The sequence below is a fragment of the Ambystoma mexicanum genome, chromosome 1p, assembly GCF_040938575.1.
Source record: "Ambystoma mexicanum isolate Mex_15411 chromosome 1p, UKY_AmexF1_1, whole genome shotgun sequence".
NCBI lineage: Eukaryota > Metazoa > Chordata > Amphibia > Caudata > Ambystomatidae > Ambystoma > Ambystoma mexicanum.
The window spans coordinates 994,152,910-994,441,267 of NC_090921.1; the positions used below are offsets into that span (position 1 = coordinate 994,152,910).

The 288,358-nt window shown below is 47.0% G+C and overlaps 1 protein-coding gene across 1 annotated transcript; it reads right to left on the reverse strand.

Annotated features, from left to right (window-relative positions):
• Nucleotides 1–7,023: 7,023 nt before the first annotated feature.
• On the reverse strand, nt 7,024–227,133 carry SLC38A7 (solute carrier family 38 member 7). Its single transcript, XM_069654672.1, has 11 exons — nt 227,046–227,133; nt 184,023–184,492; nt 121,907–122,105; nt 108,255–108,402; nt 107,051–107,149; nt 96,242–96,299; nt 95,771–95,885; nt 71,305–71,452; nt 39,620–39,819; nt 21,806–21,860; nt 7,024–20,952 (listed from the first exon to the last, which is right to left on the reverse strand). Exons 2-11 carry the CDS (start codon nt 184,275–184,277, stop codon nt 20,850–20,852), a joined length of 1,380 nt encoding a protein of 459 aa, XP_069510773.1. The 5' UTR covers nt 184,278–184,492; nt 227,046–227,133; the 3' UTR covers nt 7,024–20,849.
• Between the last annotated feature and the right edge of the window lie 61,225 nt (nt 227,134–288,358).

Genomic DNA, 288,358 nt, shown 5'->3' on the forward strand with positions numbered 1-288,358 from the left:
AGGCAGTTCCCAATACATTGGCTTTTGGTCCTGCATATATTAGAGCCGAAGTGGAAACAAAGACAAATCCTCTGGCACAGGCTAAAGTCAATGGGCCTTATTAGGAGTCCGGCGGTAGCCATACCGATAAATACCGGCATGGCAGCCACCAGAGTCATGAATTTACAGGCACCCGGCAATGGGGCCTTCCAGGGTATTACAGCCCCGGCGGACCCGGTAAATCCCCATTGTCGGTATTTATTACTCCCCATTCCCATTTGAGTCCCATTGTACTCAAAGGGAATGAGGAGGCCGGATGCACTGGCACCATTCATGAATGGTGCCAGTGCATCTGTCGAGGTCTGCTCGAAGGTTCCGGAACGCCCGCCAGGTCCGACCTGGCGGGCGGAAAGGCACCTGCGGGCAGAACTCTTAGTTTGCTGGTCTGGTAACAACGGCACCAGCAAGCTTACTGGTACCGTTGTTACCGGACCGGCAACCTTGAAATGAGACCCAATGGCTTTCTAGCTGCCCCTTTCTCGAGTTCCTGTGGCATTAGACAGGGCTGTCTGCAGGCCCCTTTGCCATTTGTCTTGGATATAGCGCTGTAGTCTGCATTGGATGAGGGTGGAATAGGGCCTAAGGTGCATTCTCATATGCAGGAGAACACAAACTGTCAGTCACCAAGCAGAAATCAGAAGTTGTACCAAACCACACCACCTCTTTTACAGAGCTACTCGAACTGTTTAATGGCTTCAAAGAGGTTTCGGGTTTAAAATAAATTGTGATAAAAGTGAAGCACAGAATTTGATAATTGGGGAGGATTTGGCTTTCCTTAAAAGTAGTAGCCCATTCACTAAGTTCCAGACAAAGCTATAGTGCCTCAGTGTTTCCACAACATGGAAGAACTCATGGCTGAAGACCATCTGCAAGATCAGGGAAGACTTGAAGCCCTGGAAGAACCACACCAACTCCAGGCTCAGTCTAGTGACAATGATACAAATATAGGTCTTGCCCCGGTTAATTTAATTATTTCAGACCCGTCTGACCCAGGTAACTTACTAAACCCTTAGAGCAATGCCGCAAGATTGTATGATTTATCTGGAAATGGAAGTACCAACGTATGAAGGCGACCTTCTACTAATCTGTAGTGGAGGGTGTGATGGCTTGTCCTAATGCTCTTATTAAAATCAAGCAACTCAGTGGAGATCAAATCGTGAATGACTAAATCAGACTTCACACAACAAATGTAGGCAAACAAAGAATGACATCCTAGGCCGCATATTGCGATATAGGATATGGATTTTCCAAGAAGCAACAAGAGATTGATTATGGTTGAATTGCTATCAATTAGTTACATGATGACATGGCATGGCATGGCATGGCTTAGGCTGTCTTGGAATGTCTTCCAGGTTAAATATAACATCTCAACTCCAGGGTAATCCCAATCTCTCTCATAGATTTAAATGTTTAAGCTCTGAAACTTGGAGAAAAGAGGGCATGAATTCACCTCACGCATGTTTCATGAGTCACAATGGAGACACTGATCAGAAATTAGATCATGGCTGAATCTCAGAGAACTTAAAGATTTAATGAGGGGTTCAACACGGTTGCAAAATAACAAAAATGAAAGATAAGTTAAGACCAGTCAACCTAAACATGGCCCAAAGTGTCCCTAACTTCGTAATGAGATGGGATTCCTGTATTTTCTTTGGTACTCGCTACAAGGCTCTATTTGTCCATTGTGATGAGGTTTATGGCACCCTTCTTTTTTCCCCCACTCTGTGACCTGCAGGTTCTGGAACACTTGTCGCTTTTTTATTCAGTCTTGTGGTAAAGGGGTTTCCCGCATCCCTATTTCTTGCCACCAGCCTCTTGGGCTTAAGGTCCTGCTTCAGTCTTGGAGAAACAAGTCATTTCATGAATGGCGGAAAATGGGGAGGGATTTTGGGGGACGGGTTTATCATAAAATTCAATAAAACCTGTGCTAGCTCTTCAAAGAGCAGTTAGCATTAAGGAGCCCGGGCTCAATGATATGCTAAAGCATGCGATTTTCACCTCCTAGATGCCTCACTAACCCGTTTCTCCTCGATGCTGTGCCATGCTCCTGTACCTCCTCCCCCAGTGTTTCTGCCTACTTATAGTTGAGGACTTTCCCCTAGCCCCTGATTCGAACCCATCCAGCATCTTCAAACCATTCTAGACTCTACTGGCTACTGCTGATCTCCTCCAGATCTCCCCTCTCCACTGGCCTTCTCCTTAGCTCCTTTTGGCAGTACCTTCTGATGTCCGTTAAACATCTTCTTGATCAACAACTCGTGATCTTTAGCCCCCCCTCCTTGCTTCTTTAAGCCACTTTCTGTTGGTCACCGCCTCTTACCCTTCCCTAATTTACCATCTTGTTCTTTCTTAAACCAGCCTCCTCCTTATTCATCTCACCCAGAACCTCCTGAAGTTCACAAGCCACCATCTCATTTCTTTCTCCGGGTAATGGCATCTCTGCTCTTTTAACCCCCCTGATGTAGATATATTTCCCCCTTAATCCCTCCTTCTACCTTTCTGATTTTGCTATCTTTCCTCAAGATCTCCTATCCTTTCAGCCTCACAACTGTTTTCACTCTCAAATCTCCCCTTCTCCTCTACAACCTCCTCTCTCTTTACAGGATCCTACTCTTCTTCGAACATCCCATCTCTGTCCAGGCTCCTTTTCTCCAACAATCTCCAAACTCTTTCCAGTAGCTAAATCTAGCTACAACCACATTGTGAGATGGAGACCCTGGCTTATATAGCCCTGTATTCATTTTTGGGGATGGACTCTCTGCGAGGATCTGCACCAGTAATAGAGAATTGGTAATGCTCTGGGCAATCCTCTAGACCATTGTTCTTAATTGTAAACCTTCCAGCCATCACCCCTTTTCTTTTGCTATAGTCACCCAGAGTGTGACAAGTATGCCCAGACGTGGTTTCTGTGCCTGCTGGGCCTAAACACCCAAGCTACTCCTCACCGATGAGGCCCAACAAGGCCAAAACATGTTTGGGGATGCTTGTGGTCTCGTGCAGAAGGGATGTGACCAAGCCGTTCGGGCTGAACTGCCACTTTTGGGGTGGGACCAAGCCTGGTTTGCATTTGGTCTTTCCCCCTTTGTAATTGCTTGGCGGGCGAAGAGCGATGGTCTGGAGGGTTGCCCAGAGCAAATCCAGAGTTTGAGATTAATTCTAAACCTTCCAGCAATCAACCCTTTTGTTTTGCAGCAATTAGGCCATTGACCCCTGTGACAAGACGAGAGCAGCTGATTACATCGAGACCTGGCATACTGTTTTAGGGAAGGTATTAGATGATGACACTTCAGGGGGCATTCAGGGATCAGCCAGTAAAAGCTCCATCTGTGCCAGATAGGATAAAGCACTTCTCCAGGAACACATTTCTTCTGTGTTGCAGGGTGGCAGGGACTTTCATTCACATTAGGTGGCACTGATCCACGTTAAAGATACTTGGGGAAAAGGTTCTTGTTGGGCTATTGAAAACAGTGAGAACAGAGATACTCGGGTGCCCAACTCTGCTAGATAGGCCAGTAACCCATAGCACAAATGCAAAGAAAACTGATCACTGGCACAGAGACATACAGTAGCAAATCCCATAATAACAGGTCTCTGGAAAATTATCTATGTGCTGTATACTCTTGGCAGTAGTACCTGTTGATCTGTGAAAAATATGACCATGTCAAGTTACTAATCAGAACTTCACTTACCCAATGAGACTAAAGGTGTTGGGTCCCCAACTATGAGAACTGCCTTGGCACAATATCTCTCCATAAAAACACCTATGTCCATTGCGTTTTTGTCCCAGCGGGAGAGTCTTTGAGGCTCAGGAATTGAGGCTGCATCTGTGTCCTGAGATGCTATGTTAAGGTACAGCACACTTGCGGGTAAACTGTTGAGGTACTAATCTGAGTGTATATAATAAATAGAATTCCATATTGTCCTAGTCTTCTCTTATCAAATAATTCCAATAAAAAAACTTGATAAAAAAAGCACAGAGATCCTCTCTCCACAGGTTGCAGTCAGAACTGCCCCATCAGCCTCCAGACCATGAAAATGGCAGCGGTGCGCAGTAAAAATCACAATAACATAACATCACACAACAGTTCTTAGAAGAGTGGTGGAAGCAGCAGAGGTTTCTCACAATTTCCCTTCAAGTAGGAATCTTCTTCTGTGCTTCATGAATCCTCCCCGGGTTTGACAGTGTAAGGCTGCAGACCTTCAAGTTATATGGACATTTTGGGGCTGAATGGGTAACTCTGCTCCCAAAAACAGGGTTGTATTGATTCAAACCTTTGTTGGGCACAGAATCCATGGTGACTGCCATTTTCATTTTTTGTAGGCTTTTTCCAATTGTGGATTCAGGCTTAATTACAAACACTATTCACAAACAGGTCCTATCTGGTTCTGGCAAATGTAGCCCTGACTTACCAAGGCAGGAACCGACATGGCCATGTAAGGCAACATCTGTATTCCACTCGCCCTCTCATATGAAGGAGGACAGCCACAAACACTAAATGGCTTTTTGGGCCTATACTGGCAATACCTTCCCTATATGGGGCACCTGTTCCTCCACAAGATACAAGCAAAACCAAGATACAAGCAGTAGAACCATCTCTGGTTCCGGAAGCACCACAAGACCTTCCTCTTTGCTTCTGCCTTCCCTCTGCCTCTCCCCTGCTGATCTGTCTGCTTCGACACTGTGCACCTGGCCACCCTATGATCTCGGGGCCAGGTCCCACCCCACCGAGCCATACACCTGCAATGCCTCCTGGCAACCCTTGCACTTGGGTCTGTATCTGTAACCCTACATTCCCCTTACCCACACTTATTAGACACCCCTTGTCTGCATCTCATATCTTGCACTTGCCACCTGGGTGGCTGCACTACCATTTGTTGTTTTTTATCTCTTGCTCAACACTTTCCACTTCTCCCTTGCACTTTCCCCCGCACTTGGCGTTTTCAATGTCACTGGGCCTAGTAAGATCGTTGTTTTGTCCCCCCTTCTTCCCCTCCCTTGCCTCGTCGCACTCTGAAACACTTGTGCACGAGCGCGATACAAAAAAATATATCAAAGGCTACCAGTACCCAATGGAACTCACACAGCTAGCTGCGCAAGGAGATGAGCATAGGGAATCGGGGTGCATAGGGGCAGCCAGACCCCCTGGGATACTCAGGGTCTCCCAGGGATACACTACTCATTTGTGTCTCTGATCAGGACTCATTAAGGAAGAATTTAGTAAATTAGGGAAAATAAAAAAAGCTCAGGGCCTTGCACCATAGTGCTAGGATGGAACTTTAGGTCTCTCAGTTGCACCATCAACCACCTTCCAACTGATCCAATACCCAACCAAGAGAAACGGAAACTCTTGGAAATTACATACCTCCCGATAGCCTTGAAGCAACCATCCTCTTAACGTCTCCCTTGGTGGCCCCTGTCTATGTGTTAGTTATGGAACCAAAACACTGAATATCCATCAAGCTTGTTACTGAATCCACATACTGAAATTGGAGCACACAGCATTACCATCTGTCAAATAGCTACATTCAATACCGCTAGACTGGGCTGACCATGAAGCAATACATCTATGGTTGCTTCACAAACACACAAACCCTTGTGGCCAACCAAAAAAAAAAAAAAAAAAAAACTTCCCACCACTTCCTCGAGAAATTCCCTGAAGACACACTGGAAGAGGACCTCATCTCCCCGACAACTTCATCCGACATGCAAGGCTATGATAGAAACAAGATAAAGACCTCACGAGCCCTTAAAGACTCCACTCACCTATAACCCTCTACGTGCAACCATTTGATTAACTCCTAGCTGACCAAATCGTGAAGATCTACCAATACAACAATAAACCACAAGTTAACTTCAAGATCAACTGCACTGATGACATTTACTGAGACACTGCCTCTCCCTCATCCAGGGTCTCAATGCTCACATCCTACTCAGACCCGCTTACAGAAACTCCTCCAAGCAAGCCAAAGACCAGCCTTGGCTGACAGGACTATTACAGGAAAGAGTAGGATTCTGTTCTGCAGTGGATTGGAGATAAATAATGAGGGCAATACAGGTGAGCAGGCCAATCGGTTTGCAGAAGTTGAGGGAAGGAATATTTTAAGAGATATAGTGATGACGTGCGTTGTACCCCGAAACATGTATTCATTAGCACATGGAAGTCATTATTGAGCTCCTCTCAGCTAGTCGAAAATTCGGAAAGCAGTCAATAACTATTGGTATTGACAGCATGCTGCCATTCTAACTTCAGAAGCAGGCATGGAAACAACGGAAAGCCTTTCTCGGCGTTCGCGAAACAGCAATGCAATTTCCTAGCAAGATTTCTAACAAGACAGTCCAATTTAATTTAACACAACAAAGTGAAGGCTAAAACATGGAGCTATGCTTTCACTTTTGTAAAGAAAAAACGCTTATTTTAACATTGCACCTAAAGAATGCACATGGTAAAACTCTTCCAGTTCAACCAAGTTTAGAATTAAAATGCTTACAATACAAAATGAACCCACATTTAATTTACTAACACGTTTTGTGTACTTTACTCATTTTTTAAATACCTTTATTGCTACTCGTACTATGTGCTAATAGCCTTACAGACCTCAGGAAGGGCCATTATCGCTTGGGATAATGACCCTTTCCCAACATATGACCCTCAGCTTAATTTCGGCCCATACCTTGGGAGTGGGCCATTATCCTGTGATAATGACATCTCTCCCTCTGTCTATGAAGCTACATTATTGGCACTAATATTGTGGGATTGCACAAGGATTAATGCACAAGGATTAATGAGCAATTTAACATTTCTAGGTTTGCTTTTCTGATTAGAATAACTAGATGAGAGTACTGGGTAAGTGCCCTTTTTATATTTACAAGCCTAATACTGCAGTGGATGTCCCCAGCTGAGGCCATTCGCTCATTTTGCATTATTCCATTACCATTCGCTGTGCCATAAATGGAAAATCAACAAACACAATAATGCAACTGTGTTTAGAAGTCTCAATGTACTTTATTAGTGTAAACAAAATTAACATAATTAAAAAGACAGCAAAACGAGGTATTTTACAGGACCTTTCGGTTAGTAGTGTTCTCTCCATGTACTGGCGGCAGTGGTGCACAGAGCTGATGGCTGCAGTGCTCTGTGTTCTCATCCAAGGAAGGATTAGTAGTGGCATTTCCTGCCCAGTCTATACCCTGCCCCACGGCTCAACTCCTGCCATCTGCAAGAGACAAAATGGCAGGGCTGGCCTCAACCCATTCACAAACCACCCACATAAACATTTACCACAGCTGCATTGCTTGTAAACAAATCTTGTGCTTTTTGGGCTGTCGCAGATTGCACTGCCATGAACAGGGAAGCCACCTCGGGTTGTCCCTCCACCCCATCCTTGACATGCAGACAGCTCAAGTCCACCCTCCCTCCCCCAAGAAATACCATGGATCCCTTAAACGCGTAGATATAAATTTGACCCCTACACGGGACACAAGTACATTTCCCTGAAAAACAATCAAAATAACCCCTACTACAGATGAATTTATTAAAACTAAAAACAAGCATGCAAGATTTGTTTTATTTTATTTTTAGAATAGCCTTTGCCGTTTTTTAATCTTGTCTTCTCGAAATCAGTTTTACAAACTTGAGCTGCCTAGACATATCTGCTCCCACAAGCCCTCAATGTTTGTAGTAAACGTCATCCCTGCATTATAAAACCAGTAAGAGCAAAGAAAATGTTATGATAAAACATTAAAAAAATAACATTAAGTTTGCATCACCGCATGAAAAAAAAGAACACCCCATTCATTCCTATCCCTTTCGTAATACTATATCAAACTGTTTACAGTAAAGATCACCCCAATATTTGTTGTCCTTCTTTGGTCTTTATCACTGCAGTACATAAACAATTTATCACAGCGATTTGAATTGAATAAAGGTAACTCCCATGCTTTTCGGTCCCTTTTTTATCACTCAGTATGTCAGTTTTCAATCTGAAAAACCAGAAAACACCACAGAGGTTTTTGTGAGCGATTTGTTTAGAACTATACATTTGTGTCTTTCGTTCGCAGTAGAGCTAGCCTCAGGATTTAATATCCAGCATGAAGTAAACAATATTGACTGCGGTGGCCATTTGAGTAGGGCAGCCTACTTGTGGTGTTTTTGGCATTTCAGATATTTTCTCCTCTAAATGTGAGTAGCTGTCCTGACTAAGGATACATTTGATGAGTTTCAATCAACATACTTTAGAAGAATTGCTTTCCCTTCTTTATGCATGACTGCCTGGGAGAATGGCATCTGCCAGGCAAGTCTGTCCCTTCAATTCCTTAGTGTCATCGTAGAGGTCTTCCCCAGGCTACGCCCTGGAGATATAGTTCATGCTACTACTACTACTACTACTAGCTGCAATTCGATAAGGCCCAACCAGAAAATGGAAAAAGGGTCAAACAAATAAAAATCCTGTTCATGCAAGCTCTGTGTCTATAACGTCACAACCGTAACTTCGTAGTTCTTCAGTGTCACCTTTTTTCCTATACCCGCTCTCTTTTAGAGACTGGATTGGCTACTTCTGTCGCTAACCCTCTTATGCCTGCATTTCTCTCCACCCCACCTTTTCTCTCCTTCCTTCTTGGATGGTATTCATATGTTTATAAAAGGCAAGAACTAATGTGTGTAGGCAAAATGACGAAAGTGGCAAGGAGGAAGAACAGTAGGACCAACTGTCAAGAGGTCTTTAGGGGAGGAACCTATCAGGTTTACAATTTCATATCCCGTTCCTTCCATGGGCATGGGAAATGTGAACATTCTCAGCAGCAATTCATTCAAAATATTTTTCTGGGTTGGGGCCAAGTGGCACACAAGATGGCCGCTCCTTCCATCATCTCAGTCACACAAGGGATGTTTCAGGTCATGAGCCGTTCATAGGGCTCGGGGACTAGCAATGAGCTGAAAAGGAGTCTGAAGATGATTGGTACCACATGGCTTTCACCGTGCATGCCAGTGGCACATGAGGAGTCAGTGTGGAGAGCAGAGCTGACAATAGGGGAACCAAGATGGGGGAAGAAGCAGTAGAGAATTAATAAAGAGACTCACACAGAGAGATGGAGAGAGCCCTTCCCTTTAAATTATATGGGTCAGTAAGAGAGCCCATGGAGGTGAAAGGCAGTGAATAGTGCTCCCACTTCCTAAGCCCGTCACTGTCCCCACGCCAATGGATCCACCTTGAAATCGTTGGCATAACAGGGGCCACCAGAACTGGCCCGCGAGAACATTAGAAACATTTGCTATTCATATGGGTGGGGGTCAGGGAGAAGACTAACTTGGGAGGGGCTACCTTTGGGTGAGGAGGACCTGCCTGCACTGCTGGCCCAGCGACCAGAGTAAGAGTAATGACTACTAGGGTTAACGTACTGATGCAATGAAGGATCAAAAGAGAGAGGAGGGACTCTCTGCCCCGCACATCGTGAATGGCACTGCTGGAGGAGTGGGTTTGCAGCCTTTAAACACTGACAGTGGAAGAGAGTTCAAGGAGGTAATGACAGCGATATCAGCGCTTCAAAATATGCCAGTGAAGGTGGAGCACCCAGTTACCCAAGAAGTAGTTAGTTTCAAGAGGTCTGAACAGGACCCGAGTGCTATGGGGTCCCAACTGCACCAGGTGGAGGAGAATGGAACGAAACCCATGTACCAAGGCACAATGGAGATCAATAATAAGATTGTGGGGGTGATGTTCCCCTGGACAATAAATTGGAGGCCACTGAGATTTTATGGGGCGCAGCAAACAAGTGTTTTATGGGAGTTACCACAGCTATACAACAATCTTGTTTGTGTGCAACTCTGAAGGACTTTTTGGACAAGACTTTGGGTGGGCAAGGTGATAAGTTCCTGTTCCATCAAGTGTTTTGGCTCCCATCAGGCATGCCAAAAACATTGAGTGCACCAGCCAGAGGAATGGTGGTGTTGGTTCCGATATAGCCAAAGACGAAAGAGGATATGTTACAGAAGGCTGTGGAGACCATCCGAACGATGGAGTCGGAAGAACAGAGGATACTTCTTTTAGTAGATCCAAGAAACATTCATGAAAAAACGGGGTAAAAAACTGGTGCTCGGCAAATACTTGTTGGCTGGAGATGTGCAATCAGTGATGTATCCTGTGAAGCTAAAGGTGTTTTCACAGAAAAGCAGTTTGCGAGGGGCAGGGCCAGCATTGCCCCATCATTAAGACAGCACTTTAACATTGCCGTCTCTTCCTTTCTAACCATTACAAACTCTCACCTAAGATTTTGGCAGTTGTCCGATAGCAATAATGCAATAGTGGGGAGGCGGCTGTTCTGTCAGGTGGCTTTCAAGATCCTTGGTTGCCTTCACTTAGAGGAATCGAGTGGCCAGGGTTTGTATCTACACTTTCCCACTCGCTTTTATCCCCACCGCTTTCACCCCCACCGATTTTGCATTGTCACCCATTCCTTGGCCCAGCATTATTTCCCATTGCCTTTCCCTACCTCCCACCCACAGACATCTTGCTACGGCATTACTTTCCTTATCTGAGGTCAAGAAAGAGGATGGTGTATTTAAAATTCATGGCTGTTGTTGCCTTCTTTGAGTTCACAAGTTGTGTTTTTTGTTTGTAATGGACAATAAAATGATTTAAAAATATATTAACATATTCTTTAACATGGCCTAACCAAGCATCCACTTTGAAGGGGACCTCGAACTGACACATTTCAGAGGTTATGGGGTGTAGCAGACCACCTCAATAGGGATATGTCCCGCAAACGCCAGTGATGTGGTTCTTGTCGTAAGTAACTCTTTTACTGGTTAAAGGTTACAGTAGGCAATGAGCCATCGACTGGAAGAATTCAACTGCTTTATCAAAGCATAAATGCAGTTTTCTCTATTGTGGGTGTTCCAGAGATTGTAGGACAATAATTACTGATTCATTTTAAAGTCTGGCCTGTGATAAAAAAAGGGATACATTTAATGGACCACAAAGGCCTGAAGCTTGTCAAATTCACCAGCTGACTTAATAGCCACTGAAAAGGACACCTCCATGACAACAGGCCAGTGTCACAGAAAGCAATGTGATCATGAATCAAAACCATGCTAACAGTATTCAATTGCAAGGCGGGGTGGCTACACCTTAAAGGCAGGTAAGGATGCAGACGCCCATCATAATGTAGCGTAATCACTTAATTCTGCATGAAAAAGAATAACCCTGTGTGTTTCTTCAGAACACAATGGCCGATATATACAGGACCTATAAGGGAATCCTTAATGTAAGTTTCACAATGTTGTGACTCCTATTCTAAACTTTAATCTGGACCAACCAGGCCACCCCGAAACAGTTTTCTGCTGACCAAAGCAGGTTCCTAATCTACACAAATCAGCCTGAATCCCAGGAGGGAACAACAAACAAAACAAATGTTTTAATAGGGCCATAGCAGTGTTTTACACTGTCTGACCAATGGCCATTGGCAGCATTTAAGCCATATGCCCTTGTACTAACGTCTGGCATACCTCCCTCCCACCCTAAACAAGGAAGGTTGACTCATCCTCTGAAATGCCCAAACAACAATAGGCCAGGTATTTATTTCTTTTTATTTTATTGATCATTTGTAAGGCGCTTTATACAACAGAATTGTGTTTCAAAGCACCACAAGTCTGCTGTTGATTAAGCATAGAGGTAAGCATCTGCTTCTCCCTCTATCGCTAGAAAAGCATCCCTTGGCTACATCAACAGAATATTTGACAGTCGAAACTGGATCCAAAACAACAAGCCTAATCAGCCACTTGTGAGCCACTGATCAATCGCAAGATTGTTGGAAAGGCACAAAGGAACAGCTTTGTCCAAAAAGATAAATAATGAGTGTGGCCCTTCAGAAAAACCATACTTCTCCATGAATCGTGTGGGGCGTTTGGAGTTGTCCTGCAAAGCCAAAAAGCTCCCATGGCACAAGGCTGCAGTGAAGAGACTTGTGAAGTTGACGGCTCGTGAGGGGAATGGTCTACCCTACAAAGCCAATCTCACTGTGGATTCTGAACTGCAGCCAAATGAGCGGTCATGAGAGTGGTTTTATTTTAATGTGGTTCTGACCCTGGATAGGCATCTAGCACCCAGGGCGGTCCAACACCTAGTAGTCATGCTGTTCATTTGAACAAATGTTAAGTTTAGCAGACAAAAGGTAAGGCCTTCAGGATACCTTCAAAAAGGAGCTCCAAACAATGTGTTTAAAGAAGCCTGTTCTTGGACATCCAGCACCATAATGTAGAATTTGGGGGTTGAAAGCATTATGGTACCCCACCGTCTGACCAATGACCACAGACTACAAAAAGAAAGGCTTTGTCTGAATTGCAGGGACATTAGGGGTTAATGGGATTGGAGGTCCTTCTCTTGATTCCATTAATGGAACAATTAGATCTGCACAGCTGCCATATGAAACCTTGCCAATCAAGGAAGTCATTAACTATTTTGGGGAGGGGAGAATTCTGCACGAGCATGGATGAGTTCTGACACTTCCAACCTGGCAGAACAAGGGCCAAATCTCCCCACCATAGTGCATTTGAGGCCTCGACTGCCACAAACCTATCAGTATGTCAAACTCTATAGTGGGGTGAATGCGTCTTATTTCGATTCCCATCTTGAAAAGGTACCTGCTGAGGGTAGTGAACGTTTAGCTATCACTGCAGGAGTTGAAGGAACCATAACCTCTAATGCCCCTGACTTATCACCCACCTCTAAAGTAAAATGGGAGGTGCCAACCAAAGACAGAAGAGATGGAATATGAGTTTCAAAAGTAGATGGCTGGGCCAGGAGTGAAGGCCAACCAATCTTTTCTGCATATGGCCTGCTCAGGTTGAACCACTTATGGCACGTCTACAGGAAAATAAAATACGTGATCATCAGTGTCACTTGATGAGGACTCTAAGTTCGTACTCAGGGACCAGCCTCCTTTGCAACACTCCCCCACATCCTTCCAAGCACAGTGTCCAAAGTATAAGAGCTCGGTGGCGCAGAGCCCGAAGTGACCCACAATTCTGGAGCTTAGTTGGACATGACCAGAATATCCTAGCTGCTCAGAAATTCCAAAGATGGGGTCTTGTGAGCAAACATCAAGCAAACTAGCCTTGCTTTCTCCTCTTATCTCTCAGTCCCCAAAGTCCTCAGGGTCCAAAGGGAGAAGAGTCAGATCCCAAGGATCCAGCAGAAACAAGAAATTTCTGTTGAAAACCTTGCACTGGGGCAGAGGCCAGCTCCTCATAAAACTCAATTTCCAGTATATCAACATGCAGAAGGAAATAAAATGGCACAGCCAGCTGAAAGAGCTGCACTGGATGTATGAGGGGCCATTAATGTCCGTCTAGAAAGTAACCTCATAGAGTCCATCATTTGCACATCGATGTTGTGTGAGTTGCAGAGCCCACAGTATTTTTGCCATACGAGTGGATCCACATGGTTACGACATTGTGAAAGAGGAATCCTTACCCAGTAAGGTAAGGCATCAACATGCTGATGCTGTAATTCCGACATGTACAGTTTCACTTAGGTACTATGAAGACGAGGCAATGTGGTGCTAGGCTTCGACAGCTCTGGTCTAGCAACTAAGGGTCACCTGTGGTATTAAGCAGCAGAATCTTGTGATTGGTACAAGGCAGCTGCTGCGTTATGGATAATTACCCACTGCTGAGTCATGAGGGCACCTCAATGTTGGGCTGTGGCGGTTCCTTGGGGATTAGCACCGTGCGTAGCTCAGATCATTTGCCCAACTGAGCAGTGTTCTAAAAGAACAGGCCACTTAGAGGGTGGGGGGGGACTTGTTAAAAAAAGAGGTTTTCACATCTGGGAGGTTCTATGAAGTATGTATCCCGACAGTTACGACCTAGGGACGGTAATGGCTCATAAAATGAAAAGCGATGACCCAGCAGAGACGTGAAGGTCCTGGGATGAATGCATACCCTTGTTCTATCTCATACTGATAAAGGGACATCTGATGGAAGTACAGGCATCATTAGATAAGATTGTGGGCATTGAAGCCAAGGACTGGCCAGAAATACAGGCAACGATAGTACATTATTGCAAACGAAAACAAGAAAGTGCGAGACAGGCGGCAGAAAATGCTGCCAAGGCAGAAAACAAACTGGTGCAAAAGAAACTGGCTAAATACACAATGGAAGGGGCAATGCTCGTGCCAGACGCCGCAGGAGTGATGCCCGCACCACAGGGAGGGTTTCCCGTGGGGAACATACCGCAACAAGGGAGCTACATGCAGCCGCAATACACACCATAATGGGGAAGCCGACCATAAGGGAATTACATGCACAGGGGATGTTTTCCTATGGGAAGATGGTACCCACAACGAGATAGAGGGGGATATAGAGGTTCAGGGTACAGGGTCTTCGGACCGTGTTATATATGCCAGAACATGGGGCACCTGGTGCGCACCAGCCCTTTCGTGCAGCAAGCCCAGGTACAGGCAGCAACAGGGGTTTGGTACAGTACAGCCGCAGTGGCAGCAGATGCAGCTTCTTCCAGTGCAATCACAACAAGCACAGAGCCACACAGAGCAGGGTGGGGCACAGCTATAAGGAGGGACAATGGATGGTGGGATAGCAGCACCAGCAGTGACAACCTCCAGCAGTGGTGGCAGGGATTTCAGTGGTGCTAGGACAGAACGTGGAGCCCCACTATACCGGGGTCAGCGTTGTAGGGGAAAATCCTTTCCCTTTCCCACCAAGTGACATGCAAAAATTGGGGGGCCCATAGAAAGCCAGAGTGTCTCCAGTGCTAGCAGTAACTGATGACCCTGAAGAGGAACCCGAGGTAGCAGTGAAACTAGGACCAAGAAAATGTTCTTTTCTAATAGATACATGAGCAACCAAATCTTGGATCAGGGAGGGGGAATTCCAATTATCAGACAAGGTGATGGGCACGCAGGGCTTCTCTGGGGCGGTGGTTACGGCGGTTCCAGTTACAAAAGATTTACCACTAACAATAGGGACGTAATACATTGTAGCACCATCACTGTATTCCAAAGACACCCCTATGAATATACTAGGCAGAGACTTGCTCTGCAAACTAAATGCAACATATCATTCACGGAGAAAAGGGTGGTGTGCACCACGCCAGGCATTTATTACACACGCGTGGGCGCACTCCTCTTATCGGCACACATCACAGAGCACCCTGCAAGCATAGCCCTTGTACCCAAGCATGATCCTGTATGGGGTTGAGATCCTGCTAGGGTGGGTCCTGGGGATACAAGGGAAGGTTTTCCGATAGGCCTCAGAATTTCTGTTCAGACCATAGTACCAGAAGGATGACATGAAGGGGACAACAGTCATTTTACAACTAGAGGAGGTAGTGATACGCAAAGACATGGTGATCCTCTGTTGGCCTTACAATGACAAAATGAAATGGCGCACAGAGCTATGCATAGACCCTACACTGACAATAACAGGAGTATCGGATGAACAATTGTTCTCCAATGAGGAAGAGGCATAGATGGTGTTTCAGATACAGATTCCCTGTCCAGTTCAAGGAATGGAAAAACTGGTACTCAGACTAACGCAGCTAGTGGATAAAGGAAACAAACACACAGAAGACGATCTCATAAAAGTACCAGAGAAATTATGTACCAAGGGGCCTCATGATGTAGGGGTACTGAAAGGAGTGGGGGCAGTGAAGATAAAACTAAAAGAAGGGGCACAATTGCCCCGTGTAAAACAATACCCATTGTCCAGATAAGCAGATGGGACACATGGCATGGCACATGCACATGGCAACAGGTCCTCATCCAGACCTCATCGCCAATCAAAGGGTCGGTCATGGCGCTTCATCCAGGATCTGCTCCCTCTAAACAATGTGGTTGAAGCAGAATTTCCCTTGGTCCCCAACCCTGCCACAATATTGTGCAAAATCCCGACAAAGGCGAAGTACTTCACAGTAATTGACTTGAAGAAAGGCTTTTTTCTATTTCCTTGCACCCAGACTCAAGATACTTGACAGTGTTCACGTATCGCAGAACCAGATTTGAGCACCATTGTCTGCCTCAAGGCTACTGCGAGTCACCTAGCATTTTTAACATGGTGAACCAGATGGACCTGTGCAATGCACAAATGCCAAGCACAGTGATTCAGTACGTTTAACGATTTGTTGATATGCAGTTAGACGGAGGAAGAGAGTAGAGAAAACTCAGTACACTTTCTACAGAGTGTAGGAAACATGGAATACATGCCTTAACATGGATAGATGAACAACATCGCCCAGTCTACATAAAAGCGCTCACACAGTATTCTTTGTGTTTCAGAGCAAACAGGACAGTAGCGCTGTGGATGAACACCGGCTGTGAGAGGATTATTAGCATCGCCCTGTTGCAGAAAGGAACCATGGCAGTGATGGACATATGGTGGACCTGTGGGACAAGAGCGTATGCCCAGCAGCCATCAGATTGGGGAGGAGTCTGTGCACTGGTGACTCAACAGCCCTGCATTGGTGGTTCCCCATGCAGATTTGGTGCCATTCAATAAGCTATCCACTCAGAAATTCAAGAGGGCCAAAGGAGACACCAGGTGAACAACTTAAGATGACAAGGAAAAAGAGAGCGAGTAATGTATATATCAGCAGAATCCACCCAGAGCTTGGATGCTATTCCACCCCATTTGAGATTGCTCAGCAAAGCGTCTAAGTTTTTCAGCTCACTCCTACTACCCGGGGTGCGAGCAGCAGCTAACGCAAAATGGCTTCAGATAACACGTTAGGAGCTGCTCCAATTGGCTAATGCAACCGGAAAAGGACTCGCAGTGTGAGAAGAGCTCTGAGCTTTGCGCCTAATGGCCCTGCAAAATCGCTATGTATTGGACCTTATGACGGTGTGTGAAACAAGATCGGGAGCACATGTTGCACAGCAACACCTGTTAACAATGCAACCAATGGAACACTTACAGATGCTGTTGAGGAGATACGGACCATACATGAAAGAATGATAAAAGAGACAAGACATCACGTCAAGCACCTGCCTGGACGCACTATTCGCCTGGGTCCCGGATTGGCTGGCAGTGATGTTCAAAATAACTGTCCCTTTGCTCATCGTGATGCTCGTCGCCGTCTGTATCGGCCAGAGGTCATCGGCTGGTGCAAATGTCACCAAAGAAAAACATGTTACATAATGTCAGCAAATAAACTTGGGCTTGGTACAGTGTTAGGTGAGAAGCCTCCAAGTGTGAATGAGAGTGAGGAGGATGTAGAGTTAATTTATACAGCGCCCCCACAAGACTTAGAAAACTATTCAGCATTTTGGGACGAGTGCTCACCTGATGGGACAAAGATATGAGTATTTGGAAAATACCTAGAAAGGTACGAAGAAGAAGGGGACCTCAATAGCGTCACACAGGTGTGGGTGCGCAAGGAAAAGGGTGAGGAAACGGGCGGGAAGGAGATGTCGATCGAAAGAGTGATCAAAGAGGGAGAATGTATTAAAGGTGCAAATTCACCACCAGATAGGGGGGCACACTTACCACCTTCAGAAGTAAGCAAGGGGGGACGGGGTACACTCCAAGGGGGAGAAACACAGGAACACAAACAAACTGCAGTCACACCATGAAAGAAGACCTTGCGGGGAAACACGGGGGTAGGAATGCATTGTGTGTACCATCGGCTCAAGGGACCTTTCGATGATTAGCACCAGATAGGGAAAAATAACCCAGGTAAACACATTCAGCAGGGATGGCCCCAGGATGGCTCCTGCCCGGGGAACCTGGCTCTAAACACATGATCAACATCCCGCGGGCCAGGGAGGAGGGAGACAGAGCTCAAGCTGCACGTCCCAGGCAAGACTGAAGTAGCTAAAACAACACTGGGTGATGTAATGACAGGGCGGCAAGCCAATCCTGCGGGCACTGAGAGGTAAAGGGAAAGTGGACTTGAGCCACAGCACCATTCGCATGGCCACAAGTGCCTATCGGCAGGTAGCCATAGGAAGGGGAAACAGGGCGGAGTGGTGTTCCTGGGAGGAACAATCAAAATTATACGTTTTGATGGGAGGTGGCCGGCTTCACAGGATCCACTACAAGGTTTGCGAAGGCCGATATCTAGCAGATACTGTGTGAATGTCTCCCTCCCCACCAGAAGCAGGGTGTCTCGTGTTCCTTCCGCAATGGTGCTGACCAAGGGTAGCATAATAAAAATATGGCGGTCAGCACAAATGTTAATTTACTAACAGCAAATTGTTCTCGGGAGGGGTGAGAATGGATGTGGTGCCACATTGGGAGGCGATGAGTTGGGAACGTAGTCTAACCAATGAGTTTATTGGGAACCATGACAAAATATGAAGAGTTTGAGCTGCAACAGTTTCTTAATCTTAACTATAAAACTAATGTTCGCTGTATGTGCAGATGTCAGCTGTTATCAATCAGTTCCAGTCCACTGTTCTGTTCAATTTGTGCTCGCCCAGCTGTAATAAACAGTGTTGCTTCTTGCCCGGTGTTTGCTCCTCTTTTGAGTACGAATTTTATATGGTGAGATCGGAGGACCCAGGAGTACACTTCTTTGAACCAAATCTCTAGGAAGTGTTAGAGTGAAGCCATCAACTACAGGACAGGAGGGGTGGGGTGGGCAGGGGAAGTTGGGTAACCTGGTCAAAAACCTATAAGTATAAGGACAAATTGTCTGATTAAAAAGAGCAGAATGTACTCAATCCCTGGAAGAAGAAAAAAGTGTGTGAGGTGGGAATGTTGCACAAAGCTGTGTGGCACGTAAGCTGGGGCAAATGGTCTAGTCCTATCAATCATGAAGACTGAACGAGTGAGATGTATAAGGGGGAGGAAGGGCTCCAGACATAAGAGAACATTGTTGGTAGTATTGGTCTGCCCCACACATTCCTAACATCAGCGTTTTCACCTAAAGTGCTAGTCTCACTGCCCAGCGATAAAGAACGGTTAAGGAAAGGCAAGCGTAGAGGGGTAGCAAGAGTTGCACTGCTGGGTTCAAGTTGGGGCCAGTAGGCCCAGCGTCTTGTCAGTCACGACACAACAAAAGATTTAGATCATAAAAGGCACTGAAGAGAGGGCCCAAAATAGAAGTTTCACTTCATAAATGTTTGCATTGTTGAGCCAATATTCAGGGTTTGTTGCACATGGAATTGCAGCTTTTTAACATCACGTTAATGATCGCAGGTAAACTATATAATTTGTTGTACAACCATTTAAGAGGGGAGGGGCACTGCAGTGCCCCACCATGCTACAGTTAGAGCCATCATCACAATCTATATCTGTTGGTAAGAGGCATACAACAGTTGAAGTACAACCTGGCATTTGTTGCCCGGTTTCAAACCATAACAATGTTGAAGTCGAGCAGCGAACAGATGTGTGGCTGGTCCCAGCTTGACTTTCCTTCACTGCTTTCAAATCCAAAGTGATTTTAAGACCATGCTTACATTGGGACCTTATTTTGTCTTTCTAGGACTCTAGTGCCTTGTGTCTTTATGATACAGGTTGCTTCAAAGACCTGCAAGGTGGGTGCAACTCATCCTATCGGTGGCAAGTACGGATTTTCAGTACTCTGGTTATCTGCAGGCCTGCCTCCCACCGCGTGTGCACAAGTGATTTGCAGAGAATTGGGTACACTGTGGTGCACATACTACTGTTGATTTGTCAGAAGATATGTGAAGGGTGCAATTGTGTTAAAGCTTTACAAGAGGAAGATGAGCAGATTAATCACCGTATTGCATTACTTAAAGTTAAATAGGTGAATAATGTGCCTTAAGGAGGGAAGGTTAAGTGAGGAGAAAGGAAGGTCAGGGTGGACTGCGAGGGGGAGGGAAGAAGAAAGCCAAGGAAGGAAAGGTAGAGGGCTTGATGTAGACCAAGGGAGCAAAGTGTGAAAGAGTGAAGGAGGTGGAGAACCGAGGGAAACAACATATATACATAGGAGGACAGGGGAGAGAAGGAAGATGTGGCGAGACAGGGAAGGAACACCTGAAATTAGGGGAGGAAAGGAAGGATGGGGGAGAGAAGAAAGAAACGGAATGTAAGTGACAAGAGAAAAACTGGAGAGAAGGAATTCATAGGCTTCGCATGAGTACAGTCAGTCAACCAAATTTGGAATGCAGGATTACACTGTCTCGCTCTTACTTCCACCACACAGAGGAGAAAAACTGCTCACTGAAATATCCTCCTGATATCAGTGTGGGCAGTGCTGAGGCCACCTGTGTGTACACACCAGGCTCACAATCAACAATGAGCTCCATGAATGCAGGATCACTTTTATCCAGTCCATTTCGTATGTTGTGAGTTATATTTTTTACGTTCCGTCATGGTGTCCCTTAATTCCCGGAAGCAAAGACCTTCCGGCTAAAATGCCAGGCTTGGACAAAGGAGCTCCTGTGGACATGGGGGCCAGTCGGCAACCTTGCAGTCTCTGACCCGTAAACAATAAACACCTTCAACTCTGCAACAGTATCTGTAGAACGTATGCACCTGTAACCCTTCAGCCGGCATAGAACTTCTGTGGGGGAAATAGAGGTCTGGGTAGGTTGCATCCTCAGAAGGCATCATCTGGTGTGTACCACTGGTGATCGATAGCAGATGGCTGCACGGAGTCATGCTATGACAGTGTGATTGCACTGGCCCACAATATTTTTGGTTACTGCTCAACAGCTGCAAAGGATTGGAACAGGAAAGGAGAGATCTGTACAGCCACTGAACTCAAGTCAGTGAGGGGATATTACAGAGAATCGTACAAGTGCTCATCCAATCTATCCCTGTCCGGCAGGACAGACTTGAGCAGATGGTTACGTTTCCCCTTCCACATAACACAATGGCTCACAAGAATCAGCCACTCAGGTCCACAAGGATGGCGTTGGTCGTAGTCTGTCCAAAGATGAAAGCTCCCAGCACCACTAGCAGCACACCATATCCAACCATGGCCCACCACCTAAGGAGTAGAAACAAGGAGAGAATGGGTAAGACTGCACTGCTTAACATAGGGAGTACTGGTGCAATACCATTGGAGTGATGATAGGATAATGCGAATGATCTGAATTAAATGGTGTCTGGGTACTGGAATATTAGGTGGTGCAAAAGCCCAGGAAGGGGGTGGAACAGCAGAGCAGTGAGACTCTGCAGTAGCAGAACAGGGGAGGATCCGTGCGTCAGGATTTAGGTGAATATGACAACTTGGACGAGGTCAGAATAGGAGGGGGGCAGCTGGTTCTAGTTGAGAGCTGCAAGCGGTCGCTGGACTAGAACGTCAGGTGAGCAACAGGCAGGAGGTATGATCATTTATATGGTTGAACAGTGTCAATGCTGGAGTGGCTTAGATGATCTCATTCAATACTGTGGGCCATCAACAAAGCTGTGGCAAGTGACAGCATAACAGCACTGCTACTGCTGGTCTGGAGTAAAGGTACATTTACAAAGCTTTGAGAGTTTGCATACTAGAATAAGGGGACTGAAGAACAATTGCGGGGCTGTGAGAGCTGGTAGTACAAGTGTTACAGGGGACCCATTAGGTGAATTTGCAAAGCTGCAAGTTATCAGCACTAAAAGAACAGAGGTGCAGGTCAGGATTACTTCTCTCGATCTTGCTGTTGGTAGGGGTGGTGGTATCATCAGCAGGGCTGTGCCAGATTTCAGTAATGTGATGTAATGGATGCAGGTCAGCATCGCAGTGACTTGTGATGCCCTCTTTGAGGTGCACTGACGGGATTGCCCATTATTGGACCAAAATCATAACAGTGCAAAACTGTGAACATCGGTTGGGTAGAATTGAAAATGCCGGCCCTTACCGCCTTGGGTTATTCGCCTGAATTTCAGACAGCTTTGCTTGAATAAGACACAACCCTGAAAAGAAATAAAATGGAATATCTGCTTCATGTACTGCAGGAGCTAAGGTTATACAGTCACTGCCATTGTAACACCATGTACCTCCCAATAACTAGAATTCATTTCTCATTTCCCCAGTTCCTAGTGCATTGCTGGTCATAATTGAAGACTCAGAGTCAAGGGTATGGGTTTTAGTGTGACCAGCAAAATTAAGGTATACCCCAAAAAAATGCACATTGGCCGCCCTCTTTCCGAGGTGGCTGACATATCGACTAGCATCCCCAAGGAAATAATAAAATTGTCCATTAAAGTTTGAGGTTAGAGGCATTAGGGTAGCAAGGGGAAGACAGCAAAAGTGCGAGGAAGGATGCAACAGGAGGTGTAGGGGAGTGAGAAGATGAGAATAGGGCGCGAAAGTGACAGTGCAATCAAGGGAGGATGCCACAGAGAGGGTGCGAGCAAGGATGAGCAGGAATTGTGAACAAGCGAGAGCAAGGGTATGCAATGCAGGATGAGAACGGGGAAAAAGATGTAAGCAGAGGTGAGAGAGAGAGGACATGTGTTTAGGGTGCAAGATGGGATATATGCAAAGGTGCTAGTGGCAATACAATAAGAGATCAAGCTGTACATGCCAATAACCCAAAATATGAGAACCCCCGCCCCAAATTATCCTGCTCCCCACAGCAAACATTGGTACTAGGTTATGCAAGTAGGCTGGTCAGTGGTCAGCAGGGAGATCTAGAGAGGGGTTCCTGGGCCAGTTGTGTACCCTTCACTACTTCTCCTTCGCCTCTCTCAACTGACCATAACCTGCCTGTCCCAATCTTGTTCCTCCTCCTGCCACCTGGGCCGGCCTACGGCTTACTTGGCCTGCTGGAAACTTTCTACTTTCGCTATCTGAGTCCTGCACCATCTCCTTCCTGTTTGGATCTTCACTTTCATCTTCCAGTCCTCTCTTTGCCTGATGCGACTGTTTCCCTGTCACTGCAGGTCCCTGATGTCCACACCTCCTCCTGATACCTGGGTTCCACCACCTTATCCATATGTCTGTGTCCTAATATTGGGTTCACTTCTTGTACCTCCAAAACCTGCTCTGCTTCTGATCTCTGGAGAACCCTCAACACTAAGACCACAGAGGTGGTGATGGGCGCAGTATACAAATATTTGAACATAACAAAACAATGGCAATGATAAATTTACTTTCTATGTAGCTTTTTATAGCATTCCTGTTGACTGGCTATTTTTTTTCAGAACAAGATGGTGCCAACATCGGCGGTCGGTCCTTTGCTGAATTGAAAAAAGCCGCTTTACAGCTTTGTTTCAACATATTAATGATTGAGATTTGCGCCATCCTGCTACTGCAGCTAATGTTGGAGCGCCATAGTCAGTAAAAGAAAACAGCTCTATGCATGGTTCGAGGAAAGTGCAATACATGGGCAGAGGTATTCCACGTTTCTTACCAGTGCAAAAGGCTATTGTCAAATATGAATCCGAGGGACAAAACCACCATATCAGAAGCATGGTTATCTTTTTATGAACACCAAAAAGGCAAGTGATCGGCAAAACCAGTCTGTGACCCACAAATTGAAACTGTTTGCAACCCAAAAAGACTCTCAAACTTTGATGAGATTCAAGGGCGGAAACATGCATGTAGATGTTTACTGAATATAGCGTCAATTTTCTTCCTCGCAGCCCCGAGCCAGAGGTTGTTGGAAATAGGAATTTTAGGTCCAGCTATGTCACAGAACCTTTTGCACATCCCTTCAAATTCTGGAGTTGTTGTCAATTGTGTTCGTGTCTGTTAACAGAAATTATGTGAATATATTCCATTATTGTCGCATTGGTCTAAGAAGTTCTACATTTAAATAAAAAATGCAATTACATTAATTTGCATAACATTGTAAGACGTTTTCCAAACCAGCGCAATAATGCTTACATGTGCCCCACTCATTTCCGCTTTAGAAATCTGTTATTTGCCCCGGCACTTGGGTTTTGCCACCCTTTCATTAAACTATTGCCCTTCATGCAAATAACTGGTGAGCTTAACTTTTATAACACCTACTTGTATCAGTATGATTTTGATGAAGGTATACCATTTAGTCCCTACAAAAGTGTGATCTAGAGTTTGACGGGCAGAGGGACCGAAGCAAAACAAAAATCAAAGAGTCCTCTTGTTTAAATGTGTGTGCTTATGCCTCATCCAGACATCACCATCAAGTCCATGTACCAGTGCAATAACATTCCATCCAATGGCTCCAGATGTGCCACTAGAAACAAAAACTAGAAAGGACAAGAACTATATTTTCGTTATGGAGATAAATAACATGCTGTAGTGTCACAGGACTTAAATCCCAGCCTCCCCCTTTTGGCGCGCAGCCGGCTACTTGTGAAGGCCAACACCTGCAATATAGCTTCCAAATCCGATGCAACCAGTGTGAGAAGATCAGTAAACTGACCTTGTCAAGAGGGAAGGGGATAGGGATCCCTCTCAGCATATGGTGAGAGGCTTACCAGGGTGGATACCATAGCCATTCCTACTCTATGGGGGGAAGTGGCAGTTGGCCTCTGGTTTTTCTGTCCATTTGGGTGTGCAGGGTCGTTCTACCAGGGGTATGGCTGCTTCCTGGCAGATGCCCAGGGTGTTCCATTACATGAGATTTGCAGGGCCGCTACCCTGTGTGGACCCGAATACCTTTATTACACATTACAGGCTTAATGTGGGCGATTGTATCGATGGTTCTTTTGGTGCGGGGGTGCTGTCCATGGCACAGCTGCTATGTTCTGTTGTTCAATTGCTCAATAAACCTGGTGTTTTTGCATTGATTCCTGGGTGTCCTCTTGCTTCCTGCTTTCCTTCGGGCACTTCCACTTGATTTGGCTTGGGTATACCTCATAGGCGAGTACTGGGACGAGGAAGAGTGACGTGGAAGTAATGCTCAGATTATCTTCATTACTGCTAGTCCTATTCTTCCTCGTGACAGTACTGCCGACCCTCCGCACCCTCCCGTGATGTGGAAGAACCCAGTATCTGTACAGGCTTGCTATGTACGGGTATATTGTGGGTAAGTAGGAGGTTTATACCTCTGGAGAAAAAAAAAGTTCCTGTGGGAGAGGCAGAGCCTCATATGCGACTACTGTGACGAGGAAGAGTAAAACCAGGAGTAATGAAGATTACCGGTAAGTAATCGAAGCATTAATCAATACTCGATCTGCAGTAAAACACCACACAGAGATCCACGACTAGTGGAATCAAATAAGCCTGACCGCCTTTGGCTTAAAGAAATCTGGTTCACTTCCAAGTCAGGCTCCATTCGAAGCAATCCAGTAACAAAGGCATATACAATCTTCTACATAGAAAGGAAAACATTGTAGGAGGCGGTATAGCAGTAACTGTCAAGGATTTGATCCATTTGGACATTATCACAGATCCTGTACTAGGCTCTGATCTTGGAGGTGTGTGTCTCCCATTGTCACGCCGCGCGCTCCCTCGCGGGCGCCACTTACCTGTCCTGGGGTCCCGGGTCCACGGCCGCAGCGGTCTCCTCCTTCATGGAGGCTGTACCCCGCGGTGGCGTCTTTCCTCACGCCGACCCGCGGTCCGGATAGGCTCCGTGGACGCCGCCATCTTGCGAGGATCTGCGCATGCGCGGATCGTCAGTATTCGACGTCCCGCGCATGCGCAGTGTCGGAACATGCGTTCCAAGCCTCGCTTTGATCCCGGGCCTTAAAAGAGCACCGCATGCACAGGGACAACGCGTCTCAACGCGGTTGTTACTGTGTATGCGCTGCTGGAGTCCTGGCGCTCGTGCCTCAGCCCTCCAGTTCCCTGCCTTGCCTTATCCTGCCTAGCCCAGCCTCTTCTCCTTGTCCTCTTCTTGCTCCTTGGTCCTCCTAACCCTTGCTTCCCTGTTCTGCTGGGTCTTTGCCTGCCTCCTGGTTTAGGGTAGGGGAGGTCCTGTCTGGGTTCCTAGATTAACTCTCTACGAAAGTGGGATTTCCCTGTCTGTCCTGCTTGTCCTTGCAGTCCTTTCTCCTTTGCCTGTCTTGTGCCCTGCCGGTACCTGTGCCTTGCTGCCTTCTTGGATGTTCCTGAGTTCAGCTTCCGATATCATCGGTGTCTTCATCAAGCCTTCTCAGCCAGTGGAAACACTGTCCCGACGTCACGCAAATACTGAGAAGTGCCACCCGTGGCGTTGGGAGTTGGTCCAGTGCCATCCTGTCATATATCGTCAGGAGGGGATTGGGCTAATTTCTCACGCTACCCATTCATCGGCAATAGATACACCGACATACTGGCAACCTCAACTCCATGGTCTACAGGAAGAAAAGGTAACCAGCGATCTCGTGAAGACTCGTTTAACAGATTGAGACGCCTTTCCTCCAGTCTCGACATGGACGACATGCAGGAACTTTGCGAAGAAATGCGTGCCATGCGTCTTGAAATAACCACCCTCCGCCAGGAGAACACCCTTAGACAAGCGTTGGACCGGAGTTTGGCTAATCCCACACAACCAGCTACACCACCTGAGAACTCCATGGCTTACACTACTCCGATGAAGTATGATGGTGACCCGCGTCGAGTGGCAGAGTTCTGTACACACTGTCGGATCCATTTCCAGTTCAGGTCAAGTCATTTTGGTCAAGACAAGGCCAAGATCGGGTATATCCTTGGAAACCTAACCGGCAATGCACTTGCTTGGGCCGCACCTTTGGTCTCTACCAACAGTCCTCTGTTGGGCGATTTTGCTGCCTTCGAGAAAGCCTTTTTGGACGTCTTTAAACCGCCCAATTTGGCAGCCATGGCCCAGAATCAATTAATGGAGATCAAACAAGGGTCAGGTGACATAATCCACTACATCAGTCGGTTTCGACAATTAGCAACAGATTCACAATGGCCCGAAATCACTCAAAAAACCCTGTTTCGTCGGGGACTTCGAGAAGAGTACAAAGACTAATTGCTGCACATCCCGGAGCCAGAAACGTTGCCTGCATTGGTGGAACAAGTCTTACGCATTGACCACAGGTTAGCTGAACGACGGAGTGAACGTCGCAGATTTGACAGGTATCAACCGGTCCTTCCAGTACAGAACCCCGGACCAGCTGTCGCTACCGATACGGGTCCAGAACCCATGCAGTTGGGTGCCATCCGAGGCCCGTTGTTCGAGACCGAAAAGAAAAGAAGAAGGCAGCAAAACCTGTGCTTGTATTGCGGTGGTTCTGGCCATTTTCTGGGCACCTGTCCGCTACGCCCTCTGAAGAAACAGGAAAACTAACAGGCCCGTTGTTTGAGGCGAAGGCAGCAGCGGGCCGCCTTTCTGAATCCGACCTTCCTCCTATGAACCCGGTACCCTTGTTGATCCTGAAAGTCGGTGTTGCCTGGCTAGGGAAGTGTATGAAAACCTGGGCCCTTCTGGATTGTGGAGCATCCGGCAACTACATCGATGCCTCGTTCGCAATTGCCAATGGGATCCGTTTACATTACAAGGAACGACCAACAGTGGTCGAGGTGATTGATGGTTCTGCTTTGTCCTCTGGTCCAGTCTGCCAACAGTCCGATCCCTTGTGGCTCTCTGTGGAAGGGCATCTCGAACGGATTTCATTGGATGTCATCAAGTCTCCCTCTTTTCCGGTGGTGCTGGGCTTACCTTGGCTGTTATATCACAACCCTCAGGTCGACTGGACCGCTCGTTCCCTGGTGTTCTCTTCGACACGTTGTCCTCGGGACTGTGGACTTCACGAAACCTTTCCTGCAATTTTGGAGTCCCTCAATCCTGCTGACGTATCTGCCCGTTTATGTGCCACTCAGTTGGTACCTCAAGAATATGCTGGATACCACAAGGCGTTCTCCAAGCCTGAGGACATACCATTACCGCCCCACCGGCATTTTGATTGTTCCATTGACATCCTGCCTTATGCGGTCATTCCCCACGGCAAGATCTATTCGTTGACTCAACTCGAGAAAGGCGTCCTACAGGATTACATTACGGATTGCCTCAACAAGGGCTACATAGTGCCATCCAAGTCCCCCGCAGGATTCCCGTTATTCTTCGTCAAGAAGAAAGAGGGCACTTTGCGCCCTTGTATCGACTATCGTCAACTAAATGAGATCACGAGGAAAGACAGGTACCCATTACCACTCATCCGGGACATCATCGAATCCCTGAAATCCGCACAAATCTTCATCAAGCTGGATCTAAGAGGGGCCTATCACCTGGTGCGAATTAAGAAGGGAGATGAGTGGAAGACGGCCTTTAAAACACCTATTGGTCACTACGAGTACAGGGTGATGCCGTTTGGACTCTGCAACGCCCCGGCCGTCTTCCAGCGGTTCATGGACGATGTCTTTTCGGACCTTATTGGAATATCTGTATGGGTATACCTTGATGACATTCTGTTTTTTTCTGACACTCGTACTGCACACGTTGCGCATGTTCAGGAAGTTCTCCGTAGACTAACAGATAACGGCCTGTATGCCAAAGTAGAAAAATGCCAATTTCATAGGGAAAGCATGGAACTTCTGGGCTATGTGATCAGCAGCACAGGAGTGCAGATGGATCCCACAAAACTGCAAGCTATACGAGAATGGAAACCGCCACATGGCGTGAAGTCACTTCAAAGGTTCTTGGGCTTCGCCAACTTTTATCGACGCTTCATTCCACGCTTTTCTCAACTTGCCAACAGTCTAACCCGCCTGACCAGTACCAAGGTGCCGTTTCTCTGGGACACGCAGGCCGAGGAGGCATTTCTGGAATTGAAAAGATCCTTCATGTCGGCTCCTGTTCTTAGACATCCAGATGATGAAAAGCCGTTTGTGGTTGAAACAGACGCTTCGGACTACGCAATTGGTGCGGTCTTACTACAGCAAGATGCAATCACGGGAACAGAGCACCCGGTGGCTTACTACTCAAGGAAATTGTCAGTGAGCGAGAGAAACTATGCGGTGATAGAAAAGGAATTACTGGCGATAAAAGCAGCTCTCGAGGAGTGGCGACATCCCTTGCTGGGTGGGAGGTACCCGGTGGTGGTTCGCACAGATCACCTTAATCTACAGTACCTGCGCTCTTTGCAATGCAGAACCTCCCGTCATGCTCGTTGGGCCTTTTTCTTTTCGCAGTTTGATTTCACCGTCACATACATTCCTTGTTCCCAGAATACTAAGGCTGACGCCCTGTCTCGGTCTCTGGAAAACAACGTTGAAGGTGCCAAGGAACCGGAGCCTCTGATAGCGTCAAAACATTTTCTATCAATGGTGACTCCCCAGCTCCAACAGTTGAGAGAAGCCACACGAACGGATCCCTCAAAATCACAGATACTAAAACGCGCTGACATCAGAGAACTTGACGGCTTGTTGTTCTTCAAGGATCGTCTGTACGTTCCCACCTTGGAGCTCCAGAAGATCGTTCTACAAAATTGCCATGATTCCGTCGTTTGTGGTCACCGTGGAGTCCGCACAACACAAGAACTGGTTGCACGGCAGTACTGGTGGCCTGGATGGGCCACACTGGTAAAGCGCTATGTGGATTCCTGCCCTGTATGTGCCCAGACCAAGATTCCTCGCAAAAGGCCCATTGGTCTCCTGCAACCCACGCCTACGCCTCCGTACCCTTGGCATACTATCGCCACGGATTTCATCGTTTACCTGCCCCTATCTGGTGGTTTCACGTGTATAATGGTGGTGGTGGACTGTTTCACCAAGACTGCTCATTTCTTGCCCTTTCCTAAACTGCCCACTGCCTCCCAGATGGCACAACGTTTTCTACACGAGGTGTATCGTCTTCATGGTCTTCCGGAGAAGATCCTATCAGACCGGGGGTCTCAATACATCTCATCTTTTTGGGACCAACTGTGTCGGCATTTGGACATTCAGCGGGCCCTGAGTTCCGGCTATCATCCACAGACCAATGGGCAGACGGAACGCACCAATCAGACCCTTGAGCAATACCTACGTTGTTATGCCAATGCCACCCAAGACAACTGGTCGGAATGGTTGGACACCGCGGAAGCGGCTTACAACAATGCTGTTCATTCTGCTACCGGACTCAGCCCCTTTTTCTGCTCTACCGGGTCTTCATCCCAGACTGCTGCCGGTTCGTCCTGCATCTTCCAGTGCCGTACCATCTGCAGATGCCCTGGTGTCCCTGATCCGCGATCAACATCGTCTGGCGGCCGGTACCTTGGCAGTGGCACAGGCACGTATGAAGGAACAGGCTGACAAGAGACGGAGCCCTGAGCCTGTCCTTCATGTTGGGGACAGGGTATGGCTGTCCTCCAAGAATCTACCGGTAGCAGGTAGCAATTTACCTGTGAAACTAGCTCCCCGCTTTTTTGGTCCCTTTCGCATCATTGGGCGCGTTTCTTCTGTTGCCTTTCGTTTGTCTCTGCCTCGTTCTTGGAGGGTTCATCCTGTCTTTCACGTCTCCCTTTTGAAGCCCTATGTGCCCGATGTTATGGGTCGTACCTGTTCCCGTCCTGCCCCGGTTTTGGTTCGGGGGGTCCCTGAATTTGAGGTGCAGGAGATTTGTGATTCACGGATTTGGCGGGGTGCTCTGCAGCTCCTGGTTAGCTGGAAGGGTTATCCTGCTTGTGACCGCACTTGGGAACCGCGCTCATTCGTGCATGCACCAGGCCTGGTTCGGGACTTCCATCTCTGCTATCCTTGGAAACCCGGTGCTCCGGGGTTGTCCGGGAGGGGGTATGGTGTCACGCCGCGCGCTTGCTCGCGGGCGCCACTTACCTGTCCTGGGATCCCGGGTCCACGGCCGCAGCGGTCTCCTCCTTCATGGAGGCTGTACCCGCGGTGGCGTCTTTCCTCAAGCCGACCCGCGGTCCGGATAGGCTCCGTGGACGCCGCCATCTTGCGAGGATCTGCGCATGCGCGGATCGTCAGTATTCGACGTCCCGTGCATGCGCAGTGTCGGAACATGCGTTCCAAGCCTCGCTTTGATCCCGGGCCTTAAAAGAGCACCACAGGGACAACGCGTCTCAACGCGGTTGTTACTGTGTATGCGCTGCTGGAGTCCTGGCGCTCGTGCCTCAGCCCTCCAGTTCCCTGCCTTGCCTTATCCTGCCTAGCCCAGCCTCTTCTCCTTGTCCTCTTCTTGCTCCTTGGTCCTCCTAACCCTTGCTTCCCTGTTCTGCTGGGTCTTTGCCTGCCTCCTGGTTTAGGGTAGGGGAGGTCCTGTCTGGGTTCCTAGATTAACTCTCTTCTACTAGGAAAGTGGGATTTCCCTGTCTGTCCTGCTTGTCCTTGCAGTCCTTTCTCCTTTGCCTGTCTTGTGCCCTGCCGGTACCTGTGCCTTGCTGCCTTCTTGGATGTTCCTGAGTTCAGCTTCCGCTATCATCGGTGTCTTCATCAAGCCTTCTCAGCCAGTGGAAACACTGTCCCGACGTCACGCAAATACTGAGAAGTGCCACCCGTGGCGTTGGGAGTTGGTCCAGTGCCATCCTGTCATATATCGTCAGGAGGGGATTGGGCTAATTTCTCGCGCTACCCATTCATCGGCAATAGATACACCGACATACTGGCAACCTCAACTCCACGGTCTACAGGAAGAAAAGGTAACCAGCGATCTCGTGAAGACTCGTTTAACACCCATTCCATGTAACCTAAAATCCTCTCCTATCTATTCCTATGCCATAACCCTGGGGCATCACAAGGAGAAGATGAAAAATCTTTAATTTATTCCTCCCATTGTTATTCAACACTCACTGATCACCATCCTGTGTGGCCTTAACCTTTTAGGTGGGTTGTGCCACAGACCTTGTAGCTATGGAATTTAATGAGACGCTTATATCCTCAGATTGATCCAAAACCGCTGAAGGGTCCCACACACAACAAAGGCCGTATCCATCAAATTATCTACTCTCCTTGCCCATATGCCCCCTTCTTGCACACTCGGCCAACCCTATGATCTGATAAATTCTTGATGCAAAACTCCCCCCCTCCCCCCGCTCCTCCCCCTTCCCCCAGGTTGTGAAAAGAAACAACACTTCCCCACAGCTCCACTGATAAAAAATAAAAAGCAACCCACCATTTTCCTGGATATGCTGCTCCCTGCCCTGAACAAACTCTTCGGCCAACCAGTTGAATAGAACACCTCCCCTGGGCCTGCCCTAACCTTCTTTCAAAACCTCTCAAACATGTTCTACACTTTTACAATGAATATCAGTGAAAAGAATAAGTCAGTCACACTTGGCCCCAAGTGCGTGATTCACACCAGAGCTCAAAATACTAAAACAAAACAGTTGGAAACACATGTAACACAAACCTAACAATAGAGGAAATATCAATCTCTAAAACCCACACCAGGTATACCAGAAGGCCATTCTGACTAAGACAAATAATTATTGGGTCAAAACCATGGAGAGGGCTAGAACCAAGCTAAAACTCTTTCCTCCTTCGTCTCATACGTTCGGACTCCCACCCACTGAGATCTCACTGTTCTTTCTTCAGCACTCTTATGTAGAAACTTGAATAGCTTCCCTTCCAAATGTGCCAGAATGTTCAAACCAAGAGGAAACCATCCTCCTATCCCTTTGCCCCACCAACTCATACCACATTTCCCATATTCTTTAGCAATTAAAGGCCACTGACTGGCCACCAGACAGATTACTCCAATAGCTCCAGAAACAATTAGCTGAAGTCCTGGCATTATTCATAGGCAAATTCATCAAATTTAGATTAGAAGAAAGGCAGGTTCAACAGCATTCAAAATTAAAACCTCAACCCATCGTTACCTGGCAATTTCAGACCTATTACTTACCTCCCTATTGTGGGATAAAACATGGACATGGTGATGGCTAGGCACCTCCTGACACTTTCCTTGATGAAGAAGAAAGTAGATTCCAGGGGGTGTCTTCGTGAATGGGCACTCAGTGGAAAATCACTGATACAGAGAAAGTTTCCCCATTGGAAGAGGCAAATGGAGTCGCCCAGAGCATTGTGGAGAGCGCTGTCCGAGGTGCCGTTAAACCCCCACCACCCCCAATAATTTGAAAAAAAGAGGGGAAATGGGTGGAGGGCGGAAAGGAGGAAGTGTACGAGGGGTGGGGAGGAGCAGCAGTTAGTGAGGGGGCAGGGGTAGCCACACAGTCGCATATAGACATGAGTCACAGAATAAAGACCTGTGAAATCATGAGTGGTAGCACAAAAACAACGGTTTTATAGGAAAATATGTTTAATTCATCAGAGTTTCTAAAGCAAAGAACTGGGGGTTACAGATCCTCGAACTCAAGTGCAAGGGGTGACAAGAGTGGCAAATCCATTTGGGTTGGTACATAGCTGCCCGATATTAGAAGGTGAGATTTGTACAGAGAGAAGGAGGGAACAAGAATGGAAGTGAGAGTGAAATAGAGAGAAGACCGCAAGTGAGAGGAGAAACGAGGGAGAAAAAGAGTACAAGGGAGAAAAAGAGGAGAAAGATGGAGAGAGCAAGAGGATGAGGAGGAGGGGGGAAAGAGGAGAAAGAGGGGGGAAAGGGAGAAAGAGGGGGGATAGGGAGAAAGAGGGGGGATAGGGAGAAAGAGGGGGGATAGGGAGAAAGAGGGGGGATAGGGAGAAAGAGGGGGATAGGGAGAAAGAGGGGGATAGGGAGAAAGAGGGGGATAGGGAGAAAGAGGGGGATAGGGAGAAAGAGGGGGATAGGGAGAAAGAGGGGGATAGGGAGAAAGAGGGGGATAGGGAGAAAGAGGGGGATAGGGAGAAAGAGGGGGATAGGGAGAAAGAGGGGGATAGGGAGAAAGAGGGGGCAAAGGGAGAAAGAGGGGGCAAAGGGAGAAAGAGGGGGCAAAGGGAGAAAGAGGGGGCAAAGGGAGAAAGAGGGGGCAAAGGGAGAAAGAGGGGGCAAAGGGAGAAAGAGGGGCAAAGGGAGAAAGAGGGGCAAAGGGAGAAAGAGGGGGCAAAGGGAGAAAGAGGGGGCAAAGGGAGAAAGAGGGGGCAAAGGGAGAAAGAGGGGGCAAAGGGAGAAAGAGGGGGCAAAGGGAGAAAGAGGGGGCAAAGGGAGAAAGAGGGGGCAAAGGGAGAAAGAGGGGGGAAAGGGAGAAAGAGGGGGGAAAGGGAGAAAGAGGGGGGAAAGGGAGAAAGAGGGGGAAAGGGAGAAAGAGGGGGGAAGGGAGAAAGAGGGGGGAAGGGAGAAAGAGGGGGAAAGGGAGAAAGAGGGGGGAAAGGGAGAAAGAGGGGGGAAAGGGAGAAAGAGGGGGGAAAGGGAGAAAGAGGGGGGAAAGGGAGAACGAGGGGGGAAAGGGAGAACGAGGGGGAAAGGGAGAACGAGGGGGGAAAGGGAGAACGAGGGGGGAAAGGGAGAACGAGGGGGGAAAGGGAGAAAGAGGGGGAAAGGGAGAAAGAGGGGGAAGGGAGAAAGAGGGGGAAGGAAGAAAGAGGGGGAAGGGAGAAAGAGGGGGAAGGGAGAAAGAGGGGGAAGGGAGAAAGAGGGGGAAGGGAGAAAGAGGGGGAAGGGAGAAAGAGGGGGAAGGGAGAAAGAGGGGGAAGGGAGAAAGAGGGGGAAGGGAGAAAGGGGGAAGGGAGAAAGAGGGGGAAGGGAGAAAGAGGGGAAGGGAGAAAGAGGGGGAAGGGAGAAAGAGGGGGAAGGGAGAAAGAGGGGGAAGGAGAAAGAGGGGGGAAGGGAGAAAGAGGGGGGAAGGGAGAAAGAGGGGGAAGGGAGAAAGAGGGGGGAAGGGAGAAAGAGGGGGGAAGGGAGAAAGAGGGGGAAGGGAGAAAGAGGGGGAGGGAGAAAGAGGGGGGAAGGGGAGAAAGAGGGGGAAGGGAGAAAGAGGGGGGAAGGGAGAAAGAGGGGGAGGAAAGAGGGGGGAGGGAGAAAGAGGGGGAAGGGAGAAAGAGGGGGGGGGAGAAAGAGGGAAGGGGAGAGGGAAGAGGGGGAGAGGGGGAAGAGGGAAAGGAGGGGGGAAGGGAGAAGAGGAGGAAAAGAAGAGGGGAAGGGGAAGGGGAAATTGGGAAAGAGGGAAAGGGAGAAAGAGGGGGGAATTGCAAGTCTTTGTCACTGCTAGTCTTGGTGGTGATGATTTATTAGAACCGAATATGGCCTGGTCTATGTTGCAGTAATGTGAAGTGCAGCCCGACCTGCTGCCACGATGTATGGATTTCTGAAATCTTTCAGGAAGGAAGATTTGAGGCTGCCAGTTTTCTGGGGAGAGGAGTTAGGAGAAGAAATTGACGATGTCTGTTGGCGGCGCTGTTGTGAAAATACCCGATTGGTAAGTCTAGATTGGGGTCTTAGAGCATCAGAAACAAAACTGCTCTTTAGTTAGAGACATCTCATGGACAATGAACTATGTTGGAAGTGTAAGAGTGCTAGAGGGTCCCTTGGTCATCGGATATGGTTTTGTCCTAAGACAAAGCAATTTTGGGAGTGCATATGCGAGAGGTTGGGCCTGGTTTTGAGTTGTACGGTTCCCCTCTCTGCTTCCTTATTTATTCTTGGGGATATTTCAAAGGTTGATGATATCTCCTTTGGACAGGCAACTTGGATACTCCGCGCCAGCATGATCGCCAAAAAGATGATATTGAGACTATGGAAATCAAGTAGCTCCCTTAACATCAATGAATCGGTAGATGAACTATTGACTGTTTCATCATATGAGAAGGCAATTTACAAGAATGCGGATGATGTTTAGAAATTTTGGGACATTTGGAACAAGTTCCTGGAGGTCTACGGTTGACTTTAAATCTCTAACTGGAAAATGCTTTTGCTGTGTTCATTAATGCTCGTACCTTTTTTTTTTATTCTGCATTGCTGGGTTCATTTGCTTACTGATTGTTTCCTGGTTTTTCTGTCCTTTCTGGGTTTCTAGCTTCCTTTCTTTATTTTTTTTTTCTTTTCACCTGGTTAGTCTACTGTTCTCATTTGCTGAATTGATTTTGTATTTATTATTCATTATTTGTATTTGCATAAGAAACTTGTTGTTCACTTATGTTGTTTGTATTCTGTAATGTTGGAATAAAACTTTTAAACCAGAAAAAAAAAGAAAACGCAGTACTGCTTCAGTTGTTACTAGTTAATAATCACATAATGTATAGCGCATGCTAGCCTGGTTGGACTCTGGGAGTGCCAACCTTGATCCTGTCCTCCAACCATTCTACAGGGCTTACAAACGATGGGCTTTCAGCAAAGTTCTGGAGTTTAAGTGGAGGGGGAGTACGTAAAGTGATAGTGAGTGCATTCCAGGTTTTTGTGGCTTGGACCGCAAAGAGCCTTCCACCTTTAGTAGCAGTTTGGAACTTTGGGATAGAAATCAGTGCTTGGTCCCGACTCTATAGAGATCTTGTGGGGACATAAAGATCAACGATGTCCTTAAATAAGAACATTTCTTATTGCTCTGCCTCCACTATGGCACTTCACCCATCATGGTCATATCCCGAGTACAGGTGGCCTTACTGCCTACCTGCACTTAAAAATGTCTGTTAGGTAAGAATTGGTGCAGTCACACTGTGTGAGACTACACAAGACTTATCTGCTTGGTATTAGGTAACCCACCTTTCAGTATAGGTCTGTACTACACAAGTTGGTAGTGTGACTGAGCAGCCAGGCCAGCCAGGCAAATTGGGTATAATTTAGGTTAGGACTAACCGGTTCAACAGAGTGGTTCCCTTGCAAGCCTTTGAACTTTAGGCCAGTTTTTGCATAGAAAAATAAATAACCAATTACAAATTACAAAAGGGGTGCAGACAACCTCCACTGGATCGTTCACGCTCCGTTTGGTAAATGTCAGAGCAGATAAACTGAAGGTTAAGTCAACATAGATATTTCCATTAGACCTGTAGTACGATTTCGTCTTGACTGGAGTGTGTCAATATTTATGGCCAATAAAGATTGTCCTCTTTCAAAGCTTTGTCCTTGTGTGCAGAGCAATCATCACGTTTGGGAAAATTCAGAGTTCACGTACACTAGAAACACTTCGCCCTTTCTTTGGCTATCTATGACCATGGCCAGAGAGTTGAAACAAGGGCCATTGCTGTGTTAGGGCATGCTAAGTATGGGCTTACTTCAGAATGTGATTGTTACGTCTCCTTGAAGTCATCCTATGACACTCTAGAGAGGACAACCTCTCTGACCCCTAGAATTGCTGGCCTAGTTCTGGGTCTGAGAGTCCCAGAAGAGTCCTCCTGGCTCCTGCTGCTCTCTCACATTGAAGCAAAGAGTGTCAACACCTGAACGATGCTTTAGAGAAGATGTGTCCCGCTTGGTACTGTTAAATCTATCTTAGCAACGCCTGGTCCCTTGCTAGCCCATCCTGTGGCAGCTAATAACCCAATGACCCCCAAGTTTCTCAGAAAAAACAAAAGTGGCTTGTCCAAAGAACTATTCAGTGCATTACCAGAAACGCATTACTGTGAAACAAGCCTAAATGTATAAACGTTCACTAGCCAGGCCACAAAAAGGGACCCGAAGTGCATATTCACAATCAAAATAAATCTACTGCAACACATTTGGGGACTGGGGCTTTCTTTCTTTTTGTTAGCTAAAGGGGACACTTGTCTAGTTAAGCAAAATTATGTTAAGCAAAATTAATTGCGAGTTGCTACTATGGGTACCTAGCATATATGTATCCAATCATTGTAGCCGTTTAAACCATGCTAGATTTATATATGTTCAGAAAATACACCGTCGATACATGAGCATTTACAAGTGTCTCCCTTCCCACATTCAGGCTGCCAACATAAGTACCACGTTAAAGGGTATCCCATGATTTTACGAAAATGGTTATTCAATGGATATTTTAACCGAAACAAATCCATAAAAAATATATATGGAGGTGGTGGGGGGGGGGGGGGGGTTAACGGGTAAAAACATATTTAAACAGGGTGGTTTGGGTGGGGTGACCACCCCCCACCCCTCCTACTAAAATCACTGGAAACCCGCATGAACTAATCACACCTCTTGCTGGAATAATTTTGTCTCTAGTTTCTGACTGCCCAGACTATGGCTACAATCCCTCTTTTTTTCCTTGTCTGGGATCAACTAGACTGAAATACATTAAAATAACAGACACGCTACACCATTATCATTGTGACAAAATCCCCTGCCTAACAGTGGCATAGTCAAAGGAACCAGGGGCCACGCTGAGCTAGTGGATGCTGGAACTAGAGGGGATATACGTGTGTCCCCAGTGCCCCACAACAGGGACACCCGGACACCAAGACAGGAGGCAGTCACTGGAAAACTCACATCCACCCCTTCAGACATCCTTGGCCACCAAGGATAAATGGGGGAGTCATAGGCCATGAAAAAAAACTTTCAAGAAGGTTGACAAACTTAAATGTCACTGGAGCTCCCCAGCCAGAGCCAAACAGTCAGTGTATCAAATAATGCACATCAAGCTCAACATTTCTAAGATGCATACAAGTGAGGAAGGCATCAGTGCCTAGGGAAACATGTTATAATAGGAGTCATGCTTGCGAAACCCATGGATACTAAGTTTGATGCAGGCAGAGTGAAACCTATTAATGTTTTACACGAGAGAATGAACAAAAAAACACCCATTCTCACATTCTGGTAAGCATCATGGGAGTTACAAAGCAGCAACTCTTGCGCGCCCAAGGAATCATAACCACACCAGACAGCCTGACATGCTTACAGAAGGTTTCTAGATTCTAAATCAACACATTATGGAAAAAGAGGTTCCAAACATGGAGCAGGAAAGAGAAGCAGAGATTGCAGCGCGAGAGCACACATATATGTTTAGGGCCATTCTAAAATGGCAGATGGTCTTGTAGTAAGCTCGGACCAACCCCTGCTGCACACCTGCTGACCCTCAGAAAACAACCAAATCACAAAGCAGCTCATCCCAGAAACAACAGGTGCAATCGATTTCCCTTAGCAGGCAAGAAGAGGGCAAACCATTTGACAAAAAGGTTTACTCTGGCAGTTTGTGGTGTTCGAGAAGGAGTTGGAGGGAGCGATTTCCCTTAGCAGGCAAGAAGAGGGCAAACCATTTGACAAAAAGGTTTACTCTGGCAGTTTGTGGTGTTCGAGAAGGAGTTGGAGGGAGGTGAGCTGTATGTGAAGGGAGAGTTTTAAGGAGGTTAAAGGAGCAGTTAATAAAGTCTGTAAACGGAGACCATGAGGGTGTGCAAAAGAAGAGTAAACTGGTGGGAGAGAGGAGTGACGGTGGAAGGAATATAGATCCACAACCCTCTGTGGAGGTGGAGGACGGAAGGAAGCTGGAGTATGAGACAGACCAATGCAACCCAAGGGGATAAAGGGTTTGAGAGGTTGGAGTGGTAGTGACCAGAGATCTAAGTTAGTGAAGCATGGAACAGGCTGGCAGTGAGGGCGGGTAGCAGAATCAGTGAGGTGGGTGTGGGGGGCAGAGGCTGTGTAGTGAGAGGCCACCAAGAGGAGCAAACAGATACTAAGGAGAGCCACTGCATTGACTGATAAAGGATACTGAAGGGAGAAAGAGGTGAAAACATATGAGGGGAGAGAGACAACGTATTGAAAATGGAGGCAAGGACGGTCTAAACGGGAATATGAGAGTGATGCTTGGATGTGGACAGAAAGATGTCGGACGTAAAGTCTGCAGAATGGAGAAAGGGAATTTGGAGAAATGATAGACTGCAGGGGAGGAAAACAAGATCAAGCATAGAGAAGCACCAGGAAGAATAGCAAGAGGTTGGGGTGTTGGTAGTGGCAGAACAGTAGAAAGTGCTCAGAGAAAGTTGGGGCCAAAGAAAGAAAGAGAACCAGAGGAGTTTGAGATTCCACCAACATTTTTGAGAAGAGGTCTACAGGTGCTGTGGGGGAGGCTGTCAGGGCTCCTACCTGGAAAGACAAAGATAAAACATGCTGCCAGCCCACCAATGAGGGCAATGACTTTCCCAATGTCAGGGATGAAGAGAGCCAGGACCAGCGTGAGAAGGAACCAAATGATTGTCTGCAGTATGCGCCGACGTCGCTCCAAAACCACGTCCTCCTCCACTGCAATACCCTTGTATCGTAGCCAGAGCCCCTCCAGCACTGCCCTGCAAGGTGGAAGAGATAAAAAGGTAACTATATTGATGAAGGCACAAATCATGGGGACCCAGGGAGGAATCAAGAGGGAGACAATGAAACAGGTTGAGCAAGTTCTTACAGGGCAAAGAAAGGGAAATAAAGAAAGGAGGCAGTAGAAAAGAAAATATTGTCCTAGCCCGATGGGATACATAACTCACTGTAATCATATTTCTGGTGCTTGTATCTGCTTAGATTCACATGCTCTGCATAGGCCAACATCTAGTGGAAGTCGGAGTATTACAAGATTTGTTTTTGAAACTCAAAAACGGACGTTGACAGGGCTTGATTAGTAATACTATCCCTAGTGTGACATGTACTGTACCCGTGGTCCTCAACGCGTCAAGGTCCCTCAGACTGTTTGTTTCCGACGTGAGGTTGCATGAAGTATAGAGTGAGTACAGATGTTGTAAAGCAGAAACAGTGATAAACCAGAAAACATCTATGCGCCTTCTACTCCACTAGGGGAGGAAGGGTGGGCACAATTTAATCTAAGAAGATACAAGCACCAGAAATACGATTACAGTGAGTAATGTATCTCTTCGGGAGCCTGTGAATCTGCTTGGATCACATGCTCTGCATAGATTAGCGAGCAGTATCTGGGAAAGGAGGTGGGAAGTTAGAAGGTACATCAGCAAAGAGAGGTTTTAGAACTGCATGTCCCACCTGTGAATCTGTTTAGAATGTGTCAATGCAGTAATGCTGTGTGAACGTATGGATGGAACTCCATGTAGCAGCTTTGCAGATGGCATCTGCGGGTAAGATAGCTCATCGGGTTGAGCAATTGCTGCTGCGATCTGAGCGTGATCTGCAGGTCGCAGGTTCGAATCCCGGCAAGGCCAACTCAGCCATTCATCCTTCCGAGGTCGATAAATGAGTACCAATTTTGGTTGGGTGATATTTTATGTAAATATGTGCTCTGTAAAGCGCTTTGGATTAAGGCGCTATATGAATAACACATCATTATCATCTAGAGGGACGTTTGCAATGAAAGCGAAGGTAGCCCTTGTACCTCTGGTAGAGTGTGCCCTTGGGGTAGAACCTTTTTGGATAAGGAATAGCAGAGTTGTATGCATTTGACTATCCATTTGGAGATGGCGCCCTTTGATACTTGATCGCCTTCTCTACCAGGCGCTATGTAAACAAAAAGTTGGTCTGTTTTCCTTAGGGGTTTTGTTTTGTTCACATAGTACAAGACCACCCTCTACACATCCAGTGTATGAAGGCTTCTTTCTGCTGAGTTTGATGGATTATGAAAGAAGGTGGGAAGTTCTATGGATTGGTTTACATGGAATGTTGAAATGAGCTTAGGTGAAAACCAAGGATGTGTTCGGAGGACAACCTTGTCCTTGTGTATGATAAAAAAGGGGTCTTGTACAGACAAAGCCTGTAGCTCACTGACGCGTCTTATGGAGGTGATAGCTACCAGGAATGCAGTTTTCTAGTTAAGATGCTTAAGGCTGGCCTTGTGCATAGGCTAGAAGGGTGGCTCCATGAGCTTGGAGAGCACAACATTGTGATCTAAAACTGGGGGAGGGTTGGTAATTGGGGTGGTGGGAGGGTACAGCCTCTTTACCCCTTCCATGAATGCCTCAATGACAGGGACTTTCCACCAGGACACCTTGTTCTGTGAAGCTGATAGAGCCACCAGATGTACGTTTAAGGAATTGAATAATAGGACAGAGTCTAGTAAGTAAAGCATGTAGTGTACAATGTTAGATGAAGAACATTTTAATGGATTTAGTGATTGTAATGTGCACCATATCAAAAATCCTTTCCACGTATTAAAATAACAGTGTCTGGTGTTGGGTTTTCGTGCCTGTTTGAGGATATCCATACACCTTTGTGGAAGGTCTAAGTGGCCAAACTCTATGACTTCAGGAGCTAAGCTGCCAAGTCCATCGATTGCGGACGTGGTTGAAGGGAGTGGTCACTGAGGACCTGAACTGTCTGACCCTGGAGGTGTTGCTGAAAGGCCCGAAAAGCTTTCAGGACTGCCAAGAGTTCCAGGAAGTTGACATGTCTTTGAGCAGTAGCGAGTGTCCACTGTCCGTGGGCTGTGTGGTGGAGGTAGTGTGCCCCCAACCGGCGAGTGAGGCATCTGTAGTTAGGATCGCCTGATCTGGTGGAGCGCGAAAAGGTTTTCCTTTTTAAAAGTTGTCCTTGGACCACCAGCGAAGAGCATGAACCAGGGTTGGTGAAACAACCACTAGATCGTCCAACTGTCCGCTTGCCTGAGACCACTGTTTGGTTAACCATTCCTGCATTTGATGCTTGCACAGGTGGGCTTGAGGATCTAAATAAACGCAAGAGGCCATAATTCCTAGCAAGCGCATTGCTTTGCGTACCGTTATTTGGTGACTGACCTTGCATTGAGGTACCTGCAGACGCATATTTTCTACTCTCTCTTGAGGGGAATGCCAGTTCCTCTTGAGTTCAGGATAGCCCCCAGAAATTGTTTTGTTTGGCTGGGACAAGACTTGATTTTTTCTCGTTGATGGAGAAACCCAGATTGAAGAGAAGGTTTATCGTCTTTTGCGTATTTAACCTGCAAATTTGAGATTTCCCAGTGATCAGCCAGTCATCCAGATAAGGGTATACCCGGATGGATTTTCTGCGCAGGTGTGCTGCTACTACTGGATGCACCTTGGTGAACTATTGGTGCTGAAGGAATGCCGAATGGGAGTACCTTGAACTGGTAGTGTACTCCCGCCATCTTGAAACACAGGGATTTTCTGTGCGCAGGGTGCATTGAAATATGAAAGTATGCATCTTGCATGTCCAATGTTGCCATGTAGTCTCCCCGTTTCAGGAGTGGAATCACCTCCTGAAGCGTGGTAATGCAAAACCTTTGAGGTTTGACATATTTGTTTGCGGGTGCAGCTCTAGTACTAGGTGCATGGTAAGGTCTTTCTTTGGCACAAGAAAGTATGTTCAATAGATACCCTTGTTTACCTGGTTTGCCAGGACGATTTCAATTGCGTCCTTCTCGAGCAGCGCCTTTATTTCCTCCAGAAGTATGGTTGTTTCTTCTGCTCTGCTGTTAGTTTCTTTTGTCTTGGCGGGCGGTAAGGTGGTTTCTGAAGTAACTCGATGCAGTACCCGCCTGCCACAGTAGGCAACATCCACTTGTCCGATGTTATCCCCTCCCATGCGTGGGTGAACCGAGTGATTCGACCTCCTACTGGAGTGGCATGGGAGGGGACCTGAAGCGGCATGTCATTGTTTGGGAGGGGCAGAGCCTTTTCTAGGTGAGGTTTTGCCTCTACCTCATTTTTTAAAAAATGTTATTAGTTTATTACAAATTTTTTTTAAAAAAAAAAACTAAAAAATAGATAAGCAAACATCCCTGTTCCTTTAATCATTTTCTTTGACTTTCCTTTTCTCTCTTTTCCTTTTACGTATTTTTGATTATTTTTATTATTGATCCTGCAGGAGAGTTTTATCAACTTCCAACAGCTTGTTGTGCAGCTGTTCGAGAAACAGTGAGAGAGCTATTGTCAGGTTTTTGTAATTACTACTGTGCATGCTAATCCACCACTCTTCACTACTGTAGGTCATGCCTTTTCTCAACTCCTGACCTAAATAGTTTGTTCTTAGGTTTCTCAATTCTGTGCAATGGATAACTAAGTGTTTTAATGTTTCATCTTAGTAATGACAAAAGTGACATTTTAGATCGTCGACTCCAACTTTCTGTCTTAGTCTTGATTTCTTTCGTTGCAAAGAGATTCAGCCTGAATTTCAAATAGATTTTTCTTAGTCTCTTGCACAGGAATATTTCCATATATTTTGGTAGGCAGTTAAGACTTTTCGCTTTGATAGGACAGTTTATCATACATTTGTGGTTTGCTCTCTTCTCTGTTTCTATCCAATCTAGTTGGAACAGCTTTTTTTTTTTTTACAGCATTTGGGTTATTTATGAGTGTCTTTTCTTCTGTGTCCAGTTGTTTTAAAATGTCTTTACATTTTTGTCTCCACTTCTGTAATAAGGTCTCCGTCTTGTGATTTTTCTGATCGACCATTAATTCAAATTGCGGCAGATCAGCCTCTTCCGTGGTCTTACTATATAGCGCTAACGTGTTTCACATGAGTGTGCATTCAGTGTGGCCAAACTCACTTCATATAGTACGCATGCTGTTGGAAATCCTTGAGGCAGCTGTAAAATTCTTTTCCAAAAGGTGCTTTCGCATCTGGACCAAATCTCGCTTGCACAGCCAAACATGCTTTCTGCCCCATAGACTAGAACAGGGACCGCCTTGCTCTTATAGAAATTTATGACCAGTTTGTAAGAAAATGTTCCATACTTTCTCTGTATGACCATACCTTGCGCTGTTAGTTGTTTACAGTTGCTTACAATTCTTTTTGTCATCGGTTCATCATTTATGCTCGAGTTTATGCACTTGCACAGATATCGACTACATGTTACTTGTTTCAAGCAGTCGGTTCCAATGTCCATCTGTGTTTTTCCTTTTTACTTTGCCCTCCTTTTAGATTTTTCAATATCAGGATTTCAGAGTTTGGTACATCTATTTCCAGTCCATTATCCTCAGTGTAGTTCTTGAAGGCAGTCAGCTTTCTTTGTAAGCCAATCGGAGTCAAGTTGAGTAGGACTATGTCGTCAGCATAAAGAATCCAGCTGATATGAGTTCCATTTAATTTTGGAGGGAACAATTTAACTCCGTCCAATGCATCTCCCACCTCAGAAATATAGAAATTGAAAAGCGTTGCTCCTAATGGGCACCCTTGTTTAACACTACAAGCTGTTTTTATTGGATTAGAAAGATGTCCTTCCCTGTCTAAACGGATCTGGACTTGCGTACCTGAATAAAGTTCTTTTATTGCCAGTATCAGACTTTGAGGGCATCCTCGTGATTTTAATTGTGCCCAGCGTGTTTCCCGGTCAACACTGTCAAAAGCGTGAGCTATATCTATGAACGCTAGATATATTTTGCGACCAGTTCTAATTGCCTTCATTATTAGGAGAGGATAAGGAGATTCAGACCACACCCGACTCCTCTGACAAAGCACGTTTGTCAGACATCAAAGGTGCTTTTTGTTCTAATCCACTGAGTAAATTGGGCAAGAAGGAGGCTTGCGAATATTTTGCCAATCACTTCCAAAAGGACTATTGGACGATAGTTTGATGGTTCCATACGGCAACCCTTTTTGAAAATGGGCACGATTATCGCTAATTTCCAGGAAGCAGGAATTCTTCGTTCATGCATTAGGTTTTTAAATAATACCTCACAAAACTCTGTCCACTCCTCCGGATTGCTTTTTAGCGTTTGGTTAGATAACCCATCGGGACCAGCGGCCCTTGAGGAGCAGATCTTTTGGATACACCTCCGAATGTCGTCTCGCTCCATTTTAATGTCCCACTGTTGATTTATGGTAAATTGGGGACTTTTTTTTTTGTTTTGCAAAAAGCTTAATATAGTGGGTGATCCTTGAGCTTCATTAACCATATTCGTTAGGGTCGCCTTCTGCGGATTTTCAATCGCATTTAGTAAGGACCAGAACCCTCTTGAATTTCTTTGCGCCAAGGATTCGAGTATAGCTTCTGCGTCTCTTTGTTCCATGATCGCTTTATGTGATTTATACCAATTATTATATGTAGTCTTTAATTTTCTATTCAACTCATTTTGATTAATATTGGCGTTATTGTTAAGTCTTCTTAAGATCAAATTTATGTTTCGTGTATGTCGGTTTTTTAGACCCCACTGCCTTGAATTTATAGACTTCCATGAAGTCTTGATATTCTAGAAGGTCTTTTCTGGTGTGTCCGACCTTAGGTCTAATTTCATCTGCTACAGCAATTATGTCACTGTTATTCAAGCGGAGGCGGTTACGGCCAGGTTCCAGACTTACATCCCGTCTCCATTGATCTTTTGACAAGAAATGTCCTTGTTTCCACACGAAGGTTACCAGGTTGTGGTCACTTTGGGGGAGGTCTTTATCTCCTTAAGGGTCATGATCTCTTGGACCATAGTTTCCGAAATAAAAAAAGTAGTCTAAAATGGACTTTTGACTTCCTCTTTCCCATGTTTCTCTTGGTGGCACCTCGCTGGCGATGGTCCCATTCATCATGTTCATATTCCAATCATCCATTTCTTCTAGCCACATTTTTTTGAGATTCTCCGTCTGGCGTATACCATTACACTTCCTAACTGCGTGAGATGGAAGTTCAATTAGTCTGATATTCAAATCTCCACACAATACTATATGTGGCTTAATATTTTCGGTCAGTATAGAATCGATGAGATCCAATAGTTCTTCTATGAACTTTTGCCTGACTACAGCTTGGTGGTTGCAGTAGACGTTGATAATATGTACCGTTTTCTTTTCCAGATTCCTGCCAACAGTTGCCGCTAAGATCGCGCACTGAATATATGGTGAGTGATTGAACCATGATTTTATACTAAACACACTGTTCGGGTTCACCAGGATAAGTTGTCCGGACATTGGCCTCCCTTTACTTTGTTGGACTGCAGGATTCAAAACTATTTCGAATCCATTAATGCATGGGCATTTAGACATCCATGTCTCTTGGGAGACACATTATGTCAAAGGACCTTAGCTCTTTTGTAGGAGTTTTCACTAAATGTGAAAAACCTCCTGGTGTTCCATATGGCCAGCACGATTTGTTTAAGCAGCTCTTGGCATTAGCTTTCACTTGTTCAGCTGTCATGTTCTTTGTTGCTTGGGCTCGGGTCCTCTGTCCTGCCATGTTCAGTGGGCTTTTCCTTCCGGTTCTCAACCGTGATTTTTATTTTTTTCCTCATCAGCTCAGCAGGTAAGGCGGCAACGTCCACCATGGTTTCTTTCAGCTCCTCGTCTGCTACATTTCTGGCACTATTTAGTGATGACTGATGAATTTGGGCGGGTTTCTGAGCATTAAGCTCACTCAGATCCTTTTGCTTTGAGGAGAGCAGTTTAGCCTCTGTTGCTCTAGAATTGATCAGGGCATTACCTACTTCGTATACTTGGAATCCGGCATCCAATAGCTGTCTCTCGCCCATCATTACGAGTTGAACTGTCTTTGTGGCATCAATGTGTTGCAATACACTATCCCGGCTGGTGTCCTCCAAGGTTTCTACGAGCTTAATTTCTGTGCTTTTCACAGTTCTCAACATTGGGATAAAGTGAAAGAGCTGCAGCATGAGGCTTCTGTTTAGCATGGGCTCGCCTTTTCTTGATTCAATCCGTTCAACCAGAATTCTGTAGGTGTTTCCATCAACCTGCGACGCTCGTTTGTTGAGACGTTGGCCCAAAACACGCTCGTCTTGGTCCACCCTCCCGGCACTCTGCTCAGGTAGCTCAGTCCTTATCGACACTTTCTGGCTAGCAACCTTTCATTCTGGACTTACTCCTTCCGTCTTTCCCCTCACGATCATGGCGTTTTTTGAGGGAGGTGAATTGTTGGTCTTCTCAAGTTGCGCTTAGTAATTATTATGTAAGCTTTTCTTTAGTTTCTCTTGGATGGTATGGAATTTTTTTACTCCACAATTTGGCATCTCATCCCCAATTTTGGCTCCACCGATTTTGTCTGGCGATGGCAGCACTACGATCACTTGTTTTCTACTTGAGTCCGCCATGCCAGGCCCTGAGGATTTCTCAACTTTGGTGTCCTTTTCCTCTTCCATTTGACCTCTAGACACATCTATTGGATTCTCTTCATCCAACTTCCTAACTTTTTCTATATTTTCAATTTCCTCTAACTATTCATCGGGAATGCTTTAAGTGGACATATTCATCAAGTCTTCATCACAGCTCTCGTCATCACCGACATCTTTGCAGGGGTTTTTCGGTTCCTCCTTTTCTGGCACCCCTTTCTTCTCTAATGGTTTATTGTTTGTTTTATTAATCGCCTGAATGTTAGGCATCTGTTCCATATTTGATTCAGTGTTGTTAATTGTGACATTAAGGGATTTTATGTTTCTGAAGAAATTAGATGCGTTTCTCGCATTTTTTGTTCTTTTGGGCCGGCATGTTTTTCTTTTCTTTTTTTTTACTTTTCCCCTGTTTCAAAGCAGCTTCATTCATCTTGTTGGATATTTGCGCTTTGTTTGTAGCCTGGGGCTTTTCGAATATATCGAACCATTCAGACTCTTTTTGTGTCATTATGGGTACAGACGCCTTGGGCTTACCTGGGTTTAGCATCAGCCCCTCTGCGTTGGCTGATGTTGATGGTTCCGATGCCAGGACTTGCGTGGAGAGAACATCTTTATCCAAGGGGTAAAGCTGGGATGCTTCCACAACAACGGATGTTATTTCCTTATCTGTGATCAGTTCTGCGTCATCCCCATTGCAATTTACATCAATCGAAAGAAGCTGAGACTTTGAGGGGTCTCAAGACATTAGAGGCTACCCAAATCATTTTCATTTGTGCTTTTCACATTCATTCTATTCAGCTCAATACCTGTTTCTAGCGAATTCCTGCCTGAAGGTCCACAGCTGCCCTGCATATTAGACTCTATACGAGTATGCCAAGTAGCTGTTTAATGTGACCCTGTTTCTGCAGGATTAGGCTCCTGGGTTACTCTCGCTTCTTGTTCTTTTTTCAGAATTGCCAGAGCTTCCCGTGCTACTTCCGCCAGTAGATTTTTATCTTCGGAATTACTTTTCAGGGCTTCTTTCAGCACTGTCATCGAGAGATCACTCTCTCTTCATATCACTGTGTTTTGGGACGTAATTTCCACGAGATTCAACTCCAGTTTTGTGATTTTAGTGTTTAATACTGCTGTCAATATATTTTGATCTCTGTAGTTTTTGTTCAATTGTTCGAAAGGTTTTGTCAGAGGCGCTACTGCGATCGACGTTGCTGACATCAAATTGGGTCTCAATTCATTTATCACCTTTTCAATTATCGCTGCTATTGGTAGCATTCCTTTTCTCTCACTCCATGTCAAGACTTTAGGTGCCTGACACTTTGGGTTTCTTCCGATTGGACTTTCGGGCTCAGATTCTGATGACAGGGAGGAGTCTTCCGTTGTCAAATGGCTAGTTGTCCTTTAGATTGCTTCCCTGCTCACCCCAGAGCCATTAATGTCTAGTTTTTCAAGCTTCCTTGAGCTTTTGAGTCGTTTCTGTGTGTAGCAGAAGTCACTATCCGAGCTGTTTTCATTTCTGGCCCGTTTTTGCACAAGCTTTACACCATCAGGTGAGGCCCTTCTAACTGGAGCGCTCTTATCTGCACCATCCATGCTCATCCAGCCGAAAGAACCCGGTGGATTCTTCCTGCCAGCTCCCTTGGGGTCATCGTTTTGCATTGTTTTAACGGTTGACGTTGTCAGGGTCATTTTAACATTTAAGAGTACAAGATCTCGGATCACTTGATCCGCAATTGCAATTGAGTTGCGTCGGTTTTTGTTAGGGCTGTGCTCTCAACTTGTGGGCAGGTGCCGCCCATAGATTCCCACATTTCGTCAGCGCCTGCATCCGCCCAGGTGAGAGTATTCGATGTGACCCTCCCAGACACAATTAGACCCTGGGGGTTGTTCAGGGTGGCGTCCAGGCATCCCAGTTCTCTGGGAGGTAGGATGCTTGACTTAGTCGATTTTGACACATCCGGGATAACGGCCAATCGGCTATTTGTTCTTTCTATATGGCTGCAGACTACGCCGATCCCTCTTATTGCGAGTCAATCCTTAGGCGATCGACTCTCTGCTGCAAATTATCAGGCTCTTAAAATGCTCGAGCAAGCTCACTATCAGAGCCCTTTTGATGGCTAGAGCTTGTGTTACTTTGGGCTGTATTCATTTTTTTGGACGATTTGCCACTCCTTTCGACAATTCTCCACAACATTAATTTCAGTGGCTGGATGGTCAGGGTACTCTTTGGTAACTGGGTGAGGTTTACTTCGTGAGATAACTGCACCTTCCTGCATAAGTCACCCTCTGTTGGCGCAGTATTGTTTAAAACTTCAATTTCGCCCCGCTGCGGCATCTGATATAGTTCGCCCTGGTTATCACACCGGACCCTGTTCTCACCCCCAAACCTGTCAAAGCTATCGAAGCATACAGTTTGCTCCGCAAGGGACAATTCGAACCATTTGTCTACAATTCTTGCTAGAATGCAGTCAGGTTTTTGTGGGGACACATTGGGGAGGTGGGGGAGAACACATCCTTGGGCATTACTGCTGATAGTTCCAATGGTTGATCCCGTGGGGCTAGCACTGTAGTCTGCACTGCTACTATAGCTGATAAGCAGGGTGCAGGAATTCGGGGAGCAAACGCACAAACTCCATTTTGTGGGAGTGGAAAGGGACACGGGAGGGCACACAGAGCCGGGGGGGATGCAGTATTCTCACTCAAGGTCAAGGCTACAGTTTGGTACTCCACCCCGCCAAGCTCGACCCCCACACTTACTTCAAATGTCCTGTCGCTTGTCGGGGCGGCTGCTGATGAATTCTTCCTACCCATGGCTTTTCCCGTGGTGGACTGCTGCACATGGGACACGGCACCTTTACCTCGTTTCACTTGAGCACGCGTCAGGGGTATTCCTGATCTTATGTCCATGATCCACGTCCACACGGTTCACAAGGAACTCAAGCAACACACTCCTGCCACATTTATTCCCCCTTTGCAAGCTGGACGAGGAACCTTAGCTCTGAGACTGGTTCCAGGACGAGGGCTGTCCTCCCTGAGAGTAGCCTGAAGAAATATGTTCACACTGGCCCCTGAAATCTCCTCGGGTTTGGGGCACCCCGTTGGGAATAACGTCTGTTAGTCAGCTGTCCAAGGGACTAAAAAGTGTCATACTCGTCCATGGCACACTTTAGGGCGTCCTCTACGGCCTTACCAAATAGTTCATTTGGCTCTACTAGCATGTTCAGGAAGGTTGCTTGTGTCTATAGCTTAAACCCTGACTGCCTAAGCCATGCATACCGCTTAATGAGCGTCCCTTCCGCTATGATGCGTTCTGCATTTTCCGTCGCATCAAGGTTGTTCTTCAGGATGCAGCTTGAGATTTGTTTGCCTTCTGAAACAGTCTTAAGCAGTTGGGCCCTTAGTGGTTCTGGGACGGCTTGTAGTTGTTGTTCCAGCTCATCCCATTTGTGGCAGCCATAACCAGCTAACAGGGTTGGATTGTTGGCAATTCTTGTATGGTATGCTGCAGAGGAAGCAACCTTTCTCCCAAATGTATAAACCTTTTTACTCTCCTTGTCTGGCAGGGCTTCTGCCGACGCCAGGGGAGTGCCTGCCCTTTTTCTTGTGGCGGTAACTACTAGAGAATCTGGTCTGAGCTGGCCCCTAATGTACAAGGGATCAGTGGGCGCGGGCCTGAACAGCTTTTCTATCCTTGGGTTGACAGCCCTCGTAAGATTAGGTGTTGTGAGGGATGGTTGAAAACATCTCTGGACTGAAAACGTCTCTGGACTGACTGCAGGCGAGGTATGAATTGTGTGGCTGCCTTCTTGTCCCCCAGGATGTCTTCCACAAAGTCCTTATCGACGTGTGTCTCCTGAGTGTCAATGTTAAAATGTTCTGCCACCTTCAGTAACAACTCGTTGTACTGGAGTTGGTTGTCAACTGGCAAGTCTGCACCCAGCTGGCCTTGATTGTCTGGTGACTGCACTATGTAAATGTTGTCATCGTCATCATTGTAGTACTGGTCTTTCTCTTGGTTATAGAGGTCCCCCTGAGACCCTGCCTGGTCATCATAATCGGAGTCTTGACATGGGTCTTGGTATTGGGTGATGTCTTGGGACGCCAAGGCTGGAATGCCTGGAGCAGATGTGCTTGGCTGTTTACAGTGCTTTTCAGCGTGATCCCTTGGGAGACAGTGGTTGCACACTCGGTGCGTGTCCTTCCACAGGAATTTACAGTGGCAGGAGAGACAAAATTTAAAATGGGATTTTGTCCATTATGTTTAAACAGCACAGTTGGCTGAAAATAGAAGGAAGGGGATAATGGGATAAACATTCTCTAAAAAGGAGTCATTACAGAGAACCACCCCCCTCGCTCCCTACTGTAATGGGCCAAAGCCCGGAGGCGCCCTTAGGGCCACGTTTGGGTGATCGGTCAGTCGTCATCACTGTGGGTGTTCGTCAGGAGCTGTCGAGTAGATGAACAGTCGTGCAGCGAGGCGAATAAAAGGAAAGGAAGAAATACTATGAGCATAACTTTAGTAAATCAAAGGCATCAGTCTGGAAGAGAACTCGGAGTTCGCGACCGACTTCGATGGTGGAAAAAAACAATCTGAGGGACCTAGATGCGTGAAGGGCCATGGGTACAGTACATGTTCCTCTATAGATAGTATTACTAATCACACCCTGTCGACAAATCTTGTAATACTCTGCGACTTCCACTAGATGTCGGACTAAAATATATACATATACATATATATATATACATACACACACACAAGTATGTGTATTGTGGCGGGTCAGAAGGAGTCGTACACACTGATTCAAAACCTTTATTAAACTTATAAGTAAAAAAGCCTAACTTTCCCCATCGCTAAAGGGAATACCTTTCCTATCTAATGAAACTAAAGGTGCTGGTCAGCTACCAGGAAGCCCAAAGTAAAAATGTCCTCTGTCCAACCTAACTATCTGACCTTACCACTATATTAAACCAACTCAAAATCGACCAAATGTCTTATATTTGAATGGTCTTTGCCTTAGTTTTCCAATAAGCTTTTATTTACAGCCTTTCTCTATGGCAGAGATATTTCTCGACATAATTCCCTTGGATAACTTTTGAGATCAGTTCATGTAGTTCTTCAAGAATAGTCTTGGCTTTTGTATTTTCTGTGGTTCTATATTTATAACAACTTCCCTTTAGGATTTTTGTCCCACTCTTATAACTTATATCTTCTTTCCTCTCTTTACTTTCAGGCTTTTCTGAGGTGAGTTTATCTTGACCCCTCTGCTTCTCATTACATATTCTTATGTCGGACTTGCTCCAGCCTTTAATTCTGAAGTCATAGGATTTATTTCCTTCCTCCCATGGAACTGGTTTCTAGTCTCTGCTTGCTCCCCACCTGGGTTGCGTCAACCCCTCCGTTACAGACTTCTCGCGTCTTTTCTCAACTGCTTTCTCTTTTGGTATCTTGCCCTTAAGACTGGGACAAGTCTCTCTCTGCATATAATAACCCTCGTCCTTTCTCTGATTATTTGTTACTGGTTTAGAAGTACAATTACCAATTCTTAATATCAGTTTCTGTCCTTAGGACCGAGATGAGTTTCTCTCAATGTAAAATAACCCTCTTCCTTATTTGGGTTATTCGTTACTGCTTTACAAGTGCAATTCCAAATTCTTAATGCTAGTTTTTCCATCCTTATGGTTGGGACAAGTTTCTCTCCTGGTATAATAACCCCTCTTCCTTATTCGGGCTATTTGTTACTTCTTCCGTACTCCATTTATACAGGTGTATTCCTATTGTCTCATACTCGAGAGGAAACTCATCCCAGTCTTAAGGACAACGATGCCCCAGCGGCCTCTCGCTTCTCCCAGTTCCTCTCTATTTGCTGGGGCTCGGCTCTCGCATGGGTGTGCTTTCTCATTCCTCCCTCTTATCACATTCCATTTCCAGGTTCCTCATCGACTTACTGCTCTGCACTCTTGCTGGTGGTCGGAAACTTCCCACACCGGCGGTCTCGGGGTTGTTCTTTGGGCGCCCTGCCCACCACACTGCACCTGTGGGCACAACCCCAGTGAATATCACGTTCCTCTTCCTTTCTGCATGATGCCATTCTCGCATCGACACACAACGGGCCTCCAGCGTCTCATACTGGCCTTCTCTGCCTTGCTGAAAGTGGCGGGCTCTGCAACTTTCCTTCGCTCCACCTCCACAAGGCGTAATGATGTCAGAGGGCTTCCCCTGCACACCAGGTTCTCCTTCCTCTCTCCTACTCATCCCAGTTAAATATCCATCTCTTGTTAAAAAGACATCTTCCATTTCCTTCAAAAATTGATTTCTTTTTACGTTGCCTACAGCCAACAGTAAAGGTGTGACGTTACTTGTACCAACAGGTAGTCCCATGCATGTGCCTATGGTAGATGACTTAGGGAGTTCCTCACAGGAACGGAAGTCCATGTCCCCAAAGGAGGAGTCTCTCCCGATACGGTCCCACAAGCCTCTACCCCTGGGAAGGGGTGGGTCTTGCAGAGCAGGCTCACCTCCCTAGCCTCATGGGGGCAGGAGGCACCCGCTTGGGGAGAAGAGACCAATACCTGCGATTCATCACAAAGTCAATGGTGGTAGGTAATGGGCCCCATGGACAAAGGGAGCCCAAAGAAGACCTACACTGAAGAGATCCTGTCACCAAATTTGACTAACCACCTTGCCAAATGGGAGATTGCAAGGAGCTATGATGTCACCAGCTGGGTAAGACCTGGTTCTGAACAGGACAGGCAGGGATCGGCATGGGACCTTCATAGTGTGCAAAGGTGAGTTTGGGAACCGCCAAGATGAGATCTGAATGTAAAAAATGGCTTGAAACAGCGCAGTACCCAGGTTTGTAAAGGTGAGACTTTGTGCAGCAGCCAGAGATGTCACTATGAGCCGATGGACATTCCAACCAGAGTTATACTCTGGCACAGCCAAACAAGCCCTTTGTAAAGTCCAAGCAAGAGCTCATGTCTGGAATCACCATATCCCAAACTAGAGACTACATTTAAGGGCCTGCAGGAAGGAAAACTACAAAATGATTGCAGCTTTTGCATCCGCCATATTACGATACAGTGCCACAACCAGAACTGTCTGTGTAAACCTACTTGTTAAGGGAAAATCCAGAGCACCTTGGTGGCCTCCTCCAATTTAAGAACCACAAGGGACCCCCACAAGACAAAAAACATCACAGAGATGCATCTCCAGTGATACATAGATAGGGACTCACTAGGGAAAACTTGGCATGGCATCACAGGAGACAGAGAAAATGTTCAGGGGAATCAAACTGAGAAAAACGTAGACTTTCTACCCTACAGTGTGCTTCAGGGTCCATAGACAACCGCAGCGGATGTATGACGGTATGTATTTTTGACTTTGCTGAATACTGGACATCTGTTAAAAGCAGAGACACTTATGATTACCCTATGACGTCTTGGTCGAAGTGTAACAACAGAATGGACTTGGCTGTGGATATTGTTATTTGGCTGTACCTAAATGTGCACCTGTTTAATGATCTCTCAGCACACGCAGTGCCTGGTAATCCAGCTCAGACGGCAGAGCAAAAAAGGCTTGCCCAATGACAAAAGACTCAAACTTAGGAACTGGAAGTCAAAACAACCTCTCCAAGTTGAGAACTGGCTGGATGAGATGGAGAATTTGGCCGCCATGCAATAGGTGACACTGAATTTGAGGAACCTTAAGTTTTCTTTCAAGGAGGTTTGGACACATTCCTTGAGCACTTTGCATACTAGTGTGTACAAGCAGCGTTTTCATTTGTCTTCGTTACTCTAGGTTTTCTTTGCTCTAGTTTCCTCCTCTATACTATATAGATATACTATACTATACAAACCTTACTATCGTGAAATTCTGAGAGCAAGGGAGATCTTTCCTGTAGAGCTTAGAAAAAAACACCATTAGTATTATTCACGGTTTAACACCAAGTTAGACCTGGCTCTGATTGTCATTTCACTCTTAGGAGGTGAATCAGGTTGGGATAAGGAACAGTTTGACAACCCACACGCAGACAAAGGATTGTCCACTCTCACAAATCCGAGTGGGATCAACAACCCCCTTGATCAGAGTGTTTACACAGTATTTATTTAGAATAGTCAAGTGCATTTTGTATAGAAAATGGCCACAGCCATTCTTTCAGCTCATGTTTCTGTCTTGCAATTTCGGGGAATTCTTCAGGGTTATGGTTTCTGGGCTTCATTAAGTTCCAAAGCTTTTTTCCTACCTCTGAGTTCCACTAATGCCAAAGCAATGTAAATACAGGTAGGCTTCTCCATGGTTTCCAGCAAACTACAGTCTCTCGGAAGACATGTTCTTAATAGAACCAACTACATGTGGGTGAAAACAAAGGTCTCTAGATGTATGATCTCTCAAACTGGAGTCCCATACCAGAATGTATATCAAATCTCAGTCACTCACAGTCTGGGGGTTTAAGTGACCATGCACCTCTTTCTCAATTCATTTTTTCCTTGGTTGTGGTCTCCTTCTCATTTCTCTGGTTTTCAGAAAACTATTTCTCCTGGCTATCAAGGCCCAGTTGGCTGGCACCTTAGACCTAGGCACTGTTTCGCCAACCATTCTTGCATGGGACGCATGCGCAGGCGCGCGTGGGGCACCAGGTAAATACATGAGGCCATCATGCGTAGCAAACGCATTGCCTTGCGTACCGTTATTTGGCGTCCAGCCTGATATTGCGGAATTTGCAGCAATATATTCCAAATTCTTTCCTCTGATGGAAAGGCCAACCCCTCTTGTGAGTCTAGGACAGCTCCTAGGAACTGTTTGGAGGTGCTTGGCATCAGACTTGACTTTTTCTCGTTTATGGAGAAACCTAATTCGCAGAGGTCTATCGTTCTTTGAATGTTTGTTCTGCAAATTACTGGGGTCTACCCCGTGATGAGCCATTCGTCCACGTAAGGGTACACTGGGATAGCCTACCTGTGTAGGTGTGCCGTCGCTGCCACCGCCAGTACTTTGGTGAATACCCTTGGAGCCGAGGCTATCCCGAAGGGCAGTACCTTGAACTGGTAGTGCTGACCGTCCAACTTGAAGCGCAAGTATCTTCTGTGGGCTGGGAAATATGAAAATGGGCATCTTTCATGTCCAATGTTGCCATGTAATCCCCTTTCTTAGGAGGGGGATTACCTCTTGGAGAGTAGTAATGCAAAATTTTTGGGGCTTGACATACTTGTTTGCAGGCCGCAAGTCCAATACTGGGCGCATTGTCAAATCTTTTTTTGGCACAAGGAAGTAGGTTGAATAAATACCCTTGTTTACCTGGTGTCCCGGGAGGATTTCCATCACGTCCTTTGCTAGAAGATTGGCGATCTCTTCGAGGAGGATCTTCTGCTGGTCTAGTGAATGTATTCTTTGTCGTGGAGGGTGGTTTCGGGGACGCTCTAACAGTTCTATGCAGTATCCTGCGGACACTGTGGACAGCACCCATCTGTCTGATGTGATCCCTTCCCAAGCTTGGGTGAAGTTGGAAATGCGTCCCCCTACTGGGGATGCGTGAGAAGGGACCCTGAACGGAACGTCACTGTCGGGGGAGGCGTGCCGCCGCTTCTATTGGGGCTGCCTCTACCCTTACCACGTCCTCTCGTTACCCCTGCCATAACCCTGGGTAGACTGCTGGTTATTGTTGTTCCATGGTGTACCCTGCCCCTGGGAATAGTTGGAGCCTCTTTAGGAATTTTGTCAGCGTGTGCGACGAAATTTGCCATTCCCTCTTTGATTCGGGGGTTTGTTGGTTAACTGGCCCAGGGATTTGAGAGTCTCGTACTCATCCTTTGCATTTTTTTGCGCGTCCTCTACTGCCTTACCAAACAGAAGATCAGGCTTCACCGGCTTGTCCATTAGGGATGCTTGTGTCTCGGGTTTGAAACCAGATTGCCTTAACCAAGCATGTTGTTTGATAACAGTGCCTTCTGCTATCAGTCTGCCGGCGTTATCCGCCGCATCAAAGGTTGCCTTAAGGATGCAGCCGGATACGGCTCTTCCCTCTGATGCAACCTGTGCCAACTGGCTTTTTAAAGGTTCTGGAGCAGAGTCGATGAGTGCCGCAACCTGTTCCCACTGGTGGCAGTTGCAACTCGCCAGTAGGGTGGTGGAGTTGGCAATCCTTGCCTGGTGGGTGGAAGTGGAGGCTACCTTTCTACCCAAACCATAGATCTTTTTGCTCTCCTTGTCGGGGGGAGCTTCATACGATGATTTTGGGAGTTCCCGCCCTCTTTTGGGTGTTTGTCACTACCAGGGAGTCCGGTTTTAGTTGGATCCTTATGTACAGCGGGTCTGACTGGGCTGCCCTGAATAGTTTTTCCATCCTAGGGTTTACTGCCCTGGTGAGGTTGGGATTTTGAAGGGAAGGGTCTATTCTTCTCTGTATGGATTTGAGAATAGGGATGGCCTGGGCAGCAGGTCTCTTTTCTACCACTAGCTCCTCGGCAAAATCCCCTTCTTCCTGTGCTCCCAGGGTATCTATGAGGAAGTGTTCTGCCGCCTTGGACAACACCTCATTCAGGAGAGGTTGGTTGTTGACCGGGGAGTCGGTAACCGGAGGTTCTTTCCCTACTGGGGAGTCTACCCTGTAGTTTTCAGGGTCATCCTTGTCTCCCTCTTGGTACTAGTCATCCCCATAATAGTCCATCCCAGTTTGGTCTCCCAGTGTGCCCAAATCTGGATCCTCAATAAAAAGTGGATCCTCATTATCTTGAGAGTAAGGCTGTATAGCAATGGGGTCCAAAGACCGCCCTTGTGTTGGTGCTTCAAACCGGGATTTTTTACTAGGGGGTATCGGGTCCCTAGACCCGGAGGGTGTAGCCCTGTCAGGGGTATAGGAGAGGAAGTGCTCAGGGTTCTTGGCATAGAAGTCTGCTAGGGATGACATCCTAGACATAACTCTGTCTATGTCCTCACAAGACCATTCCTTAGAGCGGGGGATTACTTTTTCCTGGGAGAGTTTCCCTGTTCTATCCTGACTGGACCTAAGGCCTTGTGCAGGGGTCTTGGGTAAGTTAACAGGAGGTTGTGACTTGTCTGTCTGTTTCTGTGGTGTAGAAGAAGGTTGAGAGTGCTTCTTTTGTGTTTTTCCCCCCTCCCCATGGGTGGAAGAGTGTTTTCCCGATGTCTTTGGCCTTCGGAGCCTTTCGACGTCTGGCATCGAGATTCAGGGGTAGTCTCCCTATCTCTAGAGTGTGGAGGTCGGGCCCTCGGTAGCAGCCGTTACGTGGTCTGCTGACGCCGACTCCTGGAGTGCGGCCTGGGGATAGAGGTCGACCATCTTCCGACGATCGAACCTCCATTACCTTAGGGAGCGAGTCACCTTTGGCAATAGTGGATGATTGCCTGGTGTCATGCGGCGATCTTGATCGAGAACGCCCAGAGGACACTGAATCTGTGGACCGTTCTCTTGTGTGCCTCTTTCCGAGAACTCGACGTGCGCGTCGAGTCTCGGTTGGACTTCGCGTGCTTAGTGGGTGTGCGGTGGGTAGCGCTCGCGTTGCTGGGGGTTTTCCCCATAGCTGCCCTGCCGGACAAACTTCTGAGGTCGGGGACTTGCGCTTGGCTCTCTCGATGCCATGTTGCCCTCGCCGTCCAAAAGCACGGCGTCGCTGCCATCACTGAAGGCGCCCTCTGCTGCCATGGCCTCCTGTTGCCTGGCATGGTGGGCCCAACGTTTGGTCAAACGGTCCTTTAGTGTCTTTGCTTTAAACCGACTGCACGCTCTGCAGTTAGCCTTGAGGTGATCCCTTGGCAAGCAGAGGTTGCACGTGGCGTGTCTGTCAACCCAAGGGTATTTGCAGTTGCACTTGGGGCAAAATTGGAAAGGGGTACCCTCCATACGCACCCTGTGGCAGCGGGCTAGTGTAGGAATATATAAGAAGTACATATATATATATGTATGTATGTATAAATAGAGTGTAGAGTGTGTACCACCCCCCACACTCCCCCTACTTGCAGGGCCGAGGCCAGAGGCCTTCCAAGACCCGGGCCGAGGCCAGAGGCCTTCCGAGGCACAAGTCCGTCGTGTAGCTCTCGACGGTTGTCTTCTTCTCCCGGGTCGGCGTCGAGTGTCGAAGTTCAGTGGCTCGACGTCGGGGTGGAGAAATTGGGGAAATATTAGATATTTGCAAAACTATGGCTAAGGCCAGGGAACTCAGTGGGATGCTTCCGACCAGAATGGCAGAAAAAAACAATCTGAGGGTCCTAGACGCGTGAGGGATCATGGGTACAGGGGACGTCACACTAGGGATAGTATTACTGGCACGCCCTGTGTCGGCGCCCATTTTTGAGTTTCGAAAAACAAACTAATACTCTACAGCTTCCACTAGATGTAGACCTATGCACAGCATGTGATCTAAGCAGATTCCACAAGCCTCAGAAATACATATACAAGCAAGTACTACAATTAGGCACACAAATATTGCAAAAACACTGTTGTAATGTAAAGGAACATTGCATTTTGGGTCAATCTCCCACATGGCAAAGGAAACATAGAAGGGTTTATTCTCATCTATGCCACCACTGTAACATATGAAGGCACCCTAACCCAGGAACTGCCCCACCACATGAAATATACGTCATTTCTTTTCTAAATTACATCCTTCATATCAAATAAATGCAAATAACAAAAGGTTATATTTGGATGGTGATGCGTAAATGAACTATTTACTCAAATATTAACTGCACGCCACGTAGGGCGCATGACAAAAAGTCAACAAAACAGGTTTGCTACCTATACAGCAAACAAATTATATTATCAAATATTTGCACTACTTAGTGAAATCATGCATATTCTTCTACATTTTACTCCTGTGACTACAATCACTGGCATTATGGCCTCTGCAGTATGGGAATTAAATTATGGGTTTAAAAACAGATTGAATGAAAATGGACACAGCTTGGTACATACACGGTAGCATGAAGGGGCATGAATCGTGAGTCAGTGGAGGCCTTTGCCACTACTTTGTCTGCACCTCCTACACGGGTGCTAATGGTGTCTTTTTTTCACTTAAAAAAAAAAGAAAAGAAACTTACTGTTACAGTGCAGCCTGGGGCCTCGCAGCGCGGGTGTCCTCGAAGTCCGTTTTCAATGTTGATGATGTCACATGAAAATGGACCTCGAGCACACCAGCACTGCATGACGCCGGGCCGTGCTGTAAAGGTAAGTTGCTTTTTTTATTAAACATTATCAGCACCAATGATGAATCCTGTGGAGTCATCACTGATCCCCAGCCAACGATCTCCTCCCATGTGGCCAGGGGAAGGCAATCACTACTTGATCCTGACCCTGGCGGTGGTATTATGAGGCAGGATCACATGGGAGGAGATGGCTGTCGGGAAGATGTGGTGACCCCATCAGCAGAGACGTAGTATTCTTCTCTTTATAATGAGGAAGACCCTATAATTCGTAAATCCCTGATGGCATGTTGTCATTATACAAATCCATCCAGTGGTAAAACCCTAAAACCCCCTACTTGCTAGACACCATAGGCAGGAGACCATTCACACTTCATATGTACATAAGGTTTACTTAACATCTCCCGTTTCTGACAGTTTTGATTCACACAAGTATTCAAAGGGCGATTTGAGACAGTTTCTTACTTGCTATAAAAGTGGCAAACAAGCAAACTATAAATAAATAAAGCAATGCAGTGTTAAAAAGTCTAAACCTCCTCTGGACTCCAACTTCCATAAAACCTCCAGCACTGGGACGACGAAGGAGAAAGGAGTTGATGTGGAGCAGAAGAAACACCAAGCTAAATGTGCAGACTAGTTGTTGTAATGGAACTCGGCTGTGCAAGACATATAAAAATGGTGTGCCTTTTCAATTTGAAAATAAAAAGAAGGGGGGGAAGAGATGCAGAGCGGGCGAAGCAGGAAGCAGAACCAGAGGCAGACACACAAGAGCGAACTGTGTAGAAGGAGGCAGGCGCTTTTTACTGTAAAGAAGGCATGGTATCAAACAGTAAAACAGACAAGTGATCACAGTTCAAGGGTGTTTATTGAACTTCAATTGGGTTTGAAAAACACCTATCTAATACTAAATCTAAACATGGGAGCATGCTACTACCATCAAACAATAATAATGCAGTCCTAGTCAAGTCTGTCAAAATAAAAGGGCCTATACTAATAAACATATTGTCAATCCTTACTTCTAAAACCCAAATAGTGTGGGAAGCAATGTTATGTGAAAGAAAAGTGTTCAAGAAATTATATGTCAGGATACTCAAGCCGTTGGCTTCCCTTCTCCACGTTTTCAGCACGGGACAATGCGGCAGACTAAAAATTAACACACTGTGGCTTCTCTAGCATGAGGATGTAGTTCAAAACCTCAGAATCAGGGCCGTCTGTGCCAAAGTCTCTTATTCCAGCGGGCCTGATGCAACGCGATGAACATTAAAGTACCTTTTGTCTTAGGATTTCACATATGCATCTTCTCGGGTGATTTACTGTTCACCCCAGGTCCCCCTCTGCCGGGCTCAGACCAAATTTATCTACTTTTCCAAACTTTCTCCATTTCATCAAAATAGAAGACTTTCGACTGTGCGCAGGATTTTGCTTGACCTGTCGCAGGACCACTTCGATTCACAATTACTCGTTCTCTTCTTGATATAACCTTTTTCTTACAATCGCTTTTGCCACATTTTAGCTGGATACCTTACAGAGACCTTCGATTGAGCACCCAAACGATGCCGGATCACTCTCAAACGTATTGTATCTTGCTTTTAAAGTTCAATCACTCATCAGCAGTTCAGCTTCACTTGCGTCTCTTATCACACATGTTTTAACAATGTCTGTTCCAATGCTTGCGATACAAGTTGCTGCTTGCAACCTTGGCTTCAACACAGACCAGTCTTGTATCGGTCTTCCAAACTCACCGGCTGTGTTGATTTCACGGACACTGTTTCGTTCTTGGAACCATGGATGGTAGCACGGCGGCTTCTGCTTCTCCCTACCTTGATTATTCACTCGGGAGGGCACCGGGTATCTCTGACACGCAATGCAGGATTCTTCAGCCTGGTTTCCTGGTCTTTCGCTTTCTATTCGAGGTTTCAGGAAAGTAACAGTTCCTTGTCGAAAAGGTCAAGGGAACTTCCCTCCTTGCGATCCCCTTCTGTTTTGCCGTCTTTCTTCTCTCGATCAGCTGTCGTCTCAAAACTGAGGTTTCCTTGTGTTCTTTGCTCTTGGGCTCTGCCTTTTATCCGTGTGGGGAATCTTAATGGAAGTCAGGTGTGTGTGCTGGTCAGTAATTGGCTGACCTCGCCTGACCATTGTACTGGGGCACGTCAGGTATACGGCTCGGGTGTTAGTCTGTTTTCTCTCATAGCGGTGTCCCACTCCCACAAGACCCCTCACCCAGGTAATCCTCCCGCATTGGTGCACCCTGAGGAACTGGATCCAAATGTGATGGCCGTATCCTGGCCACCTGCATGACAGATCCCCGGGGACTCGTGGGTGAGACACCACCTGGTTTCTCACACTACCGGCAAAGCGAGAGACCAGGAGAACCAAGGTGGGTGCAGCAGGTGAACCACTAAGGAGCCGGCAGCAGTGGGAAAGCTGCCAGGGCCATCGCTGATCTCCGCCTGCATTGTATCTCTGAGGTAGTCGACAATATAGCAGTCCTTTCTTCATTGTTCCTGGGTTGTCAATTGTCAGCCCCAGGAACCATGTCGCCACAGAGCGAAACAGCCAACTAGCCCGCACTAAAATCCTGATGGTAAAAGTGACCTCTGCACCAGAGATCCCTGGACCTCCTTCAGTGGAACCAAGACACAGCATGGGGGCCCAGCGATTTCAGGAGCTGCCGAAGTGGTCACTGCGTGAAACAAAGTACATGGTGTGAGTAAACATACCTGTTCCTACAACCTACCTCCATAGGGTTTAATGACCAAACAAGCTCATTACAAGTTTGGGTGTAATACTGTGGTAATTCCAGCACTGAGAAATTACCATTACCGCTGTTGTGTGTGGCGGAATTACCATTGTATTACAACTTGGCAGGAGCGGGCACCCACCATTGGTAGTAACAATAATTCTGTGTGGCGGAATTACTGCCGAACACCAAGTACATAACAGTAAATCTGCCTATATTTGGTGGAATTACTGTTACTGCCGGGTCAAACAGTGCTAAATCCGCCGGCGGAATTACCAACGGCGGAAATAACGTCATCGCAGGAAAAGGAAGTAAGGCGGCGGCCATCTTTAAAAACACAATTCATTGAAAATCAACCCGTAGGAGAGCCATCCATTCTCAGAGGCAAACACAATCATGTTGGCAGGGAAGGCCAAGTCCAATGTTCTTGAAATGCGTGTGCGAAAAATTAAATTTAGCGATCAGGAGCGAACAGTCCTAGTGGAGCACGTGGTGGCCCATTCTGAGGAACTCTATGGGTTACAACAATGGAAGATCACCCAGCAGCGCAAAAATGCTATCTGTGCAGATATTCGGGACAAGGTGGTGCCTGTAAGCCATGTCCCACGTGACACAGATGACATGAATAAGAGCAAGAACAACCTCAATTCCCAAGTCTGCAGCCTTATTTCCAACCACCACAGGGAGATGGCTGCCGACAAGTGGAGGAACAGTAGACCCTCTAGAGCTGACCCCATGGGAGAAGATGGTCAGCAGCATCCTCCACATGGTGGGCCTGGAGTGTGTGGGTTCAGCGGAGGTCGGAAACCAGCAGCCAGGGGGTACCTGGGCAGTACATGAGTGAATGATGGGCCCATTGCATAACTACCCTAATAGCATGTAGACATACACAAAACTGCCATGCATACAGGCGACAGCAACCCAGACAATGCATGACCCATCCATGTGACACTTCAGGCCATTACATCATGAGTCATTGAAGCCCTGATCCGCCTTACATTCCAACCAAGAAGGATGACTAGGGCCGGACAATAACCACCATCAAACTGCAAGTAACAAGGACTGACACACATCTGCATTACACGTCACAACCGACCCTTGCCCGCACTCCGGTACCCCATGCACAGATACCGCAGCAAGCATGGTACCAAATATGTAGCGCATGTCAGGCAATGAATATCACTGGACGTGCGTCTCAAATCAACAACCACTGCAACTGACCAGTAGCTACAAGGCCCCCATGGAGACAATGTCCAAACGTATGTTGTTATGACTCCACCACAACTAGCAGGGCAACCCTCAGCTGACAGTACTACAGGATATGCAAGCAACAACTGTCCTGCCCTACATGTGCACACGTGACCCTGTATGTCAATGATGCAAATGATTGCACGGTCCAAACAAGGCACAACCCCAACACTGACCATAAGCTATACTGTCAGCCACATGAAGTATGCCCCTATGGAGGCCTAGCACCCTGTGACTTCATAGTACATATGACACTACATGACAACACGCCTACCACATTTCCATGAAGGTATTGATGCACAATTTCCTGTCTCCCAACAGGCACATAGGTTTTTGTCTATGCGCTGACATCACCCATGCAGTTGACGCTATGGAGATGGCGGTTGGCCATGTACAGTCCCATGACCATGCATTGGCAGGGAATAACCGGGAATAACCTTGCTCGGTGTCACCGATTGTGTTCTGCTACCTTGAATGCCAGGATGTCCTGTGGAGTCATCGGCGATCAGTATGTGTACTGGTGTAAGTCACCCATAGCTCATCGCCTGCTTTCTTGATGAAGTATTATGGGACTTGTAGTTTGATCACATTACTTCTCATTCCGTTCTCTGTGTGTGTCACAGTGTGATGTCTTTGTCAGATTGACTACTTGTACTTACCCACAAGTCAGGTACACTGTCCTTGGAGTGTATCCATGTACGCTGATAGGGTGCTGTTCCTCAGTATCATGGCATCAAGTGTGGCACTAGGGTATCGGGCACATCAATGGCTGCTTGTGAGGTAGGGATCACATGTCACTTGGGCATTCATGGAATTGAACTGTTGCCTGTTCCGGTATGCCCGCTCCATTGCCTGGGGATCGGGGGGAGGCACTAATGCGCAATCCACTGCCGCTATGATGTTGGGGAACTGGGTGTTCTGACTTGATGGGTCCGACTTGATGGTCGTGCAGTTATAAAATGCCTCCGTCCCCAAGTACCGCTCGAGCAGAATATAAACACTGCCCGAGCAATCTTTGAGGCCACAGGAAGGAGTGTTGTCGTCGGCCTGGTATTGAGAACGCCGGAAGGACCCCTGATCGCTATAAGGCAAAAGGTTATAATCAGGAAAATACTCTATAATGGCAATGGGCAATTGATAGGAAGAGTTAAACAAAATGCAGTGACACCAGCTTACCTAATAGAGATGGAATGTAGGTAGAGAGCCTACGCAGGGAAATCCACGGCAAGCCGGAATGGTGTAATAGGCACTCCTTCCCAGTACCTCGTGGAGTGAGGCAAGATCTGTAGCAAGGCTTGAAGCAATCCGAAGGTTGCAAAACAGAAGGGCAATCCAAGAGCAAGTCCAGAGTATAACAGGGGTCGGATGTCCAGAAAATCAGAGAGCACGCCAAAATCCAAGGGTAATCCAATAGCAAATCCGAAAAGAGTTCCAAGGTCGAAGCAAACAAGAGCAAGGGTAATGCGTGACAGTCCTCCGTAGACGTTGAAGTAGCTGTGAAGCAAAGAGTCTTGTTTGCCGGCCTCTTTTGAAGGGGCGAGCGGTATCACGTGACGTATCACGTGGCTGCTCGCGTACGTTGCATGGAGCGCAACGTGGCCAGTGATTGGAGCTGCCGGCACTTCCTGGTATTCTGACGTTGCCGGCTGTGCAAGAGGTGCCATGGCAGACGCCAACGCGGAAAAGGGCGAAACGAGGCAGATCCGCCCAACATGGTATTCCGCCTGCCGTGTTTTCCCTGCTGGTGGTGTGAACGGGAAATACTACGGCGAGAGGCGCCTGAGGAGGAGAGATGTGAAGAGGGAAAAGCCGTGTGAGAGGGCGTGACAGAGGGCAATGGCGTAAAACGTGCCTTTACCAGGGGGGATGGCAGTTCTGATTGAGATCAGCCTCGATCAGAGTGAGCAGGTCTGTGATGGTGGGATGGTCCAAGCAATAGAGTGTCACTAATTGGTTGTCCGAGGGGATGGGCGGTCATGTGGTGTGAGTGCCCTGCGCAGCACACGTCTCCTGCACCTTTGTGGTGCCCATCTCCTTTCCTGCTGGGGTCTTGCATGCTGCTGTAGCTGGATGAATAGTAGCAGGTTGTGGATCCCATAATCGATATCTGCTTGTGGCTGCATGTTGCTTGGATGTTCGTTTGGGGATGGTGTGGGCCTTATATACTCGAGTGGATTGGTTACACCTTTGACTTCATTTCCATCACCTGTGTGCAATTACCTCCACCTTTTTGCTGGAGGTAATTGCACTGTGTTTTTAGCTGAATTACTGCGGATTTGCAGTGGTAATTCAAAAGTGTTTCAACTTGTACAACAGTGGAAATACCATTTGCGGTTCTGGCGGTAATTCCACTGGCAGAATTAGCCCTAGCACTAAATCCGCCCGGTCTCGGCAGTAAGTCTACCGGTGGCGATTCCGCCAGAGTGATTCTGCTTGTGGAATTAGTCACAAATCCTTAATTCAGCGCTGTGGTAAAAGCAGGGGTAATTCCGTTACTGAATCTTTTATCACTTACCACCAAATGTGTACTGAGCCCTAAAGTCCTTACACTACCTTTCTCCCTTGCCTAAATGGCTAAGGTGGTTGGATTAGGAGAGGGACTGACTAAGAACTTTTCTTCCATTGGTTTACTACTTTGAAACTCTTTCTAACTGCATGTTGGTTTTCCCAACTCTAGTTCAGAGCCCTAGCCTCTAGAGGCCCCCTCTTTTCTCGCTAGAGAAGGACCTTTCTAACTCCTTTTGTTTTCTACATATTTCTACATACTAGTTTTCCAACTTGGTTTTTACATACCTGTTTCTTTGTTCACTGTCTTTATGTAACACTTACCTCTGGTGCCCTGCAGGAGTGCCTGGTCCCGATTGTCAGAAGTGGGTTCCCAGGTGCTGGATGCGTAATCTCGGAGGTGGGATGCTGGACCCAAAACACACTCTCCCCTCTGTGTCGCTGAATGGCAGTTGCCCAGCGTGCAGTATGGTTGGGAGTGATTTGGTGGGACCCTCAACATGGTGGTGGTCTGCTGGTTGACTGTCAAGGAGTGGGTCTCTAAGTAACAACAGGAGGACGGAAGTATGAACTGCGTAAACTATCCCCCCACCCACCTCGCCGCGATTCCCAGGGTGCACTAGTTGGCTGGATGGGGTCTGGCTCACCTTATTGAGTTAGGCACGAGGCCTGGAAATCGGCATCCGGTTCCAGTTGCGGCACTGATGGTGGCCCAGGCCTGCTGCGGCACACAGGATGCGGTATTGAGGTGCGGTGTTGAAGGTAAGTGTCCTTATTGTCTTTGTTGAGCAGCAAGTCCAGCTGTAAGTATGTCCTTTTGCATAATCTTTCAGTGGTTGTCTTTCGGTAGTGGCAATGTCTTTCTGTAAGGTCTACTGCAAACCATGTCAGGTTACTAACTGTTGCCTTTGTTCCTTTGCAGGTGCGGCAGAATGTAATGCAGATGTGGCAGAATGGAACACACGTGATGGTACTGTGTTCCGGTGTACCAAGAACTGGGGCGAGCCTTGCAGGTGAGCGGGTCATGGTAGCAGAAATATGTGGGCTTTGTCAGGATTGCAGAGTTAAATGCTCACTGTGTTCTTTGTTGCAGGTTCCGGTATGCCGTGCGATTGAGGCCTTACCTTGGCAAGGATGGAGGAGCCCGCGGGAGCTCCGGATGACTTCAGATGCAGGTCAGGTAAGTCCAACGGCGGGATGCAGCTGAAGCTGCTAAAGCTGGTAATTGGGTCCAGACGGCGTGCTGATAAAGCTGGTAAGCGGGTCCTGACCGCATGCTGATGAGGCACGCAGAGATGCTGGAACTGCAGGGATAAGCGCTACGTTGCCTGGTTAGCAGCGAGGGAGAACGCAAAGCGCTGGGTGTGGCCAAGGGCGGGGTTTAAAAAGCACCACTAGACCACCATGGAGTCTTGGAGCATGGATATTTGGGGGCCATCTTTTGTCCTATATGGCATCCTGATCTGGGGGACCCCTTGGTGGGGGCTGCAGGGTGCATAAACTGCAATCTTTTCCAGCCAGCCACTTGTTGGGTCCAAACCCTGCCTACTGTGTGTGCCTGAGCTGAGAGCATGGTGTCAGCATGTGCTTGTGTTGGGATCATGACACTTTGCTACATTACAGTAGCTCCAATTGTTCTAACTGTTGTAACGAGTTAGTGCCAATATCCAGAGTACACCATAAGTGAATGTGTTTATATTGGCAGTGAATGTTTTTGTATAACATTTACCCGTGGTTTTTAATTGCTAAGAGCTTATCTAAGGCCTAAATAAGTAATTCTATTTTATACACTCTGCCTAACTTGTATTATTAAGTGTGCTCTCTGGGTGCTTAACTGAACACTTCACCACTCTCACACTCTCCAACGCCTAACCCTTGCTGCTCAGTCACACTACACAGATAGAGTTTGGCTGGACTTTAGTGTCTTTCCGTTCACCAGAATAGAGTGGCCTTTCAGAATCTGTACACAAGGCCGATCCTGAAAATCCATCTTAACAATGATGAATTGATAGAGTGCGCTGGAGGAAAAAGATAACTGATACAAAGTAAAAACATTTATTTTATTGTAATTTGGAATGCACTCTTCAATTACGTACACGATTCAGGATAATCTTGAATTTGTAAACTTGAACGTTGTTTGCACCCACTCGTCGTCGTCATCATAATAAAATAGCATAATCCCCCCGCCCCGTTCCAAGGGCTGGAAAGGGGGGGGTAATGGCCCAGCACCCCCCGTTCCAAGGGCTGGAAAGGGGGGGGGGGGTTAATGGCCCAGCACCCCAAGTTATCGGCCCAAGTGAATCGAGGGCCTATAATGGGGGCACTGGGCCATTGACCCCGTTCCAGCCCTTGGAGGAGGAGGAGGGGGGTTTAATGCTATTAGAAACCCAGACTACCAAAACAATAACCCAGGGACCTAAAACTAAAAAAGAAAAAGTATTTTCATTAATTCAACGGAGCACGCGCGCCCCTTTGAATGAAAATACTTAACCAAAATGCGCGCCATGGTTATAGAAGGTCTTCTATGATCATGGCGCCCAGAAAAGGGAAGCTACTGCGGCGGCAGTGCCGCAACAGGTAAGTGGGGTTGGGTAAGGAAGATGGTAGCCCACAGCAGGTGAGGCAGTCCTCAGGTTCTGTGGAATTCTGGCTGAGATTGCAGGTTTCAGCTGTGATACGCGGAACCCGATTAGCTGCGCCCCCAAACTCAGGTGCTAATAACATAAAAAAGCTCAGCACAAACATGTCCCCTCACAAAGCTGAAGAAAAAACAAATATCCTTTTGAACTAGCATTCCATCAACCACCAATATGTACATATTTGCAACAGCTCACATCACTTTTCTATTGTGTGTTGAATTAAAATTCCAGTAATCAACTTTTAATTAAGCAATAGGCCCAGAGTCGCAGGGGCACTACCGAGTCAGCTAATGCCCCAAGGCCCATAGTTATAGGCCTGAGCGAAGGCAGACTCGTTCTCATACAGGAAAGGGGGGATGCCATGTCGCACCCAAAGACATCCTTTTCCCGCTCCCCGTGGTCCCTCCACCCAGGTGATCCTCCCACTTCCACCCTAAGGGTCAGGATCCACACGCGATGGCCTTTCCCTGGCCACATGGGAGGAAGATCCAAGGGGAGTAGATGGGATGATTCCCCTTAGGTTCCTCACACCTGGCTGAAATCCAAAACCTCCAAGCATGCATATGGAGTCATTACGAGCTGGCCAGTAATAGTAAAAACGGCAATACTTAACATTGATGCTTTAACCACCTTTGCCAAATGCTAAGATTTTGACTACCTACCTAATTCCAAGTTCTTGCATGAAATACCTCAGGCAATATTCCAATGGTTTACCGCCAAATGTAGGAAGAGTTAGATTTCTCAAATGGAAATCTGCCAATTTTCACCTCCACCACAGAAGGTGTTTTCCTTCAGAACAGTGAAAACGGATTTTACATTGGGCCATTTTAAGGGGTAAAACAGATGGCCCTCTCCGAAGCCCGGTCTCACCAGCTTACCCATGCAATGCATAGATAGGTACCAAACTGACCCTTCTGTCTATTTCAAACAATTTTACCAAAGTGGCATTAACTACTAATGTACATTACCTATTTCCACAATCAATATTATGGTGAAAATGGAGTTAAAATATAGCAAGTGTTATTGCGGGCATACTGCAGTGGTATTCCAGCAATAGCACTGGTGCTACCGCTGTGACAGGTCAAAACTATGAATTGGATGACTTTCCAGGAATATCACTGGCAGAGATGGTAATTAGTAATTACCTCGGGCAGTATGTATTCCCCAAAATCCTTCCAACTCGTACTTAGGCCCATAACTTAGTGGACAGCTATAATGACATCCTATGCTTGCCCGTCTCTAAAGGCAGGAAACAGGACGGCAGAATGCAGATTTATGAATGAAGGTCTATATTTCTTCTCTCCCGTTTAAGCAAGACAGAGAGATCATTAAAGGAGTAACAGAGGGTTAAATCTAGAGAGAGCGAGAAAACAGGAGATGCAAGAACGGAAAGAAAGTGAAGCATTGTAGATTCAGATTAAATGGTAATACACATTTTTTGGTTGGATTCTGAACATACCAGTGTTTATTGCTGCCAAACACCTTATTTCAAAGTAAGCGCTTGCTGTCTTCTACCACAAAATGGCAAAGCAGACTATAAGGTCAATAGAATGACTTACCTGCCACAGAAATGCAGAATGGGGTACGAGGTCAGCACGCTGACTATGATGAAGGCTCGAGCAATGGCCACTGCCACGTCATTGGACGGATAAGATAACAGTACATCTTGGTTCACGATGGACCCAAAAGTCAGAAAACCGCATACACCTACAGAAGAAGAGACAAGATGACAGCCATGTAATACCATTCAAACTTTTAATGCACTATGCAAATCCTTTGTTGGGGAACATCGAAGGAATTTTGTGGCACTGAAGACAACGCTAGAGCTGTAACATCAGTTATAGACAGACTTGGACAAGTGGTCGGAACTCGACTCAGATAAAGCAAACTGTTCATATGGATTTTCAGAATCAGACTTGTGGAGAGATTCTGAGAGGTCACTGTATTCTGGTGAACAGGGAAAGACACTAATATCTAGCCAAACTCTCTCAAGGTAGTGTGACTGAGCATACACCATTAATATGTACACATTCACTTTTATGGTGCTCTGGCTACAGGGCACCAAGACTTTACTTTTGAACACCCAGTGTGCCCAAGAAATTAGTCTGTTTGAGGAACAGGGAGCAAAACTGACAAATGCAAGAGCAGGAAAAGAAGGATATTTGGGCAGGGGCACAAAACGCCACCGATAAAGATTAGGCACTCTGAAACTACTACGTGCTGATTTGGCCCCGTAAAAAAGCAGAGCAACATAACAGAACTGTAGGATCAACAATGGAACACTGTAGTTAGCAAAGTAAATGAAGAAAAAAAACAAGGAAAGTATTAAACCAAGTTGCAAACTTCTACATAAAATAAAAAAGGTACTAAAACACAATACACAGCCTTATATAGTTTTAAGCCTCTGGACTTTAACTGTGCTTTGATTGCTAGAAGAGACGGGACACAGTGCTCTTAATGTCACAAGTCCTACTGAAAGCCTTTGCAGGGGGGCTAGGAGTCTTTAAAGTAAGCCGAACAAGTGTTGTCAAAGCCAACAGTCAGTTTTGTAAGTGTTTAGAAGTAAAGTTTGTAGGAGGTCCTCTCCCAATCCCACTAGATTAGGGGGACCTTAGGGGAGGATCCTTGACCAGAACTTCACCGATCACGGTCAGGCAAGGGAGTGGCACAGCAAGGACCTTATGCCTGTTAAACACTAGGGAGGTAGGTGGGTTTGAAAAAAGGTACGTTAGCTCACTCCCTGTACTCCGATTTACTCAAGGTCCACTTCTGAGGCTCCTGAATTCGCTGTACTTATGTTTTGGTTCCCAAGGTTGAGGCCCGGGGCCTGCTGGTGCAGAGGCCACTCTCAGTGTCAGGATTTAGGTCTGCGGTTCTGAGCTCTGGCGAAACAATTCCTGGACTGGTCAGCTGGACAAACCTTGGCACGATGAAGAAAGGACCGCCATGTTGTCGACAACCTCAAAGGACCCCAAGAACTCGATGCAGGTAGAGAACAGCGATGGCCACCATGATCAAACAGCGCAAGTCGACCCGTGTGGCAGAAATAAAGAAGCTAGTCCCGCAATACCCCTCCTGATGTTAGAGAGCTCCAACTGCAGGAGAGGTCTCTTGTTTCGCAAGTGGAAGGTGTGCAGAGTCCCAAGTCCAAGCTCGGGACAGCAACCAATTCACATAGGTAGTTCAGGAAGAAGATGGTCAGCCCACAGGATGATGCTGGGATGCTTCAGAAGGCTTCCAAGGGCAGGAATCTTAAGCAGGGGTCGAGACTGGTTGTTTCCAGTGGACCAGGGAGTCAAAGTACCAATTAAGTCCTTCTGGAGATCAGCAAAGGAGCAAGGATTCGCTGGTACTTTTGAAGAAGACATTGCTGGTTAGCTGCCATGACTAGTTCCGGGTCATTAGCAGGAAGCTACTTTTTGAAGTGGACTTGGCTCCAAGGCTGAACTAAAGAATGGCATTAGGAGTTCTCCTTTTATTCTGTATGTGTGCTCGAGTTGTGGCTGGGAAAGAAAGAGGAACTCGCGCAGGGGAAAGAGTTTGACACATGGAGGAACACATGTATAGAAGATCGCACAGCCAAAGGCAAGAATTGCAACAGAGGTAAGGGTAGAGAGGGAGCTGCAGCCAAGGGCACCAAGAGAGGCAGGAAGGAGCAAGCATTAGTGAGTATCACGTTCACACATTGCCTTCAACAATATCAGTAATTTGAACGGGATGGGCTTCCTATGCTGAATGTTTGTTAAACTACAAGGATATTTATATAGTGCTTCGATCCAAAGAGCTTTACATAGCACATATTTACATACATTATTACCCAACCGAAATATAAGAGACTATGAATCAGTAAGTCAGGGATATGTACATCAATTACCATAAAAGGTATCCCAAAGAAGTAATGGTGAGCAGACCCTACAGTTAATTATACCTTCACTAGCTGCCCGAGGCAGAAGCCTAGCAACATTAGAATTCTTTGCGTAATAGAGTCCTTAGCTTGTCCCTTGGCCCAACATGATTAGAAATCTCTCTCTAAAGCAATATGAAACAAAGATTTCTGAAGAGGGATGCAGATGCTACTTGAAAGAGGAGAGTTTGTGACAAAGGAACAACATCAGCATTCGATGCTGAGCACAAAGCTTCTAGCACATATAAGGCATACTGAGGAGGGGAGCAAGTGTTGTCCGATAGCTTCTGGCAGTCACAAACGTAGTCACAGACAACATCAAGTTGATCACAGAAACTATTATTATGCCAACCGTCATTCTAGACTTGTTCTAGTACTGGGTTATATGACAATGCATTACTTACCGTAAAAGCATTTCTGATGGTTGTATCTGCTTAGATTCACATGCTGTGCATAGTCCAACATCCAGTGGTGACTGCGGAGTATTGCATTTTGTTTTTCGTAGTCGAAAAGGGGACGTCGACAAGGCGTGTCTGTAACACTATCCATATAGTGACGTGCGTTGTACCTACAATCCCTCACGCGTCGAGGTCCCTCTGTTTGTATTTTTTCTGCCCTGAGGGAGCACAGAAAAGAGAGAGAGAGAGATGTGGAAAGGTATCTATGTTCCTTACATCCGAGCGGGGAGGAAGGGTGGGCGCATGTGAATTCTAAGCAGATACAACCATCGGAAATGCTTTTACGGTAAGTAATGCATTGTCTTCTGATGTTTGTTAATCTGCTTAGAATCACATGCTGTGCATAGACTAGCGAGCAGTACCCGGAGTTGGCGGTGGGTTATGAGAAGGAACAGTAGAGAAAAGATGTCTTAATACTGCCTGTCCCACCTGGGAGTCAGATCTAGAGTGTGCATCTAGACAGTAGTGTTTTGTAAAGGTGTGCACAGAACTCCAGGTTGCCGCTTTGCAGATGGACTCAAGGGGAACATTTGCAATGAATGCTATGGATGCCCCAGTGCCTCGAGTAGAATGTGCTCTTGGCTTGAAGGGTAGTTCTTTCTTAGCAAGAGTGTAACAGAGAGTGATGCATTGAACAATCCATCTAGATATAGTGGACTTTGATACTGCATCTCCTTCTCTTCCTGCTGCCACCGAGACAAAGAACTGATTAGTCTTTCTCAGTGGTCTGGTTCTTTCCATGTAGAACATGACAGCTCTGCGCACATCAAGTGTATGCAGACTTTTTTCTCCCGAATTGGAAGGGTTTTGAAAGAACGTTGGTAGTTCTATTGACTGGTTTACATGGAATTTTGAGATGAATTTCGGTGCAAACCTTGGGTGCGTGCGTAGAACCACTTTATCTTTGTGAACTGCTACAAAGGGGTCTAAAACAGAAAGAGCCTGTATTTCACTTACTCTCCTAATGGAGGTGATAGCTGTTAGGAAAGCGGTTTTAAGAGTGAGGTCTTTAAGAGTTGCTTTGTGCATGGGTTCAAAGGGTGAGCCCATGAGTCTGGTAAGTACCACATTCAGGTCCCAGCCGGCAGCTGGGTTTGCTTTCGGAGGGTGTATTCTCTTTACTCCCTCCATGAAGGCTTTGATAACTGGGACTTTCCACCACGACACTTTAAGCTGGGAAGTAGTGTATGCAGAAAGTGCCGCTAGGTGGACTTTAACGGAATTGAACACTAGACCTGAGTCCAGTAAATGGGTCAGGTACAGGACAATGTGCGTGGGGGAGCAGTCAACTGGGTCGATGCTTCTTCCTCTACATCAGATGACAAATCTCTTCCATTTGCTAGAATAACAGTGACGAGTGTTAGGCTTTCTAGCCTCCCTAAGGATGTCCATGCATCTCTGCGGGAGTTGTAAGTGTCCAAATTCTATGATCTCAGGAGCCAGGCTGCTAAGTTCATGGTCTGAGGGCATGGATGCAGTGTCCTGCCCCTGTCCTGTGACAGCATGTTGTGTGGGCAGGGAAGTTTCACTGGGGGAGATAGGGACATCTCCATCAGGTGGGCGAACCATGGCTGCTGGGCCCACATAGGGGCCACTAGTATCATGGTAACTTGTTCCTGGTGCATCTTGTGCACAATCTTGTTGAGAAGGGGAGTCGGGGGATTACCTCCTGTAAGGTCACCCTCCTCTAAGGTCACCATACGAAACTTTTGGGGTTTGACAAACTTGTTCGCTGGGCGCAGATCTAATACAGGGCGCATGGTTAGATCCTTTTTGGGTACAAGGAAGTACACTGAATAAATACCTTCCGTTACCTGAGATAGAGGCACAACCTCTATAGCTCCTTTTTCCAGTAGCTGGTCCACTTCTTGGAGAAGGATGGCGAGGTGTTCTGGTGTCATGCGTCGTCCCCTCGGGGGTCTGTATGCTGGGGATCTGTTGAACTCTATACAGTAGCCGTGGGCTATGGTGGATAGTTCCCAGCGGTCTGATGTTATTCCCTCCCATGCTGGAAGAAAGGATGTTAACCGGCCCCCGACCGGCGATGCATGGGAGGGGACCCGAATCTTCGCGTCACTTAGTGTTGTTGGTGGCTTGGGAGCCTCTAGGGGTGGAACCCCGGCCTCTCCCCTTGCCATGGCGTTGACCTCTCTGATTGTACTGGCCACTATTGCTTTGGTAGTTGTTGGCAGTATATTGAAGTTGTTGATTCTGTTGCTGGCGTTGGCCACGAAAAGAACGCTTGTTGCCAAATACCCGCCTGTTAGGGGGTTTTGAGATTTGGTCCAAAGTCTTTATTGTATCAAATTCTTTTTTCGCATTCTCCAGTGCGTCGTCCACTGCCTTTCCAAAGAGGTTAGACTCTTCAATAGGCTTGTTAATGAGGGCCGCTTGCGTTTCCGCCTTAAACCTGGAATTGCGAAGCCAGACGTGGCGCTTCAGCAGAATTCCCTGTACCAAAGAGCGGCCAGCTGTTTCCGCTGCATCGAGGGTATTCTTAACGATGCATTGGTTGACCAGAGACCCTTCATTAACTGTAGCCAGCAATCTAGTTTTTAGGGGTTCAGGAACTTCCTCAATGTCTTGCTTAAGCTTTCCCCATTGCGCATCAGCATAGCTTGCCAGCAATGTGTTATTATTGGCAATTCTAGTTGAGAACGCTGCGGAGGTGGTAATTCTTTTGGCTAGGGCATAAAGCTTTTTCCCCTCTTTATCCGGGGGTGCCTCGCTGGTAGACAGTGGAACCCCAGCCCTTTTCCTAGTGTTAGTCACCACTAAGGAGTCCAGGATTGAGTGACCCTTAATATACAGTGGGTCTGATTGAGAGGGTGAGAACAATTTTTCGATTCTTGGATTAACCCCTCTTACTAGTGCAGGGGTGGCCAGTGAAGGGTTGATTCGTCTCTTAACAGAGGCGAGTATTGGAATTGTTTGGCTGGTGGGGGCGTTTTCTTTGATAATCCTCTCCACGAAGTCAGTGTCTGGGGTGACCTCCCCAGTTTCAACCGCAAAATTTGCTGCTGCTTTCCTCAGCAGCGCATTAAAGGTGGGCTGGTCGTCAACAGGCGAAGGGTTCCTGACTGGTGTGGTTTGAGGAGACCTGATGTCTATAATGTCTGGCTCTGTAGACCCTGATGGTGACTGCCAGGGATTTGGGTCACCTTCACCTGGGTCTTCTTCATACCCTTCCTCACTTATGTTAAAGTCCTCATGGAAGCCTTCTCCCACTTGTTGGTCCTCCTCATTAATGAACTCCTCTTGGAAGTGAGTGTCATCTTCGGTGAGGTAGTAAGAGTTCATATCCTCCTGAAGGGGGTTATAGAACAACTTCGGGTATTTAGCCCTTGGACTTTCTAGGAGTACCTCCCTAGGTCTTTTAGGTGTCCTATTTTCTGGAATGGCCATGAATCTGTCTAACTTGTCCATACAGGACTGGAACTTCTCTAAGGTCCACTGAGGTAGGCAAGAGCGGTCTAGGAGTGAAAAAGGAGTCTCTTCTCCTTGTATTCGTCTAGATCTGTTCCATAGCGTCGAAGATAAGGTGCCTTCGCCTTCTGAGAAGTGTTCTGGCAGGCTAGGGCTTTCCGTCGGGAGCTGTCCCAGCCTACTTTCCGGCGCCTTCGGCGTTTCTTTGGCCTTGTGCGCGGTTTTCGGCGTGTCACTTGACGTCCGTCTCTGGCCGTCCTTAGAAGATATACGTGCGAGGCTTTCGGCGATCATTCTGTCTGCCAAGGGATCACTCGTCGTCGCGCTAGGTACTGTCGAGTCTTTACAGGCAACGTGCGCGCTAGGTACCGTCGAGTCTTTACTGGCAACGTGCGCACCGTTACAAGGCGGGTCGCCACCTGAGGGTTTGGGGTTAGCACCCTTATTTCCAGAGTGCCCGGTCATCTGTCGCGGGTGCGGTGGCGGGGAGGGCTGGCGACCCTTGCGGTCGGCGGAAGACTCGGTTGGCCCCGACGCCTCCTTTGGCGCTCTGGCTGCCTTCGTCTTCGACGAATGCGTGCCGTGGGGTATGTGTTTTTGAGATTTCTTGTGTGCATCCTTCTCGCCGGGGTGTTCATCTCCATAAACTGGACGTGAGTCGGGCTTGTCGGGGCCAGGGACGGACGAAGAGGAGCGCGAACGCTCCCTCGAGAGGTCTACAACCTCCGTTACGGAGGCCGTGTAATCGCTGTCCTCGTCACATTCGGCGGCGGCGGCAGCGGGCGAGGAATCTGACCTAGACATGGCGTAGGCCGCCCACCTTTTAACCCTACGGTCCTTTATCGTTTTGGGCTTAAGTAACTTACAGGCTGCACAGCCTTCCTCCTTGTGATCGAGGGGCAAGCAACGGTTGCACCGTTTGTGCTTGTCCTTCCAGGTATATTTGCCTTTGCAAAGTGGGCAAAACCTAAAGGGCATCCTCTCCATAGCTGAGGGCAAGAAGTGTGATTACGACCTCGAAAGAGAGGGAGGGGAAAGAGAAAGGCATTCTCGGAGAGAAAAGGAAAGACCACACAACCCCACTCTCCCTACTGTGTAAGGCCGGCGAGGCCAGGCCACGTTTTCGGCGACGCCGAAGGATCTCCTCCGCTCGTCCTTCCGTCAAAGATCTTGCTCGGCGGAGAAACAGCTTGCAGCTTCGTCAAGGGAGGGATCTATATGTTAGATATTAATAATAATAAACGACCAAGGGTCGAAGAAATGATTTTGCAATGTCTCTCGAGGAGCTCCGCATAGAGGCGACCAATAACTGGGCGGAAAAAAACAATCTGAGGGACCTCGACGCGTGAGGGATTGTGGGTACAGCGCACGTCACTATAGGGATAGTGTTACAGACACGCCTTGTCGACGTCCCCTTTTCGACTATGAAAAACAAAATGCAATACTCCGCAATGACCACTGGATGTCGGACTATGCCCAGCATGTGATTCTAAGCAGATTAACAAACATCAGAAACTAAATTACTACGCCCAGTTCTATAATGTGTAGGAGGTGCTGGATGGTGGTCCGTGAGTGGTTAAGAACGAATATCGTTTCAAAAATGTTATTTATTCCACCAATGTTATCACTCAGTACCGCTATTGATCAGCTTGCTGTTTGCAAGCTGATCACTCTCAATCCAAAACCAAATTCCAGCAGGTGGTTCATGAAGGTACTTTTGGCTGAAAGATCAGACTTTCAGTCACATGATCTTGATTGGCAGCCTCACGTGCAATGCATCCGGCTCTCAATGGTATGCCTGAAAGCCAATTGCTTGATTACAGCACAATGTTAATTGGCAACAGTCTTCATTATTGATGTTCATTGTCCATCTAACACAGCAGTACCATGGGTTGTTCACGTTGCAACAATTTAGCTCACTGTAGCTTTCGAAGTAGGGAAATATCCATTTGCATATCAGTCTTTGTCCCACCCACATGGGCAGTCCAGCACTGAAATGCTATGGCAATTCTTTTTTGAACAAGAGTACCAACAGCAACTCCATACACGTGTTTCAGCCTTGTTGGGCCTCATCAGTGAGGTGGAGCTGTGCCTCTCTGAGCACAGTGAGCAAGGGGTCCATGTCTGGATGACCCTAGGAAACATAGGGTGACTAAACCCAAGTCCCTTAAACAATTAAAACATAGTCCAAAGGCGTCCCTCTTTGAGAACGAACACGCAGAGGGGCGCCTATGGACTATCACGCACAGCTCCACCTCACTGATGAGGCCCAACAAGGCTGAAACACGGGTATGGGGTTGCTGTTGGTACTCGTGTTCAGAAGAGAATTGCCATAGCATTTCAGTGCTGGACTGCCCATGTCGGCGGGACAAAGACTGATATGCAAGTGGAGATTTCCCTTCTGTGAAAGGTACAGTGAGCTAAAGTGTGGCTGCGGACTCCTCGTTGGGTACCTGCCCATAGAACAGGTCAATGGGCCATGTTCGTTCTCACAGAAAGGCGCATATGGACTATCCTTTAATTATTAAAAGAGATGAATTACTAGTTAAAAGACATTATATTAGCTATATAATGTGGATAGTTCAAGGGCAGAGAGAATTGCTATGTCAATGACTATGTGACAGCTGGACCGAATTTATTTCATTGAACTCGGCCACCTTCTGTGGGTCGCAGCACTAAAGGGGGGGGGGGGGCGGGCAATGACAAATTAGTCCATCAACTCAAAGGGCAACTATCTACAGTGGAGGGCTCTGCTTTGCTTTACACGTAGAACACATGCCCACTGAAAAACATGCAGTCCCATCTACATTTAATGCAGTAGAAATGTTTGACACTGCATGTACTGTTGCACTGTTGAACTAGTTACTGCAGTAGAAATGTTCTATATTGGATACAAATAAAGTGCTGCTCTGTTGAACATAGTGAACAAACATACCGAAGTGCGATATTGTGATACCTTTGCTGCCTAGCAAAGGACGCTAAGGCTCCTGATTGGCCTTACGAAGCACCAGCCACACTTCTCCATCCGGCACCAACACCGGAAGGCGTCAGCCGGGTCCACGCTGAAAGGACCACCTCTAAGGACAGTGCGCCTGTCTTTGCCTGTCCGTGCCGCCGGGCCACCTGGCCACGGAACTCTGTCCATTCATATCCAGCTTGCCCAGTGACTATGCCCAACATTGCATCCATGTGCTCATGGTCCATACCTGCAGACCCTGCCGAAACTCGCCGCCGACGTGGAGGATCCGCCTTATTGCAACAGTAAGACTGTACTATCTATGATCATTCCTGCTCACCAACATGCCCTAGCACCCTGAAACCGCACTCTGCTCTTTCAGGCCAAATCATCCCCCTCCCGTTTCAATCCCAGTCCTGTTATCATCCTGCCCCTCTATACACGACGTCTGATGCTTCCGACATGGTTAGTGACCCCTCACACTCCTGATACTCAGCCGTTTGCCTTGTTTCTCTCGCCAGCATATCCTCTTTCGCCCATTGTGACGCCATCATATGCATGCACCTACCTAATGTGATGCCACTGTACTTGTAAACAGCTACTGCCTGTATTGCCTTGCCACCATATTGTGCTCTTTTCAACAGATATTGCCCTTTACTGCACTGAAACCATTTTGTGCTCTTGCAAACTGCTATTGCCCTATATTGCCCAGCCACCATTTTGTGCTCTTGCGAACTGCTATTGCCATATATTGCCTTGCCACCATTTTGTGCTCTTGCGAACTGCTATTGCCCTATACTGCCTTGCCACCATATTTTGCTTTGCGAATAGCTTCTACCCTACTCCGCCTAGCCACTACTGCTGCTCCTCTCTGCTCTGTGCTATCTACCGCCCATGCTAACTTGCCTACTTGCACATTGTTACTATGGTCAACCAGCAGGTGTACTTACTCTGCTTCTACCACACTCTGTGCTGCACCCTCTTCCTATCAGCACTGCTAGGGCCTACCCTCAGCAGTTGTAACACTATTTGCAGACCTGACACTGACCCACTAACACACACCCCTACTCTTCTGCGCGCCCCAACGCCTAACCATTATGTCTACTACCCCTCATGCTCCATGCCTCAGTAGCACCTTGTGCCACACACAACAGCAAAATCCAGCCCCAGCTAATGCCATGGCTGCTTGCCCCTGCAACCCTTACCTTAACTCGCCATCCCTATATCTTGAACACTTTGCATTCAAACCTACCCCCAACCAACCTTGCACAGGTCCTCTGACGAACCTCAGACTAGGCTCTAGACTACCTCATGCCCACTATCACTGCACTATTATTAACCAGCGGACTAACCTGTCCCACCAAGAACCAATAGCACCTACCTCCCTCCCCACACCCTCAGTGGGTGACAACCCTACTGCCAGTAACCAACCTCACACTTCCACAAAACCCCTCAAGGCTGCCTTGATCAACACCAGGTCACTCACAGCACACGCACTTGATGTGGCTGACATCACCACGCATGACCTCGATCTCTTAGCAGTCACCGAAACCTGGCTCCACGCAGCCTCAGGTACCCTCCTATACCTAGCGATCCCAGATGGCTATACTATTATAAGAGGAGACCGCAACTCTGGTCAGTCCAAAGGAGGTGGTATTGCCTTTATACATAAAAATACCATTAGTCTTCGCCCTTCCACCGCGCCCCCTATCAACTCCGCTGAATTGCTCACAGTGAAGCTAGTGATCTCCCCTAACCAGACTATCACTCCACCTCATCTACAGACCATCTGGTCCTCTATTAACATTTGTCGAAGATCTCTCCCACATCCTTGCTGACAACACTAAGACTAAGTCCCAAATCATCGTACTTGGTGACTTTAACCTAGGCTTCCAAGACCCTCATGATACCACTGCGCACAATATTAACAACCTGTTACTCAACCTAGGCCTCACACAACATATCAAAACGCCAACACACTCCAAGGGCAGGATCCTCGATTGGTTTGCTACTCTAAACTGTGACATTTCCATCGCATCTAACCAACCTTGCGCTTGGACTGACCACCTCATCACCTTCAGTATCCCCACCAAAATAATCCACGCCACCACTCTTATCGCACCTGCCACCGCCACAAGAAACAAGTGCAACATAACCTGCGCCAAATTACTCCCACTTATCCTCCCCGCTCTCAATGATCTTTCCTGTTCATGCTCTCACCCCACTGTCCTGGTTGACACCTACAACCAGACCATGCAGAAAGCCCTTGACCTCATCGACCCCACCAAACTTTTTAAACCTAAACCTCGAGCCCACTTCAACTCCTGGTTCACACCACAGCTGAGAATCCTTCGCAAAGAAAAAAGGAGCCTCGAATCACGTTGGAAAAGTAACCCAACTGAAAATAAAGCCAGCGTTATTCTAGCCACTCTAAACTATAAAGAGGCCATACTTCAGGCCAAAAGAGATGAGTATAACAAACGCATTGAACAAGCTCAGTCAAACACCAAGGAGTTATTCAGAATATTAAAGGAACTGGAGTCTCCTGCCACTCCTCCTGACACTTGCTCCAAAGACAGTGCCTGGTGCACCAATATTCAAAAGGCTCTCCTTGGCAAAATCACCATTCTCCAAAACAAAATCAGTGACAAAAAAAAGCCTGCAGGCTAGCGTGCAGCACAAAATCCATCCGACCAGTACTAGCACCAGCCATGATACTCTAAAACCTTTTTCCTTCTCTCCTTTATTCATTACAGACGTTGAGCACATCATTAATAGCCTCAAACCATCCAACTGTCAGGGCGACTTATGTTGCCCCACCATCATTAAGGAAGCCTCCCACAGTCTTGTTCCTTTCATTACCACACTCATAAACTCAGCATTCAGTTCTGGGATTGTCCCCGACAACCTCAAGGATGCCTGGGTTATTCCCCTCCTCAAAAAACCCACCTTGGGTGCTAACATACCCACCAACTTCAGACCCATTACCACAGTTCCCTTCCTCTTAAAAATTCTTGATCGCACAGCATACCTGCAGATCCAAGCTTATCTGGAAACTAATAATCTCCTGGGACTAAGACAATCAGGCTTCCGCCCTCGGTATGGCACGGAAACCGCCCTCTTAGATCTTAAAACTCAGATTGAAGATCTAAAAGACAAGGGCAGGCTCGCCTTACTACTCCTTTTAGACCTCTCTGTAGCCTTCGATTTAGTTAATCACCAAATCCTCTGCCGCCACCTTAAAACCGCCACCAATTTATCGGACAAAGCCACCACTTGGATCACCTCCTTCCTGGAAAACAGATCCAAGAGAGTCTTTTCCCCTTCTGCCTCTGCTGACCCCACGCCAGTCACCTGCGGGGTTCCTCAAGGTACGCGTGTTTCCCCGACACTCTACAATGTGTTCACGAAAACACTCTTTGATATTTTGGACTATCTTGGTGTCACATATACCAGTTACGCCGATGACACCCACATACTCATCCCCATCACAGGTGACCACAAAACTGAAACTCTTGTCATCAATTCCATCTATCAAGTCATCCAGGCCTGGATGGCTCAGCACAAACTGTGCTTGAATGATCAAAAGACGGAGATCCTCATCCTAGGATCTCACCAAAGACTAAGCAAGCTTGACCCGTCCTTCAAATCCTTCACAATTGATGGCAATACCATCAAAGCGGCCAAAGATACAAAAACACTTGGTATCTACCTCAATGCCACCTTATCACTCTCGAGACAAGTTAACGCGGTTTCCTCTGCTGCATCTTACACATGCAAACTCATCACATCATGTCGTCCATTCCCATCGCCAGCCAACTGTACCACATTAGCCAGTACCCTGGTCCTGTCTTAAGATCGACTATTGTAACGCCCTCTATCTCAGGTCCAACCAATGCAACATCAGTAAACTGCAGATCATCCAAAATAATGCTATTAGAGCGGCAATAAACATACCTAGAAACCTCCACATCTCCTACACCAGACGGAACCTCCACTGGCTATCAGTCTCCCAAAGAGTTTCTCTCAAAGGTCGCTAACACACAAAAGCATCTCGCACCAAGCAGCTTGCTACCTGGCTAGCATATGTTACCTTCACACCTCCTCTGGACCACTCAGAAGTGCTCAAACCAACTGCCTCTCTATCCCCCGCTTCACCCTCCAGAGATCAGGCGGAAGCAGCTTCCCAGTCATGGCTGCAAGGCTTTGGAACTCCCTACCCAACCCACTCAGAGCAGAACCATCCTTCCCGGCCTTCAAGAGCAATCCCAAAGCCTGGCTGGTATCCCAAGACCAGCCTGATCACTAGCTCCCACTGCACTCTTGCGCAAACCCGCCAGTTTATCTGCTTAATTGTTAACATGTATATTACCTGTATACTTGTATATTTTTCTTCCTGCATCTTTATTGTAAATCTCTTTTATTCCCCTCCGTTGTTCTCTAATTGTATATTCCCTGTAACAGGTCTGTAACCTAAATCATGCGCCCGGAAGCCCTTGGGCCTGGTGCGCTTTACAAATAAATAAAATACAAAATACAAATACAAATATTTTGTATAAGTAGTAATACATAGCCATTTATAGGGAGAACATATAGCCTGGGCTACTTATGCAGCCTGAGTTCATTAGATTGTGTTAATGGCAGAGGGGATGTGGGACAGGCAGAGGAGGTAGGGTGAGAAGATGTCTTTGTTTGTTATATTACTATACTTTGCCTGTTGCCTCAAGGCACAACAAATGGTTCCACAATAAGGCCAACTCGCAGTCAAAGGTCTGAAGGACAGGGATGAATACTTTCAATTTACAAGCCAACAACATGAACATTAGTACGCCAAGAGATCCACACTGAGGGAATCCCCATCCAACAAATCAAAGTGGAGAGAATGGGCATGCAATGAAAGTGACTGTGCTCCAAAACATACTCGGAGGAAAGAGAAATTATTGCACTGCAGGATGATCCAGAGTGCAGTTTTACGGTGCCAACTCTGCAACCATTTCTTTCCAACATTATCACAGACGATATATATGGGAGACCCTCTGCATTCTAAAATTCTGCTTGTTTCTGACATGAAACTGCTTTAGGATTTGTCACAAAGCTGAGCTTCTGAATTTTAGGACAACATTTGGCCATAATAGCTGAGCCCTGGGTCCTTTATCCTTAGCTGAATTTTTTTCTTTTGTCTGCTAACATTGTTCCTGGGCTGGTCTGCATCCTCCTTCTGGCTAGATCGGATGTTCCATGCAGGGAACGTTACTGGGCTATTTTACGGTTGTCTTCCTGTGTTACCCTTGTGGAACTAGCACCTCAAGGTAGATCACCACAACATCCAGAAAGGTCGTAGGACACTACTCCACCTCTGCCCTTCACCTGAGCCATCTTGGGTTGCCTACATCGTTATCGCTGTTGTGGTACCAAATTCTGCTGACTGCCCCATATTGCACTCCAAGCTGCCCGGAACTGCTTGGTAGGGTTCCTCTGTCTTTCTGATGCCTGGTTTATCCTTGCTCCTGCTGTTCTGGCAGGCAGGTCACCCACCTGACAAGCCAATTCTTCTTTTGGGTCGTCTGGATCCAGGGTGCAAATCCGTGGGTATCGGATCCTGGAAATCACCCTGCAAAAAAGAAGAAGCCTTGTACTAAACGGATTGCAGCGCTGTTCCATAGCCAAGTCTTCCTAATCTGGTGCTGAACTTGTCGCAGGGTCTTGGGTTCCTGGGTTATTCTTCATATTTGCCCCCAGAGGTTCCTTTGAACTTGGAGTGGTGAGGTACCCTCCGCCACAGTTTGTAATTGACTTCCATTGGCTGGAACCCTGCTTTGCTTCCCTCCTTCCTGATGATTCTCAGGATCGAACCTGAGAATGGAGCTATTCAATGGGGTTTAACTCTGGCATCCCTTGCAGTAGCTTGCTGACTTTTCCGCATTGTGGGGTAAAACAAGTACTCACCTTACTTAGTCCAATAACTGTAATTCTGCCTATTGGATTTGTTCTGTTGATTCCTATGGGAAAAATTTACCAACTCAAACTCTCCTGAAGTGACTTTTAAAAAGGTACTTGCCTGAATAGTGACATTTTCCCTGGGTCCCTCTTATGCCCCTGGGGATTTCTACATACACGTAGGAGTTACTACAGATTTCATTGTATTAAACCATTTTTCACGGATTTATCAAAGAATGTACCAAGCCACAGAGACAGTTCAAGGGTGTTTATTAAAATGGTGTGGGGCCCAGGTCTGTCCCTCCTCCCTGACCGAGACTTCTGTAACCCTAGGTCAGTGCTACGAAATGGAAACCCTTACTGTCGAATAGCTTTGCTTACGCTAAAGTTGGTACCAGGTTCTACCCCCAATGGATCAAAAATAGGCGTTCCCCAGAACTGCAGTGTTGAAGTAGTGCAGAAGAATGGCAGGAAGGAACCAATGCAGTGAATCCATTCTCGGCTTACATTACAGCCGCACAGTGAAGGAAGTAGGGAGAAGCACAGAGTAGAAGAGAGCAAAAATATTCCTGGAGTGGATTCAGGCTTGCAGAAGACACCACAGAGGCAGCGCTGGCAACTAGAAGGGGAAAGGACTTCGTGTCAGCTAGGGATGTCAGCGGAGATGGGACAGGCAGCATGGAGTGAAGGAGCTGGGGGAAAACAGAGGGAACGAAGAGCCAGAGTAACTAGCCGGGAGGTTACCGAAAAGTTGCAATGAACAGTCTCTCTTACGCAGCTACCAAATATGCGGAGAAGCTCCCAGATGGCCAGGAAGGCAATAGCAGGCATCTTGCTTGGAGTGCGCATGGTATGTGCAGCCGCCATCCTGGAGCAGGCCTGCAGTGAATCCAATGCCAGCGTTGCCACAGAGACCAACGTGGCAGAAGCATGACACTGTTCATGTCAGATCCCATTCCAGCATGAGCCCCTTCTTTGGAACGTTTCAAACATTATTCCCACATAGACACAAAATTGGTCCAATCGTGGAATCTAGCTCCAGCCCCATTGGTATCCATCCCACATCCTCCATGGAGCCAGCATCAGACAGGTGTAAACAGTAAATGGTCGGGTGAGAAGTAGTCCCCCATCCCCAGCAAAACCCGTGTCAGGCTGTGAAATTTCTGATGTCACACAGGAGCTGATGCCAGTCTGCACTGCACCTCTCACTACCCAAACACTTCTTCAGGAGATAATGTGGTGCGTTAGAGAAACAAGTGGGCCAGAATCATCTGGCCACTACTGGAGCGACAGCTTCCCTCGGGTATTCAGCACAGAGGCTGGAAGGGCTAGGATGGATAGCTGCACAGTGGATCGCCAATTGAGGCTGCAAGAGAAGTAAAGCGTTATCAGTGCCAGACCCTCCCTACTGCCCCAGGTGCTCAGACTCTCACGCAGACTACCAAACTCACCAACAGGGGCAGTCCGGCATCTGACCAACACTGGCAGAGGAATTCTGGTGAGGAGCAGGCAGGTCTTTACAGGGAACATGAGGACTTTGTGCTAGTCTTCATGACTCGTTCCTGCTGATTTTTACAACAAGCAGACGCATGCTTTTGGTGGGATCAGGGAAGCCCATGAGACAATAGTGACTACTTACATTGCAGGGCAAAAGATAGGGAGCATGGAGCTAGCTTTTATAGATGGCAGTCTACACACATGGGCTGCGTCTTCTGATGATAGCAGAGCATGGGCAGAGAAACTGCAGACATGCTAAACACTTGAATGAGCACTGAGGCCTGTGGAGTAAGTGGTCTGTGTCAGAATCTGAGCTGATTCCCGACATCCCTGACAGAGACATAAATCTGATGACACTCAAAGACATCACATTCGATGATATTATCCAGTGTCCTTGACATAGCATGGTGAAGAGGGGAGAGTGCTGATCCACGACAGACCCCTAAGGGACAAAACCCATAGAGGTGTAGGAACCCATCCTTATCTGCTTGAGCCTGCCCAGCAGCAAAGAGGCAATCCGTTCAAGAATGTTCCCCAATTGCTGCAGCTTTTCCAAACATTTTGCCAGATGAGTGAATACCATCTCTTATATAATCCTGCCAAATAGTCAGAAATTGGACATGAGGGTTGGGAGGGGGCGGGGAATGCTGGAGAGAAACATTGAAGTTTAACTTTTTAAGGAGAGTTCAAGCCAGGGCCAAAAGTGATCTATTGATCTCTGCCAGTTAAGATGATCACCTTAAAGGAAAGAAAGACTTCATTCCATTTCATAACTCCCCAATCCATTCAGCCGCTTTCAAACATTTCCCCAGATTGGTGTATACTACTGCCCCAGGCATGGAGAAATTGCATATGCTGCAAATGTTGGAGGGAATGTCAAGTCAGCCTTTTTCAGGAGGATACATAAAGTCTGCTTATATTACTTTGTGCTTTAATGTCACATTTTGATTCACTCTGTAGGGCTCAAAATAAAGAGTTGATAAACCGAGCTAAAAGCAGCCCCTGGGTATAAGACACCACAGAGTGTAAGGGGGGGTTTACTTGAGGACAACAAGGAGCTAGTAGTATTATAGTGCGCAACAAACCTATCTTCATCATGAGATTCAAGCAATAGCACATTTTCTATCAAGTATAATAGCAATGTTATTGCCAGATTATGATCAACAATAAACTTTAAGGTCTTCTAAAACTGTACATTAAAAACAAACGTGCACAGGGTGACCTCGCTAAATCATATTGCATAAATGTGCAGAGCTTTCATAGTTTAAAACATAAATCAGAATTAGAAATGTGGTTAAAATGCACATTTACGGGCTTCCCAAACTATCAACACAACGCTAATGTGATGCATGCATATATTTGATAAAATAAGGTCACCATTTTTTAATACAAAATTAAGGATACCATCTACCTAAAATGTAAAGTCTACAAATGTTGGCACTATACGTGTCAATGTTTAACATATTTCAACCGGTTAAAGATAAAAGTAAATCATGTACGGCAAATGAAACATAGAAGAAAACACATACAAGCAAATACAATACACAAGCAAAGTTTGAACCTCGTTTTGGGATCCTCTAAAAAAACATCTGTGATCCATCCCAACCCAGCCTCGAGTGGCAAAAATACTAGCGATTTCTTCAACCGTTGTGTTTCAGTTATCAGCAGGTCTCTTTTCTACCCTGCCGCCAACTCTTCTTCCTTTTCCTGGGGCTGCTTCCACAGCCATCGCCAAGCATCTCTATTCTTTGGGTTCTTGGTCTTCTGAGTGGAATTTGTGACAAAGTGCTATGTCTTGTTCCAGGCAGGAGTCTGCAAACTGCAGCTCTACAGAGGTTTCCGATTAGGACTCCGATAATCCCTCAACATTGACTATGCTAGCTAGAGCTGGTGGGAGTTGTAGTCTGAAATGTCCAGAGAGCCAAAGTTTGAAGACCCTTGCTCTATGGTTTGAGATGGGGGTGAGAAAGGGGGCCGGTTACTGCTTCACGCTTAGTGATAGAGGATTTAGGGCAGCTCCTGTGGTCTACGTCACCCTCACATGCAAGCTTAGCATAGTCTTGTCACAAGGTCATATCAACATAGCCCCTTTAAAGAGATCAGCTCAGTCTGCAGCGCTGCATGATGGATTCCCAAGTGCCTGCGCTTCTAACGTCACAACTGAGTCAACTTGTTTGCAGGCTCACGAACTCCAAACCCATGCCCACCCCGACATTACCATCAAGGCCCAGGGAAGCCAAGAGAAGAACGCTCAGGGCCCGCAAACTGTGCGTCTGACCAGAGGGATTGTCCGCTAGTCTGAAAATCTAAGATGGCAGACCACTTCTAAGAAGGCTCAGAACGGTAAGGAGATCAACAGGCCTAGGCTAGACGCAAGAACACCCAGGAACACACTCAGAAAAATGCCTGGCCCAATCACAGTCAGGGTCCTGAACAAACATACCTGAAACTCCCAGACCAAAGCCCAACCCGAGGGCAAGGTTGTGAAAGTATGAAAGGCAGCCAGAGGGACCTGGATAGTGTGGGAGTTTGGAGGGAGTGGTGGCAAAGAAAAGAAGCATGCTGGAGGCAAGAAACAAAATGACTGAGATAAATGAAGGAGAGGCGGTAACAGGGAGAAAACAGTGTAGAACATCAGAAGTCAAGAGGAGGATGGGGAAGAGAAAGGCCAGAGGTTGGGGATCAAAAGTCCCCAGAGATTGGGGAGAGAGACAGGCCCCAGAGGTCTAGGAGAGAAAGACTCAGACTTGGGAGGTGGTAAAGAGAGGAATCCAGGAGACAGGGGAAAGTGCAGACTGTGGGAATCCCCTGGACTAGGAGGTGGTGGAAGAAAAGAGGGTGAGACGTGTTGAACGACCCAGAGGAAAGAGGGCAGTGTCCCATAAACCGAAGGAGGTGGGGAGAGCGCAGGAAGGGAAACAAAGCAGGAAGAAAAGACCCTAAGAATGAAGTCTTGATAAAGGCTAAAAGGGGAGAGAAGTACAAACATGTGCTGGAGCAGCTTGAGGTGACATCAGTACAGAGTAAGGATAGTGCAAATAGTGAGAGATGATAGAAAGAGCAGGCACTAGGAGGACAGCCATAAGGGGGTGGGATTGGAGAGTAGTCAGTGACCCTCAGAGAGCGAGCCAGAGATCATTCCCTCCGAGATGATAGCTCACCTGCCAAACAGTGCAGAACAGACGAGACTGCACTTGGTGACCCTTGCCCTCCTACCATTGGTCACCCATATTTTGAGTCCACAACGTTGTGACCCATGGTCCAATCCCACAGAGACAGTAAAGAAGACCAAGAAGACTACAGGACTGGTGGGAATAAGAGTTGAGGAAACTTAAATACCTCAGACTATGAGTGACTGATGATCTGTGTATTTTCAGGAAGGGGGAACCAGACTTTAGGCTTTTGATTCCAGAAAGTGACTTATTGCTTACTTGTTTTCACATCCTTACTGTTCATGGCCTGTAAGAATGTCATTATATTTTCCCTTGTTCCCTCCCTTGCGTTGAAGTGCTTTGAAACACATTGTGTATAGGTGCTGTATAAATTAACTATCATATCATATCATACAGCGGCTTCAGCCTACAAATCGGCTATCTTATCCACTAAAAAAGAATCTTACAACGCCAGAACCCTCAACGCTAAATCAAGCACCAAGGAGCTCTTTAGCATCCTAAAGGAACGAGAATCTCTAGCACCCCTGACTGAGGACTGCACAATGGATGCGGCTTGGTGCACCAAAATCCAGCAAGCACTAGCAGACAAAATAGCGCTACTACAAAGCAAAACAGAATCCAAAAAGTGTAGCCTCATGAGCAGCCACTTCTCTAAGCTGGCGCATGAGCAAAGACTCCCCAAATGCCCGCCTTTTGCTTCTTCCCCCCAAGTTACACCAAAAGAAGTGAAGACATTATTAAAGGTCTAAAACCCTCACGCTGCCAAGGAGACATTTGTCCTGCCTCCATCATTAAGGAAGGAGCTAAATAGCTGTCCCCGTTCATTGCCACCCTGATAAATTCTTCATTCAAGTCAAGTTTAGTCCCCAATAATCTTAAGGAGGCCTGGGTTATGCCTCTCTTAAAAAACCTAATTTAGATCCTAACATTCCCACAAACCATAGGCCTATGACTACCGTCCCTTTCCTTTTAAAAATCCTGCATAGAGTTGCATACCTGCAAATCCAGAAACACTTGGAGGAAAACAACTTACTTGGCCTTAGACAATCAGGTTTCCGGCCCAGACATGGTACGGAGAAAGCACTCCTGGACTTGAAAATCCAGATGCATGAGGCGAAGGACAAAGGCAGTTTGGCGATCTTTCAGCTGCTAGACTTGTCTGCAGCTTTTGATTTAGTTGATCAAATCCTAACTGTCCATTTAACCACTGCAGCTGCCTTCTCCACCAATTGGATCAAATTCTTCCTATCCAATCATACCGCCAGAGTTTTCTCACCTTCAGCCTCAGCAGACCCGAGCCCTATTCACTGTGGGGTTACTGAGGGCTCGTGTTTCACCACCGCTTTACAACATATTCACGAAGCTCCTCTTCGATCGATTGGACAACTTGGGTGTCATGTACACGTACTACGCAGATGACACCCATGTCCTCATCCCGCTTACAAACCACTATGACAAGGTTTTCAAGCTAATTAACGAAATCTATTTAGAAATCCAGGCTTGGATGGCCTCTAATAATGTCTGCCTTACTGACGAATAGATCGAGCTCTTGATCGTCGGCACCCAGGCACGCCTAAATAAACTGGACCAGAGGTATATCTCCTTTAATATTGATGGAAACATGATCAAAGTCGCTAAGGAAATAAAAAACTTTTCAGTTTATCTCGATTCCATCTTATCCCTAAAGAAACAAGTCAGCTCTGTGGCATCCTCTACAGCCTATACGAACAAGTTAATTTACGGCTGTAAATCCTATCTGTCCACCAGCAGTTGTATAATGCTATCTAGAGCCTTAGCACTGTCAAAGATTGACTACTGCAACACACTCATCCTAGGATCCTCTGAACGGAATTTCAACAGGCTACAGGTCCTACAAAAGAACTCATTGAGAGCTGCACTTAACATTCCAAGATCCAGTCATATTTCAACTCTCAGACGGAAAGCCAATTCTGTTTGTGACAGAATTACCCTCCATACACTGGCAATCGCACATAAATGCCTTTCAAACTCGGCTCCCAAATACCTTTCTGACAAATTCAGCAAACACCTACCATCTCGGCATACCAGATGTGCCCTTACCCAATGCCTCTCGGTACGAAGGTTCAACTTAAAAACTGTGGAGGGAGCCAGCTTCCCAGTTCAAGCAGCCAAATATTGGAACTCGCTGCCTCACCATCAGGCTAGAACCCTTCTTCCTTGCCTTCAAAACCAGAGTAAAAGTTGGCTTAATGATAAGCCCATCAGATGAGGCTATTGTCTATATGCTGCTGCTTCTTTATGTGCTCCACCTATGACTGCCTATCTCTCATGCTCTCAATTGTAATACTTGACACTAGACCTACCTGTAACCATTGGTCTTCCCGACTACTTGTTATTATTTATATGGATATGTTTGTCTGTAATGTTTATCACTAGACCTAACAATAACAACTGGTCTACCTGAATGCTTGTTAATATCTGCATATTTGCCTGTAACGCTTCCAGAGCCCAGTTACCTCAGGGATCGGTGTGCAATACAAATAATAAACAAATACAAATACAAAACAAATACAAATACAAATCAAATACAAATCCAAGAAATTCTGGTCTGTAGCAAGTGCTCTCTACCCACGTCTGCTTCTGGTGGGCCACTCTTGAGAGACATCGAAGCACAGGTCAGCACATATGGAGCCACTGAAAAGAGAACCTCTGGTATCACCACACAGAACCTGCAAGGATGCCCCTCTAACCCCATTGGAGGAATGGTAGGAGTTGCAATGCTGCTGAGCATAGATAGACAATACAAACGGGCTGCAGGCTATTTGAAAAGCAATGCCAAAATACTCTGAAGACTCCTGCCCGTCCCGTCACACAGGGTGACAGTAAAGTAAATCCTTCTCCTCCACTTGCACATAGAAGAAACATCCAAGGCTGCTCCACTCCATTTTCCTTCTCTGCATCCAATCTTTCTTCTTCCCCTATTCCCCTTACATGCATATGATCTTTTGCATGTGACAATGAGTGTGTCAGCTTGTATCTCTGAGATGTACACAGATGTTCTGCAACAGTAATAGTGAGTGTCTGCATGTATGTGTTCAAATGCTAGAGTTTTTTAGAGGATGTGTATGTGAGACAGTGAGTTTGCGTGACGGAGACAATGAATTTGACCGAGAAACATTATATCAAAGTGGGGGCGGGGTTGGACAGAATATATGAACACAAACATCAGGGAATGCAAAAACATATCAAGTGGCATATGTATGCAAGTGTGAGGTCAGAGGGACAGAAAATATACAACGCGCATCAGGGATTTGGGGGCTCAATTAACAGGCCCCTGACAGTTATTTGTGGCCTGCAGGGTCCCAACCAGCTAATAACCTAACCAGACTGATCTGTCATAACCAAAAGACGTAAGTCAATGAAGGAACAAAAGAGCTAAATACAATAAAAGAATGAAACAGATTAAGAAAGATTCGAAATAATGCGGGATACACAAAATGAGGAAACAGTGAGGGTGAGAGATAGGAAGAAAGAGAGAAAACATATCAGGGTGTGATAGATGGGGAAGAAAACAGAAGAGGAATAGGAATGTAAATGAATGTATTGGGAACAAAAAGAGAAAAAATACATAAGGCGAGAGGGAAGAAGAATAAAATAGTGGGCAAGTAAAAGGATGGAAAAAAGAGTTAATAAAAGAAAAGTAAAGAAAAGAAAATCGGTTTTCAGTAAAAAAAAACCTGGCAAAGGGAAACAAGTGAAGTGTCACCCAGGCAAGCGTTGCAGTTATACAAATGGAATGCAGAGATGTGGTTGAAAAGTAAAAAAAGACTAAAGAGGGTAGACAGAAAGTAAGAGAAGAGAATGCAAGGACAGATGAAGTACAGATGGGTGGGAAAGAGACATAAAGAGCGAGAAGGCATAGAGACAAAAAGAAAGACAGCAAAAGGACAGAATAACTAATGGGAGGGAAACACAAGGGTGAGATAAAGGGGAAGCAGCACGGAGGAACGAGAAAGAGGGGATAAAAGGCAGCATAAAAGGTCAAATGGAAAGAAAAAAGGGGGCAGAGAGAGAGAGAGACGGAGAGAGATAAAAATAATCAACTGAATAAATGATGACACGCAGGCTACTAGGAGAATTACAAAGAATGAGAAATGGGCAGACAGGATAGCAAGACAAACCTTAGAAGGAAAAATGGGGGAAGGAATAGGAAAAGGCGACTTTGGGGAGACCAGGAAAGAGGGAGCATCATGGAGGAAAGAAGATCCCCATAACAAGGTGGCAACACAGGGGAAACAAAGAGAAAATAGCCATGCAAAACCAAAATACAATTGGGGAGAAACAAAAGCTTGGGATGCTGATATGGAAATGGCATAACACTTACCTACTTTTAATGTAATGTAGACTGAAAGTGTCCTTGGGCTTACTACCAACATGATATCAAACTACAGTTGACCATGACCTACCACCAACCTAATCCTAAATGTATGATGCAGTCTACAGGGTGCAATTCTTTTGAACGGCAGTGGGGAGGAAAGGTAGGAGTAATGGCTGTGTGGAAACAATTTGGGTGTCCTTTTAAAGGTGAGGGAGCACAGACTCTGGCAATTAACTAAAGGTCATGGCTATTGAGAAATGAAGAAATGGCGGATACTGTAAGAGGATGGAATACTAGCATACCAAGTGACACCTCACCTGTTCCTGTGTAAACAAAAAGAGCGATAAGCATGGCAGCTGTCACGACCCAGCTCCAGGTCTTCACCTCAGGACGCTTCATGCTGTTAAACACCGGCACACTGCTCACATGGCACTGCCAAGGCAAGAGGAGGGTACATGGGTAGAAGACAGACAGGGAGAATGGGAAAGGATGAAATAAGTGCAAGGTGGTGGAAAGTTAGGGAGTAATAGAAGGTGTGAACAAGAACCAGAAGTGGGATTTATGGGCACAAAGGGAGGAAGAAAGAAAGGAGAGGGGTAGAGAAGAAGGGATAACCGTGAAAAGGTGGACAAAGAGGAGCAAAGCAAGAAAAAAAGAAAGGCAAGACACATGTAGCACAATATTAAGTTGCATAATGATAGGAGTTGCCCAAACCCAAAAGCACAGACTGATTGAACACAACACACACAAAAATCTGGCTGATGTGGCCAACGATGGCAGAGACATACCTGGAATCCGAAACAGATGGTGGGCATGGCGTTAAACACAGACATCCAGGAAGGTGGACTGGAAGAATGAGAACATGCAATTACTAATACGGAATCACTCCCCTTACATTTTCCTCCCTCCAGCTAAAACTCCTCTCGTTCTTCTCTCATGGCACAACGCTAAAATTGAGTACAGCAGAAGAGAGCAGTCTTCATCCAGGGGCGCTTTCAAATAAAGCCTTCTTTCAAGCATAACTGCATCACTGTCTTTTGGGGTTCTTGAGTTATAGAGAGGATGATACTCATGCCCCTGACGATTATAAATCACAAACAGGCATGCACTCAATTGTGTTAAATAATCCCTAGACTAGCTGAGAGTGCTGCTAGGTGCACTCGTAGTGAGTTATAGATTGACCCAGAGTCTAGAAGATATAGTACATGAGAAGGTGAACAGTCAATAGGCTTTATTTTGTGTGTTTCGCCCCACAAGACAAAGCGTTTCCATTTGTTGAAATAGAAATGCCTTGGGTTAGGCTTGCGCACTTCCTTTAAGATGCCCATACATCACTGGTCTAGATTTAAATGACCAGATTCAATGCCAGGTTTAGTGTTTCAGGGCGTGGATGTAGTTTTGTATACTTATTCTGTGACATGTTGAAAGGGCACAGTAGTTTCTTTGGAGGACAGAGAGATGCCTTCAACAGTGGGAAAACCACGTTTGATATGCCCACATAGAAGTCATTAGGATCATGTTGACTTGTTCCTGGTGTAGCTTGTGGACTATCTTGTTGAGAAGAGGAGTTGTAGGGAGGGAGCTTATGCACATTTCCCGGACCAGTTCATCCATAGTAGGTTTCCTTTGGATTCTGTCTGGAGATACCCTGATGCGTAGTCTCAGCATTGTGCATTTTCTTTGGTCGCAAAGAGATCTATGTCTGGGAAACTCCAGTTTGAGAAGGCGTTGCGTAGGAGATCTGCATGCAATTGCCACTCATGTTCTGATGGATGTTCTATGCTTCTGCTAAGCACGTCTGCCAGAGAATTGTTTTCCCCTTGGACATGTTGAAATAGGAGGAACATGCTGTGTTTCAGAGCCCATAACCAAATGTTCAGGGCTAGCCCTGGAGAATGTGCCCCTCCCTGCTTGTTTATGCAGACCATGTCTGTGGTGCTGTCTGTTAGAATGAGGAATGTGCTCCCTAGTAGCTGTTTGAAAGCTTGATGAGCTTTGAATATCGCTAACAGTAATAAAAAGGTTGATGTGTTTGTTTGCCACAGCTTCCATCCACACATAATGTGCGGTTTGATGAAGAAAAGGTGCTCCCACCCTGACAGAAATTTGTCTGATTTTTTTCTCAGTAAATGGGACTTAATTGGCTCAGGGATTGAGTCAAGATGTTTTTGTACCAGATCCCACTGAGCAGTATTGTAACTGGTAATTACGGTTGATAGCTATGCGAGTACAGCAAGACGCAGCAGTGGTTACCCTCTTGCCTAGAGTCTCTTGCACCCTTTGTCTGGCGGTGCTTCAGCGTTGGACAATAGTATGCCTTCCCTTTTCCTTGATGGGGTGGCAACAAGGGAATCTGGCTTGACGTGACCTCTAATGTAGAGGGGGGGTCTGATGGAGCGGGTTTAAATACTTTTTCAACTCTGAGGTACAAGAAGGTGAAACTAACGATAAAGGCAATTCTTTTTTTAATTGACTGTAGAAGAGGTATTGACTGACTGGCCACTTTCTTTTCATTCAGAATGTCATCTACAAAATCAGTGTCCTCATCTATGTCCCGAGTTTGGATTTTAAAGTGATCAGCAGCTTTTTTTAAGTAGAGTGTTAAATAAGAGCTGGTCGTCAATGGGGGGTATTTTATGATATGATATGGCATTTATAAACACACCTATACACAAGTGTTTCACGGCGCGACGAGGCAAGGGAGGGGGGGAGCAGGAGGGGACAGTGCATTACATGGGATACATAGAATAAATAAAACAATAATAAAAATTACGGCCAGCTGGTGGCAAGTGCAAGGGTAAGTGCAGACATCAGGTGTCAAGTGCTGGTAGGGGGCTGTAGGGATACAGAAAACAGTCCCCAAGTGTGGGGGTTGTCAGGGAGGCAGTGTAGGTGTGCAACTGGTGGGGGCGGTGACCTGGGCCCAAGATCAGAGGGTGGCCAGGTGACCAGTGCAGTTTCAGCATCAGCCAGGAAACCAGCAGGGCAGAGGATGAGAGAAAGCAGAAGCAAAGCAAAGAGGAAGGTTTTGAGGTGCTTCCGGAACCGGAGATGGTTCTCCTCAGGTTTCAGGGAGGCAGGGAGGCTGTTCCAGATGGAGGCCAGAGCCGAAGAAAGATCTTCCACCAACTTGTTGCTTGGAGAAGCGGCTGACCCTGAGGGAGTTGGAGGCGGACTAGCGAAGAGCTCCAGAAGGAAGCTATTTAGGAAGAGTTGAAGGTATGGAGGTCCCATGCCCCAGAAGGCCTTGTGGACAATGCATAGGGTTTTGAACTTCATCCTCGCAGTCATTGGGTGCCAGCGCAGAGATTTCAGTCCTGGAGAGATACGATCCCTGGGCTTGAGGCCAAGGACAAGTCTTGCAGTCCTGTTCTGGATGAGTTGCAGAGGGCAGAGAGTAGAAACAGGCATATTTAGAGTAGGGGCGAGTATGACCTGGCTCAGGTGCAACATCAGGAAACTGAAAAAAGGAAACATTGCGATCATCTGGGTCATAGCCGATAGGCGTATTGGGGTCATTATACCAAGTCCCTTGGCCATCATCCCGTGGCCTTGGTAGTATTGAGGATCTTGAGAGTCTTGCAACATGTCTTGTTGTGCAGACTCAGTAATGGCAATGGTGGTATGGAGGTGAAGATGTATGCGCCCTGGGGGTTTTAGATTGAGGTTCTCCCATTTCTAAATCCAGGGGTTTTTTGCTCAATTGGGAACTTGTCAATAAATTACATAAAGGACGAAACCTTATCCATTGTTTCCTCAAACCGCTCTGTAGTCCAAGTCCCAGTTTTAGGTGTTTCTGCTGGTGGGAACACTATTGCTGTTGGATCTTCCCTTTGCCTCTTCTTTTGTAAAGATTGAGACATGGGTGAGGTGGCCTTAGACTATCTAGGGACCTCTTAAAGGGCACCTGTGGCATCTGTAGGATGTTGTTGAGATGCTTCTATGTGTTTTTCTTTGATATTGGGCGACTTCTGAGATTTCGAAAATGTTCTGTCGAGGGCTTTAGGTTGCACTGTAATTGCGACTGTAGTTTAATCAGCATGTGCTGGATGCGAGATCTGAAGCGCAGCAGGCTTGTGGCACGAGGAATCGGTAGGCTTTGCAGTACCTTCCACTCCCATACAGTCTTCTTTTGACACCCCCACCGAAAGTCAGCTCTGGGTTGTGGGTTTGTGGTGTACATGTGCGTCGCGTGTTGGGCCTGCCTTTCGGGGAAGCGACGGACACGTGCAAGCGAATAGGCTTCTCCAAAACTTCTTTGGCATCCGACTCAGAGCTGCTGCTGCCGTGGCCTTCTAGACCTTATTCAAAGGCGCCAGAGGGGATATTGGACTTGGCTATCATAGCGTAGGCTGCTCACTGTTTGGTGTGTAGCACCTCAAGCGTTTTAGGCTCAAAGAGTTTGCACGACGTGCAACGACCTTCTGGATGATCTCATGGAAGCCAGTGATTACACACTCAAGGAATGTCTTTGCAGGGGAATTTCTTTTACACGATGGGCAGAATTGAAAGGGCGTGCTTTCCATTTTGTATAATATGGAAAACAGTAGCTAGACAAAAAAAGTGTATAAGTGGAATGAAAGGATGCATTCCCTAAAAGTAGTATTGATAATCAGTCCCTCCACTCTCCCTACGGCGAGGCCAGATCCGGTCGTTGCTTAATCAAGGAAACTGTTGAGATTTGCAGTTGAAGGATGCTGCTCGTCGAAGTGTGCGTCAAACTGCATTTGTCGAAAGTACAGTAAAAGTTATAATAATCTTAAAGTTTGAAAGATATGGACTCTGCATTGTAAATGACCGTCCAGAATGGCGGAAAAAAAGAATGAGGGACCTTGACGCGTGAGGGACCATGGGAACAGTACATGTCACACTAGGGATAGTATTAAAAACACGCCCCACCAAAATCCCTTTTTGATCTTCGAAAAACTAACTTAGCAATACTCTGCACTAATTAGTAGATGTCGGCCTATGCAAAGCATGCGATTCTAAGCAGCTCCACAAGCCTCAGAAATTACTATATTACAACATGCTGATCTTGAAAAATATAAACTATAATTATTTTTATTGATCTCGATAATATTGAAAACCAATAATGACTGTTACGGTTTCCCTTTTTTCCCCTCGATTTTGCTTTTATTTGAAAACTGGACAGCATCTTTGGACTAACATATATGATTTTATGATATTGTTCACACAAAAATATTGTATGTAACTATGATATATTCCCCAACTTGACTGCCTTGAAACACATGTTGGCAGTTTAAGGAGAGACAGTTTCAAGAGAATTAAACTATAATGTGTCAATAGTGACGAAACAAGTGAATTGTGTCCCTTCTCCCCAAGGGGGAGGCCTCACCCTTTGAAGCTACGGAAGTGAGCCCACTTCGCAAGACCCTCCCCCTATGGGTCTGGGCAAATGGAACCTCACTGGAAGAAACTCCCTTTTAGGGGACATGGACTCTTGTGAGGAACTCCAAGTTATTTCCCATGGTGGCTGTAAGGAAGGCATGACATAAAACAGTAAGACAGACAAAAGTGATCACGGTTCAAGGGTGTTTATAGTCCTGTCAAAATAAAAGGGCCTATACTAATAAACCTATTGACAATCCTTACTTCTAAATATAAATCGCGTGGGACACAATGTTATGCAAAAGAAGTGTTCAAGAAATGATACGTCAGGATATTCAAGCCGTTGGCCTCCCTTCCCCATGTTTTCAGCACGGGGCAAGGCGGCACACTTGAGCTTAGCACAGTCTCTGGCTTCTCTAGCACGAGGATGCAGTTCAAATCTCAGTAACACGAACTTCTAAGTCAAAGTCTTTGTTATTCAAAGTCTCTTACTTTAGAGGGCCTTATGCGACAAACAAACATTCCAAAGTTCCTTTCTCCTCAGGATTCTCATGTACAACTTCTTGGGTGATTTTCAATTCACCCCGGATCACCCTCTGCCGGGCTTAGATCCACTTTAACACAAAAACTTTCAATTGGTTTTCCACTGCCAGGCTTGGACCAAACTTTCTTCATTTTTTCAAGATCGAAGACTTTAGACTGTACGCTGGATTTTGCTTGACCCGTCGCATGACCATTTCGACTCACATTTATTTGCTCACTTCCAAATGATCTCTGTCTGCCGGGCTGGGATCAAATTGATCTACTTTCGTCACTCCTCAGCTGGGACCTTACAGAGACCTTCGATTGAGCACCCACGTGGTGCTAGACCACTCTGTGAAAGTTATTTTAGCTTGTCTCTAAGTTCAATCACTAATCAGCAGTTTAACTTCACTTGCACCTTTTATCACATGCGTTTTACCAATGTTCCAGCGCTCGTCATACAATGTTGCTGCTTGCAACCTTGGCTTCAACACAGACCAATCTCGTATCAGTCTCCCCAACTCACTGGCTGTGTTGCTTTAACTGAAGCATCTTTATTCTTGGAGCCAAGGACAGTAACAGTAAATCCCACCTGGTATATCCGACACACAATGCAGGATTCTTCAGCCTGGTTTCCTGCTCTTACGCTTTCTGTTCGAGGTTTCGTGAAATTAACGGTACCTTGTCGAAAGGGTCAAGGGAACTTCCCTCCTTGCGACCCCCTTCTGTGTCCCTGTCTTTCTCCTCTTGTTAAACTGCTATCTTGGAACTGCAGTGTTAGGCAGGAATTGATGTAACCCTGTGGGAGACTACACAACACTGGTCCTTTTGGTATTAGGTAAACCACCTTTTGGTATGGGCCTGTACTACATAAATTGGTAGTGTAACTGAGCAGCCAGGCTTATCTCAAGAGGGGTAAATGTGAGCTGTAGAGATGTAGCAATGAAATTCGCAAATACAAGTAACTAAAGTAACACTTAAACTCAGGGTTTTCGTTATAAATAGTTATTTATTATCATTTTCTAAATAAGCATTCTTTAAAAAGGGCAATGTATGTAACAATCGTATATACTTTCAAATACTTTTCCAGAATAAACACAAAGCTAGTAGATACTCTTTAGAGATGCTTTTTACACACTTTCTACACCCTGAGGTGACTTCACTAACTAGGACAGTAATGGCATTTACATATCATTAGTACACTTTGTAGATTCTGAGGTTTGCAGAAAGGAAAGGTTAAGGGAAGGAAAACAAGTTAAACAGGTTCTAAGAGCATGTGAGCACCTAAATGTTCCAATGAAGTCTAGACAAAAAAAAACAGCAATAATAGTTTGAAACCAAGTTATCACCTCTGAGGGACAGTAAATATCAAAGTTAAGTGGACTAGAAGAGTCTGCAGGGAGCCAGGACAGCTAAAGTGAATTGGAGCACCGTCTATGGAGCTGAGGCACTTCTTAGTTAACAAAGTCTTGCACAAAGTTAGAGAGTTTGTGGAAGAGAAATCACTGTAGGGTCACAAGCTGTTACACTTATGAAGGGTAGAGCTGAAATCAACTCTAGCAATGTAGCTACTGCAAGTCTCAACTGAGCAGAGCAAAGCTAAAGACACTCAGGTAAGTACCCCAAGTTGGAACAGTACCTTTGGTTAGAAATAAGAGTGGTCCAGGTGGCTTCCGTCTGGTTGCAGTGATGCAGATCCTGAGCCTCAGTCGTGGAGACAAGAGGGAGGACATCTGGAGGACTCATGCAGCCGCAATTCGGAAGTCGGAGTCAGCTACGGGCTCTTTTTCAGATCAGCAGCATTTCGCAGTTTCAGCACTTGGTAAACAGCACAACTGCGGATCTTGGACACACCGGTTGGGCTTCCTTCACTCCTTGAGTCCTGCACTCTGGTGAGAGGATTCAAGCTCTTGTTCGTCCTACTTCTGGAGGGTCCTGGGGAGACTCCTGAAGCTTCTGGCCGGATTTCCGACGTTGCACTAGACTACGGATTTCTCGACCCCTGGCACTCGGTTCCTGCAGCAGCAAAAAAGTCCAGCCCGTCGGGGAAGATGGTCCAATGGAGTTAGTCTCAGGGTTAGTCTCGGGGTTGGTTGGTCGCACTAACCCAAGGGAAGAAGTTGTCCCTTCAGGAGCGTCTCTTGTCGATCAGAAAAAGGAGTTGCAGCACAGCAGCAGAGCTTCAACGGGCAATTCAAAGGTATATAGTAAGCTTCTTTCACAGTTTCTTTGTCGGGTGTTCTTCCCAGTGATCGACTCTGCCTCAAGTCCCAAACCCTCACCTTTTAAGCAGGTATTTCCCATTCATGTACAGCCTAGCTGTCACTAAAACAGCAGGACAGCCAGCCAGCCAATAAGGAGTGGGTGCATTCAGGCATTCCTAAAGACAAACGACTGGGGAGTTTCGGGAACGTCCCTCACTTCCTGCCCTTCCAGACACAATGGAGCCAGAGGTAGGTTTCAGTACTGAAGCCCGCCAAAGGTAAAATGAACAAAGGGCTGAAACCTGGCTTGGCTAGTAGACTAAAACCCAAGAAAGACCTCACAAACAGAAGATGGCAAAAAAAGAAGACTGGGGCCAGTTTGACAAAATGGTCACCCATCAGTGCTATAATACAGCTGAGGATTCAGCCTGCGGTAGAAAAGCAAAATGGTAGGAAAATTAAACCACTGCCACCAGCCATTTAAAGTAGTGAGGGTAACCTAAATAAAAAATGTTCCATGAGCAGGTAGGATGAGGGGCTACTAAGTAACTCCCCAGCACTCCACATAAAATGGTGTGCGCTGGACCCACAAAGAAAAGGTAAGTAAAGTCAATTTCACTTTACTATTCTTGGGAACAGTAGTTCACACAAGAAAAGGTATTTAAACCTTATGAGAAATCAAAAGGTTTTCTCTGTGACACTGCACTGAAGGTGCTGTGTGTCACCATACAAAAAGTAGATGCATATGAAGTTTGTCAGACTCCAAAAACGAAGGAAATACATAATCCAAATCAGGTCAAAACACATGAGATAGTGAGAAAAAGGGCTCACTCACTCTAGGGTTAAAATTAAAAAGTCCTAAAGTCCAGCAAAAGAGCTGTGGGTCTCTAAGGTTGAAGGGAATTAGCACAGAAATGAGAATTCTCCCTAACATGCGGTTTCCTTGTGTGCTTTGCCCCGCTCAGAGTGTGCTCTCGTGCTCCGCCTTTTATCCATGTGCGGAAGTGTACTGGAAGTCAGGTGTGTGTGGTGATCAGTAATTGCTTGACCTTGCCTGGCCATTGTATTAGGACACGTCACATATACGGCTCGGGCGTTAGTCCTTTTTCTCTCATAGCGGGATGTCCGTGAGAGAGTTTCTGTTGTAAAAAGGGGGTGGGGAGGTAAAGATCCTACGTATTCTAGCAGGTAGGATGGGGTAAAGGTGTTACAGGGAAGAGGATACCGGGTCTCACCATCCGGTGTCCTACTCCCACTCCCCGAAGACCCATCTCCCAGGTGATCCTCCCGCACTGTTCCACCCCCAGGAACTGGATCCAAAAGCGATGGCTGTGTCCTGGCCGCCTGGATGACCGATCCCCGGGGATTAATGGGTGAGACACCTTCTGGTTTCTCACATGGCATACATGAGATCATCAGATGTGAAGAACAATATAAAATCCAGAGACTGGGGTAGAGATAAAACTAACATGTACTGTTATGAACAAGAAAGAGGATCAGTCTCTTTAAAAAGAGAACTCCATTTAACTGAGACTGAAAGAATGGCAAGAGAGCACACGCTGAGGTGAGGTGAAGCATAGAGAGGCAGGCAGGGGAAGCCCCTCACAAACTAACGCCTGAGAGAGGTGGAGCCGCAGAGAGCCGCAGAGCCTATGACTTTCAGAACTGGTCTGAATGAGAGAGCGAAACGCTGGAGGAGAATGACCATTCACCCGGAGAGAGAAACGGAGGCAACAGGAACACAAAACCTCCTGCTGGTGGCAGGACCACAACGACTTTGTAGTGGGCTGTGCGACCTTCCAACGATGTCGAGACCACTGTGCCAACAAATCAGCGAACCATCCGGTTACCCGTAGCATTACCTGGTCACACAGAGAAAGAAGACCGAGAGCAGGACACCAGAGAAAATGAGTAGACAGAAAAGTGGAGGAAACAAAGAGAACCCGAGCAAGCGCAGGCCTAGAGATGTCCCCCTCCTTCCCCCACCGATTCCAAGGTAACAGGGGGCCGCCGGGAATCATTGTGCAACAAGAGAAACTCGGTTCTAGTGAAATTGACGAGACGTTGAATGTGAAGTCGATGAAATGGAACTGGAATAATGTGAGAAAGAGAACCATTGGTAAAGCTGAAAAAGAGGGAATTAAGGACTGGGGCACAAATACCCTGGGAGGAGGGGAAAGTACTAAATATGTTAATAAGTAAAGAGTGGAACAAATCAAAGAAAGAGACAGACAGAGAGAGCGAGAGAATACTCTCTTGAGAGAATGAGAATCACTATTAAACCTGAAAGAGAAATTAGTAAGACTGGACCAAAAGTACCCTGGGAGGAGGGGAAAGTAACCGATACGTTAACAGGCAGAGACTGTAATAAACCAGAAGGAGAAGTCTATGAAGTAAGGGCAAGCAAAGCCCATAAGAGAAAAGATGCACAAAATAAGCCACTTCATTAGAGGGGGGAATATTAACTGCCAAAAAAGCCTATCCCAACTAATAAAGTATATGTTACAAAAGGCATATCCGTGTGGAACAAAGGATAAGATAGAGTTGAAAGGAATTCCTGGAAAGTAATACCCAAAGAGGAGGGCAAACCCAAATAACTTGTGAAAGAGTTGCAAGAACTTGTACAGAAGGTGACCGGAGGCTATGTAAAATTAGCCTAAACAAGAAGGTTGAGTAAAGGAAAAACATTACGATCGGGAGAAGAGAGATATTCGCCTGACCTTATTTTACTAGAATAGTGGTATAATTCGTTTTTGGACAGCAGACTCTTTCGTTTAACACTTCCTGATGACTGACGAGCACCGTAGTTATTTACATAGGCAGGGAACAACCACATAGCAATTGGGAAAGTTATGCCTTTTTCTTATTATTTACAAAATAAGGAGCACAAATGTCAGTGTCCGCGTCCTTCTGACCCACCACATAATGCAATGAATTAAAAACGTCTTTTCTGAAATTCAATGCAGCAATTTGCATTTTATGTGTGGATGGGGCACAACTAATAACCAAATTAAGTGCTTAGGTTACCATATATATTTGGAGACGTGGAGAAGTGTCTCAAATTGTGGGGGGTCTGCAGCGCCCACAAAAGAAGTATACATTTTAAGGCATTTTTACATTTCCCCCAGACATATTTGTGTTTGTTTTAATAGGAGTAAAAAAAGTCGTTCTCATTCCTGCATGGAATATTTATGAGCAAGTAAAAACATGTTAACATTTAAAATTTGGTATTTTCTTATAATCCAAACTTATTTTGTAGCTAGCAATTCCCGAAAAGAAAAAGATTTGCTTTGTAGACCATCTTCACATGAGGCAGCATTATAGTGCAAATCCTTTGTCTTAACAGATCACCTGAGCCACACATGGAACATAAAGGAAAATGCAAATGCATATCTTTTATTCACCATTTTTATTTGTTGAAAGTATTGGCCATATTTTACAGCGTAAAATGGGTAGGCATGCCGCTTTACTTGAGCCCTGGATACACCATCTCCGTGGAGAGAGGCAAAGCTTGACACATACCTGGTAGGAATGAGTCCAGGAGAGATGCCTTCATTGGGCCAGAAATACTTGATGATGATAATGACGGTGACATACCAGGTGCCGATCACACTCAAGGCGCTGCATGCGGGAGGGAGAGGAGAGAAAATTAGAAGGATACCAGACGTAAAAAAATCCTTAAGGCTTTACAAAAGATTGATATACATTATTTTAATATGTGCGTCATGCTCCCTTACTTACGCTGCAAGATGCACACTAGTGGGAGGTTGATAGAGATCAACATGCAAGTGCACTGCTGAGACATACCGGTACAGGGGGATATGGGGATGGTGTAGACCACAAGTGAAGTGTAAAGGTAGTGATCTAAACCTCCCCGTAGCAGTGGCAGGCGATGACTGGGGTGCATTCTCAAAGACATGTACAGAATATAAACCCCTCATCAGTGCCTAGAGACAATTCTGCTTGTGGAGTCATATTTAAATGTCATGATTATTACCTCAGCCTCAACTGAAACAAACTGGACGAGTCATGTGGACATTAGAGAAGTGGAATGACTGACGACAGTGCAGGTAGGGAGGATTGTGCAGTTGGAGATCTATGTATGGGTTTTAGAACTGGACTACTAGGCAGTGTTAGAGGTCATGACTGAGGTGATCTAGCATAGCACTGGGCTATCAGGTGTTGCTGTGTGTTAGGACTGAGAAGCACTAGCAGAATTGTGTAGAAATCCCAATACTGGAACATCTGGAGTACTGGAGATGCTGCAGTTCAGGGCTGAGGTGCATCAGAGGAGCTGAGCATGGATTCTAGTACTACAGCATCAGGCCTGCTGTATGTGGCAGGTCAGTGATGAGGTGAAATGGCAGAGTCATCTCAGTATTGCGCTATCGGGGAATGCCGTGGCTCAGAACCAAGTTTCCATAGTGGATTCCTAAGAGAATGAAAGTCAGGAATGACAAATACTAACAGGTCTGTGCAAAAATCCCAGTTCTGGAGTAAGTATCCATGGTTTGCGCTGGTTGAGATTGGACATAATAAATACTGAACTACCAAAGAATGTAGCACATCAGGAATGACACACCCATACCTTTGAAGGCGGTGCCCTCGCAGAGCAGCAATAACTACTCAATGCTGGCATATTCAAGGTTGCTTCCGGCGAGAAATGGGAGTCACCACCATGCCCCATTGGCTGGCTAGTACTCACTCAGACATGTACTGCTCTTACCTTGCATATTTCTGGAAGCTGATCTCCTTGGGGATGGACAGAGGCAGGACCACCAGGATGGCTGTGATGCTGATGGTGAACTTGCGATCAGTGTACCAATGCCCGATCCAAGGACTTCCCCCTTCAGCCTTCACTATGGCTGCGAGGACTGGAAGAAAAGACAAACGTAAAACAAACACCTGCGAGTGCTGTTGAATTTACATAGTGTTTTGCTTCTACACAACCTGGAGATCCTGGGTCACCCACTACTATGCACTCTATACCTTGTAACCCTGGTCTAGATCACATCAGACAACGCATGCACTACAGATACTGTACCCAGCGTAACGTGCCCATGATCGCACAAAGTACAAGTTTGGACGGCACATAGAAAATAATGCACTACTATCAGAAGCAATTGTTTTGCAACTACATGCCTTGTTGGTTCACATGCTTTCTATCAGGCCATCATGTTCTGATTGTAGCAGGAATTGTCCTGAAGAGTTTTTGGAAATGATCAACGGTATTCAGACTCATTTCAAGGCATCAGCCGGAAACCTTTCAGAAACCTTGATTCAGCCCATCTTCACATTGTTTTCCCTGCCATGTCTTACAAAACATACCTGCATTCATGACCACTTTGTAAGGGTTTTATTATCCGTAGCTTCTCAGGATTACTATTTATTTCTATTAACATGCAACATATTTATTTGACCTGTCTAAGGGCACTTCACAGATAAGAAAAGTCCTCAGTAGTGTGACGGACCCAATGACAATGCATATAGATGAGACTTTGAAGGGACACAAGGTTGGTTTAGGATATTGCTTGGTTCGGAGTCCTCAGATTGTTCAATTCCTTTGTCAGGCTATCAGAAGTTGGATTTGCTCACAGTTTATTGTGAGCCTTTAGACCCAGTGTCCAAATATACACATTTTGAGTCTGCTTTGGACTTAAGCAGTCTGTTTCCTGGTATGCAGTGTTTAAGGAATCAAATGTTTTTTTTCTGTTTGCTGTTGCTTTCAGTTTCACAACATGGCAGCATTTCTGGTAGTAGGTGCTTTCTCAGTGTGCTGTGGGCTTTAACGCTCAGTTTACCAGCAAGCAGTGTTTCAAGAATGAAATGCTGTCTGGCCTATGCACATTTGCCAATCTGGATAGCGTTACTCCTTCGTGCTAGGTATCGGATCGTCATTCTGCAGAGATGGTTGCTCACCCATCCCTCAGAGGCAGCATGTGCAGGGGCCACAGGTTTCTCCCCTCTGGTCTCCAGGGATTGCTGCAGACCATCTCCTGGTTCTCGTCAGCTTTCGACCATGTCCTCAGAGCGGTCATTGGTGGAGCCTGTTCATTCTCCTCTTTAGTCTGGGGCTCCACTATCGGTTTCCCGTTGCATTCACATCAATCTAAGACTGTCTGGAATACACCTGGTCTCCTGGTTTCCTGATGAGAGTAGTGTCACAGAAGGCCTCAAGAACATGCCAACTCTTGAAGACAGTTCAATGGTTTTTATTTGAGTATTTGTAAAGGAGCTCACTTTGGCCCGTTCCTCTTTCTCTCGTCTAGTGAGGGTGGTTCCCACCCTAGCCCAGGCATCCCTCATCCTCTGGATGGTATCTAGAGATAGGCAACCCCTACTGTCAATTCTGTCTACCTGATGATGATGGACTAAGGGAAAACCCCCTTGTAACTATCTCTCTCTGGGAACAGTCTAATGGTCCCTAACCTGATTTCCCCAAAGTAATTCACAATAAGGATAGGTGCCTTCCAAAGACCATTTGGGTCTTTCCCTTCCACTACGTGATGTTCTACCCTTCCTTCTACTCTCCACCCCTTTCTTCTGCCCACACTCCTTTGTCTCACCCTCTATATTGCTCTTTCCGTCTCATACTCCACTCCCTGCACTCTCTACCATTACTCTTCCTCTCCACACTACTACTCTCACCTCCCCACACTACTACTCTCACCTCCCCACACTACTACTCTTCCCCCCAGACATTTTCCCAGTCACCCTTGTTTCACTCCCTCAGTCACCGTCTCATTTCTTCCCTATTCTTCCTCTATTAGCCCCACTCTCACACCTTGCATGCACATTCAAACCCAAGAACTACTTCCGCCAACCAATACCTCACCTTCCACATTCCTTCAGCAATCCGCCTCCAGCCTCCCCTACAACTTCCTTCCTCTGTTTGGTCTCTTGATCCTCTTTCTGTTTCCTTGACCTCACCAGATGAACCCACACCTTTCCGTTTCCTCTGCCCCTTTTTATTCTCCCAGCTCCCCTCTTCATTGGCTCTATCCCTCTTCTGGTTGCCAGGGGTAACCACTTTCTTTTCTTTACCAGGGGAGGTGCTACAGGTGAGCAAACATAAAAGGGGTTGTAAGCCCTGCCCTTTTCTCATAGATGGGTCCACTGTCTCTAGACAATCACAGCATGCTGGAATCATAGTTAATGTCCCAGTTCAAAACATCAGGAGAGTTATGATGGCCACTTTGTTGTGCAGCCTGGTCGCTGGTGAACTGAAAGTCTGTAGCGCGTAGTGCAAAGGGACTGTTTTGTGGTCTCTTTGCAGGTAAGTGAAAAGTCTGTGGTGCCTAGAGCACAGGGATGTCCCCTATGCGGTCTTCTGATGCTCTGTTCTGTGTCATGGAGAGCAGTGAAAGTACTCCTTTGATGTGGGAAATACTCTACCGATTCACCATCGCTTGCAGTCTCTCTCCAAATTCGGTTGTTAGTTTTTTCTTGCCTGCCGTGACTTGTGCGGACAGGAGCCCTAGGGTAGAAGCAGAAACACTGGGCAGCACTGTGAAATACAGGTATGGTGCAAGAAAAGATATTAACCCCACTGCCTCCAACTCCCACACGCTGCCAAGGCAGGACTGGGCACAGTGAAAACCCTGGTAGGCCTTGCACTCTAGGCATGGAGGGGTTCCCATCCCCATCCCCATCTTCATCTTCATGTGGTCCAGTCCCTGACCCCGTCACAGTAGGTACAAGCTTTGTATCACAGGAAGAAGACATAAAAGCTTCTTAAATCCCCACTCTGTGCCTGGGTCCCATAATCCTAGAAAGGGGAAAAAGACTGTAGTGTCATGTAACTGCAATATCATCAATTTTCGCAGTACCTTGTTTTACTTGGAAAGCCATGTAATCGAAGATTACTACTCTTCAAGGTGGTGAAAGCGGGATCGAATGTAGCCCAAGGGGAATGTTGGAACAGTTTATTAGCATGCATCAGAGTTATAGGACGGAGGTGAAGTTCATTTGTGCCGGTTCTCTTGAGAGATTAACCAGAGGCCACTGGGAAGAGAAATGCCTCACTTGTTCTCATGCTTTAATTTGGAAAGCCAAATGAGGGAAAGCTAATGCAGATAGCACCTATTTGACCAAAGATCGAGTGAAGTGACCCAAGGTTAGGCAGAAAGGCTACTGTGGGCTAAACCTATTGGGATCCTCCTTTATCCGTATCCTCTATTTTGTGGCTAGTAGAGAGTAAACTAATGCTTTATTGCATATACTAATCTGATTTACTCCTTAATTCTCAGGACTCGCCACAGTCTCACTTCACTCCTTCCTTCATGAAAGGATCCTGCCTTTGGACAGACATTGCACATCTTGCGAATCTACTTTATGTTTGTTTATTTATATTGCGCACCAGACCCAAGGGTATTCGGGCGCAAATGCAGAAAGAGGGTTGTTCAACTTAGGCTACATGTTACAAACAAACAGGGGTACAGCTACGGTTACAATGCTGTAGAAATGTAGTGTCAAAAAAAAAATCACAGAAGTATATACAATGGATTAAGGTATTGTGTTGATTACAGTATGTAATGAAACATTAACTCCCCTCCTACCTTCGGGCCGGTTTTTACTTCCCAGCAGCAGAAAAGGCTTGCTTCAAGAAGAGTCAAAGACCATCAAAGGATGCCAAAATAGAATTAGATTGACAATAAATCAGTGAAAGGAGAACAGTACTCGAAAGACTATCTCCGCATACTGAGAACCTCCCAAGTGATGGTTGAAAAAGGTTTAAGGTAATGCGCAGGTAACAGCATTAGAGACATCAGTCATTAAGATGCCATTAACAGCTTCAGCCCAGGCTGCTGCCAACCCAGCTGGACTTTGCTTGCACTGCTCCCAGAAGAGGGATTGCTGCCTGGGTGTGGCACACCATGATGGTGACCTTGAAACATCTTACCCCAACTCAGGCATGGTGCACTTTGTTCATGTGAGGAATTGAGTGGGCAAGTGACTTTTTTAGTCTGGCCAGTAGCTTGAAATTTCAAATGTTGACCCTTGCCCAAATGACACCAGCAAGCCTTCCACTGATGTACAGACAGCGGTGTGTGCTTTACAGATCATAAATACCTTTGCAACATTTGGGGTATGCAAACTGTCTTCCTTTCGAGTGCTTGGGTTTCTGTGAAATGCAGGCAAAATGCCATCCTGGTCCATGTGGAAGGCAGAACAGATTTTAGAAAACCTCTGGGTCTGGTCGAAGGACCACCTTTTCGGGTAATACCTTAAGGTATGATTCTGTCACCACATGGGTGCAGAGATCACCTATCGAATGTAAACACAATCAGGAAGGCGACATTTGTCAAACTTCATATCCACTCCATTCGTGGCACGAAGGGGGCCATCTGCAGCTGCTAGAGGCGCAAAGGCAAATCCCATGATGGGACCAGCTGTACTGCAGCTTAAAACTCTTGAGAAAGTGATCAACATAAGGGAATACCTCCAATCGAAACACCAAAGGTTCCTGGAAGGCTCTTAGGGCTGCCCTTAGCAAGTTTAATGTAGCTGAACCCAAACCCAATTTAACTTTTTGTTCAGGAAATGGAGGATCCACTAGTAACTCTGTTGCCAGGTCCACTCCTCTTACGGCTTACCTGGAAATGAATGAATGGGGGGAGTATGAACTCTAGGTCTCTAGCCAGCAAGACGTCTGGGCTAAACTTGCAATTGATGGCGGCATCGCCAGGACTCCAAGGACCTGCTATTAATCCTGGTAATTGAAGCCTCTATAAAGTGTCCAGTAGGAGAGATGGCGAGATGAGGATCCAGAGGAAATATCAGAAGGGGTTTCGGTGCCAGATGTTGCAGGTGGGGGTTCCAAGTGCAACAGGTGGACAATGGATCTATCCTGTGAATCATCTAGAGAATTCTTGAGAAATGTGAAAAAAACGAAGGTGTGGCATAAAGAAATCTGGCTAACCAAAGAGCCAACAGTGCACTGTGGAACCAAATCAGGGGTCCTGGCATCAGACCACAGCACCATGGGAGAAGAGTGTTCTCCGTCGCAAACAGACCCAGCCACGCCCCCCCCTACAGTTCAGAGTAAGGTTCTTAAAGGTCTTAAGGTGCAAGGGGTTAGGATCATATGCCCCAGCTGCTTGCTCACATAATATTCTTGGGGCCTGGTTGTCTGCCTGAACCAGTAGTGTATCCAGAATGATCCAGGGTCTGAATGCCTGCAAGGCTAGCTTGACCGCCTGAAGCTCCTGCCAATTGCAGACCTTCTTTGCCAATGCCGGGTCCAACTTCCTTGCAGTCAGGCACCCCAACGTCTGCTCCCCAAACTAAATGGCTTTCATCAGTTTTGCTCAAGAATGGGGATGGAAGGTCCAGCTCGCCCCGCCCTTCACGAGGATGTGGTTGAGCTGTGTGGCTGGATGTCTTGATCCAGGGATCGGTTGATCATAAAACCCTGTTTCCGGAGAACATTGGCTACTGAGGTGGTGGTGCCTACGCAACTTAGCCAAAAGGAACCGTATCAACCAGATCCCTCTTGAGATCAAAGCCATAGGTATGATTGTGCTTCCTCCGTGGAAAGTAACAACTTCATACGGGCCTAGAGAGTTGCTGCCATGCACAACGAAAGGCCTTGTTAGAGGCGTTAAGAAGTGAACACTAATAAAGGGAAGAACCTCTGCTGGTTTTGGGTTGTGACTTCTTGAAATCCACAAAGATACCAGGTGCCTGCAGGGTCTTGCATTCTCATTCTGTCTGTCACCAAAACTCCTCTTGCTGCCTGGACCAGAGGAACAGCCAAATAAGGATGAACTCTGATGCCTTCTCAGTGGCGGATACCCATCAGCAGAGTCAAAACCTTAGTGACCTCTTATGGCTCAGCCTGAAAGGAAGCACTCTAAACTGGTAATTTGACCTTGCTGTACTCGGTCTAATATAATACATGACAAGAGGTCGGCCAATCACTGTGTTGCATCAGCAAGATGATGTGTATAGGCGATTCCATCTTGAATGTCCTGTAGCAGATGGATTTGTTTAGGGTCTTGAGATTCAAGACTGGTTTGTATTCCACCATGGTCTTCATGACCAAAAACAAAACAAAGAAAAAACACAGGACATAGTCATCCTAAGGTACTTTCGAAAAAGCCTTCACCAGCAATTTGTTTTATTCCAACCAGCAATGCTTTTGCCTTCACACCCTCCTCTGGAAATGAGTGACAAGTGGGCATTCTTTGGAGGGAGTTAGTGGAACTTGAAGGGTTAACCAGAGAAAAGGAGCTCCATCATCCACTTGTCCCGGGTATCTATTCTTTTCTGGACTTATTGGTTTTTTGCTGGTATGTCCCAGGGAAATTCAGAGTCATGCCTTAGGCACGGAGGTATGGAAGTTGCTGCCACCCAATGTGTTCTGTTTTGCACCTATACTTGAAGTACTCCTTCCCTTGCCTAAAAAGAAAAGGAGAACGCTGGGTGGATAATGTCAGTATTGCCAAGCTTCAACTTGTAGCCTTTGAAACTGTCATCCTTGGTCTCCCCTTGCATGAGATGAACAAGTTACTTAGCCCTGGTAATGTTCTTTCAACTGGATGTTCCTCCCATGTATTCCTCATCTTTGATATTCGATATCCAGCTTCAGCAGTTTCCGAATTTGTTTTTTGGCGCTGTGCATCGATGCAGTCGACTCGATGCCCCTCGAGGGCCTGCGTCTCGAGGATGAGGACATCGAAGGCATATACAGCACGCCCAGCGCCCGTTGGCTTCAGTTCTGTTTTTCTTACAGTAGAAATACCTGCATAACCACAGGAATGACCATACTTGAAGGAGAGAAAACTGTAATAGCATAGGGTAGGTTGGGAGGGTGAGGAATATGTGGGAGGAACATCCAGTCGAAAGTACGTTACCAGGGGTAACTAACTTGTTCTTCAAATGGATTGTGTTCTCCCACGTATTCCTCATCTTTGATAGACTCCCAAAGCAGTATTAGATTTGGTGGAGGGAGTAAGAATTTCGTTTTTAATGGTTTTCATGAACCAAATGCAGGACGGCTTTTCCAAAGCTCCCATCCCGACCGAGGGAAGACTCCAGGCAGTAATGTTTTGTGAATGTGTGAATAGTAGACCACTTTTATGCCTCACAAATACTTTCTATCGGTACACCCCTTTGTAGGGCTGTATAGGTAGCCATGCGCTGGTGGAATGGCCCCTTAATCCTGTCTGTAACATTCCGAAATTGCCAGAATGATCCACCTGGATAAGGTCTGTTTAGTAACAGCTTGACCCAGTTTGTGGCCTGTGTAGCCAATGAAAAGCTGATCATCAATGCAAAGTTTAGAAAGTGTAGATATATAAAAAGCTCAGAGTTCTGCGAGGGTCCAACCTATGTAACCTCCTTTCCTCCTTGCCAGGATGAGGTGGGGATAGAAAGAAGGTAAAACCATGTTCTGCCCCAAGTGAAAATCAGAAAGGATTTTGGGTAAGAATCAATGCTGAACCCTCAGAACAACTCTATTCTTATGGAAGATGGGAAAGTGTGGCTTGGATGATAGTGCCTGCAATTCCCTCACTCTACGGGCTGAAGTTAGAGCTACCAATAGAATGGTTTTAAAAGTAAACAACCTTAATTGACATGAGTGTAAAGGTTCAAAGGGTGCACAGATTAGACATTTTAGTACCAGATTAAGGTACCAAATTGGAACCTGGAAAGGAGATGGTGGGAACACATTGATGAGTCCCCTTAGAAATTGTGTCACCAGTGGAATCTTGAAATATGAAAATTCCTCTGAAGAGCGCTTAAAGATGGATAGCACCGCCAAATAACCCTTAATAGGCCCAACCTGGATCCCCAGATTGGCTAAGGATAGTAGAAAAGATAACACCTCAGGTATTTTGCACAGAAAAGGGTCTACATTCTTGTCTTTGCACTAGTTGCAGAACGTGTTCCAACAGCAACGGTACAAAGACTTTGGTCAAAAGCAAAATCTCCATTACATCATCCAGTAGGGTCTCAATCCTTGTATCTCAGCCTCTCAGAAACCATGCATGAAGGCTGAGTATTTTGACCTCTGGATGGAGGTCCACCTGACCCACCTCTCGCGACAGAAGGTCCTCTATTAGTGGACAACGTATTGGAGGGCAGATGGACATGTCCAGAAGGACCGGGTACCACGTCCTCCTAGCCCAATCCGGGCCAACTAGGATCATGTGTTTCCCCGAACTTTACCATTCTGATCATGTGAGGAACAGCAGGGACTGAAGGAAACACATACAGGAATGGAAACTCCCAGTCCACTACAAACACATCTCCTAAAGCTCCTCTTGGGGAAAATTCCCTGGAGCAGTACAGTTCGCACTTCCGGTTGACACTGGTTGACACTGGTTGCGAACAGATGCACTTAGGGGTTCCCCAAAGGGTGAAGATCTCTTTGAAGGACTTCCTGAGATAGTTCCCACTTGTGGGAGACTGTACTCTGCCTGCTCAGAGCGTCTGTTGCTGTGTTATCTTCTCAGACTAGGTGAACTGCTGATAGAGAGATTCCTTCTTGAATTGCCCAGTATCAGAGCTGCATTGCCTCTCTGCCCAGTGGTAGTGACCCTACACCTCCTCTTTTGTGGAGGTAGTACATGGCCACTGTGTTGTCCGTCATTATCAGCACATTATTTCCACGCACAGAGGGCAGAAAGGCCTTCAGCGCTAGTCCGATTGCCCTCAGCTCCAAAAGATTGATATGTAGTTTGGACTCTGATGGAGACCAACAACCACTGATTGTCAGATCGTTGGTGTGGGGTCCACACCCCATGAGTGAGGCGCCCGTCACTACTGTTATCTCCGGCCATGGTTGCCAAAAGGGTTCTCCCTTCAGAACGTTGTCCTCCCAGGCCCACCATGGAAGATCCTGTGCGACCCTGCCTAGAACCTGAAGTAGGTCCGACATCTTTCCTGAGAACTGGCACCATTGAGAGTTTCAGAAAAATGCAGGATGTCATGAGGCCGAGCAATCTAAAAAATAAATATTAAAAAAAATAATAATAATAAAAATTAAAAAAAAATCAAAGGCCAGGAGACTTTGGGCACTCTGAAATGTGGAGACCATCTGTAGAATGTCTTCAGCCCTCACCTCGGGTGGCAAGCTCTTTCCCAGTGATTTATCTAGTACAGCCCTGATGAACTGGAGCTTTTGAGAAGGTGTCATATGGGGCTTTTTGTAATTGAGGGAGAAGCCCAGTCTGTGGAGAGAGTGGCAGGTGACGTTGAGAAGATCCAGGACTAGTTCAGGAGAATGCACCCTGATCAGCCAATCGTCCAGGTTGGGGTAGAACTGAACCCCCCCCTCTCCTGAGACTTTCTGCCATTACCGCCATCAGCTTGGTGAAAACCCTCTGGGCGGAGGTCAGTCCAAACGGCAGTACTCAAAACTGATGATGACAACCACCAATGGCAAACTTCAGGTCTTTTCTGTGCTTGAGATGGATTGGCACATTAAAATAAGCATCCTGAAGGTCCAATGACACCATCCAATCCTGGAGTTTGAGAGCCTGAAGGATCTGAGAAAGTGTGATCATCTGGAACTTGTCCTTCCTGAGGAACTTGTTCAAGTATCTCAAGTCCAAGATGGGTCTCAGTCCTCCGTGCTTTTTGGGTATTAGGAAATATGGAGCATGCCATCCCTTGTTCCTCTCCACTAAAGGCACTGACTCTATATCGCCTTTCTCTAGCAGGGTTAAAATGTCCTGCACAAGGAGCGGATCTGGAATCCTCAAAGATTGACTCCCCGGCAGATTGCTCAGTGGTCTGTGGATGAAAGGAAGGCAGTACCCGTGGGCTATGGTTTCCAATGCCCAAGCATCCGAAGTATTGTCTCGCCATTCTTCTAGATGCAGAGTCAGTCTGTCCCCCACTGGTGAACTGTGACTCAAGACCTCAGACAGGTGTTGAGGCAGCCGATGCAGTGGCAGATGGTAAAGATGCCTCTGCTTGAGGCTGGCTTTGCACCTCTCCCTTGTCCACCACAAGGAAATCTTCTTTGGCCTCCTTGACCAGCTATTCCTCTCACTTTTCCAACTGAGGAGTAATAGTGAAAAAAATCTACCCCTCCAAGGCTGTCAACTAGGGAGAAAAGGCTGATGCTGCCTAATAGCGGCGCCTAAAGATTTGGTGGCCGCTTTTGAAGTCTGCAACTTCTCAAGGCTCTAGTCAGCCTTGTAGCTAAAAAGGTGAGACCCGTCAAAGGGCATGTTGAGGAGTCGGGATTGCACTTCCGGTGCAAAACTGGTCTTCCTCAACCATGCAAATCTGGTATAACAGTGCTAGCAGCCATGGCTCTGCTGATGCGGTCAGCAGAATCCAGACCCAACTGAAGAGACTCACACATGGCTTCTTTGCGTCTCCAATTATGGGCAAGAATCTGTCTCTTTCTTATCCCTCAGGGATATGCTCTGCTGCCATGGAAATGCAATCCCATAGAGCGAATGAGAATTTTGCAAGGGCACATGTGGAGTTGGCTGATTTGAGGGCCAAACTCCCTGCAGAAAATACTTTCCTTGCCCATCCATCTACTCATTTGTCATCTCTAGAAGGAGGGGTGGTAGGGTAAGCTGCCTGCTTAGAAGTTGCAGTAGCTGCCTCTACCACCAGCTCTCTGGAGTGGCGTGTTTAGACAGGTAGTCGGGTCACTACTGGAAGGGCGATATTTTTTGGTCAGATTTTACAGCCGGGTTAGTTTCTTGGGTCTCCCAATTTGCTGCCACCCTTTTTTGGAGAGCAATATGGAAAAGCAGTATAGGATCCATCTGTGGACCCTTATCCAAGATGTCAGTCAGATCATCCTTAACAGAGGCCTACCCTACCCGATATATTCTACCACTTTTGACATTAGTTTAGTTTATTTGCTTATATAGCGCGCCAAGTACAACAATTGTTACAAGAGACTGATAATTCAAGATTATCAGGACAGGTGGAGACAAAAAAGGTGGTAGGATAAGTGCAATAGACTTGTATTACAGATCAAGTCACAAAAATACCAGACAACCGACGTAATTAGCTGCCTATATGACACATCAGCATGTTCCCCATACTCTGACCTTCCAAAATCTAGCTCAGGAGAGGTGACTACCCCACTGGATGGCTGTATGTTATCATAATGGTCTTTCAACCTTGATTCCTCAGAAATGAAACTTTCAGGCACATTTGGTGTACCAAATCGGAGACCAAAGGGTGCATCATTATCTGAGGGATATATTGAGGAGAGGGACTTAAAATATTATTTCCTTGGTAAAGGAACATATGTTTTTTCAGGAATCAAGAGTTTGACAAATTGTGGATTCAACGCTCGAGGAGACGTCAAAACCCTTTTCGACTTCGATGGCTTTAGATGGGGTGCTCGACATTGACGGTAGAGCTGGTGTCGAGGGTGCAGCTGGCGTCGATGGTGCTGGCGACGATGGCGCAGCTGGCATCGATGGTACCACTGGCATCGAAGGTGACGCCGATGTTGACGGCTTGGCTGGCGTCGAGGGCGCAGCAGGTGTCGACGCCCTCAACTTGTGTTTATGTTTTCAGCTCGAAGGATCCTTCGAGGACTTGTCATCGCGTTGAAGGCCTCGACGGCTCTCGATGAGGATCAGGCATTCGTCCCCGAGCTCGAAGGCGAACAGGATTTGGCTCGAGCCCTTTCCTTAGCTTCTTTGGAAAGCGCGGTAGGAGCATGGCTTGCCGTGTGTTTTTGCTTTTCAAATATTTTTAGCATTTCTGCTCTAAATGCTTCCCCTTCAGCAAGTGTAGAGTTTTTTTTAATGGGACAAGATACCCTCTCATGGGAGGTGCCCGACGAAGTCAAAGAAGGCGACCTATGGTGCCTCTTTTTGGACTTCCTCAATGACAATGAGGAGTGGTGGGAGCCACTCCTCGATCTCGATCGTTTAACTTTCTTCCTCCGAGGAGAAACTTTTCTCGACTCGTCGGTCGAAGGTTTTTTGATTGGGGTATATGGAGATTTTTGAGGGTTTCGACCTACCGCCAATTTCCCCTTTCGCTCCTTCAAGGCCTTTCTGGTCATCGACTGCCACTTGGAGCAGGCGGAGGTCTTCTGCTCCACCCCGAGACACCATAGACATATACGGTGTGGGTCGGTAAATGACATTTTTTGAGTCACAATCTCGACACTTCTTGAACCCAGTCTTCAGGGTAGTCAGTGTCAACAAAGAAGACATACTTGCGAGTAATAAATGAAGCGTGCCATATTTCTCCAAAGTGATAGCTTTCACAGAAAAACGGAACTGAAGCCAATCGGTGCTGCCGGTGCTATATATGCCTTCCTTGACAGCATCCTCGAGACGGAGGTCCTTGAGGGACATCAAGTTGACACCACCGATGCACAGAGCCCTCTGCTGAACAAAAAAATTCCAAAGCAGCTGAAGCTGGATATCGAATATCAAAGATGAGGAATATGTGGGAGGACACAATCCATTCGAAGTGCGTGCTACGGGTCATTGAAAAATGTCTTCAAGCAAAAAGTGCCCAACATGGTCCAAAGAGCAAGGGCCCCAATCAGCGCTGCCACAGCTGTCTTCTGGCTGCTCTGGTGTAGCTAGCCCCTAATGTGGCTGCCTGGGAAATGTGATAAATGATGTTTGACAGCATTTGGTTTGCTTGTTCCTCATATCCAGCATCTCAGACATAACCATCTTTTTGACATGCTGACTGCAGTTTCTGGAAGTTGATGAGCAATGACTGAGGTGCATAGGCGGAATATGATCCTGCTCTGATTATCAGATTAATAGCAGTGCATATGCTTCAGAGTATTCTCAATCTTTCGATCTGCACTATTCGCTTGCATCGGCTCCTCAGGTGAGAAATTGGCATGGCCAACAAGATCCTCTAACTGCACGTCTGCTTCATGCTCCTGGGGCATTTCTCATCAACACCCAGCAGAGGTAACGTTTGTAGAGGTGCTGTAGGAAATAGGGTTATCTCTTACAAAGTACATACAACCTTCCCAACCGGTTGCCTATTAATCAGGTACAGAGACGCTAAACCCCCCCAAGATGAATTCCTATGAACTCAACAGTCTCTCTCTACTTCGCTTCACACTATGATGATTCCTCCAAAAATTAACACTCTAAGATAACTTTCAGTTTAACTACAACAGTGGAAAACAAAACCTTGAAGGGGGTGATGGGTTTTGGGACTTAGTAGGTGTCTAGCCGATTTCATGAAAGGGGGTTGTACATTTCATCAACAGGGAGGCAAAGGCGCTAACTCTTAAGAACAAATCTGGTTCCAGCCTATTGATGGCAAAAATAGGAAAAACATCTGAAACAAAAATCCTGCTTCCAAAAGCCAAGATGTCAGCCTAGCCACCCAACTAATGCAGTTTTCTCCTGGTGTTGGTGTGCACTGTGATCACTGTTTCCCCACAATACTTACTCTTCTCCTCCTGGTCCCCAATAATAATGAGAAAGGTGATGCACGTGCCAAAGGTGTAGACGGCGATGGCAATCTCACACAGCATGCCCGCTGCCTTGCCACATACTGCCCATACCACCTCCTGGTACGTGCGCTCGTTGCTGGCCTGGGAGCAGTAGGCTAGGATGATCAGGCTGCTGATGATGAAGATCAACATACACTGCAAGGGGACAAAAGGTCAACATTAGCCAGTCTCTGACTTCCCAACACTGGCACCTGCTGTTTCAAAATCTATGAAAAAGAGACATTGAGTACTCGGTACCTCTTACAACATAATCCATATGGCAAGACAGGAGTAGGCCCTCGAGCTCTAGTCTCTGTATTACTACCAATGAAGTGAGTCAACCTGCAGCCAAATGTCGTTCATGATAACGTAGGCATGCATGCCCCAACTCTTGGGGTTGCCTGTGCCCTGCATGCCATTTAAAAATGTGTTGTGTTCTGGAATCCAGGGCATGTTACTCTAGGGCAAGGTACGTGCCGCTGGTTTTGTGCTTTCATGTCAGTCCTATGTTTTGGATGGCTCTTCAGAGTTAATGAAAGTTCTGCTACCCCAGGGAGTTTACTATTGTGCTGTGGGCTATTAGCCCCACTGCTCTATGTGAGCTTTTTGTATTGGAGGCTCTGATGGCTAGCCTTGAGCATTGCTGGGCTTGTGACTCTAGAATAGTGAGATTATGTTCCCATGACTATCTTAAAATGTGCCTTGCTGGCCCATGGGCGTTTGAGGCAACTCTGCTCAATTGCTTCTACATATGGCAAATTGGGATTTTTCAACTATACTGGTTTGGAAAAATGTATCTGATCTTACCCTCAAGTAACGCAAAAGATTGAGAAAAGCTCTCAACAGTATAATCAACACTAAAAGCAAACTGTTCTTACACAGACTTGCTTTAACAATCACAATGGCTCCTGATATTTTGTTGAACGATTTTCCTGATGCTGCAGGCACGAACATGTACCAGTCACTTTGAGCTGGACAAATGTAAGCGGCAAAGACAACAGCAGTGTCATTAAATAGAGGTTGGTAGGGGGCGGGGGGGGGAATGCGATCGGCGACAAACCAAACAAGCCTCAGCAAAGTCAATGAATGGAGCTGCCTCATAGGATGCATTTCTTGGGAGGTATAACTACAGGAGTGTTGTGGAGAGTGGGCGGGTATCGGGTTGGAGAGGTTACTCTTTTATGTGATTTGTCTATATAATTTAAATACACAGGGTGTACCAGTGCCTGGTTCAGCTGTTGTATAAAGGCATGTGCCAGTGCTGTAGTGGAGAAATATAACCACATGACAAGGTAGACCAATCATATGCTTAAACACTATCTGCATATGCCAGATATTTCCTTAATGTACTCCAGGTAATTGCACTTTACTCCAGGTAAATAATGTAAATTGTTCCTTATACTGTTTGAGTTGTGATTCAATTACCATCTTATGCTTGTTGCATTTCTTGTAGTTCTTATGTACAGCACTTTGGATTAAAGGGCTATATAAATTCAATAAAATACAAATACAAATACACCACATGGGAGCATATGGATAGGTTATGTGCGGCCAAACATTCCCACCTGGTCTTCATTTACTGAATGCACAAAAACTAAAACCCCCTATGGAATAGCTGAGAGGCCCCCTGAAATATTCTTACATAAAAGCCCCACTTTAAACGTAACCAACCCTCTCACTGCATAAATAACCTAGTAGCAGTATGCAAAACAGGATTTAATCATTGAATCAGCATCCCCACATGGCAGACAAGATATTAGGAGCCATAGGCTTTGTCTATCAGTCTCTCAACACAGAAGTGTGCGCCGGACGAAGAATCTTGCTCCTTTTATACACCTCTACTTGAATTCTGATTGGCTGGGAGCTTTCCTCGCCTTTCTTTCAAATGATATTGGCTTTTTAGTTTACGGCTGAGCCCCTGTTCCACATTCTGATCTTCTTTCTGGATCCTGTCACATGTCCATGAAAGCTCAGGTGACAGAAACCCAGGCAGCCATCTTGAATTGTGGCACTAACTAGGTGCTTCGTGAAGCCGCCATGTGCAGCTGTTGCTTTATGGGACTGCTCTTCATGTAATTCAATGTTTTGTCTCCCCTTGGGAAAGATATCATTAATCACAAACAATAGTACTGGTCAAAATGTTGTAGGATCCAATGGCAAACGTATAGGGGTGACTGACAGCAGGGGCGGCTCACCCATAATAAGGGGGCGCTTGGCCCACCAATACCCTTGCCCACTGTGGAGGAGCCGTGGGTTAAACTGTCCAACACGGTTTTCCCTTTGACTGTTCATTCTCCCCAGTGCGCATGTCCAATGGCCCATGCAAGGCAAGGGCGTTTTGCTTCCCCAGCCTTGCACGGCCCACTGGATAGGCAGGCTGGGAACTGCACATCTGAATGTGTGAGGAGGCGCACCTGCACCACCATGCACATCCTGACTCAACAGGGCGGATTGCAAAGTGGCGCTCCAGCTCCTGCTCCTATGTACATTAACCACTTCCTGTTCCTGTGTGCATTAGTCGTACAGCCCTTGTTATTGGAGGCGATGTTGTGGGCACGGCAGGAGCAGCATCCAGAACGAGGCAGAAGGTAGGAGTGAACATATTGTGTATGTGGTTATTACCTATGCAGTGCTCCAGATAAGATTGTGAAGTGGGAGTATTTTACTCCCTATTTTTTAAAATTGGGAGTAAAATTATTATTATTATTATTTATTTTTTTTTTTTAAGGGATTACAAATGGAAGCCCAGTTCCCAAAGGGAGTATTTTATTAGCGAGTAAAAATGCTTTAACTGGAAAACAGAAATGTTTTGGCAACTATTCCTTTGCATCTAGTTATTCATACAAATTAAAAAAGATAAATGTTTACTTGTTCAAATCAGGCAGCAATAGTAGTTTCTTCCTGTGGTACTATGTGCACTACTGGTCCAAACATATTCATGGACCTGTGTGAGTGAAAGCAGGAACACAAGGTCCTAACTTGTCCGTTTCCTATTTTTTTTGTTGGGAGTATTTTTACTCCCTATTATTTTTTGGGAGTATTTGCCTATTTTTAGGGAGTAAAAATAGCTGATACACCCCTTATTTGTAGGGCTGCATCTATGCATGTGCAAGTCATTGCTGCATGAATGCATGTTTGAAGAATTAGTTAATGTGCTTGTGTAGGGTGCCAGCCGGGATACTGATTGGGGCGGGGGCGGGTTTAGGGAGTGAGAAGGAGAGCTGGGGTGGGGTACTTTATATCGTGTATCAATGATAAAGCAAGCATGCATGTTATTATGTGGCTATACTGGTATTTTAGTGCAGTCAATCCAGCCCTTTGTTACAGTGATATGAACTATAATAAAGCAAACATGATAAGTGTTATTACATGTCGTCGAACATGTTTTCTTATTGTGGTATGGCATGTTTAACGGCAAAGCCAAGACAGGGTATGTTCTTGCACGCAGGTGCTGGTATTTATTGGCAGAGCCAGCTCAGACAGGTTTTCTTTTACTACCATTGTTGGCATTATGTGCAAAGCAAACAAACATAAGCATGTGCTTATATGGTAATGCTGGCATATATGGGTGCGCCAGCATGGAAATGTATGGGCACAGTAAGAATGGAATGTTTTTTATACTGGCATATATTGTGGGGAAAGGCATCATGAATATACTTTGGCAAATGCTCCTATGTACTGTTGGTGACTTGCATCTATTGGATTTTTTTGTGAGTTTCCCTACAAAACGGATATAAACGGTCTTTCCTTTTATCCAATTTTTCACAGAATGTGTGCTGTATAATGCACCATTTTAACCCATTATACAAACAATTTGCAGGGGATAGCACCCAGCCCTCCCTCGTTCGCTCATGCAGATTTGTAGAAAATATTTACAACCCCGCCCTCACAATAAAAAATCTAAAAACACCAGGCCGCACCAGTTCACTTTTCATTCTTCATGTTGTGTCCCACAAACACAGTGAGAACCCCCACTCTTTCGTTAATTAATGGCATTAGATTGTTTTAGGGGTGTACCGAACTTCAACGTCGAGTAAGTATTTGGCCGAATCCCGGCTGAAAAAAAGCTATTCGGCTCCGGCCGAATACTTTAACATTCTCATTTGAATGCAATTATGAACTCAGAAAGACAAATATAGACTTCAGTTTGCAAAACTGAATAGAATTAGACCAAACAAAGTGTTATCACACAGCTGAAAAATATCTTATATTGTAATATATTGTAATCTGCTCTTGTAATATATTGTAATCTGCTCTTAGGGCATGTTTTGTTACAGATTCTTAGACAAAAAAGGTGCTCATCTTTTATACTTCGCCTGTAACAATGCAGGAACATCTTTTCTTTTGGCAAGTGTTTTATATGCAATGTGCACTTTTTTCAGTTGGAAAAAATAAACTGAAATAAATGTGCATAGTTCCTGTCATGTCACTTCCCATTGCATACGTCATAGTCCCCCCTTTTCTTTTTTAAAAACTTGAGTCCTGAGTTTAACATTATCTGATATTTTATCAGGAATGATAAGTTGCATATGTTTGTGTACAGGCAAGAAGGATTGGCTAGGATAAGTGAAAAGTGAGCAGCATTTGTTTGGGTGGGGTGAATAGTTGCGAGATGGAGTTCACACATTTCAGATTTCCTCTTGACTTGTGCCCTGCATGAGCCGACATGAACCATTCATTTCTATGTGAGCTGCAAAAAGTTTCAAAACTCGACCACATCGACTTTGCAACGGGATAGAGAATGCAATGCATCTGATTCACAAAGGCAGTCATTTTGCATTTGTGAAGCCTCCTACTTTAACTGGCACTGAATATGCAACAATATTCTGTACATTTGGTCCCTTCATTTTGGTTAAATCTGCTTCATTTCTGGCTTTTATACTTTAAATAAAGATGCTACATTAATTACAATGAAGAGAAATAAAAGTATAGAATGCATTTAAAATGTTGCTTTATTTGTTTTTTAATAAGTGTGTTTTTTGACGTTTGACACATGATTCATTAAATAAAGCAACTATTCAGCTTCATATTCGGCTTCGGCCGATTAGTTTGACAAACTATTTGGTATTCGGCCGAATACTAAAAATGTTATTCGGTACAGCCCTAGATTGTTTGCGCTCTTTCATAATAATTCAGATAGTTTAAAAGGGAATGCAAAGAGCAGACAGTGAATGCTCATTAGCAACCTGAATTAAAAGATCAGACACAAATGACCTTCTGTTAAAAGGGAAGGGAGAACTCAAATTTGAATAAAGGTCAGCTTTGAATTTGCTAGCTTCACGTCTCACGCACTTCTTTTGCGTTTAACGTATTTCAAAAAACTGGAGAGGTGCATCATATTTGCCCCCAAGTATCTCCCATTTGCACTTCAGAATCCTAGCAATGAGCGCAAAATAAATGTAAAAAAGCAAAAATCAGAGCGCAGTTAACTTCTGCAAATTCGGCATTTCGTGTGGATTGTGACAATGTCTGCATTTTTCTTGCAGTAATTTTGCAGGTTAAACACAGCACTTGCAGAGGCTGCTTAGCCAATTGAGAGATTTTCCCAGCACGAGTCCATCGTGTCGTCTGCAGATTACACTTCAACCTTGGCAGCAAGCACTGAAACCACAAACCTATCAAAACCAGGCGAAGAAAACGTTGACCTGCAGCAAGCACGTCGACTATGAGCAGTGTGTTATTTGCAGGTTATAGGTTTTAACCCTGAAACGCTTTGGATGCCGGAGATACTCGTCTAATCTAAAAGGTAATCCATTCCCTTTAAAACAGCACAGTTGCCCAACGCACTCAGTGCAGAGATGTACGTGCAACGTGCAGGTTAGAATTCAATTCTGACAATGACTGTTCGAAGGATCTCCTGACTATCCCCCACCATGCCATAGCGAGGAAGCAGAGGCTGGCTAAATCAAGACTCAAAATACGAATATCCATCTACAAAACAACAAGGGGAAAGGGTGCGAAACCATGGCACGCGTAGACACAGCGAAGTTAAAGAACCCCAAGCATTCAATGAGTACCACAGCACTGAGAAATGTACAAAAGACCCGGAAGGGGGCATTCGAGTCACTGCATGCAGAGACTCCTTCACACACCAGCACGGACCCATCAGTGGGGACACGGGCAGATCGCAAAGCATTCCGCTCCTACACCCCATTGCTCTCACAGACATGCGTGGTCTCCCAATCTAAGATGGGGGCACGCAGTGAAGTCTGTTTGCTCTTTGCTACCTGGGAGGGCAAAGTCAAAACGTCCTGGGCAGCCAGAGCCCCATATGCTTCCAGAGGCTATCCATTCAGAAAGTAACATGCATAACAGCACACACCTGAAACCCATTGAGCATAGTGTCTCCCAAGGGGAAGGCCTGGGAGAACCTATAAAGCAGAAACAGGAATTGAGGTCGACGTGAGTGTATGGAAAAGAAGTTTTGGAGGAGGCTGGAGAAGAGAGCAGACAGAGCTAGAGCACGGGCCCAGGAGATAAGAAGAGAGCAGACAGAGCAAGAGAAGGAGCCCAGGAGAGGAGAGAGAAGAGAGCAGACAGAGCAAGAGCAGGATCCCAGGAGAGGAGAGAAGAGAGCAGGAGTCGAGGAGAGGAGAGAGAAGCGAGCAGACCGAGCAAGAGCAGGAGCCCAGGAGAGGAAAGAGAAGAGAGCACGCAGAGCAAGAGCAGGAGCCCAGGAGAGGAGAAGAGAGTAGACAGAGCGAGAGCAGAAGCCCATGAGAGGAGAGGAGAAGAGAACAGAACAGACAGGTAGGAGAAGAGAGTAGACAGAGCGAGAACAGGAGCCCAGGAGAGGAGAGGAGAGCAGACAGAGCAAGAGCATGGGCCCAGGAGAGGACAAGAGAGCAGACAGAGCAAGAGCAGGAGGAGAAGAGAGGAGAGCAGACAGAGCGAGAACAGGAGCCCATGAGAGAGGAGAGGAGAAGAGAGCAGACAGAGCAAGAGCAGGAGCCCAGGAGAGGAGAGGAGAGCAGACAGAGCGAGCGCAGGAGCCCAAGAGAGGAGAAGAGAGCAGACAGAGCAATAGCAGGGGCCCAGGAGAGGACAAGAGAGCAGACAGAGCAAGAGCAAGAGCCCAGGAGAGGAGAAGAGAAGAGAGCAGACAGAGCAAGATCAGGAACCCAGGAGAGGAGAGGAGAGGAGAGGAGAAGAGAGCAGACAGAGCGAGAGCAGGGGCCCAGGAGAGGAGAAGAGAGCAGACAGAGCGAAAGCAGGGGCCCATGAGAGGAGAAGAGAAGAGAGCAGACAGAGCGAGAGCCAGAGCCCATGAGAGGAGAAGAGAGCAGACAGAGCGAAAGCAGGGGCCCAGGAGAGGAGGAGAGAAGAGAGCCGACAGAGCGAGAGCAGGAGCCCATGATAGAGGAGAAGAAAGCAGACAGAGCGGGAGCAGAATCCCTTGGTAGGAGGACAGGGAAGGCAGAGCGAGAGCAGGAAACCATGAGAGAGGAGAGGAGACAGAGCGAGAGAAGAAACTGAGGAGAGGAGGAACGTGAGGAATTGGAGGAGGTGGGGAGAAGATGAGTAGATGCGGCCGAAAGGAAAAACAATCTGCTGGAGAAGAAAAGGAGGGTGAGAGGGAAGCAGATGTGGGAAGGTGCAGCATCAATAGATGGTGAGAGGAAGAGAAATAATGTGAGGGGAGAGGAGGAACATCTAATGGCAAATATAGGAGGACAGTGAGCAAAGACGGTAAAGCAAGTTGAGCTCCAATGGAACCAAAATGATAATTGCGAGAGAGGCACCCCTGACGCTAACCAGGAGAATTGACCATGTGGTGAAGCATACAAGAGATGCAGGTGAAGCCAGTAGAGAGAGGAAGAGGCAGCACTAGAGTTAAGCCCATAGGTAAGAGCATGTGCCGGGGCATCGAGGAGGAGAGAGCAGGTAGATTGGTGGGTCAGAGCACCAGGACCCTTTCCAAGCCCAAACAGGGAGTTGGCCTTTGCTGCAATGGCCCTCAGCTGCAGAAGCCCATTGGAGATTCAATAACAAGGGAAACAGTGCGTCACATGACCCTCTGGGAACTAATCAGAGTGCTCAAGATGTCTATCACTCTTCCTGGCAGGATGCAGGCAGGGACCTGGGTGTCTTAGGGCCAAAGATCTTAGTTGGTGAGGCAGGACACCTAGCTGGTGCACATGATCCTTTGGGAATGCAGTATGTGAGATAAAACGACTTTCAAACGAAATTCAAGTCACATGATGTGGTGACACGACCCTCAAGAAGCCAATCAGAGTCCTCAACATGGCTTACTCTTTATCGTGTACATATCCTGTGGTGTTTAAAAGCAGGGGCAGCACTGGAGGAATCAATACTGTTGGGAGCCATTTAGAGCCTGCATGTAGATTAGAAGAGTCGGAGAAACAGTTATAGTTTGCATCTCATGTGAAATGCAATGCACTAGATCCTTGTCCCCCAAAGTCTGTGTCTGCTTAATGTGTGATGGCTGAAACCCATGAGCTACTTTTAGCTCCTACTCATTAAATCTTTATTTTGACCCCTGCGCTGTAACAATTCTTCTCTCATTTTAATGCTAGAACACTTCTCTAAACTAATTATAATGAGATTATCGACCTGTTGAGAAATATGTAGGACAAAAATAATGTTTAAACTTTCATGTACATATCAAGTTGGCAGGAGCATTTTGGGGTAAGTAGGCAAATTTAAGCTCCCAAACGGAGCAAGAAGCACGGTTTTATTCATAGTCCGGCCAATTGCAAGTGCTGGCCCCTCATCCAACATTTACAGCTGTAAGGGTGCCGAATTTTCTCCAGGCACAGTGAGCGGGCTAAGCTTCAAATTGCTCTGCGACTGGTTCTGTTCATTTTCGAGATGAGGGAAGGGAACACAAACCAACCACCCACTACAGATCTTCCAAACTGCAATCATTGGGGCGACAGTCCGACATGTCCCAGACCTTCTATCTTACAGCAATTTTGCACCCGCAACACAAATCTCAAATTGTTAATGTATCCAGGCTGGGACTGTCCCAGAGCCAAACCAAAAACGCAAAATGCTGGTGTGGGCCGTTTTTTCTGGCCAGTGTGGGACAGTTTGATGAGTTACTTTACTATCCTGCTACTAGTTTTGACCAGTGTTGCTGAATAAACTTTAAAATTCACAATTTGCCTTACATTTGAGCAATAAAGTCCCAGTTGGATACTATTCGAACAGTGAGGAAAATAGGTCCAACACAAGTTGGGGACAACAACAGGGTACACTTTTGTCTGACGTAGTCCATTAGGTTTTCACTAAATTCATCAAAAGGTCAATACATTCAAAAACATTCAGAGATAAAACAATAAATGTATAAATTGATACTTTTCATAGTAAAAAATAAGAGCGTATAGTGCTCACCAATGCAGAGAATTATAACAATGCTTAATGCGAAGTCATACAAATAGGTTTGAAGGGAACAGAAGTAGAACATTTTCACAATTCAATGTAAGGGGCAGACAGCACTTTCAGTGATTTAAAAAGTGCAGTGTCGCTCCTTGTGTATACTACACGTTTCGGGCGGTACAGCCCTTCATCAGGTTTGGGAGGTGGAGTAGTTTCTGCAAGAAATGGACCATATAATTCAAAATCGGAAATTTCACTTGGGGGATAATGGATAACTTCATTAGAAGTCAAATGAGTCCTATTTGACTTATACACAAGGAGCAACACACATTTTTTCTGGAGAGCAATTGAAACCAAGTGTGGTCTTCCATTCTGAATCTCTATAACCACTTGAGTGCACCTCTACAAAATGTGTTTTTCACATACTATTCAAACAATGTCACAAAAGGAATGAATTGCCATTTGCAACTGTGGGCCACGTTTTTTTGGTGCCTGAGACAAATGTTATGGCCCAGTCCGACCCTGAATGTATTTCTAAAAAATCTGAAATGCCTGCAAAAATCAGAAAACCTATCTTTTAGCCTTCCATGCATTTATTTAATTTTCAATTGATTGACAAACCGTACCTCGGATATCGGGTGCACACCCTTATACAAGTGACCAAAACCTACTTATTTTCAATCAGCATAGCATACTATGGACAATAGCAGTTGTCGTTTATTAGCTAAGCATATCTTTTGTAATTAAGCATCAATACAGTATACTTTAACACTTGTGCCGGACATATTTTCGTTTTCTTGTTTTTATATAGTGCTGGCTATGTTACGTTACGTTGATTTATAGTACCGCCCAAGGGCAGTTTCCAGGCGCTTACGTGCCTCTGCAAGAGAGGGGGATGTGCTATCTTAGTGGGGATAGGAGGATAGGATAAGTTCAGAAACAGGAGGAACTGGCGTTTGTTCATGAGGCCCAATGTGTGTAGCGTTTGCACCATTAAGTTAGGTAACAATAACACGCGTTATTATTGTAATTGGTGATTTATAACGCGCTTAATACTCAGACGTTTCTAAGCGCCGACTGGGGATCGAACCTGTGTTTCTCTGCCTGGTCTTGTTTCCAAGGCGAGCGCGCTGCCCGCCAGCTAGCCTCCAATGCTCTGAGAGATGAAAACCTGAGCCCACCTTCACTGTGACCCACAAGCTTTTACAAAGACTTCTCTCCATGTGCAGTAACTCCCCAAGGTTTCTTGATGGCTTTGCTTGAGAAACAGTCACCTCCTTGGCTGTCACCAAGGGTCCACTAGTCTGTTTTTGGAGACCCCCACCAACTAAACATTTTCTTATAAAATAGCGTGCATATGAAATAGTGCCACTGTAGGTACAAGTAATCCATTCGCCCGTTCCTGAACGTCAAATTCTGGTGTTTGTGATACACACTACATTTCTCGTGTTCATTTATTTGCATGGTCGCTTGGTTATCATTACAAAACACGTGCGTTTATAATGGGGGAAAAACAAACAAACAGAATTGGGCAAACACTAAAAAAAACACAACTCGTGCATTACTCACACCTTGTATAAACAACACGTGATCTCAGAACTCTGGGACCTTGACACGAGTGTAATAGACCCAACAGCAATCCAAGCTACAGCTCTGAACTGCTGCTTCGTGCAACGTCTGCCAGGGCCTGCCTCCTCCTGTGTGGCTGTTGCCAGCTGGAATAGGCCTGTACACACTGCGAGGGACAACGCATACAACGGGAGTGCCGGTGAATACAAGAAAAAGATTCAGGGGCCGATTCATGGAACCAACGTGCGCCGAAAATCTAGGCGCAAGCATGCGCAAGCATGCGCAAGCGGAAAAAAACAGGCGCACGCGTGCGATTCATGGAAGTCCCTGCGCGTGTTCACCGCGGGATGTGCGCCAAACCCGTGCATGGCGCACAAGTCACTGCAACATCGCGAAAGGCGTGCGCGACGCGCACAGTGAAAGCGCACAACCTCAGCGCACACAGCAGAAAGTGGGCGGGACATGGGGCGTAACGCGCGGAATGGGGAACAACACGCGAAAATAAGGGCGTAACTGGGGATGCACTGCACGGAAGCAGAGGTAACGCCCACACGCACACGAACCACACGTATTCATGGAATGGAATAGGGCAAACCCACGCACAGCCAAAGCCGCGCACAAGCTGAAACACGTCCGCCACACGAAGGCAGGCGGTAGAGTCCCAGCGCATCAAAAAAGTGGCGCCGCGGGAAGTAAAATACGCGATTGAGCGGGGTACGTGTATTCCGGGTGTGTGCGGGAAGTGACACACGCGATTGAGCGGGGTATGTGTATTCCGGGGGTGCGCGGGAAGTTACACACGCGAATGAGCGGGGTACGTGTATTACGGGGGTGCGCGGGAAGTTCCACACGCGATTTGGCCGGGTACGTGGATTCCAGGGGTGCGCGGGAAGTCCCACACGCGATTTGGCCGGGTACGTGTATTTCGGGGGTGCGCGGGAAGTTCCACACGCGATTTGGCCGGGTACGTGGATTCCAGGGGTGCGCGGGAAGTTCCACACGCGATTTGGCCGGGTACGTGTATTTCGGGGGTGCGCGGGAAGTGACACACGCGATTTGGCCGGGTACGTGGATTCCAGGGGTGCGCGGGAAGTTCCACACGCGATTTGGCCGGGTACGTGGATTTCAGGAGTGCGCGGGAAGTTCCACACGCGATTTGGCCGGGTACGTGGATTCCAGGGGTGCGCGGGAAGTTCCACACGCGATTTGGCCGGGTACGTGGATTTCAGGGGTGCGCGAGAAGTTCCACACGCGAGTTGGCCGGGTACGTGGATTTCAGGGGTGCGCGGGAAGTTCCACACGCGATTGAGCGGGGTACGTGTATTTCGGGGGTGCGCGGGAAGTGACACACGCGAATGAGCGGGGTACGTGTAGTACGGGGGTGCGCGGGAAGTTCCACACGCGATTTGGCCGGGTACGTGGATTCCAGGGGTGCGCGGGAAGTCCCACACGCGATTTGGCCGGGTACGTGTATTTCGGGGGTGCGCGGGAAGTTCCACACGCGATTTGGCCGGGTACGTGGATTCCAGGGGTGCGCGGGAAGTTCCACACGCGATTTGGCCGGGTACGTGTATTTCGGGGGTGCGCGGGAAGTGACACACGCGATTTGGCCGGGTACGTGGATTCCAGGGGTGCGCGGGAAGTTCCACACGCGATTTGGCCGGGTACGTGGATTTCAGGAGTGCGCGGGAAGTTCCACACGCGATTTGGCCGGGTACGTGGATTCCAGGGGTGCGCGGGAAGTTCCACACGCGATTTGGCCGGGTACGGGGATTTCAGGGGTGCGCGGGAAGTTCCACACGCGAGTTGGCCGGGTACGTGGATTTCAGGGGTGCGCGGGAAGTTCCACACGCGATTGAGCGGGGTACGTGTATTTCGGGGGTGCGCGGGAAGTGACACACGCGATTTGGCCGGGTACGTGTATTTCGGGGGTGCGCGGGAAGTGACACACGCGATTTGGCCGGGTACGTGGATTCCAGGGGTGCGCGGGAAGTTCCACACGCGATTTGGCCGGGTACGTGGATTTCAGGAGTGCGCGGGAAGTTCCACACGCGATTTGGCCGGGTACGTGGATTCCAGGGGTGCGCGGGAAGTTCCACACGCGATTTGGCCGGGTACGTGGATTTCAGGGGTGCGCGGGAAGTTCCACACGCGAGTTGGCCGGGTACGTGGATTTCAGGGGTGCGCGGGAAGTTCCACACGCGATTGAGCGGGGTACGTGTATTTCAGGGGTGCGCGGGAAGTGACACGCGATTGAGCGGGGTACGTGTATTCCGGGGGTGCGCGGGGAGCAGCACACGTGAATTGCACGTGTGGGTCCTCCCAGGTGTACCCTCTACACCCTCCACGGCCCCTGCAGGTGGCTCACACCACAGGGGCCTACCCAGCACATGTCCTGCAGGCACCCCATCCACCATGGCCATGCCCACCAGCCAACCCACATATCAACTAGCACTACTGCCCACCAACGCATGTCCCCCTGCACCCCCAGCCACCAGGGGCAGCCTCCAGCAGGCCCCCACCCATGTCACCCCCCACCCCCACCCCCCACCAGTGCAGGGGCAGCCTCAAACAGGCCCCCACTCATGTCCCCCTGCACCCCCACCCCCTAGCATCCAGGGGCACCCTCCACCAGGCCCCCACTCATGTCTCCCACCACCCCCACCCCCCCCACCCCCCAGCATCCAGGGGCACCCTCCACCAGGCCCCCACTCATGTCCCCCTGCACCCCCACCCCCTAGCATCCAGGGGCACCCTCCACCTGGCACCCACACATGTCTCCCACCACCCCCACCCCCCCGCAGTGCAGGGGCACCCTCCACCAGGCCCCCACACATGTCCCCCTGCACCCTCACCCCCCAGCATCCAGGGGCACCCTCCACCAGACCCCCACTCATGTCACCCATCACCCCCACCCACCAGCAGTGCAGGGCACCCTCCACCAGGCCCCCACACATGTCTCCCACCACCCCCACCCCCCAGCAGTGCAGGGGCACCCTCCACCAGGCCCCCACACATGTCCCCCTGCACCCCCACCCCCCAGCATCCAGGGGAACCCTCCACCAGGCCCCCACCCATGTCTCCCACCACCCCCACCCCCCAGCCACCAGGGGCAGCCTCCAGCAGGCCCCCCACCCATGTCCAACTCATGTTCCCCACCCAACATGTCATATCAGTCCAGATCCCTGGTCTCTATGGTCAGCCCCCAAATGCAAAACACCCACCCGAGTATTGCATCCACCCACTCATATTCTGCAATTACATCACAGAACACCAATTGCAAGTTCCAAAACAAACACATGTCCCTCACATACACCCAATGGGTGTCAGTGATTCTCTAAACACATAACATGAAATGCATGAAAACAATGAGACACCACACATTGAAGTGCAACAAATAAATAATGTATTAAAGGAAAGATGAATAGAAACAAAAATGAAGAAACAGAAATGTGAATGGAAAAAAATGAAAAGACGCATGTCCGTTCAAAATAAAAAAAAAATTAAAGAATATAGAAATCCAAAGTAATGTAGTACAAAGTTAATGTCCACCAAACAAAATCCAATGTGAAAAAAAACACTATAAGCCATTGATCCATGGATAATGTTAAAAAAGAAAGTATGTACAAGTCCACAACTATGTACAATGCAAGAAGCCAGGGTCCATCATCCCAACAAAATAAAGGAAACCTAACTAACTACACTAACTAATAAAAAAAACTATATACAAAAATGTGGCCAATGTCCAAAAGGTCCAAATGAAATAAAAACAAAAATGAAACTTAACACTACCTACATAACTATGTACAAGGGCAGCGGGCTAGTTCCACGGCTCACTTCTGGATGTGCCGGGCCAGGGCATCATCGAACTCCTCCTCAATGTCCCGGAGGCGGTCCTCCTCCATGGCCCCGAGGGGCCGCAGGGCCGTCGACGTGTCCACCTCCAAAGCCCTGCGGATTGCCTCGAGGCACTCGACCCGCCTCAGGGCCCTCTGCATGGAGTTCTCCGCCCTGACCATTGAGAGCCGTGCCTCTTCCGCCCGCTGCCGCTCCGCATCTATGGCGTGGCCCAACCGCTGCCACACGGAAGACACTTTTTGTCCTGGGTCCTCCTGCCCTCCGGCCGATGCCTGCCCCTCCGATGTCGAAGGGCCCGAGCCTTCATGGCTCCCACCATGGTGCTGCTGCTGCTGTGCCTCTGCCCCTGCACTGCCTCCTGCTGCCTGCACATCCTCCGCCGGCTGGGGTGCAGTCGTTGACGTGGCCACCCCTGCTGGACGTCCGACTCCCGACTGCGGCAGGGATGCCTCCTCCACCAGCCTGGCCGCACCGTCAGAGGCAGCTCCACAGGGCACCCAGGTGACTGATGGGTGGGAAGATGGCACAGAGGACGACTGGCGCGTAGGGGGTCCAGCTGAGGAGGGGGTCGTGGCAAGCCCCATCAGACGGAGGAATCCGGCCTGGGTGACCTGTCCCAGCAGGCTGACGTGGTCAACGAGCCATTCGAGATGATGTGCAGTCTCTTCATGAAAAGACTGCAGGTCACCTCGCATGGCCCGTTGACGCAACGCCACTCCAGCCAGGACAGGCTCAACCCGGGCCTGGATAGCCACGTCCGCAGGCAGAGGAAGGCCAGTTGACGTCAGCTCATCCCCTGCCTTAAAACTGGTCTGGACATGGGCATCCCTGCTGGTGCAAGATGATGCAGGGACAGGATCAGGGACAGGATTGCACACAGGCACCTCCGTGGCGGCCTGTGCTGCCTCCTGTCGCTGGTCCTGCACTGCACCACTAGCACCAGTGGGATCCCCCACCCCCAGACCCCGTCTCCGGTGCTTGCACGGCCTCCTCCTCCACCAAACCCCCCACCAACCTGGATGACTCTGTGCCATCTTCCCCCGTTGGGCCCTGTGGGGTCCCAGCTGCCCCTTCTGCTGCCGAGGAGTCCAACTGCAACCTCCGCCTCTTGGACCTCCCCCCGGCAGCTGCGGCCTGGGACGCGGCACCGGACTCCTCACTCCCCGACGAGATGACAACCTGGGAGGGGAGCCGGGCCTTGCGTCTCCGGCTGGCGGTGGGATCCCCGCCGCTGTGCTCCACAGCACCTTCTCCGCCCTCTTCATCAGTTGACGCTGCAGACAGGGAGAAAAAAAACACAGGCATCAGGGCACTGTACAATGGACACATACACACATGACAGTTGTACATGAGTGGCATTGGCAAACCTCAGACAGGTCATCACAATCCCCAACACACATGTCATTACAACTTGCACACACGAGCCATACCACAGCCATGTTGCAACTGCCAACACCATCCATACACATACAACAGCATCAGCAGCCAAAGGGGAGCCAGACATCACATGCAACACAGGAAGTGCACCACACATGTACACACCAACCACCACACTTGCATGCATGTGTACACCTCTGCTAAGTGTCGCAGTGATCAGACGGGCATCCATGTCACATCTGCCAATCAGGCTTCCACATACCGCTGTCACATGCATCCATGTTGCATCACTGTTGCACCCTTGTCAAATACACACACATGCACATGTACACAGCGCTGATACAATCAGCTGAAAACAACATACATGCGTGACATCACGGACATGTCTACTCACATACACATTCATACAAACTTGTGTGCCCACACAACTGCATTTGGCATGCAAGCCCACACACACAGGCACCATCCATGTCTCACACATTACAGCCCTCGCATGTGTCAGCCCCACGGCCCTGTACACCCGCACCCATACTCGACCCCATACAAACAGATGTGCAACATGCACACTACTGAACAATCACCACACGCACTGCTCACAATCAGGATGCATGTACACTCACCGCTCGACTCCAGACGGGTCTGCCTCTCAAGGACCTGGACGTGGAGCGCTGGGGATATGTGTTCCAGGACCCTCATCTGTTCTTCCGACAAGTGGCCCCGGCGCCCCTTGGCATCCGCTGCCTTCAAGAGGCGCCGGGCCTTGGTCAGGGTCCTGGACCTGAAGTCCTCCCAGCGCTTCTTGACATGTTGGAAGTCGCGGACTGCCACCCCCTCCGCGTTGATGGCAGTCACGATGTCAGTCCAGATCCGAGTCCGTCCTTCCTTGTCGGCGCGGCAACTTCCGAAGAGGGCATCATACTGCCCCAGGACTTGCTCCACCAGGACACCAACTTCGGTGGCACTGAAGCTGGTGCCCCTCTGCCTCTCTGGCCGGGGGTTGTCAGTGGTCACAGATGGAGTTTGCCCCGACATGACAACCCCAGAGGCAGGAGTGGGTGGGCAACTGGGTCCTGGGGCTGGGCTGTGGAGCGATGGAATCCCAGTCGGGAGTCTTTGGTTCCAGCAGGGGTGGTCACACCAACAGCACCCCTGGCTGATGTGCAGGCAGCAAATGGCAGGGCACGTGGGCAGCAGGCAGTCAGGCAGCAGCAGATGGCAGGTGGGAGCGTGCTCGGGGCTCTGGGGGGCAGTAGTTCGGCCTTCTGGGCAGGAGCGTGGTCTTCCGTGTGCTTACGCGTGGCCAGCTTGATACGGAGTGATTTGGCACGTGAAAAATCTGCACGTCAGCGTGTAATTCGAGGAAAGGCCCTTAGCGCGTAAGCGCGTCTGCACGCATACGCATTTTCATTGGACCAAAGGCCCTCAGCGCGTGAGCGCGTCTGTGACGTGACGTGCGAGGGAGTATCCCTCATTGCACGTGATGACAGTACACACGTGGATCCCAACCAATCGCGTGTGAAAGTTCACGGGACCCCGGAACACACGTACCCCGGCCAATCGCGTGTGGAACTACCCGCGCACCCCGAAACACACGTACCCAGGCCAATCGCGTGTGGAACTACCCGCGCACCCCGAAACACACGTACACAGGCCAATCGCGTGTACGCTCGCTCCCCTCCGATCACACGCGATGACACCCGAATACGGGAAACCAACGAGTCCGCCCACACGGAGGCGTCCCGCGCCCGCGCACAGCATAAAAGTGCGCGCAAACAACAAACGCGTATATACAGCGACGATGAATGCCCCATTTGTTGCTGCAGTGCTTGTGGGACACCGCAGGAGGAGGAGAATAGCCAGGGCACGCATTTTTGCACCACGGACAGGCCTTTTTGGGATGCCTGACGACCAGGTCTACGGCAGGTATAGGTTTCCACCCCATATCATCCTAGACCTGGTCAGGGAGTGGGAAGATGACCTCACATCCCCCACCCTTTGCTCCCAAGCATTGAGCCCCTTGGAGAAGCTGCTCAATGTCTTGCATTTCTTGGCCACTGGGTCGTTTCAGCGGACCACTGCCATAGTGGGGGGGGTCTCACAGGCCACGCAGTCACGCTGCCTACACCAGGTACTGGCAATGACAGCGCGCCCCTCAGTCCGCAGGCACATATACATGCCCAGAACACCCGCAGAAAGGCAGGCCGTTGTCCTGGATTTTTTCAGGGTGGCACACTTCCCCAAAGTGCTCGGTGCCATAGATTGCACCCATGTGGCCCTACGTCCACCTAGGGCCACTGAGCACATCTACCGAAACCGCAAGCACTGGCATTCCATCAATGTACAGGTGGTATGCGATGCAAAGGGAATCATCACCTCTGTCTATGCAAACTACCCTGGCTCCACCCATGACAGTTTCATATACAGAATGTCCGCCCTGAGCCGGGCCCTGGAAGCTGGGCAGCATGGCGACACATGGCTCCTAGGTGAGTACAAATGCCCTTGCACATGCATGCAAGTCACACACAGACAAATATACCAACCCTAATAATCTGAACAATTATCACCTCCCCAGGGGACAGTGCCTACCCTCTGAGCAACCACATGATGACGCCAATCCGGAACCCCACCACACCACCCCAGGTAAGATACAACGCAGCCCATATTGCAACCAGGGGCATAGTGGAGCGCACATTCGGAGTGCTCAAGTCACGTTTCCGCTCCCTTGACCGCTCTGGTGGGCAACTACTCTATGCACCAGCAGTTGTGTGCAGGATCATTGTGGCAGCATGTGTCCTGCACAATGTTGCAACACGGCAGGGCGTCCCGGTGGACATGGTGGTGCCCCCACATCCCCAACCACAGGCACAGGCGCTGCCCATGGGAGGGGACAGGGCACGTGGCGAGGTAGCCCGGACCCAGCTTGTGGCCACATTTTTCACCTAAACTCCAACCCCTGCGGAGTGCACACAGGCCTGGCACATACCAGGTGACAATCGATGATGACAAAGTGACAGTCAACTGTCACAACCCTACCACCCTGAGATAGTTGCCATGGAAGTGCCACATCGTCTGCATCCCTAGCTACTTAAACACAAGCTATCCTGTGCAACCAAAATGCACATATGACATGTGACATGACATGAGCCATACACAAGTATTACAAGGCACAATGAGGCAGGGGGGGGGGGAACAAGGGAACACAGAGAACGGTACTACTAGGCCAGGTGTCATTGTGATTGTGCAAGTGCAGGGGTAGGGGGAAGGGAAAAGTGCAAGGGTGGGGGGGGAGTCCAGTACAGGGGAAGTAGGCCAAAAAATTATACATAGGTCGCCTGGTGGCAACTGCTAAGGTAAGTGCAGACGAGTGCTGGGAAGGGAGGGCTGTAGGGATAGAGAGACAGTACTGCAGTGCAGGGGTTGCCAGGGTGGCAGTGCAAGTGGACAGTGGCTGGGCCAGGGACCGAGGTTGGTGAGAGTGGCCCAGTTGCAGCTCCTGTGCAGTTCCAGTGAACAATTCTGCAAGGGAGAGGCAGAGAGTAAGCAGAAGCAAAGAGGAAGGTCTTGAGGTGCTTCCAGAACTGGAGATGGTTCCCCTCAAGTTCAAGTCAGGAAGTCTGTTCGAGGGGGAGGGCCCTGCTGCGGAGAGAAACCTACCCCCAGCTAGTTGCTCTGAGAAGCGGATGACCTGGACATGCAAGGTGTGCATCACACACACCTGCAAAACAGGCCATGGCCATCACTGTCATGTCAGTCAAACCCTCCCAAACATCAACATGACATGGCAAGCAATACCCATACACCGACCCAGTAACGAGAAGGTACACATTTCCATGTCCTAAATGTACAGTGGCATCGGACAATGATGCCTGACCCGGAATCCAATGAAATGACAGACCAACAAAATGTCCCACCAAAAATAAGTCGATTCCAAATGCATTACAACAGTCGTAGACGTAACATCACAATGAATGCCTGGCTATATGCACATGATGCATTGCAAAATGAACACTGCAGCTCATGTGTGCAATGTCCTACTCCTGCATCACACTGCTCAGCGCACAGCACAGTGAACAGCCATTGCGTGTGATGCACACCCTGAGCATCACATCTAAGTGACAGACTACATCAAAAATCAAATTAGGCATGTACTCGAACCATAATCGGTCACAGAACATGTGCTGGCGGGACACAGTGGGCACCAGAAGGCAAACAGTGTACACGTGGATATGCAAGGGTGGGAGTACATGGAGTGCATCCGAGTGCAAGTGTGTGGTTCTGCAAGGACATGCACTCCACATATGCATGTGCACTCAAGTGACCATCAGTGTTCCCTACACATCACATGTGAACATCCACCATGTGTACACCCCAGCATGTCAAACCACTACTATCCCCTCGCACCTGAAAGGAAAACACAACACATGAACAGGCATTGATCAGCAGAACACAACATGTACATAGGACAACAACATTACAATGTCAGAGTTCCCATCACACTGCAGGGCAACGCAACTATCAACAACAACCCCCCCCCCCTCGCAAATGACCATGACCCACTGAACAACTGCACCTGGGTCATGGAGCCTCCAACCCTCATTCCCACCTGGCCACAGGATCACCTTTACCCTTCGTGTCCATCTCCCACCTTGTGTGTAAAGAGATGCCTGAACCCTCAGAATCCACACTCATTTCCAAAATCACATAATCCAAGGCATGAAAAGGAACCCAAACACCCTCCAGTAGATGACTTGACATAGCAGTACGTCTCAAAGGCCAAGTACTACCACAATGATGCAACAACCAAGGTAGCACAGCAAAACAATGTCACGACAGGATGTGAGACATGTGTGGTACATGACATAGGATGATGCACCATGAATGGATGTGTACTGTCACAGATCCCCTGTACAGGCGCTGGAGTCTCATGAAACAACCACCCACACCATGTCCCGGGTGCCTGCAAGGTCAAACTCACACAGGCCCCTGAGATCCTGGTGGGGAAAGAGGTTCAGGGATATGCAGTCGGGACAGGTGTAGACACACTGGATGACTGGAATGCGTGGCAGGTGAGGGGAGTAGGAATGACACATGAAACCAGGGAATGCACGAAAATGTACAACCTGCATGAACACATGCACAATCCAAACAAACTTGGACATCATTGTCATGGCCTTCTGTAGTCCAGGCTCAGGAGTGGTACGAACCAACCACCCCCTCTAGGGTTTTGGCGCCTGCAAGTTCGGGGCTTACACAGGCATCCGCAACCCCAGTGGGGAAAGAGGGTCAGGGAACATTGCTTGGATAGGCATGGGAAGCAGGAACACCGGGTAGAGGGTACAGGTTTCGAAATTGCATAGGATCACGGGTGATTAGGGTAAAAAACATACCAAATAGGACCACACATACATCCATGCATCAGTACACTCCCCAGCAAGCCTATGCAGGGCAGTTTGTAAGAAAATACAACAAGACACTTAGCTCTGGTTTTGAGTGCTGGCCTCCTGCCTGCGCACTCTCAGGTCCGGTTACAGGAGCACTGCAATGCTGCAAAGAGAGACACAGTCAGCAACCTGTATGTGCCAATTACACAAAAACACAACACAAAACATGCCCCATAACAACATACAACTCTACAAACAGACAATCTGTGCTCTATGCTTCGTACCCATATATAACATCACCCCTGTGACGGGTCATTCACAGTTAATGCGGTAAGTCAGCCGCTGGTGGGTGCGTGGCAAATGGAACACCAATGTGTCACAATTCACACAACATGCAATGTTCCCTGGGTAAGCAGACAGACCCATATGGCAAGCCATGACTACAGAGCAAGTTGCGTACCACCATGACCAAAACAAAGTTGCCAGTGCATTTATCATGAAGTACGTGGAATAGACATGCACTGCACCCGAGTATGTCCCTTGCTGTATGTCCCTGTGAGCTGCCCCTTTCCATGTCTTGGAAGGCTACATGGTTGATACAAGTGCCTCAATGAACCTTGGTGTACCGCAGGGTATGTGCCACTGCCCCCGCATGTGTCCCAGACAACCCTACTATCAACAGCCATCAGTCCACAAACACATCTGAGCTGCATTGTGTGCTTCAACACCAATATTTGTCTAAGCTCACCCTCAGTGCTGTGACTAAGCCTGCACGTGCAACTCGCCTGGTGCAAGCTTTGCTGTCTAGTGGCCCCCCTGTGATGCTCACCTTGCCTGGAGTTCCTTGGAACATGTCAGCAGTTCTAGGATGTGGGTCTGCAATCACTGTGGCTCTGCATGTGCACACATGTGCATGTGGGCACCAACAAACGGGTCAGGAATTACGTCGTCCAATGGGCCATGTCTGCTGGCAAAGGTGCTCTGGTGCCTCATCCCCCTGCAGAAAGTGCATGAAACACATGATTAATGCATCAAAGTGATCTGTGTGTGTCTCATCATGCATCTCATTACTTGACCATGTCAGAGAGTCACATCACAAATCACACCATCAGTCCGTCTTTCACCTCCAAAGTGTGGAACACTATCTACAGCATGATTTGCAACAAGCACGTGTACAGGAAAGATATGAAACATAATACACAATGCATAGCAATCAATGTCCACATTAATCATGACACGCCCCATCTAGCAAAAGCTGAACAGTGGACAATTACACCTAAATCATCCCCACTAGGGGTGTCAACACAAGTCAAAAAGCACCAGACATGCCACAGATATGACAGTCCAAAGCCCTTGTGTAAAATTCTGTTACACCGAACCATCCTTGCGAGCCCATGGATAAGGGAGGCAGGAGTGGCATATGTGAGTCAAGGAACCCAAGCAGCAAACACATACACAAGACAACCATGAAGGGCCCAGCTGGAACAGACAGTGGATGCCTTCAAAAACCACAAGGCACCGCACTGTCACATGTAAGCACAATAGACTACAAATTTTAAACTAACTCAACTATTAACTAATTACACTAACTATGGAAAACCTACATTACCTATTTAAACTAACTATCAAACAGAAACTTAACTAACTAAACTAAAAGAAAAATCAAAAATGGCCACATACGACCCGGGGGGGAGGGGAGGCACCCAGGAGGGGGGAGGTACAGGGTGCTGCTCAACATCCACATGCGATGATGCTGAGCCAAAAAAAAATACCTCCATGGGCTCAACGCCTGCACAGCACGACCTATGTGGGAGATAGATGGTCGTCCGAGTCTGGCTCATCCTGAAAAGGAGGACGTGGCACAGTAGCCTGGCCACGCCTAGCCGCAGCTTGCCCCTCGTCGGCAGCAAGTCTGCCGGACAGGTGAGCCTGGTTCTGTGTGGCGATGTTACATAGGTCTGCATGCAGGACCTCACGTGATACACGTGCTTCCTCTTGCAAGGTAGCACGTGTAACACGGAGTTCCTCCTGCAAGGCCTGGCTGGACAACCGCTGCACCTCCCGGCAAGCCTGTAGCTCAGCCGAGATGGTGCGCTCAAGCTGTGCAAACCTCTCCTCTGCCTGCTGCCTCTGGGACATCATAAGGACACCCAGAGTGGATCTGAGGGAGGCATACTCCTCCCTCAGGGCATCCATGTGCGCCTCTGCGTGAGCAGCAATTGCTTGACGCAGAGACGACATTTCAGCCTGGCGTGCCCTGTCTGAGGCCGCCATGCCCAGCCTGAGTGAGCGGGCCGTGGACCGTGCCGCCTGCTGCTGGAGAACCACCTGCCTAGCAGGGGGGAGCACAGATCGGGCCACACGCTCCATGCTGTCAGCGATGTTCTCCATTGCTGCCCCCTGCCGTTCTGAATTGGCAGTCATGTCTTGCTCCCACTCAGTATACAGCGGTTGCGCGCGGCGACCGCGTTGCCGGGCTTGACCCCTGCGGGACCCAAGGACCGGGGGTCCTCGCTGTGTTGGCACCGCCTGCGGCTGCACGACTACATGCCCCGTCTACGTGATGTCCCAGGCACATCAGTGACTGGTGTGGAGGGTGACCCTGCGTCCCGATCCACCACGGGCGGAGGAACCAAGACTGTCTGATCCCTCAGTGCAGGGGTCGCAGACAGAGGAGTGTCCACATCAGAATCACTCACCCCTGACACATGGACTTGATGGTCATCCAACTCAACATGGACGTCAGAGTCGTCATCAAGGCTGGACTCATAGGCAGCCAGAGACAGGATGGACTGCAGCACTTGGGGGTTTTCGTGGCCTACCACCCCACGACCCCCACTAGTGCCGGGTTGATGTGGTCTTACCAACCCTGTGTCTGGCATGACAACACCATCCTCTGCATCCATTGCGTCATCACCTGAAAAATAGAGAGGAAAAGGTCAGTACACATGTCAGAAGCACACAACACACACACACACACACCGACAGCAAAGGCATCTGGCAGACATGTGACACACAACATATGACCTTGCATGCATGCTGGGTCTACTTAGAATAGCTTCTGTGATCAGACCTGTTGAAAGGTGGCAGTTTGCATGGAAGTGGGTCTAAGCAGTGCAGAAAATGTGTACGCCACTCACTACCTACATGTACAAGCACTCCATGGTGTGTGCCAGGAAATGTGAAGGCAGTGCAATGTCAAAATCAGACATCACGTGCATTGTGTATTCAATGTGTACCATGTCTAGAAGGCAAGCACCCCTCCACCCCAGTACCAAAGCAGGGATGCCTAGCATGGTATCAAAAGGCTGACCATACACCTGTGTATTGACAAGCAGTGTTGACTGGCATCAACAGCTTAATGTGATTTCAATTACAACACTGCAAATGATGCTGGGACAGTGGGCAGGACACATGATGGAAGATCCGGAGGCCGGCCATGTGTGAAGAAGACACGACAAGAGTTGGACAGAGTCATTGGCCATTGAACAGGCTGAGGCCTGTGAGCCACACAGATTGTCAGAGCCTAAACATGTGTGCAACGCAGGACTGAGCCACAGTTGACATGGGGAGGCCGATGATATGGAAGGCAATGTATGTAACCAAGGACTCATATTACAGTGATCATCCAGTCAAGGACACATAGGGGCATGTGTGCAATGCACATGGAGCATGAAGGGGCACTCATGTCCCTGCGGGACATCTGACCCATGCACAGTACAAGTGGGATGCCCTGCATCGAGTACTAAGGCTGTACCACACGGCATATGTCTGGCAGTTTCTAAGCTGGATGTTAGCATCTACACAGGACACATGAACATGAAACTACACATTGGCAAGAATGTAGCAGACCAGTGCAAAGGTGGAACTGGGGTGCAGAGTGGCGGAGGAGGGGCAAGGGAGCATGGCCACATGGAGTCCCGCATGCAGGCAGAGGAGACACGCATGACGGTGGCATTGCATTACTTACACATCAGAACCATGTACAGGTCACATGTAGCAGCAATCATGCACAACACATCCCACAAGTGAAACACACACGTCCTCAACAACTACGCATCAACACTCACTGGACTGGGCATCAAAGTCCAGCATCTCTCCCACACCTTCGACCAATTCTGGTGGTATGAACTCCGCAACGAGAGCCTCATGCGGAGTGAGTTCTTCCTCCTCTGGTGCAGGCCCACCGCCAGTCACCAGAGTCAAGTTGTAATTTGAGGCACGCTTGGCCTTAGTGCTGCGCTTGATGTCATTCCAGCGCTTTTTGCACTCCTGCGCCGTGCGCACCTCATGGCCGAATCAACTGACATGTTCCGCCACATGCTTCCAGTGGGTGTCACGTTGGGCAGCCGTAGTCTGACTATTGGCACCCACTAGCATGTCACGGCTGTGTCCCCGCACGTAGTCCATGAGGAAGTCCAGTTCCTGCTTACAGAAAGGCTTCTTCCTCGACGTGCAGGAGGTCGTGGCTGTGTGTGGGGTCCCAGCCTGTGCTGCAGATGCAACCTTCCTCCTCTTGGACTGTGGCGCAGACCCTGGCTGGCTAATGCCGCCCTGACCAGTATGGCCAGTGGGTTGGGTGGATTGAGCCGAGGGAGTGGCAGGTGGAGGGATGACCAAAGGCCTGACTTGTGTCAGTGGCAGCTGGGTGCCCACTAATGGACCCTGCGCAGCAACATCAGCTGTGGCAGGGTCATTGACCGCAACGGTCCTGGTTGGCAGACTCACAACCGGGGTGCTGTTGGGTGCATCTGCCCCTGCACTTGCCAACACCCGGCTGTTCGGGGCAGCAGATGACATGACTGCCCCAGGGACACGTGTCTTGGTCTGAGCAGCCCGGCCTGCCCCAATGGTTTCCCCCCTGGCCTGTTGGAGATCTACCAAGGGCTCTTCAAGTGCCAACGCAGCCTGCGCTGGCAGACCCTGAGCCTGGGTGGCGGTGTCCACAACTGCACCTGCAGCTACCGCTACCCTTGGGCCCGTGGCAGTCGATGAAACGGACTGCCGGGTCATACGGGTGCCAGTGCCAGATGCAGGAGCTGCATCCCCCTGAACCACAGGGGGTGGTGGCATGGCTGCACCAACACATGGCACAACATTGTGCTCAAGTGGCGCACCCCTGCCTCTTCCCCCTCTGTGGCTGCCCTGGACACCCTGGAGTCCCCCTACTCCCTGGTCACCACGGCCACGTCCCCGACCACGCCCGCCATGAGGAGGACGCCCAGCTGAGGCGCCCCTCACCTTTGGTAGCCTCCCTACCATGGCACAGATGTAATAGTGCTGGCACAGATGGAGTGGTGCCAATGGGAGGTGTACAGCACAATTGACCTGGGCAATTGGGGTGAAGGGGGTGGGAAGCAAGATGTTAGCAGCCCCCCTGCACCTGCAAGGCTGTATGTGACCCCGGTGATGTGTTGACGGGTCACGCAACGCTCAGGCACCCCAAAACTGCAGTAAAACCGTGCACGCAACCCTGCAGCCTACATGCGTGGATTAAACCTCCCGCAGTACGCGGTAAGTGAGGGAAACGCACGCACGCGTCACGTCACATGCGGACGTGCACTTTTTCACGTTTGATTACGCGCATTACACGCGGACGTGCAGTTTTTCACGCGCGCACGCTTATGCATGGACCCTTTCCTCCTATTACACGCGGACGTGCAGTTTTTCACGCGCGCTTACGCGCATTACACGCAGCGTGCAGATTTTTCACGTGCCTATTCACTCCGTATGAAGCTGGCCACGCGAAAACACACGGAAGACCACGCTCCTGCCCAGAAGGCCAATTCACTGGCCCCCAGTGCCCCAAGCAGCCTCCCACATGCCATCTGCTGCTGCCTGCCTGCCTGCCTGCTGCCACCGTGCCCTGCCATTTGGTGCCTGCACATCAGCCATCTGCAGGGGTCCAGTTGCTGTGTCCACCCCTGCTGGTACAGAAGAGTCCCGACTCAAATGACATCGCTCCACAGCCCAGCCCCAGGACCCAGTTGGTCACCCACTCCTGCCCCTGGGGTTGCCATGTCGAGCACATCCACATCTGACACCAGTTGCAACCCCCGGCCAGAGGGGCAGAGGGGCAGAGGGGCACCAGCTTCAGTGCCACCGAAGTTGGTGTCCTGGTGGAGCATGTCCTGGGGCAGTATGATGCCCTCTTCAGATCGTCCCGCGCCAACAGGGAAGGACGGGAGAGGACGCGGAGGGGGTGGCAACCCGCACCATCCAGAAGGTCAAGAAGCGCTGGGAGGACTTGAGGTCCAGGACCCTCATGAAGGCCCGGCGCCTTGTGGAGGGGGGCCGGGGCCGCATGAGTTCCATCCAGTTGAGGGTCCTGGAACGCGCACACCCAGCGCTCCACAGCCAGGTCCTTGAGAGGGAGACCCGTCTGGAGTTGAGCGGTAAGTGGCCAAGCATTGCTGTGTGAGACAGGGCATGTTGCAGTGTGCTGGTTGTCTGATACCTGCCTGCATGTGTGACATAGGCCATGTACGCATGTATGTGTGCAGGGACATCATGGTAATGCATGTGCGACCTGTAATGTGTGAACCGCATGGTTGTTGCATGTGTTTGATTGTGACATGGGGAGCCCTGTGCAGATTGCACACATGACAGCATGGAAGTCTCTGTTCCTGGACATGGGTGGGGGCCTGGTTGAGGCTGCCCCTGGTGGCTGGGGGGGTGGGGGTGCTGGGAGACATGAGTGGGGGCCTGGTGGAGGCTGCCCCTGGTGGCTGGGGGGTGGGGGTGCTGGGAGACATGGGTGGGGGCCTGGTGGAGGCTGCCCCTGGTGGCTGGTGGGTGGGGGTGCTGGGAGACATGGGTGGGGGCCTGGTGGAGGCTGCCCCTGGTGGCTGTGGGGGTGGGGGTGCTGGGAGACATGAGTCGGACATGGGTGGGGGCCTGGTTGAGGCTGCCCCTGGTGGCTGGTGGGTGGGGGTGGTGGGAGACATGGGTGGGGGCCTGGTGGAGGCTGCCCCTGGTGGCTGGGGGGTGGGGGTGGTGGGAGACATGGGTGGGGGCCTGGTGGAGGCTGCCCCTGGTGGCTGGGGGGTGGGGGTGCTGGGAGACATGGGTGGGGGCCTGGTGGAGGGTGCCCCTGGTGGCTGGGGGGTGGGGGTGCTGGGAGACATGGGTGGGGGCCTGGTGGAGGGTGCCCCACAGTGCTGGGGGGTGGGGGTGGTGGGGAACAGGAGTTGGACATGGGTGGGGGCCTGCTGGCAGGTGCCCCACAGTGCTGGGGGGTGGGGGTGCAAGGGGACATGTGGCTTGGCTGGGGGCATGGCCATGGTGGATGGGCTGCCTGTGGGACATGACATGGGGTGCAGGGTAGTCCCCTGTGGTGTGGGATGCCTGCAGAGGTCGTGGAGGGGGTAGAGGGGAGACCTGGGAGGACCCACACTGCCAATTCACGTCTTGAACTTCCCGCACACCCACCACCCGCGCACCCCTGAAATCCACGTACCCAGGCCAATCGCGTGTAGACTTTCTCGCGCACCCCTGAAATCCACGTACCTAGGCCAATCGCGTGTAGACTTTCTCGCGCACCCCTGAAATCCACGTACCCAGGCCAATCGCATGTAGACTTTCTCGCGCACCCCTGAAATCCACGTACCCAGGCCAATCGCGTGTAGACTTTCTCGCGCACCCCTGAAATCCACGTACCTAGGCCAATCGCGTGTAGTCTTTCTCGCGCACCCCTGAAATCCACGTACCCAGGCCAATCGCGTGTAGACTTTCTCGCGCACCCCTGAAATCCACGTACCCAGGCCAATCGCGTGTAGTCTTTCTCGCGCACCCCTGAAATCCACGTACCCAGGCCAATCGCGTGTACACTTTCTCGCGCACCCCTGAAATCCACGTACCCAGGCCAATCGCGTGTAGACTTTCTCGCGCACCCCTGAAATCCACGTACCCAGGCCAATCGCGTGTAGACTTTCTCGCGCACCCCTGAAATACACGTACCCAGCCCAGTCGCGTATGGAAACACCCGCACACCCCTGGAATACACGCTCCCAGCTCTGCGTTTGCTGCTGCCCTTTGCGCTCGGTTGGGGATTTTGATGGCTTTTCCCTGCGCGAGAGGCGTTCTTGGAGGCGTAACTGGCGCTGCTGCAGGGTCGCTGCGCAACTGTGCGCCACGGCTGGTTTTGGTGGCTGGTATCCATGAATACGCTGTGCGCAGAAATGGATTTTAGCGCACGCGGCTGGCGCAGGGATTCGCACGCGCACACTGTGCGCCAGCCGCGTGCGCCACTTGTGCGCTGAATTCTATGAATCGGCCCCTCAGTGTTACAAAAATGTAAATACGTTTTTGTAAGTCATTAGATTGGGTTAGCGCATATGTTTTTGCATTTCTGTTGTCCTCCTTGCAAGGGAAAGGTCTGGTGAACCCGAGTCCCCATAAGGATGGGGAACCCGAGTGGTGAGGCTCACCACCCAATCTCTATACCAGAGACCTAAGGAAGAGGAGGGAGGCACTCCAAGACAGAGGCCACATTTCTCCAGCATTGGTATCTTTCATAGATTCACATGCTGTGAATAGATTGCACAGCAGTACGAGAGGAGGTGACAGCAGGCAATAAACCGACCGTTTACATCATGTGCACAAAACTGACCCCTGGAGCTGTGGGGCTTACATTACAGAAACAGCCACTGCACGACTGCTTGTCCCATCGCATGCTGACGTTGCAAGCAGTAGTGCCTTGGCAAATGTGAGGGCAAGACGCTGTGCCAACACTTATGTGTTTCTAGGACCAACATGAAAATAAATCTAAGAAAAACGCACATAGATAAATCCCCATTGCATTTCCTGTTGGTGCTGTCTTCAGGGCATTTAGTCTTTGTCATATATTCCCTTTTCCTCGTATGCCATCACACATTTATAGCCATATTCTCAATATTCTACAAAAAACAAACAAAAACAAATATTTGGTCTAAAAAACATGGTTACTTCAACTTTCAGCATGACAAGTCTATCATGGCATCCTTTACAACTTCACCTCTATCTAATTTTAAACAGAAGGATACATTTATTCCTGGTATCATCATTACCCGTAATCAAATGCTTTCCTAGACATTTTTTGTGTTCAAACACTTACAAAAGAGTTTTGCAATGGGGATTTATCTATGTGCATTTTTCTTAGATTTATATTCATGTTGGTCCTAGAAACACATTTTGTAAGTGTTGGCACAGCTTCTTGCCCTCATTAGTTAAGGGGGTAGTATCAGCAATAGTGGCGGTAGAGATATTGATGAGCTCCCCACTCGGGCACAGAAGGGCCTGAATTGTAAGCTTCTCTGCCATATGAGTTATATGTATGTGTATAGATGTTATTTTTAGAATGAATTTTGATCATGCTGTTGATTTTACAGAAATGCATTGTAAATTGTGATGTTTGATAAATATTAAAATATGTATATTTTTGGATAATCCATGGTTATGCGCCCTTTTTGATGGTTAAGGGGTGAACATGACTAGGTCCACAGGCATCTAAACACTCACCCTTATCAGAAGGAAAAGGAAGCTGGTTTGTGGGCTATTGTAGATTTTGTGCCCAATTGTCGTCACCCACACAGCCCCTAAAAAGAGGACTTTGAAGCTCTTGTTAGCCGATGCTCTAAAGTTAGACTGATAGGCATGGAGACAACCAACAGATTCAGTATGGAGGGTAAGTTGAGTGATGGCCAGCTTCTCCAGGAATTTTCCCAGAGAAGGATTGATGGAGATCGGGCGATAGTTTGCCGGAATGGACGGGTCGCCTGAGGGTTTTTTGAGCAGAGGGTGCACAAGAGTGTGCTTGAGAGGAGAGGGGAAAACTCCAGTGGCGAAAGAGAGGTTGCAGAGGTCGGCCAAGGCTGGAGCGAGAGAGTGTCAATATTGTCCTTGATGGTTTTGGAAGGGCAGGGGTCCACCTGTTTGGAGGAGGCTTTCATAGATCGGACTTGTCTGGAGACCTCATCAGGTGTGAGAGGTGAGAAGAGGGGGTTGGGTCGGCCTGAGTGATGGTACAGTGAAGGGAGCAGAAGAGCAAGAGGACAGATGTCCTGTGTTTTGGTGGTGAAGTGTGCGGCCAGGGCCGAGCAAAGGGCCTGGGTAGGTCTAGTAGCGAATGTGGCTGGGTTGGCCAGTTCCTTGCAGACTTTGAAGAGTTTGGCCGTGTTGTTAGACACAGCGGAGATGCAGGCTTGAATGTAGACTCTTTTCTTTGAGCGAATGCAGAGTCTATATTGCCTTTGAAGGAGGCGACAGGCCAGTTTGTCAGAGGGTGAACCCGAAGATCCTAATTTCCCTTCCACTGCTCTGCACTTACATTTAAGGGCAGCCAGATTGGACTCGTACCAAGAGTTGCACTTTTTGGCAGGCTTTATTCGGACCCTCATGACAGGGGCAAGAATTTCAAGAGTGTTGGAGATGGAATGATGAAATTTGGAGAGGACTAGATCAGGGTGGAAGTCAGCCGCAGGAGTAGAAGAAGGAGAGTAGGTGGAGTCAAAGGCAGCCGCTGACACGGTTTTCATGGGTCGGATGACTTTGAAGGCAGCAGGTGGTGTAGGGTGTGCTATTGCCAAAGGAGAAGATAGCTTCAAGTGAGAAGAGAGAAGAGGATGATAAGTCCATGAGAGTGAAGTAGTGAGAGGAATAGAGAGTGGGATGTCTGTGGGAATGAGAGCATCCACGGTGTGGCCAGCAGTGTGCGTTGGACCAGAGGGTAGAATGGAAAGAAAAAGGGAGTCACATAGGTTTCGGAAAGGTAGAGTCAAGATGGATGTTAAGATTCCCCAGAAGGAGGAGCTGGGAAGAGGAGGAGAGAAGAGACCAGGTCAGCACATTCCTAGAGAGAGAGGGTGGACTAGCCCGGCGGCGGATAGAAGGTGGCCAGAGTAAAGGAGGCGACAGGTGAGAGAGAGCCAGCAGACCAGGCATTCAAAGGAGGAATAGATGTGAGTGGGAATAATGGAAACAGGGATCCACTCAGAAAAGATCAAGGCTACTCCACCTCCTGGACTGTATGGCCTGGGCACAGAGAGGATCTTGTAGCCTCCTGGTAGGAGTGTGTCAAAACTTGTGACAGACCTGTCCTTAAACCATGTCTCAGCAAGAGCAAGAACATCAAGGTCCAGGAGTTCCAGGAGGTGGCAGGTGTCAGAGGAGTGCTTGACAGCAGAGCGAGAGTATAGTGTGGCTACATGGAGCAGGTTGCCACTTTTGAAGGATTTACGTGGGGGGATGCAGGGGACAGAGGTCCCCCCTGCAAGCAGCAAGAGTGCCTAAGAGATAGAGGTAGGAGGAGGCAGATGAGACAGGCAAGCTCCAGATGCAGTGGGTGGCCAGGGCAGCAGGGTGGAGGGGCCTGATGAGGTTGTCAGTGTAGTGAGAGTAGGTAAGGGAGCCTGTACAGATGAGAGTGACAATGGGGGAATTGTGAGGTTGGTAGGAGGCAAGGTAACAACGGGTGGGCATAGTTGGCAAGGGAGCCTGGGCGGCCATAGAGGAAGGTGGCAAGGGAGCCCGTGAGGAGGAAAGAGGAAAGTTGATAAGGGGAGGAAGGAGCTTATCCAAAAGTAAGAGGTTGGGTTGAGGCCCTTATACTAGAATGTTACCGTTTCAATAGACATTTATGATTGCACTAGAGGTGAAAGAGGAGGCAAGAAGGGCCACCCAGCGGGTGCCATCATTTATGTCTGAGGAAGTGTAAGGAGAGAGCAAAGCTGCCATATGGGGAGTCCCAGAGGTCGGGAGAAGGAATAACCGAGGATGTCAGTGAGAGTCTCTCTGGCAGAAGCACTGACGTAGGTATCAGCAATAGGAAGGCCTGGGTTGGAGGCAAGTATATCCTTCTTGAGTTTCTTCCTGCCAGACGTAGTGAGAGGTGAAGAATAGGAGATGGAGAAACAGAGTAGGTGGGGGAGATAGAAAGTGCCATAGTAAGGGGCAGAGGGTGTGGTACATTTAAACAGGCAAAGCAATTGAGGAACATGAGAGGAGGCAGGCAAGAAGTTGAGCAAACGCATGGGGAGACACAGACAGGATAGGGAAGAGACAATGGGAGATGGCGAGGGTAAGGGAACAGATAGTGCAGACAGGGAACAGAGGGGGTAGACCTGTCAACACATACTTATGAAAGGCAGGATGTGAGCACAGCTAAATTCGATTTAAAAGATGTTTGCTTTGCAATAGCCTTGCCCTTATTTGATGGACCAAATGCTAGGAAGAGTTGCCTTGTGGACCTGAAGGACTTTGTTCGGTCGAGGTAGTACTTCAAAGCTCTCTTGACATCTAAAGAATGCAACACTGTCCCCACCAGAGTAGTGGCACACTAAAAAAAGGTGGGCATTGTGATAGTTGCGTTCGTTTTTGTTCAAATCTGTTGGAATCTTGGGTATGAAGTGTGGGTTGGTGGATAGCACTACCTTGTCCATGGCGAACAGGGATCTTCCACCAGAGCTTGCAAGTCAGAGACCCTTCAGGAGGATGTAAATCCCACTATGAATGCCACCTTTTCCAAGTAACAAATGTTATGTAGGTTGTAGCCAGTGGTTCGAAAGGCGGCTTCATAAGTCTTGCGAGGACCAGGCTTAAACTCCACTCTGGCGGTATTCCCTTGACTGGGGGAAAAGAGCAGAACAGACCTTTCATAAAATGCTTAACCAGCCTGTCACTAAATCGAGGGGTTTTTCCCCTTTGCCTAGTAAATCTGTAAATGGCTGCGAGATGAACCTTAATTGAGGAGAGGGCAAGCCCTTCTTCAGCTAACACCAGCAGGTACGGGAGGACTTGCTGCAGTGGTACTGTTAGCTGTTCCAGGGTGGGTCGTAGGGAACACCAACTACAAAAAACGCTTCAATTTTTGGCAGTATGACCGGTTTGTTGAAGGGGCCCTTGCTGCCGCAAGTATGCTTTGGCACTCCTGCAGGATGTTCAACTGGCCAAATTCAGTGTAATCAGGAGCCACAATGTTAGCTGGAGGGAGTGTGGGGCGTTGTGTAGGATTGGGCCACTGTTTTGCAACAACATATTGGAATTGGGTTGTCTGCTGACAGTTGGAAAAGGTCAGAGAACCAGGTTTGTCTCAGCCAGCTGTGGGCCACTAGAATCATCTTGCACGGATACTTCCGGATCATTTGGATGTTTTCCTGATCATTGGTATGGGTGGGAACGCATAGGCAAAAGACGTTGGTCCACGGGAAGGAAAATTCAAATTTTGGGTATTTCTTGTTGCTCACTGTGGCGAAGAGGTCCTAGGATGCATGTCCCCATTTTGCAAAGATTCTGCAGGTTTGACTGCTGTAAAGCTCCCATTCATGGGACTGCTCTGTTGCCCTTCTGAGGCTTTCGGCTAATTGATTGTGTATCCCCGGCAGATGAAAAGCCTGCAGTGGCACTTGTTGCAGATGCCCCAGTGCTAGATTGTTTGAGCCTCTTCAGACAGGACGCTTGGCCTTGTTGCTCGTTGCTTGCAGAGGGAATACATCGTGGTGGTGTTGTCATTAAGATCCCGTACCACTGAGTTCCGTACTATTGGGAGAAACTATTTCAAAGCCCATCGGACCGCATGCAGTTCTAAGATATTGATGTGTAAGGATGCTTCGGCTGGCAGCCAAAGTCCTTTGATCCGACTCTGCCCTATGTGTGCTCCCCATCCCGCTAGGGAGGAGTCTGTTACTAGAGTGGACTTGTGGCTTGGTTCTTGTAACGGGACACCCACTGCTATGTTGCTGTCGTGGGTCCACCAACAGAGCGAGCAAGAACGCAGGGGTGATCCTAACCGTCTTCCAATGAGCCTTGGGTTTGTGACCACCTGGCTACCAGGAACTGCTGTAAAGGCTGCATGTGCAGCCAGCAGTGGGGGTCAGTTGTATACAGGATGACATTGTTCCGAGCACAGCCATGTTCCTGCGCACTGATACTTGTCTGTTTGGGGTGAAGGAAGAGACCAATGTCTTCAACGCTTGGATCCTGTCGATGGACGGTCTGACCACACTCTGCACTGTAAAGACTTGTGGCCCCAGGAACACCGATGTTTTGACGGCTTTTACAGGATGTTTTCTAGTTTATAGCAAATTCCAGCTGCTGAAGAAGACCCTCTGTTTGTACTAGCGAGATCGCTGCTTCCTGGAATGTTAGGGCCCTGACCAACCAATCATCTAAATAAGGGTAGACGTGGTGGCCCTGCCTTTGCAGGTGAGCCGCTACTGGAGCCAGGCATTTGATGAAGGTCCGTGGAGCGAACTTTAGGCCAAACGGTAGGACCCGAAACTGGTAATGGCTTTCGCCTACCGTGAATCAGATATTTTCTGTGAGTGCGATGGATTGGGACGTGGAAGTAGGCATCCTTTAGATCTAAGGATGGCAGGTATTTGTATTGGTTGCACCGCCTTTATCACGTCTTGTAGCGTGACCATTTAGAATTTTTGATATTTTTTTTTAGCTTTCTTAAGTCCAGTATAGGGCGCTATTTGCCATCTGGCTTTTTCACCACAAAAAGACGTACACCCACTTTCCCTTTAGATGATGAGGTACTCTCTTAATGGCCTTTTTGGATAGCATCTGGCTCACCTCTTGCTGAAGTACCCGCAGGTGTGCCACTTTTTTGCGAGGTAGCTGAGCCTCTCTTACGCTGTGTCTGGCAGTAGTCTCTGGAATGACTGGTAGTTCCGCTTGTAGTAGTTGGTCTTCGATTAACTTCTGGAGCCTCCAGCATAGGATGACCTAGCCTGTCCCACCGCTCCCTGAAAGGTGCGAAAAGACTTTTCACTGTAGCACGTTTAGCGAGCGTGCGGTGTCCGAGTCTACTTTCATGGCTTCTAGAGCCTTATCTATCTTGTCCCCGAAGACGTTGTCACCTTCAAAAGGCAAGTCTATAACCTTGTGCTGTACTTCCTGTCTTAAGTCGGTACAGCGTAACCAGCCTCGCCTTCTAAGCACCACCCCATTGCAGATTTGTTCGAAGCTTGGGTCTGCAAGGTCTATAGCGATGTTGATGGTGTGTTTAGATGCTTCCTCGCCCTCTCTCAAGATAGTCATGACTTCCTTCCATTGGTCCTCTGGCAGATGCTCCAGGAAGGGCACCAACCTGTGGCACATCTCGCGGTCATAGCGGGCTACTATAGCAAGGGAGTTAGCAGCCTTGACCATCGCTGCCCCGATGGTAAGAACCTTCTTACCGAAGGAGTCTAGTTTTCGTATTTCACTTTCTGGAGATGTGGCACATTTCTGTTGCAAATGTGCTTTTCTGCTTGTTGCTGCAGAGGCTACAGATTCAAGTGAAGGTTGAGATGCAAGGCATTTTGGTTTATTGTCATGGGCTTTAAACTTTTTGTCCAGCCTACCCTTAATCACTAGTTTGGTAAATGGATGTGTTAGTGTCCGCAACCCTTCCTGCCAAAAGTGGTCCAGAATAGGCATGGAGAACATGGCTTTGCAGCGCTTCCCCACATGGTCGAAAAGAAAGCTATCCTTCTTTTGTCCTGCTGGTGTAAGCCCAATTTCCTGACACGCCTTGGAGAGCACGGCGTGGAACACGCCTATATCATCTGGTGGTGAAGGTTGCGCTGTGCTGCCTCGTGCGTCTGGTTGATCCGTGTCATCGGTATCCCAGGTAACATCCCCACAGGCAGACTGTGTTGTGGTGGAATCAGTATCCCTGCGGTCAGTGTCTGGATCTGTATCTGTTAACTCCAATTCCACTTGGTCACCCTGTTGTGGGCTTGCTCTGTGGGGCAGAGGGGGCCTTGGAAGAGATGGCAACCTATGTGATGTGTGAAGTCGCTGCGCACATTCTTGAGGCCGTTATGCACATCCTTTACCTTTTTGCGGGGGCGGTGGCTTCAGTTTCCCTAGTGCTGATGCTTGTTGCAAGGCTCGTGCCGGGCCTGATTGTGGAGGGGCCGGCCTGGAGTTAAGTTGCCCCAAAAGGTTCTGCAGTGTGGATAATATGTGCAGAGACAGCAGTGATTGCGGGTTCATCAGAGGGTATGCTGTTGAAGGTCCCGCTTGTAATGCCTGGGGGAGAGGTGCCTGTAGTTGACCAGGTGCCATTAGCTCCCCCACCTGTGGGGAATTGGGTACATTGCCCATTTGCTGTGGTGATTGGACCATGATGCAATTAACTGAATCTGAGTCTGCGTCCACTGTAGAATTTGTGATTGGTGACTCAAAATCTGATGTGATCTCATGTCGGAGGATCTCTTCTGGCATGACCTCTGACTATTTCATGGGCAAAATCCCCAAAGACCTGGGTTGCAGCTGTTCTCCAGGATCCGCTAGATTATCCTTTGAGGATCCCTGGCTTCCCCTAATGAGGGACACTGCTGAATAATTCCCTCCTTGCAGTACTTGCTCCTTTGTAGATTGTGCTGGATCGTCTGTTGTCAGCGGTGCAGAATGAATCGTGGACGGGACAGTTTCCTTTGACTTGGTATGCTTTGCAGTGTTACTCGTCAAGCCTTTGGTACTGGCCAACTGGTGTTTTTGCCTTTTCTTCATCGACGACTTGTGTCCTGGTTTATCCTAAATTGACAACATTACCGTCGACCGTTGCCTCTATATGTCTTTCGTCGAAGAGTTCTCCGTAGCCAACAACTGTTTTTTGTTTTTTCCCTCGTCAGCGAGCGTGTCGCCATGGACAATAGCACAGTCCACGGGCCTGTTGACTGATGTGAGTCTTTGAGGGGTGGTCGATCCAACAAGGACTGTCCCCTGGCCGCCACCGGGAACGGCGCGACTTCTTCGCTGTCGACGGTCGAGCCGTGGACGAGAGCACCCGTACCTCAATCATCGCTTTTCTCCCCGATGAAGGCTTGGTAACGGGCTGTGTGTCCTCTGGCCCGACCAACGCTTTTAGTGTAAGATACGATCACAGATGAACCCCTGTGTCCCGGTCCCGTTGACGACCCAGTCCCCCTGCTTTGGTGTGTGCGAATGCTCACCTTTTTGGGATGTTCCCTCCTTTTGACAGGTCTTTCCTCTGACCTGGATCTGTGGCAAGAAGGGGGTGTTTTTCGGCAGGTGTCGGCGCTCTGACACTTCTTGAACACCCAGTCTCTGAGGCCCGGTAAGTACCTTCATTTAGCAAGCAGGTTAAGCAGCGTTTTCTGTCTTGGAGAGTTTTTTGTGAAAACCTGTGGCAAATCTCAGTCTTCTGGTGACTGATTGGGGTATAGGCAATATATGCAATCCATGTGCCCATCACTCTCTAAGAGGTTTTCTTTTTAAGGTCGCAAGTGCCACAGGCCTTAAAGAGAGATTTCTTTTTTGTTTTGTTTTTGGGATGGTAGCTATGTTTCCATTGTAGGATTTATGAAAACAAACAAGTGTACCTGGTATTAGAACTAAATAATTTTGTTGAACAAGAGTAATTTTCCAATGACAAAACTTCTCTCCAAGGAGAGATGAACTGAAGGATTCCTCTCAGCTAAAAAGACGGTTGAAATCTGAGGGGATTCTGCTGAGGCGGAGCTATGCACTCGACGTCCTATGGGTAGGGACCAAAAGCACCCAAAACAATGTGAGTAGGACAGACAAGGTATCAAACCTTTTCCTGAAGGGAATACATTTTCAAAATAAGTAACCAGGGATTCCCAGACTGATGACGGGGAATATTCACAGCATAAAAAGATCCAATGCAAGAAAAGTTAAGTTATTGTGATTTGTACCACACACCGCAGCCATTTTCATATTCTCCAGATGCTCTGGTGGATCTGAAAAGGAAGGGGGGTTGGAAGGGCTTAATTCGTGGGACCGAGAAGGAAAAGAGCAAGAGAGCTTTGATGTGCTGTTGGTAGCTTCAGTTTGGAAAAAAACGGTCACTGTGTGCTGGTTTGGTTTTAGTTGGTAGACGTTACGTGGTATTTGGCGCATGAGTGTATGGGGTGATTTGTGTGCGATTGGTTTTGTTTCCCGTTTTGTGGGTGTTCGTTGTTTGTGGTGTTTTTGTTTTTTTCTTCTTTGGGGCAGAGGTTTGTGTTTGACTTGTTCGATGTTTGAGGATGAGTATGCAGAGTATTAGAGAGTTTTTAGTAGGATTAGTCATCCGAGTTCTTTGCGCAAGTTATGTTGATTCGTTGAATAATTATTATCCTGTTTTGACTTGTGGTAGAATGCGTTATTTATTTAGGTGGCCCTGTTTCGGTTCATCAGGTTTCAGTGTTTCTATTGTGGTGTGTTGACGTTTCCCCTTCGATAAGGTTTCCTGTTTTGCCTGGTGAGCTAAAGAGCCACATTTTGTATGATTTTCTGAACTTTAGGTGGTCTTCTGTTGTTCGTATTTTCTTGGGAGCGAGTTCCAAAGTCTTGCTGCTATGCAGGAGAACACTATTCCCCCAAATTTACACTTTGAAGATTGTTTAGGTTCAAGGGGAATGTCGCTGCTGGACCTTAATATTCGTTTTGGTTTGTAGCTATACCAAGCTTATACAAGCAAGCACTGTTAACCCAGAGAAAGGCGGCAAGGAAGGGCTAGGGTGTGGCACACAGAGAGAGGAACACCTAGGGGGTGATCCAAGACAATACAAAATCCTATGTTATGAGTGGAAGTCACCGCCAGAAACTTAGGGAGATAGCCAATCACCATCCCAGCTACCACACATGAATATTAACTCACCAGAGAATGGCAAACATTTATTTCTCACCCACGATGCTCCCAACCACGAATGCCTATTGCCTTTGCGTAACCAACTTTTCACTAAAATCTACTACCACCTAACACACATCCCTACATCCTGCCATGGCATTCCTACACAGTACAACATGAACACTATTGAGCTATGATTAAGCACTACTCTTTAGTCGTATTACATGTGATGTGGCGTTGTGTCGAAATAAAAAGGGCCTATACTAAGAAACCTATTGCCAAACCTTACAACTAATAAAGAAAAGGGTGTGGGATGGTTTTCAAGAAAAGAAAGAAGTGCCCACAAATAATATGTTAGGATGCGGTAGCTTGGATCCACCCTACCCCATGTTTTGAGCATGGGGTAAGCTGGGATCTTGGAGAACAGTACACACTCAAGCTTTCCCAGCAAGAGTCGACAGTTCTACTTGCAGTTATCAGGACCGTCGATGGCCAAATCTCGTTCCTCCTGAAAGTCTCTTGCCTTTGTGGGCCAGAAGTATTCAATAACCAAGAAAAGGTTTCTTAAAAAACAATTAAAGTTTGTTTCCTAGTTTTACTTTGGGCGAGGCTTGTTCACCTACGGGTCCCCCTCTTCCGGGCACTGACTCCCTCTTTACTTTCAGCCTCCCTCCTCCAGGTTCGTTATGGCTTTTCTTTTGCTCACAAATCTTAAGGTCTTTTTAAACAGTTCCAGTGGACATCCCTCGGCCGGGTTCACCTTTGTCAACACACTGTTTCTTGGGACTTTACAGTTTGCCCCCTTCTCGTCAGCATCCCTTGGTCAGGTTCACTCTTGCCAACTTCACATTCACAATTGTTTGCAGGATTCACTTCCCTTGCTTTCTCAAGTTCGTAGTTCAAAGGCTTTCGACTGTAAAGGGATTTTGCTTGACCTCCTGAATAACCACTTTGACCTACGGCCTTCTGGTTTCTGTAGTTTTACTCAGATGGGGAATTGACCAGAATTTCTGAGCAGCACCCACGTGCTGCCAGTCCCCCTCGGCAGCTGGTCTCCCCTTTACAGTTCTTCAAAGTGAGAAAATCAAAGACTTTCATTCACCACAGCCTGGTTCTTATCAGCTCTCCTCTCGACTCAGTGGCTGTGATGAACCGCTTGGCTTTCTTCTTTACTGGAGTCAAGGCCGGTACCATGGTAGCAGGAGTTTTCCTCGCTGCCAAGCTCCGTGTATCGTTGACATCTGTTGCAGCACACTTGGGCTATTGTCCTCAGCCTTACGATTCCCTATACAGAGGTTTCGCAGGTCTGCGTCGGAAGGGGCAAGGTCGTGTCTCTCCTTGTCAGCCCCTCAATATTCGCGGCCTTTCTTCTCTTGAACTGCCCACCTGGATAGCTGTCTTGTCCTGCGGTCTGCCTTGCTTATACAGTGATTTCTTGCTCCACCTTTTATCCCTGTGGGGGAGGGAAAAGACCGTCAGGTGTGTGATTCTGATCAATTGCCTGACCCTTGTATTTAGACATGCCAGGTTAACGGCTCTGGTGTATCGTGTGAAAGTGTTTGTCGGAAAAAGGGGGGCAGCAGCTTTGAATGTCCTATGTGGTAGGATGGGGAAAAGGTCTGAAAAGAAGGGTGATACCGTGTCTCACCAGTCGGTGTCCTACTTCCACACCCCTAAGACCACCCCATCGAGGTGATCCTCCCTCACTGGTCCACCCCCAGGAACTGGATCCAATAGCGATGGCCGTGTCCTGGCCACCTAGATGACAGATGCCCGGGGACTTTCTAGGGAGACACCTTCAAGTTTCTCACATGCCCTTCCTCCATGCGATGTAGCCACATTTGCTTCACAGGGGAACTGGGAAAGAAAATCCACGTTTCCCTGGACTTTTCCCTTCCGGTGATCCACTGTGTAACAATACGGTTTTAGATCTAAAAACCATCTCATGAGCTGAGGGTTGGGCCCTTTACCTTGGCTAATCCAAACTAAGGCTGAGTGGTCGGTAACCAGTGTAAACGCTTGTCCCAATAGGTAATATCTAAGATGGATAATGGCCCACTTGATGGCTAGGGCCTCTAGTTCTACAACGGAGTTGTTTTTTTTCATGTGGGCATGACTTGCGACTGGTGTATAGTTTGGGGTGTTTTAATCAGTCGCAAATTTGGGACAGGACGGTTCCTAACCCTGTAAGAGAGGCATCCGTCTGAAGCACAAACTCTTTCGAGAAGTCAACTACCTTTAGGATTGGGTACTGGCATAATGTCCGATTTAAGATGTTATAGCATATCTCGTCGTCATCGTTCCAATGGAGTTTCTAGGGTTCGGCATATTTTATTTGATCTGTGAGCCGGGCTGTTTTTTCCGAATAGTTAGGGATAAACTTACGGTAATATCCTATTAGAACAAGGAAAGCCCTAAGATCTCTTTTGGTCTTGGGAGTTGGAGTATCCAAGACGGCCTTTATCTTTTCATGTTGGGGCTGTACATTCCCATTCCCTACGAAAAAGCCAAGGTATTTCACGGCTGATTGGGCCAATCTGCATTTAGCTGGGTTAGCAGTTGGGCCAGCATTTCAGAGGACTTTCATGATGGTATAAAGATGGAAGAGATGGTCCTCCCAGGTTTCACTGTAAATGACAATATCGTCAATGTAAGCTCCACAGAAATCAGAATAGGGCTGTAGGATGTTATCCATAAGGTGTTGGAACGTGGCTGGCGCACTGTGTGGGTCGAAAGGGAGGACTTTAATCTGGAATAATCCCAGGGGCATTGAAAACACAGTTTTTTCCTTATCTGGCTCATATACGGGGACTTGCCAGTACCCCTTTGTTAAATCTAGGGTGAATAGAAAGGTGGTTGTTCCGAGTTTATCAATTAGATAAATCGATGTGTGAAATGGGATAGGCATTGAAGTCTGATATAGCATTAACTTAACGGAAGTCTATGCAGAATCTCCAGGAATGGTCAGGTTTAGTCACAAACACGGTAGAAGAGGACCATGGGCCTAAGGAGGGATCAATGATATTAGCCTTCAACATCTTGTTGACTTCCTCGATCACCATCTGTTTTTGTGCCTTGGGTAGACGATAGGGTTTTAAATGAACTATTTTGCCTACTACACCAGCTCATCTGTTACAAACCAACTACAAACCTCAGTTCAGGTACCGTACTCCTCCTAGTCATCCCTTCCTTCAAATCAACATGAATAGGGGGATCCTCTGTTTCCATCCAAGCAACCACAATATGGTACGCTATTGCCCTTTACATCTGCCGCTTAGAGAATCACCTTGAGGTCTTGCCCTCAAGACCTTGCTTCCACCCCCCCCTGCATCCTGACGAACCCATGCTGCCTCTCAGGTTACTTTAACTCCCTGTAAGATAGGCTGGCACAGCAACTACTGAGCGACACAGGGAAAGGACTCCAGCAGACCGCAGCACAGGATCTGTACCACGTCAACTAAACAAGAAACCACCCTGAACTCACGGGATAGTAAAACACTCCACCCACCTGCATACATCAGTAATCATGCGCTACTTAAAGACACATCGCACAACACCAATGCCATAGGAATGCAGCTAAATCCCACAACAAAAATGTGTTCTAGCTGGATACCTAATGAGTCTCCTCCACTCGCGTACTCTTCCTGACTACTTCACAGTACCCATCCACAAGCCAGCTCGATCAGGGTCGCTAGCAGGGACTTGGCCACCCCAACCTACTTTCGTATTGGCTAAACACACACGAGCATTCTAAACACCTCTAACGAACCTCCCATACCACAGACTTCGGTACACAGAGGGCATTCACCTACAGCACTTTGAGGCCATACCAATGGGAATAGGCGCTATGCAAATGCCATATTACATTACATTACATATATAGAGTGGGACATGTCAGTACAACTACAACCATTATTGAATGAGGGAAACAAGCCTGGATACTTGTCTACATTACAGAAATTAGACTATTTCTAGGTGTTGATGCACCTCTTGTTCTCCTTATAGTCCATGCTATGGATGAGGCGGATGATGCAGGTATTGCAGATTCTATGGATGGTGCGGACGGTGCGGATGCTGCAGACTGTGCGGCAGATGGTACATATCTGTATCTCTTATATATGCCATGTATCTGTATCCCCATGTTTATCTGTATCCCATGTTTACCCCTATCCATCCTGTCACTTTATGTGCGTATGCTGCTATGTACACCCCCACTGTCCTGCTCACGTGCCTGGTCTCAGGCACTTTACTGAAAACAACCATATCACACTACTACGCTTACTCTCTCCTATACACCATCATTCAACTAGAACACAGCTACACCATGGTAAATTCGGCCTAGCTGTTCACCTACTAACATGACCCCACAAACACCTCATCACCCTAATAAAACACAGCTAGCTTAGCACATTCCGGCTAGCTTAGGCGTTCCTCAGGCCTAACGCAGCCAGAAGTCAGTCTGGGTGTCCATCCTCCAGACTGAACACATTCAACCGATTTCCTCAGCACCACACCTACCGCTAAGAAGCAGCTATCATGCAACAACCACACCAGCTGTAAACATATCCGGTGCGCCCATGCACCATACAACACTCTCTCCCTCTACTGACTTGAACTGCGGTTCCCGAGGGTGTTCAACCTACCAGCACTTTGACGTCATACCAATGATATAGAAGGCGCTATATAAATGCCAAGTAACAGAACATAACATTTGTAGTGCCAGGAAGCAGATGCAAGGTGGTCTCATTAGTGTTCGTTCTCCGAGCTGTGTTCTGTGTGGGGCGGGTTGGGGGTGAATGTGCTTGATGTGTCTGTGGATCGTTTTGTGTCCTTTTCCTTTTGTGTCTGAACACCCAAAGTTTTGTCTTATGTTTTTAATTCCCCATAATATTATTTGCAATTAGTGCTTTTAAGTGCGGATTTCGTTTTTTTCTCCAACACATCCATTTATTGGATAAAGATGTAGACTGTGTTACATGTGGGATTTATGATCAGCATAGTTCAGGTTGTTTCAACACAAAAACAAGCAGCGGAATCAACTTAGAAAAAGCACCAAAAAAAGCTATACAAATTTAAATTGGACCATAGACTGAAGGGGAATAGGGTGGGTGGGTTCTAGCGGAAACTGTTGTTGAAGAGAAACTAATGAAAGTAGCAAATATTTAGGCACCAGTTGTAGGTCAAGAGGTCTTTTTGAAAGGAGTTGAGAAGGCCCTTCAATCACTAGATCGTAATATTATCTTGTTAAGGGGAGACGTCAGTCTAGTGCAAGATGATCGGTCACTGGGTGATCGATGCAGACTACAAAGACGTTAAGGAAATCACTAGTGCATGAAGGATAAGTGGGACTAAGTAAACCCACAGAGGAGTCGGTTCCCTGAAGTAAGGCAATTCACCCTTTAGCCCAGTCTGCATAATTCCTCCCTAAGAAATGATTTTTCTTCATTTCTCCATCTCATTTGGAAGAAAAGACGTGCAAGTTGGATAGGGCAAGGAGGAAACTAGACTAACATTACATTTTTATAATTATTTGTTTGTATAGGGCCACTGACAGACTGAACTGCATCTATGCTCAGAAGGGCAAAAAGAAAGATAATCTTTATGGGACAGGTTTTTTGGGAGTCGGTGGTGGAAAAGGGGGCAGGCAAGTTGCTAGCCAGCAGGTTACAGAATGAGGAAGAAAGCACAAAGGTTCATTTGACTGTTACTGAGAGTGATGAGGTCATGCATAAAAATTACAAAACATGTAATGCTTTTTAAAAAACCTTTGAAATAATGTATGAGTAAAACACGGCTATAGGATTACGAGGAATATTTAGAAGGGGTTGACATGCCCATTGTATGGTAAATTATGTTGATCTCATAGAGAGGATTTCTATGGAAGAGATAAAGAGATGAGGAGGAGCAAATGAGGGCAAAAAAAAAATAAAATAAAAAAATTAAAAAACGTACTGGTGAGGATCGCTAAACAGAATTTTATAAAGTTTTGGCAAATTGATCCTCCCTTTACTGCAAAGGTTATTCTCCGAGCATACAAAAAAGCAAAATATAACCAATTCCATGAAGTCCATGGTTATTAACCGGATCCTGGAACTAGAGTAAGACTGTGGGCCTCATTACACGGATGGCGGTAATGGTTAACGGTCACCGTTAATGGTAACGGTGACCGTTAACCATTACCGCCTTACTACGAGGTCCCTTAGCGGGTTGGTGCTTTAAAGCCTGCTTTTTGCAGGCATTAAAAACCAACCCGCTAAGGGACCTTGGTGCTAATTACGGCACTGCAAAATTGCGGTGCCGTAATTGGCACCTTCCCCATTCCCATTATGCCCTATGGGGCAAAAATGGGAAGGGCAGTGGTGGAAGGGGGAATTACCGCCCCGCCACCCTTGGAATGGGGCAGTAATTCCCCCTTCCACCAAGGCGGTGCCGGTATTTTACCGGCATGGACCAAGGTGCTAATAGCACCTTGGTCCATGTGCTAATACCGCCATCCGTGTAATGAGGCCCTGTTTCAGGTGTGAAGACTACAGTCCCATTTCAATACTGAATGCAAATGTAAAGATTCTGGTGAAAATCTTTGCACGACGGCTAACGACGATAATGCCACACTTAATACATGCAAATCAGACTGTTTATAGTAGGTACAAATTGATCAACCAATCTAAGGGAGCTCATTACGATGATTCATTTACATCAAAATGGCCCAAAAGCCTTGGCCGTAGTAAGAATGGATGGTTAAAAAGCAGTGGTCAAAGCGGTCGGGAGCGGTGTTCCTCTACTTTTTTAAATTACCTTTTACAGCTCCTATACTTTTATTTCAAAAAGAAACCGTTCCGAAATGGTTTCGTTTTAAAATAAAAGTGTAGGAAGCAGTTGAAACTTGCACTTTCAGTGCACTGCACTGAACGTGCCCTTAAACAGCAGGTGCAAGTGTTTGGGGGGTGTATTGTGTGTCAGTGGGGGCGCAGTGATGGTGTTTGTGAGGGGTGGGTGCAGGCCAGCAAGGAACATAGCTCCACTACTTCTTTTCGTACACATTTCGACCACTGTTAAAAAGCATTTGATGGGGTTAATGGAGACTTTACTAAAAAAAGATGTAATTCGACCCAGACTTCATGAAGTTATTCAAAGCTTTGTAAAGAGCAGTCAGAGTCAGTATGCTGGTTAATGGGATATAGCCGAATCACTTTGATATTTGCTGCGGTATTACATAAGGTTTCCGGTTTCCTGTCTCCTTTTCAAGATTTTCATTAAACCTCTGGCAAGATTTTTGAGGAGAGATGAGTGTGTGAAGGAAATACTAGTTGAAGACGTTTGTTCTCAATGCATCTTTCATGCAAGTGATGCTCTGGTTCTCATATCTGACCCCAAGACTGTGGCATCCTGTCTTTATGGGTTGAGGCAAGTGGGACCTCACTGGAGAGACTCCCCCTTGGGGACAATGACTCACGTTCCCGTGAGGAACTCCCTAGAGGACCTTCCAAAAGAACATCTTCAAACCTTTCGGAAGACAATATATGTGAAGAGAAAACCAATATGTGTTATTGCCAACAGGAAATAGAAAATCTCCTTCTAAACTCCCATTCCACTGGAACGAAGAAGAGGACGTATGGAGGAGAAGAGAATCCACAAGAGAAAAAGAAAAAGTAACAAAGGCTTGCGCTGGGGAACCCCCAGAGCTATGTCAGTCCAAAATGTGGAGGATCACGGGGAAATGAAGGAAGAGCCTGCGAGTTTCAAAAGGGCGCAAACACTGACTCTGGTGTGAAGCAGAGGCAATATGCACAGCGTCATGCAATCATGAGAAACCGAGAGGTGGCAGGCGTGTTACAGTAGGTAGCAAGGAAGCCAGGAGAAGTGAAGCAGGATGCGTGGCATCCCGATGCTGAGAAAGTGATAGAGCCCTCGAGTGGGGGCGTGACCACAGGAGATTCGTGGTAGATCGAGGGTCATTACAACAAGGCAAAAAACCTTCTGCCAATGTAGACACAGGGCAAGCGGGTACACAAAATACCGTTTAGCCACCCAAGACTAACAGATGGAGGAGGAGCTGGCAAAAGGACATGAGATGTCAGAGTTAAAATCACCAGGGTTTTCATTCACTGAAGATCAGCTTCCTTGCATTCTAACCTAAGAACGGAAGGTTATAGGGATAATGGGAGATCCGGGGGAGTGAATGAGAACCATTATTGGAATGAAAATACTCATCTCAGTGAAGAGGGAAGTATTGTAAAGTCAGTACAAAGAGAAGTGAATGAGAAAAATTCTGGGAGTGACACAATTCATACCAAGAAGGTATAAGTAAAATAGATGGCCAAGCTATAAAAGAGAAACCTGAGAACAAGGTGAACATTGTAAACATATATCCAGGCAAAGAACAAAAAGGGAAACCAAACACTATGAACTATTCAGGAAAATAGGAAGTAGTTCAGTAGGAAAAGATACTTGTTGGAGAAGTTAACCAGGGGAGAAGAAATGGATCACTTCTTATAGAGAACAACAAGAGGAGAAACAAATGTCCAACACAGGAGTGAATGAACTGTACGAACTGAGAAAAGATCATCTATTGAAAAGTGGTTAGGGGCTAAGCCAACAAACCTCAGGAGAAAGGAGACAGTCTCCTGACTGAGTTGTTAAAATAGTGGTATGGTCAAATAGGTTTAGAGTCGGACAGTGGACTGTTTGATTTATAGAACTTCTCAGACAACCGCTGAGTACCTTAGATAGTTTTGTTAGGCAGGGAAGCCCTATAGTATAGAGAGAGATTGACTTCATTCGTTTTCTTTAATAAACATACCAGTGAAATGTCTAAACAAAGTCTGTGTCCTTCTTCTGACCTACCAAAGTGAACAGAACAAGACTCAAATCTTCCTAATAACCCAATCATGTACAAAGAGGTTACTTCGAGAGCCCTATTTGAGGGGAGGGTCCCTGAAATGTAAAGGTGACTATCACTACAGATATAAAGAAGCCACTTTTAAAGAAGTATGTAAATTACAAGTTAGTGGAAATAAACTCTGAGTGTACCAGATGGCACTAACAAAATCCTTACTCATTGTGAAAGATTGGAGCTACAAAAAGGACATTAATTCTGAGGAGAGTGAAATAATGAGAAGATATCAATGAGGATGCTTCAATTCCCAGTGGAGAAGGAACGGGTCGGCTTCTAGGTCCTGTGCTGATACCACCAAGCATTTGTGCTGCAATCCCTTCAATATGAAGGCATGATATATAACTGGGCTTCCATGCCATGGAAGGAACTTTTGGCAGCCATACCAATAGATCGTCTTGTATCAATGAAGTGCCGCCTGACACAAAAATAAAACCCCACCAATAACGCAACAGACCTTGAAAAGCTAGAAGAAAAGTAATATGATTTTACATTTAAACTATTAATTAGACTGGTTCACTAATAATTGGCTTGCTATCTGGAGGAACACAGTTCTAAAGATCAAAAATAAGGATCTCAGCTGGAAACTGTGGCAGAATGCTGGAATTTGGTTCTTTGGAGATATAATACTCAATGGTTCCCTTGTTGACTGAGTATCTACCCTCGGAATAGAAACCAGATGTAAAGGAACACAAAGTACAGAAAGCTTGTAAGATGGTTCCCACATCTCAATGGGGTTTTACATACCCAGTTTAATGATTCTCCTGCTTCCCGCCAGCTCTGAGACTGCTCCTCTCTCTGCTGCGACCTTCTTTAATGCTATTGGAAATACTGCAGAAAGCACTAATGCACCCTGTGACGAATCGAGGGAATTCTGTCCTTTCTCCCCAAGGAGGAACCCCCCCTCCACCCCACCTGTGAGGCTAGGGAGGTGAGCCCACTACGCAACACCTCCCTAGGGGTTGAGGCAAGTGGGACCTCACCGGGAGACACTCCCCTTTGGGGACAAGGACATGTGATGGCTTATATGGAATGGCCTAACACTCCAAATCAGCACAAGTTCCATAACTGGGATGATGAGAAAATGGACTTATACCATTACCAAACAGAAAAAGAGCCTAGCTCTTTAGGTCAAAAACTGAGAATAACTGTGCCGAGCATGCTTAAAGAGGAGGATAAGACAGAGAGAAAGAGATGCAAGCAGGGGAAGGCCCCTGTATGGAGAACATATGAGGAAGGCAGAACCAACACAGGTTGCAAAGCTTGCGAGTTTACGAATTGCCTTGGAGAGGAGCAAGAGACGCTCAGCGTGAGAGAGTAGGCATAAGCCGGGAAGACCAGAACGGAGAGCTTGGTGGCAGCATGACCGCACAGGCAGAGTGGTGTACAGGCTGTCCCCGCAACTGCGCAGTTACAACCAAATGGCCAACTGACACCAGAAAGGAGAAGGAAAGGCGTCCAAAGCTGAATTCACAAAGAACAAACACTGAAATGAAGAGAAGGAAAAAGAAGGCCCCCCACACCTACGGGTACCGGAGACGTTCCCCCTCAAGACTAAAGGTGAGAGCAGGAATACCCGGAAGGAAATAAAGACTCCTTATAGGATCAGAGATACTCGTCCAGTATAAATGGGGAGACTGTGAAAATCCCGTTAATGAAATTGAACTGCATTACTGTGATAAAGAGAAGCCTATAACCTACACACAGGGAGAGAAACAAAACTGGAACCTTGCTACCTTGGGAAAAGGGGAAAATAATGAAGAGTCTAAGAAGCAGAAATTAGAGTACAATACAAAAAGATAATTGTGCACCAAATACCAAAGGGGTCTCTAAGATAGACTGTAGACAAAGAAGTCCTGAGTAAGAAAAGTTAAATCACAAATGTATAGAAATCCAAAGTCTCAGAGGAAAAGACACCACATCAGATATGTCAGAATCCTACAGGAAAGAGAAAAGGACCCCAACCAGAACCAAACAACCATTAATAAAAGGAGATAGAAAGACTATGAAACCCATCAGGGAGTTACAATAACTAAGACAAGGGATCACAAGAGACTATTTGAGAATGGAATATTAATCAGGAAAAGAAAAAGATGAGAAGACATGTGCAGAACAACCAACAGGACAAGAAAGTAATTCTCCTGACCGTAGTTGATTATAAAAGTGGTATGGTCAGTTAGGTTAGCTTTGGAAGGCAGACTGTTTTCTTTGTACATTGATCCACGACTGACGAGCACCTTAATTAGTAAAATAGGAAGGGAATCCCCATAGTGATAGGGAAATATAAAGCGTATTTTATTCTTCAATGAAATATGTTACAAATGTCCTCAGAGTGTCCGATAAAAACAAAGCTTGATCTGTACCTTTAATATACACATCAAATTAGAGTATGTGGTCTATACTGGTTCCCCAACAAGATACTGCGCCTTTATAGGGTTCAGTCCGTCCTGAGCGAATTATAAATACCCAAAACCAAACCCAAACCAAACCAAACAAACGTATGGCAGAGGACCGGTTCTGGACATGCAGAGAAGGAGGCGTGAGTAAACGGCTCTATGTCCGCAATCCGCGTACAAAAGGCTGCACCTGCGGATTCCAGCATAAAAAGCTGCATTCTACAGGTACAGCATTTTGTGACCAGCCCTCTACTGGTCCACCCTCCCACCCCCCAAACCCCTATGTGGCACCCTACACCCCCGTCCACCACATTCCACACCATCCCCCACTTACCTGCCGTGGGCTCAGGCCTCCGGCTGCCTGCACTGTGTGTGCTCTGGATGCCACATCCCGGAAGCCCAAAGCACAGCATGCCATGCTTTTGGGCATGAAAATTTGTCTGGGCTTCCGGGGACATGGCATCTAGACCACAAACAGAGTAAACATATGTTGTGGACAAGTGCTAAAGTGAAATCCTTCTGGGATGATGTACTGCTGAGAATATAATTAATGGTAGGATCACTGCTTCACAGTTCCTGCTCTTAAGACACTTTCCCCACCTCGATCGTTTACTAAGTTTCACTGGGTTTTTTGAGAAGTCAGAAACGTGAGGCGGACAACTTTGTAAAGGTTTTTCAAAAGATGCCATTTTATTAAACTCAAAAGTGTTTGATAAACGCCTCAATTTCCCTAACCCATCATGGAGTTCCCTGCCTATAAAACGATAAAACAAGCTAAAGGAAACACTCTAACAAAAGGATTTTGTCCCTCACACATATACATACAATTAACTCAACAAGGTTATGCATAGCAGTTTAAACATGACAAATATGAACATTGATCTGTAAGACCTACTAACAGTTAAACCTTGTAATCTGAGTGAATTCCCCTTTCCCAGATTCAATCAGGATTTCAGTCAAGGATTCAAAAGGATAAGGAAATCCGGTAGCACAACAAAGTTCAAATAAAGTTACTCTTCCGTGATAAGTCTCCCACTAGTGAATAACCAACAGTTCCGAAATGTTCGACAATTCTTTTGCCTCGCCACTGATGGTAGAGAGTCCCACATCAACTTCTTGGCAACAAACGGGTATTATTCCACAGTATATAAATGTCAACAAAAAGACTTCTGTCAGAATTATTCTGCAACAATTCACAAAGCATTCTTATCAATAATGCTGATTAGCCAAGATAATTACACAACACTTAATCATGTGCTTTGGTAGTCTTGCCACTTCAGCACTTTCAATAATATCACAGTACTCCAAAGAGTTCCGCCTGGTCTCTCCTTCCAGGACAATGAGAAACTACTACTGCAAGTAATTCTGTGGCTTAGTTCTTTGTATAACTTATAAAGTCTTGGAGCCTCATCAGGGGTTGGGTGGAGCAGCAAAAATGCAGTGGCACCGCCACATTACCGCTCTGACCAATCTGGTGTTTGGGCGGAAAGTTAGGGATTTAACTCCAGTAAATCCCCAGCTTTCCACCCATTTTCGGTGCAATTACCACTGTCGCTATTACCGCCGGTGGTGGTAATAGTGCCAAAAAGCACCATAGAGTCCTATGGACTCTTACGAAATAGGGATTTACAGCCATACCGCAACTAGGGATCTGGCGCTAATAGTGCCGGACTGAGTTGCGGTAACGCTATTTGCGTTGGCAGTATCCCAGCGCAATTACCGCCAGGATACCGCCAAAGCTGTGATGAGGCCCCTAGACTTTCCACAACTTCAATGTTGACTACCTTTTCTGTAAAAAAATGAGACACATTGGTGCTGTTTGTTCCACGCTTGTAATTGCCACATACAATGCAGGTCCCCCCCCCCCCTTTGGTCAGAGGGATAGCCTTTCTGCCACTCTTGTTCATTAGTGTTGATACTGGGGTTCTCCCACTCCTGCTCTTATCTGGCTTAGGCAATGCTTGTTCAGGTCAGGTCTTTCTATTGCCTTTGTTTCTCTTTTACAATAGGGTACTGTGAGAAACCAGAGCGTATTATCTCAAGTAGACCTCGGGAATACCTTATTCAGGTGGCCAGGGAAGGTCAGGCGCTCTCAGATCCCAACCCTGGGCATGGACAAGCGAGGGAGGATCACCTGGGTAGAGGAGACCAGGGTTATGCTCAGGAGATTGCCCGATGTGAGACGTGGTACTAAACCGGAGAAAGGGACGAGGAAGACTAGGTCTTCAATGCTTTTGTGGGCTGAATCAACTCGACCTCCCTTCTACCCAATGAATCTCCATTTCTTTAAACCACCACCCCCTCCGCATCTAGTGAATCCATTAGACACACTGTTGCACTTAGAAACCACAGTCCCCAGAATCCCCGATTCCTACTTGAATACTCCCAGTCATTCTTCTTCACGTCCCCTGGATTATTCTTTCCAGAACACCCAATCTACCTTGACAAAACCCTACTAATCTTGTCCCTGTGATTATCGTTCCCATAAACCCCCGTGTTTATTTTCTGACAATAATCCTGGGCATTCCTGTTTGTTACAAACACCCTACAAAGCTCGCCCTTCCGATCTTACCTAAACCACTAACAAGAGAACTATAATCCATTACAACACCTCTTCTTCTCTATACTCTGTAGGATATTCGAACACTCTAACTTCCCCCTTTCCAACACAAACACCTTCGCACAACACGAAAGACAATAGACTAATTCTAGAACTGTTCACCTGACATGTCCCAACCAAAGGGTCAGGCAAAGTCAGGCAATTGGCCAAAATCATACACACCAGACGGCCCTTTCCCTTCCCCACAGAGCAAAAACTTGGAGCGCGACAGCACAGGAGGAGCAAGGCAGGTCGTACGACGTGAGAGCCAACTCAGCATGGCAGTTCAAGAAGAGGCTAAAGACTGCGAATACCGAGTGAGTGACAAGGGCAGAAGTAACCTTGCCCTTTCCTATCAAGGCCCGTGAAACCTCTGCAGGCGGAAGCATAAGACTGCGAACAAAGGCCAGCGTGTGTTGCAGCAGATGTCGATGGTACACAAGACCTTCCTCCACTGATAGCTGAGTGAGGGACATACGCTGGTCTCTGTGGTACCAACCTTGATTCGAAGGAGAAGAAAGCAAAGTTACTTTATCATAGCCGGTGAGTCGAGGGGGAGTTGAGAAGAAACCGGGCTGTGTTGAACAGTGGCAAACCGATAATTTGAACTTGGAAAGCTGAAAGGAACTTTTAAGAAAGTGAGGGGAAAGCCTGCAACAGAGGCGTCTGGCACCACGTGGGTGCTCACGCAGAAAAACTCTGGGCAATTACCCGAAGGTAGAGACTACCATAACCAGAAGGCCTTGGGAGGAGGTGAACAGGGGTTGTGTAAAATCATCTGCACCCACATGGTGAAGATTAGCAAGAGTGAACCCGGTGGAGGGATGCTAATGAAACGGGGCAAAGTCTAAAAGTCCTGTGAGGAATAGCTGGTCAAAGTCGACGAGAGTGAACCCAGCCGAGGTAAGCCGACAACCAAGGGCAAAGCCCAATGAACTGTGTTTCGTAAAGTTGGGAAGAGTGAACCCGGTGGAGGGATGCTAACGAGAAGAGGCGAAGTCTAAAGTCCCATAGTGTACTGTTTGGTAAAAGTTGGCGAGAGTGAACCCGGAAGAGGGAAGCCGACAACCAAGGGCAAAGCAGATGAACTGCTTAAACATTGAAACTCGTGAATGTAAGAAAAGCCACAGTGAATCCAAAGGAGGGAGGCGAATGTCTAAAAGAGGTCCGAGACTGAAAGAGGGAAAACCGGAGTGGAAAGTTGTCACCCAAAGTGTATTGAAAAGGAACTGTTGCTTTTTTGGATACAATTTGTTGAAAAGGTCCATGCCCGGAAGACCAAGGGGTGAAGCCATCACCCAAGGTATACGAGAAGCAGAACTTGGCGCTTGTTTGTTAGATACATCAGGCCTCGAAGCCAAGAGACTTTTGATCGAAAAGAGACTTGCCAGTCGAAGAACCCGATAGCTGATACGGAACGGTTGGCTCGTGCTGAGAAGGCTCGAGCGTGTGCTGTGCTCCAAGGACCCACCTTGTCCCGTGCTGAAAAAGTGGGGAAGGGAAACCCCTGGCAATCACATCCTGACTTATTATTTGTGAACACTTCTTTCTTTATTGGACCTTTATCCAACACCCTTTGTGTAATTAGTTGTAAGTAATTGGCAATAGGTTTTTCTTAGTATAGGCCCTTTTATTTTTGACACAACACCACACTGCCTTTTTTTCCATTTGATGGTGGATGCTTGCTCCCATCTTAGACGTAGGTTTAGGTTAAGTGTTTTTCCACTCGCAATTAATAGTTCAATAAACACCCTTGAACTGTGATCACTTGCGTCTGTCTTCACTGTTGCCACCATGAGTTCCTTACAGTACAGACAGAAATGGTTGCTTAACTTTCTCCTTTTGGCTTTGGCAATGTTGGTTGGCTTTAGGTTTTAGAAATACTGCTCGTGTGTTGTTGGCAAATGTTTTGACCTTTAGATTTATAATGGTTCTGCCACTTCTTCCCCTTTGTATCAACGTACCATTCAAAGTAAATATTTCTTAGCTTTTCACCAGTTCAACTCATACAGTACCTGCTTTTGTGCCACTTAGTTTTCTTTTAATTCAGTATTCAAAGACCCGCGTTTGGCTAGTAGGCGATCACGGAGCACTCCGTTGTCACAGAATTCAAGTGAAACCGGGTTAGGCTTGCATGTCCGCTCACTCCGCTGCCAGTGGGCTCTCTGCTTCACGCGGACTAGAAAACTGCCTCGCTCGGTTTACTTCATGCCGTGCCCTTCGAAATTGGACTGTTCCTTGCTCCCCAAGGCTACCAGGTGCTCGCCTGCCGCCCGAGCCTGTTTTGCTTTGGGGAGAGCATTTCCACTTCACGCTGCACGATGTCTGCAAACATGATCCTCAGGAGGAAAGCTTTTCCATAAAAAAGCTTCCCGCTGTGCGACCTCTGCAAACAGAGTCCCTGAAGGGAGAGACCCTTGCAGAACCGGCATCCGTACAACAAAAGTCGGCGGTTCTGGCGTCTCTGCTTCCCTTCAGCTGTAATCTTGCTGTGGCTCACGACAGGCACTCCACCTTCCAGTACTGCTGCTACTCCCGATGACCTGCACCTGAGGGGGCTTTTTAGGCCTCTCAGCATCCTTTAGCTGTGGGTTATTACCCTTAACGGACTGCAACCTGCAGTTCAAAGCCTGTGCATCCCTCTTCTTCATCTCAGTACTTTAGGCATTGTGGGACTTGAAGTCCCCAATGTTCAACTCACTCCTTTTAAAGAAATACTAGTTATAAAATACTTTTTTTTCCCCCTCAAACCACTTTTTAAAAAAGGATAATTAGGTTTTCCTTCATGATTTTTACTCTATAGGAAATTATTGACTTCCAGAATCTAATATGGTAATATTCACAGATACATCCTTCACATTCCCTTGTTGAGCATGAGAGTTTTAGCTTTACGATTATGCTTAACCTTGGGAAAAAAAATGTCTACTTCCAATACAAGCCTGATCAGAACAGTTTTTATCACCATCAGAACAATTCTCTTTGGGGGGAAAAAAGCTTATTCTGGCACCAGGCTATTATAGACGCCGATATTATTGCCTCCTCCGCTTTAGAGGAAGAACATTACGGCGCCCATCCTAATGGAGTTCTCCTGTTACTTTGGGGACCTTCTCTTCCCAGTTGATCCCTCTCAGCTAACACCACCCCCATGGTAGGAATTAGGTAGCGGCTTCCTTCCCACAGCCACCTGGGCGGAGACTCTAGGTAGGGGTACTGTGAGGAATCCGTAGGATTCATCACAGTTTGCAGAGACAATTCAAATCCTAAAGATGTGGGTAGTTAGCACTACTGCAAAGTTAGACAACTGGGTTCAAGACTTACTATGAAAATAAAATGTACTTATCTAGGCTGCCTTCAAAGACTACTGTGCCCGAAGGGTCACCTTAGCATATGGTAATGTGTTCATTTCTTTCTGCCTGATCTTAAGATGTTTTGAGAGAGAGAGAGAGAGAGAGAGAGAGATAGATAGATAGCGTGTGCGTGTGCGTGTGCGTGTGTCAACGAAATGCAGGTATGCATCCCTTCTCCACATGGGGAAGGACTCCCCATTTAAGGCTACGGAGGAGAGCCCGCTGCGCAAGACCCACCCTAGGGGTTGAGGCAAGTGGGACGTCCCTCGGATTCCCCCTTTGGGGACAAGGTCTCCCACCACAGTGAGGAACTCCCTAAGTCAACTACAATAGCCACATATATGGGACTATCTTCTATGAAGTGTAGTGTGGTAACTTTATGTTTGGCTGAAGACAATCTGAAAAGAAACATATGTGGAAAAGAAAGATGTCTCTTTAATCAGAGACATGCATTTAAGTGAGACGAGTCAGAACAGAAGGAGAGAGCCATGCGCAGGGGAAGCCTCCTGACATCATGCCATGGGAAGGTGAAGTCAATGCAGGTCACGGAGCATGCGACTTTTGAAGAGCCAGAGAAACTCAGTGGAAGATGCTGCAGCAACAGTGTATGCAACTGCAAAGGAAGTGGCACGAGGAAGAACATGGGGGAAGAAATACCTGGTAGTGGTGTGGCCATGCTTGAGAGAGGTGGACAGGATGCCTAAGGAACAGCACTGAGACTACCGAGACAGGAAGCCTGAACAACTTTTGATTGCCAGCGTCTGGAGAAGGCAGGCACCCAGAGAGGAACCGAGAACAGGAATCCAAGCAGCAAGAAGAGCGAGAAGCAGTATCCGAGCGAGAGCCGAGCCCTGCGACCTTTCCCCACATGACTAGAGGTACCAAGGGAATCGGGAATAGCGTGAGGCCGCAGAGGAATCATATGCATGAAGAAACTCGCCCTAGTCCTAAGGACGAGAGTGAAAATATCCTGATGAACATGTGAGCAGACAATTCTTAAGATTCCGTCTTAACCAGGTGAGAACAAGGGAAATCCAGGCCTTGAGAAAGCAATCGGACTCTGCAATTTGTCGATTCTGCTCGAAAGACTGCTCGAAAGACAAGGTGGAATCTAGCAGTCATTTGTTGTTAGAATGCTGCTCCTTAAAAGAGGCTAGGTCAAAATACCTAGCGAGAGCCTTAAATTATTCAACCTTAGATGAAAATGAACTTTGGGCACTGCTTACAAGCGGGGAGGACCCTAGATGTGTGATTGGTGTCACTCAGTTTCTAAGACATTAACAACGGAGAATCTCTGGGAAAGACAGTCAATATTTAACTTAACTGTCTACATTAGGAGAACCGGAGTGTTAAGTGGTCTCGAACATAGACTTTATTTTTAAAAAACATGTTCATTGTAAAAATTGCCACGCAATTAAATCAATAATAAATAAAATTTAAAAAGCCATTTTTATTCTCTTAAAATCACATTTACTCTCAAAGTGCCTGAACCAGTGAATGTTGAAACCGCTGGGGTCTGGGAAAGACTGGCCCTGAATGCTAAGGTCTAGGAGAGACCAGTCTAGTGACGCTAAGTACCACAAGTTGGCGATAAACCCAACCCTGCAACAGGAGCACTGACATGTACAAGGTGGAGAGAAGTCAGAGACCTGGGAGAGCTCTAAACGGAAAGATTGAAGCAGGAAGACCAAAGGAGGGTGCAAACTGCGAGCACTCTCAGGAAGAACCTTCCTAGGAGAAACCTCTGATAGAGCTGGACAGGTTATGTGTAAATTAAGAGATACATGTTTACCATACATTTGTGGAGCTCCCTCCTGTGGCATTGCTCTGCTGGTACTGCTAAGTGGAGCATATCTGTCCAGCTGTATGGGTGAAAGCAGGGGGCAGGCTCTTTGAGTGTGAGCTGCCCTCCACGTTTGGTTGAGCGTATTTTGGCTCCCCATTTATTTTTTTATTTGTTTTACCTGTTTTAAGATATTAAAAGTAGCTGATACGTCTCCTCTCTGTACGACTGGTGACAGTACTGTTTGCGACATCTATGAAAACAAAAAACTACTCAATTCCTAAAAAAACAAATACAAGTCCGTACAAAGGACTGCTGCTACTCACTTTTTCACAGTGTGTTTCATATGTATTCAAATCTTCAATTCCCTGTTAATGTCTAACAAATCTAAATGTGTGGTCTGGTGTATAAACAAGACTTCAAACCGTTATGAAAAAACATTTTTTAAGCTAATTCTGCTTAGAGTTTCGCCTTTAACTTGATGAAAATGGCCAGAAGAGCCGGGAGAGGTGGGAATGTTGGGTACTAATGACCCACAGCCTAAGCAAAGCCAAGGTCATCAGCGGGACCACCAGCACTGTACCAGCCAGCCAGCGCGCCGCCTAGATTATTATTGCCAATAGCACGGAGAACATATCTGAAGCCAATGGCTTTTATTAAGATAAAGAGGTTCCTGCAGAGAGCAAAAACTGGTCCAAGAAAACAAATCTTCAAAGTCTGTTCCCATGAAGCTTGGCAGAGTAATGTGGCAGTAGCCAGAGGCATGTAGTGCAGGGAACAAGAGAGGGGGAGCAGGGAGAGAGAATCTAATGGTTTGTTCGTAATGCAGGCTTACACAAGTCTAGTAGATGCAGCCCACGCTCAGAGAAACCTGATTGGCCCATGCAACCACCCCAGTGTTAATCAATGGTGAAGCACAAAGTACGGCATCGTCTTCTAGATACATTGGCCTAAAAGCAATCAACATGTTTTTCATAGCCTATAAATCTGGGTGGATCATAATTACTACATATGTGTGTTAAATAAAATGTGTCTCTTCAATTCTCAAGCATAGGTGGAGAAGATGTGTGCAACACGGTTCTAAATTAACATTTCCAAGATTTCATGAATTATCTCCAGGAGCTATCAGAATGCTATCCTTAATCAATGGCTGACATTTTAAACTACATTCAGCAAAAGTCCAATATTTCACATTAGTTTCAATTCTGCCCAAATTGAATACAACCGGCCGGAATGAGACCAAGCAAGTATAGGAGCTTAGGATGCTGCGAGAAATAGGGCCTGGAAGACCAGAGACACATTTAATTACTGTTTTCATTGTACAATAGGGCAGCCGTACTCACACGTGTGTGTTCGATATCCAGTATGGCCGCGGGGCAGAACCACAAAGGAAACCTAGGCATAGATATCATCTTTATTAGAAATGAATGCCGATTACCGTAGTTTGTGCATCTTCGACTTCAACTGGAAGTTCACAACATGTTCTATTGTGCTGCCTCTGGCAAGCGAGGAACTACAACCAGCAAATATTGTCCTCTCAAATGCAAAATGTTGATTCTGCTTCCCACTTTCCTATGCTGCTACAATTGCACAACCGGAAGCACAGCTTCCCGGGCCATGCTCATCCAGGGTGTGGAACCATACACATGGGTATCTATGGGTAGAATGATTGGAAACAGATTCATTCTGCAGATGCCGCCTCCAGAAATTGACGAATGCCACGTTAAGATGAAACATAACTACAAAATAAAGTATTTGCCTGGCATCAAACCCCATATCTCAAACCCAGTACTCAGCCTAAATTTCTCCAAGGCCAACTTAACTAACATGAGGTCAGTTGTGGGACACTCTGCTACCAGGTCAAAAATAAGCCTTATTTCTGCTTACTGACCTTTTACAGCAGGGGGACACTTGCTAGGATCTGATCCCGACCTCTGTGCACTCGCACACCAAACCTTACTCTATCAATAACCTCACCAAAACCAAGGGTTCACCCAGTGGTCTAAGTGCACGAAAAGAAGTAGTGGAACTATTTTCCCTGCTGACCTGCCATCACTCCCCACAAAGCCCATCGCCACACCCCCTCCCACGCGCAATCCAAACCCCCAAACAAACACACCTGCTGTTTAAGGGAATGCTCAGTACAGTGCACTGACGTGCAAGTTTCAACTTCTTCTTACACTTTTATTTTATCTGGAATGGTTTATTTTTAAATAGAAATAAAGGAACAGTAAAACATTTTTTTTAAATGTAGAGGAGCACTGCTCCCAGCCGCTCCTGCCCACTTCGACCACTGTGTTCACTCCATTTCAATATGGAACTCATCAATACCATTGTGCTGGTTTGTGAAGGCACAGCCTGGAAGCAGTGTGTGCCTGCCTTTGGAAAAAAGAAAGCAGCTGCCATTGAGAAACCATAACAAACAAATGATGACAAAGTCACTTCCTGTATGGTGTATCTTTGAATAATACATTGTGCTAACAAAAGTCTGATGCAATCATAAAAAGAAGAAAGTTTCAACTGTCCAAAGTACGCTGCAATTCACATAATTTAGGTTAAAATGTGCAACTTTTCCTTCAGGGACAGAGAAGGATAAGGCGCGCAATTATTTTTGGGAATTCGTCGCAGAATTTTTTGGACAAATGTTGCCGCATATGTGGGGTGGGGGGGAGTTTAGGGAAATAATTAAAGTAGGGGAGTTAAGGGCAGAGGCTGCAGGGGTCTACCCCTGCATATATATGAGGCAAAATCAACCTGTCAAAAAATAAAATGCAAGGAATTGTCCTTCAGCCAAATGTTTTCGATCAAATCACCCTAAACCATTATTCCTTAAGGCATACCCAAAGTACAGCCGTCAGAAAATGAATCGTAGAGGAGCAAGTACAACCCGAACCTCATTCCTTTAAATTACAGAGTAGCAGCCAAATGCAATGTGCCCTTTGGATAGGAATGCCACTCACCATCTGCAGGGTGATGCCTGCCGCCACGCCACCTGCAGTGCAAAAGGCTGCTGGGAAGTTGAGGAGCCCAGCTCCGAGAGCTGCATTCACCACAATGAAGATGGCGCCCAGAGTGGAGGTTGTGCTCTGCTCCCGCCCAACCTTGGGAGCACTCTCAACATTGGGGCTCTGCAGGAGGCGGGCCCGCTCACCGGCATCTGCGTCCCAGTCAAGGTCACCATACTCGCTGTTTATACCCACACGGGACAGGGCCATCGCGACTACTTGGTGAGGGTGGGAGGAGCTTTTTTTCTTCACTTCCTGCGTAGCATCAAGCAAGGGCCGAGACCATCCTATTCCAGGTTTATGTCAAGGAGCTGGCTGGACTGCAGGTGCATCAGCTGAATCTGGGACAGGCCATGCTGGGTGCTTGTGGACTAAGACACCCTTCGTTTATTCTTTTGCCAGGTTGCATGCACTGAATGGGAAACCTGTTAGGAGGAAGACATCGGGTCAGTCCAAGTGTGATAAAAGCAAAGGGCAGCCGTTTTATGCAAGAACCAAAAGACCTCTCACAAAGCATACTCACTCCTTCTGCCCTAAACATTTCTCTCAAAACCCAAAGGATGTGGTCTGTTCGCTGACCATATGTGCCATCACTACTCATCCAAAATTCATTGAAAAGCAACTTCTGGCATTCTAATTGAGTCACACCACAGATGTGCCAAACCACACCATCAAAATCCACATCGTATTTGAGACAGTCGTATAATGAACAGATCATTAACAAAGCTCTGATCCAATACCAGGCATGGTGTCATGACCTGGCAGACAAAGAGTACTGCTTACAGGTATCAGTAGAAATGTACTGGTGGACATGCCCTTCCAACAGGGTTCGTGCTACGATTATGTGAAAATGTACTTGTTTTCCAGTTTTATTTGCTCATTCACTAACTTTCAATGATATGATTTATTAGTTCTCAGACTTATTTAAAAAGTCATTTTCTTTCTATTACTGGAAAACATAAATTTGCCATGGACGCACCACACAGCCTCCAGACTTGCTTTGAAAAGGAGATTTCAAACATCAGGCAGAAACAGTGGGTTTTTCCGAGTTTGCAATGTTAAAACGCCATACCTAGTACCGGTGCTACCCTTACGGGGGGAATTCCTTAAATAATGGCAAGCAACAAGAGAACCTTGTTTTCTTGGCTGGGAGAACATCTGCTGCCTACTACAACACCGGAGTAGTATGGGAGAGTAGGGTTGTGTAGGGTAGGGTTGGTTGCAAAGCTTATCAAAGCTCCCTTTAATCAGAGTAGCAGGGTCAAGATAAAACAACCCTGTTAAATATAACTTTTTTTAAAAATCTACAATTGGCAAAAATGGCTCAAAAGAAGAACAAACACCATAGAAACAACACTACAACATGGCATTTCCTTAACTTCAGCCAAACTCAAATTGCATCCTGAAGCGTATTCACTGAATTAAGGGAGGAGTCTTTAGTACAGAACACACTGTAAATGGAGGGTACCTTGGAATATTTGAAGGTGTAAATTCAGTAAGCATGATAAAAGAAGCCAGGATGGAGAGTACTAGAGGCAGAAGTCCTCAGCCGCATTGGACCTTCTCACACCACCCACCAATGTGTACAAAACGTGGAAATGGAGATTTCCTGTGAATATCACCTTCCCTCTAATTTAATCTAAAACCTTTTGGAAACGTTGGGGAAGACTCAGAATGCGACTGGCAGGTGCTATAGACAACCCTTTTTAGAGAAGCTGTTCCAATACTTTTTTTTTTTTTTTATCTACCTGGAACCGCCCTCCAGGTTCAAAATCCCTAAAGGACCCTCAAACCGCATCACTCATGCGCCAGGTCCCAAGACTCAGTAACCAGAACACACAAGCCAATTGTGCAGGATATCACTCCCAGTTTATAGTCATTTGGTCGAAAACAAAAATGTCGGAAGCCAAAATGTAGAAAAGAAAATGTCGAGAATAAAAAAGTTGAATTTCTTTTTCAATACGTAGAAAAAGAAGGTCAGGCGCGCACTCTGGTTCCAAGTCATTTAATCCTGATGTAAGTAATAACAGGGTTGAATCCCAACACAGTTCAAAAAATAATAACAGGGCTGAATCCCAGATGCAAATAGTCCCAACAATGTTCAAAAATTACCAGGTTTAAATCCCAACTGCTACAGTTCCAAAGCACAATAGTTAGTTCTACTCCTCCAAGTACTTTCAAGTCTCAAACTCTCATCAGGGAGGCTGTGTTAGCTGTGTTCCTTTTCAGGTGTTGCTAATTACTTCTTTTCAATTTCAGTCTCAAAGGATTCTGGTTATTGTAGTGATGGCACAAGTGTTTCATTCAGGAGACCAGGAACCAACTCCCCTCCAAACACAAATCTTATCCCCAATTGTGGGTAAGATGTGTTTGGAGGGGAGTTGTACCCCAATTGTGGGTAAGATTTGTGTTTGGAGGGGAGTTGGTTCCTGGTCTCCTGAATAAAACACTTGTGCCATCACTACAATAACCAGAATCCTTTGAGACTGAAATTGAAAAAAGTAATTAGCAACACCTGAAAAGGAACACAGCTAACACAGCCTCCCTGATGAGAGTTTGAGACTTGAAAGTACTTAGAGGAGTAGAACTAACGATTGTGCTTTGGAACTGTAGCAGTTGGGATTTAACCCTGGTAATTTTTGAACATTGTTGGGACTATTTGCATCTGGGATTCAGCCCCGTTATTTTTTGAACTGTGTTGGGATTCAACCCTGTTACTTACATCAGGATTAAATGACTTGGAACCAGAGTGCGCGCCTGACCTTTTTCTACCTTTCTTTTTCAATACGTTTTTCTTTTCGAAATGGGGGGGTTCCCCCCAAACCCCCTTTTTTCTATTTTCTTTTATTTTACCCCTTTTTTTTTTTACTTACTGAACCCAAAAAATACATATAAATAAAAAAAGAATACATTTGACCTTTTTTTTCGATATTTTTTTTCCTCGACATTTTTGTCTTTCGACTTTTTTTTCTCGACATTTTGACTGACCACCATCACTCCCTCACCTCAACAGAAGGGGGCATCTCTCTCCTTCAAGGCGATCATTCTTAGCAACCCTTGAAAAGATACAAACTCTTCATATGGCTTCACTAATCTAAACACTTCAAGTAAGCTGCAATATCCACACCTTAGAACACTGGTATTCAATATTTACAGTGGCCCTCCTGTTCTGTCCTCTGGAGTAAAGATATTCTTCTTGAGCCTGCCTTTGAGAAAAATAGTGTTGCCGGGCTCCCGCCCGTCCCCAGATGCCATATCGGTTTATAGTTTCTATTGAAAGCAGTCAACGTGCTCCCTTTTTGAAGAGCCCCTGGTCATCCTTCCGGCCACCGATTGGGGGTCCAGCCCCACAGTTTGAAGACCACTCCCTTAGATCGCCTTATGTTACAGCAAATACAAAGATTAAGAAACGATAGACGAACAACATGAATACTTGATGGCATAGAACCAACCAGCACTTTAAAGGTTGGTGGGACATCAGCGATGGGAGTATGTTTAGGCAAAGCTGCTAGATCCACCATTTGTGTTGAAGTTAAGGACCGGCTTCTAATGACTGCTGTGAGAGCAATATCCTTCTGTACTGAAGAATCAGTCCTATATTTGAAGAAGCACTGCGAAGAAGGCGTTCCACCTTATATAATGTGGTACTGTCCTAAAGCCCAGCCTTTGTGTAAGGTATCCTATTACTGGAGAACATGTGTGTTACACTTCTGGGACTCCGGATATGCCGTGCATTCCAACAACATCAACCGCGTTACCCATCTCGGAAGGCAAAAGGAAAGTCTTCCAAAATTAGCAATTAAAGTACAATATGGCAAGCGCTGGCGAGAAGGGGACAATGTCACTTGGCTGGGGTACAGAGGAGTATTTCAAACTGCACTGCATGCAAGCCTTTTCACTTTCGAAGAATCCCAATCCAGGATTCCCCAAAAACAAAATGCCTTTAATATTTCAGACAACATTCAAATGCTTAATATAGAAATAACGATATCTCAAAGAATCACACATACATTCAAGGACGAAGCAAACAAACTGATCTACAGCCTCTCTCTCAAAAGGGAAGGAGACTGGGAAGGGTCTGGTGTTGCTTATTATAAAATATGATTCACAGCAGAGTCTTGAGCTTCCAGTATCTCACCGTGCCCTGCCCGCCTCCGTTTCAGTCGAAGGTACGCAATGCGCTTTAAAAGTGCAGTTTTAGCCCTTGGTAGCAATGGTCCAATCAAACAGCCCAGAATACCATAGAGGCATAGACTATAGAAGCCTTGGCCCAAGCTGCAATGTTTTTTCATTTTCCCCAGCCTCAGAGGGCCTCTAGAACACATGGGCCTCTAACCGCGTTGCTCACATTTTTAGGCACCAATTACTTCTTGCAGGATGTCTTAATTCAGCTTTATTTTTCTGCTGCAACTTTTCTCTGCAGTAGCCTAATTTTTATATTTCTGGGTGCGAGAGATTGTGGTGGCCCAGGACTGCAAAACTCATTCTTTGAACGTGTGGATTTTGCAGAAACAATTAGCTGGTGAAGGGGGTTGGCTGGGGCATACTGCAACTTCGTTTAGAGTCTATTTGGAAGAGTACAATTGTAGCAGGAGAATATTGCAACAAAAAGCAGCTGGTCTCCTCCCATCAATCTTGTTTATTTGTGGACAGGCCCATCCCATTTGATAGTCCCTGCCTACTCTGACAAACACATAGATCCTGTATTTCCAGTACATTGAACAACTGCGCCATCTCAGTACTGCTGTTGATTCAAAACATTTGCTTTGTGTTTAACCACGAGCCTTTTTTGCAAAGGCAACAGAAAGTGCTCCAACTTCAAGGTACATAGGGGAACACTCGAGGTGATCCCGCATGGTGCAAAAAGCCCAAACGTTTGACCTCTTTACCACTTACAGGCTGTGAAAGGCATTTTCTTTTTTTAACACTTTTATTTAAATTCGGCATTACATAACCATACAGTTAAAGTTGAACAGCAAATAAATTTAACAGAGTATTTGATACATAAGCACAACCAGCATTTCATTTTCTCACTTTCACCACCAAAGTGCTATTGTTTTTCCCTAGGTTATATCTTTAGCCAGGTAGTCTCTAAATTCACCCCAGATATCCTTCGGTCTGGACACGTGTGACAGTCTCAGTATATACTGTGCCTCACAAACCATGTTAATTCCTTAAGCCATTGACTAAAGGACGGTGCATTATGGGATTCCCATTTCTTTAGTATGCACCCCTTTGCAACCACACATCCGCTATTCAGGAGGGCTCATAGTTTTTTGTCCATCGCTCCTTGCCACAGACCAAACATAGCTCACAATGGAGACCCCGGTATCTGTCTACCCATCATGCTAGACAATGCAGTGTATGTTGAGTTCCAATAATGTCCTACGGCCAGACAACTCCATAGCAAGCGTAATATGCCCGCATCTTGTGCTCTAAATCTCAGGCATTGCCCGTCACAGTCTGGATATATTTTGGGGAGTCTATGGGGCGTATAGTGCAACATATGCAATATATTGTATTGAATCAGCTTTAAGCGCATATTCATAGACACTGCTGTAGTAAATGTACACATTTTTGACCATTGCATATCTGTTACTGTCACATTTAACTCTGCATTCCGTTTCTCTTTCGTGACTGATCCAGTCCTCTGGGAGACTATGCCAGAACCTCCTTATATAGGGTAAACAATACGTTGCGGCAGCCCGCTAAGTTGGCGATGCATGCTAATATTTTAGTTTCCAGGGGCTCTCTTGGGTAATTAGGCCATTTATTATGTACTGCGGCTCAGATTCTGTAACATTGTAGTATGTCCATCAGCGAAATTACTTGAGTGTTTTTACAGTAATCTAGCGACATATATTCACCCTCTGAAAACATGTCCCCAATAGTACGATACCCCTTGTGTTCCCATCTTTGTTAAATCGCCAAGTCTTTCAGGAAAGGTTGCTGGGGATAAATCCACAGTGGGAGCCAACAATAATACGGGGCCCCAACCTTTAATCGGACAAATATTTGCTTCCAACGTACACTGCACCGCATCCTATTGGCAGTCATCTTTATAAGGTCTGTCAAGTATTAGCATCATTAGTTCCGACCCACCAAATGCTTTTCGCTCCAACTTAACGTGCAGTGGGGGTGTATCTACAGTGTACCAGTGTGTAGCCTGTTGAGCTTGGGCTGCTAGCCAGTATACCTCCATATTAGGCCCATTGAATCCCCCCACAGCATATGGCAAGGCCATATCAAGCCATTTTCTCTGTACCACCCCTGCATGCCCCAAAAACAGACATGTTTCCATGAAGTTTATTTTAAAATGTTTTCCCCGGCCAGATAGGTACATTCATAAATGCATACATCATTTTAGGTACTAACAGCATCTTTATTAAGGCCATTCTCCCAGCTAAGGACACAGATACACGGGCCCAGGCATGCATCTTCGCCTCGGCATAACCTTGAAGAGAGGTGTATCTGCAATAAGGGTTTCTTTAGTTCTAGACACCATCACTCCTAAGTATTTCAGCCTATCCGGGGCCCACCCTAGTGGGACAGAGTTTGGAGATGGGGAGTATTGTTTGTCGGGGGAAAATTTACGACTTACTATAATTTATTGCAAATCCGGAATATGTATCAATACAGCTAATGTCTTGCATTATTGGATCTAAATTGTGTGGTGGGTCTCCAATACATAGTAGCACATTGTCTGCATAAAGTGAGATAAGCTCCGGAGCACCTGCTATTCGGATACCGCTAGATCGGTGCCGGGATCAAATCAAAATCAGCCATTGGTTCTATGACCAGGGCAAACAGCAGAGGCTATAGGGGACATCCCCTTCGGGTTCCCCTACCGAGTTCAAATGAGGCGGATTGGGTACAGTTTGAGCGGACAACGGCCATGGATGTGTATACAGTAATTTAATGTAGCTTATAAAGACATTCCCCATCACACTTTTCTCTAGTACTGCAAATAGAAAGGACCATGAAACCATGTCAAATATGGGCATCTATGGCTACCACAACTGCGTTTGCCTCTGGGGATATACGTGCCAGGACATTAAATAGTCGACTTAGGTTTAGAAATGTTGCCCTGCCAGAAATAAATCATGCTTGATCTTGTGTCCTTTGGGTTGGGTAAGTTTGTTATGGCACGGATTTTGTCCGGATCGGCTTTGATGCCTTGGTCTGAGAAAATGTGGCCGAAGAAGCATAGGGTGTCGGTATTGATCTCGCATTTCTGGCTATTGAGAGGGAGTCCAGCGTCTTGGAGGATGCGGCAGACATGGTGTAAAGCTCCGTCGTGTTGGTCTTGGGTGACACCGAATATGAGGATGTCATCGCTGTAATTGAATGCGTTGGTGACCGGACTGATTCATCTGTGGATTGTTTCTTGGAAAACTTCGGCCGCAGATGAGATGCCGAAGTTCAGCCATTTGTAGCGAAATAGGCCTTCGTGGGTAGTGAATGTTGTGATGGGTCTCGACTCGGGATCAATGACTAGCTGGTGGTAGCCTTGGTTGAGATCACACTGAGAATTTGGTGGGTTGGTTGAGCCTTATTAACAGGTCTTCAATGTTCAGGCCTGGATGTCTCTCCCATTAAATAGCTGTATTGGGGATCCTCATGTCAACACAGAGGCGGAGTCGTCCGTCTGCTTTGGGGACGACTACAAGTTGGGACACCCACGGCATAGGCCCTGTCGCTCTATGATGTCATTGTTCAGTAGTGTCTGCAGTTCATGGGTGACTTTTGCTTGTAGGTGAAACACTATCCGCCTGGGGTATTGCGGCACTGGTCGTACCAATGGGTCAATGTGTAGCTTGATTACATTGTCCTTCAATTTGCCCACTCCTTCGATTAGGGCTGGATAGGTGGTTTTCAGTATTTCAATGTCCAGGGCTTTCTGGTCGGTGGCCTGTATCAGTTGGGAGTTGGGCGGGAGTCCTTGGATTGCTTCCGACTCGTCACAGTGGATGTCGATGAGGTGTAAAGCAAAAGCGGTTTTGTGGCTGAGTAGACACCTTCTTGTAGCTGGGCTGTGAATGACGTGCATCATCGCCTGGACTCTCTTGCCCCTGTGGAGGAGGTCACATGCGAACTGTCCTTTGGACGTCAGTTTTTGCGCTGTGCCCCATTGGAAGATGTGGGCGTTTGATGGTTGTAGTGGGAACTTGTCAGCAAGGCGTTGGTATGTTAGTTGGCTTATGACATTGACGGTGGCTCCAGGGTCTACTAGGAACGGGGTGTCGATTCCCCCTTATTGGACTGTCACCCGGGGTGCAGTGCTGTCATTAGAGGCTTCCGAGATGAGACAGACATACTCTCTGCTGTATCTGTGATATTCTGCGTATTGTTCCTGTTCTGGTGGTTGCTCTTCGAGTGGCAGGCTCTCGTAGGGGTCCCTGGTGACACTCTCCCTCTGGAATTCTTCCTCCGGGTAGGACTGCATATGGTATATTTGTTCTTGGTTGGTGTAGGTCTCATTCACCTGTTCTACTTGTAAGTTTTCTACCGCTCTGATGAACCCCGCATTGGCAGCGGGTCTGGGGTTGGTGGCGGTCTTGGCGTACTCTCGTTCAGGGTATGGGCGTGGATTGAAAGGTATTGGTGTCTCAAAGCGCCTCACTGTTTGTTGGCTGGGAGGCCAGTATGCTGGTAGTAGGGGTGCTTTCTCCCAGCACATGCTCTGGAAGTGGTTCTCTTGGCCGCACCTCATACACATTTGGCCAATGGCGGGGCACTGGCCCTTGTGGGGGAATTCAAAGCCGCACAGATAGTATTGCCTCTCTTGTGACGTACATCTCGTGGCGTTCCACTGGTCTTGCCTGTACGTGTTGCCAGGTTGGCGGCCTGGTTGGCTGCTGGTGATGGCTGCAATGGAATCCAGCTTTTTCGGGTTCTCTATGTGGGCGGCTTGGATGTCCACCCTTTCGTACACTCTGGCTAGCTTGGCTATCTCTTTCAAGGGCAGGGGCTTCTTCAGTAGGTGTTTGCGGAATATTGACAACAGACATCTTTCGATGACCCTTAGGCGAATAGCTTTGTCGTCGTTGCAGTTAGCAAAGTCGCAGTACGTGATTTTCCTTCGCAAGCGTAATATGAATTGTCCGATTGTGTCTTGCGGCATCTACGTGCACTGATTGAAGATGTAGCGTTCATAGTCCCTGTTTGGAACGACTACTAGGCAGCTGTTGATAGCTTCGACAAGTTTTTGATATGTTGTCCTCTCTGCTGGCGGAATGGTCTTGATGACGCTCTTTATGTCTTTCCCCACCAGATTTGTGAAGATGTCTAGCTTGTTTGGTGCGTCTTGGTTTCCTACTGCCCTCATAAATTCTTCGACCTCGTCCATCCACTCCTGCCATCTCTGTCCTTGATTCTCTTAGGGTTCTAGAGAGAATGGGATCGGGGGGTGTAGGAAGGATACCGGGTTGGTGGGCGTTACTCCTGGTATGGCGGGCGCTGTGGTATCTACCGCTGCACTCCCCGATTGTGACATGGTTGATGGTGCCTGTCTCAGTCCTCGTGTTCAAGTGTGTTTGGTTGGCACCAGCGCGTCTCTGTGCTTCCTCGATTTCAAGTGGCTTATGGATGGCACTAACGTGTGCTTTCGCTTCCTCGCTTTCAAGTGGCTTATGGCTGGCACTGATGTGTGCCTTTGCTTCCTCGCTTTCAAGTGGTTTATGGCTGGCACTAATGTGTGCCTTTGCTTCCTCGCTTTCAAGTGGTTTATGGCTGGCACTAATGCGTGTTTTAGCTTCCTCGTTTTCAAGTGGCTTATGGCTGGCACTAACGTGTGCCTTTGCTTCCTCGCTTTGTCTGGGCTGTTGCAGTTGCTCTGTGCCCTTTCCTCCCGTGCCGGGTCCTCCCAGTTTCCGTACCTGTGCGCACGTGGCTTGCCGTCGTCCTCTCGTGCTGCTGGGCCACCTCCTCTGATGCTTTCGGGTTTCCGTCGTTCCGCTCCTCTGTTTTACGACGGCATGTCCGGTGTCTTTGCCGGCTATGTTGCACGTCTCCTCACTGCTGCAGGGGGGCGTTGGGTCCCTCTGTGATTCCGCCCCTCGCTGCACTCCTCCGTCTCCTCCCGCTACCTTCTGGCGCGTGTTACTGGACCTCCTCACCTGCTTCAATTTTCCACATACTGCTGGCAGCGCCGGATCCCTCCTCGACTCCGGCTGCTGTCTGCTTGCGTCCCTCGCTTCCTACGCGGCAGGGTTCCTCCTTACTCGTCGCCAGTTGTTATGGGCCAGTGTGGGCCTGAAATAAGACGCCGACTCGATATAAGTCTTCACTCTTCCTTTATTATCTACCAACTGCCGTTCCCCGCTTCCCACCTCGCCCCTTTCCCTTTGTCTCTCCTTAAAGGGCCTGCATCCTTTTCTCTCCACAACAATACTTCAACACCATTTCTTGCTTACAGACTGAGGCACCGATGTCAGGAAGCGGGTTAATTTATTAGCACAACAGAGGTTTACTCTGAGGCTCAAAGATGTGCGGCCATTTTGTGGCTGCTCAACAACACCCCCTGTGTGAAGTGCTTTTTCCTTGGATCCAGAACAAATGAGACCAGGAACACACCAATCATATTAGGAAACCTGAAAACTTGTCTGCATCGAATCGGCTAGAACATCCCCACAAAAGCAAACTGCAAATCATGCAACATGGTTTACCTTATCCAATGCAAAGAATGCCCACAAGGAAACTATGCAAGGGACATTTTCCAGGAACTGTGCAAAGGAGTGAATGTACAGAGACAAACCATCTCAAACCATAAACAAGAATGACCAGTGGGACACCACATCACGCAGCATTGGCACACACTAAAGGACCTGCCCGTTTTGGATACTAAAAGGAGATCTCCCAAATACAAGACAAAGAACAACAATCGAAATCAAGCTTTCGAATACACTCAGCCTAACAAAACAGAATTGAACAGAAACCTGTATTTCATGTCTCACTATAGTGAACTTTGAAGCCTAGCCCATTAGGCAGCATACCATGTGAGCACTGCAGATGTATCCCTCGGGCTCACGTAGATACTAGTAATAATACTCCCTTGCTAAAACGGAGGTTCCACAGCACCTACCTACCTACCCCAGACCTAAGAAACTGGAAAGTTGATTGGCACAGCAGTATAATGTGCTTTTTGTAAAATATTATTACAGAGTAGAATATCTGCAGGTGGCCAATATTGGGCCTTCAGAATAAGCAGCCATGATTTTAAAAATCAACTTTGATGCACATATTTTCAGCAGTGCAATTTAATCTGTGAAATCAATGCATTATAAAACATGCTTCCTCTGCCCTTTAAAACCCTGCACTCGGACAGGTTTACCATGAACAGAAATATCCATATTTTCAAATCACTAGGCTCTGCTTTAAAAATTATTTCTCAAATGTCTACCACACAAAGGACTCTACTGCTTTAGCTATGAAAAACACATGCATTGAAACTGTAACGTAATTATTTTTTTTATGCCCTCATCTTTTAAACAGTGCAATATTCTCATCTGCTCTGTATGCAAGCCAAAGGTTTTGTCGTATACATGTATTGTTTGATAAGATGATCACATCACTGCATTCCTTGCGTGTGAGCCTTGGATTTAACTTAATTACTCTCCCTTTTCTTTTTAGAATCTGACGAGGAGGATCTAGGAGACTTTAACAGGTCTGGTATTATTCCAGCCCAGCATATTTTCAGTTTGCCCCAGAAAAAGGTATCCAATCTTGAACTTGTGATTTCTTTTTATCTAAAACTGGACTAACACTATGACAAACTTTATTTGGACAAATTGTGAACAGATACATAAAACATTTTTTTAAAATATCATTCACAGAGGTTTCCTTTTTATTTGTAGCATCAATCTGTCCGTCAAAAGACTATCAACAGACCTATTCCTATACAACAGTTACGTGTAAGTACAGGAGGTTTACATGATTTTTGGTGGAAGATGACCACTACGAATATACAATTATTATCTTTGGAACTCATTCTACACCATATGTCACAGTGTGACCTCTCATCAAGCGTGTGGCCATGGAGGCAAAACAGTTTCAGAAAAGGTTTTACAAATACCTGTAGCTGAATGACAAGCTCATCAGACATCATCACAAAAGCTGGCAGTTCAGATTAGTGAAAGGACAATTCAGAGTCTTTTCAACCTGGGTTTCTCCATTTACATAATAAATCATCCAAATCCTTCCCACAGGATATGTTTGCCTGATCCTCCAGAGGACCGGATCAATGCTCTAAGAAACATTGTTGACCGCTTTCAATCAAGCTTGGTGCACATATCTATCATGTTTTCTGGCACGTTGAGGCGATGTGAAGGTTCAGGTCATGACATTGCTGCTGGTAGGAGCCTCACATGAAGTGGAGAAGAACTCATTCATCTTGAGCTAGAGGATTCCACAAAGGATGTGAGGCTTTCTGACTAAAGAATGGGTTCTCTTTCTTTTAGTTTAAGTAACCAACAGAAAAAAATATTACAACCAGCGGACTCTTGCCCCTGATAATGAGCAAATCTCACAAACATTCTGGAACTTGAAATTATGTGGCTTACTCTTAAACTCTTAGTGTCCGTCCTAAAAGGAAAATGTGCCGAAAGATCAACAGAACGCACTCATGTCATGTGCAACATTGAGATTATCTACATTAACTTTGTCAGTTCAAATCCTATTGGTTTTTTGGGGGGGGGGGAATAAATAAATCACATTACGGTTGATAGGGCAGATTATTTTGTAATGTGTGAAGATGGTTTAAAAGCCCAAGTATGGAAATATTGGTCTCACCCTGGATTCCCTATTCTAATATACATTTTAGTGATATAGCACAAGCTTGCTTCTTGATCTCTCACAATCTCAGAGATAGATTGCCCAGCATGTTCCTTGGTAATCTCCTACCAGCAAGTATCTCTTCCCCGTTGACCTAGGATATTTATCTTGCGTAGCTCTCATCACCCTCTAGCCCAGATCTCTCTCCACGGGGCAGCAACAATATCCTTTAACACACTTCCACCAGGAAGTAGGTCTTCCCTCTTGCTATGGGGTTCTCACCCTCCTGGGCCAACGACTCCAGCTCTGGTCTGTGGTGTGTCTCTCAACAGGCTCTGCAAGTTTTTCTTTCTTGGTCTAGTCTCTCCCAGTGTCTGGGATAGAGCTCCCAGCAAGATTCTTGGGCATCTCCCTCACTCTGGTCTCACAGTCTGACTATTCATCCTGGGCTCCTTTGTTTCTGTCTCTGCCTTCAAGTCAGTAGCCCAGTCTGTGGCACTATCTACAGAGTACCGAGCTCTTCCGGTTAGTGGGCAATCTATAGTCGTTCAATACCGTGTCCGTTTGGTTATTCTCCTGCTTAATCAGATGTGGATGCTTTATCATTTCTCTCCTGGATATTATCACTGATGAGTGCACGCACTGTTGAGTCTTACTGTCATATCACAATGCCAATGTGGAGAATCAAGTGGTGCTCATGAACAGAAACATGGCAATTCATAAGAGCAATCGGGAACCTACCTCTGGCCAGAGGTAACAGTTTGTGTGCTGGATTGGTGAGGCTTTATTTGTTTGTATGACTGGGGAACGAGCTCCTTTCCCTCACATGATAACCTTCTATGCTGGGGACTGCAATATAAATCTACTAGTTGGCACTGGACAAGAGGGGCTGAGGGAATTAGATCGGATCTGGGAAATCCCCCATATGTCATCTCACTTAGTGGGTGTACATCCCTTAGCCCGTAAGGCCCAAAGAAGGAGTATTAAATGTGACCATCACAAAAGGTGGTTGTGTCATAATGCCATCTGTGAAGGTGAAACAGTCTGAGTTTTTTTTATTTTTAGTAACAAAATGGTGCAGGTAGTGTGATGGCATCATGAAGGATGATACAGACAACAGATTCAAAGTTCAAACTGAAAACATTTATTAACTCAAATTTCTGGATGGCAGAAGGCCTAACTTGCCCTGTGCTAAGGTGTGATTTCCGTACCTGAACGAAACTAAGGAAAGTCTGAGTCCAAGAGTTCAACTTAAAGGTCTGTGTGTCCAAAACCTGAACCTTCCCTCACAGCTAAAGCTAAACAATGTGCAGGGATGTCAATACTCAAATGGTGATCAACACTAAGTTCTGAGCTTCTTCCAGCTCTTAGCTTTATTTTCAGTTCCACTTGTGCAAATTCCATAAAAGTCTCACGATTACCTTTCCTAAGTCCGAGGCAATATAGTTACACACAATTCTCTGGGTTCCCTTCCACAGTTGAATATAACAAAGTTCAAACGAAAAGCTTGGGGTTCCCTTCCCCAATTTCAATGCAACACAGTTTAAAAAAGAAAAAAGGGGTGTGAGGCTCCGTTCTCAAGACAGAATTTGTAGTTCATCACTTTGCAGGGTTCCCTATCTACGTAGCAACTGGTATTTGTTTTAGTATTTTCAAAAAAGGTTAATCACCACTTTTGGCTTGGTTCACAATGTCTTTAGTTTCCCCATTTTAGGGCTCGCTGGTCTAGGCGCAGTTGTCAGACCACACGGTCTACCCATCACAGGTCGTACAACCAGGATTCCTAGGCTCCTCAGCCCACACAGATTCCTCTGCACTTGTCCCTGTGTTCAGAGTCACATTCACCTAGCTCCTTTTTGTTGTCCTCTTGTTTATGTGCAGGGTTATACCCCTATGGCTTCTCCTAGTTAGCCCCTTAGCTTTACCACCAAGTGTCACACACCTCTTACCATTCTTTGGCCTTGCCACACTGCATTTGTTCATAAAGTTCACTTTCAGGTCATCTAATTCATGCCCCACCTTAGTATGGCACTCTTACACACTTGCACTCTTTTCATTATGTTGCTTTCACAGGGGCACCTTCCTATTGGCTGTCATCTGCCTTTTGCTTTGCCCATAAAGTTGAGTTCAATTTAGTATTCAATATGCTTAAATTCAAGTTATCCTTCAGTTCGATATTCAATATGAATAATTCAACTGTTTCTAGTTTTAATTCAGTTCAGTATTAAATATGCATAAAGCGGCTTGGTTGTAAGTTGTTATTCGGTATTCAAGATGCATAATTCACATTAGTTTCAAGTTTTCGTTTCCTTCGATAATTACTTATCCGCAGTCCGCCAGGTCTAGTGTGGCTCCCCCGAACACTCACCGGCATCGGCGTCCTCCCCAGGTCCTCCCGTGGCTCTCGCTGCTCTCTCTGCTCCCTCCTGCTTCCCCAGTCAACGGACCGGCTTCTGCGAGCCCCGCTCGCACGGCAGCTCTGCACACCCACACAATTCCATTGTCTCTGCAGGGACACAAATGGCATCCCCTCTTCTGTCCTGCTGGTCCGCAGCTCCAGCTGCTGATATTGGCATATTGGGTGGTGTCCTAGCTCCTTCTACAGTCCCGCCACAGCTGCCTCCTCTCAGGAAGGGTCCCCTGCGGGTCTCTCCTACACAGGCCTCCCTGTTTCTCCCTATGCTGGTCTCCGGTTCTCCATTTATACACCTGCAACCACTTGACAGGTTGCAGGTGTGCATTCTCAATGGGGCATGCATGACCATAATTAAAAGGGACATGCTTGATCCTCGTCCCAGTACTAGGTTGTAGCTTCATTGGGCGGGGAAGCCTAACTCTAAGAGTCTTGGCTTTGACTTGGGCCACCTGTGAAACCCATTGATCGAATTGGGGTAAATCAGTTCTCAAGACTAACTGGACCGGTAAATTGGGAATCACTGCTAACGTTACGTTTATTTTTCTTCCTAAAATGGTAATAGTGATCTGGGTTAATGGGTGATTTTCCATATGGCCTTGTACACAGGTCACTCTCGCTTTTCCTGCTTATTTCCACCCATGGGGAAGTAACTGTTCTTATGGCACTTTTCTTACTTCCTGTATCCAGTTTTGCCAAGACAAGTTTTCTCTCTAAGGTAACAGGGATTGTTTATGTGGTTTTATCTCCAGTATATAAAAAGACTAGGGTGTTCCTCTGGTTATTATGGTTCTTCCCCTTTTTCACAGACTTCTTTAGGTTAAGTTTTCTCTATAACATCATACCCCGAGGTTGGGTGTATAAAAGGTTATTGAATGATGACTTAACCCTTTGTTCTTTATTCCGTTTATCCTCATTGAGTAATTGAGCTGATGCAATGGTGGGGAAATCGATCTGGTTTAAGGGGCAACATTTTGTAGGGGGTCTGTAACCTTTGCAGAAGTAGCACTTTTGATGGTGGTTAAGAGGTGGGGTTATAAGAGGAGGGGTTATAATAGGAGGACGCCCTCCTCCCTTTTCCTGCTCCCGTAGGTACTCCGGTGTGGAGTAATTCTGCTCTAAGGTCGGTGATATTTGGGCAAGAAGAGCAGTGGGGTCTGGTGAGACAGGTAGAGTGTTAGATGGTGGCTCATTGGGGCTTTCTAGGGCCTTGTAACGGGTTCTCAATAGGACTGTGTTCTCTTCTCTAAGATTGACATTCATTCCCAGAACATTATTGAAAGGACTTGTGGGGCAGATGGTTCTTGGTCCTTCTGGTCTAAAGGACAACACCTTGAAGAGGATCCCCATTCTTTGCATGAGGGTTTTGGATCATCTCTGCTGGGGACTGATGATTCATCTACCTCTACCTTTGTTTCCTCCATATCATGGATTCCCAGATCTTCTGTGGAAGAGGATAATCCTGATTGAGTATCATACCCAAAAAAGACTTGTTCCCCTTCTAAAAGACTGAAAGAATTCTGGCTTCCCTCCTCCAGATGTCTTCTTATGATAACTTTCTCTCATAGGTTTAGGGCCAAGCCATTCCGATAGATTTTCATTCCTCGAACTTCCTACCAATTGTCCCCGCTTGATCTCAGCTGCTCGTATTGGCATATGGAGGCTCCCAGGCCTGTGATAGCCTCACGGTCTCTCTCGCCTTAGGCTCCCCAGGTCCTGTTGGATCTCAGCTGGCATACTGGCTCCTTCTCTGGTCCCACCATGGCTGCCTCTTCTCAGTAAAGGTCCCCTGCTGGTCTCTCCCACATATACCTCCCTGTGCTGTTCTCTGGTACGCCATTTAAACACCGTCAACCACTTGACAGGTTGCAGGTGTGCATTCTCAATGGGGCTTGCCTGATCACAATAAAAAGGGACATGCCGGACCCTCACAGTACTCTGCAGGCATCTTCCTTGTCCCAGTACTAGAGTGGTAAACTAGGTTACTAGTGTTTACTACTCCTAGTTGCTTCTTCCTCGTCTCAATACTGTCAGATGAAAAATGTGGGAAAATGAGGGGAGAGGTTTTGCATTATAAAGGCTGGGGGAGGGTTAGGTTTCTCTTCAATAGGGAAAAGGGGGATACCTGTGGGTACCCCACTTCCAATCCCTGAGGACCCTCCACCCAGGTGACCCACTCTCGCTTCTCCAACCCCAGGGTCCGGATCCAAGAGTGATGGCCTTTCCAAGGCCACCTGAGAAGAGGATCCAGCAGGGGAAGTAGGAGTGAGGATACCCTCGGGTTTCTGACAGTATATCTATCTCTGAAAGTGGGTCTGCTAATCACACCCCCCCACCCCTTTCATTATGCTGCATGCTGAAAAGGAGGGTGCAAACGTGTAACTGTGCTGGTCCCCTCTAATGACACCTCTCAAAAGCGTCTTGTAGTTGTAACATTGGCAGTACAAAGTAACAGGTGCATTGCTGGCAGCAGACTGATGGAGCCTAGGCTCCAGCAGCTAGGATCTGCCTTTGGCCATGAACAATGCTGATCGTAAAATTAAATAATTGTGTGCTCCCAGAACCTGGTGTCAGTTGATTATAATTAAATATACGCCATGTCTGGTTATCACATGATGGTCTCTGGGAAAGTTCTGTGTCATTTCAACGCTTTCAATTACTTCAAAGTAATTACTTAGAATTTTGACTACAGTATTTTATTTGGGGGGGTTCCCCTTCCATGCCCCCATTCATTATTACCTCTACCCGAAGTCCCACCCCACCCCCTTTGTACCTCTTAACCCACTTATATTTTTCGAAGTAATGTCGAAGTAATATACATCAAAGTAACTTACTTCAAAGTAATTACTTACGTTGAAACCACGGGATCCCTCTCGCAATCCACAATTATACTGGCCAAAACCTATTGGTGTCATGTTACTGTCAACTTGGTTTCTATTAACTTTCCGGTCAGGACCTCATGTGTATTCATACAATGGGACCGAGTTTTGCCCAAAACAGACCATTTGGGCTCTGCCCATTAAGATTTGAGAAACAACTCAGACTCAAATTTAGGTTTACAAGCTGGCTCGAACATTTTCGAGTTGCTGCAAGCAGTGGGAGCGACCTTTGTCACTCACGGCTTTTCAATCCGCTGTCACATCGTCAAGTTGACGCAACCCATCTCTTGCTTGCGCTTCAGCCGTTTTCAGGCAATTGCCACTGAAGAACTGTATCATATTGTTGGACCTAAGAGCCAACTCGACCGATTTGAGATGCCAACTAGACTGATCAGTTGCCTGGTTTCCTCACCCAATCATCGCTACAGGACCACACCGCATCGCTGAACTGTCTCAGGCAACTCGATTGTCTCAACGACCGAAATCCAATGGGAACAAGTGACCCAAAATGTCTTGACGCTGGCTCAGCCCATTGAAAGAGACAAGAACCCTGGTTCAATGCTTGTCAAGACCCAAGAACAATGTATTTGAAGTGGTTCTGTCCCTCTGTCTTGCCCTATGTTGGGATGCACGTACAGCGTCCCAGTCAGGCAAAATGGTTCAGGCTGAGAAAAACCTATTAGCACGTATCATCGTGGGAGCATGTGCTGTTTTAGTGAGGTTTTGCACATATTAGATACTCAGATCAACACAGAAAGAGCAACAAATGTATTAATATTGCGGTTGCAGAGGTTATAGATAGGACAGCATTATAGGCCCCATGTTTAGATGTTGTATCCCTAGTTATGTTGTGTAGCGAGATGTGCAGGAAATCAGAACGTTATTGTGGTAGAAGTGGGGTCAGTGTATTAACATGGCAGAAGTGTCACCATATTGGGTGTTAAGGCCTAGTACACAGTGAATAGAATAGAACACTGGCTCTGATGTGGAGCTGTGACTCCGTTTTAGCTCGGCTCCAAAAACAAATTCCTTCTCCCCGATACCCAGGAGAGAAACTGAGGTCAGAGGCACCCGTGGCGCACAGATAACCACTAATTGTATCCAGCTGCAGGGCCTGGGCGTTGTTGGGAACAGAATGTTTACTGTAGAGTGAGCAGGAAGCAATGTGCCCTGCAAAGGACAAACTCATGAGAATAGGGAATAAGGTTTTATGATGCCAATGGGCAAGAAGATTTAAAGCACTACTGCCCTCACCCAAGAACGGTCAACCCATTTGGATTACCAGCACACGTATTACCGAAAATCAGAAAAGTGGCGGAAATTCAAACTCAAGAGCAATGCCCCAGTCACGTCATTACTGGGTATCTGCGGGTGGAAGGAGACAAGTAGGGAGCCGTGTCTGAAAGGTCCGAGATTTTGGATAGGAGGAGCAGAGGTGATGCCAACAAATTTAGTACAAAGGCAGGGGTGAAGCTTGTGTGCGCCACTGCGCCTGGTATAATGAGAATGCCTATTGTCTTATCAAAGCAGAGTGGGTCGCCAGTTTACGTTGATCGTGTCTGGATCGGAGGGGTGCACATCACGTGACAGTCTCGATTTATTAATTAGTCAATAACTTTAAACCACCAGTTCCATACCTATATCCAGTGGTGATGATGTAGTGGACCACATGTTTAGGGGACTATAGCGCAGTATTAGCATGTCCTATAGGCAGTAGCCAATGAGAGTGGTGGGATAACATTGTAACATAATTATTCAAATTTTGCGGTTTACCGCTATATAACATGCGACTTCCTGGGAAGAGACTAGCTCTGTGACAGTTTTGGTTCTACAGGACTGTCTGAGACAGTTTTGCATGTAACAAACCTTTGTTTCCCTTGCTAAGAGGTGCAGTGATTATTTGACCTTTTGGATAATTTGTACTATTTGGTTTTTGTGTTGCTATTCTCCTTACATTTAGGGGTCCCTAGTAACAAGTAAAATACCCTCTCTTCCTTTTTCAAAGACATATTCCGTGAACTTAGCACTGCTGCAGACATTATTGCATATGGACCCCCTAACTTCAGACCCAGAGTGTCACCTTTCATTACAAGGTCTGCTGATTCTGTGTGACTGGTGGATTATAGTGCCTTTGTTTAGTGTGTTTGTACTTTTAGGTTAATTAAGAGATCCTATTTTTATTGCACCGTAGTTGGAAATTCTTTTGTCTTAGTACCATAGTACTACAGTTTGGTCCCCTTCTTCGTGAGCTCACATACCTCCTGAAGAGTATAGCCTGCCCTCAGCCAATGCTACCTTAAAGAGATGAAGGATGTATACCTTTCAGGTTGTGCTCGTTACACCTTTATAATTGAGATCACTGCTGGTTTAGCAGTAGTGTGGGACTGAGGTTTTATTACCCAATCATCCATGCAATCTTGCAGAGCAGTAGTCCTTTCATCACAGTGGTTGACATCTGCACAGGTAAAAACATAGCAAAATAACAGCATGCAAGGACACAGACCCATCACTATGGGTTGTTGAACTGTGATGACCGCAATCACAGTCAAACTTTCGGGCTCTCTGAATCTATGGTTAGATACTATTCATATTGAGGTTTTAGAGCACACAAATTGGAACTAAATCAAAATAAAAATTCTGTGCACAGTGCATTCACCTTGTGGAAGCACTACAACCAGAGCTTGTGTTACCGGTCTTGCTACGATGGTTGCATGTTTTTCCCTCATGTCTCCAACAGTAGGAAAGATACAGGTGGGAAGATGCCTTAAACTAAAGGGAGGAAAGAATAGGAAAGCAGGATCAGGGAAGAGGGAAGGATACATGATTTGGTGTCATGTGCGTTCTGTGGTAGGTCAGAATAGGGAGACAGACAACTCACTGTGGTTTAAATTCAATAGTTTTATTTCAGTCCCAAAACTCTGTACTATCCTTTTAACTCTGGTCCGTATGCTAAGAAAATGAAAAGGGATAATGGGTACACGTCAGGAAGTCATACAAAATAAAGTCTGTCTGCTGTCAAGAAACCTAAACTAGCCTGATCCTAGCCCAACCGCTACAAAAGAAAATAATCTAAACAGAAGACAAAAGCAGTTAAGGGCCCTTTGCCCAAATGGTATATTCTTGGCTGGTTTCTGACCTACCCTAGACTGTCTCAGGATTACACAAGGGTTCTTGCCCTAAGCAGGATTCCATTCTTATAATTACCATCCAATGTCTCTGTGCCTTTCGCCTGATCCACACTTCCAGCACAAAAGGTCAATAATACGTGTCCTTTGGGCTTCCCGCCCGGTATACAATGAAGTAGTGAATGTTTCTAGACCTCCTAGCCTGGTATTCAGTTTCAGTCCTGTACAAAGCAAAGTCCTCTCATATGTCCTTAGATAGCCGGGCCTCTTCCGGCTTGGTTCGGAACCCCTTTGGCTCCTACCCCTCCCTGGGATCTCGGGTTGCACACCCCCTTTAGGGGTTGATCTGATAGGGGCCCACTCTGGGCTCAATGGATACCCTCCCGGGCCCAATGCATATTCTCCCGGGTTCTCGGGTTTCACACATCCTCGTGGGGTTTCTAGTCTCTTAGCACCTATTGGACTCTTTCTCTTCTCACCCGAGCTTGGCGTATATGGATTTTAAACCCCGGTTTGGGCTGTCTAATGCTTAAGCCACTCTTGGGCTCTTTAGGCCTGTCTGCCCTACTCCCAGATCCCTGAATGAGCTGTGTACCTGGTTTGCTATGGTGGTGTTCCCCAGGAAAGGCAGCAGCGCGGTTCCAGCTTTCCTTCAATCTTCTGTGTTGGTGTGTGGGCTTCAGTGCTTCTAGTCGGGTTGTGGCAGGACTTCGGCGGTGATTCCAGCCGGCGCCAGACGGCCACAGTTCATGTGGTTGCATCTCTTCTCTTGTCAGCGGGCCAAGCTTCTTCAGCTCTGGGCCGGGTTCCACAGGCTTTCTCGCTCTTCTGTGCTGCAAGGGTACTGCTTCCTGACTCTGCCTCAAAGAGGGATGGGCCCCTTCTACATCTCTCGGCTCCACAGGCGTGCGTGCGTGCCTCTCTCCTGCTCTCCCTCTCTTGGTTGGTCTCATGGGCCTTTTATATTTCATCTTGGGAGGAGACAGAACAGTCCATTGGTCCTGCATGTCATACAGGGAGGGCAACAGAACATGTCATCTAACCCCACTTAGATACCGCTTGCCTTGTCCCCTAGGTGGTATAAAGCTTAGTAGGCTCCCCTCCCTAAAGGGTTGGCTCTCCCTTGGAGATAGGGGATGAATACCCTGGACTCAACAAAGTTCCTTGTTTAGTGCATATGCTGCCCTCACAGTGCTTTAAAGTTCTGAAATGGAACTGAAGGGGGCAACAGGGGACAGCTTTTAAGATAGGGGAAGAGATACACCTTTTTCTGGTCAGGCTCCCACGTTAGGGAGCAGCCTTTCCGGCCAACATTCGTAACATTCTGAATTTCATTTCTTTCAGACACATTATCAAAACTGACCTTTTCAGTGAACAATAAAAGAAAGATGGAAAGGGGATACATGCTGTTAAGCAGTGTCTGTTTTTATAGCACTAAGGCTGCTCAAAGGCTTCTTCCAAACAGCAGGAGAACAGATGTAGTCGGGGCCAATAGAAAAGGCAAGTGACCCAATTCTAAGGTCCAGAATCCAAAAACGCTCCTGGGTTGTATGCCCAAATGGCAAGAACGTTTTTTTCCAAATTTTACCCCTTTCCCACTAGTTCACAAAGTAGTGCAGAAGCTCATAATCTTAAGATTCTCCTTTCTGGCACTAATGCCAAGCAGAGCTACTTTTAAGGCCTATCACAGCATCTAAAGGTATGGGATTGGTGGGACTAGAAGAAACAAAGGATGGATACAAGAATAGGTCTGATTGTGCACTTTAGGAGTGGACGTTCATGTTCAGCTCTTTCCAAGCATCAGTCGGAGATGCTTGAAAATGGAAGAATGTTGAACAAAACAAACTTGTGACTAGATCAGGACAGACACATCAGACTGTTAAGAAGGCCACGGCAATTATCTCAGAGGTACAGATTACACTTTTAAACCCAATTGGTTGCTTGGTGCCTTAACTCTTAAGAGAAGTGAAACAGGAGATGGGAGAACCTCTACTTCGCTGACAAAGAGGAAGTAACAACAATAATAAACGTAAAGTGTGTCCGCGGAAAAAAACAACAAGTTATGGAGGAACCCGTCTATGGAACTAGGAGGGGGGCACCCAAATTCAGAACCACAGATCAAACCATACCAAGAGCAAAGAAATTTAGAAACCATAAATGTTTTATTTGTATTTCATTATATGTTTAAAATATACATATTGAATCATGTTTCGAGCTCATTATCTGAATAATACCATTTAATTAGAAAATTGAAAAACACAGTACTTTTCTAAAAACACGACTGATAATTCAGTCAACGCTAACTTGATGTAGCCAAGCAGTCTGAACGTCATGTCGGTTGAAGGGGATCATCCAGCTGGCGGTCAGAGGCTACGGCCACATTTAACAATATAAGAACCGCCGTAGCTTACTAGACAAAATAATGTTGGTTACTTCTGAAGTTAAGACCAACAGAAAAAAGAAGAAGGGGTGCCGTGCGTCAACTACTATACTGTCATGACCTATTGAATACACTGGGTCCGACATGTAAATAGACAGTAGTTTCGATGGTACAAGGCATCTAAGCTGATTCACAATTGATGCCCATCTTCTTCAGGACGGTGCACTCCCATCAGATGTATGCCACAGGATTTTATAATGTGGAAAGCTGCATGTGTAAGGCGATAATGCGTTCAACTGTAAAGATTTGTGCAGGCTGAATCCATAATTTTGCCATTATCTCAACCTTGAATGCTGGTCACCTTTTCCCGAATGTAAATCCTGAGAAATAAATGTAGGCCAGCAAAACCAGTTCTCTATGAAGTAGAACTATATAATCCATTAAAATCCCGGAGGCATGGGTGTATGCAATTTCAAGACGCTAACATTGTTTAGTTAGTTTTTGGTGTGCTCATTACGCCACGCCGAACACCATTCCATCCTGATAGGACAACTTTTTGCAGACGCCTTGATGTCATCTGTCGCCTGCAACACAATGTCAAGATTAATGTCTTTTTCGCCTTGTTTATCCTTATTCAGTTCTACTTCATAGAGAACTGGTTTTGCTGGCCTACATTTATTTCTCAGGATTTACATTCGGGAAAAGGTGACCAGCATTCAAGGTTGAGATAATGGCAAAATTATGGATTCAGCCTGCACAAATCTTTACAGTTGAACGCATTATCGCCTTACACATGCAGCTTTCCACATTATAAAATCCTGTGGCATACATCTGATGGGAGTGCACCGTCCTGAAGAAGATGGGCATCAATTGTGAATCAGCTTAGATGCCTTGTACCATCGAAACTACTTTCTATTTACATGTCGGACCCAGTGTATTCAATAGGTCATGACAGTATAGTAGTTGACGCACGGCACCCCTTCTTTTTTCTGTTGGTCTTAACTTCAGAAGTAACCAACATTATTTTGTCTAGTAAGCTACGGCGGTTCTTATATTGTTAAATGTGGCCGTAGCCTCTGACCGCCAGCTGGATGATCCCCTTCAACCGACATGACGTTCAGACTGCTTGGCTACATCAAGTTAGCGTTGACTGAATTATCAGTCGTGTTTTTAGAAAAGTACTGTGTTTTTCAATTTTCTAATTAAATGGTATTATTCAGATAATGAGCTCGAAACATGATTCAATATGTATATTTTAAACATATAATGAAATACAAATAAAACATTTATGGTTTCTAAATTTCTTTGCTCTTGGTATGGTTTGATCTGTGGTTCTGAATTTGGGTGCCCCCCTCCTAGTTCCATAGACGGGTTCCTCCATAACTTGTTGTTTTTTTCCGCTGACACACTTTACGTTTATTATTGTTGTTAACTCTTAAGAGAACCTTGAATATAGAAAGACTTCATAAACCATGGAGCTCAGTCACATGACAAGTTAAGCACTCCCCATGTTCACCTGCATGCAACATGTAGTCATATGTTTAAATCACGGCACGGCCTTTTCAGACCTTCATCATGCTGAGGTTGTTAAAATGAGAACCTGCGAGGAATCTGAGGGCGTCCTCACTTCTTTTCTCAACATATCCTCCTCCCAGGTGGCCAGGGACAGGCAGTCGCTTTTGGATCCGGTCCCTGGGGGTGGATATGCGTGGGAGATCACCTTGGAGGAGGATACTTGGGAAATGGGGATGAGGCACCTTGGGTGAGACACAGTATCCCCCCATTTCCCTTTCATGAAGAATCAAATATCCCACCAGGCTTTAATGGGATATTTCCAATCCCTTCCCTATTGTATTAGAAAACCATCTCTCAAAGTATATCACTATGGTTCTGAAGTGAGGAAGAGACCACATAGGAACTAACATTCATACTTTAACAACTCAGGCATACAAAAACACCACTCTCGTAGGGGACAAGGAAGAGGGATGCCAAGTACCAAGGCTGTTGTGAAACTGTGAATGGCATGCACCTCAAGACAGAGGGGCGGCATAAATGGCCCACCCAGGTGATGCTAATGAACTTGCAGAGGAGATTGAGATCGCCTGTGTACTGCTTGCAGATGGAGGATCCGGAGGTGAAGGCAGAGAGACACGTGTCCGAAGCACTGAGGTTCTGCAGAGTCGTTGCAGTGGAAGCAGTCTGTGGCTGGCGTGGTCAGAAGGTTTCCGGAGGCAGGGTCAGGCTGCCAACGTCCTGGAGTTAAGAGGACTCCCGGTATCCTGAGGTGTCGGAGACCCAGAAAGAGGGGCATGCCGGGAACAGCAGCAGCCACGAAGAACCAACTGGAGAAGAAAAGGCCAACGAAGACAGCGCACCCGGTGAGAAAAGTGAGGCTGAGTGACTCTGGTACGCTGTGGTGTGAGCTGCGTGGTGAAGGAAGGTTGGAGAGCTCGCGAGTGAGCGGCCATGGAGGCAATGTGGTTGCCGGTTCAGAAATGGAAAACAGATGTTCGATGCGGTTTGTGAATAGCGAACTGTAGAAAAATTGGGACGGCCGTGCAAGTCCAAGAAAGTAGGAAACTTGAAACTGAATGAGAAGCCTGTGAGCAGGGTGCAAATTCCCAACAGGAGAGTGAACTGGGAATTTGCAGTTACTTTGTTTTCGATATGAATGAACTGCAATTTTGAATACCGAACCAAAGGAAGGTAATAATGAATGAATGCCACATGACTGGAAGCAGAAAATGCGTTCCCTGATACAAAGGAACTGTGAATCATGGAAGCTAAAGAAAGCAAGCATGGTAATGAATATAAAGCACTGTGAACTGTACAAATTGAGGAAAGGCAAGCATTGGCAAGAGCCAGAAGGAAAAGAGGAAGTGTACAAGTTGAAAGTTAAAACTGTGGCAACACTTTGAGGGAGTGTGATAGTCCAACAAGCGAATGGTGGTAAAACAAGTGTTGAAAAGAACTGCAAGAATAGAAGTTCAATACCACTGTTGAGCTGACGCAGTGGTTGTTTGACTGTGGAAAAGAAGCCAATCAGGTGTTTCGGATGCGTGACCTGTAATGGATGGACTGCGTGGTCCAACAACTGTGCCTAGACCAAATACACCCCACAAAAGAGAAGCCACTTGACTCATCTATACGTTTATAGGTGAATATTCAGAGAAGCGCGTGCATTGTGAACTGAAAAGTTGAACTTTATGATATTGATGAAAGAGCCAAAAGCCTGAAAGCTGGGAAGAATCCAGAGGAATTGTGTTGCTGCAAAACCAATGAGATACTTGAAAGTGTGGGGAAGGGAACCCCTTGTGATTAAAAGTAAACTATTTGGAATCCCGGGGAAGGGAGAATCCCTTTCCAACCAAGAGCTGGAAGAAGCTCAGAACTTTTGTTTGAACACTTTTTCATTTGATGCCGACATCCCTACACAGTTTGAACAAATAGTTGCAAGGGCAAGTTTAAGTTTTGGACACAGACTGACATTTACATTAGACTTCCTGACACAGACAATCATTAGTTTTAGTTAGGTAGGGAAATCCCACCTTAGCATAATGGCAAGATGGGCCTAATCGCAACCTCTTTGTGATTTTAAATACAAGGTTGTTACCCAAACTTTCCTAAGTTGTCTGTGTTTAATTCCTGATGCCTTCACATACCATTGAATTGAGATATGACAACGATTAAATCCCTTTGAAATGTTAGGAATCTGGCATTAAATATGTACTTCATACCAGATTCCTAACATTTTAGGGCGTGGAGAATTTCCAAGATGATATCTTGGTGCGGGGCAAGGACCGTAAGGAGCACGATGGTAGAGTGATTGAGGGGATGCCGTTCCTGAAGAAGAGTGGGTAGACTGTGAAGTGGTCGAAGTCCTATGTGGGCCTGCTGAGTGTCACATACCTGGGTCACACGTTGGATGTAAATGGGATAACCCCAAAGAGGAGTTGGTAAAAGTGATGAGGGAGGCACCTGCTCCAGTAAACAAAGAGCAACTCAGGTTGTTCCTGGGTATGACTGAATATTAGGTTAGATATATTCCTTTGAATGCTGAGAAAACAGTGAGCATGCAAGCATTGTTGAAAATGAACGCCAGGTTTGATTGGACAGAGTGTTGTCAAAGGGAGTTTGTCGATTTGAAGAGTGATGGGAGGAATACCCAAGGAATAAGACTGTTTTGACTGTGGATGCCAGTGATGTGGGTCTGGGGGCGGTGTTAGAGCAATGGCAGAATCGCAAATGTCAGCCTATAGCTTTCGCTTCTATGGTGTTGAGGGATGCCGAAAAACGTTATGCGATCATTGAGAGGGAGACATAAGCGGTCATGTGGGCAGTGGTCGAAGTGAGTGGGAGCGGTGCTCCTCTACTTTTTTAAAATTACGTTTTACAGCTCCTATACTTTTATTTTAAAAAGAAACTGTTCCTGAATGGTTTCGTTTTAAAATAAAAGTGTGGGAAGCCATTGCAGCTTGCACTTTCAGTGCAGTGCGCTGAACGTTCCCTTAAACAGCAGGTGAAAGTGTTTGGGGGTTTGTATTGTGTGTGGGAGAGGGCATGGCGATGGGGTTTGTTGGGAGTGGGTGGAGGCCAGCAGGGAACATAGTTCCACTACTTCTTTTCGTACACTTCGACCACTGCATGTGGGCGACAAAGCATTTCAGGACATTCCTCTGGGGGTATCCCTTCTGTGGTCCAGATGGACCACAAACCCCTTACATTTGTGTTGACGACTAAAGGAATAGCTTCGGTCTCTCCTAGAATCGCAAGATGGATGGCCGATCTACTAGAGTTTAATTTTAGAGTAGAGTACATACCTGGAGCTAAAAACGCAATGGCGGATTGTCTGTCCCAGTTGCCCAGTGGTTGCAAGAATATGCAGGAGGAGATCGATGAGAACACACAGGTGGCGAGTCGTTTTCCAGCAATTGAAAAAAACGAATGGCACAGAGGGTGCCACGGACGCTAAGCTGGCATGGATCAGGGAGGCTCTGAGGAGTGGGTGGTCTAACTAAACTGCAAGGAAGTAGGAAAGGGTTTTGTGCATGTTTGGTGCGAACTGTCTGAAGGGCCATGGGGTGTCACGAGAGGGTACAGGTTGGTTCCAGTTTGGAGGTCTAAGTTAGTTAATTTGGCTCATGAAGGACATCTAGGAAGGTCTCCGACGTAAAGGAGGTTGCGAGATTCGTATTGGTGGCCAGGGATGGATGAGCAGTGAAAGCGCAGCCAGTGTACCCGGTGGAGATTCCAGACAACGTGTGGTCAAAATTGGCTGTGGACATTGTGGGGCATTTGGATGCTTTGGGGATGGAGGGGTAGCGGGGGGGAGGGGTGGGGAGTTGAGCGTTGTTGTGGTCTTGGTTGATTACACTTCGCTTTGGGTGGAGCCCACCGCCCTGGAATCTGTCACGGCTGAGAAGATTGTGTCATTTTTTTGTACGTTTTTTGATAGGGAAGGAGTATTTTCACCGATAATGGGGTGCAGCTCGAGTCGAGTTGTATGCAAGATTTTCTGAGGAAATTGGGAATAAGGCACCACAAGACTGCATTGTACAATCCATCGGCAAATGGTTTAGTGGAAAGGATTAACCGTTTTGTCAAGGGTGCGATTCAGTTGGCTGTGGTCAACAGTTTGATTTGGACCGATGTGCTATCTGAAGCGCTATCGGCACATAGGCATACGCCATCGGGTGTCACTGGACATTCTCCTTTTGAACTCATGAGAGGGAGGAGGGTTGGTTCCAAGTTAAGGATTTCTGCCTTGGGGGGAGGGCGTCCGTACCGAGGTGGATATGTAAGGTTTTGGAAAAGGTGTGCTTACGGCAGGAGAGCGCGAGATTAGTGCAGTTGGACAGGAGGACTCCGGAAGTGTCGGTGGGAGATTGTGTTCATGTGAAAAATCTACGGTTTGTGCCCAAAGGTTGCAGTATGTATATGACTCCCCGCACTGTAGTGATGGCCGGTCCAGGTTATGTTGCGCTGGATTATGGCTCGAGGTGGAGTCAAAAAAAGAGGATGGTGGTGCAGAAGGGATCTTTTATTCCCTGTGCGGTTGTTTTAAGTGAGGGAGCGCGATCTGCCTTTCAGTGTCTCAGGAGGGCATGTGGAAGGAAGAAGGGGTGCCGATGAGAGTTACAACACTGTGACCAGCGAGGGTAGGAGTGGTGTGAGCATTGGTGTGAGTGGTGAGGAGTGTGGCCGAAGGAGGGAGGCGCCCTGTGCAGGTGTGGTGGGGCAGGTGGGAGAGGAGGATGTTTCTTTTCCTGCGGACGTTGCAGGTGTGGATGGACAGGTGGGGCGGGACGATGTTTCTCTTCCTGTTGCGCCTGTGGAAGGGGACCAAGAGCAGTTCCAGTCCAGTGAGGAGTGTGTTGGATCGGGACGCTCTGCAAGAATTAAGTAGCTTTCCATCAGTTATAAAGATTATGTGCGTTTGGGGGGGGCTAGGAAGTGAGGCGTCTTATTGCCCAATATTAATTGTATGGTTTTAATTATTGATTTGTCATAAAATGTTTACCTCTACATATGAGTATTTAGTTTCTTCCTTTGTTCTTTGTTCTGCTCTTTTCTTTTCTATGTGCTTTCATTTCCTTCTATGGGGGGTAAGGAGATGGGGAAGAAATGTTGTAATGGAACCTTGGACTGGTGACATACGTCCAAGGTTCCACATTCTGTGTGTTACTGCTTGGGTAAAGCTGGGTGCTGGGGTTCGTTGCTAAACAAACGTATTGTTGGTACTTCACCTGCTTTTACGGCCTTTCTTCACCTTTCTGCATTTTGAGGGCGTTATGCCTACCGTCATTTGTCTAGACAATTTCCGAGGGCTACAAACGTAAATTCTGAATCTTGCTACACATAAATCCAGTCTTTTTTTTTTTTAAAATATGCCCACCTTGTACAAGAGTTACATGTGCAGTATCAGCCAGAAGTTGGTGGTTAGAGTCATTGTGAAATATTAGAAGATTGGCATGCCTGGCTCTGCCAGACTACAGCAGGGTGGTGTTCAGAGAAATCACAAGACACAAGGTGAAAATATACTGGGATATTTGCTTTCATTCTTCTGTTTTCTTTTAAAACAAGCAACAGAGATCTTGCAGCATCAAATGAAAATCGAGATTTACACACTGTATGCTCAAAATACTCATGGTCAGAGTCACAAGGTATACATGCACAACGCTCATTAGACAGAAGTCACCAACCTGCCATATAATGCCCAGATCAGGAGCAAAAGAAAATGCCAGTGGACAGCTGCTTAGGTTATTACCCAAACCCCAACTAAGCATCATAGCTGTCCCCCACCCCAAAAAAGTACCTCATGTCCACTTATCAAAGAGTGCAGGTCTACCCCTTTATTTACTTCTCACTTATCAAAGAGCCAGAGCGAACATGCCCTCAGCAACTCTACCTCGTGTCCACCAGCACAAGAGTAAACATGCCCTCACCTCCACTTACCCAAGAACCAACTGCACCTCATGTCCACCTACACAAGAGCATGCCCTCACCTCCCCTTACCCAAGAGCCAACTCCACCTCACGTCCACCGGCACAAGAGTGAACATGCCCTCACCTCCACTTACCTAAGAACCAACTGCACCTCATATCCACCGACACCAGAGCATGCCCTCACCTCCCCTTACCCAAGAGCCAACTGCACCTCATGTCCAACTACACAAAAGCGAACATGCCCTCACCTCCGCTTACCCAAGAGCCAACTCCACCTCATGTCCACCGACACAAGAGCATGCCCTCACCTCTGCTTACCCAAGAGCCAACTCCACCTCATGTCCACCGACACAAGAGCATGCCCTCACCTCCCCTTACCCAAGAGCCAACTGCACCTCATGTCCACCTACACAAGAGCGAACATGCCCTCACCTCTACTTACCCAAGAGCCAACCGCACCTCATGTCTACACAAAAGAGAACATGCCCTCACCTCTACTTACCCAAGAGCCAAAAGGGACGCCTGTCCCGATGTCGATTCGTTTAAAAAAGGTCTAAAGCCCAATCCATACATGTATGGGTCCCAGAGAACTGGCCAAGAGGAGCAATTAACATTTATTTTTTTAAATGCACAGCAATTAAAAAGTATGATAAAGCATTTCTAACAAAAAAATACATAAAGCCCCTAATGTAAAAAAGTAAACTACTCATACCACAATCCCCACCACAAACTCTAAACCTTACTCCAGACCTTACACCAAAACTAATACAAAGCACATTGCACCAAGCAAACCCACTCCTCCCCCACTAAAAGGCGCCCTTCTCAACGTCAGATCCCTGGCTGCCCACCCCACAGAAATTGCAGACATCATCCTTACCAATGACCTTGACTTCTTAGCCCTAACAGAAACTTGGCTTCATGAGGCGTCCGGACCTTATTTATCGCTAGCCATCCCAGACAAATACACTATCCTCAGAGCGGACAGACCTAACGCCAGAGGTGGAGGCGTAGCAATCATTTCCAAATCCGCTCTAGGCCTTAGACTAACCGACACAGTCGCATTCACTTCCTGCGAGTTACTCACAACCAAACTACAAACCTCCCCCACAGCCACGATAACTATCCACCTCATATACAGACCCCCAGGTCCCCCTGGGACCTTCGAAGAAGACATCACATCCCTCATCACCAAAATCTCCAAACCAACCGCACAATTCATGATCCTCAGAGACTTCAACCTCGGCTACCAAGACCCAAACGACGCACCTGCTGCATCCCTGGCCAATGCCCTAACCGATCACGGTCTCACTCAACTCATTGTACTCCCTTCCCACCAAAAAGGCAGAACCCTTGATTGGGTAGCAACCCACAATTGCAACACAACCTGCAAAGACCCCCAACCTCTGGCATGGACCGATCACCACATGATCCCCCTTGAGGTTAACACCAATCAGGTACTGCCCAATAAGCACCCCATGGCACCAGCATACCCCACCAGGAATAAACGCAACATCACTGCTGAAGCCCTACTACCACTGGTCTTACCTACCCTCAATGCCCTCCCAGCTAACGCTGACTTAAACCTGATGATTGACACCTTCAATGATTCCATGGCCAAAGCAATGGACACCGTTGCCCCCTTGAAAATACGCAAAGCTAAACCCAAAGCTCATCTGAACTCATGGTACACCCCTGAGCTCAAACGACTTAGAAAAAAGAAAGCTAAGGCTCACCTCACCTGGAAGACTAACCCCACTGCAGTAAACAAATCCAACCTCACTAACTTATCCTCACTTTACAAAAGCGAGATAATCCGGACCAAAAAAGATAATTACAACACCAGGATCACTCAGGCAGGATCCTCCACTAAAGAATTATTCAAAATTCTGAAGGAACTAGAAAACCCTATTTCGCCCCCGGAAACCTGCCCGAAAGACAAACCCTGGTGCACCAACATCCAGAACGCCCTCATCAATAAAATTTTAGGACTCCAAACTAAAATCGAAAACAAACAGCAACAACTCAACAACAATGTCACCAACCTTAGCCTACCCACACCTAACTACACTAGCGCAGGCTTCTCGTTCAAAAAAGTCACCATACCGGAAGTTCAAAAAATCATCACATCCCTGAAACCCTCTAACTGTAAAGGAGACAGCTGCCCGGCTCAAATCATAAAAGATGCAGCCAGAGAGCTCTCCCCCTTCATCACCAAACTCATCAACCTATCCTTCACCAGTAGCTCCATCCCCAGCAACTTAAAACAATCATGGGTTCTCCCCCTCCTGAAAAAACAATCCCTCGACCCGGCCACACCCACAAACTACAGGCCCATCACCACAGTCCCCTTCCTACTGAAAATCCTATCCTGGACAGAGTCGCCTACATCCAAATTCAGGAATACCTAGAATCCAACCAACTGCTAGGAATACGTCAATCTGGCTTCAGACCTCAACACGGAACTGAAACCGCCCTTGTTGATCTCAAAAGCCAGATTGATGAAATTAAAGACAAAGGCAATGCCGCTATCCTACTCCTCCTAGACCTCTCAGCGGCCTTTGACCTGGTCAGCCATGAGGTCCTCTGTAATCACCTTGCCACTGCAGCCCACTTCTCCTCCCCTGCCATCACATGGATACAATCCTTCCTGGCTAACAGAACCATATGAGTCTTTTCCACCACAGCTGCAGCAGACCCCACCCCCATCACATGTGGGGTCCCACAAGGTTCCTGTGTATCCCCCACTTTGTATAACATATTTACAAAGCCTCTATTTGTCCAACTGGATCATCTGGGTGTCACCTACACAAACTACGCAGATGACACCCAGATACTCCTCACTATCTCTGGTAATTACCAAGAAGACTCCGCCCGGATCAACAAAATATTCTCCATCATTCAGGCATGGATGGCCTCCCATGGTCTCTGCCTGAATGATGAGAAAACAGAGCTCCTAATTGTCGGCTCCCCCAACACTCTAACTAAACTTGACCCTTGCTATAATAACATCACCATCGATGGTCATCCCATTCCCATAGCCAAAAGCGTAAAAACCCTGGGTTTCTATCTAGATGCCAACTCCAACCTCAGCAAACACACCAATATGATTGCCTCAGCCGCTGCCTATACCGGCAAGCTCATTAGGGCCAGCAGACCCTTCCTATCACCCAACAGCTGCCTCACCCTTGCCAGGGCCCTAATACAATCCAAACTGGATTACTGTAACAGCCTGTACCTAGGCGCTAATCAATCCGTACTCAATAAATTGCAGGTAATACAAAATAACACCTTACGCGCAGCCCTCAACATTCCCAGACAAGAGCATATCTCTGCCACTAGGAAAGCCTGCAAATGGCTTTCCATACGCCAAAAAATTGATCTAAAAATCATCTGCCTCACGTACAAAGCCCTCAATCACCTAGCACCACCTTATCTAGCTAATAAACTCACCCTGAAACCTGCCACCAGACTCACCAGATCCTCCAACACTCTTTGCCTACTAGTGCCCAGGTTCCACCTAAAAAGAGCGGGAGGGGTAAGCTTCACAGTGCTGGCCCCCCAACTCTGGAACTCCCTACCGCTTAACATCAAAACTGTCGAATCCTTCCAGATCTTTAGGAAGCAGGTCATCAGATGGCTGCTAAACAAAGAATAACACCACTAACTCTAGACCCGTGCGGATACTGGCTTAGACACTGTATTTATTCTGAAAATTGTATATTGTACGCACTGCATATGTTCTGTTTATTAACCACTGTATATATTATAAACCTGTACGAAGTATGCACACTGTAACCATATTCTTAAGCGCCCTTCTACCTCCGGGTTTGGAGCGCCATACAAATAAAATAAACAAACAAACAAACAAACAAATACAGGGATCAGAATTAAGATTGGATAAGCTCCTCCTGGGTATCCAGCATAAACAAGTGACCAGTATCTAACATGGTGGGACAAGGAGCTAGTACATTGCGTTCCGCAAAACTAACTTCCGCTCAAGATTTAAAAACATAATTGTGTCCATTATTTCTGACCCATTTATGCTTTGAATGCTGTATACATATGTGTTCTAATGTTTATTTATAAATTGTCCCTAACGCACAGAGTAAAATTCACATATGTTTGTTTATTCTGCATCAGTTGGCCTGGGGAGCCTAAAGTAGCTCCTGGGAGCTATTGGTGTCAAGCTAACCAGGCTCTTCTTTGCTATAAGCAGGAGCTCAACCGCTCCCAGCTCCCCTCAATTTCAAACTCTGCCCATAGACAATCAGCCCATACACCTAAGACCGTGGAGGACAAACTGAACTAGCAAGGCAAAACCCCCTACATGAAGTATTCAGAGAATGGTAACTTAAAAGATGGGTCTTCAAGCTATTCCTTAATGTGATGTGGAGGATGCAGTCCAGAGATCTTATAGTTCAAAGGGAGAGCAACCAAGAAGAAAGAGAAATCTCAGAGACAGCATGTTTGGAAAAGCCAGAAGGCCAGTCATTCCTTCCCTAGATGGAAGTACGCAGTACGCAGTTCATAAGATGAATCGGGAGGACAGCCAAAGATTATAGCTCGAAAGACAATACACAAAGCTTTGAATAGAATGCAGATGTTTACCCGAAGCCAGCGTAGTCAGTACAGGAATGAGGTAATGTGGAATAATCTTCCCAGGACTGTTTTCAGGCTAGCAAAAGCAGCCAGAGAATAAGGCAAATGGAATCCAAAGCAGGCCGAATTAAAGCATGAATCTCAGAAGCAAAGAATATGCATTATGGCCAGAGAGAACTAGGGCTGAACTACTGACCCAAGGTTTGCGGGAGAAAGTATTTTCCAAAGACATAGCTGGAATTGACAAGATTTCACTGTGTCTGCTATCTGCTTCCCCAGACAGATGGGAATTTAAATGTCTCCAAGAAATGTTACTAATGGTGTACGGTTCAATTGACAGCCAAATTATATCAATATATCCGATCTATGTGATACACTAAGAAAATTTTGACTTCCATTACGGCGAGGCGTAGTGATCACATAGATCACATGTTCCCTGCATCCTCCTACCCGCTTCCCCCGTACCTACTTACCTTTTCGGCAGCATACTTCTGTGTGTGCCATCGACTCTCCTCTATCCCTTCGGCGTCAGTTCCATTCCACAAAGGTGGTCGGAACTGGCGCCACAGGGTCCCATTTTACTTTTTTTCTTCTTTATTGCCCCCCTCTATCCATGTAATGGAAGCGGTGGACACCCCCGTAACCCCTGAGCCCATTACACTGAACAAATAAAGCGGGGGACACGCTGCATTCCACACTTCCCTTATTTGGTGTAATGGAAGTTGGAATTTTTGTACGGTGCAATGGTGCAGTATTGAATAAATCGGCGTTTTGGTGCGAGTCCAATATCCAAGCTAGATAGGCCAGATTTTTCTTCCGACAGGTCACCTCGATAAACTCAGTTTCACAACATTTTAGCCATCTAATTCTGAATGAGTGGCTCTGTTTTTTTTTTTTTTTTTTAAGACTTACCTGTGGAAGCCAACCTCTGGGGAAAAGGCAGGCACCAATTGATTATGTCCTCTGCATTGATGTTCTTAAGAGGCTCAATATTGTGCCATACGTCAAATAGGAACTTTCCGTTCATGAAGGGCTTTTTCGTATGATGGATATAGTTCTTCCAGTCTTGCCCATTTCCCAAATAGCCTTGCTTCCTCTCGAGGTGGTGGGCGATGGATCACTTCCATCCCGTTGTTATGAGGGGGCTGCCAGGCTAGTGGTCTAGTTAGATCCGAAGTGTCAGTAAATGTCAAACTACTCTATTCTATGGAACGGGCGACCCATGCATCCAACTTATGTTGCCATCTTCAAAAGCCATAGTTGCAGTAGCAGCCATCTCACAAGGAACCATATGAGCCAGTTTGTTGCGCTGGCTCAGTACTCTCCATATTCTGAGCAGCTAACAATATGTCTTGCCATTTAGGCTGTGATTTAGCCTGTACCCATTTGTCCAGTGGGCCCAGATATACTGGACGGCTTGTACAACCTACATAAACAGCTTTAGGGTCTCGGGCCAAGTCAGTCGGAGGAGGTTGTTGAGAGTAAATGATCTCAATAATGGTGGGAGGTGACTTTGGAAGAGTCACCTTGTGATGAGAGTTCCCATTTTGTCCTTTTTCCATGCACAGTCTTCGGCTCTGTTTTTTCTTACAGGTGACTCGTTGTTCCATGATTGCAGCAATGGGGGTCACTGGAAGCAGAGTTGAGACGTGACCCCCATTATTGGATTTTGCTAATTCCTGTTCTATGTCGGCCATGCAGCTTGATTCAATTTAAGAGGAGGAAGTCTGCGAAATTTCGGTCGTAAGCATTTCTACAGAATAACAAGGAGATTGTTGCAAACCCATGTTATCCCTGGTCTGCCTCAAATCATCCTGCAAAGACTGGCAAGCACCCTCACTGCTCATTAGGCCACTGTTTTCTAGGCATGCAGTGATTATATGGAAAACAAAACAAACAATGAAAAAATAACGAATGAAAAAACAACTAATAAAAAATAACTAATTCAGGAAAAAACAAAATTGGTGTGTGAGAGGGAGTAGAGGTTTTGAGGGTGGGGGAAAGGATCTTTAAAAAAAGATCCTTTCACCGCTCCCCCCAAAAACAATTCCTGCACAGCACTCTGCGCTGAACTGGATGTTTTATGAAAGTCCAGAGCCAGTGAGCTAAACACCATGCCTCCTCTGTGTAAACACTGTAGAAAGACTTGGCCACAGCTTTGAAACAAAAAGCATCTCCGACCACTGCAGACCACAGAGACTCCACAAGACTCCCACCACGAGAAGATAGGTGTTAATAATGTTAAGCCAACAAAACAAACAAGCTGGCTTCGGAGAACATTTCCCAATGGAAGCTGGTCAGGGAGAAATAAAACTCGATCCTGTGGACCCATAAACCCAACCTATGTTGCTTCATTTAACACTAGAAACTCCAACCATCTGATTAAGGATTTACTTTCTAGATCTATTTGATAGGTTTCTGGAATTACTGAATGTAATTGCCATTTACTTCTAGAAAAACATCTACAATGCCTGGCACTTCGGTATTTTTCTCTAGGAAAAGGGGGGGAAGTAACCTGTTTAACCATTCTTTGGCACTATACTGTGTGTGTGGGCATGCACGTGTGTGTAGTAGTAGTAGTAGTAGTTTTTCAGTGTTTAACTTCATCTCTTCATCACACTTTTGTATTGTCCCATAGGCAAAAGATGGTTTGGTGTACTTTCAATAGACTGCTTCCTGCATCACCCCCTTTCACTTCCCTAATCTGCGTTTTTAAAAGTTTCATTAAAAAAGGATTGGAATTGGATTCATTTGTTGGTCCATTTTTATTAAAACTTTAGTAGAGATGGAAGTGCTTGGATTTTAAAAAGGAGATGATTATACCATAGAGTAACTTTTTCACATGCTATTGTTATCTTAGAAACAAGTATGTGGTTATTGTTCTTAGTTTAACCAAAGTGCTCTCTTTCAATCCAGGAGAATTCAAAAGGAACAGCTGAATGATCCAACTAACCAGATCACACTAATTGAAGATTTGTTCAGTAAATAGTTAGCTGAAGTAAACGTGAAATCTAAAGTCATCCTGCCATGAGAATAGATCCATATTGAACCTGTTTGAGGTCAGGAGTACACAAACTGGAAGAACAACCACGCACAACAACAAACTGCATCTCATATCCACTCACCCAACAACCAAATGTGCCTCCATTTACAAGTACCCATGTAAGGAAGAAAGCCTTGCCACCTTTAACAAAGACGAACTGCGATTTAGTTCAACTTCATAATTTAGTCACTAGTGATGCAGGCTGGGCCTCTTAGACCACAGAGCGTGTGGTCAGCACTGTATCCAAGCAACAGGCACCAAACAGAGTAAAATAGAGCCGCAGAAAGCAACATCAGCAAGAACTAGGACTCACTTCCACTTTTACCAGGAAGGACGATGTCTGCACCCAAGGAGAGGCACAGCACACAAATTAATGGAGAAGAGAGAGCCTCAGCTCAATGCCTTGGGCCACTCATGCACAATGCCGATGAGGCAGTTTCTCAAACCAGAGCCTCTGCCTGCCCGGCTCAATGATGGATGAATAGCCTGGGTTCCACGCCTTGTGTCCAACCTGCACACTGCTGGAGGGCTTAATCTCCATGTGAGGTGCCAAGTGCCAATCGTGCACACGGAAGCAGGCGATCTTGAACTTCAGACTCTGTGTTCATCCAACACACAGCCAAAGGAAGTGATCCTGCACAGAGAAGAGGCAGATTCTCGGATGTATGTCCTGTGCCCACCCCTCCTCAGGATAAAGATTTGGTAAATCCATGTCCTGAACTGAGCCTGAGCACCAAGGGGGTATATCCCCGTACCATATTCCGAGAGCATTCTGCACAGTGAGGTGTGCAACAACCACCATTGGAGGGCTCCTCCATCCTGGCACCCACTCCTCTAGATAAGGCTTCTTCACCTCCAGCATTTAAAATGCCCAAAACAAACTCAAGTAGCTCTTCCAGGCAATCCTATACTTCCATCAGCCCTGGGGCATTGTCTCCCCCAAATCGCCTTCCCACAAACTATGAACCGACCACAACTTCTACCATATCAATTAGAAGAAATAGGAATCACTGACATACTCTGAATTAAATCATTCCTAACAGATAGGATGGAAACCATCTGGATTAAAGCTTTTAAATCCACTCCGAGGGAAACCACCTGTGGAGTACCACAAGGATCGTCCTTATCTCCACTGCTCTTCAACATCTACCCGACTCCACTAATCAAGCTCATTAAAAGACACTGCCTTACATGCTACAACTACGCTGATGACACACAAATCATCTACAAAACAGAAGACACGCAAGAAGAAAACAACGCTGGAAAACTGTCTACAAGAACTCTATGAATGGATGAACACAAACAGCCACAAACAACCCAGGCAAAACAGAAATAATAGTGATACCCAAAAACAAGGAAAACAACCACTACATCCCATGGCCCACAGAGCTAGGAACAGCACCAACACCGTCGACAACAGTAAAATATCTTGGAGTCTTGATGGACTTCGAACTAACACTAAAACCACAAGTAAACGCAATAATCAAGAAATGTTTCCTCGGCCTGCACACAGTAAAAAGGATCCTACCATTCCCCTCTTTCACCCATAAAACACCATCATCTCCCTCATGATGTCCAGAATAGACTATGCCAACAGCCTTTACCTTGGAATGCCGGAACGCCTACTAAAGAAACTAAAAATGTTTCCAAAATGAAGCAGTCAGACGCCTGCTCAGACTACCACAAAGGGACCACATCACCCCAGTGCTAAGAAAATGCTACATTGGTTACCCATCAAAAAACGAATAAGGTTCAAAACAATGTGCATAACGCACAGAGCAATCCACGGCCAAGGAGCAGAATTGCTACAAAAGAAAATAACCATCTACCTTCCGACAAGACCACTCAGATCAAGCAACGACATTCACCTAAAACCAAAACCATACAAAAAATAAAACTAGGGGGGGGTCGTCATTCTCCCATCTGGCAGTAAAAACTTGGAACTGCCTCCAAAAAGACATACGCAATACAAAGGATCATCTAAAATTCAGAGAACTACTCAAAACTTGACTCTTCACCTCAGAATCAGAAGGGAACAACTAGGAAAAACAAAGACTGAGCTGGAAACAGAGCACATTTCAACAGGTTTACATGGAAGAAACAAGCCAGGGAGAGAACCCAAGAAAGAACCACTGCCTACAGTACAGAATACATTAATTCCCATAGAGACAGGAACCTCAATTACAGATGGGTGGGGGCAATAACCAATATCTGGCAACCCGGGAGGCCTTAGGGCGCCCGGTCTCCGGTGGGTGGGGACCCCGCACAAAAACCCCCCAAACTTATCCATCTCTAGCCCGGTGGGGGCCGCCACAACCGCATGCCCACAAACCAATTACAGAGGAAAGCCAATACCATACCTCTACATAACGTCCAGCACACAGGACAAAGATGATGAGCACAGAAGTCCAAAGCAACGAGGTAAGAAAAAAACACCACTAACCAAACTCTGAAATCTCAATTTCTGCATACCCCTCTCAAACGCAAATAAAAACAACATCTCTGCACCGCAATCCGCATGCACTTGACCACACTGCAACGACAAACAGCACAATAGCACATGGGAATTGTACCGACCCGTACATCACACCCAAGCTCAGCGAACGGTCCAAACCGAACTGAAGCTGTCAACAGGTCATCACAACTCTCGCTCTACCTATTCCTGCTATACCCTACTGCTCCCCACCCCCCACCACCCATTCCTCTCGGAGCCACTAAGGGACTATATATATTAAAAGCAAGGATGCTAACAGACATTTCCTCAGCTTTCGGCCGGCCCTCCAATGTCACTTTCTCACAGTACCCAAATAATTCCTAAAAAAATGTAGACTTGTCATCCGGGAGATCCAGTGCGAGCCCTCTTGGCCAGAAAATATGCTGGCATCCTCAAAGCTTTCCGTACAAACATCTTCAATGCCCTGTCCCCCTTCATTTCAAATCTTCAATAACACCTAACTTTTTATGAACAAGAAAAGGTATTAGATTGACACTAATAACCTCTTAGACCTGGCCACCGGAGGGCATAGAAAATTCTGGAGAAAGCAGTGGTCACCCAACTCTAAAAATGCCTCAAAACTCACAGAATTCTGAATAACTCCAGTGATGTTTCAAACCCAAACAAAGACCAGAGACCTCTTGCCCCAGTCTTGGGTTGGCCTTCTGGCTAATGACATCTATCTGTGCTCATTTTGGCAGACCTGCCTACTCTGCCCGATACCATACTTTCATAGAGAGTTTCCACCACTCGTCTACATCAGCTCCTTCCTCAATTGCCTTAAAAATGGTCACGCTGGGCCATTCTTCTACAAACCAGCAGCCCCATGCAGGGTAACCCACGACTACTCACTCTCCTTGCACCCCCCTTGGACCCCTTTTCATCCTATCTTTGGACGACAGCCATTGGCACCTGTATCAGCTGTGCTGGACTAGGACGATACTAACAGCCAGACGCGCAAATCATTCAAAACGTCTTTACCAAGCACGTTGTTGTTCTCTAACAGTGAGATCTAGTGTTCTACAAACTTTACCGGCTTGCATTCAGGCGGAGCCGAGACATCAAAACCACCCACCCCATCCACAAAGGTGTGGTACTAGGAACATATTCTTTGGACCGAGAGGGCACCCTTCTGTCCCACATCACCATCAGACACCTCCATATGACCCCGAATGAACCATCATTCGTCGCGAGTTATCTTGTGGCTACGGTCATAGCATAGCGCATTTGATACAAATACCACCAATACGCTAGGAAGCCCATCAGCAGACCAGTAGAGGTTTGATTATTATTTTGGGGCGTATTGTCGGGGTAGGGGCTTTAGATGTGGGTGTAAGGTGATCATTCGGGCGTAAGGGGGACACCAGCACCTAATCTTTTGAGGAGGGTAATGGGAGGAGAACAGGGGGTCGATCACTGGTGCGCCTCGCCAGCAGGATGACCACAGAAGGCTGATGAGCGGCAGATGATGGTTACTGAGGAACTTATCGTGCAGGGCTACCAGGGTAACTTACTGGGTGTGCACCTCATTCATTGGGTGGGCAATCATCACGTGTGGATGATCATTGGGTCCTGTTTACTGAGGGTGCGTGGTAGCACCATCAAAAGGCTAATCATGGGGTCTGTTCATTTGAGGGACGACAATGGGGAGGGTGGTGTTGTATGTTCGCATGGCATGGGGGGTCACTGACTTCTAATTAATGGAAGCTCTTCATATCTGTGGCTGGTGGTCATAAGTGGGAGGGGGTTCATCGTTGGGAGTCACTTCAAATAATTGGTGCTCTGCTCACTGTACAGGGATAAATACTAGTGATAAATCAACCTCTTACCTCCTGCGCTGCCGGTTCCAGCTGATGCTTTACACACACTGCTGAAACAGGGGCACGTGATTCTTACAAGGGACTTGCCTATTACTGTCAGCTGACCCACGATGACCACTGGGAGATGTAGTTCACCTTACGTTTCCGAGTGACGAAACAGTGAGCAGTTCCGATTAGAGGCACGGACCTAGCAACGCGCCTACATCACGTGTAGTTCACTATACGTTTCATTCAACTTTTATCCCGGAGTGCCTCGTGATCAGGCTACGTCACGTATTGATTTTTGCTGAGTCTTACTCTGCTTCATGACATGAGTTAGTCATCTCATCTGGCAGAAGAGCGGTTAAGCATCCCAGGGACGGCGCCAGGGCCTTTCAACATTTTCAATCGAACGGGGCCTCGAGCCTCAGGGGGACACGCAGCAACTGCTCCCGTGTTGTCAGTCAGCAGGCTTGTAACCAGGCAATTTATTGCTTTATCGATTTTCGTTCTAGGGCATAAAATGGGCGCCGTGCAGCGCCTGCATTACAAGCTACGTTTCCTGGAGCCCTTGCAGCCGCCACTTCCCACGGGATAAACAGAACTGTTGTCACATCTTTGCTGTCTAACACTGGTTCCGCCGCTTGCTGAGGAAGAAGGGTTTGTAGCTCTTCAGTGGGACTTTAGTTTAAGAACCCTGCTGGTTGGTTGTCTCGTGATAATCTACTGCTATTTACATTATCCTTGTCCCCATGGTGATATATACTCCCCAGGGGTAACTCAGACTGTTTTCGCTATAAACGGGGGGCCCCACACATCTTCAGATTGGCAAGTTTAACCCCACCACTCCGACAGGGCTCGTGTACGGTCTCTAATATACATTTAATCTCATGAATCTTTATTACACTGTTATGGCCCCGGTTATGCCAACTTTGGCAGCAAGCTCTGGGATAAAGAGGTGCCAACTTGGTATTTTCACAAATGAGGTTGTTGTAAAATGAAGCGCAGTAGACTGGGTATTTTCTGATGGAACTGCTTTATTCTCTTTTCAACATCAGCTTTCTTGATACAATTACAACTCTGCATATAAACTGTGGGCAACAGGCCCTGCAAACCAGCTCTCTGTAATGTAGGTGATGAAGTCCAAAGCATTAATAATGGTCAGTCTATAGAGAAGCAACGGGAGCTGATCCGGCTCCGTGCCCTCAGCTCCACTTTATGCTTTCGGATTCTTCTTCTTCTTAATTATCGGATGCATGGGCGGACCCACGCAGGCGCTTCCCCATCCTAAAGGATGATGTGCACCAGACCCACCAATCAATACTCAGCTTACATAAACTCACAACTCCTCCCACCGCCCGGTTTGCCTCACAAAATCCAACATCACACTATTCCTACTCCTGCCTCTCTCCCCTTCACCTCCCAGCAAAGTCTTCCCACTCAGCTCAGCCACACCCAGCGCAGACAATCGAACCCACATCAATTCTCTCTCAACATGTCTCTCACACCTAAGCAGAAAATGTCCCACAGTCTCAGGCACACCACACACCGCACAATCTCTCGACTCACGTTTCCCCACTTGAAACAGACAATCATTCAGTCCCGCATGTCCTATCCTCAACCGATTCAGCATCACCTCCTCCCCCCTCCTCCATCCAGACTCCCTGCATCCACCTTCACCGACACTCCCACGAACACCAAACATCCACCTGCCCTTCACCCCACTCACCCACCTCTCCTGCACCTCATCTATGACCCGTCTCACCACCACCGCCTTCACCTCATCCACACTCAAAGGTAATCTCACATCAACCGCTCCCCTTCTCATACCCTCACCCGCCGGCAGATCCACTAACTCATTACCCAAAATACCACTCTGACTGGGGACCCACGCCAACTCCAAATCCATTCCCCTGTGTACGCACCGATCAATCTTCCTCCTGATGTCCATAATCATGTCCTTCCTATCGCCATCCCCCGCCATAATCGCCTGCAACCCACTCAATGAATCTGAAAATATCACCACCTTATCTAACCCTAACTCGCACACCCTATCGATCGCCAATGCAATCGCCACCAACCCAGCCGTACAAATTGACACATCATTCGTCAATCGTCCCACTTTATACTCCCCAGTGCTTTCCAGATAATACACCATACCCACTCTCCCAGACACAGGATCCTTCGAACCATCCGTAAACACCTTGCATCCTTCCTTTCCTGCCACATACGCCTGGCCCAAAGCTTTGATCTCGCTCCGCAATCCTCTTTTCTTCGACACCACATTCGCTAACTCCAAACACACCTTTGGAGACCCCATCATCCACCTCGGCCATCTCTCCAAATCCGTATCTGTTACAGTCATCAAATCGCCCACACCCCACTGCACTCCCTTTTCCCACATGTGAAACCCAAAAGTGCCTACTTTCCTCCTCCACCGGTCTATATAATAATCAAACCTCCAATTATACTTCAAACATTCACGCACAGGATGATCCACACTCTTCGCACTGCACTTCGCCCACCATCTCATATTCAACGCATCTCTCCTCAACCCCAACGGCATCTCCCCCACAAGCACCTGAACCGCATTCGCTGGAGAGGACCTCATCACACCCGAACACACCCTCAATGCCCTTGCCTGAACCCTGTCCAACCGCAACTTCTGACTTGCCGTGAAACCCACTGACACTTGACATCCGAAATCCATCACACTCAAAATTAACCCCTTATACAACATTCGTAGACACTTCTGTTGAGCACCCCACTCTTTCCCAGTCACCGCCCGCAACAAATTCAACCTTCATTTGCTCTTATCCACCATTCCATTCACCTGCAAATTCCAGTTTAACTTCCTATCCAAAATCACCCCCAAATACCGAAACTCTTACACGCTTTAAACCCTCTCACCTTTCAAAACCAAGTCCAACCCTTGCTGCACTCTTCTCCTTGAGAAAACCATACTCATGCTTTTATCCACAGACATCGAAAAGCCCCATTTCCCACTTCACTTCTCCATACGCACTATGGCAGCTTGCAACCGATTCTGCATCAACAAAAAACTTTGCCCTCTTACCCATACCACACCATCTGCAAAGAAATCCACCTGACACCCGAAACCACTCCCCATATCCCCATCCTCACGCACCATCCAGTCACATTCACTCGCAATCGCAGCAGACTCCCAGGTCAGATCCAAACACGACAACTTCCCAGTCCTCGCATCCAATCATGTGCCCGAACCGTCATTCAGCAAAAACAGACGCAATTCATCTGCCATACCCTTCAACAGTTCCCCATTTCAATCCGTCCGATCACTGCCTCACAACGTATTGGCACTGTTGAAATCACCACATAAAACACAAGGTCCCACATGTCCCCTTATCACTGCAGACAGCACATCCACCTCCACCACCTCACATGGATTATAATAATTCAACACTGACTTCTGATCCTCCTACCCGAATCCCCACCCCGATAACCTCTACTGCTCCATCTACCACAATCTCTCTTTCAACTAACCCCTTCCGAACTGCCACAGCTACACCCTCCCCTCTCCCCTCCGTCCTATCCTTACGAAACAACTCAAAACCCGGAATCAAAAACCTCAGATCACCCCTTAACCATGTTTCCTGAATACAAACCACATCAACATTAAATTCCCCACACCACACCGCTTTCAACTCCTGCCCATTCCTCAACAAGCTCCTCGCATTCCACTGCAAAATTCTCAGGCCGACACCCCAATGTTTCCGCACTTTAGTAACCTTCTTGAACACATCTTCTTCCGACACATCTACAACATTCAAAAACCTCCTCCCTGCTTCCACCACTCCTTTCGTAAGATTCGACACACTGACTGACAAATTCCGCTGAACCAGCTCCAGCACATCTATTATAAAACACATGAACTCAGTTTTCGGGACAACCACCATTTCTACGCTTTTCACCTCTCTCACCACTTCCTTCCGGCAGCCTCATCCTACACATTTCACTCACTACTCGAACCGGTTTCACCTTAGCCACAGCCTCCGCATAAGATAAACCATCCGCAGCCCTCACCTGCACCACCTCTCTCGCCACTCTTTGACTCTCACACCCCCTAAACGCAGTAGAGTGCCCCCCCCACAATTCACACACTTCTCCAGAGTTTCCACCTTACATTCTTTAATATCATGATCTCCACCACACCTCCCACAGTGCCTCTTATTCCTGCATACTCTCGCCACATGTCCAAACTGCTGACACTTATAACATCTCAAAGGCAATGCTACATAAGCTTTCACACGAAACCTCTGATATCCCAAATTCCCCACCTCCGGACACTCCGCTCTCGCAAACCTCACTGCCACAGTTGTAGACACCACATTCCCATGTGTATCTCTTCTCCCCATCCTCCACGCCTCCACTACCCCCACCTCTGCCAGCTGCTCCTCCACCTCAGACATATTCACAGTCAACGGTACCCCATACAGCACCCCCTTACACGACACACCACTCTGATCAAACACTTGCACCGCGCGCCTACCCAGACAACCCACCTCCAGTATCTTAGCCTTACTATCAGCACCCATCCCCTCCACCAACAACCGACCCCAGTCACCACTTGCACCCGACTGACATTCCCCACAGCCTCTTTCAACCACCCAGCAATCACCATCGGATTCTCCCCCTGAAACGTTTTCCCACGACTATCGGACTTCAACACCACCTTCCACACACTGTCATACTGCATCTGCTCCTCCCCAGGCACACCGCTTCCTGAGGCCCCCAGCCCCTCCAAAATACACTTTTCCTGGGACCCCGACCCTGAGATATCCCTAACCGTCCCCCCACCATCATTCTTTTGTGGCGACCTGCTGCGATGCTGCCCCTCATTTCCCCGCTTCCCCCCTCCACAGATGTAGACTTCACAGTCAGTGTCCTCCCCCTTTTCTCCCCTTCCTCTACCCCTCCCTTTATTTCAGCCTTCCCACCCCCCTTTCCCATTCTTACCACTTCCTCCGAGCACACTCTCCCACTGCACCCTCCTAGAGAGTCCGCTCTATTTCCTTATTCCCAGCTCCCTCCACCCAGACACTGCTCCGCCCTGCCTGGGTCCGCCCACTTCCAGGGTGCCAAAGCGTTTATCTCCTCACACGCCTTCCGACGCACCACTTTCCCACCCACCGCAACCATTACTGGCGCTCCGCCATCTTTCGTCACGAGCCTTTCGGATTCGCGCGCGGGAGCTGCAACTTCCGCCCCGGCGCGGGAGATCTTGCGAGACTGGAAGTCCCGCGATATCTCTACAGAGGTGCCACACATGCTTATGAGCAAGTGACTGAGCGAAGCAAGGGAGCATGACCCCAGACACAGAGTTGGGAAATTGGAGGCTGTCGTTGAAGATTTGTTTTTTAACTAATGGGTCAAAAAGGTGCATTGTACAGTGTATTTAATTATCACAGGAAATTGGAAAAAAGACAAAGGATGTTGTGGCTTCACATACGATGCAACACGTTAGTTGAAGTAATGAGTGTAATCACTGGCACATAAATCAGGTTATCACAAGTAACAGTTTCTGCACTGCCATAAAAGTTCTCTTGTGAACATACAGTAGTTACTTCACTATTGTGAATGTCAATTGTTTGATCTGTGGAAGTCTTTGGTCCTTTTGTATACATATAAGGCCCAGCCCTAATGCAAGAGGAACACCGGGGAGCACCCGCTTCCCACGTCTGTCGCTCTCTTCTCTGCATCGAGCTGCATACATGCGCATTTCAGTCTTGCGATGTCATGGTGGCCGCCATGATCTCGCGAGGATGCATGCCACAGATGTATAGCCAACTCTTAAGACGTAAGATTTTGATGTGTTGATTTGGTGTATTAGTATTGCACAGAACCCAAATGTACCGAGCAGGAGAATCTACATCTGAGCGCAGATAATAACAACTCTCAAGTAGGTGGAAGGGAGGAATATCGTTTTAGCATTTTTCTGGAAAACCCAATGATCCAATCGACCAGCATTCTAAAGGAATATAGTTTGGAAATTGGGCTCTTAATATCGAAAACCATTACCTCCTCATCCCAGTACTTGTGAGGTGTCTCACTCCCCCAGTGTGATGCCCATGTGACACACATCACGTGGGCGAAGAAATAAAGGTGACGGAGAAAGCCGGCCAAAGGCAGTCTCCGCTCTGACACCAGAGCATAAGTGCCAGTGTCCTTATTAGGCTGGTGAAATCATCACAGTCGTTTGGGAGCGTTTCGTACATGGTCGGCGACCACTGATTACGTATCAGAATAACTGACTAGCCATCACCGTCGTACCTGGGCCATTCACCGTACTATGAATGAAAATTAGGAAGCTATATCCACATTTTGTGCCTGAATACCGCGAACGCTGAATATCAGCCTGAATGAGAGGGCCGGAAATTATTGTGGGAACAACAGGCATTGCTTTGACCTTGTTGATCGCCCGTTTGATCGTGTTAAACATCATTGCTCGCCGCTGAAAAGTGACGTGTCTCTGCAAGCTTGGTGCATCAAACCTTTATATCTACCTCCTTGAAAACCCTGGACCTACTTACCCCTGAAGAATTTCTGCTGAACAACAATAGCACAGAAAAAAACATGTTGGGTTGGGGAATTTAATGCTGTAGTAGGCAGCAGTTTAAATCACAGTATTGTGCGTTAATTTGAAATGATCTTTCACCCTACTGTGAAGATATCCTGTTTTTTGTAGCTAACGGAGACTGTATTTTAGAAAGCTGTTTTAGATTAGAGTATTTAAATGTCATAATTGGATGAAATAACAGTGATGTGAGTTGGTTCGATTGAGTATGAATGAGGTATGTCTGGAGAATGTTTTCTGATAGAGGATGTGAATAGTGTGTTGAATAAGACAGATTAATTGTGTCTTTGATTTTTTTACAAGTGCCTTATTGATCACCACAGATTATTTTTAGATGTATTTGATTAAATCGCTCTGATATGTTTGTTTCCATTAATTAATAATAAAAATGTTAATATTTCAATATGTCCAGTGAAGTAAGTTGAATCTTTTTACTTGACTTGTTGTGATACCTGGATATTGTGTAACTATGAGGTTTGTTTCAGAGAGTCATTGGCTGTATAGATGTGTGCACTTCTTGAGAGCTCACCACACAGAAAACACCCGTTCTTTGATCTCTTTTGTCTAATTAAATATAACGGTGCTTTCCAGGTCAAGATCAGAGAACTGAGATAGATCTGGTATCCTCTGTCGCTCTTATTTTTTGCTGCTTATTAGGCGCCTGCCTGCTACGTGTCCCACCTTCCAGGCCTTGCCCGGTCCCGTGGCTGCACGGCCCCTCATCACACTGGTGACGCGGCGGGAGAACATACACAACCGCAAATCGTGCTGTTCAGTCACCATGCCCCAGGCACCCAGGGCCGGCTGACTCTTGTCGCGCCCCCCCACTCGGTGCCTAGGTGTCGGTGGAACGCCCACTCACAACAGCAGACTGCACGGATCCGGCACTGCGCTACAGGCACCCCCAGGGCCCGCTGACCCATGTCGCAACCTCCCCCGCTGACCCATGTGGCGACCTCCCCGCATGGTGCCTGGGCGTTGGTAGAACGGCACAGAAAGAAACCCGCAGAGGCAGCATTCCTTACTGCCTGCACACCAACCACACAGGAACTCCCCGCCCAAAGCCCGAGGCCCCCAGACAGCACACATGCTACGGCCCCTTCGGCAGTAAGCATACCACGTGCCGGAAAGCCGAAGCTTCCATAACACAAAGCATCCCAAAGCCCAGGACGACATCTCTGGCCTCAGGCCCCCAGAGCCACCAGTCACTGCACCACACTGGGCCCAAGACCCATCTAGTGGCCCCAATAGCAGGGAACCAACTCACAACAAGCAGCTGGTGCTGCACCCAGCACTGGCCAGGCCAGAGCCAAAACAGGGGTAGAACATCCACCCAGCAAGGCTATCTATCTATCTATCTGCATTCTTGTATTGCGCCACTAACCTGTAGGCCTCAGGGCGCACACAGAAGGAAAAGGGAAGGCAGACAACAGAAAACAGTATCAAACAGGAAAAACAAAGAAACAGGGAGACTTGGGAAAACCAAACCTCACCAAGGCCAGCAGAATGAGGAGATATAGCGGAAAACTGATTTCAATGCCGAGAGAGCTGTACTGAAAGAAACAGATGAGTCCTATCCTTTGTCAAACAGGAAGGTCTTCAGTTGCTTTTTGAAAATAGGCAGAGACTCACTATTAGCAAGATATTTAGGGAGTACATTGCAGAGAGCTGGGGCCCAAGAATCAAAACTAATACCCCCAAATCTTTTCAGAATAGATGGAAGTTGAACCAAGACTGTTTTGCTACTTGAGCGCAAAGAACGGGTGACTGGTTTCTTTTTAATCCTAGTAGTAAGGTAAAATGGAGCTTGACCATGTAGGCATTTAAACACAGTGGTTAAGCCTTTATGGTGTAAGCGCTGTTTCACTGGCAGCCAGTGAAGGCTGCGCCTGGCGTCGGAGACGTGCATGTTTCGCTTAAGGCCCATTACAGCGCGTACTGCATTATTCTGTATAATCTGCAAAGCTTTAATGTTGGCCTGGGAGGTACCGATCATCAGACTATTACAATAATCCAGCTTGCAGTTTACAATTGCAGCTGCGATCAATGCAAGGTTCTCTTTAGAAAGATAAGGGCGAATCTGCCATAAAAGCTGAATATAATAGTGACAAGAGGATTTGAGGTAGTTGGCCTGACGAGTGAAGGATAGTTGCGGGTCAAAATAGACTCCCAAGGTTTTTACGGATTTAGATACAGAAATAATATGTTGACCAATAAAAAAGTTGTCATATTTTGTGTCAAGTTTCTTCAGTTTCTGCTGGGTACCTAAAATCAACAACTCCGTTTTTGCATTGTTGAGGGCTAGAGAGTTTAACGCCATCCACTTCTGAATTTCAGCAAAGATGGAGTTGATGTACTCTACATCTTTTAGGTACTCACCAGTGAGTATAATAACAACCTGTGTGTCGTCAGCGTAATTGACAAAATAAATGCCCTGGGCTGACAGAAGAGCGCAGAGAAGACAAGAGTAAATGTTAAAGAGTAGAGGCGAAAGACATGATCCCTGTGGAACACCACATAATAGTAGGGAAGCCATAGAGTGAGCATTATCCTTAGTAACACTCATATTCCGTGGACCCAAGAAAGATTTGAACCAGGCAGAGGCTTCAGGGGAACATTTGCCAATTGTGATTAGTCTATCCACCAGTAGTTGATGATCGACTAAATCGAACGCGGCGGATAGATCTTGTAATTTTTTATTTGGTTTTATTCAAACCTTTAAAATATACAGAATTCATCAAAACATGAAACAAACAACAAAACCACATCTCTTTGGATCTTATTACAAATTTTTAGTCACCACATACGACAGCGGGTCAAAAATCAAGACGTCTTGTCCATCTGATCGGCCGAAATGGCGTGTAAACGATCCTTTACGGCCTGAAGAAAGGAGACCAAAGCATATAGCACAGGTCTGTTTGACCCATCAAACAGGGCTTTCCACCAATCGTCCCGGGATAGAAACTGGAAGTTCTTTGTAACTGTGCCAAAGATGATGTTTCTTTCTTGCTCTAATCCGGAACATGTCATCGTCAGATGTTTGAGCGTTTCGTTTGAGGTTTTACAGAAGCGACACATAAGGTCCGAGTCAGATGACTGGGACCAAAAACAGAGTCGCTCCTTAGTCGGCAGGACATTAAGCCTAAACTGCAAGTATAGGGATCTCACCCACTGGTCCGAGAAGCAAGACAGGTATGCCGGAGTGCAGCCGTAAGCTCTCGCCTCTTCAGGGGCTTCTTGCATTGTCCTTGATGTTGCTCTTAGATTACAGGTGTTGATCCTGTCGGTTCTCCACAACTTCAATTTGGCGGCATCAGGATTTTCAAGCAGCATTTGTATCGTGATGTCGTATGAGTTAAGAACCTCGTGGCATAACACGTTCCATTGGTACAGGATTGTAGGAGCTTTCTCGGTCTCTAGTTTGTGAAGAATTGCAATTCGGGGCGTCGGATTCGTTAATTTCGATTTCCTAAAGAGACTTAATAGGTTCCAGGCAACCCTCGCTTGCAAAGAGATGTACCCAAGCTCATATCTTATGCAGGCCGTGGAGGTGCCCTTGGGGAGGTGTAGAACTTTGGACCAAAGATGTTTTCGAACGAGTTCCATACTTCATTCCCGCAGCCAAATGCATTTTCACCAGCATAGACCAGAGAAGGAACCACCTTTTGCTGAAAAAAGTTTATCGTTGGTTTCAGGGAAAATTTTCCAAATTATTTGTTGATTAGGGACGCCTGGGATGTCAGTTGTCGGCATTTTCTCTTTACTGATTCCACCCATGGTGCGTCGTTTATGCTCGCACTTATTCGCATTCCTAGATAGGTGGTGTTTTGCACATGTCTGATGGGTTCTTTGTCCAGGTACCATTTGAATTTCTGCCTGTTAATGTTCGAGCCTTGCAGTTTTTCAAAGACGATGATTTCAAATTTCTCCTTGTTGCTATTCAGGCCATTACCTCTTAGATATTTTTCCACGGCAGTAAGTTTACGTTGTAGACCTATATGGGTTGAGTCTAGCAGAATGATGTCATCCACGTAAACTAGATAATCAACGTGAGAACCATGAATTTTGGGTGGGAACGTGTGCAATCTGTTAAAGACGTCTTTGATGTCTGATATAAACAAGTTAAATATACTTGCTGCTAGAGGGCAGCCTTGTTTGACACCTCTAGAGGTGTCGATAGGAGCTGATGAGTTGCCCTTAAGATCCAATCTGACTCAGATCGAGGTGTTTGTGTGGAGTTCACGAATGGCAGCCAACAGGCTAGGTGGACAGTTCCATTTGGTCATTTTTTCCCATAATAGATCTCTGTTTATACTGTCAAACGCCTGCGATAGGTCTACCAGAGCAAGATAGATCTTAGAGTTTGATCGAAGGGCTTCCATCTTTAATAGGTTTAGCAGAAGGAGATTAACGCAGCAGCCCACACCCTTGACAAAACCTGTCTGTCTCGGATCCACCTGATTACAATTGGTGGACCACTCCAGAAGTTGTTGTTGGAGGAGGGTGGCGTACACCTTTCCCAGCACATCAAGTAGTGCAATTGGTCTGAAATTCTTAGGGTTTCTGTGGTCTCCTTTTTTAAAGATTGGTATAATCACTGCGGATTTCCATGAGTTGGGGGTCTTGCAGCATTTAGTAATCCTGTTGAACAATATCTCACAAAAGCCTGCCCATTCTTCTGGCTGATGCTTGATCGTATAGTTCGTGAGCCCATCTGGACCTGGTGCTCTGGCATCATGCACGTTCTTAATGACTCTCAAGATGTCATCATAGTCGAATGCAAGATCCCAGTGTATTAGGTTTGGAGGTTCCCATTCATTAGTGTGTTTGCCCTTATGAAAGAAATCAGCGTAGAAGGCTGTCCACTCAGACTCTAGGACCAGATTGACCTGTAGGGCGTGTTGTGGAGCAAGGCTGTCGTTTATAAGTCTCCAGTAAGCAGCTGAGTTGGAGCTCACCATTTTTGACAGCATAAGCTCTGCGTTATTTTGCAGAATGATGGCCTTATGAGACTTGAGCCAGTTCTTATAGCCCTGTTTAAACTTTCGTGCTTGGTTGCTCTCATCTATGGAGCTTTGTTCCCCTCTTCTCCATGTAGGAACCGCCGGAATATCCCCCGGAGTTTGACCATTAAGCATCGTCAGCTCGTGTAGCTCCATTTCCAGGCACCACTAAGTTGTCAGTTGTTGTTCCAATTTATTAGCTCTCTTCTTGTTACCAGGTAAATTTAGGTGGCTAATGCAGTCAATTTTGAGATCACCACAGATTATCAGGTCATGTTGAATACCTGTTTCCATGAGATCATCAAGCGCCGTTTTAACTTCATCAATGAAGAGTTTAGCTTCGGTGGCCCCATGGTTCCAATAGAGGTTGATGATGCAAAGATTAGGAGCCAAGTCAACGACTGCCCCTACAATACCAACCGTTACCACCTGGATAAAGGGGGAAATGTTGACGCAGTTCAAAATCCGGAGACCTGAGGCAATCCTAACTGCCACCAGGAGACCAGCCATAGGTCTACCCTTGGTCTGTTTGATGGCTGGGTAATGGGCAATTTCAAAGTCCTCCAAGATTGGTCTTTCACACAACCACGTCTCCTGTAGACAAATGAGATCCAGTTCAGCAGTCCAAGCAATGTTGAACAGGTGGCTAAAACCCCTGGTGTTCCAAGATCCTAGTGTGTATTTTTTGCATAGTTCGAAGGCCTGGCGTTAACATGACCGTTCATTGTTTAGAGTTTCAGCAACCCAGGACCAGTCCTTTCCTTTCGCTACTTTCGGTGAACAATGTTCGATCGAGTCCGCATTGGAAGGTGCTGGATTCGCTCCTTGGATTGTTATCTTTATGCGGTTATTGCTGGTTAGCTCAAACGGTACTTTCTGGTTAATAGAAGCGGGGCATTGGGGGTTTGCAAAGGATGTTGATTTGGCAAATTCACTCATCCCCGACATGTACAATTGGTTACTGTCACCAACATCTGGCATGTTATGCACTTCTTTCGTTGCACTAGTTGTGTCACTACTCGGTGCTAGGGAGATGTCGAACCCCAACGACAGTAGTACCGGGCCAGCTTGAAGAAGTATATCAACTATGAGTTTAGACTGAGGGGGCGTGGCTACAGAGCCATGTGAAGGGACGTGTCTGTGGAGGAGCTCCTGATGATCCTCTATGCCGCGGACGAAAACGGGCAAGAAATGCGGCGCACAGCGTTAGAAAAGTAGGAGCAGTCGTGTGAAGTTCCACTGCATACATATGGAACGAATCGCGACGAATGCAGCCGGCACGCAGAAGATAAAAGTGAAAACATCAGCCCGCTTCTCGCCGGATCGGGATTCAAAATGGCGGCCCATCTGAACAAAGAAACGGGTAGGCGCCGCGGAAGCTCGGTGTCCGATCGGCGCTGATGTGGATGCTGACACCGTGGGCTGTGCAAGGCCAGACGTGCAAAAAGATAAAGGTGCAGACGGGCGGAGATACTGCTGACCGGCATCTGCTTGGTGGACTCGAGATTGACTACAGAAATCGGCAACGGAGTGCTGCACGAAACCGAGAAGTGCCCCCCATACAGAGACGGCTTGAGGCGAGTGCGGGACGCGGACATGCTGATCCGCCGGCGCTGCGGATGAAAAGTACGAAGACGATCGCACACGCTGGCACAGATATATTGTTGCAGGCGCCGGCGGAATTCAGTAGTAACACGCTTTCCGCGCTTGGATCCATGGGGAAGTCGCAACATTGTTGCCTCGCACTAACGAGCCCAAGCAGGGAGAAGTTAAGCCCCAGGAGTCCTGGAAAACATTGCGGAGGCACGCGCGACTTTCATGTGCACCCGCACTACGCTGGGAATTACTTTACAGTAAAGGCAAGGGGGGGGCATATAAATATAGAACTGAGTGAGGAGACGACGGGGAGATGCCCTTTGTGCCATCTGTTTGACTCCATCGTAGTGGGAGCCCCATAACGGAGCCCATCTACAATACATCAAGCGGTGGCCTGTTGGCCTGCTGATAATCAGGAAGAGCTGTATTTGGACGAGCAGGGGGGCCCGGAGGACAGGCCACGTAAATGCTGCAGCATAGGGGGCCACACCACCCCCCGAGATACACCACCTGAGGGGGTTGCAGCAAGGTAATACCGCATAACATTGGCACCCATCACGAGAAGTAACCTGCACCGCAGGCACTGAAAGTCACTTGCCCCGGGAAGGGTGAGAGAAGGCAGTGAAAGCTAGGACCTGGGAAGACCATAACAAGGGGCAGAAGAGAGCCAAGTTCCGCGCAGGTAATAAGCCGCAAGCGGAGACACGCTTGGGCACATCACCAAGAAACAGTGTCGTCGGGGGGGGTGGCGCACTATCCGCTTGGGTCACACAGAGCAGATCGCCCCCGGAATTACAAGTGTGGACGATAAACTGTCGCTAACTGAAGAAATGGCCAGCAAGCCCCCGAGAGGGAAAGCTAAGCAGCATACGCTAGATGAATACACCAGAACGCCGACTGGCCTAGAAGGAGTCAAGAGCAAGGATAAGACCCCAGTAGGTGGAATGGCAGCTGTGAGCACAAATCAGGAGGTCCTTGAAGCAATTGCGGACTTGAAGGCGGCCTGGGAGTCCAAGCTTCAACTGGCTGTGTCGGAATTGAAAACGGCGATGGAGCGTCAAGTTGGGGCGGTACAGGTGGATGTGAACCTCCTCAGGCAAGACGTCAGGACTTTGGCGGAGCGCACAGAGACCCTGGAAAAGGAAATGGGCCCGACAGCTGCGGACTGTGCCACACACAAAAGGGAGCTACATGCCCTGGTGCAACGATTGGGCAATCTGGAGAGCAGAGCCGATGAGGCAGAAGGGCGCGCTCGGCGAACTAACATTCGTATTGTCGGACTGCCGGAAGGAGCCGAGGGCCACAATCCGACGGAGTATGTGGAAAATATGCTGCTGCAGGAAATCACCGGGGGGAATCTATCCCAGGGATTCGCTGTGGAAAGGGCGCACAGGGCTTTGACCAGGAAGCCACCTCCGGGTAGCCCGCCCAGGCCATTGATTGCCAAGATTCTAAATTATCGAGATCGCGAACAAATCCTTGAACACTTCCGTAAAGGGGGAACAATACAACGGGGCGCGGCGAATATAACTGCTTATCCGGATTACACCCTGCGGGTGCAGCGAAGTCGCGTGAACTTTGGATCGGTTAAGAGGAGATTGCGGGAGGCGGGCCACAAATATATGCTGCTCTACCCGGCTAAATTAAAGGTGTTCCATGGAAGCAGGATGCTGTTCTTTGAAACTCCAGAAGACGCCATGGGGTGGCTAGACATGCAGAGCTGCCCCCAGGAGCCAGATATTCAAAAGAAAGATGCAGTTTGACGGAACAAGCAGAGTGGTGGAGCTAGCTGGATTGAGAACTGTGGGACTTGATTATAGTCATTGATGTAGCTAGGCGGCTGGCACACTTCGGCTGGTGCGAAGCATGAGTCGTGCGCATGGAGAGTGCTATGTAAGGTAGGAGTCTCCCAAGACCGATCTTTATATCCCCATTTAGAGTTTAGTTAGGTCACTGTTAGTGAGGTGACGCCCTGCTGGGTTCTCAATTGGGTTGTCAAGGGAGAGCCAAACGCGGGAATGCCTGAGATCCAGGGATGGAGCTGGGCAGTTAGTTGGGTTGGGGTGTTGGGGTGTTTAAAGTATATATATGAGCCTTGGTGGACGTTCTATTATAGGGAATCTGTTTGGTGTGAGGGGGAGGGCCGGGTGGGGAGGGGATGGGGAGCAATCGACAGACCATGGGTGATCTTAAAATATTAACATGGAACATTAGAGGGCTCAATAGTTACCTGAAGCGCAATAATGTTATGTTGTACTTGAGGCGACAGAAGATAGACATCGCCTTGTTGCAGGAGCACATCTGACAAAGGAGAGGTTGGAAATGGTGAAGATGAAATGGAAAGGAATAACGGTGGGTTCATCGTATTCTGCCTATGCAAGGGGAGTGCTTGTCTGGATAGCGCTGCATGTCCCATTTAAGATGATTGAAGAAACTGTAGATCTAAAAGGGAGGTTAGTCATAATCAGAGGGCTGTTAGAGAACAGAGAAGTATGTATAGTAAATACTTACGCCCCTAACCAAAATACGGCGGCATACTTTAGGACATTGTGTACTAAGCTGAGTGCGGGGGCGGGGGCTGCGGTGGTTTGGGGAGGGGACTTTAATTGTATCTTGAATCCAAAAGTAGATAGGTCGGACGGGGGGCGGCTAGGCTCAGCCCAGAGGCCAAGGTGTTGCAAGGATTGCTAGCAGACTTTGGCTTGGCTGATGTGTGGAGAGTGAAACACCCTGAGGGGAGACAGTATTCGCACTACTCGGCTCCGCATCAGCTATACAGGAGGCTTGATTATATCTTTGCCACCCCGGACGTGGTTGCTGAGAGTACTCACGCAGAATATGAAGCTAGGGTTCTCTCGGATCACTCGCCCCTGGTCCTCGGGTGGCAGTATTGCCCCCCCAGGGCGCGAATACCAACTTGGCGCCTCCATGCAGAGGCGCTCAAAGACTCTGTTTTCAGGGAGGATCTGAGAGAGGAGATCATTGCTTATTTTGAAGTGAACACTGGTAGCGTGCAGTCAGCGGGCACTTTATGGGAGGCCTTCAAGGTGGTGATGAGAGGGGTTGCCATTGCTAAGTCAAAGGGGTTGCTAGGTGGGGTTCTGGCTGAACTACAAGCGGCAGAGATTGAACTAGAGAAGAAGCTGGAGGGAGATGAGGCAGATACGAAGGAAATATTTAGACTACAGCGGAAGTGCGCGGAATACTGGGACAGGCTCTGTAATTTAAACTATAAAAAATACATAGAAAGGCAACATTCGGGAGGAGATAAAATGGGCCGGCTCCTAGCGTGGCTATATAAGAGCGAAGCCCTCAGGTCCCCGATTCGGACTGTAACCGATGAGGAGGGTGAGACGGTGGATACTCAAGAGGGAGTAAACGGGGCATTTGCGAAATATTATACTGCCTTATATGTGGATGATGGGGAGAGCAACCAAGATGAGATTGAGGAAGTATTGGAGGACATAGGCCTGCCCAAGGTGAGCGACGAGGAAAGGGAGGAACTTGATGCACCAATCACTCTCGAGGAACTGAAAGAGACTGTGAGGCAGTTACCAACTTGTAAAGCCCCGGGGGCAGATGGGTTCCCCAGTGAATTAAATGTATCAGGAAGAGGTGCTCCCACCCATGCTAGACATGCTTAACGAGTTGTTTGAAGTGGGACGGTTGCCGGAGTCGCTTAGGGAGGCGATTATTATACCGCTCCCCAAACCCAATAAACCAGGACATAGCTGTAGCTCTTATAGGCCCCTGTCGATGTTAAATCAGGACAGTAAGATCCTGACAGCGGTTTTGGCCAATAGAATGCGGAGATTGATTGGGAAGTTGATTCACCCTGACCAAACAGGCTATGTCCCGAGCAGGAATATCACTCACAACCATAGACTACTCCACCGAGTGGTCGAATGGGGGTGTAGGCAAGATAGCGAAATGGCGATTGTGGCGCTGGACGCAGTCAAAGCGTTCGATTCCGTTAAGTGGCCGTGGCTGCTGGCGGCCCTGCGGGGGTATGGCATGGGGCCGGGTTACATTAAATGGGCTAGAATGCTATATAGCGAACCGCTAGCCAGGGTCCGTACGGGGGCAGTGGTGTCTGAGAGATGGCAGCTAGGCAAAGGCACTAGACAGGGATGCCCGTGGTCCCCGATGTTATACATCCTGGCCCTGGAGCCCCTGGCGATATACCTCAGGCAACAATATGAGCCGATTGGCATTGAGATAGGAAAGGAAAGGCATCTCATCTCCTTATATGCAGATGATCTGTTGTTGTATTTAATGTATCCGGAAGAGAATCTTCAGTATGTTTTGGAGGTGATGGAGCGGTATGCCAGACTGTCCGGTATAGCGGTGAACCCCCAAAAATCTAGCCTATTCCCGCTGGGAAGGTACGTGGGAAAGCCTGTGGAGAGGCTACCTGTGTTGCAAATTCCGTGGGTGGTGGGCTCCTTCCGCTATTTGGGGATAGATGTATATCACTCCGTTGAGGAGGAACACGGGCGCAACACTGAAATTGCTATAGGAAAAATTGGGAAGTGCATGAGGTTTTGGGAGAGGTTGCCCCTTGCGATTATGGGCCGGAGGGCTATGCTTAAAATGGTGGTCCTACCCCGACTTTTACATTATTTCAATAATATCCCTTATATGATCCCTAGGAAGATTTTTGTTAAACTACACAGCCTGTGCAGGGACTTTTTGTGGCATGGCACCCGACACAGAGTTGCATTATGGAAGCTGCAGAACTTTTATGAGAAAGGCGGTATTAAACTGCCTAACTTTGAGGCTTATTATGTAGCTGCACAACTGCAGTACATAGCTAGGTGGCTCTCTGATGAGGAGACCCTGGAACACAGATTGCTCGGGAGAGATTGTGCTCCTTTTTACTTGCGGGAAATGATTTGGGTGGCTAGCTCTGAGATGAAGGGGCGCCCTAGGATGTTGTGGTTGGGATGGAGCATGTGGCGCCGAGCCTGCCGAATAATGGGGGACCCTTTCCCTTGTGTCCCGCAGATGCCGCTGGTCGCACTGACGAAGGGAGATGGGCAATTGAGGGTAATCATTAGGACTTATTGGGAGTCGGTGGGACTAGTCACCTTGGGAGACATCTGGCAGGAAGGGGCTATTATGGAGTTGGGGGAGCTTGGGACGATGTCGGGACTGCACAGTGGTCAGTATGTTACTTACCACAGGATAGTACAGGAGATCCTGAGTAGGTGGCCCGAAGCCAGGTTGGCGGAGGAACCGAACACCACCGTCGAGGTGATATACGACACATCAGAGGGTGGACATGAAGTGTCCAGGTTGTACGAGATTCTGATGATTGGCATCGGGAAGGACCTGGGACACTTGAGAGCAGAATGGGAAACAGAGATGGGAGCCCCGATGGAGGATGGGATGTGGAAACAGGCTTTGGGATATCACAAGAAGGTGTCGAGAAATGCCAGGTTTAAGCAACTACAGCTGTACATGACGCACAGGGCTTACATGACCCCTCAGAGAATATCAAGGTTCAGAAATGTTGGGCGCCAGGCTTGCCCTAAGTGTGACGAGGAGGATGTAGACATGATACACATGTTCTGGGCATGCCCGGTAATTGAAGCCTATTGGGGGGAGGTGGCTCTGAAGTTAGCGGAAAAGGGGATCACACTAGCAATAGATTCTGCCTGCCTGTTGGTGGTGTATCCCAGAACGCTGAAGCACAGACATATTGAAAAATTAAAAGACCTGGCATATGTGCTTGCGAAGCGTAGGATCGCCATGGGGTGGAAGAAGTGTCACAGGCCGCGAGTGGAGGTGTGGTGGAAAGACCTGCAAAAATGGGCGGAGGCTGAAACAATTGTGTGGCAAGAAGCCAGTGGCGCTGGGGGTGAAGAGGAAATGGGTTCTCTAATGGCATGGAAACTGCTGATAGCCGAAATGTTTGGAGCGGCAGTGGCCCCAGCAGGATCTGAAAGCAGTGAAACCCTGACACATGAAACAGATATCGAGGGCAAGGAATAAACAGGCTCATATGGGGGGGGAGTGCAGTGTTTATGTTGTTTTAGGTTTTATGCTTATTTGTTGTTTGATGTATTGTTTGATCAAAATAATAAAATTAATTAAAAAAAAAAACTGAGTTTAGACTGAACGTGTAGTATAACTACGTCGTTTTTGGTGTCATTAAAGAATTCCACAATTTTTAAGTCTCCAGATTCAATTGCTCTGAGGCTCGGTACGAGATGACATAGCCACAAGACGTTATGACGATTCATAATTAAATCATCTGCGGAGTCAATACGTTCCAAAAGCACTTGATGGAGCAACGATTCATTTCTTGAATGACTAACCTTGTTGGGGTCATTTGATGGATTTTTTCTGGATGTGGATCTTGTTGGTAGACTCCCATTTGTTTTGGGCTGCAAGGACATGGCGACTTTAGAGCCCCTTATGTGTTCATTTATGGAGTCCGATATGTCAGACCCAGACATCGGCGGCTTTCCACAGCAATCCGGCGCTGTAGGAGCCCCGGAGTCTTTAAGCTGACAGGCCAAGTTGTTTGGTAAAGTTGACATCTTGCTACGTTTTTCATCCAGCGTTATGAACATCTTCTTTTGGGAGTCAGGGCCATTTGATGAGGCTATTGTCGGCTGGCTAACATTGCACAGTCTTACGACTCTGTTAGATTGCTGAGATGGTACACATGTGTGAATCTTGTCTGGACATGGGGGTTTTACGACAGGAGCAGCGTTGGCATCCAGTTGTGGACAGGCTGGCGCCAGGGGAACAGAGACATTGCCAACAGACTTGGCCGCTTTACTGGGGCCATCGTGCAAAGGATTTACTTCACCTGGCCCGCCCAAGTCCTCAACCACTGCATCCTCATATACTGACATGTTCAACAGTTCTTCGGATATGTCGCATGAGTTGATTTTAGGTCCGGTAGACCGATCCAACTCGATGACTACTTTGTTAGTCTGCAGTTCCGGTTCTCCACTTGTTTCTTTCATAATAGTTCTGTTAAAGGTAACGTTAACTGTTTTTAGGTTTCTCAAACATTTTCTAGAGTCATTGCCTCGTTTCGTGTTTTTCAAGGGCAAGTTTTTAGATTTTTTGGTCCTGTTGTCTCTACAATTCTTTGCTCTGGTTCCAATTGTTGGAACGTTCTTAGAGAGCTTGAATATGTCAAAGACTTCTGAGGCAGCAACATTCACCTCTTTGTGTGCAGGTTCAGGCTCCACACCTACCAAGTCTAAACCTTGATTTTGGTCAGACGAGGAAGCCGTTTGGGGATCTAGAAGAGCCAGGTTTCCTGAAGTTTTACTTACCAAGAGAATGTCGTGGAAGTGTGTGGAGATTCTTTTGTCCGTTCCAGCCAGAGTTGGAGTTTCCACTGGTTTTTGGGCTCCTGATTTATTAACAACGTTGTCAGTCGCCGAGGTGGGCGGATCATGACTGCAATTAGAAGAGTCTTTTTCAGTTGTGACCAGCAAAACGTTGTTATTTCTGTTGACGTTTGCAATGGCTGCCAAGGGCAAGGCGCAAGAGGCCTCAGGCAAGCAATTTGAAGAACCAGGTGTTGAAAGGTTTAAGCCACAAGAGACCCCAGTTCCTCTATCGTCCAGGACACCATTTCGGCAGCTGTTCTCTGACTTTTGTTGAAAGAGGTTAAGCGCTTGTTTCGCCACTTCTGCCAATAATTTCCTATCCAAGTTGGCATTTTTGTTACAGTCCATTAAAGACCCCATCGCCAGCTCGGCCTTATTGTTTGTGTTCATCACTGCATCCATGTGGAGCATATGTGTGTTTTCAAGAGCCACGATCTTTGAATTCATGCCAGAGACGACAGCAGTCAAGTCTTTTAGGCTCTCGTTTATCTAGATCTAGTAGTAACAACAGGGCAGTATGACCTTTGTCAATAAGACCAGCAATGTAAGATTTTAAATCTAACAGTGCAGTCTCAGTCCCATGATTGGGGTGAAACCCAGATTGTTGTGAGGCTAGGATGTCATGTTCCTCAACAAAGGTCTGGTATTTGCAGTATGCAATTTTGTCTATGATTTTCAGCATATCAGCTACTGGGTAACGACAGCAGATGCATATCAGTGAGGACAGAGACGCTCACCAAGCACACATGCCCCTCCGTGCACCACACACCATGGCAGAAGACCCCACGGCAACGCCACCGAGGCAACAGGGCCAGAACTCTGACACCAACACGTGGCTAGACACCTCGCAAGGAACCTTTATGCAACCCTTTCAGCCTTTTGACCCACGTGCAGGGCTCCGCTGGGAACTCTGGATCCTACAATTTGAACGGAACCTCAAAGCACGTGACATCACCCTGGATGAAAAGAAAAGAACATTCCTTGTGCTTAATCTTGGCACCATTGCACTCAGGCTATTTAATGCGCTCCCGAATGGGGCACAGAAGATGACTATGAAACAGCAAAACTTGTCCTTACGAGGAAATTCAAGCCCCAAGTCAGCCCAGACTTCGAGCAGTTCAAAATGAGTCAAGCTAGACAACGCCCACAGGAGAGCATCAATGACTTCCATGGCCGGCTGCGAGAGATGGCTATTGGCTGCGACTTCCTGGACAATGAATTCGCAGTGAGGCAACAGGTCATGCATGGCCTCTCCTCCGAAAAGCTCAGGAGGTCTATCCTGTCAGAGACGAATCTCCCGCTAGATACCATCCTGACCATGGGGCGACAACGAGAAAGAACAGACGAGCACGTGGCCACTAGACACTGAGACGCCACGCAACAGCATGACCACAATCAATGCCCTGCGGCAGAACAAACCCCAACAGTGGCAGACAGCAAAGAAGCCCAAAGATGGCTTGTGGTGTGGCGGACAACAACACAAGGGAGAACCCTGCCCGGCATATGGCACCACGTGCTACAAGTGTGGGAAGGTCAACCACTACGCGTCAGTGTGCCTGAACTCCCAGAAGACCCAAGACCAGAGGAGTGACACGAGGCCCAGGAATGTGCAAATATTCTCCGCAAGGCAACCCGACCACCGCCAGCGAAGACAACCTGACCGAACCCGAGACACCCAGAAAGGACGAGCATGAGCAATTGAGGGAGAAGACAACAACAGCAGCAGTGGCGATGACGACCAGTCGAGCAGGGAACAATCTCCAAGTCGCACCAACCAACACTAGGAGGGAAAAAGTCCACATGATATCAGCAGTCAAACCAAACACACGGCAAGCAGACCAACGACAGCAGATCCCGCCGCAGCTGCACAGTCACCGTAGCAGACATCCCAGTGACGATGATGATCGACACCAGTGCCACAGTAAACGTCATGCCGACCACAAGATTCGACACGCTCGACCACAGACAACCCCTGCCGCGGAAGCCGGTACAGCTATTCACGTATGGATGCAAGAAACCCCTCCCAGTCGTGGGGTACTTCAAAACCACTCTCACACATAACAAGAAGAGCTGCAAGACTCGCATCTATGTGGTCGATGCAGCAATTGAAACATTACTCAGCTGCCCAACAGCAGAAAGACTAGAATTTATACAATAATATTGCAATCCAATCCAAGAAAATTGACCAGCTTCTAGCCAAACACAGAAGGCTATTCAAAGGCATCGGATGCATCAAAGGAAGCACTGTAAAGCTCCACATTGACCCCACGGTAGAACCAAGGGCAGTACGGCATCAAAGAGTCCCCTTCCACATGAGGGCTGCAGTTGAAACTGAGTTAAACAAACTTAAAGACCTCCAGATTATCGAAAAGACCACTGGGCACAAACCATGGGTATCCTCCATGGTGGTGACAGCAAAGCCCAAACAGCCCCAAACGGTGCGCATATGCATCGACATGCGCCTGCCCAACGTGGCAATAGGGCGGGAAAGACACATAACACCAACTGTGAATGAGCTATTCGTGGACTTGACAGGCACCACTGTTTTCAGCAAGTTGGACCTAAGATCAGGGTACCACCAAATTCACCTGGCAAAGAAATCAAGATATATCACAACGTTCTCATTACATCTAGGGCTGAGAAGATATCGCTGGCTCAATTTTGGAATCTCGTCAGCAGCAGAAGTTTTCCAACACGAAATACGCAAAGTGCTCCAGTACCTCCCAGGAGTCACAAATGTCAATGATGACATCCTGGTATATGGCAAGACTGATAAAGAACACAACAGCTGACTAGCAGCCACCCTACAGTGACCAGAAGAGTCTGGGTTAACACTACACGAAGAAAAGTATGGGTTCGGCAAATCCACACTGAGTTTCTTAGGATATGTCTTTAATGAGAAAGGGGTATCCTCAGACCCGGGAAAAGTGGAAGACATAAAAAACACGGAAGCCCCCACCACGGCAACCGAGGTCCGCAGCTTCCTAGGTAGGGCAACATACTGTGGGCAATTCATCCCCGACCTGGCCACCATTGCCACTCCCCTGCGAGAGCTCACAAAGGCAAAGACAACATGAGAATGGGGAGCAACTCATGAAAATGCGTTCCAGAAGATCAAGGACTCACTCTGCAGCGATGCAACGCATGCTGTTCTTCGACACGTTGCACAAAACAGAGCTACTGGTGGATGCCAGCCCCGTTGACCTCAGAGTTGTTCACACCCAGACAGACCGAGACGGAACAGTTGTCCCCATCGCGTTCGCCAGCAGAGCACTCACCCCGACAGAGAGAAACTACGCACATATAGAAAAGGAGGCCCTAGCCATCATATGGGGATGCAGGCACTTTCACGTTTACATTCTGGGACACCCGTGAAGATACTGACGGACCATAAACCCCTAGTCCCGATTTTTAAAGGATCAGCACCACATCCCCCAGCAAGGATTGAGCGATGGATGCACCAGTTACACCAATTAGACCTTGAGGTACAATAACGAGCTGGGGCTGACAACCCTGCAGACTTTTTATCGAGACACCCCCAACCAGCCACAGCAACAGAATGCAAAGCAGCCAAGGAAACTGAGGAGCACGTATGCCAGGTCATCGCCTGTGCTAAACCCAAAACAATGAAGCTTGACAAAATCATAGAGGAAACAGACAAAGACACCTGCCTCCAAATGACCAAGACGGTGATCCTATGCGGAAAATGGAGAACGTTCCTCACTGCGGTCGCCCATAGGACGCCCCAAGCGCAGGAGATGACCCAGGCCCTATTTGGAATATGCCATGAACTGTCCATGTTGCTTGATGGCCTCATCCTCAAAAACCATTGCATAGTAAAGCCCACCAACCTCCATGAGAGATCCCTCCAACTCGCACATGAAGGCCACCAGGGGATCGTGAAGACACAGGCCTTCCTCAAATTGCGAGTGTGGATGCGGCAGATACAGCAAAAGGTCATTGGACTCGTCGAAACCTGCGCAGCCTGTTTAGCTACCCGCCGGCCCGGACCACCAGAACCCATGGCCTGTCCCACAAGAAGCGAGGGCCGCTGGGATGCAGTAACCATCGACTTCTGCACAATTGCCAACAAAACCTACCTCCTGGTAGCCATAGACGAGTACACCAGATAGCCGGAAATTGAACCAGTCAACTCGACAGATGCAGCTTCAGTCAAAACGGCGCTAGAGAACATTTTCGCGAAGCATGGCATATCATCATCGATAAAAAGTGACAACGGCCCGCCGTTCACAAGCAAAGAGTTGAAACGCGTCATCGATGACATGGGGATCCGCCACCACCACAGGCCAACGGTGGTGCAGAAAGATTTATGGCATCCATCAACAAATCAGTGAGGATTGCGAAAGACAAAAGACGACCGTGGCTACCCGAACTATACAGGTTTCTTCGATCCTACCGTCAAACCCCTCACTCGGCCACCCAAGCCAGCCCTGCAGCCTTGATGTTTGGGGTACCCATCCAAGCAGGATTGCCCCTCCATCACTCGTGGCAGCCCTACAAGTAGACCTGGAACAAATGGAACGCCGAAGACAAGAAAACAATGTAAAGGAAGACAGGCCAAGAAGCACCACACCCAGCGACCTCCAAGAAGGAGACATGGCGCTGGTCAAGAAAAGAGCGCCAGGAGGAAAGATGGCTCTCCCCTACGAGTCTTTTCCCTGGACCATCATCCATAGGGAGCACGGGCTAGAGAGGACACAAAACAGTCACCCGGAACGTGTCCACTTCAAGCAGACGCCACACCCTCTGGGAGGAATCCCAAGAAGACCGAAATTCCGCAGAGGCCCGCCCCCATCAGCTGAGCCAACACCACCAGCGAGGGAACAAGAAGAAAGACCAACTCCAGAGCCCACTGCACTGGAGGACAATGAGGGGAGTCTGCCCAGATCCACCACCCCACACAGGGAGCGAGGAGAACGATACTCATTCAGGAGGAGGATAGTACCCTCCACTCGACTCCAAGTATGCATCCTGAACAGCATCTACAGGCGCACGTGAGTCGCACCACACAAGATCGGCGAATGAGAGAGCTCCATGAAAGACTACCACAATGTGTGAAATGTTCAAGTGTTTTTCTTTTCTCGTTTGTTTGCCTAAGGTTGGAGAGGGATGTGATGTCCACGTGACACATACCACGTGATATGATATGATAGGTTATTTATAACGTGCTTAATACCCAGAGGTTTCTAAGCGCGGACCCCGGGATTGAACCCATGTTGCTCCATGTCGTCTTGCTTCCAAGGCGAGCACGTTGCCGGTGAGCTATCCTCCCGGGACACGAAGGCGAAGAAATAAAGGTGACGGAGAAAGCCCGCCAAAGGCAGTCTCTGCTCTGACAACAGTGTCTTTATTACTCGCCCACCTGCTGTGCGTCCCAACTTCCAGGCCTGGCCCGGCCCAGCCCCGCAGCTCCACAGCCCCTCATCACTCCCAGAAATCCTTTTCTATATTTATAGCCCTCCTTGCACCCGACAGGCCCAGATAAAAAAATGCCCTGCCACAGGCAGGGACTTATCTACGATGGAGTCCGATCCTCAGCTAGCAGTGATAAAGGGGGCGACCTTGCAGAGCCTGCTGGTGGACCTCCCTACAGAACTCCATGAGTTCCTCTGCAGGCTGAGCTCCCGGGTTACCTGAGGAACTGCCAGATCTCATTTGAGCTGTCATGCCACGGCATGCTGGGTCCCTGTGGAGCATCGGATACAGCGTATCTACAAGGCACAGTTTCCAGTGTGATTGCGGCACTGGATGCAATCCAGCTGAGCAGTTCCACTTTCGGGGGCAAAGGAGCCCAAGTTCTGCTCTCAATTTCCATGTCAAGGAGCTTAGGGGACAGCCGCATTGGCCATCCCGTGCCCAAAGGGTCTGTTTTACACATTTCTGGCTCTGCCCCTTATTGCGAGAGTCCTAGTCAAGATCAGAGAATCAGATTTAATGGTCATCCTACTAGCACCCATCTCGCCTCGCAGGCGATGGTTTCCTTTACTTCTGCAGTTGGCAGTATCACAGTTTTTCTCCTCCTGTGATACCCGGTCCTTAGGCTCAGTTGTCGGAACACTCATAGGGGGGAATGGAAGTTGGGGGGAGAAGGTTGTGGGAAAACTGTCTTTACAGCAGAAGAGTGGATTCAGTACAGAGGTATTGGTGCCCTTCAGGGTGAGCGCTCTAGTCTCTCACTGTATGTGATTAGCCCTAAGCAATACAACATGCCAGCGTGTGAGTTTAAAGTCAGCTCAGCTCAGCTGAGATGCTGGGAGAGAGCTGTCCTCCGTGGAGGAACCATGGGATCCATGCACCAAGCGAACAGACGAGAGCCAAAGATGCCGTGAACAGAGGAAAAGGAGAACCCAAACGTGGTCCAGGTTGGAAGAACTACTCGGGCTCCTGCTTAGTAAAATCTCCGGGCATCCCAGGCCCCGTCAAATAGTCTCTTCCCAGCTGGGCATCCTCTCTCTCAGATGGCTGCAGAGCCGCTGCAGACCCCGCCGGCTCCCCAAATGCTAACGGAGCCTCGAGAAGGGACACTGCTGCTCAGGAAACACGGGTAGCTGCACGGAATAGACAAACAGGTTGCCCTGAGAGGACAAAGGAAGTGACTATGGCAAGGTAAATGTCCACAAGATCACACAGTGAATAGCTTTGGGTCAAACACATGCACTCAGGACCCAAGGCACATGTACACTAAAACCCACGATGTCCATGTAGAGTCCGATAACAATGCAAATATATGAAAAGGGATGTGGGGTAAGTGGTTAGAAGCTCCTTGTGATTCAAAAGAAATTCGGCAAGCTCCTCACCCACAATTGTTACAGGTACTGTCAGCGCTAAGCCCACATACAGGGCAAGCAACAGCAGGATCTGTGAGCTAACACCCTTGATGGTATTGTATAAGGTAACTTAAAGAGAATCCTCACAAGGACGAGAAATACCACCTGAAATGTCAGCGAAGCCCATGAACCCTGTTGATCAAAAAGGGACCCAGAAAGGCTATAACAGCAAGGAGAGGATAACTTAATCCATCAGACTCCAGACAAGGGACAAGTACGAATAGTGATTACAGAATAGTGGGGAAAACATAGGCATTCAGACAGAAGCTGGCTACAACAGCACACCACACCTAACCATCAATACGGAACAAAGGGAGAAGTGCAAGGGAAGACCTGGAACAGACTCCAAGAGAAATTAAAGGAACACGAGCAGGGAAAATTAAATTACAAGGGCAACCCCTCCCCCACTCCCCACACAGGGAAGCAAAGGCAAACTGGGACAAAATACTAAATATATAAATGAGGAATGACTAAAGGATCAAACATTTTCTGCTGAATAGGGTAAAGTCAAAGTAATAAAGAACACACACAAACTGTGCTGCACAGAAATAGGAAAGCACTGGGAAGTGCTGACTGCAAAATAGAGGAAGACAGAAGGGAACCTAGGAAGCAGAAATTACTAATAAGCACACTAAATTCAAAATCCATGGAAAAGGGAACTAGAAATGAGAAACTAGGAACTCAGGTCTATTGCTTGGTACATTAGATGTGAATGCACTATATACCTCAACAGAACATCATAGAGCCATTGAGAGTGTTGACTTCATTTTCAGGGAAAAATCAGCATCATTTTATGTTCATATCCAAATGCTTAAAGAACTTCTAACATTTACTTTGAAGGATAATGTGTTTTTGATTAACCTTTTAATTTCCATGGGTTTTCCCCCACAGTGCCAATGCCTTTTTTGGTGATTTCGGTATTTTGCCATTCAATGCCTTCTAACATTTTCTCTTTTATTAACCCCTTAAGTGCCAAGGATGAGCTATCATGTCCTTGGCAACAGGGAAGGAAATCCCAAGGACGAGATACCTCGCCCATGGCACTTAAGGGGTTAATTATGTTTATTACAAACAACTCATTGGTATCTCAATGGGAGCCAGCTTTGCGCCTGCTTTGACCAATGTATTTATCCACCACTTTGAACAGCAGTATGTGTTTGCCAATTCTGTGTTTCGTCCACACGTCTACCTTTGGAGACGATACATAGATGACGTGATTATGGTTTGGTCTGGTACCCCAGAATCCCTCAGTGAATTTGATACATTTCTGAATGTGAACGACTGGGGTTTGCAATTTACATTGCAAATTAGTGACAACTATGTGGAATTTCTTGATTTACAGATCTATTTAACACTCAACGGGTTTGAAACTAGAACCTTTAGAAAAAGCACTTTGGTTAATGCCGTTCTCCATGCCAGCAGTTGTCACAAGAAAACAGTCATATCCAACATACCCAAAGGGGAATATATCTGCGCCAGAAGAAATTGCAGTCTAAATCATGAATGTGTGGCTGAATGTGACCTTCTTAGCCAAAGATTTGCATCTTGGGGTTATCCTAAACACATACTAGATAAGGCAGTCAAACAAGTTTGCAAAATGGATAGAGTTCGCTTGTTGACTCCTAAAACAAGAACTACCAACAGTCAACCTAATAAATTGAGATGCATCCCCGATATAATTCAGACAGTCATACATTTCAGGCTGTGCTTAAGAGGTATTGACACTTGCTTCATTTGGACAAAAAGTTTTTGGTTCAATACATTGACACTATGCCTAGCATTCAATTTAGTAAAGCAAGGACACTTAGGAATATTCTTTGTCCCTCGTTTATGTGTAAAGATAACAAGTGAGAATTGGCTTAACTGGTGGCAAAACAAAGGATTCCACAAATGTGGGCATTGTTTGAGGTGTCCTCACACTTTGGAAACTTCAACTGTTAATTTTGGCAACATGGGCAAGTATTATGTAGAATCATTTATTAATTGCAATTCTAAATTCGTGGTTTACTGTATAATTTGTGTGTGTGGAGCTTGCTATATTGGCAGCACCATTAGACCATTGAAAACCAGGCTTACAGAACATTTGTATACCATTGGTAATCAACATGCAAAGTATCTCCTGGCCAACCATTGGCAATGCATGCACCAAATGGATGATAAAAAAGACATCTGCTTTGTGGGTATGTTTAAGGTCATTTTGTCCCAAAGAGGGGGCAACCGCCAATTACTCCTGAGACAATTAGAGGCTAGGCTAATCTGTCAATACCGAACAGTGTACATGGGTTTAAATACTGACCATGATTAATCTGTGTTCGTATAGTATCAGCATACCTGTGCACACTCCATATTGATTGTTTATGCAACTATTTATGTTGTTCCAAGTAACCATTTGTATATGGATTTTGTAAGGATTTGTAATGCTTTACATGATTATGGAGAAATGTATTCGACATTGTTCAAAACTGTATGGGCAAAATAACCATGTTCTACTTCTGGAGTGTGATCATGTATAGTGCCATTTGTCCCCTTTGAGCGCATGCACTATGACAATTACAAGTACACTCTAATTGTTTTTGTACACTTGTATGATGTATTCCGCAAATTGTTGATTCCAAACATTATGTTATTGCTAATGTGCATGTTTATCATATATTCCCTTAAACTCATAGCGAACTACAAAGATCGAAATGTGTTGGCAGTTTTGCCACTAAGTACTCCCCTGTTAACCATACATGGGGCTGAGACAAGAGCGCTAGCTATACTATACATCATTTGCAACTGCAGAGAGGAATTGCTATAGTCGCCTTAGTGCAATTTGTTGCATTCATGGTTTGCAGTATAAGGATATAAGAGTAACCGCTTAAATTTACTTGCACTGCAAATATGCAGTGCTTTGTTAGAAGCTGTGCCATATGCGGGCATACAGCATGTGAATAGTTAACATGTTTTAAGAAACAACTGGGCCTACCAAGATTGAGTCCTATAAAGACATAAATACGGACCTTCAGTGTCAGGCTAGACACAATACCTTAGTTATATATTACCGTGGCAATAGGGACAGCGTCCCTGCTAACCACAGACACTGCAGCCGAAAGGTAGTACATACAGGTAAGAGCTCTCGGCGTTCCTGCGTAATGATTGTTTTCTGCTTTTCCTACATGCATAACTTTGATTATGGCAGTATTGTCAATGAAGCAAGTTTTCTTACGTGGTAGCATACTAATAGCGGCCCTTCTCAATTCCTCCCGACACGCCACAATCCTGACAGAATTTATCGTTGTTCTGATTTGCCTCTCGTTGCAATTGCAACTTTAAAACAGAGCAAGATAGTCACCGCAATCACGAAGATTTATAGGTAGGATCTTTCTCCTTACCCTTTTGTAAAGACCGGAGGGGGGGGGGGGGTCTGTACTTCCGCTCTCTATTTGGTAGAGGAGAGGCACAGAGACCCCTGCCAAGATTCTCTATTGTGGTAGCAATGGACGAGCAATCAAGGCCTAGCTTCTCAGGAGGTGATGCAAGCTGGTTCTTAAGTACAGTGTAGTCCCCAAGCACCCACAAAGGAATGTCCACACACTGTATCGTTAAAAAAAACACAGTCTTTATATAATTAATATTCAAGGTCACGTACACTATCACGATAACTCACTTTGTACTCGGAAATCAACAATGGTGCTGTCATGATTCCTGCCCCTCTTGTCCCCAGCCCTCCAAGATGTCAGGATGGAGCCAGACCACAATCACCTACATGGCCCTCAAGGGCCTCTCCATCCCTCCAAAGACCCACTGGCGTCAGACTTGGCGCTTGTGGCACCAGACTCACTCACTCCCATAGGATAACATCGGGGATTGGATTTGTAGTGCATTGATGGGGACAAGATGGATGCCCCCACATATTTCGGTTCCCAGAACTGCATGTGCAGTTTAGTCTTTTGGGTGTGGTTCAGCCCAGAGACACCTGGGATACCCAGAGACTATTTAAGCATTTAAGCCACGCCCAGGCTGAGAAAGATGCTTTGTGTTTTCTGCACCTGCAGCGTGACACTCGCCATGTTCGGATCGGTCTCCAGTAGGCCTGCATCTTTCTTCTGCGCTCAGCTCCTGCAAGAACAAGAACACTGTTAGGAACAGCCTTACATTGCGGCTTCTTCTGCTCTGCAGGCATCTTAGGCGGTGTCATTCCCATCTCGGCACGCCGCTTCCTAAGGAAAAGGGAAAAGAACAGAAAAAAGGCATTAGTAAGTGTTATATAGTTGAAGCTTATTGAAGCTTTAGAAGTCACATAATTATATGCTGTATAGTTCATTTATTGTATCACTGCATTGTTACCATAACGTGTTACGAGTCCAGTGCACTGTAGCTTAGTTAGGTCAGGCATGCATCTGTGCTTGTTGAAGCTTTAGAAGTCACATAATTATATGAACAGAAAAAAGGCATTAGTAAGCATTCAGCAAATCTTTGCTTATTTTTAAAGACTGTACAAGCTTCAAACGCTTAACTGAATCACAGCTGCTCTGAGGGAACTCTGTCTCCGGAACTTCTCATCCATCTGCAAGAGGGAAAAGACAATCCAGGTTGGCGTGGAATCATCTAGAGGCGCCGCATACCGCGCTTACTCACCGCATTTCTTCTTCATAACCGGCATCCACGCTGAAAACGTCGCGGCACCCAAAAGACACAGAAAATACAATACAAATACGAAAGGGTTGCATCGCGCTCTCACTCACCTTCAGCGCTACTCATCTCAGCAGCACGTCGCCATCCCCGGACGCCGGCCATCATCTACGGAAGGAAAGGAACGAAGTTAGAGAACTGTTCAAAAGACTCATACTTACCTGTCGGACTCTTGCCAGTGAAGTAACTAGGCAGCAACGAGCCCGCATCAATCAACGCATCCCTGCGCTGAAAGCAGGACGGAGAGCACACTTTCCAAGAAAACAAGGTGAGCTGTGGATCAAAGGGAAGGGTTGGACCCCGGGGAAGAAGGGGTTCAAGCACACAGAGACAATAGGGAGTTAAACTCTACCAGTCCTGTGTTTCAGGCCCAGTCTCCAGTCGAGTAGACTTCAGGGAAGGGTTCGAGGTCGTAAGAAGTCAGAACAGGCTGAGTGACGTCCCCGTGGATACCAGGTGAGCGTAACAGAACACAAAGCCTCACATCCAAATACACCTGGGCGTCATGGAAACCTCAGAAACCGACCAGTTAGCCCACATGTTGGGGCAGCTACGTTCCGAAGTACATGCAGCCAGGCAGGAGACCAACACCCTGAGGAGAGAGCTTATAGTAGCCAAAGAACGCACTGATGTAATAAGCCGGCAACATCTCCAGTCACAATCAGGGCATGCACCATTGCCGGGAAGCGTGCCCTCGATGCCAGCACCATCAGCCAATCCCGTTCAGATAACCCTTCCTGGGGCAGTTCCCTTGACCCCGCCCAAATGATTTACAGGGGATCCCAAGAGGTTTGCAATGTTCATGAACCAGTGCCGCCTGCACTTCCTTTGTAGACCAGGGGCCTTTCCGAATGACCAATCACGCGTCGCTTTTGTGCTATCCTACCCGAGTGGTAGGGCCGCGGACTGCTCTGTACCTTTTGTGGCCCAAGATGATCCTTTGCTGCATGACTTCATGGGCTTTCAGCAGGAGATGGAAAAGCTGTTCGCCCCTCGTACTCATGGGCAGGCATTAGACATCGAACTTCTGTCCCTACGCCAAGGGAATCAAGACCTAATAACATACATAGCCAATAGACTCGTAGTTGAAGCAGAATGGCCAGTGGAGAAGAGAACCATGTTATTTCATCGTGGGTTGCGGGGGGAGCTCAAGGATGTTCTCGCACAAGTAGTGAACCCCCCAAAAGTCTGCTCAGAATTCATTGACCTTGTTGTTCAACTGGATCATAGGTTGCAGGACCGAAGATCAGATGGAACCAGACCGGACCCTCCCCCTATGTATGTGCGTTCAAAGGACAATATTGCCCGCACAACGGAAGGTTCAGGAGAACCAATGCAAATCGGGGGGGTCAGATCCCCCTTGACTAAAGCGGAAAGGGATAAAAGGAGACAGCAGCAGTTATGTCTGTACTGTGGAAGGTCAGGTCATTTCCTTAAAGAGTGCCGTGTGAAGCCACCGAGGAGGACGGTAGGGGCCACGGACAAGGAAGATACCATCAAGGAATCGGCAAACTCCCCAGTCCGGCAAGTGTAGGAGTCCACTTGTCGAGCGAAGAAAGTGAACTATAGACCTCCCATTTTGCACTATCTGTGGTCTTGATCAATCACCAACAACCATCTCGGATGCATGCAGTAAGAGCGTACATTGACAGTGGAGCCGTTGGGAATTACATCGACCAGGATCTTGCGGCAAAGATGGGGCTTCCGTTACGCCCTAAATCAACCACCGACACTGTTACACTGTCGACGGCACGGAAATAGCTTCTGGTCCAGTATCCCAATGCACTGCGGCTTTAACCCTTCTGTGCGAGGATGGACATCAAGAATCTATCGTTTTCAACCTCATTAAGGCACCACAGTTCCGGTTGATTTTGGGAATGCCATGGTTGGTAGCTCACAATCCTCGAATCGATTGGCGAGCAAAAGAATTGGCCTTTCCCGAGACTTGCGCCCACACATGTTATCGCCAAGAGAAACAACCAATAGACACCAGAACCTCCACTCTTGTGACTATGGCAATCGGCACCCTACCAAGTGAATACCAGGACTTTCAAGATGTCTTTCAGAAAGAACAGGCTAACACCCTGCCACCGCATAGACCATACGATTGCCAAATCGACCTGATACCCGGCACACAAATCCCTTGTGGGCGGATTTACGCACTCACGGAACCAGAAAACCAGCACCTGAAGGCCTATCTTGACCAATACCTAGCCAACGGGTTCATCCGTCCCTCGAAGTCTCCAGCAGCCAGTCCTCTATTCTTCGTACCGAAAAAGGAGGGGGACTTGAGAACGCGCATCAGCTATCGCGCACTGAACCAGATTACTGTAAAAAACCACTACCTCCTGCCACTGATCCCTGAATTGCTTGATCAAGTCAAAGATGCCCAAATCTACACAAAATTAGACCTGAGGGGGGCATACCACCTTGTTCGCGTAAAACAGGGGGACGAATGGAAGACCGCTTTTCGCACCAAATACGGATTGTACGAATATCAAGTAATGCCCTTTGGCCTTTGCAACGCGCCTGCAGCATTTCAATACTTCATGAACGATGTCCTACGGAAATTGATTGATGTCTGTGCTCTAGTGTACATCGACGATATTCTAGTATATTCCGCATCAAAGCAGGACCATGTTAAACACGTCTGATCTGTATTGGAGAAACTCTGTCAACACCAGCTCTACGCCAAGCTCGAAAAGTGCTCATTCCACGTCTCTGAAGTGGAATTCCTGGGCTTCAGTCTCAGCTCCAATGGAATCCGAATGGATGTACACAAGGTAGATGCTATCCTGAACTGGCCATCCCCAAATACATTCAAGGGGGTTCAAAGTATGCTGGGTTTTGCAAACTTCTACTGCCGGTTCATCCCAGGATTTTCGCAAATCATGCATCCCATCACGTCATTGCTAAGGAAAAGCAACAAAAAGTTCCAGTGGACAACAGAAGCCGAGGAAGCTTTCCAGGAACTGAAAGCAAGATTCCCATCTGCCCCAATCTTATGCCACCCTCGCCTTGATCTCCCATACCTGGTGGAAACGGACGCCTCAAGCATGGCTATGGGAGCCGTCCTCTCACAAAAGGACCCCGAAACGGGCCAGTTACACCCTGTTGCCTTCTGGTCGCGTAAATTCACACCCCCCGAACTCAATTACGATATCACAGACAAAGAACTCCTGGCCATTAAGTCAGCCTTTAAGGCATGGCGGCACTACCTCTTGGGCGCCAGACACACAATCACCGTAATAACTGACCACCGGAACCTCCAGTACCTAAAAACGGCAAAAGCCCAATCCTGAGGACAACTACGTTGAGCTCTTTTTTTTGCTGAATATGACTATTTGATTACATTTCGACCAGGTGTGAAAAACGGGAAGGCCGATGCCCTTTCCCGTATGGGGGTGGGAGAGCAAGGGTATCAGACCCCTGACCCAATAGCAATCATCCCGAGTGACAAGCTCCTAGGAATTACAGCAACCATAACTCAGAAAGAATTACATGAAGAAATCCAATACCTGATGAGTCCGGAGCAATTACAAGCATGGAGTGCACAAGGAGAACATTACATGATAAAAGATCAGTTGCCCTACTTCAGGAATCGTTTATTCTTACCAAACCAAGAACTACGAGAACAAGTCATGTCCGGTTATCATGATTCCTTGATCGAGGGCCACCCCGGAATCGCTAAAACCCTAGCCAAGGTAACACGAAAGTATTGGTGGCCCACGTGGCGTAAAGACATTATCCAATTCATCCTATCTTGTGGAGTGTGTCCTCAAAACAAGTCATCCAAGCAGAAACCGGCTGGGCTATTACAACCATTGGAAATCCCACCAGCACCCTGGCACACGTTGTCCCTCGATTTTATTACTGACTTACCACCCAGTCAAGGGTTTAACACTATTCTTGTGGTCGTGGACCTATTTTAAAAAATGGCACATTTCATTCCTCTTAAGGGGCTCCCCAATGCTTCCACTCTGGCAAAGGTATTTCTTGAAGGCATTGTACGGCTCCATGGGTTTCCTTCAGTTTTAGTCTCAGACCGAGGTACCAATTCGTATCTAACTTCTGGAGAAAATGCTACTCTATGGCCCAGATCGACATCCGGCTATCCACCAGTCACCATCCCCAAACGGATGGTCAAACTGAGAGGACAAATCAGACGCTCCAGCAGTATCTGCGTTGCATTTTACACCAAGCTGAAGGAAGCTTGTTTGACCTATTATGGATAGCTGAATATGCTTATAATAATTCCCTACACACCAGCACTGGGCAGACACCCTTTTATACCATGTATGGCAGGCACCCACGTACTTCTGAGTTGGACGTTCCTACAACCCTGGAAATACCAGCAGTCAAAACCTTGCACACAACCATTTCTCAAACCTTTAAAAGGGCAGCTGAACACCTACTTCAAGCTAAGAATCGCCAAAAGACGTTTGCTGATCAACACGAGCAAAGGCCCCCAACTACCAAGTGGGAGACAAAGTCTGGCTGGCGTCTAAACACGTGTCCATTAAAGGAACCCGAACTTTCCGTCCAAGATACCTGGGTCCATTCACCGTCACCTCCGTGATAAATCCTGTGGCAGTCAGACTAGCTTTGCCATCAAACATGCAGATTCATCCTGTGCTCCACGTGTCTCTCCTTAAACCTGTTCAACCTGGGACCCGGGTAGCAACGCCACCGCAGCCAGTAGTAGTCGCTGGGGAGCCAGAATTCGAAGTCAAGGACATCCTGGATTCAAAGTACGTCAGATCCAAATTATACTACTTAGTAGACTGGAAGGGATATGGTCCACAAGACAGGATATGAGAGCCTTGTGAGTACATCCATGCACCTTGCTTGCTTAGACGATTTCATCAAAACCATCCAAACAAACCAGGACCAGACAGAAGAGCAACCTTGAGAGGGGCCTTGGGGGGAGTGCTGTCATGATTCCTGCCCCTCATGTCCCCAGCCCTCCAAGATGTCAGGCTGGAGCCAGGTCACGAAAAAGACCCACTTGGAGTCAGACTTGGACTTGTGGCTCCAGACTCACTCACTCCCATAGGATAACATTGGGGATTGGACTTGTAGTGCATTGATGGGGACAAGATGGATGACCCCACATATTTCGGTCCCCAGAACTGCATGTGCAGTCTAGTCTTTTGGGTGTGGTTCAGCCCAGAGACACCTGGGATACACAGAGACTATTTAAGCCACGCGCAGGCTGAGAAACATGCTTTGTGTTTTCTGCACCTGCAGCGTGACACTCACTGTGTTCGGATTGGTCTCCAGTAGGTCTGCCACTTTCTTCTGCGCTCAGCTCCTGCAAGAACACTGTTAGGAACAGCCTTACATTGCAGCGCTTCTGCCCATCATTCATCGCTTCTTCTGTTCTGCGGGCATCTTCGACGGTGTCATTCCCATCCCGGCACGCCGCTTCCTAAGGAAAAGGGAAAAGAACTGAAAAAAGGCATTAGTAAGTGTTATATAGTTGAAGCTTGTTGAAGCTGTAGAAGTCACATAATTATATGCTGTATAGTTAATTTATTGTATCAGTGCATTGTTACCATAACGTGTTATGAGTCCGGTGCACTGTAGCTTAGTTAGGTCAGGCATGCATCTGTGCTGTCCATGGAGGCAACATTCCATGTCATTATGATGCGTTGTTTATGTTCATGCTGGATTCTAAATTAGTTCGTTGGTTGGAGTGAGATTCACATTGAAGTGGCTATCTAGCTGGAGGTCCTTATATTTACAATTATACTTAAATAAATACCCAGCATATCAACCGTGCCGACTGAAGAGTGGATTTATCAGTAAGCATTCAGCAAATCTTCGCTTATGTTTAAAGACTGTACAAGCTTCAAACGCTTACCTGAATCCCAGCCGCTCTGAGGGAACTCTGTCTCCGGAACTTCTCATCCATCTGCAAGAGGAAAAAGACACTCCAGGTTAGCGTGGAAACATTTAGAGGCACTGCATACCGTGCTTACTCACCTCATTTCTTCTTCATAACTGGAATCCACGCTGAAAACGTTGCGGCACCTAAAAGACACAGAAAAATAACTCAGTTCAATACAAATACGAAAGGGTCGCATCGCGCATCGCGCTCTCACTCACCTTCAGCGCTACTCATCTCAGCAGCACGTCGCCATCCCCGGACGCCGGCCATCATCTAAGGAAGGAAAGGAACGAAGTTAGAGAACTGTTCAAAAGACTCATTATACTTACCTGTCGGACTCTTGCCAGTGAAGTAACTAGGCAGCAACGAGCCTGCATCAATCAACACGCCCCTGCGCTGAAAGCAGGACGGAGAGCACACTTTCCAAGAAAACAAGGTGAGCTGTGGATCAAAGGGAAGGGTTGGGCCCCGGGGAAGCAGGGGTTCAAGCACATAGAGACAATAGGGAGATAAACTCTACCAATCCTGTGTTTCAGGCCCAGTCTCCAGTCAAGTAGACTCCAGGGAAGTGTTCGAGGGCGTAAGAAGTCAGAACAGGCTGAGTGACATCCCCATGGATACCAGGTGAGCATTACAGGTAAATATATACAGTTCTAAAGTGGTACCACTTACGTTATCAGATCTCATTAAAGTGCATACGGTCAGAATGACACACAGATCAAAATAAAGAGGAAACCAGCAGTAGAGAGAGGAAGGAAAGCAAGATGGTTGAGCAATAGGCAGACTACTGGTAACTACCATTAAACACAGTTCTGTGTGGAGATCCCCCCACCTGGGCAACCAGTAGACGAAAGATACAAATCCAGTCCATATATTGTTCACACTAGACTTTCCAATAGTTCTGCAACTCCAAAGTACCTTGGCGTTGTAGCGTTCCGCATCGGGGAATAGACGGCCCTTCTTGTGTGTCCTCCCTTTCAGGCAGGAGTCATGGGTCATCAAACGTCTGACGGCGAACAGGTTGAGCTATGACAGTGAAGTGGCAGCTTCGTTCCTAGCGGTGCTCGTTGACGGGGAAGCGTAAACGTCCTGCAAGGAAGAGGCGTGCGAGGATCCTCGAGGTCAATAGTTCTGGACCGCAAAGAGTTGAAGAACTGTGGCCCAGCAAGGGCGTCGAGTCATCCACGTCAATGTGGTCTTTGGGTGGCAGGAAACACACCAGTAGGTGCTCCTCGGCGCATCGCCGGTCAGGCCTCCTCCGGCAGGATACAGCAGCGACGATGCGGACGAGAGCGTCCTTGGATCAATGAAGTTCTTAGGCAACGGCGGTCGTCGACAGTGGTGGACAACAGTCCGGGCGCTTCTCCTTGGAGTTCCGCAGCAATCCCCGTATCGGGTCGGCAGCCTGTCGAAGGTCTGTCTACCAGGGAGCTTAGGCAAATATCAGCTGGGAAGAGGGCACCTTACCAGGTCCTCTCTTGGTCAGTTCTCGAGGCACAGCAGCTTTACGATTGCGGAGGACAGCAACATCAATTCTTCTCATCCAGCAGGGCTTCAAGGTCAAGCTTCAGTTACTCCAGTTACTTGTCATAGTGGACTTGAGCTTCCGAACACGATTCCTAGCAGTGGGAGGTCCCCAGATATACTGTTGATCTCCCATTCATTCCGCTGGGTCACACTCAAGCATCCAATCACGACTACGGGCATTCAGGCAGGCAGGCAGCCAATCAGGCACACGGTGCATTCAGGCAATTCACTTCTCTCCAGACACTCACAACAAGTTATGTGTATTTGGACAAGTACCGAGCCATTCAACACTCCAAGCTGCATTCGTACTGGGTCAGGCAGGGCTGTCTCAACCATTGTGTCAACCACCAGATACTAGACAGCCACAACATAGAATGCATATTCGTCACACACTCTATTCACCCAGGTCTGACCCACAGGAGTACCCACAACATACGGTCGTTGAGAAGGCTCCAGCCAGTCTGGTCGGCACTTCCCCACACTACCATATACGGAACTTCCACCCAAAAGCCAGTCAGGGGGAAGGGACAGAGGCAGGGCTTTCCAGGACTTCGGGAAGATGAAGGAAACAGGTGATGGAAGGCAAGAGGCCATGGGGGCCATTTTGTCTCCACCAGGAATCTACCGATTCCAATGACAGGGCCTGGAAATCCCAAAATGGAGGACGCTTAGGGCACCAGTCATTTCCGCACGGGCTGCCACCAGCCCGTACCCTGCTCTGTGGGTCACACACAGGTGCCCAAAAAACATACACTAGGGGCACAGGGTTGTACCCCTACCCATGGGTGCCATAAGGGTATCCCACGGGTCTGTTCACCAAATCATAAGAGAGAGAGCTGCACCGCCAGGAGTCCCACATGAACTCCTGTGCGCAAAACACGACAGAACACACGATAAAAGCAGTAAAGGACAAGGATACGGAGGCCCTGTCCCTCCGATGCATTTCCAGCATCACACCTTTCAAATTACAACATTTATTTTTTCAATCTTACTGACGACCAGCAAGTTTTTGATTGAGTTGTTGACATACAAATGATTTTAGTATATAAAACCTTATTCTTGCAGAATTATCTACTGGGTAATTACGCGCACTTCCTTTGTAATCGTCCGAGGTGAGTTGCTTCTATTTTTCATGAATAACATTACACGTATAGTAACTTTTACAAACCTAGTCTAGCAAACTTGGGATATTTTCTGTTTCTTTTTAGGATTAATTCTTACCAACGTGAACACAAGGTACTTTTACCATTACTTTACACATGGCTGAGTTGACACACTAGACATTGTATGCTCGCTATGAATTATTGACGCTGTATCAGCTCAACCATTTATATGTTATTATTTTTTCTTGTGTTTTTCTTTTCCTCTTGGGTCCTGTTGACTCAGGGCATAAACATGCCAACTTGTATCCTTTGACATTTTAATTTGATTTTTTATTGTGCTGCACCCTTTGAAATTGATAATGGGGTGTAAACCACCTGTATGCTTTTTGGTTGTTGTTTGTTCTCATGTAATTTATATTTGACTATGTTCATAATGTACCATGTTATCATTTACAATGTTTGTTTGGACATATTGGGCCACATTACGACCCTGGTGCTAAGTGTTTAACGGCGCCGTAAAAGGCTGCGGCGCCATTAAACACTTAGCGCCTGATTACGAGGTCTCTTTGCGGGACCCGACCTTAACCTGGTTTTACCAGCCGTTAAAGTAGGGACCCGCAAAGGGACCTTGGTGCTAAGTACAGTACCGCAATTTGCGGCACCGTACTAGGCGCCTTCCCCATTCCCATTGAGCCCTATGGGGCAAAAATTGGGAAGGGCCATGGAGGAAGGGGGAATTACTGCCCCACCAACCGGGCGAGGCAAATGAAGAGCAGGATGGATTCGAGGATCTGTTACTTACTGAGGTAAGTGTGGTTATTGATGCTGTAATGGGGTGGTAATTCCCCCTTTCTCCATGGCGGAGTCGGTAAATTACCGGCATGGACCATGGTGCTATTAGCACCATGGTCCTCCGCCTGGGTCGTAATGAGGCCCGTTGTGTGTATAATTTCCAGCCTTGAGAAAGAGCAGTGCTCGAAACATGTGTCGGCTGGTTCAGAAGTTGCTTCGCCCTGTCAAAATACCAATTAAAACAATATTGGGGGCATATTGGCACAGTGTGGCTGGAAACTAGGAACTAGACACTAAGCTAAGAACCAGGAATAAGGGACCAGGCGCAAACAGGAACACTGCATCAATGACCAGCGCTGGACTGAAGCAAACTGATGCTTTTAAAACTGGCTAATGAGCACACGCCTCAGGTGCTCAGGTGTGCTGCTTGCTGTACCTGCCAGCCACAAGTGCTTCTTATACTCCACCCAACCTTATCCTGAAAGGGTGGAGATGAAGCAGTGGGCCAGGCATTCTGGGATGCATATTCTTTTGAATAAAAGCAGCATACTGGCTGCCAAAAACACAAAATGGATCTGGATGGGAATTAACATGGAAAATAAGGATTTAGCGCTCCCAATTCACAACAGCACTGTTGCATGAGGTTCGGAAGGCAAGTCCAGCAGGGAATAAACCCCAAATGAGGCCCCAAGTAGCAGGAACGGGAGCAAAGGGAGAAAATCATGACACAGGTACACTGATTACCTGAGAGGTGCTAGAGGTCTGGGGAAGCTAGGGGCTGAAAACAGAAGCTGGAATAAGAGGTGCTGGGACCCTGAGAAGAGATTGCGAGTCTGGCCCCCACACCCATACCCATATGGAAATCGAAGTATAAGATGGTATTGGACCCCAAAAGTAACCAAGATAGTGAAAGAGGAATCATATGTTTGGCAGGAGAGTGAACCAATCAGTTACGTTAAGGAATTGCGAGTCTGGTACCCACACCCACAAGGACTAATTAATGAGAGTTTGAGAATAAGTGGGTCAAGAACCCTGAAACTGAGAAGGTCTAATTAAAAGGAAACCTACACTTGGTAGAGACGTGTGCCAAGTTGGTGGGACAAAGAACTGTGATTCTGAGATGAATATCCTTGTGAATTAGCCAGTGACATTAACCTAAGAAGATGCAGGGCTATGGAGCTCAAAAGGAAGTAAAGTAGAACAAGAAGGAGTCTAGGGGAATGGAGCATGACCCTAGCCTTGGAGCGTTTCATTTGTGAATATTTTTTCTTTCATCAATTTTAGTTACCCAAGAGACTGGGAACTTTTCTGTTGGTTGAACCTACAATGAACACGTTACTTTGGGGAAGAGATAATCCTTGCACAGTTGATTTACGTTATTAGTGTTAGGAACACAAGTAGGCTTTTTGGGACATGACAGTGATGGACTTTTCAGTTTTGGACATCCTTACAATTTCACTAGTTTTCTTTGAGATAGGGAAACCCCTCTTAGCTTTAGGGATATAGAGGCATTTTTCCAACCCTTTCTTGAACAATATCAAATTCAAGACCGTCTGCAATATCCACATGGCTTTCTGGGGCCTGAGACCACGCTATCTCCAACTTTCCCTTCCTAACTACTCCCCTGCTAGAGCCCTCCTTTCCTCTAACTATAACTTTCTGATTGTCAAACGCTTCTCCAAGCAGAGAGTGGGGGGCAGGTCTCTCTCCATTGCTGGTGCCCTCTTTGGAACAGCCTCCCTGCCCCTCTCAGAGTTCAGCCGAACCTCCTTAAATTCCGGAAACTGCTAAAAACTCTGCTTTTCTCTACCTCCTTCCCTTTTTCCCACCCCTGCTAATTCACCCCACTGTCACTGAGACCGGTGGCCGGGTGCTCATGAACCTCACAGGATACCAAGCCCTTCTACCCAGTCGATGCCAGCACCTGCCCCCCAATGCACTTCCCTTGCGGGACCCAGCTTGGCGGCTCTACCTACCACCCTTGGGAGTTGCTGGCACTAGTACTTATTCTGAGGTTTCCTTCATGACTCCCCTTGCCCCCCTCCCATCCTTATCTCCTCCACTTCACTGCACTTGCACGTCCGAATACCACAAGGCCTAGTAGGACCACAACCGTATATTTACTGTTTTGGCAATTTTTTTTTCTCTTCCCTGTTCCCTTCCCATTTAGCCATGTGGTGCTTTGAAACACAATTCTGTTGTATTAGCGCCTATATAAGATCACCACCTTAAGCAAATGAGAAGAAAGGCACACACGTACACCAGCAGTAGTGGGATAGCTATCTAGACTGGTTCTCCGAAGCAACAAAAAGACAGTCAGGATTGAAACCTCGAGCCCTGAACGATACCCCGGAGAAGCTCCAAGAGCAAGTTGAGACATTAAAGACTGAGTACTCCAACCTGGAGACCCCCCACACATAAAGGTGGGTGTAACCGCCTGTACATCTAAGGGACACCCCCACCGAAGGAATCCCCTGAGGACATTCTTGGCTCTTACAACCCAGCTACACTAAATCCTGCAGCTACTCCTCAGCAGAGTAATCCTGATCGGTAGCTAGCCCTGACTCCATCCTACAAGAACCATCAGTCCACACCAATAAGTTCACTGACCAGTCCGATCTCAACCACACTACAAGCTCAGATCTCTTTAGGTCTCCATCTTCAACTGCCTCTCACACTTTCTGAGGTTTTCCTGGTTCCCCTGCAATCGGCAGCATTGGTTTCTTCCTTCTTCTCCCGCTTCCTGGACGAGTAAATACCATGGTCACAGTGCATGCTCTGTGGAGTGCCAACGATCTGTTCAATATTGTCCAAAAGTTCCCTCAAATTTGAGAAGATCTTGTTAAGTTCCAAGAAGAGTTGCAAGTCATTATTGACTGTTACAGACCCACACATGATGATCTAAACCAATTACTGCAAGCTGCCCTCCCTACTAACACCTTTACATTGCTTAAACAGCACTGTAACTGGCCAGATGAAGAACCCCTCACATATTGGTAGAAGGAATTCACTGAAAGATTGGTACAGACGATTATTGAAATTTGCCCCTGAAAGACTGATTGGGCCAAGATTAATGCCTGCAGACATGCTATGGAAGAAGATCCGGTGGAATACCTTGAACATTTGAAGCAATGTTTTGAACAATATTCTGGAATCATTGATGCAACTATACTGGCTCCCCATGCTGTGGTGTCACAATTTGTTATGGGTCTACTGCGGAAGGTGGCTGAAGGTATAACATCTATTTTAATTGGCTGGGAAGCAAAGAATTTGCCTGAGGTTTGGTTAGACGTACAACCCTTTCATGAAAACATTGAGCGACAAAAGCAAAGTACTGAAGCTAAACTTATGGCGTTGCTAATTCAGCAGTTGCAGTCTTCCCAGGGTAGAGAAGGGTTCTGATCCATGTCAGGGGAGCGGGTAAGAGGAAGAGGTACTTTTCAGCAGAACGAAAAGGGAAATGGAAAGATATATCGCAAATGCCTACAATGATCAGTGCAATTACTGCAAGAAGTTTGGGCACTGGAAAGCTGAATGTCCGAATCGACCTCAGTATGACGGTCGAGGCGGTCAGCCAACTGTGCCTATTGGTTTTGCTGTGACCCTGCCTCTACTGCCATCTATGCAGAATACTCACTAGGATTGCCGAAGGCTTCCTGAACTTGCTGTTCCGCTTTTCCCACCTAAACCTGCTGTTCCCCTATGTCGATTATGCTATTGCTGGTCACTGGAGCTTCATGCTCAGTTCTGAAAGCTTCTGAATTTCCACAGGTTGTGCATTCTGATGAAATTGTCAATACTGTGGGTACTGGAGGAATGCCCATACCTCACCCTCATCATGTTTCTGGCAACCATGCTTTCGTTTTGAGTTTGTGATCCCCTGTTAATCTGTTGGGGTTGGATTCATTATGTAAACAGAGCTGCTCCATTTACTGTTCCTCTGATGGCATATTTCTCGATATCCCAGACCAAAGGGAATACAAGATGTTGGCTGCATTGAAGCAGGACGCCCATTTGAACCTAGGAGACCGAGCCATTACTCCCTTGTTGCAGCAGGGAGTGTTGGACTGAGTTCCTGTCCAATTATGGTCCACTCATCCAAATGAAACAGGATACATGCTCAATGCCAAGCCAGTCAAAATCACCCTGAACCCAGTCAAACCTGTACCATGTAGCCCTCAGTACCCCATGTCTAGGCATGCTGAGAAAGGTATCCACTGAGTTATAGAGTCCCTGCTCGAACAAGGTATTATTGTGCCCTTGCATAGTCCCTGTAATACCCCGATCCTGCCCACTAAGAAACCAGGTAAAGAGGTCTATCATTTTATCCAAGACCTGCATGCAGTCAATGCTGCTGTTCTGCCAGCTTTTCCTGTAGTTCCCAATCCAGCTCCCATCCTGTCCTGTATCGCTGCAACAGCCACTTATTTCACTGTTGTGGATTTATGTTCAGAATTTCTCTCCATACCTATGCACCCCGACCGCTAATATTTGTTTGTCTTTACCTATAAATCCACCCAGTACAAATTCACACAGCTTTCTATGTGGTATATAGAGAGCCGCGCCCTGTTCTCCCAAATTATGAAGAGACATCTTGACTCACTAGAATTCACAGGAGGGTCCGTTCTGGTACAGTACTTAGACGATCTACTACTGGCCTTGCCACCCTCCTTGGAAGCCTGTGAGCAAGATTTCCTTGTTCTGTTAACAGCTCTTGCTGGGAAGGGTCACAGGGCATCTAAAGACAAGTTACAACGGTGTCCATCCCATTTGCGATACTATGGCCATGACATTTCTGCAGGGAAAAGGCATTAAGGCAATCTAGAAAGTTTCAAAGCCCCAGACCAGAAAGCAGCTGAGAGGGTTCCTCATGATGGTCAGTTACTGCAGGTAGTGGGTACCTTGATATGCCACCATAGTTAAGCCCCTTCAGATCCTCACACATCATTTGACCCCACAAACCCTGCTATGGTCCCAGGACGCTGAAGACACCTTTGTCACCATAAAGCAAGCACTCCCAACAGCCCCAGCTCAGGGTTTACCACTTTATAACAAACCATTTGTATTATTTTGTGATGAACGTGAGAGGTTTGCTCAAGGAGAATTGACACAACTACATGGTGATAAGCATCGACCTGTGTCATTTCACAGCATTGCATTGGATCCAGTGGCTGCTGGACTAGCCTGTGTGTTTACAGGCCATTGCTACAGCAGCACTACTGGTAGAGAAAACCGATTCACTGCTACAAGGTCGCCCTGTCACTATCTCAGTGCCCCACCCAGTGTTAGCCCTTCTGCTCAAAGGAAAGACACACGTGTCTAATTCTAGGCTTGCTAATAGCGAGAAATTGCTAATTTCCGCTGCTATTGTTACTTGAAGCTGTTGCTCTGTCTGAACCCTACCCCCCTGTTGCCAACCCTGCAGGACGCAGTACCAAACAACTATCTTTTGGTTGTTGAAACTCTTATGTCACCTCGCACTGATTTACAAGACATCCCATTGAATAAACCAGACCTGATGCTCTTCGTAGACGGCTCTTGTTTGCATAACCTAAGGGAAGGAGAACTTGTCCCTGGTTACTCCATATGTACCTCACATGCTGTCCTCGAAGCCTAGTGATTGCCTTATGCCAAGTCAGCCCAGGTAGCAGAACTCATGGCTCTCACTCGAGCCTGTATGGTAGCGAATGATTTACATCGACTCCTGCTACGCTCATGGAGTAATGCATGATTTCGGTGTCCTTTGGAAACAACAAGGCTATCTAACATCTAATGTCTACAGGTGCCCCTGTATTGAATAGAACACATGTGTCTGCTGTGATGAATCCTACGGATCCCTCACTGAAATCCTGCCTAAAGTCTCCCCCCAGGCTGCCAGGGAAAGGCAGATGCTTCCTGATCCTGACCTTGGGGGTGATTTACTACGGGAGAATCACCTGGGAGGAGACAAGGCCCAGGGTGGTGAGCAGATCCAGTGGGACAAGACACAGTATTTATCCTTTGACAGGGAGAACCTTTTAAAATTGCCAGAAGAGGTAATGGCCTGTTGTGATTATGATGTATCTGAACCACATATAAAATCCATGGCTCTGAATGCTTATGCCTTTAAACCTGAACAGATCTTAATAACAGAAAGACCATGTAAGGTACTTAAGGATAACCATTCTCCCTAGTCCCAAAGGGATAATGGAAAGGAATTTAGAAATGGTGCCTTAAATAATCTGCCTTCCTCTCTAATAACAAATTATAATGGTTCATCCTTTAATAATTCAAAAGCAAATAAATCTACCCTTAGAACTACGAAGTTACTGAAAAGAATGTATTTCGTTGTTGAGGGACTACAAGTCCCATAATCCCATAGGTACTGAGATGAGGAAGAGGCATGCTGTGGTTGTAGTCGGGCAATTAAGCCCAAAGGTCCAAACCTGAAGGAATGTGAGAGGCATAAAAGACCCCCTCAGGTGCAGGCAATGAGAAGGAACTGTGACTGGAGTGTGTGCTGTAGTAGCAGAGGCCGAAAGAAGAAGACACAGTGTGGCAATCAAGGCAGAAGTGGGAGAACCAAAGGGCTGCCGGAACGTTGATGCAGCAGATTTCACCTGCTTGTTCTGTGAGGGTCCTGTTCTCACAAACTCAGAGCTGCAGAGGTTGCACAGCGGAAGGTTTGCAGGAGGACTGCCTTGCCCCATGTGAGCCTAATTGTGGAAACTGCCGTGCCAGAAGTGTTTCATAGACCGAGGCGAGGAGCTGTTGCAAGCTGTGGTTCTTAGGAGCAACAGGGGCTCCTTAATCTAGTGGCCGGACCAGAAACACCTTCACAGAGGAAGGGTGTGAGTCGCTGTGAAGCCAGAAGCGGTAGAAGTTGCACCAGGTGCCGTGGAAGTTGTGAAACCTGCAGAACAACGATCACAGAAGACGATGAGTCAAACCTGGCTTTCTGATTCCTTGCGCGAGCACTGCTGACAACAGTATCCAGCTTAATATTTACTTGCATATAAGCAGAAACGAGCTGAAGTAGTTTTTTCAAACCTTAACAATGGGACATTGGAAAAGTAGCACTCGCGTATGATTGGTCATTTCTCTGTTCACTCACATGAAGAGAAAACGCTGCAGAAAGCCATTGTCAAACACTTTAACCATTGTAAACCTTATGCAGAAATGGCTTTGTGTGCCTAATTTGCTTTCCATGGGAAGAGTGGACGTTGCATCTTTATCCACTTGAACATTAATTGTCCATAAAAGAAGAAGTGTTTAAACATTGTATCTACAGTTGAAGAGACAGCAAGCATTGCTGAAGCCAAGAATATGCCCCTATTGTTACGCTCAACTGATATCCCCGGGGGCGTCTGGAAGGCTCCGAGATCTGGAACCCTGGATGCGGAATTTCCCAGTGCTGAATAATGAATCTTAATTGTTTGTAGGGTGAGCTATCCGTCCTGTGTTTCTTGTGCAGGGGCACTTGACGTTTGTTGGTGGTCTGCCCGAGTTGCTTCACTGCTGCAGTGCGCCTTCTTTGGGTCCAGGTCTGCTGTGACCCTGAATCTGCTGGTAGGCAGGTAGGTTTGTTTAATGTAAGTCTTTGTTCTGTTTATGGTGGAATTTCGTTAATGTCTTTATCTCCTTCTTTTCAGGTGTGAAGATCTTGCTGCCGACGTGCCGGATGGAGAGGCATGTGTCTGAGGTAAGTGAAAGCGCGAAGCGCGGCACCTTTACTGTCTTTTAAAGTTAACCTGTGTTCCCTTCTTCTTTCCCCCCACAGGCCGCTGTGGTGCTGCGAGTGGACGAGGGCGTGATGAAACAACTGGCCCAGGAATCTGTTACGGCAAGTTAAGCGCTGTGCGGTTGGTAATATTGAAAGCGAGCCTGAGCCTGTCCCCCTTTTCCTTTACAGGAGGTTGCTGTGATGCTCCAGATGGAAGCGCCGCTTGACGCGTGGGAATTCAGGTAAGACTGAAGGAATTCAATGTTTTGGAAGCGCGCACGTTCTAATATTGTTTTTCCTTTTCTCGTTATTGCAGGTTGTGATGTTCGAGCAGCAGCTGTGGAAGCGGATTACCGGAATTCCCCAAGCTAGTACTCACAGGTGCGTGATGTTTCTTCTTCTCTCGGTTTCCACAGATTGCAGCCCGGCTGAGATGCTGAATGCTGGATGGTGTGTTCTCAGGTAAAACAGAATAATCTTATTCTTGTTCTTGCTTGATTACAGGAAGATGCTGAAGACCAGGAGCTGGACACGGTGAGCGTCACGCTGCTAGTTGCAGAATAACATGAAGCATGTTCTGCAGTCAGGGTGTGGTTTATATAGCCCAGATAAAGTAGTCCAGGCCTGCTACACCCAAAACACTAGACCGCATGGCTTGGTTCTTCAGAACTAGGCTGTGTGGTCGCTTCCATGTTGGATTTAAAGGCCCATGCATTCAATTGAATGTAATGGTAAGTATCTCCTTATAGTAGATGAGCCTGGTGCCAAGTGCGCCAGGACTGGCTCCATGAGCCTTTTTGCAGAAGTCTGGAGGCCCTCAGAGTAACTGTGGAAGCTTGCTTGTGGCACAGCTTGTGGCCCCTGACAGTGGTCATGACACTATTAAGACTGAAAGTAGCCTTTCTTAAAGCCGGAAAACAGTCTGAACAATACTGTGAGCCTAATGGAAGTTCAAACTTGCCTAAGATACAAGTGTGAAATCATTACTTGAAGCTAAGAGAGTGGCACCAAGGCTTCGGGGAAGGCAAAGGTTGGTAAGGGAAACCTGCTGCTCGTGCATATTAGTTGAAGTTGACACAACCTAAATGGCCAAAGGCTCTGAGCAACAGATAGAAGTAGTAGCTTCTAAGGCAAGCTTAAGTTGTTGTTGTGGCAGACAGACAAAAAAGGCAAAGAGGCGGCCCCTTTTGAAGAAATATATTCAGAGGAAGAGTGCCTTGCCTGTTTGAAGGCGTTGAAGCGCCTTAGAATAGTTTTTGTCAGAACACAAACCTGTTTGAATCACAAAGTACTGAAGCTGTGGTGGTATATCTTGTTGTTAGTAGATGCAATACTTCATTAGCCCAAGCGAAGTGGAGTACTATGAGACAAAGGAGAATGTTCTCATGGTAAACGTTAGTAGAAGTGTAGTTGTTGAAGTATAAGAAACAGCACTGTAAAGTTATCCTGACAAAGATACCTACTGTGAAACCTAATCTTGTAACTAGTGAACTGTGTTTCACTAACATTTATAGAAGTTGTATTTCTTTTGAACTGTGGCAAGGCTTCTTGGATTACTGGAAGTGGTGGCAAAGCATCGTTGCTGGGAATACCATTGGTGCTATTTTGAGGAAGTGGAAAGCCCTTCTTTCACCCACGAGAAAACATTTGCTATTGTTGGAGCTTTGGTTAAACAGACTTTACCTTGACATTGAAACTTCAATAACTTATCTGAGACTATCTTACCTACATGGATTTCCTTGTTTCTTTTTGTTGAACATTGGAGCTGAATTCACATTGAATCCTGGGTAAGGGAACCCACCTAGGTTATTGAGAGGTTGTCAGGAACTGTAAATATTATTGTTGATGCTATTTGAATTGCCATATATTTTCTTTGTATATTTGTTGTTTAAGTGTGAGGGCCAGACATCCCATGTTAGAGTGTTTCCCTTTAGTTTTGTTAGGCAGGGAAATCCTCAGCAACTGGCATGTTTTGAACAATCATCAAAAAGTTGCCCGCCTTGCATTGCTGACCCCTCACACTGCCCTAGTACCTGCCTTTTGGCTCCCGGCAACCCTGGCTATGGTCAAGAACTGAGGACATGACACTTCACAGTCCTTTACTTCCAAAGGCAATACCCTAGCGGAAAATGCAGCTCGTTCTGCGGCCTTACATGGCTCCTAATGAAACTCTTGTTTGTATTGCAGTCCAATAGTCACCAAGTGCGTCCCTTTTCAGCCTGGCCGTGGTACAAGAACAAGCTTCAGAAGTGGAAAAGGTGAACTGGACTCAGCGCTTATGTAAGTTGGAGAGTGACTCACTTTAGCATTCCCCAGACCGCTGCCTGGTGGCACCAAAACTACTCCTACCATACCTGGCCAGAGTGGCCCACAATGGTGCCCATTCAGGTACAAATTAAATGTTACCCAGTGTAACTCAGGATTGGCTTGCCCCTAGCTTTGTGTCAGTTGCACAGGTGTATTGTGAAAATGGTACCATATGTATGGCCCACAATGTAGAGTGAGAGGTGAAAACAAAGCTATCTGCATGTCCAGTTTCGGAGGCTCCCTTCCTAAACATGCAGACATATTTTGTACAGCTCCCCACATGCCAGCCGGTTAGTTACTGTCTTGTGATCATTGATGTTTTCTCAGGTTGGACTGAAGCGTACCCATGTCGAAGGGCAGATGCTGTCACAGTTGCAAAAAAATGACTGTCTGAGTTTATACCCTGGTTTGGACTCCAAGTTATCATAAATAGTGACCGAGGTACCCACTTCACTGGTCAGATCGTTAGAGAAGTGTGCAAAGAACTGGGTTTTCTCACCGGTTTTACATGTGCTTACCCACCCCAGTCGAGCGGCACAGTGGAATGTCAAAGCATGATCTAAATCTTAGGTTATCCAAGGTGTGTCAAGAAACAGTGTCCCCAGGCGCTGTCCCTAGCTGTGTTCGCCACGTGTTATAACCGCAGTTAAAGCATGGTCTGCCTGCACATGAAGTCATTACTTTTTTTTTAATTACAGTGTTTTATTTGGTTAAATATAACCTTAAAAGCACTATTAAACACAGATACAACACAATACCATAAAAACAATACAACCAATAAATCAAATTTACTTTTAGGACATTTCCTCAATATAAAAACAATTTCATTTTAGATCATAAAAAATGGACTTTAGCACATTTCCACGATATATAAAAACAATTTCATCTTGGATCGTACAGGACATATTTCTCTTGGGATAATTGTTTTAAAATGATTTGCCATTATTATGGAAATTATTCCCTGAGTATAAATGAGACCAAAACTGATCACTATATATAACATTTAAATCATACCCTAATGTTTCATAGCCTTTCACATACAGTGTTAGCCAAGTGGGGCAGTCTGTTAACAAATGTCTAGATATTTCAATAGCTCCCCTTAACAAACTGCAAATCTGCTCTGCTCTGGGTATGTCGCACCAGGGCCCAACATGAGGTAAGGAACAAGTTACTTACCTGTAACTATTGTTCTCCAGCATTGGTCTGCCATGGATTCACATGCTCATGAATATTCCCCGTTGTCAGGCCGGGAATCCACGTTAAAAGAAAAACAGTTTAACTTTCACTTACAAACTGTATTTCTCCTCTAAACCAATCACTGAACTCTGGGTCATACTGCCCCAGCCAATGACTGCCCTCTCCCTAAGCCCCTCCTCTGGAAGCCATCTTCAGATCTGGTTGCACGACCAGTGGCAGTCTGAGCAAGAAGAGCCACAGAGGGGTCGGAGGGAGGGTTCGCATGTGAATCCATGCAAGACCCATGCTGGAGAACAATAGTTACAGGTAAGTAACGTGTTGCTTCTCCAGCATGGGGTCCGGCATGGATTCACATGCTCATGAATAAGGAATACATAGCAGTACAACATTACACAACCACGGGAGGTGGCAAGGGTCAACAGAAGCAATCACTCTTACCTCTGGAACAGGCTCACCCTCAAGCAAACAGGTTGCGTAGCACTGCTTGGCCAACCCTGGACTCCTCTCTGGAATCCCTGTCAACGCAGTAGAATCTTATGAAGGTGTACGTGGACCTCCACGTAACAGCCCTGCAGAGGTCCAGCAGGGGCACACCAGACAGGAACGCTGTCATCACAGCGATCACTCTGGTGGAATGGGCTCTCGGACAGCTGGGCAGCGGTCGGCTTGCCAACCAGTGACAGTTTGTGATACAGCCGGAGAGCCACCTCGAGGTGGAGGCCTTGGACAAGGCTTTCCCATGGTACACAGGACCAAAGATCACAAATAGTTGAGACGTCTTCTGGAAACTCTTTGTGCGTGCCACATAGAACTTCAGAGCACAAGCCACATCCAGCGAGTGCAAAGTGCTTTGCACCAGCGACAAATGTTTTGGAAAAAACACAGGCAACCCTAAAGGCTCGTTGAAGTGGAATTCCTACAGAACCTTTGGCATGAAGGAGGGGTGTGTTCGCAGCACCAACCTCGTGTTGTGAAAATTCAGATAAGGCTGTTTGCAGGATAGGGCCTGGATCGCGCACACCCTGCTGGCGGAGGTGATGGCCACGAGGAACGCCGTCTTCCATGAGAGGAACTTGAGAGGGGTCTAATGCATAGCTCGAAGGGGGCCCACATGACCCTCGTCAGCACCATATTGAGTTCCCATGCCGGGGCAGGAGCCTTCACTGGTGGGAAAGATCGAAACATTCCTTTAGATGGTGTGACCAAAAAGAAGATTTTCCTAGAGAACTGGTGTAGCGAGAGATAGCCGCCAGATGAACCTTGATAGAGGCATGCGCCAGACCTGCCTTGGCCAAGGACAACACATACGGAAGAATCTGTGGGGCCGTGACCCTCAGAGAGTTGATCTTCTGCGACCAGCACCACATAGCGAAATGCTTCCCCTTGTGCCCATAGCAGTTAAGAGTCGATGACGCTCTGGCATTGACAAGGCCCTTCCTGCATTCCACCGGCACCTCGTTTCCTCTGCCCTCTAGGCCTGCAGGAGCCAAGACCTCAGGTTCAATGATCGTGGTGCAGGATTTCACCTCCTTCCCTGGTGAGCAGATCTGTGACCACCGGCAGCTTGACTGGAGGAGACGCTGACAGGCTGAGAATGTCCGGGTACCAAATCTGCCTCAGCCACATCGGCACTGGTTGAGTTGATTGATGACTCGCAGCAGGAGCATCAGGGGAGGGAACGCGTACAGGAACAGGCCTTCCCACGGGAAGGAAAACACATCCCCCATTGTCATGCCTGCTGGACATATCTCTGGACCAGGAACGACTTCTCCATACAAAATGAGTTATGCCCATAGAACCACTAGACCATTCTACTCAAAATGGAGGTTGTTCGATGCATTGCCCGGAAAACGACGTCTGCATTTTTCACGTCGTTAAAATTCACTTGATTTAGGTCCGTCACGTGTTTCACGGCAGTGCGTACATAAGCAGCGTGGAAACTCCGATTGCTGCTTCTGATTAAGTCAATTTTGGCGTTTTGGTAGCTGAACTCCGGACCTGCGTGCTTGCATTCCCTTCAGCAACTTCTTTGGCCTATTTTTGAGCGTGTTTCCTACACACGCTAATTCCGGAGCTGCGTGAATCCTGTTCGCGTGCCAAATCTCCACGCGGACGCTGTCTGCAAGCGTGGCTGTTCTGAACTGCGTGAATCCTGTTCGCGTGTCAAGTCTCCACGCGGATGCTGTCTGCAAGCGCGGCTGTCCTGAGCGGCGTGAATCCTGTTCACGTGCCAAATCTTCACGCGGACGCTGTCTGCAAGCGCGGCTGTCCTGAGCTGCGTGAATCCTGTTTGCGTGCCAAATCTACACGCGGATACTGTCTGCAAGCGCGGCTGTCCTGAGCTGCGTGAATCCTGTTCGTGTGTCAAATCTCCACGCGGATGCTGTCTGCAAGCGCGGCTGTCCTGAGCTGCATGGATCCTGTTCGCGTGCTAATATCTACACGCAAACTCTGTTTTCAAGCGCAGCTGGCCTGGCTGCGTGTAATCTATCGCGTGCCATCCGGCACATGGTTTTCTGAACTATTTTTGAACCTTTGGTGCCTGTGACAGTTAACAGGTGAAATTCTAATTTGTGTTCATCGTGGGAAAGGAAGTATTTCATGAACTATTGGAAGGTTATTGTGCACAGTACTTTGGACGCTATCCTGTGGTGCACCAACCCGGTATCTAGCGAGAGCCTCGTGCCGTTCGGGATAAGTCTCCCTTACTAATCTTCCCTTCCTTTGTCGTTTGTTCAACTCCTGGTTTTCTTCAAGGAACCTTCGTGGATTACTTCAGTTTTTGCCATAAGGTCAGTGTCTGAATTAATGCTAAAACTGTGTTATCTTAGTAATTCGATTGGGACAGTTTCTTATGATACTTGATCTATCCTAGGCATACTTCCTACACAATTCCCACGCCCTTTCCAGTGATCCATCTCTCTGCCTGTTTTATCCAGTCAGAGAGTTGTATCATTTGGAAGGTCTAATTTGACCTGCCTACAATCAAGTCGTGTGAAAATAGGATCCGGAAGAGCCCTACCAAATTGTATCCTTTATTGGTTACCGTATCCTTTTCAGTTGATACATTGGTGATTTATGACAAAATCAGAAGCCATGGAGGGTATGGATCCTTTAACTGTTTTGACTCAGTTAATCACTGACTTGAGAAATGAAATGATTACGGCACAGGACATGCTACGGCAATGAATGGATGTTATGCAAGATGCCATGCATGCCACTCCTCAGGGAGCACGGGTTCCAATAGCCACTGCATCTGGATCTGGGACTACGACACCATCATTATCACAGGAAACTCTTAAAGTGGTTATGCCCACACAGTTTCCCTTGGCTCCCCGGGAAAGGTTCACAGGTGATCCTAAAACCTACAGAACTTTTGTTAATCAGTGCCGACTTCATTTTCTTTGCCGGCCTAATTCATTTCCTGATCTAACTACTAAAGCAGCATTCGTTCTTTCCCATTTGGGGGGTACAGCTGCTGCTTGGGCAAATCCTTTATTGGAATCAAATAGCCCCTTGTTGTATGATTGCGATGATCTTCTGGCTGCTATGAACAAGGTCTTTGATATGCGCTACGCTACTCAAGCCACAGATCTGGAGTTGCTGAATTTACAACAAGGCACTCAACCTCTGTTGGCTTACATTGCACGATTTAACCAATTAACAGCCGAAACCCAATGGCCGGAAGACAAGAAGACGGCTGTTTTCTACAAGGGTCTTTCAGAAGAACTCAAAGATGCCTTGTCCACGGTCCCAGTGGTTCCTACAGGTTTTTCAGAATTTCTTGATTTAATTTTACAAATTGATGCCCGAAGAAATGCCCGCAAAGGGGAGAGAAAACCTTTCCTTCATGCATCAGTTCGTTCTGATACACCGGCACCTTCTTCGAATGATCCTGAACCAATGCAAATTGGTGCGGTGAGAGGCCGGTTGTCTAGAGCCGAAAGAGAGAACCGAAGGAAAAATAACTTATGTATGTATTGCGGTTCATCTGAGCATTTATTGGCGGCATGTCCTAAAAGACCAAATAAGCCTTCGGGAAACGCCAAAACTCGACAGTAGCAGGAGTCCCTGTGTCGAGTGTTACATCGGACTCCATTACATTTCTAGCTCATGCACCGATAGCTGTTGAGATGATTTTACGTTTCAATGATCAAGACTTGGCTTCCAAGGCTATTGTTGACTCTGGAGCTACTAATAATTACATCGATATCACATATGCCAAGAAATGTTCTATACCCCTTATAGACAAGAACAAGCCTGAAACTGTTAATACTGTGGATGGATCAGTCTTGATTTCCGGTATGGTAACTCAGGAGACTGTACCTATTCAGATGACTTTATCAAATGGTCATTCGGAGGAAATAGTCTTCGATGTCATTGCGGCTCCTCAATACAAAATATTACTTGGACTAAATTGGTTGACTCTTCATAATCCCGCCATAGACTGGGTTACGGGATTGATCCAATATCCTTCAGTTTTTTGCAACGAACATTGCTTTACCAGCCAGGTGGTGTCAAATAAATCACATAAGTTGGCCTCTATTGAGGGAATTTCCACTATCAGTGTGGTACATCAGAGCGGTCCACATATGCCAAGTGAATATGCAGATTTTGCTGATGTGTTTGACAAAGGTCAGGCAGAACAGCTGCCTCCACATAGGCAATTTGATTGTCCAATTGAATTAATTCCTGGAGCTAAAATTCCTACTGGTCGAGTTTATTCTTTGACTCTCAAAGAAGATGTTGTCTTGAAAGAATACATTGATAAAGCTCTTGATATGGGATTTATACGGCCATCTCAATCGCCGGCTGCCTCTCCTTTATTCTTTGTTCCTAAGAAGGAAGGAGATCTAAGGCCTTGCATTGATTACAGGGCTATTAACGACATCACCATAAAGAATCAGTACCCTTTACCACTGATTAATGTTCTGTTAGATCAATTTGGAACTTCCAAGTATTTCTCTAAATTGGATTTGCGCGGTGCTTACAATCTGGTTTGCATTCGCGAAGGAGACGAATGGAAGACCGCTTTTAAGACACGGTACGGCCTTTATGAATATTTAGTGATGCCTTTTGGTCTTTGTAACGCTCCCTCCACATTTCAGTTCTTCATGAACGATATCTTCATAGATATGATGGATCAATTCGTGGTGATTTACTTGGATGACATTTTGATATATTCATCATCTTTTCCAGAACATGTTAAACACGTCTCAGCTGTATTACAAAGACTGAGAGAGAACAAACTTTTTGTTAAAGCCGAGAAATGTGTCTTTCATACACAAGAAGTGGAATTTCTGGGTTACGACATTACCAATCAAGGTGTTCGAATGAGTCGTTCCAAAGTGAAGGCCATATTGAATTGGCCTGTTCCACACAATGTCAAGTCATTACAGTCATTTCTAGGATTTGCAAATTTTTATTGCAGATTTATTTGTTCTTTCTCCAAAACAGTGGCCCCATTGACAGCTTTAACTAGTTCTAAAAATCCATTCTGTTGGAACCAGAATGCCCAAGCTTCTTTTGAGAAGTTAAAAGAAGAATTTACCACTGCACTATTATGTGGCCAGCCAGCTGCAATACGTGACTAAATGGTTCTCTGATGAGGAAACTCCTGAGTCTAGGCTGGTTGGGAGGGACTGCGCCCCGTTTTATCTAAAGGAGGTTGTCTGGGTCCCTAGGTCGGACTTGCATGGACGCCCATGTATGCTGCTGCTGGGGTGGAGAATTTGGCGCAGAGCGTGCCAGTTGATTGAGAGCCCGTGCCCGTGTTCCCCACATGTGCCACTGGTCGCCCTAACTATGGGGGACAGCCAGCTCAGGAAAATTATCAGGACATACTGGGAAACGGTTGAGCTGGCCACATTGGGAGACATATGGCAGGATGGGGCCATTAGGGAATTCGTAGACCTGGGAGAAGAAACAGGGCTGCACGGGGGCCAATATGTTACGTATCTAAGGCTGGTACAGATCATCCGCAAGACTTGGCCGGAGACGGTGCTAGCGGAAGATCCGGACGCACTGATCGGAACGATATATGATATATCAGAGGGCGGGCATGAGATCTCTAGATTATATGAGGTGGTGATGACCCGGGTGGGGAAGGATTTGATGGATTTGAGGCTGGATTGGGAAGCGGAAGTGGGGGCACAGATGACTGATGGGATGTGGGAACGGGCCATGGGATACCATAAGAAAGTGTCCAGGAATGCTAGATTGCAGCAAATACAGCTATACATCACGCACAGAGCATATATGACCCCGAAGAAAATAGCCAAGTTTGCGAACGCAGGTAGACAAGCATGCCCGAAATGCGATGAAGAAGACGCAGACATGACACATATGTTCTGGTCCTGCCCAGTGATTGAAGGCTTTTGGGGGGAAGTGGCACAGAAATTAGCAGATAAGGGGGTCCTGCTACGCATTGACACGGCCTGGGCCTGCCTCCTGGGAGGGTTCCCCAGACCACGGAACACCAAACATCTCGGGAAACTGAGAGACCTGGCGTATGTACTTGCTAAGAGAAGGATAGCTATGAGTTGGAAGCAACGCCATGGGCCAAGAATAGAGATATGGTGGCGGGACCTGCAGAAGTGGGCGGAGGCTGAAACAGTGGTATGGCAGGAAGCGTGTGGCAATTGTGGGGAGGAAGATGTGGGCAACCTAGCGGCTTGGAGGATGTTAATCACGGGACTGTTTGGCACGGAAATGGACCCTGCTGCTTCTGAGAGGGGCGACGCCCGGCCACACCAAGTGTACACAGAACAGTAAGGTTGATAAGCTCTTGGGGGGGGGGGGGTTTGAAGTGCAGTAACATGGCATTAATTGATGTTTACAGTTTGTAATGTATAATGCTGCAAGTTTGGTTTGTATTGTTTTATTTTGAAAAATAAAAAATATTAAAAAAAAAAATAATAATTTACCAATGCACCTGTATTTCAACATCCTGATCCGGATGGTCAGTTTATCATTGAAGCAGACGCCTCCAGTGTCGCTACAGGAGCTGTACTCTCGGAGGTTTGTGCAGAAACTAAGGAGGAGCATCCAGTTGCTTTCTTCTCACGCAAACTTACCCCATATGAACAAAACTATACTGTCACTGAGCGTGAATTACTTGCAATCAAGGATGCTTTCCAAGAATGGAGACATCATCTTCTTGGGGCCAAACATCAGGTGGTGGTGTATTCGGATCATAGAAATCTTCAGTCATTCAAAACTATGAAATGTCTTACAGCTAGACAGGCCAGATGGCATGTTTTTTTTGCTCAATACGATTTTCAAATTACTTATCGCCCTGCCAGACAACATGTCAAATCGGATGCTTTGTCTCGTATCGGTGAAGAGGTGAAAGAAGAATCATCGGTGCAAAATAAGTTGTTGGCAGATCACGTGATATGTAGTTGTTCTGCACAACCTTCCCTACAAAACGAGTTACAGGAGTGGGTGAAACTAAATCCACAATTGATTCAGGAATTGAATATTGATATATACAATGGTTTGCCTTTTAAACAAGGAGTACTCTATCTACCAACTGGTACCACTCAGAACAAGGCCCTCAGTTGGGGTCATGATTCCTTGATTGCCACCCATCCTGGACAGAAGAAGACTCTAGAGTTACTGAAAAGATGGTGTTGGTGGCCATCTATAACACAAGATGTTATAAATTATGTTTCAACATGTTCGGTATGCAGTCAATGCAAGAACACTCCTGGCAAACCAGTGGGTTTACTCCAGTCTCTACCTGTTCCCAAAAAACCATGGGACATGATATCAATGGATTTTGTGGTTGAACTTCCAAGAAATAAAGGCTACGATACCATATGGGTGGTGGTGGACTACTTTACAAAATTGGCGCTTTTCATCCCCTGTTTTGGTGTACCAACAGCTGCTGGTCTGGCTGATCTATTTATCCGGCATATATTCCGGTTGTTTGGTCTACCTTCAGTGATAATCACTGACAGGGGCTCACAATTTGCATCACGTTTTTGGAGAGCACTAAATTCGTCATTACTAATTGATGACAGATTGTCTAGTGCTTATCACTCCCAAACGGATGGACAGACTGAGAGAGTCAATAGCACTATGGAACAATATCTGCGATGTTTGTGCCTGCAGTTTCAGTCAGATTGGCTCAATGTTCTGCCGGTAGCAGAGTTCGCCTATAACAATTCCTATCATAGTGCTATAGGTACTTCACCTTTCTATGTTTTGTATGGGCAACACCCACGATCCATTCCTTTGGATTCCAGTTTGTCTTTGGATACTCCTGCAGCAGGACGTAATTTTAGAGATCTTACAAGTCTACAGAAGAAAGTTAAGCAGCAATTGGAGCAAGCTAAAAAACGAGACAAGACCTATGCCGATGCTCATAGAATCCCTGCACCTGTCTACAAAGCAGGTATGAAGGTATGGCTGTCCACAAAAAACTTGAGGATACCCGGTAAAAAGAAATTGTTGCCTAAATACATCGGGCCATATGAAGTGCTCCATGTTATAAATCCGGCTGCTGTCCGTCTGGCTTTGCCACAACGGTGGCGAGTGCATCCTGTATTCCATGTGTCACTCATCAAACCGTGTTCAGATGCTACTAGATTGCCTATACGGCCTGTTGCTATTTCTGTGAAAGGGTCAGACGAATATGAAGTACAAGACATTCTGGACATGAGGTTACGGTCTGGGAAACCATATTATCTGGTGGATTGGAAAGGTTATGGTCCTGAGGAT

Excerpts from the sequence above, each read along its gene's own strand:
- SLC38A7 (XM_069654672.1), bottom strand. The coding sequence starts at position 184,277 with ATGGCCCTGTCCCGTGTGGGTATAAACAGCGAGTATGGTGACCTTGAC. Across the intron at positions 95,886-96,241 it reads CCATCTGTTTCGGATTCCAG|TGCCATGTGAGCAGTGTGCC; the intron begins GTATGTCTCTGC and ends TTGCCTTGGCAG. Across the intron at positions 21,861-39,619 it reads TTTTATCTTTGTCTTTCCAG|GGTTGTGTCTTATTCAAGCA; the intron begins GTAGGAGCCCTG and ends ATTTCTTTTCAG.